The sequence below is a fragment of the Vipera berus genome, assembly GCF_964194415.1.
Source record: "Vipera berus genome assembly, chromosome: 5".
NCBI classification, from domain to species: Eukaryota; Metazoa; Chordata; class Lepidosauria; order Squamata; family Viperidae; genus Vipera; species Vipera berus.
The window spans coordinates 52,085,617-52,373,974 of record NC_138207.1 but is presented as its reverse complement, the minus strand read 5'-3'; positions in this window follow the sequence as shown (position 1 = coordinate 52,373,974).

Genomic DNA, 288,358 nt, shown 5'->3' with positions numbered 1-288,358 from the left:
CTCCAAGGTCCTTTCCAACTTCTTCTTCTTCTTCTTCTTCTTCTTCTTCTTCTTCTTCTTCTTCTTCTTCTTCTTCTTCTTCTTCTTCTTCTTCTTCTTCTTCTTCTTCTTCTTCTTCTTCTTCTTCTTCTTCTTCTTCTTCTTCTTCTTGTTGTTATTATTATTATTATTATTATTATTATTATTATTATTATTATTATTATTATTATTATTATTATTATTATTATTATTATTATTATTATTATTATTATTATTATTATTATTATTTTCCAGCTAGCTACAAGTTCATTCTGAACTTTCTGAACTCCTTAGAAACAAAAAAGTGAATTAAATCTGTGCATATATTAAGAATCAACAAATTAGGCTACATTTGCAAATCTAGAACTTGTAGAGAACCATCAGTTGATCTTTGCCTTTTTGGCCATTAATTAAGTACAAAAACTGTTAACCAATTAATATTTACTTACTATTATTTCAAATTGACCAATATCTTGTTTTGGGAAAAAATTCCAGAATCAGTCTGAAGGCTATCAAACAAACAAATTCCTTTTGTGTGTCTACAAACACACATGGCCAATAAAAAAGTCTAATTCTAAAGAATTCTAATTCTATAGATTGTTAACAAATATAAATAAAAACTTCACAGTCACCACAGAGGCAAACTCTGTTGTCCTTCAACCTCCATGACTGGCAATGCTGATATATAAACAATATTGGGGACTTTCTCCCAATTATTCTAGCATATGGTTAGAATGTGAACTCAGGAACTGGGAGGTGAGACAAAGCAAAATTAATCTCCAATGAAAGCAAAGAATATACCACGAAGCATCGGGCTTCTGAAACAGCATTTGTTGGACTCAAAAGTTTTCTTATTCACAGATAACACAGGACAGAGATACATTGTGATTGAAAACGTCTAGGATAACATTTTGCAACCAGGACAATAGGGGTGGGTCAGGTTAATCTAGTGGCTTATAATCAATTCTAGATGGACAGACTGAATCAATATGTGGGCCAGTATGAAGAAATAGAATTAACTATCAAAATGGAGGTGATTTAGGTTAATCCTACTTCAAACCTGCTATAGAAGTCTTGCTACAGGTTCAGAAATATTTGAGCAATTATTTAGAGGAAATCCAATGCTGTATTTTCATAAGTTAAATATTACTTTGTTAGAATTTAGTTTGATCATCCATAGACCCTTAGCAGTTTGCAGCACTACTGTGGGGGATGTATAGGGGTAAAGGAGAGTTCAGATATTCATGGCTCCATATTGGAAGCTTTTTGTGAGCCAGCAAAAGTGAGGGCTATGATGATGAAAACTATTATAACTGGGAAATAAAAATGTTACACAGACTAAAAGAAACTTGAAACAGTATCCTGCATGGGGCAAATCAGAAGAAAGTTGGAGTGTGTTCAGAAATAGAAAAAGGAGGAGGAACAAACATCAGGTAGAAATAAGGCTAGTGAGTGAAGATACGTAAGTTAAAGTCTAAACATTTGCTTTGTTCTTCACTTTTGCCTCCCCCCCACTCCAAGATCATATGGAGATGACATAATTCCATATGCAGCCAATCAGCCAATTAAGGGAAATTTCATTAATTAACAGATTGGAAGACAAGTGTGAATAGATTGATATAACTGTAATGAAGTGAGCATCATTAAAATTTCAGGGAAGATATGTTGCTGATACTGGGAATTAATTTTATAAAACAACTTTTCATTTCACAGACTAGAAGTTGCCAGTCATAGATGCAAGGGGAAAAGCTCTTTTTAAACATTTGCTGTTACAAAAGTATGCCAACCTAAAAATACTCCAGTCTGTTTTCAAATCTGATCTGCCATCAATCAACATTTTAAATCAACATTTGTGGATTCAACTTCAATTTTGCTACAGTAATAACAGCTTTAGAAAGTCAATGTTATATGTTACAGGTATAGCAATTTTGTAATTTACGGCACTTTGTTTCGCACATTTATATCGATATTTCTTACAACACTATGTGGATAATAGGAGAATAAATGACAGTATGAGTTGCTTTCATGTCTTAGAGAGAAAACTAAAAGCTTGAGTGGCTTTTTATCTACAGTATATAGCTTGTAAGATGCATATCAACCATGGCTTCCTGGTCACAGTTCCATTCCATCACCAAACAAGCACTTCTTGTTTCTCATAGGAAGATGTTCTTATTGGAGGAAGAGGAGATATTGGGCTGACATCATAGATGGGGTCTTGTAAAGCAAAAGAGAACCTTGAATAACTTCTGAAAGGAGTGCTGGATAGAGGAGGTATGGTCCTTGGCACAAAGAAGGATGGCTTTAAACAATGCTTATGCTGTTGAAGATTTGTTCTTCATTTCACTAAACAGCAGTAGATGGACTTAAATTGAACTGGACAATTTTATATTGCTGATAGTGCATTAATTAAAGAACAATTGTAGAGAAGATTGCTCAAAATTTGTCAAATTTTTATGTCTGCCCATCTCATAGGAAGTGATTCTGGGTACCGTATAATAAAATCAGTAATTAAAACATTCTGCAAAATCAATCAAAGCCATAAATATGACTAAAACAAGACCATGAGAGGAAAAATATTACATATAATGCAGCCAGCATGTGGACTCCCTATTATCAGGGGATCCCCAAGCTTGCTGAAAATGTTTTTTTCCAGAAGATCATAAGGATTGGAGCAAACTACACCTTGGCAAGGATGATCTTCCAGAAAGTAAGTACGGTACTGCAGCAGAAAAGGCTTTACCTCCTAGGCCTAGTCAGATGGAACTCTTTTGCAGATGAGTCTTTGCAGCATTCCTCTCCTACTAGGCTTGATGGGGCTGGTAGATGTAGCTGGGAAAAAGCAGTCCCTCAGACAATCTAGCCCAAGCCATGTACAAAAGTTCAAAATGTTATGGTAGGGAACCTTGAGGGATCAGGGGAAGAGATGCTGTCCAGGAAACGATCAGAAAAGGGTAGGGAAGAGCTCCCAGTGGCTTAATGGTCAGAGGAAAAAACTTAGGAGTCATCATAATTCATTTGGTGGTTAAAAGATGATAGAGATTCGTACTTTCAGACTTGCAAGATTCTGTTAATGTAGCCTTAAAATACAGTAGAATTAGCTCAAGTAGGCCATGTTTCATGTCTGGTTTACCTAGAAAGTCTGACAGAAAATTCTTCTGTCTGGCCTTGAAAGTGTATCTCTGGTTCTCCTTGCCCAGAAGAGCTTGGTTCATCTAAAACAAGGGTGCAAGATGGCAATTTGTGGACACAATACAGGTTTGACATCATTACTGCTTCAAGGTATGCCTTAATAGTGGCTCTCTCCTATGTTTGATTAAGTTTATCCTTTGTTGATCTCCAGAAGTGCTCTAAATGCCTTTTGACCACTTCATTTTTCAAGCTCTTTGGTAAATCATGAAGAGCAGTGGGATTTATAGTAAAGGAGCGCTTGCATGGGCACAATCTAATTCTAATCTAATGCCACAGCCACTCCCTCATTTCAAATAGCAACTCTAGGCTCAGTTGGACTGTGAAGCAGATCACCAGGAATAACTCCCTGTTCCTCTGAAACACTTCTTGGTTGATCTGCCATTGGGTATGGATTGATCTAATAGTTCCTTCCACCTTGCATGGTATTAGAGAATTTTAATGTTACTAGAGCAGAATCTGACAAGGAAGAGAACTCACAAAGTGCTCCCTTAAATCAACTAGACCCCAGAACAGGGTATCATATCTAGCAAGCTAGAGACCAGCACTTCGTAAAGTCATAAAAGACTTTCAGATGACAACCAGCATGCACACACACATACTTTGGATTACTATCAGTCTAACCCAGGGGTCTTCAAACTTGGCCCTTTTATGACTTGTGGACTTCAACTCCCAGAATTCCTCAGCCAGCATGCCTGGTGGAGGATTTCTGGGAGTTGAAGTCCACAAGTCATAAAAGGGCCAAGTTTGAAGACCCCTGATCTAACCCTGTCAAGAAAATGTTGCTAGTTAACTCTAGAATGAAAGATTATCTTAACCTAACCATAACCCAAAACCCCCCCACTCCCAGTTCCTTAACAAAAACAGTTTTGGACTGCAGTTTTCAATATGTCATGAAATCCAGGTGTGCCTCTGAAACCAGCAGTGCTACTTGTTCCTTTCATAATGCCATTTTCTGTTCTAAGAGCAACTTTGTTAAAATGAAATGCATAGATCTTCTGTGTGCATGCCAGAAATCTGGAAATACTGCATTTGTTCAAGAAAACATTGCAGAAATGTGTTAGATATCCCCAGAGTTTGATTTTACATATGACACGAGGCATCAAATTCTCCTGCTTTGATTCTCTAATAACATTAGGGAAGGATTTCTAATTACATGGATTGATCATATTTATTTTTCCCAGAAGTTTAATAACTAGTAATTATGATTCATTCATATTTTCAGATGCATTAGCAAAAAGTAAACATGACAAAAGGGGATTTTTAAGCACAGCAAAAGTCACTCTGATCTCTTTATACAGTGGAATATCAAAGATTTAAACTGTATAATCAGATCAGAGTAACTTTTGATATGCATTTTCCAGCTAATTTTCACAAGACTATGCTGCAGCAAGTTCATGTCAGCACTGCTAGTTCTTTTCCCTTATTAATCAGTAATTCAAGACAAAAAAGACTTTTGATTGAAAAAGGTCCTATTATACTAGTAAAATTACTAAAGAAATACAGAGAAACAAACAAACAAACAAACAGTATTCCAATGACTCACTTAATTTAGAGAAGAAAAAGGCAATGGTAATAGGAAATGTTATGTGTTTGCTTTGCATTGTTGGCTTGGCTTGCATCAAACTGTGCATTGCTCCAATTTAATATGTAGATCATAAAACAATGACCTTTGAGATTATTCCCCTTTCCAAATTTTCTAATGCAGATATCTTCACAATTGTGAATTTGAAGATGCCTGCCAAAAGCACATATGAACAATAACATTTCAAGCTGCAGGTGGCTTAAGCACTACCTTCTTTCCTGCACTTTCACTGCTGATTACTCCTGCCGATGGGAGATTACAAGGCAGAAGCAATTTCTGAAGTCATGTAGTGTATTTAGTTTGACAGTAAGCAGACCTATTCACCCTTCTAGCAGACGTTTCAATCTGAGAGGAGCATTCATGCATGCTATGTGTGTTGTCTGTCTGTCTGTATAGGAACATGAGATTCAAAAGAGAAACATAATACTGGGGAATTGCTTGGATTCATAATATGCTTTGGAGTGACTTCATGTTATGAAAGAGAAAAACAACCTGATACTGAATGTTGAAAGTAATTCATAAGGTGTAATAAGAGTAGACGATATACAATAGAATTTTCTTTCTTTTTCCTGAGTTGCCTGTAAGGTATTTCATTTCAGTGGAAACTATTAAATAATAGAAAGCTCAGCTTCTAAACTTTAATCTCTGGATGTTTGGATTACTTGATAGAGCCTGGAATGCCCCATTTCTAGCATACTGCAAAAGTTGGTATTACAATTTCTGGACAAAGAATTCCAAATAAAAAATTCCAGGTTGGTAAATTGATGTTACATATTCTCCCTTCTCCTTCCATACAGAGAAGCATGCTCTGGACAAAATTCAAGATAAAGCTAGCCTGTTTTTCCAGCTAAGTCTTGGACTTAAATCAAAAGATTCTACTGTTCAGGTCCCAAAATTTCAAGCCAAGACTTCAAATAGTTCTGGTATTAAAAAATTAGAGCTGCTAATAACTCAAATGACCCCTAAAAGATGTCAAAGAAATATTGAAAACTAACATTATTTAGTGCTTATCCAGAGTTTTGCAGTCCAGAAACAGTAACCCTAATTTAGATGCAACTCTAAAATGTGATGAAGTGACTGAATGCCTCCTACATCTACGTGTATATATAAGGGAAACAGTTTTATTAATATTAGTTGATCATTAGGCCTTCTACTTTCAATGGTAACAGTGTGTGCTGTAAGCTCTGAAGGGTCTCTTGCATTCAGGCCTGAACAATTAAGTGCCTGTGAGGATAATTATGGTCATTAAAGATAAAAGGAGGTCATGTAATAATGAAGAGTTTGGAGAGTTCAAAAGTGCCTTTTTACAGCTGTTTGGGTCCTTTCATTTCCCTGAGCCAGTTAAGTACATCTGAGATGCTTTCTCTAAATTGCAGAAACAGCAATAAGAACTTTGACAATGTGTTCCCCCTCTGGCTGCACAATGTCTTAGTTCAAATCTTGTATCTGTTTCAGAGTATTGATCCTATGAAGTCATTTCTTTAGACAGTTCTATAGTATGCCATGATATAAGCACTGCTGTCTTATCAGGAATCAATGCTTTAGATGCTTTGTTTCATCTGTTCAAAAGAGGCTATTTGACCTATGTTGGTAAGACACTGGGTTGCAAGTCCATCAGATTTCATCAGTCAAGCAGGAGTGAACTTTTATGTTCAAGAGGGAGCTTTCAGATGTAGAAAGAAAAGGAACCCATAGCCTGGGACTGCAGCTTGGCCAAATAGCCATCAGAAGGGCATAGTTACAGTTTGAGGACAATGTAATTTATTAACAATGTTTCTATCTCTCTTTTAATTAAAAGAATTCTAAAATTGAAGTTAATTTGCTGCAACTAATAAAAATTGTGTATCCTTATAAGCACTGATTGTTGAGAAGTTTTTCTCTTTCTTCTCACAATGTTCTAGGATGCTGTTTTAACCAAGGGCAATTCCATAGGAGGTTTCTACTCCAGATTTTCCTGTCCTTAGAGTATCATGTGCTTTAGCAGATGAATTTAGCTTTCTTTCAGTGACACAAGAGGTATCACAGACCATATTGTCTTCTTTGATAAAGTGACTAAATTAGTGGACCAGGGAAATGCTGTGGATAGAGTATATCTTGACTTCAGTAGGCATTTGACAAAGTAGACCACAGCCTACTTCTCGGTAAGATAGAACAATGTGTGATTGACAGTACCACCATCAGATGTATTCACAGTTGGCTGAACAGCCACAATCAGTATGTAATCGTCAATGGAGATACATTTACATGGAGAGAAGCATGCAATGGGATACCTTAAGCTTCTGTCTTGGGCCTGCTGCTCCTCCACAACTTCATAATCTATATGAAGGAATCTAGATGAGTGGATAGAAGAGGAACTCATCAAATTTGCAGATGACACCAGGCTGGGGGAATTGCCAACACTTTGGAAGATAGACTCAAGATTCAGAAGGATCTGGGAAGACTTGAGCATCCAGCAAGATGCAGTTCAGTCATAAGAAAACTTAGGCAGGAAAAACTAAATGCATAAGTACAGAATAGGAGGTACCTGGCTCAATAGTAGTAATTGTGAAATGATCTATGTATCCTGGTGGATCACCTCTTACATATGAGTAAGCAGAGTGCTGCAGCTATGAAAAAAGGCAACATAGTTTTAGGCTGCATCAACATAGGAATAGGATCAAGATCATGGAAAAATGATAGTACCATTTTATACTGCACTGGTGAGACTACACTTGGAGTACTGCATCCAGTTCTGCTAACCATGATTCCCAAAAAATAAAAAAAATAAAAATGCTGAAGCCCTAAATAATAAGAGGTCTAGAGGCTAAATCATGATGAATGGCTAAGGGAACTGGGCATGCTTAGCCTAATGAGGCGAAGGCTTGGGGAGGAAATAATAGCAGTTTTCCAATATTTGAAAGTCTGTCATAGGGAAGAGGGCATCTATTTATTCTCCATAATACATGAGGGCAAGACAAGAAGCAATGGGTGGAAGTGTCATGGTTACGATAGATGAAACCATATAAAAGAACTTCAAGGCAAAGATTTATTCCTCAAAGAACATTTTATTCAGGAAACAAAGTATTGGCACTTACATAGTTGAACCCTCCCCCCATACAAAGTAATAAGTTGCAATTCCCACCCCAGAAAGGCTGTCATAAATCACATTCACCAATTATTCTAAAAGTGGGCTCTCCTCCCAACTTTTCAACCCACCAAAATTTTATCTAACATTGACCTTGATTGTCACCCAGTTATGGCTAACAGAAAACACTCAAGCATTCCCCCCTCCCCCCTTCTACATCTGAGAATCCCAAACAACAACAAAAGCACAAGGAAAGCAAAAGTTAAAATGGCTATAGTTTCTCAATTGTCGCAGCGCTGACTGGAAGCTCATCAGAGGGAGATTCAAGCTTGGAAATAAGGAGCAATTTCCTAACAGAAAGAATGATTAATCAATGAAACAGTTTGGTTCCCAGATTTGTGGGCACTCCATTGCTGGAGGTTTTCAAGAAAAATTTGGACAACAATTTGCCTGGGATGGTATAAGGGCTCCTGCCTTGGCAGGGTGTTGGACTAGAAGAGGTCCCTGAAAGGTCCCTTTCAGCCCTATGATTCTATGATGTTCATAGATCCTTGTTAGAATAATGATCCTTAAAATAATATTTATTTTAATTTAATCTACCTACTTAGACATTTCTGAACTACTAAGAGGTCACAGCCATACTTTGATAGAAAATACAATATCCCAAAATTGCCATATAAGAATGAGGGATGTGGGGATATGATTTTATTGTACTATATTCTGTTTATCTAATAGCATTTCAAACTGTCCTGTTTGCACCCATTGTTAAAATTGTTATTTATTATTTTGTTATTTATCTGAGCCTGACACTTGATGGAATGCTTGCCTCACACATTAGATTTACGAAAAAGACCGTCCTTTCTGACAATCCATTGTCTCATGGTCAGCATTCTTTATCAACTCTAATAAACAATTTTACTGTATTTTTTATAACCCATCAAAGATCGAGTTGAACATTACAATAAAATGCAGTACACTACAGTAAAGCTACATAAACAATATCAAGAATACACCCACTAATCAATGCCAGATTAATTTATTGAGTACAAAGCGTGAGCTTTGAAAACTATAAATGCAAATTTAGCAACAGCTAGTGTTGTTTGGGGGTCATTGTTTGCCAAGGGGAGCTTCACATAAAAGTCATGTAGGGATTAGTCTAATGAACAGTGTTAGCAGTTCGCTCCAAGTATCTCTAAAGGAATTACAACAGATTAAATATGAGTCAGTCATTCAGTGTTCTGTACTGACAGGGATAAATCCTTTCTGCAAAAAGGGTTGTTTGGATCCTGCCTGTCCTTGTGGCTAATGGCAAAATATCAAACTGCAGGAATGTGAAACCCTAAGGAATTTAGTAACTGTAAGACAAAGGGCTGGTTTAAAACAGATCTAAATATTCCCGAGTTATATTTTGAATGGTAGTTTGCTATATAATAAATTTCAAATACGACTTTGATTTTTTTATTTTTCTTAGTGATGCAGTAGGAGGTTTATCCCATAATGCTTCCTTTACCCAGACTTTGCTATATATTTTTTTGCTTTGCTGCAATTTTAGCTTTCTGATTACATAAAGAAAATTCACTTTTTAATAAATCTGTTTCTGCAGTCACGATTCATGCTGTTTTTCTCTTTTTCATTGTTTTTCTTCCTCACAAAGTTTCTGCAAATGTCAGAATTTCTTCTAGTTAATATCCCCCTTCATGTTTGATGGCTTTCAAATCCAACCTGCTTTATGGAGACCTAAAATTATTTCAACTGAAATTTTTTTAAAATTAACCAACTTATAGGCAACAAACTGAAGACCTCCTCCAGCACTAAAGTTGGAAAAAATGTTAAACACTGATTCCAGTTGAATCTGCATATTGATACTGATAAAACTTTTGAGAATGCTCTCATTTCCAAAGTAGGCTTCCACAACCTAGAGTGCCTTCTAGGTATGTTGGGCTACAACTTTCAGATTTTTCAGTCAACATGTGTGAGCTGGAGACTAGAAACTGGTCTAACAGATACAAGGGCAGTAGGTAAGAAATGTGTTCTGAAATACCAACTATTTAAGATGATAATTGGAAAGCTTTTCCACATTTGGGTAGATGATAATTTTTAATATCAAGACCTTAAATTGTACCTGGTAATCTGAATATATTCAAAATACTCCATGTTCCTCAAAATTAGAATATAATTCCTGTGTTTTCATCTCCCCTATATACACCAGAAGAATCAAGTAAAGTCTGACAATGAAAACAGCTAGGTTTCTTGCTGAACCTGGAAAATAAGTCACATTTGTAAGAACAGCTTTTATGTATGCAGAACAATATGCTTTTTACACCATATGAGTATGATGTTTGCAGAAAATATATTTTGCATTCAAATACTGGTCTGAATATGACTGCACTATTGTTTCAAGCTGTTGGATTATAGCAAAAGATTTGAATAGGAATTAAATATGAACATTCAGAATTTATGAATGTGGTTACCTACTCCTTGCCTTTAAAGAAGCCTGTTTAACAATCTGATTATAAACAAACTATTTAACTTGTTATGAAAATATGGAATTGTTTGTGAAAAATAAACTGTAATATATTAACCTTCATCAGTAATGAAATTAAGATTTTCTTATAAATATTTCCATTTTCATTCATTCCTTCTTTTACAATGAATGCTGCATTGTCAGAATGTATTGCCTAAAGCATTTTAATAATTATATCACTTAGTGAAATGCAGCACATAGTTTTACAAATACACCGGTAACTACAAATTCATTGGCAGCACCCCTGTGTTGGTGGGAACTCTGTGACCTGGAATTGTTGAGGCAGAAAAAGCAAGTCTTAAACATAGCATGCAGTCTCTTATTTTTGAAAAAAATAATAAGCAACTTGTTTAGACAAGAATTAGGGTTTATTTAATTTGACAAATGAACGATATGAGAGTCTAAGAATTTAAAGACCCATAGTTCTCTGGCTGTATTTTAGAAGCAATTGTCAGTTCATGTTGGAGAAACCAATGTTTGGCAGTTGTGGGAGAACATTCTTCTTATGCTAGACAGATGAGGCTCTGGAAATGGTGACTTTTGAGCCTTAGCTTTCATTAATATGACCTTCCTGTGAATGACTGAAAAGCATGTAATCTAGCACTACCCTCCACCATGTATAAAAGTTTGATTGGGTTCTTATTTATTCATGCAGGACTAAGCCCACTTTTTGTGGCTCCTCTGAAATGCTTTGCTATTGTTTTATAAAATATTGCATCGTTATTATGTGAACATTAATTAATGACAAAAGGAATTGCATGATAAACTGGGTGCATAAATTGTTGTGAATTATTTTTCATTTGAGGATGTGGCTGAAATTTACATATAGATTGAACTCCTAAATATACCAAATGCTACTTTTTGCTTGTTAACAGCCCCCTCCTCCCTAATTATGAAGCATGTTTGAAAGTGGCTAGGTTCATTGTATTTGTTTTTGAGGATCAAAACAAAAGAGTTATTGCATAATGTATTCCAAAGCAGTACAGGTTAAAACAAAAACATGCAAAGGAGAGGGTGATAGGCCATCTACTTTAATTCCTTGAACTGAATACAGACTGAACTGAATAGTACTGGCTGAGCAACAAATGCAAGGTGGAGCTGTAGTATTTATAAAAGAGAAGAATTATCAACCAATATAATAGGTCTGCTAAAGAACAGAGTGGGTCATTGCTAGAAAGAAAGATAAGGTGTTAGATTAGAAACCACGAAACCATGAAAGTTCTATTCCTGTCTTAGGCATGAAAGCTGACTGGGTGACTTTACGACTGTCTCTCAATCCAACCCAGCTCACAAGATTGTTGTGGGTCAAATATGGGTAGGATTATTATGCATACAACCTTGAAGTATACAAAAAAGGTGAAATGCATATCTAGTAATAATGTTAATGCATTCATCCTATTTTTTGAAAAGGCATAGACAAGTTAGCTTGGATATGCCACTAGCTCTCTTTTACACTATTAGCAGAAGATGGGAAAGTTGCATAAATCAGAAGATCATGAATTCATAGTTAACAATAGCAATAATAAAAATGTATTAGGAGATTTAGGATGTAAGCTATTAAAATCACTACTGTAGAGTAAATTTGTACATGTGGGCTGTCCTAGTAGAAGGCTTTAGGGATATGACAGAAAATTCATTGTACCATGGACCTCCTGCCATGGGATTTGTTTAAGGGTTTGAAGGATTTGATTAAAAGATACTGTGAAACATCATAGTATTTTTCCCCCAAATGTTTATTCAACCTATTTATAAAATATAGCAAAAGCAGTTTCATTTACTCAGTCTTAAACTTTGCATGTACTATTTCTGGCATCTAATTGCTCTGCATATCAGTGAAGACAATTTCCTTCCCTTTCTTTAGAAGTTTGAAAAGTGCAAGTGCATTTTCCCTTGAGCTCAGCTCTAGTGAATTCTAAGCATGTATATGTGTACAGAATTGATACAAACATAACATACATGCACATTATTTCAAATTACAAATTCTGTACCAATCTTTCTAGTTATCTGTAGGTAGAAAGTCTTCAATAGCGTAAATGCCACCTAGTCCATTTTAGGATCACTAGCCATCCTTTCTCTGAACTGCAGCCAATAGGCCATTTTCAACTGCCACTCTAGCTAAGTCAATTTTCATTATTTTAGCTGCTAGACATCATGTCATTTTCAAGCTTTGACCCTTTTCAAGCTTCTTGTTTTCATAGTCCTCCTGAACTGTTTAAAATTCCATCTCCAGGTCCAGATGACATCTGATATTGATACCTGCCTATCTGGAACCCCTCTTTTTCTATCAAACAATGTATGACAATTGAAAATAAAATGTACTTTTAGTCCCTTATCAGCAAAATTAATCCAATTAGTTTATTCTGGATTTCTGCTCATGGATACATGAACAGCCAGCAAGAGAGCAGGCTCATCATAACTCCAATTTGCTTTTGGTCTTGTCCTTCAGTACAATACTGTACAGTATATGGCATCTGAATTCAATTAGCTAAATGTTGAAGTAACTTGTAACTTTAAATCTCTTCATGTTTAGATTTAACATCTAGCCAAACATGTTTTACCATATAGCCTCCAATTTTTAATGTAGCTCTAGCCATGACCTGGCACACAATAAAAGCTAAAGTATGTATATAAATGGTTCATGTTAAGGAACTTTAATGAGATGTACTCAATTCCCTTAATTCATCTGTTCTTCCAGTTGTGAAGCATGCTCAGAGATGCAATACAATTAAATGAAGAACTAAGAAAATAGATTAGAGAGTTTGTATCAGGACTATGCCAGAATTATTGTGTGACAGATGCAATAATTAAATCAAAGAAAGTAAGGAAGGTTTTCTAGAATTGGACTTAGCTAGAATGATATGAAATTTCAAGTACATTTTAAAAGCCTTCATATACTCTCATTCTTTATTTTTTAAAAATTCATTTGATACTATGCTCTCACCTTTATATTATATAATATTAAGAAACTGTGCAGTACTACACATTTTCTTGGGTTACACATTACACTAAGGAAAAATGTGGCTTGCTTAGTTTTGACTCAACATCTAGTCATTGGAAGGTCTAAATCACAATTTATGGCTGAACACAATGTGAAAATCTTGCCATTGATTCTTACTCTATGAACTATTATTTAAAACGATGATTTAGAAAGATATATAAACTCAATCTCTGGGTTAGACTTTGTTTTTGTTTTAATAGGGGGTATTTGACAGGCCTTCTAAATGGAGGAGGCAATCCTGAACATAGTCAGGTACCGAGTTTTATAAAATTTACAGGTTAAGACCAACACTTTCAATTGCACTTAGAAACCTCTTGGCAGCCAATGCAGTTACTGCCAAACAAATGTCATATGGTTATAATGATTCTGCTTTGCCAGTTACATAGGTTGCTGAAGTTTGGACCAACTGCAGTTCCTAGTTAGTCATTAGAGGTAGAAGCTTTAATATGAACTCATACTGTGCTTAATCAGAATCACATTTTGTCTACCTCCCTAAGTGCCATTTCTCCAACTCCACCAGAAGCCATTTCTGCCACTTCTCCTGACAGTCCTCAGTAAACCAGACAATGCCCATAACTTTGGCTAAAACAGTAGGAAAATTCATGAGAGTTATTATGTCAAGCAACCTGCTGCTTTCCAATTCCAGCCAGATGTTCAATAAGCTGCCTGTCAGGATCATTGGGAAACTTTCCAAGCAGCCATTTAATGCCTTTCTAATAGGCTCCTGCACTCTGGACTGTCCTAATAGGTTGCTCCAAACTGGGCAGGGAATGGCAGTAACAAACTTAGTCAGGATCAGGAAGTAATCTGATGCAACAAAGAGCTCAGTCTAATATCTTCTATATCAGAGCATACGTTATCTACTCCAAAGTAAAGGCTAGGCCTAAATGACTCTTCTTGTGTGTCTCAAGTCAGATATTTAATTGGGATAATCCTGTAATTATCATGGGAGTAATGAACTCCTGAGCTTTCCTGGAATTCAGAGCATGGAGATTAACGTTTTGCAGTATAAGTACCCAGTAGCCATCAGACTGATTTCCTATAAAGCAATGATTTTTTCCCCTTTTCCTTTAGTCTGCTGGTTTCAATCCTGCCTACTAGGTGGGCCGCAGTCAAATTATTCCTGAGGAAAAGTGGTCTTCAGCAGAAGAAATCTTACCTACTCTTGCTGTAAGTAGTTCATCAGGTTATATGAAAACTTAGCTCCATAGCTACTTTTCTTCCAAGATAAAAATAAATACGTTAAACAAGTTTGTCTATATTGTTTTTGGGCATTGATTTTTATCTTACATATGATATTAAACATACATTCTAGGATGTGACTGTCTTCCAGCTCCTTGCCACTTGATAACAGTGTAGTTATGTGGCAAAGCTGATAAGGATCTCGTACTCTTCCATTGTACTAAGTAATAGCAAAATCTTCTAAAAGTCCACTCTGTATTCAGTTTTAGATAAGCCTGTCAGGCCCCATTTGTTCCTCGCACATTCTATCTTAATTTAAAGCTTTCAGATGCTTCACTTGAGGAATGTTCTGTGTTATTTTTCTATTTTTTCCACTCAACAATTTAATTTCTTCTTCTTCTTCCTTTCTCTACCTTGTGTAAGCCCCTTTAGGAAAGGAGTAACTGAACGGGGAGACCAGATAAAAATTTGAAAAGAAGGTGGCAGTTTTAAGGCTTGTTTGTTACTCCATTTCATTCTATATAAAGGGGATTAAAATGTTAGAGTAAAAACTACAGAATGTCACTGTTTAAGACTGCAACCGTCAAGGAATTAATGGTAATGAACAATTTATTTTTGAGTAGACATGCAGGACTTTGTTGTCAGTATAATGTTTCGAAAATAGATCGCCATAAAGACCCAGCCATCTAATCAAGGAAAAATAAACAGACACATGGAATCTAAGATTGCTCTAAGCAATAGAAAGAGAAAGAGAAGCAGGTCACAAAGAAGAGTAGAGACAGGTGTTCCAGATCTGTAGAGCTGGGGGCAAGAAAGGAGAAATTCATACTGAACTGTTAGCAAAGAATGCTACCAATACAAACAACAACATACTTATTTAATTAAAAGGGGGAAAAAGAATCCATGTATTAGTTACACTGGTGCTTAAAAGTTTGTGAATAAAAGAACAAGTATAATGTGTTTGATTCATTTGTTTAACTGAGTTCCCTTTATCTAGGATGTGTGGAGAACAGACCACATTTTAGGTCATATCAGTACAGCAATATTGAAAATTCAAAAGGATTCACCAACAACTATATGTACCAGGATAAACAATGTAGGATGGCTTTCCTATAATTTAAAAGGAAGTTAGATTTGAAGATTTCAGGTTCCACTATTATAGGCAAAGAATATAAATACTAGATGTAATAAAGTATTAATTAGCAGATCAAAGAAATTAAACTTAGCACAATTCTTAGTTAATGTTTACTTATTCCTGTAGATAATAGATGAATCCTGATTCAATTTTTTTAGATTCAGTTGACACTTGGAAATGCCTTCATCTGTAAATTCCAGTTTAGATCTGTTACCGAGAAGAGAGAATAAATTAAACTGGTTTCTAGCCTCTTGCCTGGCACGTTTTGAGAAAACGAAAACCTTTCCCGAACTAGTAGAAAGGGTGGGCACTGGGTAATCTTTTTATTGTGTTACCTATTGGGAAAGTCCAATCTCTGTGATAGGAGCTGACACTCTGGTCAACTGAGAATGCAAAACAATGGAGCAATGACCAATTAGCATAGATTTGTTAAGAATAAATCTTGTCAGACTTATCTTATTTCATGTTATGATCAGACCATTTCCTTCATAAACAAGGCTGAAGACTTTATGTACCCTAATTTCAGCAAGACATCTGACTAAATATCTCATGACCTGCTATTTAGCAAACTATTTAGCTTGATTAAGTGGGTGAATAGTTGGCTCAAAGAATGATAATCAATGGCTACTCATTACACTGAAGAGATGTATCAAGTGGGAGGATGCAAGGACCAGTCCTGTTTTCCCTACTTTGCATATTTTCATTAATGATTTGGAAGAAGAGGCTGAGGGAACATTTAACGATTTTGCAGATCATACAAAATTGAGTTTTGGACAACCAAAACTGTGGGAGGCAAAAATGAAATTCAAAACAATCTCAGTGGAGTTAATACCCTGTATTCAGCTCTGGGAAGTCGGGGGGGGGGAGGGCTAGGGAGGGCAAGGGAGAGGGTTGAGGGGGAGGGAGTTTATGTTTTTAAAAATGTATTTTAAAACTTTTCAATTAAAAAAAAACTATCTCAGTGGAATGAAGAGATTGAATAAAAGTCAGAGAATGAAATTTAACAGTGACAAGGGCAAAGTTACTAATTTAGGAAACAAAAATCAAATATTAAATATAAATTTAATATAAAAAGGTGAGAAAGCCTGACTTGGTAATTTTACTTGTGAAAAAGAACTTGAAATACTATTTGATTTAAAACTAAATATAGCCTGACATCTGATGTTTGAATAAAGAAAGAAAGAAAAAGACGCAAATGCAGTATTAGGCTGCATCAGTATAACATATAACAATTGTTCCACTCTATTTCTTTTAATCAGATTCCACTCTGAGTACTGTGTTCATTTTTAGTTCCATATTTTAAGGATTCAGAGAAATTACAATAAGTTCAAATAATTGCAACAAAAATAACCAGGAAACCAAAAACAAAGTCCTACGATAAGCAATTGAAAGAGCTAGATATGTTTATTTTTTTTTTTAAAAAGTGCCTGTGTGGGGGAATATTATAGCATTCTTTAAATATCTAAAAATACATTAAATGTAGAAAAAAGTAGAAACCTATTTTTTTCTTGCTTCAGATTGCAGGAAACAGAATAATGAATTTAAATGATAGGAAGACAAATGTTAAAAAAATGTCTCAACAGTTAATAAATTACCCAGACTGATCAAGGGTTCGCCTCTATTTGATGCCTTCCAATGGAGCTAAAGAGTCATTTGTCTGGGATCCTTAACTGAGATTCTTACACTGTGCAGAAGATTGGGTTTTGTGAACTCCATGAGTCTAATTCACATTTCATTTAGTGAAAATAAAAACTAATGAATTATAGCTAATATGATTATTCTCCATGTATAATATATAATAAGGTACTCCCTCTTTCACAATAAAAATTACAATACATCATAAATTTTTGGATGGGCTCTGAAGAGACCAGATACAGCATTGAGGTCATATGTTCTGTATCCCCGGTGCACAGATTGAATAAACAGTTAACTAATATTTTTAAGTGGATTTAATATACTTTAAAATGGAGTCCTTGGTGCTCTCTGAGCTTGGTGGTTTTCTTGCAGATATTTCATTGCCAAACTAGCTATGAAAAAGATAACACTACTATACATCAAAAAGTCTCAGAAACAGACATCTCCACCAACAGACTATTACAACCACATGGCATTACCATAGCACATAAACCATCTAAAGCCCTCTAAAATATGCTAAATGAACCCAAAGACCAGCAACCTCCCTTCCAAAAAAACCAGAAGTTATCTATAACCAGTGGTGGGATTCAGCTGGTTTGCACCACTTTGACAGAACAGGTAGCTAATTTTTTGTTGCCCAGGCCCAGAATGGACTTCCGGAAGTGGCATCCAGATAGAGAACTGATTGTTCACGTATTTGAATCCCACCACTGTCTATAACATACAGTGTGAAGACAACCATTACATAGGATAAACAGAAATAAAACTAGCAGAGTGCATCCATGTACACCAACTAACAGCCTGAAGTCACACAAAATATAGAATATAGAATTGGAAGGGACTTTAGTGATCTTCTATGCCAACCCTCTGCCAAGCAGGAGATCCTATAACATTCTGGACAAACAGCTGTCCAATCTCTTCTTAAAAATCTCCACAGATGTTTTTGCTTTTGGCATAGCCTTAATGAGAACAGATTCAGCATTTTGTCTAAGTATTTTCTCTGAGAAACAATTAGCACAACTGTCCAATCAAGGAGCCACCAAGATCATGCCTATAAACACTGACAGGGTAAGGCACTAGTCTATAAAATGAGAACAAACTCCACTCCGTATTAGCACTGATGATGTTAGCTAGTTTGGTAATGAAATTTCTGCAAGAATTAACAGACAGATACAGACGAATGAAAAATTAGAAGATGAAGTGATAACACTGGAAATGGAAAAGACATCGTACTTGTCAAGATCTCAGAACACATTTGAGGATAAGGAAGAAGAGCTGATCGAATAGATGCTAAAGCTGTTAGGAGAAATGTTGAATATTGACAAACAAAAAATGAAAAGAAAAATTGAAGGAGAAGGATGGAGCCTGTTTAATGAATGTAAATGTGTTGGGCGTTCTTCCAAAAACACTTCAATCCAATTCTTTTCCTCATTCCAAACAATATATACAAAAACAGAGGAAGTACTTGATGATTTAAATGTACTGACTTGGAAAGTTATTTAGCAAAGAAAGAAAGCTAGAGTAAGACTGAAGAAAATAGAGGTTTTGACTTATTAGATGGGATATTATAGTACTAAACAGATGTTAGAATATGGCTAAGAAAATAGATAACTGTTAGAAATAAAAATATTATTATAATTAGAAGGATAGAATTTGTAACTAGAATATTATACTTTTTATGAGATGGGAAATATAAAAATTCTAAAACGTTTTGAATAAGAGAAGCTTTTGGTTACCCAAACATATTTTATTATGAGAAAATCATAAGCGATAGAGATATTTTGAACATTGATGGGAAATTAAAAAAAATTAAAAGCAGGAAAAACAGGATATTGATTGAATAAATGGATTTTAAGTGCAAATGCAATTGAGAGATATTTGGCTAGAAAAGATATTATAAATTGATACTATCGATATTATGTATAATACCAGAAAAATGTGATGAAGATGTCTATATTTAATTGTATATGTATTAACAGTAACAAGAATTGTATTTGCCCAGTATGGAAAAATGCATACAACTGGAAGAAGATGGGCCAAGAAAGCACTGGATGGTGTAGTATTGGACTAGACCGAGAAAGTTAATATGTACCACTGAATTACTAATAGACCCAGACAACACGTTGCTTATTAAATACTTATGATTGTAAAATTAGAAAATTAATGATATATAATGATATATGTAAAAGAAATGTCTGCAAGAAAACAATCAAGCTCAGAGAGCACCAAAGACTCCACGCTTCAACCCTGAGTTATAAACATTCTGTTTTATCGCTGCTGCACTTCATATAGTCCACCACATTAAAGTATAGGTATCTGCTGAGGGTTAAAATTGGCATTTAAAGTTTCTTAAAACTCTTTCCCATGAGAATTAACTGTTCTTTCCAGATGGCTGAATGTGAAATGCATGGTTGCTTTTATACTTTTCCATTGTGGAACATGACCTGATGCTCTAGGGCTTCACTCCTTCATTTAACCAAGGAGAAGCTACAAAACAAGCCACTGGACCATTAGCCAAAATCAATTAGTTAGACAACATCAAGTGTTTAGTGAGAGAGACTCTTGAAGACTAAATGTTTCTCAGAGAAAATACTTGGACAAAATGTTGAATCTGTTCTTATTAAGGCTATGCCAAAAACAAAAAGCAAAGCAAAACAACAACAGCATCGATAACAACAACACAAGTGTAAGTGTAGCCAAAATATATTTAAGCTGCTTTAAATAACATAAAGATTAAGCAAGGATGGCTACTTCTTCAGCTATTTTTATTGTTTTGAGTAGAAGTGAGATTATTATTAATAAAACAAATATACAGTAACATTAAAGCTCATTAGACACTTTGCTTAACTAGCATGATGATCAGGCCATTTGTTATAGAGACAGAACGAGTTCAAAAGTTGCTTGTCTGCACTTCAGCTCAAGGATAAAAGATTGCCCCTAAAGGAAAAAAAAATCTAAATAACTAAATAGCTAAACTAAATAATAGATTCCTATCAAAGATTAGTGAGAAGGTCATTCTGAAATGCTACATCTGTAATAACATAGATGATAACTTAGACCTGTCAAGAAAGCATTGCCAAGACAAGAAATGTGAATAATTTTAATAAGCTTTCTTTCAGCATCTCAGCAGCTAAGTAGTTATCCAGTCCAAGAAACATGCGGAATCATGTTCATCACTTATCTACAAAAATTGAGGTAAGGGGGGATGGAAAAAGTTTACAGACAAAATAAAATATACAGTATATAACACCTTTAGACTTTACTTGTAAAGTAAACACATGGCTTCTATTTCCTTATGGAGACCCAGCATTGGCAGAATCTTATGAAGGAAGTCCTCAGCCTATGACCACAATTAAGCCCAACATTTCTGTTGCCAAGTCAGACAGTTGATGTGTGAATTTTGTCCCATTTTATGCTCTTTCCTGCTGCAGTTGTTCAGCAAATCACTGTAGTTGTAAAATTGGTAACATGGTTACTAATTTGACTTCCCCACTGATTTTGCCTGTCAGAAGGTTGCAGAAGGTGATCACATGACCCCGGAACACTGCAACCATCATAAATATGAGTCAGTTGCCAAGGGTCTGAATTTTGATCAGATGACCATGGGGATGATGCAACAGTTGTAAGTATCATGACTTCTTTCTTTTACTTCTGCTGTAATTGTTGTAACATTGGACAATCATTAAACAAACTGTTAAGTCAAGGACTACCTGCCTGTGATGCTATTTCCAAAAGAATCCCCTTATAAATATTAATTTCATATTCAGAACATGAAATTATTTACTCACATGTTTTGTTGCTAGGAGGCCTTTGTGCAACTTTATGTTGTGTGCCAGTTGCACCTAGTCTGAAGACTCTATTCTTACACATGCCTTGCTCACTTCCTGTATGGACTACTCTAACGCAGTATAAATGAAGCTGCCCTTGAAGAGTATTCAGAAGCTTCAACTGGTACAAAATGTGGCAGCACAGGCAATTATGTACTTATGCCCTTAGGGCTGCAAACGTTACACGTCTATTCCATGAGTTGCATTGGTTACCAGTGAGTTTCTGGCTTCAATTCAAAGTGCAGTTATACTCTTTAAAGCCATAGAAAACTAAGTTATTTGATGGTCTACCAACCAACACCATCCCATTCCATCAGGGTTCGACAGGAGGGGCATATTATGGGTTCCATCTGCTACAGAGTTCTTTTTGATGTAAATCAGGAGCAAAGCTTTCTCTTTGACAAATACCCTTTGAAACATCATTCCCTCTGAGGTGAAATTGGCCCGATTCCTATTGATATTCCAGAAGTCCCTTCAAACCTGGTTCTTTCAGTGAAACTGGGTATCCCATGGAGCCTGCAAAATAGTTGTATTGTATGTAGGATTCCGAATGTATTTGTGTTTTTGTTTTATATTTATAGTTTTAATTGTTCTGATTCTTCCTATTTTTTAAATCTGTGTATGCTACTCAGAAGAGGGACACGGTGGCTCAGTGGGTTAGGACGCTGAGCTTGTCGATCTGAAGGTCGGCAGTTTGGCGGGTTGAATCCCGAGTGCCGTGTAACAGAGTGAGCGCCTGTTACTCGTCCCAGCTTCTGCCAACCTAGCAGTTCGAAAGCACGTAAAAATGCAAGTAGAAAAATAGGGACCACTCCGGTGGGAAGGTAACAGCGTTCCGTGCGCCTTTGGCGTCTAGTCATGCCGGCCACATGACCACGGAGACGTCCTCGGACAAGCGCTGGCTCTTCGGCTTTGAAACGGAGATGAGCACCGGCCCCTAGAGTCGGAAACGACTAGCACGCATGTGCGGGGGAACCTTTACCTTTACCTTTACCTTATGCTACTCAGAATCACAGATGTGAGATCAATGGCTCTATGAATTCAATGAACAAATAGTATGTTATAGCACATACTCTGAACATTTTGTTTTATTTTTTAAATCAGGGCTATTTTTGTTTTGTGTTGCTTGTTTTTGTTTAATGTTTCTAATAAATCATAAATGAAGCTGTTGCATAAAAAATAAAAATAATTTACACTATCTTCAAGGAACTCCTTCTAAGAATTTTGTTTTAATTCCTTCATTCAACCAAATTCACTCCTACCAGTATTCATAGAAAAATGTACATCACAATGGGTTAGTAAGTTTACAGTGATGTGGATAGATAGGGAATATATACTTTTTAAGCCTATGTGGAAGGGTCTGGCTTTGCCTTGAAGTGCTTCATGCTGTGGAAGTCTTATGAAGTGCTGTGTTTCTCCTCCATGAAATACTTTATGAAGTTTTGAAACCCCTGTGTGAGTTCCACTAGCATCTGTAGCTCATATGTAGAAGTTTCTTCTGGCTGCTACAAATGTCAGAGGAGTCATTAAAATGAAGAAACAATGCTGCTTTATTGTTAGAAGTTCTTGAGTACTGTTTTATGAAGCAACCTCAAAAGTTTTCACAAAGTTTCACTGAAGTAAAACACTCCTTTAAAGCTTTGCAAAGTCCTAATTTATAATTCATAAAAATCTAAACCATTACAAGAAAATATAATATCTAGCCACTCATTCTACAGTATGCTATATGGTTTATTTCAAGAAGAAATAGAATAAATGGATAAAAGTATAAATGGATGTGGTTCTAGAGCATGAGATCTTTGCTTTATAATCTCTTAGTTCATAACAATTTATATTATATTTACTCAAGCCATTTTGCAATATTTTAAATAGAAACACTTTATTGAGGACTGAATTTTGTGTGAAAAAAATATCTAAATATCTAGGATAAATAGCCACTGTCTCCTTCAAATGTCTTTCTGAAATGCCAACTTGTTGATTTATTCTGCAGGGTTGTGTATAGTTACCAGATAGAAACCACAGATATAAAACTTATAAAAACAGATATAAAATTTTTCTGGTTTCTTGGGTACCCCACGCTTGATAATATAACCAGGTCTTGAGGAACTTCTACAAAGTGAGCTAAGTAGCTTCCAGATGGAGCTAATCTAATTTCAGGGAGATGTTCCATAAGGTAGGTGCCGGGATACAGAGAGCAGATCTGGGACCTGTCAAATGTAACTGATGGTACCAACAGTGCAATGTTGTGGGTTCAGGAACAGTTGATGCTAGGCAGATTGTTCAGCTCTTTATTAGGAGGTAGATTCAACAAGGGAATAGGGTTACCTGTGCCCTTTTTATACCTGGCCAGGTGTGCTGCCAGCCAATCAATTCAAACTGGACTTTCCCACCAAAACTAAACCCAGCCTGTGGCAGTCACATTACAGTGCCACCTGGTGGTCTCTGTCGATCTGCGTTCTATACACTGTAACTCCAATACATAGCACCCCTTCCCCCTTAAGCATGAACAACATTTCTTTTTTATACATGCATAACTATATACATTGTTTAATTGACAGACACGTCCGTTTCCCTATGGTCGCACATAGTCTTTGAGATAGGCTGGAGGCCTATGGGTCCTAACTGACCGTCTCTGCGGTCCGGCCCTGTCCTGAGCAGCCGAGTTAGTTGGTAGCCTTGCTTCGTCCCCTCCCAGTGAACGTGTCCCACTGTCTGATCTTGTAACTGGTTCATTGTGACTACCTTGGGCCAGTGCCCCAGTGTCTGATCTTGTAACCGGTTCATTGTGACCACCACAATTCTGCTGGGCTCTTCCCAGTAGCTGTGCATGGTGTGGTGTGTTGGTTTAGTAGGAATTGGGCTAACCTTTTGTGCCAGTCTCCGCTGATGATGTGTTTCAATGCGTCCTTTGTTGTGCGCACCATGTGTTCTGCCAATCCGTTGGTGGCTGGGTGGAAGGGCGCTGACTTGACGTGTCTAATCACGTAGCTCCTCATAAAAACCTGGAATTCAGTGGATGTGAATTGAGGGCCATTATCCGATACCAACACATCCGGGAGGCCATGTGTGGTGAAAAGTCCCCTGAGCGCCTGGATTGTCCTTGGTGTGGTCATGCTAGTTACTGGGACCACCTCCAGCCATTTGGAATGGCTATCTACTACCACTAAGAATAACTGTCCCTGGAATGGCCCCGCGTAATCAATATGGATGCGGGACCATGGTGTGTGTGTGGCCTCCCACTTGTGAACAGGCGCATGGGGCATCTCTGGCCTGGACCTTTGGCAGACATAGCACCCATTCACCTGCTCCTCAATGGCCTTGTCTAAAGCCGTCCACCAGAGGTAGCGCCTTGCTAGGGCCTTCATTCTTACTATTCCCGGGTGTCCTTCGTGTAATGATTGTATGACCCTGTCCCTTAGCTTCTCCGGAATGACTACCCTGCTACCCCACAATAAACAACCCCTGTGCGTGGATAGTTGATTCCTGCATGTGAAATACGCCTGGAATTCTGGGCCTGGGTTTTTCCCTTGCCACCCGGTTTCTACCCATGTTTGCACTCTGCTCAGGATTTTGTCTGCAGTAGTTCCTGCAGCAATATTTTATTTTTATTTTATTTTAATTCTATTTATATCCCGCCCTTCTCCGAAGACTCAGGGCAGCTTACAAGCTTAGCAGTAGCCTTCATTCTATGTATATGCCTGCTAATTAGGGCTTTCACACACCCCAAGCGGCATTATTACAAAGTCAGCTTAATTGCCCCCAACAATCTGGGTCCTCATTTTACCTACCTCGGAAGGATGGAAGGCTGAGTCAACCTTGAGCCTGGTGGGATGAGAACCTGCACTAATTGCAGGCAGCTGGTGTTACTTAAGGAGGCATTAGCCCACTGCTCCACCAAGGCTATTCTGGCAGGTCCTGGATGGCCAGTATTTGAGCTGCCAGTGCAGGGTCCGGCTCCATCTGAGTTAGTGGCAGCCTACTTAATCCATCTGCATGGCCCATATCCCTCCCTGGCCTGTATACCAGTTTACAGTTATAGGCCGATAGGAAAATGAATCACCTGAGCATCCTTGGGGATAGAATCTGAGGAGTTTGCCTGTCCATTGTGAACAATCCCAGCAGTGGCTTATGGTCGGTGAATATGGTGAATTCCCGGCCATACAGATAATCATGAAACTTTTTTACTCCCGCCACTATTGCCAGCGCCTCCTTATCTATTTGAGCATAATTCATTTCCGCCCCTGACAGTGTCCTGGAGTAATAGGCAATGGGTCTTTGGGTCCCGTCCCCTTCCAAGTGACTCAGGACTGCACCCACTCCATATGGGGATGCATCACATGCAATGCAAGTGGGTTTGGATTCTATAAAGTGAGTCACAGTGGACTCACTTGACAGTAATTTTTTTAAATTCCTGAAACTCCTGTCATGACTCTGGTTCCAGCTCCACACTGCCTGCTTGTCCAGCAGTCTGTGAAGTGGCTCAGCAATTGCTGCTTTGTTTGGGAGAAATGAATGATAGAAATTCAGTAGTCCCAGGAACGCCTGTAGCTCTGTCTTATTCTTGGGGGTGGGGGCCATATTGATGGCCCTTACCTTGGACTCTGCAGGGTGGATGCCCTTGGCATCAATCCTGAATCCCAGGAATTCTGTGGCCTTAACACCTATGCTGCATTTGTCCTTTTTAAATTTAAGTCTTGCAGCACGAAATCTTCCTAACACTGCCTGCAATCTGTCAGCTAATACCTTTTCCGTGTCTCCAGTGATGAGGACATCATCAAAGTTTGGACACACTCCTGGGATTCCCTTCAGAGTTCTCTCCATTATTTCCTGAAAAATTCCTGGAGCCACAGTCACACCGAACTGCAATCGGTTGACCCTAAAAGCCCCTCTGTGAGTTACAATAGTTTGCACATCAGCTGTCTCCCAGGTAACTGGGAGCTGCTGATACGCCTGCGCCAAATCGAGCTTAGCGAAAATGGCGCCACCTTGGAGTGCAGCAAGAACGTGGCTGATGGTTGGAACTGGGTAAGCATGCGGATTAAGTGCTCGATTAATCGTGCACTTAAAATCTGCACAAATTCTAACCTCCCCATTTGATTTGAGGGGGGTAACTATTGGGGTTTCCCACTCTCCCCCCTCTACAGGCTCTAATACTCCTTGTTCCACTAATTTATCCAATTCGCTCTCAATCTTCGGCTTGAGAGCGAAGGGAACTCTCCGGGGCTTTAATCTAATGGGCCTAACATTGGGATCTAATTTAAATGAAATGGGTGGCCCGTGTATTTTCCTAATCGGTCATCAAACATGTTTGCAAACATTTTGCAGACGGCTTCAATGCTGTTGGCCTGGGTTTTGTGAATTCCTGAGATACCAATGCCCAGGGCCTTGAACCAATCCAACCCCACTAAACTAGTCCTCCGGCCTTCAACCACAAGGACATCCAAATGCCCATGGAACCCCCTGAACCCCACGGACAATGTGGCCTCCCCCTTGATTTTAACTGGGGTGTGTTGAAAATCAGTCAATTTGATATCGGAGGGCCTCAAATTGACCCACCTTTGGCTCCGGTCGCACACGTGTTTAAAAATCTCATGTGAAATCACTGAGACCGCTGAACCAGAGTCCAGTTCCATCTGGCAGGGAATTCCCTGCAGACGGCTGTCCAATTTAATTTTGGGGACGAGTAACCGGTGAACCCCGGTGTTACAAATTTTAAAATAGTCTATGACAGAGTGTTGGGGGTGCCCAGTACCTGATAATGCTTCATCCTCAGACTGGATCTCACGTAGGCCATCTCTGGAGCGATTCCGGCAGACTGCGGTGATATGGCCTGTTTTTCCGCAGGCCCGACACTTGGCCGTGCGGAATTTGCAGGCCGCTCTGGCGTGATTTCCCCTGCAGCCTGCACACTTGGGTTGGGCTGCGCCTCTTTCCACCCTGCAGCTGGAGCACCTGTGTTGTGTCGTTGGTGTCGTTGGCCTCTTCTAGGTTCCCTTGCTGTTGTTGTGCCCCGACCGTTGTTGTGGAACTTGGTTCCGGTGAACTGTGTCGATGTCGGTGGACTCTTCCGTAAGCCGGCTCCCACCGTACGCAGCGTTCCCGTGGTGCATGCATTCTCCTATGCTGCTGGGTCGGGGTTTGCTTGGGTCCACTCCGTCGTCCATGTCTCTGGCTAAGACCTCGTCCTGGACCTCCTGGAAGGTCAGGTTCGGCCTGGCACAAAGCTTCTGCCACAACCATTGGTCACGGAGGCCAAAGATGATCCGGTCGTGAAGCCTCTCATCTAGATTCATGAATTTGCAGAGGCGGCCGGCCTGTCGCATGCCCGCTATGAAATCTGCCGCCAATTTGCCTGGCCGCTGATCCCTTTTTTCGAAATGGAATCGCCAGGTCAGCTCAGACATTTTCCGGTTGAAGTGTCTGTTCAGCTTTTCCACGAGGTTGTTGTATGTAACAGCTCCAATGGCTGTCGGTGCGCACAAGCCGATGGCCAGATCGTGAACGGCGGGGCCACTTGTCCACATTAGAGCCGCGACCTTCATACCGTCCTCCATGATCCGATTTACCCGTAGGTAAAATTCGACCTGGCTCAGGTGTGATTCCCAACACTCGGGGCACCTGGGGTCGAAAGGCTGGATCTGGCCGATCTGTGCCATGCTGCGTCTGATCCTGCCAGTCCTGCTTCATGTAGACCTGTAGCGCGATGGGTAGCCGGTTGATGTAGAAGGGAGAGAGGTGAAAAGATGCCTCTTTCCACCCAGCGAATGATGCTGTCCCTTTGTGATTTCAGCTCTTTTTGAAGCAGGATCCCATTCTCGTCGCCAGTGCAATGTTGTGGGTTCAGGAACAGTTGACACTAGGCAGATCATTCAGCTCTTTATTAGGAGGTAGATTCAACAAGGGAATTGGGTTACCTGTGCCCTTTTTATACCTGGCCAGGTGTGCTGCCAGCCAATCAATTCAAACTGGACTTTCCCGCCAAAACTAAACCCAGCCTGTGGCAGTCGCGTTACAGTGCCACCTGGTGGTCTCTGTCGATCTGCGTTCTATACGCTGTAACTCCAATACATAGCAAACAGCATGCCTTCTCTGACAAATCTAATGGGGCAAGCTGAAATAATCAGGAAAAGGCAGTCCCTCAGATAGCCTGTTTTCATGTCATGAAGGGATTTAAAGGTTAAAACCAGCATCTTGAATTGTGCCCAGAAGCAAAGCGCCAGCCCTCTGGAATCAACTCCCCCTTGAGCTTCGGATGGCCCCAGACCTCCGGTCCTTTCGCTGCGACCTCAAGACGTTCCTTTTCCATCAGGCTGACCTAGATTGATGATGGGTTTTTAAAAGTTTTAATTTTTAACTGTGTAATTAATATTTGGGGCTGTTATTTAATTTTTTTTCTTAACTTTTGTACTGTTGGTTTTTTATTGTTGTTAGCCGCCCTGAGTCCTCTGGGAGATAGGGCGGCATATAAGTCCCATAATAAAATAATAATAATAATAAAAAAACTGTCAACCAATGCAGCTGATGGAGCAGAGATGTAACATGTACAATGAGTGTGCCCCAGCTGAAGCTGCTGGATCCTCTTCAAGGGCAGCCGCAGGTAGAACATATTGCAGTAGTTCAATCTGGAGGTGAGTCACTGAAAGCATAGCCTGCCTGATCCAGGAACAGATACAATGGTAAACATGACAGAACTATGCAAAGATTATCCTAGCCACAACCGCCACTTGATCATTGAACAGGAGTCATGAGTACAGGATTGTGCATTGGGACTGTCCGGGCTAACACAATTCCAGTCAACACCAAAGATGGTTTAGTCCTGGAATCAGTAGGCTCCAAAATTCAGAGCGCTCAATCTTGCCAAGATTAGAAGAAAGAAGAAATACTGGGTCATCAGATATTCAAGCAGAATATCTACTAATTCCAAAGCCTATAAAATTCATGCTATCCAGTTGACACATATTTGTCCCTTTTTAGGTACATATCAACTGTCTCAAAAAAAAATTAAGGAAGGTTGTTTTGTTTTTCTTAATGTAATCTTAGCTTTATTCTGTACTTACTGCTTACTTGATAAAAATCTTACATTACCAAGCTGCTAAATTGATTGGATGTAGAGTCTATAACACAAAATAATAAGTAGCTCTTAATTCCTACCTTAATGTTAATTGTGTTGCCATGCAGTGCATTCCTTGGGCCAGAAGTATATCAAAAGATGAGCATTAAGTAACTAAATAACATTCCAGTAGAAAACTAAAGATTCAGGCAATTAGCTTCTCAACAGCGATTCTGAAAAGGCAGTACTAGATACTTAGGACTCCTAAATGAGGATCTACAAACAAAATCTCATCCAAAATACAGGATCTTCCATCATTTGATTGGGAAAGTCATACTCAGATTTAACTCTGGTAAGATTGAGTGGCTATAGATTTGGTGCCATCTGGATCCAGAGAATTTTGATCTTAGATTTTGAAAGTTAGGCCTGATGCACAATTTGGTAGTCTTCTTGAAGTCATGGCTCTTGATTGAATAGCAGATGATAGTGGTTCAGAAGGCCTTTTCACAAATCCATCCAATTTCACACATTTATGGGACAGGAGGACCAATTTATGGTACTCATGCACTCATGCATCTGATTACTACAATACACTGTACAGAGGATTGCCTTGAAGACCACTCAGAGGTTTCAGCCAGTCCACAATTAATAATACAGCTCAGTATTCCTCCTAGTATGTGTAAAATTACTGCTTCCTAAGCTGCACTGGTTATCAGCAGGTTCTGCACACAGTCTGTGGAGCTACAGTAGTTATTATCTCCAATGCTTTTTGTGGCACAGGGCTTAGTTATTTGAAGAGTCCTCTGTCTTGTATTATTTTTCCCCATCCACTGGGATTGGACAGAGTAGGCATGCTTATCATTCATCATTTAACTATTGTCATTTGGTGAGGTTCAGGAGATGCACCTTCTCTATCATTGTGCCTAAACTGTGGAACAGAATTCCTCCCAATAGCCAGTTCTGATTATTTTCTTGTGTCAAGAATTTGTATGTCATCCTTGACGGTCCTTGATTATTATTGCTTGTATGGAGTTACTTCTATTTTGTTATGCTTTAACATTTAAAAATATTATGCTGATTTAATTGTGCATACTGTCCAGAGTCACACATAGATAGGGCAGCAACATATGTAAATTGATTGAATGAATGAAGAAATAAATAAATTTAGATTAAATGATGTCATTGGAGGAGAGGCAGCTCTTCCTTCAAAATGTCTTACTTTAAACAAACACAAGAAGGAAACTACCTCTGAGTTCTCAATCAATGAAATATCTTAAGAGGTTTCTGGGAGGTTTCTAGTGAGAACTCAACTGTGCCATGGTTGGTAGTATCTGGCCATATGCAAAATCTGAATACATAACATTATAAAAGAAGAAACAAAATCAAAGAAAAAGAATTTCTTTCTTATTCACTCTTCCTTTTGAGAATTAAGTTGCTACTTGCTTAACACTTCTTGCATTCTTCCTTAAAGGCTACCTCCACACACATCTTAACTATACTTTTTAATAATATAGAGAATAATATGTTAGACCAATGCCTCGTGCAGTCTGCTTATGGTAAAGTCATTTTTGGCCATTGTGGTATAACACCAGTTTTACTCTCAGCATGCTCACATTAAGCTAAGCTCTTAAATTTAATGATTACCTTATTGCTATTGCAAACTTATTGTTGTCTCCAGTCTTCTAACCTGCAAGGACAGAGAATGTACATGTGAAACTCAAAAAATTAGAATATCGTGCAAAAGTTCATTTATTTCAGTAATGCAACTTAAAAGGGGAAACTAATATATGAGATAGACTCATTACATGCAAAGCAAGATAGTTCAAGCCCTGATTTGTCATAATTGTGATGATTATGGCTTACAGCTCATGAAAACCCCAAATCCACAATCTCAGAAAATTAGAATATTGTGAAAAGGTGCAATATTCTAGGCTCAATGTGTCCCACTCTAATCAGCTAATTAAGCCATAACACCTGCAAAGGGTTCCTGAGCCTTTAAATGGTAGGAATCACAATCATGGGGAAGACTGCTGACCTGACAGTTGTGCAGAAAACCATCATTGACACCCTCCATAAGGAAGGAAAGCCTCAAAAGGTAATTGCAAAAGAAGTTGGATGTTCCCAAAGTGCTGTATCAAAGCACATTAATAGAAAGTTATGTGGAAGGGAAAAGTGTGGAAGAAAAAGGTGCACAAGCAGCAGGGATGACTGCAGCCTGGAGAGGATTGTCAGGAAAAGGCCATTCAAAAGTGTTGGGGACTTTCACAAGGAGTGGACTGAGGCTGGAGTCAGTGCATCAAGAGCCACCACACACAGACGGATCCTGGGCTTCAAATGTTGTATTCCTCTTGTCAAGCCGCTCCTGAACAACAAACGTCAGAAGCGTCTTACCTGGGCTAAAGAAAAACAGACCCGGTCTGTTGCTCAGTGGTCCAAAGTCCTCTTTTCTGATGAGAGCAACTTTTGCATCTCATTTGGAAACCAAGGACCCAGAGTCTGGAGGAAGAATGGAGAGGCACACACTGCAAGATGCTTGAAATCCAGTGTGAAGTTTCCACAGTCTGTGTTGATTTGGGGAGCTATGTCGTCTGCTGGTGTTGGTCCACTGTGCTTCATTAAGTCCAGGGTCAACGCAGCCGTCTACCAGGAGATTTTGGAGCACTTCATGCTTCCTTCCGCAGACGAGCTTTATGGGGATGCTGACTTCATTTTCCAGCAGGACCTGGCACCTGCCCACACTGCCAAAAGCACCAAAACCTGGTTCAATGACCATGGGATTACTGTGCTTGATTGGCCAGCAAACTCGCCTGACCTGAGCCCCATAGAGAATCTATGGAGCATTGCCAAGAGAAAGAGAGACATGAGACCGAACAATGCAGAAGAGCTGAAGGCCACTATTGAAGCATCCTGGTCTTCCGTAACACCTCAGCAGTGCCACAGGCTGATAGCTTCCATGCCACGCTGCATTGAGGCAGTAATTGCTGCAAAAGGGGCCCAAACCAAGTACTGAGTACATATGCATGTTTATACTTTTCAGAGGTCCAATATTGTTCTATGTACACTCCTTGTTTTATTGATTGCATGTAATATTCTAATTTTCTGAGATTGTTGACTTGGGGATTTCATGAGCTGTATGCCATAATCATCACAATTATGACAAATCACGGCTTGAACTATCTTGCTTTGCATGTAATGAGTCTATCTCATATATTAGTTTCCCCTTTTAAGGTGCATTACTGAAATAAATGAACTTTTGCACGATATTCTAATTTTTTGAGTTTCACCTGTACTGACACATACTCAGGGTTATTGTTTTATAGAACTGTTAAAAGCTGAGAAGTATATACTGCTCTCTCTCTATATATATACATTTTACTTCTATTAATATTACAAACAAACAAAAAAAGTACAAGGTACCTGTTGTGATTCAGGGTCAGTCTGTGGGTTCGGCATTTGGGTCGGATGATTCAGAGGAGGAGGAGGGGGGTGTTGGAGAGGTTGCTGAGGGGGTTGGAGAGGTTGCTGATGAGAGCCCTCAGCCAGGCCCCTCCCACCTGGTCACGACGCAGACCCAGCTGTGTGAGCCTGACAGCGTGGATGTTCCTGTTCAAGGACGCCCGACGCAGGAGGCAGTCAATCAGGAGTAAACAGAGGAAGGCAATGGGGCACCTCAGAAGGAGGCAGAGAGAAGCCACGCCCTGAACTGTATAAAAGGGGAATGCGTGGGAGGGCTGGTTTGCTGAAGGCAACCGTTTGAATATTTCCTGTTTCATGGTTCGTGTTTGCTCTCTTTGCTCTGTTTATGTTTTTATGTTAATAAATTTGGCAGGCTTAGTTCCAGCCTCTTGCCTTCTTGTAAAAGGGGTTGTCCCTGCCTTATCTGCAGGGCCGGTAGCAGGCTGGTACAGAACAGTACCTTGTACAAGGGACAAGACTGACTTAAAGTCAGGAAAGGAGGAACACTAGAAATCTGTGTACTTTGATGTTAATATTAAAGGCAATGTGCATAAAATGATTCCTTTGGGTTTATGTCCATGGTTATTTTCTGAAAAGAATGCCTATAAATTTTGCAGTACCACACTCAGAACTATTTTTCCTTGGCAGGGGTTCTCACAAATCACACTTTGCAGTGAAGAAAGAAATCTTTTGCAATCTGTTACTTCCTAGGCTGTATCAGCACAAGTGCAATTCCATGAATCAGTTTCTCATCAAATGTTTAAATGACCCATATCATCTGCACCCAGCAAAGCAGATAGATGCAATCATCAAAATGTCTATCAAAATGTACCTGATTACTGGATGGTCCATGACCTGAATCATTTTCTTTTCTTTTCATATTGAACCTAATATGATGTCACTAAAAGTAAGCTGGCAGAAAATTAATAGACAACCGAGTCATTATATTAGTTTGAAGCACTGCAGATTCAAGTGTGCCAGTTGCTTCAGCCTTCAGTTATTCCTAGTAATGCTTTTGATGGAAATTAGGAAATGCATGCCTGAATGTTTTCCTGCATTGAGAACAGTGTCTTTGGGGCATGAAGAATAGTTATCTTATGTGGTTCCTCCTTTGAAGGCTTTAGTAGCATGATTCAGTATAAGTGTTGGCCATTTGATCTCAAACATAAATGTTACCTAAACCTTATTAGCTGCTGTAATTACTCATCAGAGGGTTGGTTGGAAAAATAGCTTAGGTTTTTAAGTCTCAGTGGAATAAATACTCCAAAGGTGCAGTACAAAGCAAAGGAAGCCTGTGTAGCAAACTAGTTAAGTAATTCGTATATCAAAGTGCACATATATACCGTGAGTTACCTACCCATGTCCTAAATACTACAAGTCAGATAAGTGGGTTATCAGGTCACTGGCAGATTATAGAAGACCCTTTTTGTTGAGATGTCTCCCCAATGGGTAAAGCTAACATTTTTATTCTTTCAATGAATTATCAGGGGATCATACAACTTTTATCTCCTTGATGGCTTCACCACCAAGATATAATATAAATATAATACTCTACATTATCTACATAAAAAGAGTTTGTCTGGATGTGTGTGTATTTGCTGGGGTATGTGAGTATATTTTGTGGGTATATATATTGTCTCATACCGTCAGCAAGGCATGATGGCATTTGGCAAGCTTCTGCCATAGACAGCAGGGAAAGGCAAAACCAGTCATGATAGAGTGTGCACAGTAGGGGCTACAGTTATTCATAAAATATATTATAGGAGCAGCTTTGTTCTCACAAGAGAGATGTATCAATGAGAGCAATGACGGTTTTATATTTCCTATTTCAGAGCCAACCCTAATTCCTTATGTTTCACACACATCAAGACACTGTCCTTCCTGAAGTCAGGGATCTATGCTGTTGGCTCCAAGGGTCACTTATAGATTCCCGAGTCAGCAGGGCTAATTGTGGTACTTTTGATTTCTAGCCAACTATTTTGGTGATATTGTGAAACAGAAAGCTTAATCTCTTTTTTTAAAAAAAGACAGATATTTTCATTTGCACATTATGAATGGCACAACTAAAACTTCTCCTAGTAACGAACGTACTCATTTCATTTCACTTGTATGCTAACTACTACTTATCCTTTTTACTCAAACTGGTTGAAAAGAATATCCTCCCTTAACAGGCTAAAGACTGATGGTAATGAAAGTAAAAAAATAAAAAATCCAGCCCCTTACACTGATCTACTTATTATTATTATTACACAAACAAGAACCTGCTTAACCAAATCTCAAGCACACGAAATGACAGCCAGCTCATGCTAGGATATACAATACAGCAGAACAGCGTTCTTTGCTTCTGTGCAGTCTGACTGTGGCTGCTGCTGATTTCAATGTCACAGAGAAGCTAAGGCAGATCTGCAAAGGTCTGTTTGCAAAAAAGCCTTAGCTCTGAAGACAGGTGTTCCAGACTAAAGTGTTAATTTAGTTTAATTTACCAAATGGCAAATTAAATTTGGATGGGGTGAAAGTGATCCTATGGGTGGACAAAATGATGGTGGAGCTACCTGTGACTCTAATGCTGGTAGAAGAGCTGTGTTCCTGCTGCCAACAGGCCTGTGATAAAGCTGCTCTTGTGAAGTTGCTGCCTACAAAGCCATCTCATTCTATATCCCTTCTCTGTGAAAATGAAAGTGAAGTACAGGTTCCAGCTGTGGGAAAAGCAGGTGTTTGCATGTCAAGAGGACTGCTATGAAAATTATTGTCCTCCTCTCCATAAGAAGCTTAGAGAATGGCTGTTCTGGTGCCAGCTTCCCAATCTTGCTTCCAACATTCTCTCCACTTCTTTTGCCTCAGGTGGCAAGAGAAGGAGTAAGGAGAGAAATGGTAGAGAATGCCTTCTTTGGGGGCCAGTCCTACTGATTATTCTGTGTCAGTAGAGAATGGTCAGCAGAAGACCCAAAATAAATGTTCTCCATCTTCTTCTCTCCCTCTGCTACTTCTTGTGTGAACAGAATCCCTATTATACTCTGTTGTCAAGGAAAAATAGGTGTTGTATTTTATTAACCAGTTTTTGCATTGTGTGAGAGCATCTTAGTGTAGTGGTGAGGAAGCCCATTGTTTTTTAAAACTGGATAGTGGAAACTGAAAATGCTGAAACAACTCTATATGTTGTTGCAGTCCTGAAACAGAAAGATGAACCTTTGCCCAATTAATGACTTTTTCAGCTAATTACTCTTACTAACACTTTATTAGCATTATGATTTGTTATTAGAATATTAGCAATAATTCTTCATTATGAAGTTGTGATTTTGTGCCCATGGATACATAAAGTCAGAATCCAAAGAATGTGTTAGAGAAATGCATTGGCCTTTAATCTTTCTCCTTCTCAAACATGGATCTTGCTAAAGATCTTAAGGAAAAATAAACATTAAAACTGGCTAGTATTTATTCTTTAGAAATTCTCATCCCATCTTGCACTCCCTCCCTCCCTTCCTTATTTGCTTTATCTGGATAATACTTCTTCTGGGTTCATACCAGCACAATTCTATGAAATGGTTAATTCATCTTTGCAGAATTTTCTGGAAAGACAAAAGGAGCTGTCTATATGCTATAAGTATATGGGGATATTTTACCATGGAATGAAAGAAAAAATAAACATAAGATTCTTGACTACAGCATACATTTTCCAAAATAAGAATATCCTTCAATTTGTAAATAGAGTAGTGAATTATGTTTGGATATTCAATAAATTGCAGGCATAAATCTGTCAGCATGCAAATCTTCTCTCTATATTAGAAAGTAGAGATTTTACTTACAATGATCTATATATTCCTAGACTACATAGCAAACTGGCTTGAAATGGGGGATAGTTTCAAAAGTTGTCAATGTTTGATTGCTCCAAGAAAGAAGAGAAAATTCAAATCCACATAGCTTCTTTGTTCTGAGGTCTGCCAGCTGAAGGTTACCTGACCACATGTCTATTTGCCACTGTTTATATCTCAATGTTCTCTGATTGCTGAGATTGGCCAAAGATAAGTTAATTTGCTGGGCTCTGGAAGTGCAGTTTTTTGTAATATCTAGCAACAAGATGCTGTATGCAAGTAATGTAGGGGACACTAAGATGCTTCAGGGAGACAGCTTGAAATGACATGCCCCATGATATTAATTTTGTATAGTAGTTCTAACTAGTTCTGTCATTTCTTATGAGGCCAACCCCTTCAGTCTGGTCCTGATCTCTTTGTCAATTCCTATGTTTTTTTAGAATTACAAAAAGAATAGAACAGCCAGTATTTTTCATATATATATTGTTAGGAATTGTTGTGCAGAAGTCTCCTTGTGCTACCAAGAAGTTGCACAGACAAGGAAGGGTACTGAGAGCAGTAAGAGTCACACAGTAACCACAAGAGTACACTGAGTTGTGAAAGCAAAAAATACTTTACTTTTGAGGTGGTGTAAAAACAAAAATGCACGCTCAAAAATTAACAGTCCAGGTCATACACAATTCAGGTTTATCACAGTAGTAAACCAAAAGTACAGGAAAACAGTAATAGTAGAGAGAGCAGTGAATTCAGAGAGAGAGAGAGAAGCTATGTTCCTAGCTCCCTCTTATGGCCATGAGAACACTTACAGTTACACATCCGTTGGTCAATTAACATCTTAAAGTCACAACATCATAGTTTATATATTTTCAACCCAACTATGTAGGCTATCACCATATGCCTAACATTCTCCCCTTTGGGTTGGATAATATATAACCTCTTACAATCTTATGCCAATTCTTTCACAATTAGTATTGTGTTTCACAGCACTTTGGACTTTAGTGAAATCATCTGCGATATTTACATCAGATGAACAATATTCCAGTTGTATTAATTTGTCTTTGACACACTGTCTTACATTCAAGTAACGAAGATCTGTATGTTTGGATCTTGTTCTGACTGCAGCATTGTTTGCCATCTTTATTGCAGCTTGATTGTTTTCATATACTTGGGTCCGGGATATCTGAGGGAACACCTGCTGCCGGCATCAAGTTCCCTTCGTCCTGTGCACTCCCACAGGGAGGGCCTTCTCAGGGTGCCACCAGCAAAGGATTGCTGGCTGGCAACACCCAGGGGGAGGGCCTTCTCTGTGGCCACGCCTGCCCTTTGGAACCAGTTACCCGTAGAGCTCAGGACTGCCCCTGATTTTCGTTCGTTCCGCCAGGACCTGAAGACCTGGCTCTTTGAGCTTTCGGGCCAGGACTGAGAATTTTTATTTTTTAACTTATTGTAATTGGGTTTTTAATTAGAGTTATAGGGGTTTTAGATTTTTAATCAAGGATAATTTACTCTATTTTAATTGTTATTAACTTTTTGTATTGTAATGTTGTTTTAATTGCCTTGTGAACTGCCCTGGGTCCTACGGGAGAAGGGCGGTATATAAGTTCAATAAATAATAATAAATAATAATATACAATAAATGGATCTTTTACAGTTAAACCCATATCCAACAATAATTGTTTGTACACTAGCAGTTCTGTACATAACACTGATAGACATGAAAATTCAGCCTCCATTGTAGAAAGGCTTATGTGTTTTTGTCTGATAGACTTCCATCCAATTAAAGAGTCACCCAACATTATAGCCAACCCTGAAGTTGATTTACGAGTGCTTGTCTCTGAGGCAAAACTCGCATCTGCATATGCTGTAAGCATTAACTCACGATTTGGCTCTAAATATAAAGAGTAGTGAATAGACTGCTTCAAATACCTCAATATCCTTTTAGCCGCTTGCCAGTGTCTAACAGTTGGTTCATTCTTGTATCTGGCTAATTGGTTGACACTGTAAGAGATATCGGGTCTAGTCCAATTACTCAGATACATAAGACTACCTATTAAAGATTGGTACATAGTCTTATCAAATACAGGACTCTCAACATTAGTGTCCTTAAAATCCATAGCCATCGGAGTTTTTGCTGGTTTGCAAAGTTCCATATTATATCTTTTTAATAACTGAGATATTTTACTGGCTTGTGAAACCTTAAAACCTCTATTTGTTTTTACAATATCTAACCCCAAATAGTGGCTTATTTCCCCAAGGTTCCTAATTGTAAATTTGTTTTGCAACTTTGAAATAATGTTCTGTGCTTCTAACTCAGTTTTCGTTATGATTGCAATATCATCTGTGAATAATAGAAGTAAAGATAACACTCCATTGTGTTCTCTCCTAAACAAACATGGATCAGCATCACAGGCTACAAAACCTATCACACTCAACTCGTTGACTATACATTTATTCCATTCGTAACCTGATTGTTTTAATCCATACAGGCTTTTCCTTAATTTCCAACAATCATGGTCTCTATCATTGGTCAATCCTGGTGGTATTCTTAAATAAATAGTGTGTTGCAATGGAGCATGTAGGTATGCAGTTTCCACATCCACATGGTTAACTATATATTGGTTTTTAGCTGCCCACATGAAAGCTGCTCTTAAAGTAGTTGCCCTTAGACTGGGTGCAAATACCTCATCATAATCCTCAGTAGTTTGGGCAAAACCTTGCACAACCAAATGTGCTTTATGGGTTATGGTCCCATCTACACCCTTCTTTATCTTATATATCCATTTGCAACCTATAGCTTGTTCACCAGGTGGCAGTTTTGCTTTTTCGTAGACCTTAAGGTCCTGCAAACACTTTAACTCCCTTTCCATGATTTCTGTTCTTTTTCAGGATACATCCTGATTTCATCATAGTTAGAAGGCTCTAACTCAACTTGGCATATTACACTGGCTTCATAGGGATCTGGTGGCTGTCTTTCGCGCGTTGAACGCCTAGGTAGTACAGGGCTTTTTACTGGTGTTTCCTCTGTTTCCTCCTTTATCTCCCCTATTGCATCTTCCTCTTTTACAGGTATAGAAGATGTCTTATTATTTCTAGCTATGTCATCAGAGGAGTCCTCAAATACTACTAGAGGATCTGTGTTAACAGTTTCTTCTTCTAATATATCCCAACCAACGTGCTCAAGGAATTTGGCACTTGCACTACTATATACATTGGTGGTGCCTTGTTCCCAGAAATGATAGGATCTATGATTAGATTCATAACCCACAAAGTATAATTGCCTAGCTCTATGTTGGCCTTTACCCCTGAGTTGTGCAAGAATGTGGACCCATGCTGGGGTGCCAAACGTGTGCAGGTAATCAAGGTTTGGTTTTTTACCATGCCATAACATATATGGTATTTTACCAGTAGAAGAATTAACCACTACATTTAGAACATGGTTTGCACATTTTGCTGCTTCCCCCCACAGTCTATCTGTTAAGCCAGAATCTTTCAACATAGTTCTCATCATGGCTTGTAACGTTTGCCCACGTCTCTCAACAAATGCATTATGTTGAGGCCTATAAGGGGCTGAACGTTTATGCTCAATGCCAGCTGATTCTAGCATATCTACAAACCGCTTGTTTGTAAATTCAGTGCCATTATCAGTTATTATGCATTGAACTTTTCTCTTTGTTTTCCTCTCGACAAACTTAAGCCAGTTTGAAAAATGTTGGAAAGTGTCTGCCTTTGACCTAAGCAGATAACAAAAACCATAACGAGAGTAATGGTCAAGGATACTTAAAATATAACATGATCCTCCTAAACTAGGTTTCATGGGTCCAATTAAATCTGAAAATACAACTTCCAAAGGGACAGTGGTCTTGAAACCATTTAACCTGTTTGCAGGAGTTGCCTTACTCTTTTCCTGCTTACAGGCATTGCAATTCAGGTATTTCTTACATGGCTTCAGTTTTATGCCTTGTACTAACTCAACTGTTCTACGTAGTGAGTTAAAGTTCACATGCCCTAACTGCCTATGCAGTAAATGTATGCACTCGTCATGCGGCTTCTTGTTCACACATATAGAGTTAGCATTAACTGTACTAACCGGGTTACCAGTGAGAACAAACAAACCATTTTTAGGTTAGCAGTTACACAGGTTCCATTCCTCTCTATAATACATTTCTCACCTTTGAATGTTATCACAAACCCAACTTTAACCAACTCCCTTACGGATAAAAGGTTAAACCTTAGCTTAGGTATATACAACATAGGCAACTGTTCATCAATGTATGGACAATAGGAATTACCTTCACCAGAGGCCTTCATCCTCCAACCATTGGCCAGTGAAACATATTGGTTGCTGTTTTTCATATGAACAAACCTCTTTAACTTTGGTGATACATTGTGAAGCCCCACTATCAACCACCCACAGCTCATTATTTCTGGATGTTGGTTCACCAGAAACAGCCAAAGCAATGTCCTTCTTTGCTTTCCCACCGCTATTCACATTCTGTTTTCTACCCTTTTTACAGAATTTGGCTACATGCCCTCTAGCCCCACAAGAATAACTTCTCTTGACGTTGTAAGCAGTGGTAAATTGCTGCTCCTCTAGTGGCTGTGTCTCTCTCAGCTGGTCTCTGTGACGCCTTCTTCTGGACTCTTCCAGCAGTCTCCCAGTAATGTTAGTCATTGTCAGTTCCTCCCTGGTCAGGACTTCCAAAGAAGAAACATACTCGTCATAACTTTCATCCAAAGAGGACAGAATAATGTAGACCTGATGCAACTCTGAAAAAATCAGCTCCTTTTCATGAAGCTCTTGAAGAGTTGCCTTCATGTAGAGCAGTGGGCTAATGCCTCCTTAAGTAACACCAGCTACCTGCAATTATTGCAGGTTTGCATCCCACCAGGCTCAAGGTTGACTCAGCCTTCCATCCTTCCGAGGTAGGTAAAATGAGGACCCAGATTGTTGGGGGCAATAAGCTGACTTTGTAATAATGCCGCTTGGGTGTGTGTGTGAAAGCCCTAATAAGCAGGCATATACATAGAATGAAGGCTACTGCTAAGCTTGTAAGCTGCCCTGAGTCTTCGGAGAAGGGCGGGATATAAATGGAATTAAAATAAAAATAAAATAAATAAATGTAGTTCAAATGGGTCAACATATCTCCATTCTTTTGCAGATGAGCCCTAAACAGCTTGCATGTAAGGTGTATATGTGCACCCACACTGTCGCGAACATAAAGCCTTTGCAAAATGTCTCAACACTTAGCAGCAGACTCCTCACCACAAATATGGACAAGCTGCTGGTCACTCAGTGTTAGTCCAATAATGCAAAGTGCCTTTTTGTTGTTATGTTTGAACTCGTCTATCTTCTTTGCATCATCCTCATTGTCTGGATTCCAAGCAGTAGTATCTGGTGGGTTATTAACTACAGTCCATAGTCCTTCCTTGCGCAAAAGCAAGCAGCATTTTGTGGACCAGGAAACAATGTATGGAATTACCAATGTTGTGCATGCCACCCGGAAAAGGCTTTTTGTGTGCTGAATGATGTTGGATGAGGCTGCAATTTAAGTTAGAAATACAACCAATCACAGCCCTTAGAATGTTGCAATTAAAACTGTATGGACAGGTCAGTTCTGGATGTTTGGTGATTGTGGAAGGAATGATATTTACACTGGCATGATTTCTTTCATTGCCAAGATGAGAGAATGCATGGTAAAGCATATGTGTGAATATAACCAAAGTCACAAATTCCACACAGTTAGCATAAGCTCTTCTCTTGATCCTGCGCTTTGAAACCCAGCCACTTTAACTAAATATTTTTCCTGCTCCTAAATAATATAATGAACTAAGTATGTTCATACTTAGTACAATGATCATACTAAGTATGTTCATACTTAGTACAATGATCATACTAAGTATAAATAATGAACCTACTAAGAATGAATTGTGTGGTGAAGGTAAAGAAGCTCTCTTAACTAGGAATACATTTTCTTCACCACATATTCATTGAAAAAGGAGTTCCAGCAAAGCAGATGGATATGCTCCATCATTATATCCATAATACCTGGTACACAGTGATATGACAAAAGATGGCAATTTGTTCCTGCTGTTTTCTACACCACTGCTCATTCTGTTCCAGCAATTAAAACCATGTGCAAGGAAAGAGCTGCTGTAAATAGATAGCAGAGTTGGTTTCTTCTATCAAGAGCAAAAGTCAGTTCAGAAAGCTGTTGACAGATTGGGCTTCTGTTTATCATGGAATGGCATATTGCCTGCATAGGCAGGGTATCACTGCTAATTCATGCTCTCGTTTTCAGAACAGAATAACATGTCTCCTTCCATAGGCTTATGCTCTTTTACACCTTGAGAAAGCACCAGTTCATTACAACTGCAGGAAATCCATATTAAAGTGTTTAGTCAGTAGGTTAAAAGTAAGCCTTGTCAAAGTACAACCATATATACATTGAGATTGGCTGAGCCTCCCTTCGTGCCCCCACCCCAACTTACAGTGACACAAACCCTCCATCTTATTAAACCATGTGAGCTAATTGCACAACGCACCGGCCTCGCAAGTCAATTATGCATAAAGTTTATAAAATTATTTCCCATTCAAAAGCCTAACAGCCAATGGATAAAAGCTGTTCTTCAGTCTGTTGGTACGCTGGCTATACTGCTATATCTCCTACCCGATGGTAGGAGAGTAAAGAGATATTGTCCAGGGTGTGAGTCATCCCTGAGAATTTTCCTCACTCTTCCAAGGCAGCGAGCCCTGGCGATGTCATCCAGTGGTGTCAGGGGACAGCCCACAATGTCTTGTGCTATGCTCACCACCCTCTGTAATGCTTTCCTATCCGTGGCTCTCAGACCAGCATACCAAACCACAATACCATATGAGAGGACGCTCTCTATAGTAGACCGATAAAAGAGGGTCATTAACCATTGTTCTACCCTGTTCTTACGCAAGACCCTGAGAAAGTGAAGTCTTTGTTGGGCCTTTCTGGCCACCTGGGTTGTATTAACTTTCCAGGTCAGATCTTCGCAGAGGTAGACTCCCAGAAATTTAAAGGAGGAAACTCTTTCCACACAGTCCTCCCTGATGTAAAGTGGGGCAGGTTCCTCCTTTTTCTTCTGGAAGTCTAGCACCATCTCTTTCATCTTGCCAATGTTCAGGTGCAAGTTGTTGTTAAAACACCATATGGATAGTTTTTGTACTTCCGCCCTGTATGCTGTCTCATCCCCACTTGTAATAAGACACACCATGGTAGTATCATCTGTGAACTTAATTATCGCAGTAGATGGGTCGTATGATACACAGTCATATGTGTACAAAGAGTACAGGTAGGGGCTAAGCATGCAGCCCTTTGGCGAGCCGGTGTAAAGCTTCAGGAGGGTGGACAAAACAGACCCGACCCTCACTGTTTGTAACTGGTCCCTAAGCAAGTCTTGAATCCAATCACAGATGGAGGGGGAAAATTTCAAGTCAGTCAGCTTCTTGATGAGAGTGCTCAGCAAAATGGTGTTGAAGGCCAAGCTATAATCAACAAAAAGCATCTGGACATAGCTTCCAGGTTTCTCAAGATGACTTGCTATAGAGTGTAAAGCAGTAGCTATGGCATCGTCTGTCAACCTGTTCCCCCTGTAGGCAAATTGAAGTTTATCTTTTTTTTTTAATTGAAAAGTTTTAAAGTACATTTTTAGACATAAACCCCATCCCCCTAACCCTAACCCATACCCTAACCCACCCAGTACCCCTACCTCCCCCACATCCACCCCCCCGACTTCCCAAAGCTGAATACAGGGTATTATTTCTAACAATCTTAATCTAAAGTGTAACTATAATTACACTTTAAATCCAATCACGCTTTAACTCTCCTTAAACATCACAATATATCTCCGTTACAAATATTCTTCACATATTCCAAATTCTACCATTTCTACCTAATTCAAAACTTTCAAAATCCATTCTTCTATAGTAAACAAATCAGCCTTCTTCCAATATAACACTACTAAAATTTTAGTATAGTTATTAAATTTAGTTTCTATAAAAATACAGTCTATAGTAATACCCTACAAAAATAATTATAAAAAGAAAAAAGAAAAAAAACCTTATCTTTTTCTTAAAAATCTTACATATTCCACCAAATTACTTTAACTTTTAAAATTGTAATCTTTTACAATTCCACCATACATAATAATACATTGCATCATCACCACCACATCTCCAACATTTAGGCTAACAGTTTAAATACATACATACTAATTTTTAAGATCTACTGTAAATACCATCCCCAAATGTCCACCATTATTAGTTCTTGATTATCCTACGATCTTTAACAAGTTCCATTTCTAAATCTTATTTCTATCAATGTCTTCCTTATATACGCTTGACTTTAATCTCTACTGTTATTGTTATTATTATTCCTTGCATCTAGATGCAGCCCATATCATTCTTTGAGTTTTAGGTTCTTTTAATAAAACCAAAAATTGCACAGCTTCCGAAACTATTTCTTATAGCTGTCGCTCTCCTTCTTCCTTTCCTTTTTAACTTCTGAGGATGACGGTAAGCCTGCTTTCAATAACTTAGAATAAAAAGCACGTGCCTTCCAGACTGTGTTAAGACAATATCTTTCTCCAGCATAATTCACCACAATGCCCGTAGGTATCTCCCACCTAAACCGAAGCTGTTGTTTCTTTAATTCATCTGCCAGGAAAAAAAATCCTTTCCTTTTTCTCAAAATTCTTGGAGGAATCTCTTTCAGAATCAAAACCTCCTGATTAGCCACTTTAGTCTTTTATTATAAAAAATTTGAATGATCTCATTTCTAATCTTTCTCTTTGTGAAGTACACCACCACATCCCTTGGCAGTTTCCTTTGTCTGGCAATCCAAGAATTAACATGAAATACTTTGTCTATCTTCCAAAAAAAGTCTTCAGGTTGAAACCCCAAATAGGTGCCAGAGCATCCACCAACGTCTCTTCCAGATTTTCCTGCGGGTTCTCTTTCAAACCTCTGATCCTCAAGGCGAATTTCATATCTCTATATTGCATCATCACTATTTCATCTTCAAATTTTTCCATTTTATTCTCCACTTCACCCATTTTATTTATTTATTTATTTATTTATTAGTTTTTATAAACCGCCCTTCTCCCGAGGGACTCGGGGCGGTGTACAGAGGAAGGAAGGTATACAGACCGAACAATAAAATAATAAGAAACACTAATGAACACAAACTGGGACCCCAATTAACGTTATCATGCCAGGCCAGCCTGCTGGAATAGGAAAGTTTTTAAGTCGCGACGGAAGGTACGGAGGTCAGGGGCCATCCGGATTTCGGTTGGTAAGGTGTTCCAGAGGGCTGGCGCACCCACTGAGAATTTTAGCCTCCAGCATCAGATTATTTTGTTTCACTTCTTCCACACGTTCATCCAAGTTCTCAATACAGCCTGAAAACACTTGAAGTGCCATCAAAGTATCCTCCCTTATTTTCTTGCTTTCCTTTTCAATAAATTCTGCCACCTTCTCAAATATTTTCTCAGACTGAATTTTTAAAGCATCATTTAAAGCATATTGTAAATCTTTTAAAGTCAATACAGATGCAGCAGCTTTGGAGGGTAACTTCAAAAACTGTGTTCCAGATTGCTGAACAAGCAATGCCTCCGCGCTTTTAAAAACAGGTCTGTGCGGTTTGGGAGCCATTTTTGCAGCTAATAACTTTCAATACACACTTTCACTTTCTAGTCCATTTGTTACTTTGTAGTTTAACTGTGAAATAACCAAATCTTGAAAATGACTTTTTAGCACCTCCAAATTTTAGCTAGCTCTTTTAAGGTTTTAAAAGTCCATTTTACATATTCCTACTCAGTATCCAAACAATCATTTTACTTTGAAGAAAAACACTTTCACTTCTTGTTACAAACAAAAAACAAATTAGTGTGAAAGTGTGTGAAAGCCCTAATAAGCAGGCATATACATAGAATGAAGGCTACTGCTAAGTTTGTAAAGCCACCCTGAGTCTTCGGAGAAGGGCGGGATATAAATAGAATTAAAATAAATAAATAAATAAATAAATAAATAAATAAATAAATAAATAAGTCAGGCGCCATCTTCCCCTTCTTTCGAAACGATCGTTGGAACAGGAAGAGAGTTTAAGTTTCAGAGTTAAAGCCTTGTACTTGCTATTTATTCAGATCCTGCATCCGCTCTGCTGCTACAGCCACTCAAGGTAACAATCAGATCCGGCAGGAGTGGATTCAGCGTCTTGTTCTGCAAAAGCAGAAGAGTCCTCCGATCCGGAGCATTCCCAGGTTTTGGGGGAACTCTCACCCTTCATGCCCCAGAACAAATGTTCTGGGGTGCTAGGGGAGCTCTACCCCTACCTGGAAGCTCCCCCTCCCCTCTTTGCCTGAGGGGAAGGGTTTTCGAGCAGCGGAACAGCTGATCGTCGGCTATTCCGCCACTTCAACAGGATCAAAGGGCCGGTGGTCGAATCCGACCGTCCGTGCCGCTGAAGCGCCACCCGGAAGTCAAATTGATGTTTATCAAAATCCATTGGGAGGCATGTCCTGAGATGTTGGAGAACCAGTCTTTCGAAGCATTTCATGACTACAGACGTTAATGCAACAGGTCTGTAGTCATTCAGGCACTCAACTGCAGTTTTCTTTGGGACTGGGACAATGGTAGCTGCTTTCAAGCATGATGGTACAGGTGCCGTTTGCAAGGAGATGTTAAAAATCCTTGTCAGGACCCCTGCTAATTGGTCGGCACAATTCTTAACCACTATTCCCAGCACCCCATCTGGGCCTGCAGCTTTGCTGGGATTCACAGCCTTCAATACAGTTCTCACTTGGTCTTCAGATAGGGTGAGTTGCTGAAAATCAGAAGGCCGACCAGCAGAGGCTACGGGATCTGGTCTTTTTACCTTGTAGTGAGCGAAGAAGATATTCAGCTCCTCAGACAACGAGGCATCGGTGTTAACCATACTCCTCATACTGCCCTTGTATTTGGTTAAGTGCTGCAGTCCCTGCCACACTTGCCTCGGATTGTTGTCTGCTAAGTGGTTCTCCACCTTGTGTTTATATTGCTGTTTCGCTATCCTAATGCCTCTTCTAAGATTTCCCCTGGCCTCTCTCAGGAGTTAACAGGTGCGAACTTTGACATGAGAAACATTCATCTGAAGGCATTATTGTGATAATATATTTCTTGCTTTATTTATCATTTATGGTTTGTGAAAAACAATTAACAACAAACATTAGCTGGGATGTGTTTTTTTCCTTTGTTTAATTGGCAGCATTCAAGAGTTGAATATCAGTCAAATGTTAAAAAACCTAAATTCTGGTTTTGATTTGAGATTCAGACCAAACTTTTCTTTTAATGTCAAAAGAAAATCCTATCTTTTAGTGCACATGAACAGTTGCCAAGAAGCATGTAGATTTGGGATGTTCTGATTTTTGTGAATTTATATTTTGACGATGGCTATAATACATTTTGTATCACTAGCAGGTGTTTTACAGTGTGGATCTAAAAAAAGCACATCAGCTTTTCTTTTATATTAGGTTTATTGATTTATGTTATATATTTTATCCAATCAGTAAGTGTCTGTAGTGAAAGAACCTCCAGAGAATGAATAACACTGAAAGGTTAGGGACTGCATATTGTTTTTCTTCTTTTTTTGTCATTTTAAACATAGATGGAAAATGATTTTGTTTCTTTTTGTATGGTAGGATTGGTCCCTGGTGTTCCATCGATGGCTACCTGCTGTCCAGCTGATCAACTTGTAGCTGAACAGTGGAAAAAATAATATTACCTTCTGAAGGATACATCAGTGTATGTAGAACATGTCCATCATACAGAATAGCTACTTCTTGACTTTACTGGCATATCTATGTTTGCTGCAATTAATGTGGAAATTGGCTCTTAGACTGAGGGAATAAATATTAGAAGGATGAACTTTTTTTTTGAAACAATGATCTCTTGATAAATGAAGGTGAACTTCTACATCTTTACCAATTAGATAAATTGCTCAGCACTTCAATTCATACATCTGCTTCCATTACATTTTTTTTAATATTCATAGCTCAATGAGATTGAATATGGTGATGCCCTAAATCAATTAGGGAGATGTTTTGCTTGTAATATATACATCACAATGTTAATCGCTTAGCCATTGGGATACAAAAAATAAAATATTTCATCCACGTTGAGATCAAATAACAGAATACATAAAAAGGTATGTAAAGCAAACCAAGAAATGCTCCTGGGGTTGATTTATGTTAAAAGTGCAAGATTTTCCAAGTGGTTTCAGTAGTTTATCTCTTTGCCTCCTACAAATAAATAAATAAATAAATAAATCCCATCAATAAATAAATAATTAAATAAATTTTGCGCTCTGAAAAGGCGTAACATGGAAGGAAAAGAACAGGAGGATGGAAAAAGAAAATAACTTAGAGATCAGAGATTAATTTTTTATTACTCTTATCATGGCTGCGAAAGAGTTGATTGTTTATGAAAGCTTTAAAGTTTCTTTTATCTCCACAGGGCAATGACCTTAATATGTAGAAAGAGCATTATAACAGAATAACAGAGGTAAAGGCACCTGGGAGATCATCTAGTCCAACCCCCTGCTCAAGCAGAGGCCCTATAGTATTCCAGAAAGTGACTGCCCAGTTTCTTCTTAAAAGTCTCCAGTGATGGAGCACCCATAACTTCTGATGGCAAGCCTGGTTAATGGTTCTCGCTGTTCCAGCTTGCTTCTCTCCTCGATTAGGATGTAGAATGCCAACTGGTGGCCCCCAGGGGGAGGGCGTTCTCTGTGGGTGCGCCGGATTTATGGAACCATCTTCCGGTCGAGCTCCAGATGGCGCCTGATCTCCGCTCCTTCCGGCGCGATCTTAAAACCCACCTTTTTGAACAAGCTGGCCTGGCCTGATGGGATAGGGTTGGGTTTTTAAAATTGGTCTCAATTTTTAATCTGTATTAATTTATTATGGGCATTGCTGTTTAATTACTTTTAATAATTTTTAATTTTTGTATCTTGTTTTTATTATGTATTGCCCTGTTCACCGCCCTGAGTCCTTCGGGAGAAGGGCGGTATACAAATTAAATTAATAAATAATAATAAATAAATAAACAGAAGCCTGCATCCCAAGTGATCACCAAAGTCGTGGAGAGATGGAAGCCCCAGAGAAGGTGACAGCAGATCCCTGTCTGCTGCTTCTTTTAATCACCATGATCGAGAAAGATGTAAAAATAGGGAGGTCTGTGTGATGAGAAATTGTAGTATTAGTGTGCATTGTACCGCCGCTGTGCTTGGTCTTGTAAAATGGAATTATACTACAATGGCATATCATGGATATAGGAAAGAAGCTCCAGGAAAATGGCTGGCTGGCTTCTCAACCAGAATTTTTTATTAGAATGGATACAAAGTATTTTACATTTGGACAGCATTTAATATGTTCTAAAAAGCATCGTGGGAATTTCATAGCTCAAAACAGAGAGTCAGAAAAATTGGTGGAAAATGATGTGATCCTTATCTGTGTGAAATGAGAGTGACACTAATATGACTGATGGTAGAGCTGAGAAACTGTAGTCCACAATACAACTGTCAAAAGGTGATTTTTGTCAGTAATTGAAAACCTTGCACTTACAGTTTTTTCTAAATTAATAAAGCAAATAGTTCATCAAAAGAAAATTGGAGGGTTAGACTCCAAGATAAAGATAACTATCAGGTTTGATCTATATTTAAGCTCAGTTCAGGTCTGAGGTTTGCTTTCTTGAAAGCTGTTTGAACGTTTTGTACCTATCTGAGTCCTGTATTTCATTGTGTCTCTTTACATTTGGCATCATTTCTTCCCTTCCAGAATAGATTTTGTACTTTCTTATCATTGTCCATTAACTTCTGCCAGCTCTACTGTATCTTTGTAGCTGTTTCAGACCAAGTGAGGGCAGTGGACAACCAAAGGCTATGCTCCTTCAAATAATTCATCACCCGGGATTCATACAGAAGAGGATAACAGTGCTTTTGTGAGGTTTATCTACTGTTTTCAGTACAAATCTTATTAATTATATCAAATTTTTTATTATTATTCTGTGTCTGACATCTGATTTATTAAAGAGGAAGAAACTTCTGAAACATTTTTTAAAAATTGTAATGAAAACTAATAATAATAATAACATTTATTTATTTATTTTATTAAATTTCTATACTGCCCTTCTCCCAAAGGACTCAGGGCGGTGTACAGGGCAATAAAATGCAACATACAAAAGTTAAAAAGAAAATTAAATTAATTGGCCCTAACAATAAATAGTTAAAATAAACTCAAACCCTTAGTCTTCAAGTCATGGCGGAAAGAGCGAAGGTCAGGAGCTGTCCGGAGCTCAACAGGCAGTTGGTTCCAAAGGGCTGGCATGCCCACAGAGAATGCTCTCACCCTGGGGGCCGCCAGCCGGCAATCCCTGACCGATGGCACCCTGAGGAGGCCCTCTCTGTGGGAGCGCACAGGACGAAGGGAAGTTGACGCCGACAGCAGGTGCTCCCATAGGTAGTCCGGACCCATGCCATTTAGGGCTTTATAGGTCATCACCAGCACCTTGAATCTCACCTGGAGGGCAACTGGAAGCCATTGCAGCTCGCGGAGGAGAGGCGTTACATGGGAGTATCGGGAAACCCCCATCACAACTCGCGCGGCCGCATTCTGCACCAGTTGAAGCCTCCGAGTGGTCCTCAAGGGCAGCCCCATGTAGAGAGCATTGCAGTAGTCTATCCGAGAGGTCACGAGTGCATGAGTGACTGTACGCAGGGCATCCCGGTCCAAATAATAATAATAATAATAATAATAATAATAATAATAATAATAATAATAATAATAATAATAATAATAATAATAATAAGTTGGAAGGGACCTTGGAGGTCATCTAGTCCAACCCCCTGCTCAGGCAGGAAACCCTATACCATTTCAGGCAAATGGCTGTCCAGTCTCTTCTTAAAAACCTCCAGTGTTGGAGCATTCACCACCTCTGGAGGCAGGTTGTTCCACTGGTTAATTGTTCTAACTGTCAGGAAGTTTCTCCTTAGTTCTAGGTTGCTTTATTATAAACTGTCTTCATTTCATTTGGCTTATAATTAATTTTAATTATTTTGTAGATGCTTTATTTCAGATTGTAAACAAAAAACTGTTTGAAAGATAAAATGTGAGTTTTTCCATTGGTTAGTCATATCTTAAGAACAAGTATACTATTAATACCAATGTGCAAACGGACATATGCAATCCATATATCCATTAAGAAGCTCTTACATTATATTTTGGACTTCAGAATCCAGCAGGCAATATTAGAAATTTTGGTCAGAATTGTATTAGTGAAATACTCGTGCCTGAAGAAATTTGAAGAAATAAAGCAAATATTGCAAGTGATGACATTTTAGGTCACTATCAAGCTGAAAAAAGTCATTCATTTACACATTCATCCAAGTTGCTCATAATAATATGTACTTCAGAACAAAGGTCAACAACAACCTTAGAATATTTCTCTAGAAAGCAGTGCTCATCAGTCTTATTTTAACTTAGTCTATAAAAATATTCTGGCTGGTACAGAAGTATTTGAGGTTGCTGAGCTATCCTAGAAAATAAACAAGCTTACATTACATTCATTTGTGAGTTGCTTACCAGCTCGAATAATATTTTCTGTTACAAAACCAAGGTTAAGCCATGCTGAAATGAATTCAGTTTGGTAATAATGTTCAGTAAAAATGGGAACTGAAAGTGTTATCTTTGTGTAGCATCAAGATGTACTTCTTGGACCCTGTCATTCTTGACAACTCTTACCCATGTCTAATTTAGCCCTTTTAGGGAAGTTAAATGAATGGTGATCATTGGACAATAGAGGTTGCAGATTATCTGACCATTTTCAGGCATGATTTAGATCTTGGCACTGAATGGTTATCCTTGTTGAAGAACTTGGAATTAGTGCACCCTTAAGGAGGGTGATATGGTGCCCTTGATTAATTATTAGCAACATTATTTTTTGGTGTTGTTATATGTTTGGTAATTTTATTTTTGCTGTTCATCATATCTGCTGTTGTTGATGCTCTTATTTACTGAAAACTATTAGATTATAGGTGTAAATATAAGACATGAAATAAACCTTTTAATTACATTAATTGCAAGAAAATGTGAAAAAAGTCATTTGGTATTTAAGCATTGTAGAAACCATATTCTCCTCCAAAGAATTACCTATGATCTCAGATGTTAAACCCAATATTGGCAGCTGTTAGTGTCCATGAAGACATAGATCCAAAGAGCAGGTCATCAATATTAAACTGCAAAATAGTAACATCCAAGTCAGAATGAATGTGACTGATTGTGTCTGTAAAATGCAATGTAAATTTATCAGAATGAGTCTTCAAGCCTCCATTAATTCTCTTGATGCTTCAGAGAGCACATTTCACCACTCAAAAGAGCTCTTCTGGCAACTTGTATGCATGTGCACTCAGACAAATACACTTACAGTGACTTATTTTTTCTCAGCTTCCATCTAGACATCTTTCATTTTCTTAAAGTACCAAAATCCATATACGGTCCTATTGCTTTACTGAGGACATTAGTGAGTGATTATGTCAAGATTAGGGCTTTGTCAGAACTTCTGGCTATAACAACAGCAATAACAACAACAACAAACTTCAGGACACTACATGAATCCATCTATTTGCAGATGAAGAGCATTAAAATTGCTCAGCCAGACTTGTTAGAGGCATAGTTCCCATTAATTTAAGGATCTGAGATAAGCACATGTCCTATACAGATGTCATGCCCCCATAAACAAAGGCAGAAGAAATAACACATTGGTTTAAAGCCAATGTGCACTTAAAAGGGATTTTTTTTTTAAAAAAAGAAAAAGAACATGCACACAAGAAAAGGGGAGGACTCCACTAAGTCTTTACCATCTGCAATTCTACTACAAAAAACTTCGTGATCTTTAAAGGTCTTGACCTGTTGTGTTCTGTATGAGGCTTATGGTTTTGTGGTTTCAATATACTTGAAAGAATATGGAACTTACAATAATGGAAGTAAGTTATAGGAAGGCAATACTTTCTAAAAGTAAGGGCATTTTGAGATTGGAGCTAATTATTGTGTGCAACCTGCAAGGGACAAAGCCATAAAATAGAGACTTAGGAATTTCTGTTGTGTACGTTATTTATTTCTTGCTCTGTCTGTTTTTAATTTATGAGATTCCTGTCTCAGGCTTTTCATTCCAATCATTCTATTGAAATGAACATTCCCTAGAATACAGAAATGTTTCTGCTACTGTGGTATTTTCGGCCATAAAAATGAACTTGAGCATACAGTATCTATAATAATTCTGACCTTTGTTATCCACTGAAAGACCAAATGGAAGCATTTTTGGAGACCCTCCAAAGTGTCCATAAATATTGCTTTTGTTTTGAATGTTAGACATTCTTTGATGATCCCATTGACTGCTTATCTCAATGTGAAATCATCTTGGGAATAATCATATTTGTCAAGCAATTGCTAAAAGACTTGGGAAATAAAATCAGCTTAATACCTTGCAAATATATAATTAAAAAAAATCCACAGCTCTGCGCGACAATGAAAACACAACTCTTATACTTATTAATATCTAATTCATTCAATTACAAATGAAGTTAACCTTTTAAAAAGCTTGGTTTAAAACAGCTATAATTTTAGCTCTGCAAATAAATATAGTAAAAAGTTTTTGATGTCTGTAAGAATAAATGTCCCATGATAACTCTACCTGCTTAGCAGATGTTGTACTGTTGATTGCACTTTCCAAATTAGATGATTGGCAGAGACACATGGACTGCATGTTTGCTTCTATTAACCTTTAAGTAATGTCTCTGTAGGAAAATAAAATAAAATAAGATTGTAAAATAATCTGATGTGATTTTATAATAACGTAAATTACGGCAAATTGTTCTTTTTGTGCATGGAAAACCTTGTCAGCTCCACTAGGTAGTTCAGCTGCATCAATTCCTCAGGAAGGTTAAGATTACTTTTATTGAGAACAGTTATAAAGGAAAAAACCTGTACTATGTCTCCTTACCTTCTTATACTGATCTGTATCAGGAAGATATCATTTGTGCATACTTTCTGCCTGTTTTGGATCATGTCATTTTCTCCTTTATCACTTTGGTAACAAATCTGGCATAATGTCAAGGTTAGCTTCTTTACTGTCCACAAAGCTGGAGATCACAGGAAGTCCATTATTGTAGAAGTCCATTATGGCATTCAGACTGCTGAATCCTAGATATTTAATTTCTCTTAAGTCATGCTATCATCCATAAAACACAGCTCTGGATTGCACCAGGAACTAACTCTTCCAAAATGATTCTGCTCTTCCAAGCAATTGGCGGTAAACGTCATGGACCAAAAGATAGTCCTTGTATGTGAGTTTGTCAGTGCTTTGGAATACTTTGGAATACTTTACTTGGCCCCTTGCTATTGGAATTCAATACAGCTGTGAAAAGGATGTTATTTAGACAGAACTCTAAAGAATGATAGCAATTGGATAGCAAATGTTTCTTTGATATAACTTTAGTTTTGGGGAGAATTATTTTACTTTGGCTTGGAAAGAATATGATTCCCCCCCCCCCGTGTTTTGAGTTCATGTTTCTATATACCACCCCAAGTCTGATGAGTGGTTCGTATAAAACTACTATTTGTTTACTATTCCTTTGTAAGCTTTTCATGCCAAATTAAGGTGAATCAGACAGTGGTGAAATCATTGCACGACTGATTTCAAACTCTAGAAGGATCCATTCCATCTACTTTCTTGGTGGTCTTAGTGATACCATAGCCAAAGTAATAATAACTGATTGAAATGTAACTGCACTGTAAGCAAAAGCAATTGGTTTTTCATATAGTCAAACTTCCATAAGAAAGAAATCTATCTGTGAAATCAGACTATTCTACATGGATCTGTTTATATAAATACTTTATACAAAGTATACCCATAACAACATTTCAAAATTAGTTTATTAAAAACTGTACACGTGTATGTTTTCCTATTAGCTTTAATTTTTACATACTGTTTATGAATTAGCTTTCTTTTTATAACTTTATTTTATCTTTTCATTGAATTAGCCACTAAAGAAAGGAAAATGGGAAAATAGAAATGGAAAAATTGTATAGTTGAAGAATTGCAGGATATTTTTAGACAAATTAATGCTGCACCACATAGAAATAGTAGTTTATGGATTATTTAACACTCTTCAAAAGAAATTCTGTTGAACATCTATAATTCATTGTAATTGTTTAGTTAGAACTGCTGTGGCTTATCACTGTGTTATTAATAGTCTTTTGCTATATACTAGAGAAAAAGAGATTAGAGTGTATTATCAATGAGCATACTCAAGTCCATATGTAAGAAAGCCAGCAATTATAACAATGGGCTCAATGATAAGTTACTGTTCTGAGTTTCACATTTATATGGAAATTATGTTAACTTTCAGTATGAAGTCATTTTGTCCCTTTCCTATGAAAATAGTATTGGAAGTGACTCTGAATTGTGTCTTTTTGGTTTGTTTTAAATATTTAATTCTGATTACTTTTACCAGTTGACATATACTCAGTGTCACTCTCTATTGATCTTAACAGAGCAGCTGCAGCTACAACTTCTGTCAACAGGTTTTTACTCAGTATAACATGCAGTGAGATGATTTTTCCCCCCAGATACTACAATTACCTATTTTGCTGTGTGGACATTTGACAGATACATGCAGGCAGAACATGGATAATTCATAGCTTGTGATCATTAAGTATACTTGATGAACACTCTCAAAGTTTGGAAAATGAATTCTGGATATGGAAAGAAAACCACTTATGTATACTGTACATTTATTGACAAAAGTTGTAATGACAAATTACAGGTTTATATAATAATTGACTGCTGGCAATATAGTAAAGCATACTTTTTAAAAGTACTATTGACAAAGAAGAGTCAGTACTTTTATACCATTTTTTAAAAAGAGGGGCTTATGCAAACTGAGATTGCTAAAATAGTCTACTAAAAGATAGAGCCACATTTAAGACAATCCCTTTCTTAGAAACACAATAATTTTTTTATTTTTTTTAAATTTTAATTCCATTTATATCCCGCCCTTCTCCGAAGACTCAGGGCGGCTTACAAGCTTAGCAGTAGCCTTCATTCTATGTATATGCCTGCTTATTAGGGCTTTCACACACACCCCAAGCGGCATTATTACAAAGTCAGCTTAATTGCCCCCAACAATCTGGGTCCTCATTTTACCTACCTCGGAAGGATGGAAGGCTGAGTCAACCTTGAGCCTGGTGGGATGCAAACCTGCACTAATTGCAGGCAGCTGGTGTTACTTAAGGAGGCATTAGCCCACTGCTCCACCAAGGCCCAATAATTGGGATAGAGATTTAATAAATCTATATACAGTATCACTAAAAGTCTAATTGTCATGATGTTTAACTAGAGAAAGCAGTGCATCATAGGGCAAAAGCTTTTGAACCAAGGTATCTCAACTAGGTTAACTTACAGAATGTGTTCCAGATCCAAGACCTATAATTCTGTGTGTGCTTTTGCGGTCATGTGATTTTCATTTTCAACCTTCTGTGACACTTTCCCTGCCAGTCTCGTAATTTCTTGTTCTCTCCCATACTTAGTGGAAGCCACTTTCTTGCCTGCTGGAAATGGAAGGGAAGGGAAGGGAAGGGAGAAGGAAGGGAAGAAGAAGAAACAGGAGGAAGGAAGATTTCCGATGCTCCCTGCCAGATCCCACAAGGAAACTAAATGGGAACGCTGGAAGATAGTTAATCAGTCAGAATAGAGCTGGAAGGGATCTTGGAGGTCTTCTAATCCAAGCCCCTGCTCAAGCAGGAGACCCTATACCAGTTCAGACAAGAGATTGGACAGTCTCTTCTTAAGAACCTCCAGTGATGAAGTACCCACAACTTCTGATGGCAAACTGGTTAATTGTCCTCACTGTTAGGAAGATTCTCCTTAATTCCAAGTTGAATAGTCTGAAGCCACTCTTGCTCCTATTGCTTTTTGCCCACCCTCAGTCATTCTGTTTCTCTGTTCAGGTGAGAAGTAACTCTGAAATGATGACCTAGCAGGGCATGAGTTGTCTAATAAATAATAATTTCCTTAGGGCCAAAGCAAGTATAATGTAATCCTTATAAGCTTTAAAGTTGCACCTACATCTGGAATAAAGAGGTGCAACCCTTGTATTGTAAGTTGCTGAGATAAGCCTCAGAGTAACATGAGGACATCTATAAAAGAAATAAAGAAGCCTAAATTAATAAAACACAGACAATGGCCATAACTTGATTTACTATGCATACACACAAAAAAGATCTGTAATGCTTCAACCCGTGTGAACTTTTTAAAAGCAAGAACTCTAAATATCTACTTTCTGGTGTTGTTTTGGCTTCACAAGCCCTTGATCATTAAGACTGGGAGTTCATGAAATCAGCAAAGAATCAGCTAGTTTTCTTTTCCCACCCTAAAGATCTCAAATTCTGAACAGTAAATTTTCCAGATCCTTGCTCACTGATGACCTACTAAACAGGTAAGTTGGTGTGATTCATCAATTTTTTTTTTAAAAAAGGCATCCCTATTTTAGGAAGCTGGCATTTCAATCATGAAATTGTTTATACTGATCTTCTTCCATTCTCTTTTTTATATATTTGTTTCAAATGATTAGATTGCCACAAAGCAGGATAAAAGCCATTAATGATCTGTAAAGGATTATATTACGTTTATGATTCAGTAATGTTAGGGAGGATCAAATATAGGTTTTCTTGCTGATGTTTCCCTGAAAAAAATAGGAATTGTCTGGTTATGGACCAATAATAAACTTGCAAAAAAGAGCAATTGGCCAAACTGATAAGCAATGAAAGGAAAAAAAAATATAGAGCAAGAATGCTTTATAATTACAAGGTGTAAAAAAGAAAACATTTTATTTGTAGTTGATAGGAAATTAAAACAATCACATTGTATGAAGAATTTATTCTTGCCAGGCCAGTCTTCCATAAAAAGCTGTGAGAATAAAACACATTTGTACTATTTACTGTATCTTGAGTGTTTACAGCAGAGGATTTCAAACTCGGTCCTTTTATGACTCTTGGACTTCAAGTCCATGAGTCATAAAAGGGCCGAGTTTAAAGACCCCTGCTTTAGAATATATAATATTTTATTTCCATGCAAACATTTCCTTTCGTGTGAGTAACTGATATCAGGCACAAGCGTTAATTGAAACCTCTGTCTGTATAGCAATTGACCACTGAATACCCCTTTACCAAACTTAAAGAAGGCAGTTTTTGAAAATCTATAGAAATCTGTGGCTGATCACTATAGTTCACAGGATTTTGGTCTGCTTATTCCAAAGTTTCTTGGTAGAAGAGCTGAATATATTGTGTTATATGCAAACATTATCTGTATTTCTTCAAAGGCATCAGTCTCTATAAGGATGCACCTGCATTTTCGAATGGCTATGTGAATTTTTATGGGTAATATTAATAAAGTTGGCAAAAGAAACATTAATAAGATTGAGACAAAATTAGTATTTTTTTTTCATTTCGTTGATTTTCCTTTGAAAAATATAAGCACATACTGTAGTTAACTAGCTTTTCTAAAATCAAAGCCACGTGAAAATGGTTAACTTGCCTCAATCCATTGTCTTTTGATGACATTACTGCAACTTCCCCCACTTTACTGAAGAAGCTGAATTTGTTCAACCAGTATTCTTCCAGTTTAATATTCTTTTTCTGTACATTCGAATGTACAGAAAAATGGTACAGTGTGAAGGTACAGATTGATTCACACCTTTCTATCTCACATCTGATTCTTTTCGGAAATTGATTACTTAGCATTTTCTCAGCATAGAAAGAGAGACCTTTTGCCGATTACTGTTAACAAATAGAAGATAGTTCTAACAGTGTTTGACAGAACAGCCTGTATTATAGTTGCAATACTGGCAACCAATTAAGAAAAAAATATATTGAGAGGGAAAATAAGAGTTTCTCACTTTTGAATGGCAGAAAAATGAAAATATAATTTGAAAACTTTCTTGCCAACTTTGTTTAAAACTGGTTTAATTTGTTTTAAATGGAAGCATCTATATTATTTCTCAGTTACATAATAAGCCTAATAACAAGAGGAACTTTATAAACATTAAAGAATGCGAAGAAGAACACATTATAGATGAGAGTCAATCATAGTATCATGGTTAGAATGTAATTAGGATTGGGGAGTCACAAGTTTAAGTCACCTTTTGGCATGAAAATTCACTGGGTGATTTTTGATGAATAATTCTTTCAACTCAATCTATCTCACAGGTGGGCTATTGTGGGTGGGTGGGAAATTCTATGTACAGTATACCACCTGGAAGAATGACAGACTATAAATATAAGAAATAAATAATACATACAATATTTATTGACAGTCTTAACGTTTTATAATTATCAAAATGTAATTTATATTGGGCATGGGATTAATGTGCAATGCCCATAGAAACCAACTTGCAGACATCTTTCTTTGGCCTGCTATCCCCTTTGGTTCACCTTAGTTTTATTTTATTTTCTAAGATTTTTTTTAATTAGGAAAAAGGATAGGAAAAAGGATATTTGCTTGAGAACAAAGTGCCCTCCAATAACGTTTTTATTTCAAAAAATGTTTCCAAATCTTCCTAATTTAAATCCCAAGGATTTTTTGGTAGTAGTGGTGATAGATCAGGAAAGATTTCCTCTAATTTTATAAGACCATTATTGTAAAGTTAGGGCAGTACGTGTTTTTGAACCATATATAGGGGGTTTGTTGGTGCCCAATATTTTATTCGAAAGTCTTTTCATTTACCCAGAAAATAAAGGATAAAGCTTTAGCTGTTAGCTAGATGGCTGAATGTTTTGCAAATATCCATAATATTTATTTATTTATTTATTTTATAATAATTTATTTTATTTTATAATAGCCATTTTGTAGATAGGCAAACTTGTTACCCTCTTTGCAAAGTCACTTTGTGACAAGTTTTTGAAATTTTGATTATGCCCAGAAAGCTGCCAATTTCTCTACCCATCCATACTACGATTAAAACCTCAGCAATTCTTGAATACTTGAAATGTAAGATGGTGCCCTCACTTTGTAGATAGCAATGTTGAGTTACTATGGAAGGCTGTGGAACAGCATATCCCAAGAATTGCTGGTGCATGCTGGACTTGACAGAAGGTCTCTTTCTGTGTGGTATTTTGCTGGTATTTTCAGCCCAGCAGTTTGCTATATTGTAAACTGCCCACAAAGGAAAGTAATGATGGTAGTGGCAATGGGGAATGTGTTATGTCAGCTTTAGAAGGCAGTAGTTGATAGACTTGAACTGTATCTATCTCTCCCCCAGGATTCCTGTTTTGCAGCCTTATGTCAACCACTCTCACAGGAACATTGCTGATGGCTGATTTTAATCCACTGGGAGAATGGAATGGGGATCTCCACTGCTATAAAGTCTTTATTGGCGAAACTCCTTTCCATGAAAATATCTGTGTGGTGTCAATATCTTTAAACTCTCCTTTTTTGGGAGCTTCAGAGGAAAGCAGAGATTATGGTGATGATGAATCCCTCTAATCAAACCATCCATCAAGCAATATCAGATGATTAGGGGCACTTGTCAAAACACAAGTGTGTGTAAGTTTGCATGTGTTAAGCCCAGTTCTCAATGGTAAGTTGGTAAGTGAAATAAGTGACTGATATGATATCTTCACTGGTTTCCATTGCCATACTGTAAACAAAATATGGATATCTTGTAAATATAGAGCAATCAGATCTGGGTTGCAAAAGCTTAGACATCGACTAGACAGCAGCAGTGAGACAGTTTTTCGGATTATTTGCAGTGGTCTAGTAGGCCATTCAAATTTCTGGAGCTCAGAAATGGAAGTGCTATGTAAGTGCAGCATAAGAGAAGGTGTAGGGTAGAGAGAGGTTATTGAGTAGTTGATTTAGAATTAGTTTTCATGTAATGTACACCAGAGAAGACAGACTTATCTGTATACTAGATTCTGACATAGGATCTCACTCTCTGTGCATTAAAGAAAATGTTATTTTGTTGTTCTACAGATCATTGAGAAAACAATTGGGACTCGGTTTACTAAACATAGTGATTGCAAGGTTGAATTTTCAAATTGTTTATCATACAAGAGTACCTTTGATTCTTCTTTGACACCAAGAGCTCTTTTAGAGAAGGTTTCTTTTTCTTTGCAATTATTCTGTCTTACAACATTTTATCAAATGTGCAGATCATATTAGGTTCCATTTGCTATTCTGAGAATTATTATATATTCTTCTCTCATATCTTATATTTGTTCTAAACAGAGCAAATTGTATGACCTTCCATTTTTAGTTTTGCAATGAGTGTTATGAAATGGTTGGATGTAAGTTCTTGTATGGGACTTTAAACTTTGGTTTCCTAATTTCCCAGTATAAGAATCTAATTGTTATACTACTGGCTATCTCTTGCCTTACAATATCTCTTTTGTCTGGAAGCATCCCAAGAGAAATCTAGCAGATAAACAACAAAATGTTCTCATTTATTTACTCACTGAAATAAGAAGCTGAAAGAATAAGCGAAGGTGAACTTTGGGTGGGTATGCTTGTATGTCAGAAGTAAAGGAGGAACTGTATTGTTAATTTTTTATTTCCCTTGAGGGTCTTCTTGTTTTGTTATAACTGTAAGAGACTGGTTATGTCTCTAAATGTAAGAAATCCTATAGCTCTGCATTTAATGACACTGCCAAGATGACAGACTAAGAGGCTTACAAGGTTTCTTCTGTTTACATATTTTACTTCAGTTTAGTTTTTATTTCTCCTACCAAAGTAAATCTGTAAGGAAAACCTCAAAACCTGGAGATTATGGTTGACCTCAGACATCAAATGGATTGGGGATATATTTAAAATCAATTTAATAGGATTATTCTTTGAAGAGAGATAATGATGATGCATACGGATTTTGAATATATAATTCTGCTATTTTTTTCATATAAGGTCTTTGAAATTCATTATAGGTTATTGTGCAAAAAAAGATAAATAAAATCTAAAGATCTTTTTTGTATTTGTGTATACCCTTCACACTTCCAGAAGCAAGACTGCTGTAGATTTTCATAACAACATACCATTCTTCTGGTAAATGTTTTTGCTAACATTAATACAGCAATATTGGACAACTTGGAAATTTTAAATGAGTTTCAGTAAGTGCTGAAATACAAAGATAACAAACTGACAAATTGACACTCGTCTCATCTTGATGTATAATTTTATTTAGAACCACAAGGTGAACAGTGAGTAGGGTAAGATAATTAAGTTGTCTAGATACAATAATCCTGTATTAAATGTTGACAGATTCTTGAAAAACGCCTGTCCCATTTGACTAATTTTATCGAACCACATGAGATTGTTCTAAGATTTTAAAAGCGGGAATCAGATAAAAGGCAGCAGTTCTTTTCAAGAAATTAAATTAGTCTAAATTAATGAAGGAAAAATAGGATGTCACAAACCCAGTTCTTGGTAAGTAAATCTGCTTTGATTTTATGTATGTGATTCACTTGTATTGATTCTGTTTTCTTGTAATCAGAATTTTTACCAGGTTGCTGTGGAAGAAGATAAACCCTCCTAAGTAGAGGCTTATTAGCTCACTTATTTTGGTGATAGTTTAAAAATACAGCAGAATATCATTGTAAAAGTGACTGGGTTGTATGATGGTTTGGGATAGAAACTGCAGTACGCCTTATTTTTTTGTTTCACTTACTGATTTCAATTTGTTATGATATTTGCAGGCATTAAAGTGCATAACTGACATTGTAGGGAAAAATCATATTAGAACCTTGAACTTGCAGAAAAACAGTAGAAAGAAAAGTCTATAATGGCAATAAATAAATAAATAAATCAGAATGTGTCAGGTAGTATAGTACCTTTTCTGATTAATGCTAGCAGTCATTATCAGACACAATGTGATACAAATAAACTCACATAGCCATAGCAGCTCTTAACTTTGGCTAATCTTTTACAAAGAATTTAAGTACATGCCAGCCTCTATGTCTAAGGTAGTATAAAATGCTAAGACTTCCAAAAGGCACAAAAGCAATGATGTGACAATACTAGTAGCAAATTTTCTTTTTTTTTCTAATTTAGTTTTTCATCCCCAAGAAACTGTGCAGAAGAATATGACAAAATCAATTCAAACTTAATCACTTCCTAAAACATTCTGCTAAAAAGCAAGGGGATATAAGCGAACATGTTCCATAAAGAAATACAACTAAAGGCCTAAGAGAACATTCACACTTTACTATAAATTCTGTGCCACAAGAAAATTCAGCAAATAGTTACTTTTAGGACCACATAATGACTATGGGATTTAGTCTGAATGCAATTTACAAACAGCTCAATATTACTGGGATTGGGGTGAGCATTAAAAATATTATTATAATATGGTAGTCCTCCAGGCTCATAGAAGACACTCTGTTGTGCAGTTCATCTGTGGACATGAAGGTGACTTTGAAATCTCAGCATCGAAACACAGTAGGGGCACCAGTGGTCCACTTTTAGCTAGTGGAGGCTTCATAGCATTGGGATCACCAGTGGGTTCTGTCAGCACCTGCAAGTTCTACTTTCCTTGGCTGGATATCATACTGTTATAATGTTTCTTTTACAGTGTCTTTGTAGCATTTGCATTCAACGTCTTCAGCCTTGCGGTTCTTCCTAGAGTCCAATATACTATAGAGCAACTAGCAAGGCATACAGCAGTCATCCATTCTGAAGACATGTCCCATCAATTTCATCTGGGCTCCGATAATCAGAGACTCAATATTGGTGGACTCCACATGATCAAGGTACCCTAAGGCTCTGCCTTAGGCCCAGTACTCTTAAATATCTTCATCAATGGCTTAAATGAGGGAATAGAAGGGGAACTCATCAAATTTGCAGATGACACTAAACTGGCAGTAATAGCCAACACCCCAGAAGACAAGCTTAGGATTCAAAAAGATCTTGACAAACTTGAACCATGGGCCCTATCCAACAAAATGAGATTCAATGTGGAGAAAAGCAAAGGTTTACATTTTGGCTGGAAAAAAATCAAAGATATAAGTACAGATTAGGTGAAGCCTGGCTCAAGAACAGTAACTGTGAGAGGGACCTTGGAGTCCTAGTGGATGATCACTTGACTATGAGCCAGCAGCGTGCAGCAGCAGCGAAAAAGCTAATACAATGCTGGGTTGCATAAACAGAGGCATAGAATCAAGATCATGCAAGATATTAGCACCACTTTATAAAACCCTAGTAAGACCACACCTGGAATACCAGTTTTGGTCACCATATTACAAAAAAGATGTTGAGATGTTGGAAAAAGTTCAGAGAAGAGCAACTAAGATGACCCAAGGCTTGGAGACTAAAACATATGAAGAATGGATGCAGCACTTGGGTTTGGCTAGGCTAAAGAAAAGAAGAAATAGAGATGACATGATAGTAGTATTCCAGTATTGAGAGGCTGCCAGAAAGAAGAGGGGGTCAAATTATTCTCCAAAGCATCAGAGGCCAGTACAAGAAACAATGGTTGGAAAGTGATTGGAGAGAAGCAACCTGGAATTAAGGAGAAACTTCCTAACTGTGAGGACAATCAACTAGTGGAACAGCTTGCCCTCAGAAATTATTAAAACCTCCATCCCTGGAAGTTTTTAAGAAGAGACTGGACAGTTACTTGTCTGAGATGATATAGGTTCTCCTGCTTGAGCAGCGGCTGGACTAGAAGACTTCCAAGGTCCCTTCCAGATTCTATTCTATTCTATTCTATTCTATTCTATTCTATTCTATTCTATTCTATTCTATTCTATTCTATTCTATTCTATTCTATTCTATTCTATTCTATTCTATTCTATTCTATTCTATTCTATTCTATTCTATTCTATTCTATTTCCTCCAGCTTGGAGACAAAGTTTTCCCAAAGAATGCCAAGGATGGAGTGGAAAGTTTGTATGTGAAATGTCTCCAGTTGTTTGATGTGGCTTTGGTATAAAGTTCAGGATTCATATCCATATAGGAAGCAAGGGATAACTAGAGGTCTGTAACTTTGTGGAGTTATAGATATTGTGTTGATTGAACAGTCTAGTACATACCCATCTCAATACTTGGCTGGCCATGTTATCCTGGGGTCAATTTCTTTGTCCAAAGACCCATTGCTTTAGATGATGCTTCCCAAATATTTGAAGCTGTTTACACTTGTCAGGTGGTTGGTATTTGGCATGGGTTGGTAAAGAATTTTAGTTTTGCTTGGCTGATAGTCATGCAGAAGAACATAGGAGCTTCTGATAATTTGTTCAGCATTATCTGTAAGAAATTTATCTGCAAGAAAACCAAAATCTTAAAATCTCGAGACTGACTTTTTTTTTTGCCATTTGTTGACTACCACAACCAACTGTAATTTTCAGATAAAGTAGAATCTTTCATGGTGCAGTTATTTTAGAGCTAAACTGTTAAAATTCATATTTTATTCCTGTTCGTAATTTTATTTTTATCTATGTCTCTTTTATATGGCTGTATGGCTTTTATTTGTAAACCAACCACAGTGGACAAGTGACATCAATGGTATACAAATTTGATTGATAAATAAATACATTTTTTAGAAAATATATTTATTGATTCATTTATTGACTTTTGCATCTTGTCTATTTCCTTACATTCCAAATGTTAACATCCACTAAACTAAGAAAATAACAATAATAATGTTAATAAAAATTTATGTATAATGAATGCTACAGCTCTCAATTTCCAAATGCTTATTAATAAAATTATCTTTGCTGTTCTATAAAAGGAGTCTATATATATTTTATTTGTTTTGGAATTAAACTTTGGTCCTAAATAAAAGTTAGTATAAATCACAACATTATTTTCTGTCTGCACTGGTGAACTATTTATTGTGATTGTATGGTACACCCAATGGTCACTGAACCGTAGACCTTCCTCTCGTCTCTATTTTAGAGTTTTTGCAGAACACAAAAGCAGTACAAATTGTTTTTTCCCCTGGTGTTAGTTTCTGCCTTTATACTGTCTTCTAAAGCACAGACCTGCACAAAAGCCTAGTGATTGTACAAAACAGGCTTGCTAATTTGGAAAGGTCTTTGTTGTTCACTTTGTGGTATAGCAATCCAATTTGATTTATATTTAGCTCAATATAATGCACACTCCTATTATTTTTGTTATATTTTTATAGCTTATTTTATATGTATTTGTATTTCATTAATTGTTAAATACCATGGAAGAGAACCCTGGAAGGTGATACAGTGTTCACATCCAAACATACTGGGCACAAAGTATAATTTTTAAGGATCTCAAGATGGTAAAATTGTTATATGGGCTGAACCTCACAAAAACAGGCAAAAATGTACTTGGAAAAAGACTGGTCCAACTCGTCAGGAGGGCTTTAAACTAAAAATGAGGGGGAAGGGTGACCAATCTCTAGAATCTCTAGAACACAAAACCAATCACAAATCCCAAGAAAACAAATCAAACAATGAGGTAGGCAGTGATGAGAAAAAAAAGAAAAACTCAAACAATAATCAGGAGATGCAGGAAACATACCACAGTAGTAATAGGAGACTTCAACTATCCAGATATCTGCTGGGAGACAAACTCTGCAGCGAGCGGGAGAGCAAACAGATTCCTAACCAACCTAGCTGACAACTTTGTCACCCAAAAGGTGGAGGAGGGAACTAGATGTAAAGCTATACTGGACTTAATCCTTACAAATAGAGAAGTAGTGATTGAGGGAATTGAAATTGCTGGAACCTTGAAAGTGACCATGTCATACTGTAATTTAATATAATGCAAACACTAGCAATAGAAAACAATCCAACCAGTGTCTTAAACTTCAAAAGAGCTGACTTTAACAAACTCAAAGAGAACCTAGGAAAGATCCCATGGATGAAAATCCTAAAGGGGAAAACAAGCCAAGAAGTGTGGGAAACCAAGAAAAATGCGATCATAATAGTCCAGACCAGCACAATACCATTGAGAAAGAAAAACAAGAAATTCAAGAAGAAACCAGAATGGCTGCATAAAGATCTCTCTGACAAACTGAAAGACAAAAAGGACAAATACTGTATAAAGAATCGAAAGAGGGGCACATAACTAAGGTCAATTATCAGCAGACAGTCAGAACATGCAAAGATCAAGTCAGGAAAGCAAAGGCTCAGAACACTGCAAAAGACATACTAGAAACAAAAATTAAAATGAGGGAAAAAAGAGGTAAGAGAACACCTATCCGACCTTGATAAGTATAAATCACTGGGACCCGACAGATTACATCCCAGATTTCTGAAGGAGCTGGCAGATGTTCTCTCAGAACCATTGCACCACATATTTCATAAATCCTGGAGCACTGGGGAAGTACCTGAGGATTGGAAAAGGGCTGATGTGGTTCCCATCTTCAAGAAAGGAAAAAAAATGGACCCAGGAAACTACATACCAATCAGTTTACCATCACTACCTGGGAAGATCCTAGAAAAGATAATCAAAAATCAGACCTGCAAACAACTAGAAGCAAACAAAGTCATAATTAGTAGCCAGCATGGGTTTGTTAAAAACAGATCACGCCAAACCAATCTTATTTCATTCTTCGATAAAGTGACTAAACTAGGAGACCAGCAAAATGCTATGGACATAGTATACTTAGATTTCAGTAAGGAATTTGATAAAGTAGATCACATCCTACTCCTGGGTAAGCTAGAAAAAGGTGGAATAGACAACATCACCACCAGATGGATCTGGCAAACCGTACTCAGCCAGCAGTCTTCAACGGCACTACATCCACATAGAGAGAAGTAAGCAGTGGGGAACCACAAGGTTCCTGGTCTTAGGCCCAGTACTCTTCAATAGCTTCATCAATGACTTAGATGAGGGAATTGAAGGGGAATTCATCAAATTTGCAAATGACATCAAACTGACAGGAGCAGCCAACACTCCAGAAGACAAACTCAGGATCCAAAAAGATCTTGACAAACTTGAACAATGGGCCCTCATCCAACAAAATGAGATTCAATGTGGAGAAAAGAAAAGGTTTACAATTAGGCAGGAAAAATCAAAGGTACAAGTATAGGTTGGGTGAGACCTGGCTTAAAAACAGTAACTGTGAGAAGGACCTTGGAGTCTTAGTGGACGATCACTTGACTATGAGCCAGCAGTATGCAGCAGCAACCAAAAAGGCTAATACAATGCTGGGTTGCATAAACAGAGGCATAGAATCAAGATCACGTGAAGTACTAGTACCACTTTATAAAACCTTAGTAAGACCACACGTGGAATACTGCAGCCAATTTTTGTTACCATATCACAAAAAAGATGTTGAGAGTTTGGAAAAAATTCAGAGAAGAGCAACTAAGATGATCCAAGGCCTGGAGACTAAAACATATGAAGAATGACTGTGGGACTTGAGTTTGGCTAGTCTAAAGAAAAGAAGAAATAGGAGAGATATGATAGCAATATTCCAGTATTTGAGGGACTTCCACAAAGAAGAGTGGGGTCACATTCTTCACCAGAGCACCAGAGGGAAGGACGAGAAACAATGGTTGGAAACTGATCAAAGAGAGAAGCAACCTGGAATTAAAGAGAAACTTCCTGACAGTGAGGACAATTAACCAGTGGAACAGCTTGCCTCCAGAAATTGAGGGCACTCCATCAATGGAGATTTTAAAGAAGAGACTAGAAAGTCACTTGTCTGGTATGGTATAGGTTCTCCTGCTTGAGCAGGGGACTGGACTAGAAGACCTCCAAGACCTAGAAGACCTTCCATCTCCTATTCTATTCTATTCTATTCTATTCTATTCTATTCTATTCTATTCTATTCTATTCTATTCTATTCTATTCTATTCTATTCTATTCTATTCTATTCTATTCTATTCTATTCTATTCTATTCTATTCTACATTTTAAATACTGTAGTATTTATAACTGTGCATAGCACATATTAATGAAGATTTCCATGCAAAGTGCATATTGTGCGAAGGACATTTTCATAACAGTCATTCTACAATAGATACTTTTACTCTGGATAATTTCTGAGTATTAAAGAATGTCACTTACTATTTGATTTGTGAAAAATATGGAGATAGTGTTGTGTCATTTTCCCTTACAAGTTCTCAGATGACTTACAGTTTTTTCCTTTGTAAATCATCTGAGATATTTTCCTATAACGTTTTCAAAGTGATAGCATTTTTTTATTTTGACTTATTTTATTGTTGGAAGTAGTGGGAAGTGCTATTGCTTGTGTTGCTTTCTGCTACATATTTTCTCATTACACTAGGATTTCCCTTCTGGCTCCTGATCTAAAAATGTCCCATAAGAGAAGATGTTTCTGGATGGATTAAATCAGATTAAATTAAAACAAAGAAATAAGGGAGGCTGCAGTACATGCCGTTGGAGAGATAACTGAACAGTGATGTTCAGACACAAACCCATACTTATATACTGAGCCTTGGATATTCATAAATTAATAATTAGAACTTAGCAAATAGCATTTAGACTTATATACCCCTTCACAGTGCTTTACAGCCATCTCTAAGCAGTTTAGAGAGTCAGCATATTGTCCCCAACAATCTGGGTCCTCATTTTACTGACCTCAGAAGGATGGAAGGCTGAGTCAACCTTGAGCTGGTCAGAATCAAACTGCCAAACTGCTTGGAGGTGGCAGTCAGCAGAACTAGCCTGTAATACTGCATTCTAACCACTGCACCACCATGGCTCTTAAATTAAGAATATCACTTTCTATTCATAGGAATTTCACTATCTTTTCGGTTGAAAAAAGAACTGAAAGTAAATTCTGTTTTGTTAAATTGAATGTGAACTATTATTAAAATTCAGGAGATTTTTATGGCACTAGAGTTAGTATCCATTTTATTTATCAGCTAAATACTCCTTTTTATTCGCTATATAAGAGTAATTGCCCAAAGCAGCTGTTTACTGAGTAAGTGGTCCCTTGTGGTGATGTAAACATGATCTTTACTTAAATATGTCCTTTTCACACTGCAAAAGATCTAATTCCCAACAGTAGAGTTACTAAAAAATAAATAAATTTGTCATTGAAAACTGCAAAAACCTGAACTTGTATCACATATTAATTATGGTCATTCAGAAACTTGCTTCAGAACTTCTGGCAGCTATATTTAAATTTGTCACATCTGTTGCTTGTTATCCCATGCATATTTATGAGCATTGTGTAAACATTAGAAGATGAATAAGATTAATGACATAAGGTCAATGTTTCAGATTTTCAGATTTTTATTCAACATTTCAGGATGTTGGCAGACAACATTCAACTGTTCAATGGTAAAGTAGATCACAACCTACTACTTGATAAGATAGAAAAATGTGGGTTAGATAGCATTACCACCAGATTGATTCGTAGCTGGCTGACAGGCCGTACTCAGCATGTGGTCCTCAATGGAACCGCATCTACATGAAAGGAAGTGTGTTGTGGGGTGCCCCAGGGCTCTGTTCTGGGCCCAGTGCTCTTCAATATCTTCATTAATGATTTGGATGAGGGGATAGATGGGGAACTCATCAAATTTGCAGACGACACCAAGCTGGCAGGAATAGCCAATACTCCAGAACATAGGCTTAAGATACAGAAGGATCTGGACAGACTCGAACACTGGGCACTATCTAACAAAATGAAATTCAATGGTGAAAAAAGTAAGGTTCTACATTTAGGCAGGAAAAATCAAATGCATAGGTTTAGTATAGGTGGTACCTTGCTCAATAGTAGTAACTGTGAGAGGGATCTCGGAGTCTTAGTAGACAATCACTTCAATATGAGCCAGCAGTGTGCTGCAGCTGCCAAAAAGCCAACACAGTGCTAGGCTGCATTAACAGAGGGATAGAATCAAGATCAAGTGAAGTACTAATACCACTTTACAATGCTTTGGTAAGGCCACACCTGGAATACTGCATCCAGTTTTGGTCACCACGATGTAAAAAAGATGTCGAGACTCTAGAAAGGGTACAGAGAAGAGCAACAAAGATGATTAGGGGGCTGGAGGCTAAAACATATAGGGAACGATTGCTGGAATTGGGTATGTATAGTTTAATGAAGAGAAGGGTGAGGGGTGACATGATAGCAGTGTTCCAATATCTCAGGGGCTACCACAAAGAAGAGGGAGTCAAGCTATTCTCCAAAGCACCTGAATGCAGGACAAGAAGCAACGGATGGAAACTAGTCAAGGAGAGAAGCAACCTAGAACTAAGGAGAAACTTCCTGACAGTTAGAACAATTAACCAGTGGAACAACCTGCCTCCAGAGGTGGTGAATGCTCCAACACTGGAGGTTTTTAAGAAGAGACTGGACAGCAATTTGTCTGAAATGGTATAAGGTTTCCTGCCTGAGCAGGGGGTTGGACTAGATGACCTCCAAGGTCCCTTCCAACTTTATTATTATTATTATTATTATTATTATTATTATTATTATTATTATTATTATTATTATTATTATTATTATTATTATTATTATTATTATTATTATTATTATTATTATTACCTGTTTAAATTTTTATTAAGCAATCAGATTTTCTGCTTTTCTGCTTTTTTAATTGATTGTGACACAATACAAATAACCAAAGCATGTCCAAATACCTTCAGAATTTTCTATATTTCAGGATATAGAACAGGATAAGGATGAAAAATGATAATACTGCAGGAAAGAAAAGAGAACAATGAATGAAATAAATCGCTCCAAAATCCAAAACAGATTTTCTTAAAATGTTTGCTGCTCTGCTTAACTAGTCAGTTCCCTTTGATTGGGCTCATGCGGTTAAGAAGCTGCGTAGCAAATTAGTGGATCCTTGATTAAAATCGCAAACCTTTACTCAAGGTTTCTCTGATCTCTCATCTGATGGTTACCGGATAATGTATCACTAATGTAAAAGAGATTGAACTACTCATGGACTGCACTATCACACAAATTTGCACTTAGGGCAGCTGAAATATTCAGTTGTTCCTGCACATAAAGTGCTTTGCTACTGAATAAGATTATGAATTTGAGCCTACTGAAAGCTATTCTGAAGGAGAAAGATGTGCACATCATTAAGCTTCTCTGGCTCTTGAATCATTGCTAAGTTGCTATTGTTATTATTTAATCAGCAAAGATATTCTTTAAACAGCTTGATATCATATCTGAAGGCAAAAAATCAAACAGCAATTAAGGGACTCCACTTAAAGCTTAATTAAAATATGAACCTTTGCTTTCATGCAATTAAATTGACATTTCCCCTCCCCATATAATTTGCATGCCCTTATATCCTTATAAATAAAATAAAATTTTAATTTGAAAGGTAGAGCATTGCTAAGAACTTTGATTGCTTTTTAAGAACCCAAAGGAAATGTGAAGCTTCCAAAAGAAATTGCCAAACCCAGCCTTTAGCCCAGATGACAAGAAATATTCCAAGCCATGCATTGTTTATAAAAGGTTTTCCTATGGTTATCTAATTGTAGGATAAAGGTAGGTGGCTTAAATTATAGGGTACCCCCTCCACCCATTTCCAATCCAAATGTAACTTTTCCCAGGAATTTAAAGGACCAGCAATTGCGCTGGCTCTTCGGCTTTGAAACGGAGATGAGCACCGGCCCCTAGAGTCGGAAACGACTAGCACGCATGTGCGGGGGAACCTTTACCTTTTTTTTTTAGTTACATAAGAACATTAAAAAATTCAGATTGTTAACAGCTTAACTTTTCTCAAAATCTCAGTTACATCTAATTCAGAAGCTGGCAACATTTCCAATGCTACTGAGCAAACTTGCATGGTGGGGTAGCCTCCAAAATTATTATTGGACATACAATTCATTTAAAACCAGCTATTTCACTAGCGGAAGTCATGCCCAAAACTCATGATCTTTTTTTACTTTATCTTTTTTCCCCCTTTACTTAAACATTTTCAAGATTGGTCAGCTCATGAGATTTCAGTCATTTTTAAAAAAATAATTCTAGGATTCAAGAACATCATCTGGACATATTATAGATTCTTTGGTTTTAAGCATGAGGGTATAGGCCTCACAGTGAGGCCATTATCTCATCCCAGTTCACTGTGCATTGGGGCTGAAAAGATGAATGGTTTGGCTAGAACAGTAGAAATAAAGCATTTTTTTTCTACTAAGGTCTGCATTCTTCTAGGGTAATATATTACAAGAATAGGTATTGGATGGAGTTAGAACCACAGAAAGGTGGCTTTGGGTAAGAGATTCTTCCTTGGTCTTTTTTTTCTTTATATGTCCCAAAGACACCCACCTAGGGAAGGTTGAATATTAGGTCAATGCAAAATGATTTGGAAAAGTGTATTGTTCCTCAGGCTGGGCCCATCTTTGTAGTTTTCGTTTTGCCTGGTATTTCACCCTGTTGACTCATGACTGTTGTGCTAGGTTTGCCACCAACCATATTGTAAAGTTCGCAGATGATACAACAGTAATGGGCCTTATTCATGATGACAATGTAGAAGCTTACTGCAAGGAGGTTGAGGGGTTGGTGAACTGGTGTAAGGAAAACAGCCTAGTTTTAAATACCGGAAAAAACAAAGAGATCATTGTTGATTTCAGAAAAGCCAGGCACAGCCACACTTCTCTGTGCATTAATAATTCACCTGTGAAGATGGTTACCAGCATCAAATTCCTGGGTGAGCAGCTAACGAGTAGGCTGGCTTGGTCGCTCAACAGTGAGAAACTGGTAAAGTGGGCACAGCAGTGCCTGCACTTTCTGCATCGCATGAGAAAAGCTCATCTTCTTTCCCCTGTTCTGGCCACTTTCTACAGGGGGACGATTGAGAGCAGCCTGTCATACAGCATCACAGTCTGGTTTGGAAGCATCACTGCTTCAGACAGGAAGGCGGTGCAAAGAGTGGTGAGGTTGGCCGAAAAGATCATTGGCAGTTCCCTCCCACCCATCCAAGACATAGCACAGAAGCATTGTTTGTACAGGGTCATAAGATTATCTGGGACACTACTCATCCTCTTCACAACCTGTTTTCCTTGTTACCTTCTGGGAGGAGGCTTTGTGGTATCCATAGCAGAACATCCAGATTCAACCATAGTTTCATTCCATACAATAACCTTGTGAATTCTCAGGCTTCCTCCTTCCATTATATATTCAAGATGGACAGTATTTAATATTTTATTGTTATGTATATGTAGGGCTGTGGGTCCATACATATGTTGTATGTAGTATGTTTTAGGTGTGTGTCATGTATGTGTTTCACTTTGAGAGCGGGCAACTAAATTTCATTTTTGATGTGTGCTGTTGTGCCCACAGTAAAAAATCACAATAAAGATTATCTTATCTTATTTTACATGTTTTCTCTTGAGCATGATTAAAGGATACTGATACAGTACATTATGAAATCCACACATTATTGTTAGTGTAATTATTAAAATAGTGATACTTCTCTAAGGTTTATGAGGAAGTCATGTTATTTTTGTGAAAGACAGAGGAGTGTTGCACTTGCATAAGTTTGAAACCCTTTCCCAAATTTCAAAAAGTATGCATAGTCTTAGTAAATATCTCATTTCAAAGGTCTGAATTGACTGATAGACAATTTTTAAAATTTGGTCAAAGGCTTCATAACATTTAATGCCCCAAACTCCATGCGACATGTTGTCTATTGTTCACATATAATGATTTACTTCAACAATCATTTGATTTTTGCATGCTTTGAGTTTGATAACACAAATAAATACAACTTCTGTTTATATTTTAGCTCTTGAATAATTCATGTTTAGTATAACAGGCTTAAACTTCTTATACCTGCATTGAAGATTCAATTCTTCATTTCTTAATAAAGTGAATGTCCTTAACTTATTGCAGATTCAAATACATTTTATTATTAAATAACATCATTTTTATTTGTAGATTGATTTCAACATAATTTATTTAAAATTTTCTATATTACATAGTTTCCCCCCCAAAAAAAGATGTTTTATGTATTCATTACAAAATTTAAACTTTCTGATTTTTTTCATATTAAAATCACTGGGTTATTTTTGGTGATCTTGGACTTTTTATGCTTTTACTTATTACAATATTTATAGCCTAGTCCAATCAACAAGAATGTGCAGAGTAAAGCAAATTTCTAACACACACACACACACACACACACACACACACACACACACACAGAGAGAGAGAGAGAGAGAGAGAGAGAGAGAGAGAGAGAGAGAGAATACATCATATATTTATTTATATATTTATATTACCCTTCTGCCCCTCGTCCCTTTATCTTCTAGAGGACAACTAGAGAGGGTCATATCTGACATGTTTTCTCAAATTACATTTCTGTCAGAGTTCTGTTACCGCACCATTGTCTTGGCTGTGGCAGGTCCTGAAGGTTTTTCCTTCTTTCCATTGCAATTAGTCCAACTGAGTGGTGATTAAACCATGAAGTAATGTTGCCTAACCACATTCCAGGTGGTGATATGTACAATAACTGATACAATAGCTGAAAGTGAGCAAAGGCTTCCTTAGCAGAGCTTCATCTGCTGCTTAAGAAGGAACCAAGAGAACTCCAAATTGTGAACCACTTTAGAGGAATCTGCCTCTATCGAGAATTATTATCAGGGCTGATATTATTGGATTGCACTGATGTTTACTGAGGCAATCGCGTGATTCTGAATTAGAAGGATTAATCTGATCTTGTTTTGCTTCATTCAGATTTTCACAGGCTCTAGGCTCTGATTCAGAACTTCAGTGGCATCTCTAATTCAATCCCCAAATAATCCCCCTAGAAGTTTCACATACATGCTAAATAACATGGAACAAAGCACTGCATCCAGAAGAGCTCCACAAAGGAATTCTGATGCTCACAAGCACTGCCCCCCATGACCACCAACCGGAATTGTTCAAAGGGGTAGGACTGGAATTCTCATAAAATGATGCCCCTGTCTCTCAAAATGTGCAGACAGAGGACTCCTATGACCAATGGTACTAAATGCTGTCCAGGGATCTAATAAAACTAGGAGGGGACATCCCTCTAATCAAGGCATTGATGGATGTCATTGACCAGAGTAACCAATGCTGTTTCTGTTCTATAAACAGCTGGGGATCTTGACAGAAGAGTAGGAACTTATGTTTTTACATTTAAAACAACCCAGATATAAGACAGGTCTGAATAGGAGGATGTAATGGTATGTGGGAAAGACCTTGGGAGACAGGGCAAAGAGATGCTGTCTAGGGAACAGTCAGGTAAAAAGGGGCATAATCTGCATTTGGATAGTGGATAGAGGATGAGTCCCTCCTTATCCTGCTTCCATTTTCCCCCACAACAATAATCCTGAAGTGTAGGCATATAATGGTCTAATTGGTAATAATAGCACATTCTCTTTGGTGTCACTTTGTATTCAAAACTTCATATGTCCTGCTAAAGAAGCATTTTAGTCAAAGATATCTATGCCAATCTCCATATACAATAACTTTCGGAATGTAATGTTCTTTATGTCCTAACAAAAATAATTTGAATTTAATAAGCAGAATTTACAAAGGAATAACACCCGACGTATTTCCATTTCTACCAAGCTATTCCAGCTTAATCTGAAAAGAGATACAGAGAGATAATACAAATTGCTCACCACTGTGCTGCAAGCAGTGCCAAAAGTATGATTAGGATCAACACTTTTATACCAATAATTTCCATGCTCACAGTAGTACTGCTCTCAGTAATATTACCATGATTATACTATTGCACTTAAGTTAATGGACCAAACATGCATGCTGTGCCTCCTTAGTCATTGGTATTGGGCAGTACTTTGGCTGTCCTTTCTCAAGGCTGCCACCTAATGATGGCACATTAAAAATATTATCCTAACGCCTATACCAGTCATTTGTAACAGGAAGTCATTTCATACTTACATAGATAGATAGATGGATATGGATATGTTTAAATAATGATAGAAGAATTATATAGTAATCTTGAAAACTTTTGGGGGATGGCTTACAGTAAACTTTGATGAAGTTCTGGGCTTTGAAAGGCTTCTTGTCACACACAACATTTTATGTTTCAAAGGATCCTTAAAAAAACTAGCCATCCTCTGTCCTCATTTTCTTATCTTCTGGATGCAAATGCATAACCATCTGCCATCCTAATATTTTTTCCTCTCAAATAGCCTCTAGACTAAAATAAACTGAATAACCTCCAGACTGAATTATGAATTAGCTTGCATTACCCAAGTTTATTCTTACTGCACTTCCAATGGTTCCACTGGAGTTACTTTGCTATGCGTATTTCATTTTGACCTTCATTCAGTCTGCTGCTAATCAGTGTTCCCAATAGGCTTTTAGACTGCTCTTTCAAAGTTCATCCATTCTGAACTGTTCCTAAAGGGGTAATCTTCAACCATGGTATCAAAAATCACAGTACAACAAATATTGGGACCATCTGGGATTCTATACACATTTCTTCCCAACCTGTAGGCCAATAAATTAAGATGACCCAAAGTCTTTGTATAAGTACCACTTAAATCGAATGCAATCTTGCTAATATGTCACTTGACAGAAAGAATAGTCTTTGGATATCTTGCTCAGTCATTTGCCACTGAGCAAGAAAGGCTCTTGCTAGATTCTGCTAAGCAGAGGTAAGATAGTGGATTGAAGTGAGCATACTTAAAGCAGACTTAAGTTCCTTAATTGAGGGAATATCTGAGCTGATCCAAGCCTGTTATGTGAAGTACTGCCATCTGAGAGCATTTTCTATTGAAGATATGCCTGAGTGATAATGTGAGATAGTAATGGTTCATCCATTTGGATAAGATGGGGTGGGAGGCCAAATTCATAGAGTAGCAGAAGGTAGATGCAAGACAGTTCTTACTTTTTTAGTGCCAATGTAACAGAAAAAAAGATGCTGTCAATTAGATCATCCATCTAAGATAGGAAGCAAAATAACTAGTTACTCAACATGAGGCTGTCATTGCAACAGTTTTCTATGCTAGTCTGTGACCATAATGAAAATGTGATTTGATCAATCAGTATTATAAATAATATTTTATTGAAATTGGTGTTCTAGTTGTTTAAAAATATTTTCATTTTTATACTTATCATCAGGAACTTAGTTGTGGCTGTATCTTTGGCCATGACCAAATATCTAATTTGTGTAGTCTGTTTCGTTTTGGGGGCATGTGTGAACATGCAACATTAATCTTGTGGAAGATCAAATATGAGTCTTTCATATTAATTTGGCAAATCAAATACACCTAAAAAGTATTCCAGATCACCACCCCCTATCACTTGGACAGTCTTTTGGGGGAGTGTTTGTGTGAGTTGATACACTGATGTTTCCTTACTCTGATACTGATCTCACAATAGGTCACTGGTCTTATGAAATGATGTTATAATTGTTATGATCTATGTGTCATGTAAGAATCAGTGGATAAGGCATCATACTAGAAATTAGAAAATGCTGAGGTCTAGATAAAGACCAGTGGGTGACCCTTAGCCAGTCACACTCTCAACTCTTGGAAGCAGGAAATGGCAAACCATTTCTGAATACAGGCAACAAAACTGCAAGGACCCATCCAGGTAGTTGCTGAAAGACAACACTGACCCAGTGACACACACTTTATTCCATCAATAATATAGATTACTGTAGGTTAGAAACCTGTCTTTTTTATTTCAATTTGCAGTAACCCAGATGACATCTAGATGACAGCAACTTTGAAGATATTTAATAGGATTACTACACATTTCTATTATAATACTGGACTTCATTAGTCTAATTTGTGCTGGCAGAAATGTTGATCTCACATAGGATGATAAGTAAATAGCTATGTAAAAAAATCAGAAAAGAATGGAATTATTGATGACTATAAACCCTGCTCTGACTTGTGTTCCATGCAGCAACTGGCGATGGCTTTTACCAAGGTTTTTGATATTGGGAAGGGCTAGATTTTCAGTAGAATCAACCCACCAGGCCTAACTGAATGTTTGGTGGCACAAAGTGTGGAGCAGCATGATTTTTTTTCACCTACCCAGAATCTTACTTTCTGGGTTCATATTAGCTAGGATACTGCATCAAATCATTAAGTCAGGACTATTTTTCAATACACTCGTAAAAAAGGAGTTAACTATAATCCACAAAAGGCTATACAGTTGAGTTAATTGCCAACAGAGCCATTATTTGTGTTTACTCTATTAGAACTTAACATCACTCAGCCACTGAATATTTCTGAAGCAATGTTGGGTTTTAACAGTAGTAAACACAAATAATAGTTCTGTTGGCAATTAATACAACTATTTAGCTAAAAGCATTTTAGTGAGAAAAATGTCTAAAATAAAATAAAGTTCAACGAGGTGTTCCAAATAAATTGCTGGTGCTTAGAGAGGCAGTCGTGCAAGGTGCTTTACAAATACAAAGATGTGGACATTACAAATACACAGATGTGTCATTGCTTCATTATCAGTTATTACGCATAGTTTCCACATAATATTGAGGAAATTGTCAATGAGCAGAAAATGCTCAAAGCAGCTGGAATGAAGGCAGTAGCCATCTAGAACTTGTTCCATTTCACCTGTCTTATGTCCCCAAGTCCAGTCTAAAAACTACTTCCTGAGAATTCCTAATGCACAAAATTGTTATTATTGGAAATAGGCATTGCATTTTATGTTATCAAAATGCACAGATCAATGTAATTAAATAAATGTATTTAGCATGTAGTTAAATAAATGCATTTAAATTGTGCTGCCCCTGCCATAAGACATAGATGTATGTCTCCTGTGTCAGGCAGTGTAATATGCCAGTCTATTTGTTCATCCACTGGTGGGAAGCTGATGAGCCATTGCAATTGATCTTCTCTAGCACTTGTTTTCCACAGGCACACTTAAACTGCTTGGTTTGAATTCTAGCAATTTTAAAAACAAACTAAAACAGCATTGACAATTATTTCTAGTTAATGTAATATAAAGTTACTTTATTTTGCTCTGTTTCAATTTCTCGTTTTTAGAACCAATAAATTCTCACTAAAAATGGAGACAGGGCTCAAGTAGTAATTTAATTTTATATTTTCATATGTGGGCACTATGAATTAGATTCTTAAGCTTTTTCAATGAAAGAAAATAATAAAAATCAGTGCTATAAAATCCTGGTTAACTACAGTACTAGGATTTATTTATTTATTTATTTAATTTATTTATTGATCCACTCAACTCTTGCCATGGGACTCTGGGTAATGTGACATTCAGAGGAAGTAGATGATGAAGAAAACATAATCATTTCAACCTTATTAAAACTTATAAAATAAAATTACAATTAGCACTGAAATTCTCTATAACTTATCAACTGGGGACTTTGCTCATTCTGTCTTTGAAGTCCAAGGAAAGATCAAACATACATCAGAAGGCTTAGCTGAGTTTAATTGAGTTTACCTTGTTTTTCAGAGCATGTTGGGAGCAAAGAATTATAGAAAACTAAAATAGCTGGATTTTTTTTCAAAGATATTATAAACTTAATGTAGCTGATGTTTATTATAAAGTTTGATTTAATTTCTTAGAATTTAGAACTCTTTCCCCCAAAGGACACAAGCCTTTGCCAGAACCATATTGAAATTCTATCTCCTGCCCAAACAACTTAATACGTTCAGCTATTTCAGTCTTATTAGTTAAGTAGCAGATGGCTTTAGTTGATCTCCTACCAATTTTATTTTTTGAATTATTGTTCTAATTGATTTTTTTCCTTTTAGCATGATATATTTTGTCTCTCCTGTCATACAAATCTCATCTCATCCAATGTAGCTGAAAAATTAATAAAATTATGCTAAAAGGTGTTTTGATATACTCAGATCAAAATGAATAGATGACTTTAACTTACCATCTATTTAAGGTTTTTTGTATATATTTATATAAATATTTATATTTATATTTTTATATTGTGAACACTGCAAGGGGAATTGAATAATTGCGTTTTTGATTTTTAAAAATGTTTTAAAATATTACAAAATATGTCCATACAAATAAAATAAAACAGTTTTTTTCCAAAATAAAACAATCTTGCAAAGCTAATTCAAATTATATCATATGGAAATTCTAGGGAATTACATGTGCAGAAAAATTGATACCACTCAGATACTAAACAAAGGTAAAATTTGACAACACAAATCATATTGTCTAGTTTTTCCTCTATAGACAAAAGCTGAGGCTTTATATATTTCATCAAACTAATCTATCATATCTAGTACACAAGTGTATTTCCAGAAGTTAGGATTATGATTTTGGCAACAATTCAAGATAAGCAAATCCAAAATTCTTCATAAATGAGTTTCCATTTTTTGGAATGTTATTGATTGCTTTGATTTATACACACTTCAAACACACTAATGATACAATATCCTGAACTTATAGATGACGTCCCCAGTGCCTTCTTGTAAATATTGAAAAATAGGTGGGAGAGAAACAAGATTTGCAACTTCCCTCAAGGGAGTAACCACATGGTTGAATTTTGCTTCATCTCCAGTTGTGTCTGATTTTATACAATTTTTGCCATGATCGTTAAATGAATCATTGCAGTCATTAAGCAAATCTGTCTTCCCCATTGACTTTGATTGTTGGAAGCCCACTGGAAAGGTTGCAAATCTTTATAAATATGTGCCTGAATTTCAATCAGATGACCACAGGGATGCTGCAATGGTTGTAAGTGTAAAGATGGGTTGTTAGTTATTTTTTCAGTGTCAACAAAACTTTAAATAATTGTTAAATGAACATCTGTAAGTCAAGGACTACCTGTATATTTTTGAATTGTCAGTGAAAATGAATTGTTTTAGCCTCTAAAAATCTTTCTCTAATACATTCAGATTCATAGTGATTTCCAAGACATCCAAGGTCCAAACTAAGAATCCAACAAACGTTTTCACTGAATTTATTGCCACTTAACAATTTTGGCAAGTTTCTTCATAAGCTTTTGAAAGTAGCATTGATAATTTGCTGATATCAACCATTTGAGGTATACCAGATCAGGAAACAGGAAGAACAGAGCTAAACTTTATCGAAATAGGCTGCAGATATTCCTTGTTTAGTAATCACAACTAGCAACTTGATGTTTAAGTGAAGCAGTTGCTAATAAAGCTGCAAATGGGCTTATGAACTTCTGCTTTCCTTTCCTTTATGGTTCTGTCAAGGTTGTAAATGAGAGGATTGGCTGCAAAGTTACTTTTTCATCATGGTCATAACTTCAAATGGTTGCTGAATGAAGCAATTGCTAAATGAGGATTACCTATGCAATAATAGAATCTTGCAAATGTGATTTTGCTTCTCCTCCCCTCCCAATAAATCAGGAAGAAGTCTGAGCTCCCTTTTCAGGATTTAACCATAATGGTTTCTGAATGCCTGCTTCAAGGCTCTTTTCCTGAACTATCCATAGCTGATTAAGGGGGCATATCTCATTTTAAGTGACTTTTTTTAAAAAATGCCATTTTTAAAGGAATGATTCTTTCAAAGGGGCATTTTCTCATGAGAACAAAAATCAGATTTTAATTTCTTTCCTAGTATTGTTTAAACACGTGTCTTCAATTTAGAAAACATAATCAAGTTCCTATACATTTAGAACCCAGCACTTGCCATGATTCCAAAATTGTTAAATAGTGCCTCTGTGATTCAGTCTATAATTGTAGATATAATTTTTGTTCAATACAATATAGAATTAACAAATATGCCCAATGATTCTATTTAAAGCTAAAATTCTTTAAGAAATCATGATAAAAAACCTTTTCTAGTTTAAAGATAACTCATCTTTTTCTCTACTCTTTCCAACTCTCTCTACCCATAGCTTTATTTAATAATCAATATTGAACAAAATGAAAGACAACTTGACGGGCCTTTAGAAATTTAATGCTATCTATCTGGAGAATGGGAACAACCCTCCCAAAAGCCATAGACAAAAATTAATAGGAAGTTTTACAAAGAAGGCTGATTATTTTTTTGGTCTGTTGATGCATTTCCTATTTGTCATAACTTTTAATCCAACTCTATTTTGTTGGGAGGAGGAAAGAGAAATAATTAAATGAACGCTGAGCTATAAATTATATTAGCTCTCAGTATTAACAAGGTTAACATTAATAGATTATTGATCAATGTAATGAATTGGGGCCAAGTCATTTTTTCCCCATCAGTGCTCTTACTAGAGAATTGTCTTTTGAAGTCCAATCAAGTAAAAGCATATTGCTTTGCATTACACCTGAGCATTGAGTAGAATATCCATCTGTTGATTTCAAGACCTGGCAGTTATGTCCTGGCCTCACTCCAAGTCATCTGCATTTTTTCTGCTGCTGATGAATACTGCCTTTTGAAACTGAAAACCCATTTGCAGTGGACCATATTAGGTTTAGCAAATACTGGAAGCTGCATATTCTTGTTCCCTTGCCCACTGACATCTCCTTATACTGAATAATTCAATTATATGACACTCTTCAATTCCATAAGCAGAAATAATATACATTTTGGGATATTTCTGTGTTGCACAAAATTTACAGGACAGATTCTAATAAAATTTGCAGATTACACATACATTATGGACTAACTAAAGATCATACAATTTTAATCAAAAGCATGTATTTTGTGTTATGTTTAAAAAAAGATGGAAGACTTTTATAGTCAGGCGTTTCACTACTGAGTTGTAAAGTTATACTGTCAATAGTGTGATGGATTTTCTGAGTAGCCAATATAGATACACATTTGTACAGCATCATTCAGCAAGATATATTGTGAAGTTACACAACATAAATTTAACTGAAGCTTTCCCAGTCCTGTCACTGAAATATAGATTTCACCTAGAATTATAAACTTGCTATCTGTCTACTCTAGAGATTTGGTAAAACTGAGATGATACAACAAAATAATAATTTTTAAAAGTTAATGACTTCACATTATTTGCAATTATTAATATTATTGAATTATTATGGAATAGTAATAATAATTATTGAAATGACTTCAGTATAGTGCTGAGTGAGACAGTGAATATAGGCTGATGTAGACAATTTATTAGCCATACTATGGTAATAGTCTCTTCAAGACTGATATGAAAGTAATCTCAGAAACAGATAACAAATCCTTACTGTATATACTGTGCATATTCAATGGAATACAATACCCAAAAGCAGCTGATAACTTCAGTTGAGAATTTATAATTTTGATAATTTATTTTGATAATTTTCCTCCTTATTTAGGAAGAAATATCTCTTATACTACACCATAATGGATCCCCAGAGGTTCCAGGCGGCGCTGGGGTCCCCACCTGCCTCCCTTGCTCACAGCTCGGCAGATACCTTAGTGGAAGCCTGGGAAAGGACGGCCACTGCGGCTCTTGACCGAGTTGTACCCCTGCGGCCCCTGACCCGGTGCAGATCCCGTCGAGCTCCATGGTTCTCCGCGGAGCTCCGGGAGATGAAGCGTCGGAGACGGGGCCTAGAGAGCGGTTGGAGGGCCAGCCGATCCGAATCCGACCGATTGCGACTAAGAGCCTACATTAGGTCTTATCTCGCTGCGATAAGGGAGGCGAGGTCTAACCACTTCGCCACCCTTGTCGCGTCCGCAGATAATCGCCCGGCCGCCTTGTTTAGGGTGACGCGCTCCCTCCTAAATCAGGAGGTGAGGGAGGATCCCTTGCAGGGCCGTGCCGAGGAGTTTAACCAACATCTGTCGGACAAAATCGCTCGGATTCGGACCGGTCTGGACTCTGACTGGGCAGAGTCTGACGATCAGGACACGGGCGGTCTTGTCGATATCACCTGGGAGGAGTTTGATTCTGTGACTCCGGAGGAAGTGGACAGGATCATGGGGAGGCTGAGCACCACCACATGTTTATTGGACCCGTGCCCTTCCTGGCTGGTCTATGCAGCCCGGGAGAGGACACGCAGCTGGTTCCAGGCAGTTATATCGGCTTCTTTGAGTGAGGGTATCTTCCCCGCCGTCTTGAAGGAGGCGGTGGTGAGGCCTCTCCTCAAGAAGCCTGCCTTGGACCCAACTGTATTGAACAACTTTCGTCCTGTCTCCAACCTTCGCTTTCTTGCGAAGGTTGTTGAGAGTGTGGTGGCGCATCAGCTCCCTCTGGTCCTGGATGAAGCGGATTATCTAGACCCGTACCAATCGGGTTTCAGGCCCGGGCACAGCACGGAGACGGCATTGGTCGCGCTGGTGAATGATCTCTGGAGGGCTCGGGACAGGGGGCATTCCTCTGTTCTAGTCCTATTAGACCTCTCGGCGGCTTTCGATACCATCGACCATGGTATCTTGCTGCGGCGTCTCAGGGGATTGGGAGTGGGAGGCACGGTTTTACAGTGGTTCTCCTCCTATCTCCAGGGACGTTCGCAGTCGGTGTTGGCAGGGGGGCAGAGGTCGACCGCGAGGTCTCTCATTTGTGGAGTTCCTCAGGGGTCGGTCCTCTCGCCTCTCCTGTTCAACATCTATATGAAACCGCTGGGTGAGATCATTCGTGGCTTTGGAGTTGGGTATCATCAGTACGCTGATGATACCCAACTTTTCTTTTCGACCCCAAACCACCCCAGTGATGCCCTCAACGTGATGTCCCGTTGCCTGGAGGCGGTTCGGGTCTGGATGGGGAGGAACAGACTTCAACTCAACCCCGACAAGACTGAGTGGCTTTGCATACCTTCATCCCGGGTCTATTCGGACATTCCACCTCTGGCTATGGGGGGTGAACTATTACCCCCCGTAGATAGGGCTCGCAACTTGGGAGTCCTCCTAGATTCACGGCTCACTTTGGAAGACCATATAGGAGCTGTGACTAGGGGGGCCTTCGCCCAGGTTCGCCTGGTGCGCCAGTTGCGGCCCTATCTTAGCCGGGATGATTTGTGCACGGTCACTCATGCGCTCGTGTCCTCTCGTCTGGACTACTGCAACGCTCTCTACATGGGGCTGCCCTTGAGGACCACCCGGAGGCTCCAACTGGTACAGAATGCAGCCGCGAGAGTTGTGTTGGGAGTCTCCCGATACTCCCACGTTACACCTCTGCTCCGTGAGCTGCATTGGTTGCCAGTTGTCTTCCGGGTGAGATTCAAGGTACTGGTAACGGTGTTTAAAGCCCTCCATGGCATGGGGCCGGAGTACCTTAGGGAACATCTGCTGCCGGCATCAAGCTCCCTGCGCCCTGTGCGTTCCCACAGAGAGGGCCTCCTCAGGGTGCCACCGGTCAGAGAATGTCGATTGGTGGCCCCCAGGGGGAGATCCTTCTCTGTGGGCGCTCCGGAGCTGTGGAATCAGCTACCGGTAGAGCTCCGGATGGCGCCCGATCTTCGCTCCTTTCGTCGCGATCTCAAGACGTTCTTGTTTGTACAAGCTGGCCTAGCCTGATGGGGATCGGTGGGGTTGTTTTATCTTTGCTTTCTTAATTTTATCTTGGGGTTTTTAGAATTGTACTCTTATTGTTTTAACTAGGGCAACTGTTTAATCTTTTTTTAATGTTTGTATTTGGTATTTTATTCTGCCCTGTGAACCGCCCTGAGTCCTCAGGGAGAAGGGCGGTATATAAATGTTATTAAATTAAATTAAAATTAAATATTCTCTGGATCTATTTTGTGATTTGGCCTTTGTGAGTGTTCAACCGCTAATTATGCTATGTTATCAAAGAGCAATCTATAATCATTATAGCATTATCAATTGTCCTTTTCTTAGGTAACTTAGGTAGAATATAAAACATATACTTTAAAGAGAAAATTAGCCCTCAGTTATGCATTTTGTTTGTTTTTTCATTTGTTTTTTCTGAGATATTGCAGTATAAATATTAAGTGACTGAAAGGTCAAAATGGCTATATTTTTCTTTAAATGTCTTTTGATGTTCATATGTAGGCCAGCCACTCTGAGTGCTTAAAGTTCCTCTGGCCTCAGAAGATTTAATATATTCAATTTTCAGAATGAGCTTGGTGGTTTAGCTAATTGCTAGTTTTTGGTTTTCAAAATGCAATATTGGTTGTATAATATGGTCATGTCTGACATGGTTGGTTTTTCAGAGAAGTTATTTCATACATAAAATTGTTTGGAATACTGATTAGTTTGAATAGATGTTCATGTTCTTTTGAATAATATATATGCAATCTATTAAAAAGATAGACAATAGAAATGGGCATTGCATACTTTCATAGACACAAAGAGATAGATACTGATTCATTTACAAGAATTCGAGATTTTACCGTCTATATTTGAATATGAATATTCTACTACCAACAATCTGAATTAGAAAACCTTTTAGAAATTTGGATTGAATATCCTAGTTTATCTTTAACTTTATTTTCTTTGATGATTAAAGTAACTTGTTTAATTATACAATATGCATTAATATTAATTAAGTTATTTGTTATTTAATATTTTTCATATTTTCATATTTTTCATCTATCTATCTATCTATCTATCTATCTATCTATCTATCTATCTATCTATCATTTATCTATCTATCTATCATCTATGTTGGCTTTATTATTCAAGAATACCTCTGACACACAGCTATTTGGAAGAATAGATCAGGTTATTACCAATGAGAAACAGCTCTATTCTCACTCCCAAGCAATGGAGGAACAGTTTATCCAGACAAATGTTAAATTTCAGCTGAATTAACAAGTGTATTTTATGCACATATAATGAAACAAAGGAGAATGGAAAAGCGGTATTCAGTTTTGACCCTGGAGAAAGTGGATCCCCTAGCCTAATTTAACTGAATGTACACAGTGGAGGCTAAATTGTTATTATGATCCCCAAAAGCCTTACTTTGATTAAAATAGTTAAAAGACACAATTAGTTTATTCTTACTTGTAATAATTTATAGCAGTGACCATTAAAATCCATTCATCTTGATGCTAAAAACCTAACAAAGAATGTGCTTTCTGTTTGACCCCAAGAATTTGAAAAAAGAATCAGGAACTAAGCGATGCCATGTGAGGAGTGGAAACTGCAATTTTTTTGGAAGGTGGTTTATCAGCACCAAAATCATTTCTTTAGATAGGAAGGGAACCCAAGCAGGTCAACAAACAAATGAAATACTTGGTTTTGGAAACAGGAGTTAATGCCAGTATAAAGCAAATATTGTGCTGGTTCACAAAAGCCAAATCATTAAAGTGAGAGTTTAGATAAGATAATGAGTTAGTTCCTGGTCAGGGAAAAATAACTGCAACAAGAAATGACAAGAATAAGAATGCTGAGTTTACAGACTCAAGGTCAATTCATTGCTTTAGGACAAAGACTAAAAAATCGTTTAATGGTTCTGGGTTACAACTAGGATTATCTTGACTAATGAAAAGAAATTCAGAACTTGCTTATCCGATTGATCAAGAATTGTTAAGTATTCTTTCAATTGTGATACTATCATAGACTTCTTTATTAGCAATTGAATTCCCACTCCCCCATTTTAACTAGATTTAATTAGATCCGATCTCCATTTATCTCCTCACCTTCCTTTAATTTCTTTTATTCATGACTTCGTACTATTTTTCTATACTTTATATAACACTGAATATGCTGGTAGGAATAGCATTTCTGAATATTCTAGGTAACATGTAGCAATTTATTTTATTTTTATAGTTATCCTTCCTCTAGAAAGAGTAATAAAATAAAAGAACAATGCTTACCTGTTTAATTCGTGATTTAGAAATTTGTGTGATTCATGTTCTACCCAGCCCTTAATCATGCAGGTTAGAAATTGTGTGTGTGTGGGGGGGTTAGGGTTATTTATGACTCAGCGAACATCAGTTTGATAAAATGTATGCTAGCTCTTTGTAGAATCAGGAAAAGCATTTTAAAGCTTTTTAAAAGATTCCTCTATAACTTTTTATACCACAACTCCTTACCTACAGCCAATTTTATCTTTTTTAAAAAACATACCTGCAACAAAATTAGATGTGAATAGAGGTTAGAAAATAAAAAAAGTTATTTCCAGAGAATATTGAAAATTTAGTTGTTCACTATGAGAGAGAATAAGAATCAATGAGCCTGTGGCTGACAAAGCCAGCTTCTCTTAAAATCATTGTTGAAATTAATAGCTGTTTCTATTATATTGAAACAAGTCCCTTTTTATAAAGGTAACATGTGGCTAGATAGCTTTGTACTTTACATGTTTGGAGAAATATGAAAGAAACAAAAATAACCCTGCCAGATTAAACCTTCTTACTTTGGTGGTTTGGCTTTAACCTCTCTAGAGATTAAAGAAATGAAGACATTGTTCTCTTTCCCCTTTGTTAGTCTGCTAGTATTTGGGAGGTATTTGCCAACACTGAATTTTATCCAATATTCCTTAATAGCTGTGCAAAGTAATAACCACTAATGGCTCAAGAATGGCTCAACATTAAGTACACTGAGCCCGTGTTCAAGACCCAAGCATCCCGTAACTTGCCCAAGCTCCTGGCCTGCTAGCAGTTCAAAAGCATGCAAATGCAAATAGATAAATAGGTACCGCTTTGATGGGAAGATAACAGCATTCCATGTGCCTCAGCGTATAGTCATGCTGATCACATGACTATGTGACAATGCTGGTTCCCTTGACTAAGAAACAGAGATGAGCATTGCCCCTTAGAGTCAGAAATGACTGGACAGGGAAATCTTTACCTTTAACCTACCTCATGGTTATGAATTTTGTTTTGTTTTGGTGCCTTCAATTCAGTGTTGACATTCTTGGCATGATTTTTGAAAGTGATTTGCTATTGCCTTCTCCCTAGGACTGAGAGAGAATGACTGGTCCAAGATCACACAGCTGGGTTTGTGTCCAATGCAACACTAAATGTCAATGAAGATTATCAGTTGTCCAGGTCATAGTTATAATCAGTGCTTTTTTTCTTAAAAAAAGGTGCTGGAACTCTCATCTTGGCAGGCACAGGAGGCAGGGGGGCGGGGTGTGTGGCACTGCTGCGGTCATGGGCATGAGGGGTGTTGGCAGCGGGCTGTCCCCTGGGGCTGGAGCCCGCACGGCTGGTGCTGTGGGAGCAGCGGGGCCCGCTCTATATGGCAGGGCTGTGAGGGGCAGGCAGTGGAGGCAATGCGGGCCAGGTGATGCAGGGCAGCCACTTAGGTGCACAGGGCGAGGCGACAGTGGCGCAGGTCCAGCACCAGGTAGGCCACCAGCCTGGCTGACACGGGTGAGCACATGGACTCCGCAGAACCCACCTCCCACTCCTTGTCCTCTCTTACTTACCTAGTTGAGAAGGTGTAGTTGGGCAGCAGGGAGGGATGCAAAGTTCATGCCAACTCGCCTTCACTGCAGACAACTTGTCGGTGCAACATTTGCTGGCCAGGTCTTTTGGCGCACTCAGCAGCAATTCCTATTGGCTTTTGAAAGCCAATAGGCTTTTGAAAGCCAATAGAGAGAGTAGCATAGCTTGTGCAAAAGCTTTTTTGTGTGTGTGCAAAAAAAGGTGCTGGAACGACATTCTGAGCGTTCTATGAGAAAAAAAGCCCTGCTTTTATGTTTTAATCTTATGATTTTAAAAATATATTTTTTTCTATTGTAAGTTGCCCCAAACCTTGCCATACGGATTGCATATAAATATTATATAATTGGTAAATGAAGGTAGAACATATGTTAAATATATATCAAATGATAATATGCTTCCCTACAAAGTTAATTCTTGCTCAATGACAGACCAAGGAGTTAACTCGGAAAGGCAAGAGGAAAATCTAGAAGAGGTCTGTGCAACTTGTAGAAGGGAAAGGCCCACACTGGTAAATTAACAATCTTTGTGGTCTGCAAAGGAATGCTGATGGACTAATCAATGATTTGGTGACTAGAGGAGCATCTACAGTGTTGGAGTTCGTGGTCATGGTAAGCCATGGAGGCACTAGGGAACATGACTTTCAGGGCAGTGGTGGTGATTTTATTACTTTAAAAAAAAGGGTGTCCAAGGGTGCTTGGTAGGCTGCATGTACAGACTTGGTAGTTGGAGCATTCAACTATCTAGAGCAGGCATGTCAAACTCATTTTGTTTGAGGCAACTTCTTATAAAAGAATTGCCATTAATTTGTTTTAATAAAATAATTTAAATCAATTTTTCACTTGATTTCAAATTAAATGAATTATATTGGTTGACAATGAGATATTTTTTTTAGCACAATTGCCAAATGCAATAAACTGGTTTTAGGTATATGTGTGCACTAATTATTTCAACACCAGTACATTTTAATAATATATTCTATTTGTAAATGAATGCAAATGCAAATTATACAATTTTTGTGCAAAAATAAAACAAAATAACAGATTTAAGAGCTGTTATCATTAGTTATCCTTAGATAAAAAATCATTCCATCATCCAAAACTTTGTTATACTGTATTTAACAAACAGATGCTTTAGGATTAAAAAAAAAGACTGACTACATTTGATTGTGTATCACTATGGCATTAAAACAAAATTCGAACAGTGTATAAAAAATAAAGGTTCCCTAAAAGTCTGCTGGCTATATCTATACATTTTCCTTGATAGCACTCTATTGCCTTCTTTTTAGCCTGTTTTTCAACTTCCCAGCTAAAAAAGGCAAGGCACCAGGAGCTGAAAGTTACAGAGACTGTTTAAGCAGGTTGCTAGGCAACCTGTTCACACTTGGCCCTTCTTACCCTCCCACTTTTAAATTAGCCTGTATGGATCACATTTACTTCGATTTGAGCCATCTGAAGGCCTGTCGCTGCGATGCATTCTGGTGTTCTGCAACCTGGCTGCCTGAGGAGAATTTTCTTTCAGCTTTTTTTTGTGTGTGTGTGCAAAAATAAGTTGCCGGAACGCCGTTCTGAGCATTCTATGGGAAAAATAAGCCCTGGTTATAATATAAAACAACACTAGAACTCATAATCTCCCAGTATTTTTGGTATGTGGGAATGAGCTTGGGAGGCAGGAGGAAGATCTGCAGCCTAGGTAAGACAAGTGGGAGAAAAGCAAGGGAAGCATTTCAGAAGGGACCCTCCTTAGTTTTCTGGAGAGTAAAAAGAGAGGAGGGAGAATTATTTATAGTTGTGCAAGATTTTGTTTAATGTAATCTTACAGTAAAGGTAGTACTAATCTTCCTGATAGTGTTTCTTGTCTTGACTGTTTTGCCTGAAAGTATTTCTCCCTTTCCTTTCTTTTTGATCTCTGGAAAGCTAGGAAGGGGCTCTTCTGAAATGCCTCCACATCTCCTCTCCTTTTGTGGACTTCAGTATCTTTTACATGCTAGCTGTCCAGTCTGTGGTTCTTCATCTTTCTTCCAACTTCATTATCACGTAACTATCATATGTGGTTTCTAGCCTCGTTCCTTAACCATTATGCCAAATTGGCTCTCATTGTAGAGAATACTACAGGTATTCTAAAGAAGCTATATAAATGGCATTCTTTAAAAGATGAAAACTGGATTGTGGCCTTCTTGCCTGACCTGATGGAGTAGGTAGAAACTACTGGAAAAAGGAGGTCCCTCAAATATCCTGGACCTCCAATGAAGGGGTTTAAAGGTGATAAGCAGCTCCTTGACTTGTACCCAGATGTCTGTGGGAGGAAGTTCCTCTTGGAGAATATGCCTGTTGGTTTTGGCCTAATATTAAAAGACGTTCTACCACTTTCTTGATCTCATGCACCTGCAGTTTTGTTTTCTTTTGATTCTCTACTACATTACAGTTCATAGAAGATGTTTTCCTGAGTTGCTTCCAAAGAGTTATCTTCTTGTTCTGGACTTTAAAAAAAATTCAATCTCTTTTTCTTAGATAATTGTTCCAGCATATTTTGATCATTATAATCTTCTTACTCTGTAAAAGAACTGATTTTCTGATTCTCAGTGCTGGGGAATCCCCCCCCCAAATTTTATTGACTCAAAAGGCAAGAAGAAGAAGATGAGGAATTAGCTTCTGGGGCTGACTTGGATCTCTCTGTCTCTCTGTGTTATAAAGAAGGCATGTATATAACTTCGTTTTTGGGTTGAATCTGTGATGTTTCTGCTGTTAATAAATGTGGGGTTGAATATCTGTTTGTTAAATAAGTTAATACTTATTGCTTTGCTGCAAGATCCATACTGCAAAAATCCAGATGACCATTACATGGTAGCAAATGAATACCAAAATCTTTAAGATTTTAAAGCTATTTGGGCTGGTAGTTTCAGATTTGTCCATATGTAGATTCATTTGGGCTTTATTTCTAAATATAATTATCTGAGAGTAAGTCTAATTTAATTATGAGTTAGAATTAATATGTAGAAAACATACACAGGAATGCATTGCTAAATTGTTTATAATAGTGTATAGTCTAGAATTAAATATGCTACTAAGAAACATAGCTCTTTATACTTTTACTTTTCTAAATGAATCCCCTGGTATAATATTTTTATGTACATTTATACAGAATCATGTTTAGCTTTAAAGTATTCAAAATGTGGAATGTGGAAATAATAAAAATAATTTCTTTATTTAATACTTAAGCCTCATCTTTTCAATTGTCATCTTTCCTGACAATATTGATTCAATAGTAAAATATAAAAAAAATCAGACAATTTGACAGACCAATAGCAAAATAAAAATATTAAGAATTTCTCTGCCAATTCAGTTTTGTAAATCTGTTCACAGTATGGAGTTCACCAAAGCTTAAATCTAGTGGTCATGATTGTAGGATTGCAGCTTCTGAATTTAAAAATGGGACTCTTTATGACAATATGACTCCAAACTCAACAATTCATAGCAGTACATAGCATTTGTGGCATAGAACAAAGGTGTAATGTTTAGAAATGGGATGTAGTTTTCAGAAAGATAATAATAAAAAAGAATCAGAGAGACATTCAATTACTGAAAGCCACGGTGATCTGAACTGAAGAGCAGTACAATATATATATTTGCAATGGTTGAAGGCACATGAAATTGGAAAACACTAATCAGAATGTAGGAAAATTCATTTGAGTGTACGGTATCCAATCTATATAGCATGCTGACATAAGAAAAGGAAGTAGATGAAGGTATCCACTTAGTTTGCAGGAGAGTTTCGGGGAGTACATGTGGGGAGATAGGAAGATCTGAGCACAAACTCTTCATTCTGTATTAAGCAGAGAGCAATTAAGAAAGGAAGTACCCTGACAGTTCTGGTTCAGCCAGGTAAGCATTTTGCCAAGCCTCCTGCATAAGCACAAAACATTCTATTCTGAGCACTATTTTTTCCAGTCAAGTTAGAAAGTTTTCACCATACAAAGGGAGAAAATATTATCTAAATGTCACCAAACCTCTTAGGCAACTATTATGTGATAAAATAATTTTGTATATATTCAGCAATGCAATTAGATCTCAGCAAGTACCACAAGAGCTGACCTGGAAATCTCTTGATTCTCATATAATTTGCTTTATTATGCCTTGGCTAAGTGGCTAATTATATGACAGCAAGGGGGTAATAACATGACAGCTTAAGATTTTTCCACTACTTGATATTTATGAGGCAATTGTTGCTGAAATGAACAGGAGCAATAACCTTGAGGAACAGGAGAATGAGATGCACCAAAGACAAGGGTAAGACAAAAGAAATCTGTGTCCAAAGCAGAACTGTAATTTAAGAAAGCACCTCAGACTTGACTGTCCCTGGTTCTCTTTAACATAGAGGGAGGAAATATACTCAATCTTGCAAGATTCTGTTACAGCAACTAAAATAAAAGTAGTTTTAGCAGTCATAACTTTCATTTTCTAGTCTGGTCTACGTACTTCAAAGGATTGACAATTGTAAAGACTTGTTAAAGGAACTCTGATAGTTTTCTCACATTTTGGCAAAAGTGTGCATTTTAATAGAGGAAATTATTTTGTGCTGGGTAATGCAATTCTAACTATTACTTGACAGTACATTCCATGATATTTATCAGAATCGTTGCATTTGCAGATTGTCTTGTAGAAAACCCTTCCAAATCTTCTGTTCAAAGAAACAAAGTGCAAAATCAAAGGCTGTTGTGGATGCTTTGAGGACCTTGCTATATTACCGGAGTGTGTGTATATACCTGTATGGATGGCAATTTTTGTGATCCCAAAGTGTTTTGTTGCTTTGACAATGGGTTTGGAGAAGTGCTATTCCCTTTCTTCATATATCTACCAAAAATGGCTTGTTTATCCTTTATTTATATCAAGCTAATTTCTTATCTTCAAATCCCACACTTTCTCAAGACATCTCACCAATCCTTCTTTTAGAAATAAAGTCTTTGCTGATCCAATTACGCAAAATAAAAGGTTATATTTTCTTTATCGTCCTAGTGTGTGTACAGAAAATCAGAACTAGACTTTGAACCTTTTTTCACCAATAACTACTGTAATACTGAAAAATTTTTTTTATTGAACTACATGGATGTGTTATTTATTATAATGACTTATATCAAAGCAGTCTGTGAAAAATAATATAATTTTTGAAGAACAGCAGTCAGCTTTACAATGAATCAGAAGTTACACTAAAGGAATTTCAAACACTTTAAATTATCTCCAATTTCAGCAGAAAATAGAAAGTATGGTTTCCTCAAAATTATTTTCACAATTTTTGTTTGCAACTACTAATTTTTTGACCGCAGCATTAAGAGGGCGTTATTTTAAATCCTGTGTTGAAAATAAAGTTGTACCAAGCCAAAATTCTGTTACTGAAAAAATAACAATGATAACCAACTATAAAGAATTATAATAAAGAAATGTGAAATGCTTTCTGAAATATAAATAATCAGTATCAGCAGTACATATGGATGGAAATTTATCTGGTTTCAAAATAGAGGTGTTACTTTCCTCCCCTCTTCATTAAATGAAGTCATACCAGCAGGACATTTCACTTCTATGTCTAATTATATTGCAGAGCGCTCTCTCTCTCTCTCTCTCTCTCTCTCTCTCTCTCTCTCTCTCTCTCTCTCTCTCTCTCTCTCTCTCTCTCTCTCTCTCTCTCTCACACACACACACACACACACACACACACACACACACACAAACACACACACACACATACAAATATCTATCTATCTATCTATCTATCTATCTATCTATCTATCTATCTATCTGTCAACTTCTGAAATGAGCCTGGATGAAGCAATCTTTTTTGTTCTCAGTTGCCACACAGGTCTGTGTGTGGGAAACAAAAGTATTGGTAGATTAAACATGGAGTGATCCAATGGGAACCAGGGTCATTCCCACAGGTGCTGGAAGATGGAGAGGAGGAGTGTCATGGAAACTGCCAATTGCCCTCATTGGGTAGCGTGATCAATAGCATAGTAAATGGGAGGGAAGTGTTACATTTAGTAACACTAAATTCCTGGGGGAATTTTAGACTTGGTTTCACTTTTGACTGTGTCAATATTATGTATCCAATAAACATATTCTTTGAGGAAGCTTCAAGCCTTGGAGTTCTGATTTGTTTGGGTACATTAGTCAGAATCTTGATACTATCTATCTATCTATCTATCTATCTATCTATCTATCTATCTATCTATCATCTATCTATCTATCATCTATCATTTATTTTTCCTATTGTTATAATTGTCTTTCCTAGCTGTAATGGCAGAAGAGGATGAAATGCTAAATTTGATCTGGTCCTAGTAATTCCACATGTAGTGTCCTGAAGACACTATACCAATAGATATTTAAATACAGTTTCACTTCAGTGAGTAGAGTTGTTGCAATTAACAACTGGGGGATAAAACTGGTTAATTATAGTGCTGGATTTAATTGAACAATGATTTAAAACTTAGCTTCTTAAGGATTTTTATTGGGTTACAAAGGCAAGCATTTATTAGAATAACCACCAAATCCCTTTCTGGTGATGATAATGGTTTTTCCACTTTGCAATACTGTGATGACCTAAAATGCTAAATGACTGTGTACAATTGGGCATAAAGGTAAAGGTAAAGGTTCCCCCGCACATACGTGCTAGTCGTTTCAAACTCTAGGGGCCGGTGCTCATCTCCGTTTCAAAGCCGAAGAGCCAGCGCTTGTCCGAGGACGTCTCCGTGGTCATGTGGCTGGCATGACTAGACGCCAAAGGTGCACGGAACGCTGTTACCTTCCCACCATAGTGGTCCCTATTTTTCTACTTGCATTTTTACGTGCTTTCGAACTGCTAGGTTGGCAGAAGCTGGGACGAGTAACAGGCGCTCACTCTGTTACGCGGCACTCGGGATTTGACCCGCCAAACTGCCGACCTTCTGATCGACAAGCTCAGCGTCTTAACCCACTGAGCCACCGCATCCCTTCACAATTGGGCATAGGGGTGGGCAAAATATAAATGTAATGTTTATTTTATCTAGTTTTTAATAATTAATCTTTAGACTTTAAATAAAATGAATCAAGCTAAACTTGATAAAATATAGCTGTTCATTATACGTGATCCACAAGAGTAAGAAAAAGAGTAACAAAAAAAAAAACACTAATCCAGCCTTCTTTTTTTAATGAAAAGAATGATTTTTGCATGATTTTTAAAACTGGGATTTCATTCTCAGGACAGTCCCTTGATTACTAAAGTTAGGGGAAAAAATGAAATAGGAAAGGATCTTCTAAACTGTTCTTAAAATTTTGGAGTTCTCTTTCCCACTGCAACCACACTGAGATAACATCAGGCTCTCTCTTTTCTACCAAGAGTAGTTCTTCCACTCTTGTAACTCTTCCTTGATGCGGCTTCTTTTATCTTCATTGTGATCCCTTTGCCATGATGAAGAACAGGATGGTCAGGCTTTGCATAGGATCATTATATTATCTTCTGTACATTGTACATTCTATTGTCTTCCAGTCAGAAACAAGTGATGACAACAGCATTCACCTGCAACTTTCTATTTGGAAAAATGCTTGATTACAATAATATGATAAAAAAACATACAGGCTTTATATTCAGTAAACAGCCTGTAGGTTGGTTCCTCTGATAGTGAAATTAATATAGAAAGGATGTTACAAAGCTAAATGAATTGGGTCAGATTTCTGAAGTGAAAGTTCTACATCCAGTGGTGGAATTCAGCTGCTTTGCACCAGTTCGGCAGAACCGATACCTATTTTTTTGTTGAGTTTGGCAAACTGGTTATGGACGTTGGTGTCCAAGCCACCTAATTCCCGGCCCTGTGGTGAGGTGGATTCCACCTTTTGTGCCTTCTGGCCAGCCAGGGCCACAAAGCCAACAGAGTGAAGGGTGCCCCATAGACGGAGGCTCCAGCCTCCCAATGGGAGGGCCTGTTGGCCAGGAAGCTCCCAGGCCACCTGAGCCACTGATTGCACACTGAGTAGTGGATGGTGCACAGAGAGCCCTCCCCTTCTCCAGAGCTGGACATCATTTGGGAAATATATGCCAGATAGGGAAGATAGATTTGAGTTTTGCTTTTCAGCAAAATTTGAATAGTGTTGAATCTGAGAAAGAACATCCATTGAAAAGTTGTTGATTTAAAAACTTAATATTTTAAAGGGAATGGGCTTGAATTAAGGAATAGTTTAGGTGAAAATGGAGTTGAAAATAATAAGTAGTAAACTTAAAAAGTAGTTCAGCACTAAGCAAGTAGTAAGACAAGGATATACGATGTCCCTTTCGTTATTCAATATATTTATGGATAAATATGTAACAAATGCTTATGGTGATGTCAAAAATTTGTTTGGGCCTGAATGTACCTGCAATTTGTTTGCAGTTGATCTCATGTTAGATGGTAGACTGTGTGATACAATCAGGAATATGGATCAGAAATTAATATCAAAGACTGAGCCAGTAGTGTTAGACAGGCAATATAGTGTGAACAATTGCAAATCATAAATAAATGACAAAAATAGCACAAGTAGATGAATATGTATATCTAGACAGAATGTTTATTCAATATGAGCAGGGACAAAATTTAAGGCATGGAAATGTTGCTGTAATATTTCCTGAAAAAAATGCTTATTCCAGTTTATTTATATGGAAATGAGAGTTAGGTAAGTCAGGAGAAACATATATTTAGTTTTAATATAGCAGGAATTGGGACACAGAATGTATGAGCAGAAAATAGATGAGGTCCCGTCAAGAATTAAGTCACGTTCAATGAATGTGGATTCAAAATAAAAGTGATGTAAAAAATAAAAGAAATACATTTGATCATATAAATAGAATGAAAGAAGACCTAATTGCAAAACAAATCCTAGAAGGAGTGGGAATGGGTCAAAAAGGGGGAAGACTGAGAAGGTCAAATGAAGCTGACTTTGATGAGATACCAAAAAAGCAATATGATGTTTAAAGACAAAAGACAATGCAGGAAGAACATGGTGGTGGAAGCATGAATGGAGGAATGTAGTGGAGATGCATTATGAATGATGTTGGTATAACACAATCTTAGCTATGTTTATATTTATTTAATATATTTATGTATAGATTTCAGAGAATTAATAAAAACATCAGCATATTTTGCTGGTCATTAAACCAGAACTAAAGTCATTTTGAAATCATCAGATTTACTCTTTGTTTTGAGGATATGTAAGGCAATAAACTCATATTATTTTCCAGACAGGACAAAGATAAAGTTCTTGGATAACTGACAAGGAAGCTATTTATTGGTTGGGATTAATGATTTTCTTAGAATCACTGTATGGAAAAACATAACATGTCAATATAAATAAAAAAAATTGTTTCATGGTGAATTGTTTGGGAGAAAATTAGAAAAATATGAGATTTTTAAAATTATCAGCTTCTTTTACTTAAAGCAGAGACATCAAACTGGTGGCCCGGAGGCCAGACGTGTCACGCTCAGTCCACACCCACCCCAGCTCTGCAAAGGCAAAAAATGTCACGATACATCATGTGAGACGATTGAGTTTGACACCTGTGACCTAAAGAGTGAATAGAACAAAGTTGGATTCCTCTAGTGCTCCCAATAAAATTCCCCAAAAGGAAGCCCTGAATCTTTTTGCTCTATTCCTTATTTGATACTTTGGAATTATCAACTATCTTTTTTTCTGACAAAATCTACATCCCTCACCAGATTAAGCAGAATCAGACTCTATTGGCTGATTCATTCATACAAATAAAAGTTTTGTCACATATCAAGGAGATATTTTCTATTCATCAACGTGAACCTGTTGAAGGATAATTATGAGCCATGGACCAGAGGTTAATTTAAGAGTGTCTGCCATTACACCACTGAAAGGGTCCACTTTGATATAATACAAGGAAGGTTTTTTTATTGAAAAAAATAAAAGGAATGGATGTATGTCAGCTGAAATTTGAAAATGATTGAAATGAACCACATCACTGTATCTGAAAAGTATCATTTCATTATAGATTGCAACAGTATGGAAACTTTAAATATAGAAAAATGTTCATGAATAGAAATAGAGACACTCGGTGTCAGATAAGAAGAAACATGGACATATATATCCTTTTGTCACTCTGATTTCTCGCTTTGTTGCAGCAAATAAAAGGTCAGGCAGGAGATGTATAGATTATTTTTGCAATTCAGCCAGATTTGTAGTGATATGTATCTGACAACAGGAAAATTGTCCTTGCAAGAATGACCATATTAATCATCAGGAAAGGTAAAAAAAATATGGTAGAAAGAACTAGGGCTCATGATATGCTTTCATAGAAGGTACAATGTGATAATACTAAAGGGCAACATGTTATAATATCTGGTGTGATACATAACATAACTGGACTGGGAGGAAATATATGTTTTTTGATATTTATTTGATGTTCCTTTGATGATTCTTTAGCTTTAAGTCACCTAGCAAGATACAAGAGTTAAACTAACCAAATTCACAATTAGTATAATTAATTATCATTTTCATTTTTATAAAAGAAAAATAATAATTTCATTATTTCATTAACTAAGTGTATAACACTGAGTTTATTATGTCATCTTAAGAAACAACTAGATTTCTCTATAAAACAACATATTAATATTGATATTACCAATTACAAATACTTGTCTGGTTCCCAAGATATATCATATTATACCCTTGCCCTCTGAAGACAGAAGAGTTGACATCCTTCTCCCTACTAGCTATTTGATAGACTTCTACTGCTAGCTACAATGATAAAACAATAACATAATGTATTATAGCTTCATAACACAAACTCTGCCTTTTGTATTTGCATTTAGAATTGGTACACAAAGAAGCAATAGCCACCAGGAATCTTCATCACAACCTTTTGGATTTTTGAGACATTCTTTGCAAAGATGAGATGGGTCTGAAATGAGGCTTGGATGAAACATTCATTTCAACATTTAATTTCAGTGATAAGGGTCTTATACACCACCGACTTAAGCCTTCTCCATCCTGGTGCTCTTACAAAAATGTTGGGATTATCTCCCATAAATCCTAGCCACAAGGGATTTGAATATACTACCCTTGAGAAAAGTGGATTGCAGTGAAGAATGATACTAATTCTGAATAGGCATTGTCACTTCAAGCAATAAAAATAATATTTCTTCTGCAGTTTATAGAGCAAAAAAATGGCAGCAATACAGCAAGAACCTAATGCTTTGATTATGAAATTATGCTTGGCACCTTTTGAACCTTGTCAGGTAGCTAGGCAGAAATTTGTTATAGACACCTTGTGACTAATATTGCATGAAGAGTGCAGTATGTATATTTTATTTCTTAATGCTGACAATTGCAAGAAAGCTATTTCAGTAGTGAAAGTCAGTTTGGGAGATGATTTAACAGTGATGAGAGTCCCCAGAAGAATAATTCCACCTCTCATACAAGCTGTTTTATTTTCTACTTCTAGAAGTCTTGCTAAGGAATGTATTTAATCAGTGAAGGGACTAATTTTTAATAAAAAATAAATCAACATGCCAATGTGAGTGAAAATGAGGAACTTACAAAAGATTGATCACATTAAAATGAGCGAAAATGAGAAGTGTTAATGTAGAATTATTTTGAAAGTGTCATCAAGCTTCAGAAACATTTCCCCTGACACATCATATTGATTGGCCTTGCAACTTTATTTCTTATTATACCCTAATTTGTTCCTGTCTTGTCCTCCTCTAGTGTTTGCATTTGAAACATTCTGGGAGGAACAGAGAGTGTCTATATTTTAGAGAATCTACATTCTTTGCACACCTCTGACACAGATGTATTGTTTACTGATAAAATATCTCTTCTATATAACTGGTGCACAGTTCCCTTTAGAAGAATAATTTTCTGAAAGTTTTTTGCTTGTAAGTTTAAGTTGGAGAGTTGCTCATTTATGTTATTTAAAATAACTCTTTCTTGAATTAATTTCAACATGGAAAGAATTTCTTTCTGAAGTCCATTTACATTTTTTTGTTGATTATCCATGTTTCTTCCAAAAAGAAATAGTCCAGAAGCAACTTTCCCACTTGTTTCTTAACATTTCTTGATAATTCTTGAAACCAAAAGTCAGTCAATTTAGAATGGTTTATTGTCCCGTTCATAGAGATAAAACAGCCCAAGGATTTTTTTTTCTCCTTTTCCCACATACGTAAAATTCCACATACATCATTACAAAACATACAATATACATATATGCAACAATTAAAGAATTTGTAAAATGTAAATATGTTTTCTAACTCCTCTGTAAAGTATGAATTTGCAAACAATATTTATTTTATAAAGAAATACCCTAATTACATTTAATATTATAACCCAGGGGTGTCAAACTCAATTTCATTGAGGGCCACATCAGCATTATGGTTGCCCTCGGGGGGCCGGGTGGGTGTGGCCGGGTGGGTGTGGCCAGGTGGGCATGGCCGGGTGGGCGTGGCCAGCTCAATGCTGCTCACTCAGCGCAGCTGACTTGAGATACCTGGGTCAGGAGAGAACAAGTTGCACTGGCTAATTTGATGTGGGGACATCTCATTGCCCCACAAGCTCTTCACCTCCCCAAACTTCTGCAGCCAAGCATGTGCACATGCATACTCACTGTATTCCACGTTTAGGGGCTTTTATCCACAGAGGATGGAAAGGGCCTTCTTCACAAGCCCAGGCATGATTGGTAGTTTGTTAGCTCAGATGTAGATAGCCTCCTAGTCTCCAAGCTTGGAGTGTGTGTGTGTGTGTGTGTGTGTGTGTGTGTCTTGTTTGTTTTTGTAATAAATTTGGCAGACGTATTCCAGCCTCTTGCCGTCTGTAAAGGGGTTGCCTTTTCTGCAAGGCCGGTAGCAGGCTGGTACAGAACAGCTGGCTTGTTGGAGCATCCTTCCCTCATGCAGCTTCCCTGCCACCTTCTGCTCCTCTCCAGAGATCTTTCAAGGCAGAAGAAGTTGGAGGAGAGGATCAGAGGAGATGGAGCAGCTCTGCTTTTGGGGGCGCGCCTCGGCCGGGGTGTTGCAGGATCCGGGCTGGGTGCCTCCACTTGCCCTCGGCAGCGCCCAGCAGAGGAGATGGAGCAACTCCACTCTTGGGGGTGCGTTTCGGCCAGGGCATTGCAGGATCCGGGCCAGGCACCTCCGCTCACCCTCGGCAGCGCCTGGCAGAGGAGACGGAGCAGCTCTGCTCCTGGGGCTGCACCTCGGCCGGGGCATTGCAGGATCCGGGCCGGGCGCCTCCGCTTGCCATCGGCAGTGCCCAGCACAGGAGCCCGCACGCAAAAGCAGCCCGGCAGAGGAGATGGAGCAGCTCTTTCTCTGGCTGCCTCAAGTCTGCCTTCCTGCCTGGGCGCCTCTCCCCCTCACTGGCTGGGTGTCTCTCATCCTCCCCCCCGCATCCCGCCTCTCTCCCTCCTGCCTCCTCCATGTCCGGTTGGTCTGGCATGAGCCACAGAAGGTGGCAGCCTGGCTGGACTGGGGCACAACTTCCCTGCATTTCTGGGCCAGGCGATGCTCCGCAGCTCTGAGGAGACCCCAGCACTCCACAGTGAGTGAAAAGGGGTGGCGGAGGCTTGCAGAGGTGCTAGAGGTGGCAGCAGTCCAGCATTTGTGTTTCTCTGTGTGTCGAGCTCCGTGGGCCCGACACCCAGGGGGGAACGCCGGACCACCACACACACACACACATGCACGAGGGGGGGAAAAACGGCAGACTGCTACCAGCTCTGCAACCCTCCACCCCCTCCTTTTCTCAGCTGCCTGGCCCGAATGAAGGGGTGCGGAGGCTTGCAGAGCTGCTCCCTTCGGCTCCTCTTTGTTCGGGCCAGGCAGCTGAGAAAAGGGGGCAGCTGAGGTTGGCGAATCCCCATATGGGGGGGATGCCTCTGGGTCCCTGCACAAACGGTGACAGTGGAGGCATGCCAATGGTTTGGAGTTGTTGCCAAGGTCAGCAGGCCTGGCAGGCACCGCAGGGGAATCTCTTTGATGGTCAAAAGGCGGGGGCCAACAGGGAAAGCTTCTGAGACCCCTGGCGGACCACCCCAGGCTAGCAGAGGTGGCGGTGGAGCAGGGCAAGGGGAGACCTGCCAGGCAGGGAAGAGGCAGGCCTGGGGAATCCAGAGACTGTCCGCCCCCCACCCACACAGCAACTAGAAAAAGGTCCCACTCACCTTTCCAGTCCTCCTGTTTCTTCCTCCGCTGACTCCACGTGCAGTCCAAAGAAGCAAAGAAGTTTGTGGGCAGTCCCACAAACCAAAGAAGTTCGTTCAACCAATCAATTCAAACTTTGAGAGGTTTTTTTTGTGAGCAGTTTGAATTGATTGATTGAATTTTTTTAGTCCCACATTGTTTTTGAAACTGGGAGGAGGTGGCCTGGGAGCAGCAGGAGATGGCTCTGGCCAATGAACTGTCGAGGGGCTAATGAGCTGCAAATGTTGCTGGGCTCCACCAGCCCACGTGCACTTGCATCCTACTGAGCAAGAGCTCAGCCGGGCCGGCGCCAAGGTGGTGGGGGCCGGACCTTTGTAATTTCCAGGAGAGTTGTGCGGGCCAGATTCAATCATATGGCGGGCCATTTGTGGCCCGCGGGCCTTGTGTTTGACATGTTTGTTATAACCATTTTCTTGTAGTTGATAAGCCTAGCACAAGACTGAATACTGTGATTCTCAAGTTAAGCACCATTTTATTAATTAGGTAGTCTGTTTCTCTGACAAACACACTCCTCTCCTGATTCTGTTTTGCTCTTACAATTAAAACTAAAAATGCAGAGGAATGCTATTAACTCAGAAGGCTTCTGAAAAAAGGAATAAAAGGGTTGGTTGTTTTTTTTGGAGAAAGTTATTGACCCTAAATATATAATGGAATTGAGCCAGTTCAATCAAATCAAACAGGTCAGTCTCCAAAAGGATCATTGTAGAGTATAATTGTTCTCCCTTTTCCCTGTCTACATTGTGAGAAAAAGTTTTATTATTTTGACATAGGATTCTACCCTTTTGAATTATTTTTAAAGAGACTTCCCAGTTTGGATTTTTCCACAACAAAAACTACTTCGATACTGTAGCAATATTTATGCTGGTGAACAAAAACTGTATCTGTTATTTAGTACATATAGTTGAAATTATATCTGAGTGTGACTGACTTTAAATATATTTCCATTGTAATGAATGGATTCAGTGCCTAGCACTTCCAGGTAGGGCTACAAAAGATCAACTTTGAAATTCTGAACTAGATGGATTGATTGCTGGTATAAATGGAGTTTCCAGTTTCTTTACAGCTTTAGGGCATATATTGTAGGAAAATCTGTCATTTTTTGCCCAGTGCAACATGGGCTGGGTGAAGTAAATAGGGTACTTTTCTGTCTTCACGTTTTGAGGGGACAAAAGTTGTTTCAACTGCACATTAAATCCATATTTACGTTCTGAAGTGGAATGTTTGTTATTTGTTTAATGGGCCCCTGTTTTGTGCATTTTGTTATTAGCATATTTTAGTCTGTTCTCCCTGTTGATTTAATATTTTTTGGTAGATTGTATGTCTTTTTTAGTTTTGTGTACTGCCCAGAATCTCCTGGAAGTGAGTGGTCGATAAATTTTTAAAAATAAATGTATTCCTTTTGTAAGAGCCTCTGAAGACTATAGTCATCTAAACATGTTTGGAATGTCAAGCGGATACTTTTTTCTTTTTCTTTTTCCTTTTGTAAAATAAGTTTATCAAATTTATAAGAAGCTTAACATTCCCCCTCCCCCCCAACAAAATATCAAGCTGCTCTTGTTATTTGGCAGTTTGTTGCTAAATTTGATCAGCAAAATCAACAGAGGAGGCATAAAAATGAACCAAGTTTGTAGGTTTTTAACAAAAATTGTGGCACTGGAAAATTAATGATTGCTTTCAGTGAAAAGACTTTAAGATAATTGAGAAAACTAAATTGTTCATCACATTTGGTTATTAATCTTACTGAAGGACATTGTCTAATTTTTTAGTTTATAACACTAAAGCATCATGACAAATGTATACATACACCCACACATGCACATTTTTATTTTTATTAAAGATTTTTATTAAAGATTTCAATTATTGTAATAAAAATTAATACAAGCTAAACTCAGAAAGAAAGATAAGTACAGAAAAGGAATAAAAAGTACAAAGAAAAAAAGTAAAAAAGGAAGAAACAGAAAATAAAAATAAAAAACCCCCAAAATAAATATATAAATAAGGGACTTCCAGTCTTCATTACAAGTATAAACAACTTTAGCTCTTCAAGCTCCTAAAATATTACAATCATATAATTTCTTCCTGTTAATCTATATTTTATCTAGAAGCAAATCCATGACTAATTGTTTAATCCTGTTATCAGCAAAAAGTATACCAAAGTTTGCCAGAACTTCATAAAAATGTATATTATCTCTCTTCAGTAAGGAGTTGGACTAGAAGACCTCCAATTTGCCTTCAACTCTGTTATTTTGCTATTCTGTTTTTTTTTTTTTATTTAAAAAGTTTTACAATACATTTTAACTTTAATCCCCCCCTCCCCCACCCCCACCCAACCCTCCCTATCCCTTCCCCCCATTCCCTCCTCCCCCCCCGACTTCCCAGAGCTAAATACAGGGTATAAAATCAAAAAACAAACATAAGCACCCCTATGTTATCAGCAATAAACTATTAGTTCTATCTCCCTCTAGCTCATGTAAAATGAATACAAACAATATTAATATTACAAATAAAGTAAAAAAGAAAAAGAGAAAAACAAAAAAAGCTTTACTCAGAATAGATTTTCTTAATCCCAGTCCTTATTCATATTAATTTCAAAGAAAAAAAAATAAACAAATTCTCAGTTACGCGCCAAAAGCGCCTATCTATTAACCTTAATAATCTCCAACCAAACTAAACCATAATCAAAAATAATTCTTGCATGTATCACACCAAATGTCTCGCAGTTCCAGGTCATCCTTGAGTTCAAATAAAAAGAGTAAAAAAAAAAAAGGGTTAAGCAGTCTGTAAGACAACTTATTGTTAATTAGGAGCTTGCATACCCATTCTTAGTTCAACACACACTTTTAGTCCATAACCCTAATATACTTTTCTAACAAGCAAATAACATCCATCTTAAATTGTGTTACATATTAAAAAAAAACTTTCTTTCTCCTCTATGATAAATTTAATCCATTAAGATACTAATTTAAAAATTTAATCAGCAACCTTAACGCCCCAAAACTTTTGGAGCACGTCTGTCATGACCCCCAAAACTTCTTTAGACCGCGCCCCTCCCACATCTTCACTGTAAATACACTTTGGAGATTCCATAACTATCTGCTGGTCTTGCTCTTGCTCTCGTCTCGCTCTTCTTAAGGCGGCACGCGTCTTCCTCTGGCCTCCTGCAACATCCAATGAAACTGTATCTTGATCCCCTCCAACACCATTGTCCTCTATCTGTCTGTCTGCAACATCTTGAAGCTTTCCCTCGCCGTATCCCTTAACAGCTTCCAAAAATGATAGGGGGGTTGCTTTTAACACATTGCTATAAAAATCACGTCCCTGGGCCACAGTAACCAGACGATGTCTTTTACCTTCATGCGTCACCACCAGTCCAACTGGAATCTCCCATCTAAACTTAATATCACATTTCTTAAGTTCCTGTACTAAAAATGCAAAATCTTTCCTTCTCCTTAAAATCTTCGGAGGAATCTCTTTTAAAACCAAGACTTCTTGCTCAGCCACTACCAGTTTAGTATCATAGGCAGCTTGAATAACTTCATCTCTAATTACTCTCTTTGTAAAATAGACCACCACATCTCTGGGTAACTTCCTTTGTCTTGCAATCCATGAATTTACACAAAAAAATTTGTCCATATTTCCCTCAATTTCAGATGCTGGCTGGCCCAATACCCCTTCCAGAGCCTCAGAAATCAGCTGCTTTAAATCTTCTTTACAGTTCTCCTTTAAACCCCTGATTCTAATAGCATACTGCATCTGATGATACTGAGCAAGGCTCAATTCTCCGTCCATTTTATCCCTTATATTTTCATTTTCTGATACTTTTGCTTCTAATATAGAGTTCTTTTGACTGAGATCCTTCACTTTTTCATCCAGCTGTTGCACACATTCAGCTACAGATTCAATCATAGACAACATGTCCACCCTCATTGCTCTAAACTTCTCTTCCATCTTCTTCTCCAGTTTCTCCTCCAACTTTTTCAGCTTTTCATCCATCATGTCAGACATCAATTGTGAATGCTTTCCAAGAGCATCTTGTAAATCCTTAAGCGTCAATGCCGGAGGAGGTGCAGGAGGAAGCAAAGCTTGCAATGAGGTCTGTTGCACCAGGGAAGACCCCGCACTCCGAAGAGCTTTAGAAGTTTTAGCCGCCATCTTCCCCCACTTTCACTTATTGCGCACTTTCACTTTGAAGCTATAAAATCCATTGAGCTAGAGAGTAAAGATAAGAGTCCACATCACCTTGACCTCCTGTACCGCTCTGCCTGCATCTTGATAATCAAAGGTATTTCCTTTTGGCAGGGGTGGTTGCTAACGCCTGGCTCTGCTCCATAAATCCCGGAGCAGAGGCGCTGCGCAGCTCGGAGCAACCCAGGCTTCGGGGGGGGGCTCAATCCTTCAGCCGCCCAAACTCTCAGCTCAGGCGGCCCCGGAGAGCTCAACCCCTACCTGGGGCCTCACCCCCTCCTCTTCTCCCGAGGAGGGGGCTTCAAATCCATCTAAACAGCTGATCGGCGCTGTTTACGATGGAAAAACACAGCTGCGGAGCGGGCAGCCCGAAAACGGCTGTCTTCGGCGTCGCGTCGCCACCGGAAGTCCGCTATTCTGTTATTTTTAACCAATTTTATATTCCTTATTTTTGCTTCTGAAAATCTTAATCTTTACTCAAATATTGCCATAGTATTTGATCTCTCTTCAATTGTTGTTTGCCCCATCCCATAGGCTTCTTGGAGGTGTTAATAACCTAATTTTGTAAATGCAGTGAAAAGACATTCTCCAGGTCATTCCCTTGGTTTATCATTTGTATTTCCCTTTAAATTTTTAAAACTTCAGTCAGCTTCTTTTGTATATCCAGTAAAGAATTCTTATCTGCATCATTCTATTGGCCTGTCACTTATATTTTTATTTTAAATTCCTTCTCTCTCTTGTAATCCACATTTTTTAAATTCAATATTTCTGTTAATTCAATATTTCCATTATTTCTGCATCAGGCAAAATGTATTTCTCACTTGTCACTCCTTCACTGACATCCTTTAAATAAAATCTGTCCATGGGAGCAGACATCCTTACTGATATTATTGATATTGTGGTATCTAATTTCTGGCTCTATTCTTTGAAGATCTTCTTTAATATTTCAAATATTGTATTGTTTTATGTCATTTTGTAAAGCCCAATTCTAATCAAAATCAAAGGCAGGTTTTGTTTGCCTGAAATCTTTAGTCCCCTCCTTAGTGTCCAATTTAAATCATATAGTCTCTAATCTTAGTTAGACATATGGGAGACAAAATAATTCTGGTTCCCATGAAAAAATGTTTAATAAAAATGGATTATTATAATTATTATAATTCGTCGCCAGTGTTGTGTACCCGGTTCTTAGCAGGCATTGAGTGAGATGGAAGGTTCAAAACAGCAACATGCTTTATTGAAGGTCAGAACAAAAAGAAGCAACAAGGGAACTGCTGCGCAGCTATTTATACGGTTGGCTGATAGGCGGCGACCGATAGGTTTGAAGCTAAGGTTTCCCGTCCAAAGACCTACTTAGCCAGCTGGAGACACCTGTCTGGGCCAGTTAGCAACGGTTACAAGTATACAATGCAATATTGGAATTCAACATTCTTGAAGCACAAGCAATAGAACACAGTCAAACTAGAGTCTTGGACTTTAAAAGAGCTAATTTCAATAAACTTAGAGAGACCTTGGGAAGAATTCCATGGATGAGAATCCTAAAGGGGAAAACAATTCAAGAAGCTTGGGAAATTTTGAAAAGTGAGATAATAAAGGCCCAGTCTACCACAATACCAACAAAGAAGAAAAATAACAGCTCTCAAAAGAAACCAGCATGGCTGCATAAAGAACTCTCTGATAAATTGAAAGATAAAAAGGGCAAGTATAAGAAGTAGAAAGAGGGGCATTAACTAAGGTAGAATATCAGCAAATAGCCCATGCCTGCAAAGATGAAATGAGGTAAACTAAGGCTCAAAATGAACTAAAGCTTGCAACCAAAGTCAAAAATAACAAAAAAAAGTTTCTTTCGACATATAAAAAACAAGAAAAAAGTTAAGGAAATGATTGGTCCATTTGTGGGGGAAAGTGGCAAGAAGGTGACAAGCAATAGGGAGAAAGCAGAACTATTTAACTCGTTTTTTGCATCTGTCTTTATACAAAGGGAAAAAACAGTCCAACCTACCAAAAACAGTGCCATAAAAAACAGAATAGAAACGCAAGTTAAGATAGGCAAGAAAATGGTAAGTGAGCACCTGTCCAGCCTAGACGAGTTCAAATCACCAGGACCAGATGGATTATACCACAAGGTTCTCAAGGAACTGGCAGATGTGATCTCAGAACCACTGACTAAGCTATATTTTTCAAAGATCCTGGAGCACTGGGGAACTACCAGAGGACTGGAAGAGAGCTGATGTAGTTCCCATCTTCAAAAAAGGGAAAAAAATAGATCCAGGAAACTACAGACCTATCAGCCTGACCTCAATACCTGGGAAGATTCTGGAAAAGATAATCAAACAACAAATCAGCGAACACCTTGATGCAAACAAAGTCATCACTAAAAGTCAACATGGGTTTGTCAAAAACAGATCATGCCAGACAAATCTTATTGCATTTTTTCACCAAGTGACAAAATTAGTGGACCAGAGGAATGCTGTAGATATAATTTACTTGGACTTCAGTAAGGCATTTGATAAAGTAGATCACAACCTACTACTTGATAAGATAGAAAAATGTGGGTTAGATAGCATCACCACCAGATGGATTCGTAGCTGGCTGACAGGCCGTACTCAGCGTTTGGTCCTCAATGGAACTGCATCTACATGGAAGGAAGTGTGTAGTGGGGTGCCCCAGGGCTCTGTTCTGGGCCCAGTGCTCTTCAACATCTTCATCAACAAGCTGGCAGGAATAGCCAATACTCTAGAAGATAGGCTTATGATACAGCACTATCTAACAAAATGAAATTCAATGGTGAAGAAAGTAAGGTTTTACATTTAGGCAGGAAAAATCAAATGCATAGGTATAGTATAGGTGGTACCTTGCTCAATAGTAATAACTGTGAGAGGGATCTCGGAGTCCTAGTGGACAATCATTTTAATATGAGCCAGCTGTGTGCTGCAGCTGCCAAAAAAACCCAACACAGTGCTAGGCTGCATTAACAGAGGGATAGAATCAAGATCACATGAAGTACTAATACCACTTTACAATGCCTTGGTAAGGCCACACCTGGAATACTTCATCCAGTTTTGGTCACCACAATGTAAAAAGATGCTGAGACTCTAGAAAGAGTACAGAGAAGAGCAACAAAGATGATTGGGGGGACTGGAGGCTAAAACATATAAGGAACAGTTGCTGGAATTGGGTATGTATAGTTTAATGAAGAAAAGGGTGAGGGGTGACATGATAGCAGTGTTCCAATATCTCAGGAGTTGCCACAAAGAAGAGGGAGTCAAGCTATTCTCCAAAGCACCTGAAAGCAGGAGAAGAAGCAACAGATGAAAACTAGTCAAGGAAAGAAGCAACCTAGAACTAAGGAGAAACTTCCTGACAGTTAGAACAATTAACCAGTGGAACAACCTGCCTTCAGAGGCAGTGAATGCTCCAACACTGGAGGTTTTTAAGAAGAGACTGGACAGCCATTTGTCTGAAATGGTATAGGGTTTCCTGCCTGAGCAGGGGGTTGGACTAGATGACTTCCAAGGTCCCTTCCTCCTCCTCCTCCTCCTCCTCCTCCTCATTATTATTATTATTATTATTATTATTATTATTATTATTATTATTATTATTATTATTAAATTTTTATTCATAAAACATGAAACTCAGTCAACTGAACACTCAAGTTGACTGGCACTAATGGTTGACACAGGCTGCTGCCAGCATCCTAGGTATCAACCAGGTATCTCCCTAAAATGTAAGATGTTCCAAGTAGCGCCATTTTTTTGTAGCTTTGCTGGAGTTATTGCAGGAAGTTGCAATTTCTTGATCTGTTTTGTAAAGTTTTTGGACATAGTTCCCAGTGCCCCGATGACAATGGATATCACTGTTACACATTTCATCCATAATTGCGCAGTTTCGATGGCCAGGTCACGGTATTTCGTAATTTTTCCCAGTTCTTTTTCTTCGACTCTGGCATCTCCTGGTACAGCGATATCAATCAGCTGTACGCTTTGGTTCTCTACAACTGTGATATCTGGCGTGTTGTGTTCCAAATGGCGATCTGTCTGTATTCGGAAGTCCCACAAGTTCTTCACCCTCTCGTTCTCAACAACTTTTTCCACCCTATGTTCCCACAAACATCATCATCATCATTATCATCATTATCATCATCATCACTATTATTATTATTATTATTATTATTATTATTATTATTATTATTATTATTATTATTATTATTATTATTATTCGCCCAGTGCGCTCTCACAGGGAGGGTCTGCTCAGGGTTCCGCCGGTGAGAGATTGCCGGCGGGTGACACCCAGGGATAGGGCCTTCTCAGTGGGAGCGCCTGCCCTCTGGAACCAGCTGCCGGTAGAGCTGAGGACTGCTCCCGACCTCCGATCATTCCGCCGGGGCCTGAAGACCTGGCTCTTTGAGCTCTCGGGCCCAGGCTGAGGAGAAAATTTTAACTGGGGTTTTAATGTACAGGGTGAATTTAATGCTTTTTAATTGGTTTTAACTTTTGTATGTTTTGATTTTTAATTCCCTGTAAACCGCCCTGAGTCCTCAGGGAAAGGGCGGTATACAAATGCAAATATTAAATATTAAATATTAATTATTATTATTATTATTATTATTATTATTATTATTATTATTATTATTATTATACACATGAACTAGTATTAGCAATTGAATTAACAAACAGTGCAATCCAGCAAACACTTACAACATATATAAAACCCAATACATCACAGTTAGTATAAACAGGACACAAAATCAGAACTGTTTGTAGAATAGATTGCATAATTAAAGACAAAAACAAAGTACTATTATCCTGGAAAGAGGCATTAGCAAAATACTTTCATATTATCAAGAAAACTACAATGATGTGTCCACAAAATCGCTAGCAGTTAAATTGTTTTGTAAGAGACTTGCCTTTACACTTACAATTAGTTACATTGTTATTTCAGAATCCTTTTTACTATAAGATGAAATCTTTGCTCTTTCTCAGTAAATTATCTCACCTGAATTCAATTCTCTGAAGTCCAAATCATTAGGTTTCTAAGGGTGGACATGGAACCATTGATTGGTTCAAAATTGGGAAAGGAGTCTGACAAGGCTGTATACTGTCACTCTGCCTATTCAACTTATATGCAGAGCACATCATGAGAAAGGTAGGGCTAGTTGAATCAAAAGTTGGAATTAAGATTGCTGGGAGAAATATCAACAACCTAAGATATGCAGATGATACCACTCTAATGGCAGAAAGTGAAGAGGAACTTAAGAGGCTCTTGATGCAGGTGAAGAAGGAAAATGAAAAAGTTGGCTTGAAACTCAACATTAAGAAAACCAGGATCATGGCTTCCGGCCTTCTCAATTCCTGGCAAATAGATGGGGAAGAAATGGAGGTAGTGACAGATTTTATTTTCCTGTACTCCAAGATCACCGCAAATGGAGACTGCAGCCAAGAAATTAAAAGACGCTTGCTTCTGGGGAGGAAAGCTATGGCAAATCTAGACAGCATATTAAAAAGCAAAGACATCACCCTGCTAACAAAAGTGTGTATAGTCAAGGCCATGGTTTTCCCAGTTGCAATGTATGGCTGTGAAAATTGGACCATAAGAAAGGCCGAGCACCAAAGAATTGAGGCTTATGAACTATGGTGCTAGAGAAGACTCCTGCAAGTCCCTTGGATTGCAAGGCAATCAAACTGTTCAATACTAGAGATCAACCCTGACTGTTCTTTAGAAGGCCAGATCTTGAAGTTGAAACTCAAGTACTTTGGCCACCTAATGAGAAGGAAGGACTCACTGGAGAAGAGCCTAATGCTGGGAAAGATTGAGGGCAATAGAAGAAGGGGACGACAGAGAATGAGGTGGCTGGATGAAGTCATTGAAGCAGTAGGTGTGAGCTTAAATGGAGTCCAGAAGATGATAGAGGACAGGAAAGCCTGGAGGAACATTGTCCATGGGGTCGCAAGGGGTTGGACACGACTTTGCAACTAACAACAACAACAACAAGAAGGGTGGACTTGTCCAGCTGATAGTCATTTATTTTATATGACCTGCTGTAGTCTGACTCAATGCTTAATATTCCTTGATGTTGAATGTGGCTATTCATGAATATATTTGCACAGATGTTATTAACCTGTATTTATCTTCATATTTCACAATGCATACATTATTCATATTACTTATATACTGTATATTTACTCGTTAGGTTGACTTTGAGAAAGTTGCCAATTTAGCTTGTTGTGAAGTCATGTTAGTTTGTCAGTCTGTTCTAAGAGATCATATCTCTTATATTTTGCATGATGACATTTTCAACAATGTAATATTCAGATAGCTGTTCTATAAATACAAGAGTTTTTGCATAGAGTTATTTCTAGACACCTAATTTTCCTCAATCTCCGGCACTAAGCTATCTTTTCTATTTGCTGTTGCAAAAGAATCACATAATTCCATGTGTATAGCTACACTGTGAGTAGGGAAAAGCATAAAGCAGAAGATAATTCAGTCAAATACAAAATCAACAGAAACAGAAATAAAATAATAAAACATGTCAGCAACATGACTATATCATATATAGTGCCAATGTAATATACTGTGTAGAAGAAATGGTCTTAAGTCTTCTTAAAGGCCAATAAATTGGATGAACCAATGAAGTATAAGAGGCAACATGTCTCCAAACTGGGGATATTGCATTCTCAATCCTTGAATATCATAAATTTGCTTCATCCTACCTATATATTGTATTTTTTAACCTTTCCACAAGTAGAAATACTATAGGTTAATCATGATTTATAAATAATGCCTTCAAAGCATAATCTTCATCACTTTCTCTTCTGTCACAGCAAGAAAAGCACAACCATGGAATTTGTAGTATATTTTTAATGTAATTTTACTGCAAATGGAATGCATGTGGAATGACCATACATTCCCTTGTTGACTCACAAAGAAAAATCAAAGCAACTGCAGAATGATGCTAGAGGTTTTATAGTATGCCCAATAGAAGTCCATGGAAAGCAGGGAATATTGGGAATCAGGAGAAACTCTCCATATAGCAAAGATATTATGATGCACATATACTCACCAAATATAGAAAAACATAGGTAGATATCCATGTGGTAAAACAGCTAAGATTATCTCCTGGGTTGGATAATAGAGCGGTCTTAGAAAGCATGATGATATCTCAGTAAAACCTTGTTCTTGGGAGTCCTGTAGAGCAGCATATGGGATGGATGGAAGGGGACCACAAGTCAATGTAGTGGTGGTGGGATGCTGTGCGTTGCCACAGGAGAGTCTCAGAGTTCTCTCTCTCTTTGTTTAACATCTACATAAAACTGAGTGAGACCATCTGTAGATTTGGGATCAGTTATCATGAATACAGTACATTGATCATATCACTTATACATCTCAACCCTGGATCAACTAAGTAATGATATTGAAATCCTAACTTGGTACTGGCGTAGTTTGAATGGGGAGGAATAGGCTAAATCCTGACAAGACCAAGTAATTTCATCTTTAGTCTCTAATGGGTTTCTGCTTCTTGTGTACAATCTGCTTGTTCACCTTGTGTGACAATTGTATTCATTCCTGAATCAGGAGGCTCTTTGGACAGTCAGTCCTGCCTTGGTTACCTCTCAACTAGAGTTAATATAATGTGCTCTGCATGATACCCCCGAAGAAAACTAAACAGAAGCTACAGCCGATCATATATATGTATGCATGCACGTCTCCACTGCTTGAAAAACTGCATGGGTTGCCAGTTGGCTTTTGGATGTAATTCAAAGTACTGATTCTCACCGATAAATCTTTGTATGGAACAGGGTGTGGTTACCCATGAAACAACTACTGTATATGTTTCTGCCCAGAGTATGAAAACTCTGGCTCTCACCAATTCAACAGAGCCACAAAGTGTACCTTCTTGGTGATGGTTTCTGCCCTGTGGATAATATCTCCTAGGAGATCTGTACTGCTCCCATCTTTTTGGCTTTCCACAGATTGTTCTTCTCCCAAGCTTGGATGGGGTTTGGCTCCTTTAATTTTTTCATATTTTATTTGATATTTGCTGTTTCCTTTTAAATTGTAAATGGTTAAATTGTAAGCTGCCTAGAATCATTGTAGAGTCAGGTGGTCTTGAAATGGAAATAAGTAATTAAAAAAAAAACCCTCAGTCATGCAAAACTAATGACAAATGGAATGAAACTCAGGCTAAAGCTGGACTGCTTTAACTTACCACAAAATTGTAGTGAATTATATATGTAGAGAAATTGAAAAAAACCAAAGCCATTGTCAGTATGTGATATGTAAAGAATAAGGATTAAAAATGATTCAGGATTTGAAACACTGCAGGTCGACCATTAATTAGGTGATAATTGGATGAGAAGAGGAGTGATGCTGCTCAGTCAACAAGGACAGTTTTTGTGCAACAAATAAAATGTAGAGTCTCATGCTGAGATTTTATCCCCCTACAATGGAAGCTGAAGCTCAGTCATAAGTTCACAGCATGATATTTTCTGTTAAGAGTATTCTGTTTTATTTCCTTCAATGTCCAAACTGAAATTTGCCAACAAGCTTCTCTTATTGCTACTCAGGCAGTAACTGATTATGTTAGTGCTGGCAAAGATCTTGATGCCACTCCATTGCTCATTAATTCTGTAACACAGACAAACTGAAGCAGTCTTCTCTGTTAAAGACTACCCCCTCCTTTTCTCACCCGAAAGTGATCTCTTGCTTCATTGTATTTGGAGACAGAAAGAAAAGAAACATTATAAAAGCAATGTGGATATCTTGATGTACACAGTTAGTGAAGCATATACTGAAGTGAAACTGAAAAGTTATCCAAGTATGGGTGATTTATGATTGTAACAACAGTGTTCAGAAGTCTGAATATACAGGCTACTGTATATGTCTTTCATATAAAGCTATTTGTCTTTGTCCAAAATCTTTTAAGAATGGAAAGCTAATAGTTCAATTCAGAAATGAAATATTTTACAATTCTACTACTGATGGTTCTGTCTTCCTTTCCCCCCCACTTCTTCTCATTTTTACTGAATGAAGAATTCTTACTGAGCAAATTGGAGTGACTATTCAGGTCCCAGACTGACTACAATTCTCCAGATGCAAAGGGAATGCTGCATTATTTCTTTAGATGATGTGGCATAAATCAGTCCACTACTAGCTAGAATGTTGGGTTTGTTAAGTGTGAAATATTCTTTCAAAAGCTGTTGCATTGTTTAATTGTGGGAAGCAAGCCCAATACATAACCAAGGAATAAAGCCTATATTTTTTTAATCTCCACTTTCTCTCTTCCAATCCTTGTTTCTTATGTGTGTGTGTAAAATAAACAAATGCTACTCTTTTAAATATATTTACTGACAATATTGTATCTATTTTTCATATTAGAATATCAAGAAAATGTAAAAAAGGTAATATATACTGTTTAATAAATAAAATAGAATATATAAAAAATAAATAAAAAACAGGTAGAGAAAAAATAGCAGTGATAGAAGTGTTGGAGTCAATCTATTGGAAATGGCAATTTAAAAAATACATGCACTATAGACACAAGGGAACCATGAAAGATGCAGTTAACCTCGTTAGCATCTCCTTATACTATTATACTATCCACAGCAAATTAGGCTGGTAAACAAATTCTGATAGAGATTCTCAAAGGTGCTTTTCAAAAGGCAACTGGACTTTCTTGTTTTTCTTGGAAGATGTTTCACTTCTCATTCAAGAAGCTTCTTCAACTTTGACTGGAGGGTGGGCAATGGAAGGATTTCTATTCCTTGCAGGCAGCTGGTCATTTGTATTCTTTTAGAGAGTTATTGAGCCACTGGAGGTTTATCTGTATGCTCAGGTTCACCTGTGTAGTGCAAATGGGTGTGGAGCCTTCTTGGAACTGCTGAAAGGACTGTGTTGTAAACAGGAGATGGATAATGTCGTATCCCTCCCCCTCTGTTGAGAGAGGGTTGTTCAGTTTTGATGTAGATGGCCTCTTTGACTCTCTGTTCAAACCAGCAGTCTTCTCTGCCCAAAATGTTTATTTATTTATTTAATTAGTTTTCTATACCACCCTATTCCTGAAGGACTCAGGGCAGTTTACAGGGCAGCATATAAAAGACAATATAAAAAGATAATATAAAATTAAAATGAATTAAATTAATTAAAGCCCAACAATTAAAACAATATTAAAAAGCTAAAACCCCTTCAGTCCAGGCCTGATAAATCGAAAAGCCAGGTTTTCAGGTCCCGGCGAAATGAACACAGATCGGGGGCGGTCCGGAGTTCCACAGGTAAATCATTCCAAATGTGCACTTTTCTGTCTTCGAAAGAGTGGCCTTTGTCTTTTAAATGCAGATGGACTGCTGAATCTTGTCCTGATGGGTTTGTTCTCCTATTTTTTGCCATTCACAAAAAGTGGTTGTTTTGTTTCTCCAATGTACAGATCTGCACATGTCTCAATGTGAATTGTACTGAATTGTACTGCGTATATCACGTTGCTCACTTTGTGTCTGGATGTTTTATCTTTGGGGTGGACAAGCTTCTGCCTAAGTGTATTCTTGCATTTAAAGATGTCTGTTGTATTGGTTGAAAAACCTCCTGAGCTTTTCAGATATTCCTGCAACATATGAAAAGACAACATTTGCGGGATTCAGAGACCAGTCAACGCAGAGTTTATTGTATTTATACAGTTTAAACAAGCAGGAAATTATGCACAGCAAAAGCATTGCTTATTGGTGTACTCCCTAGTCAATCTTAGAGAACATCCGAACATCCCAAGCCAGGGCAGAGTCTTCCTTATCTAGCTGGTTCTTTGCAGTCCTTGGCAAGGCTAATTGGAATGAGCTCATAGACATGTGGATATTAAGATACTAAGGCAGGCAGTTTTCTGCACGGTCCCTTCATATCCTTGACCTCCATCTCTACAAACATTGCTTCATTTATTGTTTTCTTCTTTGTCTGTCTGCTCCTGCTGGCTCTTTTTTGGGATGAAGGCCCAGCTGGGATAACTACACATTCTGAGGGCTTCCTTGACTGAGAATCTCCATAGATATTCTGATAGAGAGCTGATTCTCAGTTCTGTGCTAGCCCTTCCCCCAGAAATCATTGCTATACAGTACATATTCACTTGTGCTTTAAACTATAAAGTACCATTCTAGTAACTTTGATTGATTTTAATTGCTCTGTATTTCTAGTTAGATGGGATGTGTTTTAATGCACTTAATTTGGCTGTGTGAAAGATACCATAAATTTAAAAGCAATGTTGTAAATGGAAGGAGAGGCAAAAAGATGTAACTCTAAAATTTAATAGACAAAATGACAGAGCTTTCAGTCAGATATTCTAAAATTTAGAATAAATTGAATCATGCTATCTAAGATGCATTTATATTGTTCTATACTGTGTTCTACAAGATTTCACTTTTAGGTGAAATTTATTAATTAATCACTAAATTTGGCAATTTGGATTGTTAATAAATAATGTATATGTTCAGAGGTGCCTGTTGAGAAGGGAATCAAATCTGTAAGATGTAAAGTGTGATTAAAGCCTGATTCCTACTGTAGATATAGTAGCCAGAAGTTTAACTAGTGTGCTACTTGCTGATTTTGATGTCCAGGAGACTGTGAGTTCTAGTCATACCTTAGGTATGAAGTCAGCCAGGTAACTTTGGACCAATCAATTCCCCTTACTGTAGGAAGAAGAATAGCAAACCACTTCAAAGAATTTTGGCAAGAAAACTATATGGACTAGTCCTGATAGTCACCAGGAATCAACACTGACCTAATAATTCCAAGAATAATTAACAACAAAAACAACAACAACAACAACAATAAAACAATTGAATGCTGATTGGATTTTTTTGCTTTTGGAGAGGACTAGGGCCAAATGCAACTTCTGAATGAGTTCATTCTTTAACATGGCCCCTCTCTCATGTGTAGATGAGAAAGTCTGTCCCATAAATTTTAGTAAATTCATAATGAGACAAGCATTTTTTTCAAATAATCAGGTTTTCATTTATGTAAATTATTTAAACATGAATTTGTGCATCCTGCATATACTAACTAGTATTTACATTATTCATTCATTCAATTTTGATACCCCCTGACTAGAGCTGATTCTAGGAAGCCTAGTAAGTGGTGAAATAAGAAATAGTATATTGTCTTAAAAGGTAATCTATATATTGGAGATCTTTCTTTTCATAGAATACTTGGGAATGCTGCACATGATATCAGTTTGATTAAGGCCAGTAACATACTCTACTTCTCTGTATTACTAAAAGTGTTACATGAAAGTCATGAAGAGCAGCAAAGGTCAATCCATGGGTCCATCTGCTTCAAATTATGACAAATGGAAAACTGTTACTTTGAATAGAGCAGTAAACAGTAAAAGTGTGAATGAAATGAAAACAAGAACTATAGATGACTTATGCTTCTATCTATGAAACAAAGAGAAAATCAAAAGCTAGACTAAAGGTGGTCTGAATTGTTGAGTGGCACTGATGAAAAGATGCAGGAAAGATGAGTTCTAGGTTTAATTTTGAATGAAGACTCTAATGTATGTCATAAAGTATGTTATAATGGTATGGGGGAAAGTAGAAATCCCTAGGTTGATAATAGCTGCATGTTACATTCCAGTGATAATGGTGATAATGGAAAAAAAATCAGACATGAATTCTTACAAAACCTGTACAACATTCTGAATGAATGCAATCTATGTAAAAATATTTATTAAATGACATGTATGGGTGGAAATAAAATGAATGATACAGAAAAAGCAGTTGGGACATTTGGAAATGTGAATGAGAATGATGAATATATTTGTTTTTAGAAAAAGGTCTGTTTATTTTATATAAGTTGTTTGATTACAAGTCTGTTAATATGTACATAACAAAATAATGACCCTAATCTAAAATCATAGTTCATCTGATTGTGATGAAAGGCTGATAGAATTAGTAATACAAAAGTGAGAGGTACTGAATATATTTTTGCTTGTGTCAAGAGGTTCATAGAAAAAAATGGAAATGAATGAAGTGTGTTAATAGAAACATGGTTATTAATGGAAAGTATGAAAAAAGCATGCTTGTGAAATGTTGAGGTTGAAGAGATTGTGGATAAGAAGAATTGCACAAAAGAGAATGATTGCTGCAAAAAAAAAAGAGAGGACGAGAGAAATATGTTGCATTATGTACAGGGAAAGAAAAAGACAGTTGCAAATAATTGTCAAAGAGAGCAAGGAACAGTTGAAAGAAGCAGAGGAAATGCAGAATGACTTTGATGGAAATAAAAAAAAACCCCTGAGAATAATGTTCAGAGGGATAATCAAGGAATTTCCAGCAGAATGAATGAGATTTAAAATAAAATTTGGAATGAAATTGAAGTAAGGGAATGATGGAAAAAATACTTTAGAGTTTCCATGTGAAAAACAGGGATATATTGGAGAGAAGAATCTAAAAAAAACCCCTTGTACATTTAATGCCCAAGAAAAAAATGAGTGAGAATAAAGTCATGTATGATGTCAAAATGTTGAAAAATTGTAAAGCTGCAAGCTAGATAGTGTAGTCTGAGAATTTTATAAAATGTGGCTTTTGTATGGAGTGGCTGTGCAGTTTGTTTAATGTATATGTGAAGACTGCATTTGTGACTGGCAATTGGAAGAAAGCTGGTATTATCTCCCTTTGACAAAGACGAACATACAGAACATATTTTTGTTCTTTGAAATCTCCGCAAAATATATATATGCAAGAAAAAAATATATTGTAAGTTTTTTAACACATAAAAATACTTTGGTTGAATAGAATGATGGAAACATTTGGATAAATGTAGAGTTAAAAATTACCTGTGTGAAAAGAACAATATCAGAGACAAGTAATATAGACATGACAATAAATGAAATGTTTAGTGAATGGTTTAGCTCAAAGCAAAGAGTAAGACAAGGATACATGAAGCCCTTTGCTGCTTAATCTATTTACATGTGGATAACATACTGTACATAGGGAACGTGGTAAAATTATAAGTGTGTTGGTTGACGATGTGAACTGCACATGTATTTATGCATTCAGATGGTATTGTATTGCAGGGTGAAAAACTGAATGATTAGCAGAAAACATTATGTTGCATGATAAAATGGGAAATATGGAGCTGAAAATTAATGTATTAGAGACTAAAGTAATTGTGTTTGACAGAAGAAATGGAGCAAACAACTGCAAGTTATGCATAAATGCCAACAAGTAGATAAATTTGTGTTCTAGAAAAAATATTTTTTATTTTATTAAATATAGAGAATACAGACAGAGAAATTTTAAGGTCTACCACTGCAAATAAAAAATGGATAATAGTACATGGTCTGTACTATAAGGAATAAATGCTTTTCTGAAGAATTTAAAATAGTTGTGTATAAAAGTGTGCTTCCATCCATTTTATTATACGGAAAAGAAAGTAGTGTATGTTGTGAGAAACATGAATGTAAACTGAATGTAATGTGGATGGAATATTGGTGTGCGGTAAAATAAGAGATAACGCAAAGAATAAATAAGCTATGAATGAACTGGACCAAACTGGTTTAGAGATACAGAATGATGATGGAATTGCAGCATAAATATAAAAAAGAGTAAATGGCTTATGAGGAAGACTAAGAAAATTTAGAGAGCTAAATAGAGTTAAGGAGACCTTCAACAAAAGAGTGATAAGAATAAAGTAATAAAATAAGAATATAATTTATTTTTATTTTATTTTTATTACATTTATATCCCGCCCTTCTCCGAAGACTCAGGGCGGCTTACAAGCTTAGCAGTAGCCTTCATTCTATGTATATGCCTGTTTATTAGGGCTTTCACACACACACCCCAAGCGGCATTATTACAAAGTCAGCTTATTGCCCCCAACAATCTGGGTCCTCATATAATGGAAGCATTGATGGTCTAATAAGGAAATAGAGGTATGGAGAAGCATAGTTAACAATTTGTGTTTCTTTTTATCCCATTCCTTTATTTCTTAGGCATAATATTTCTCTACTTCTTTTCTGTACTAGCATATTATTTACTCTGCAAAAGAACAGAGTGATGGATACAAGCATTTGTGCTTGATCAATATTTGTGAACTTTACATGTGTCCTTGTACAGATATTGTAACAGAAAAGAAGAAACGCTGTTTTATGTTAACTTCTTACACTGCCACTATACATTTAATATTCATATCTGAGACCAGTAATAATATGGCTACCCACACTTGTAAATCAAAGAAAATGATAAGAATTACTTATGCTTCTCTAATGACAGTGCTTTCTCTCTCTCATTCCTTTTTACTATTGAAAATAAATGCCACATTCATGGGAAAGCACCAGGAAAGGGCCCTCTCCAACATACTTCATGTCAAATTAAAAAAATGTGAAATAGCTAGTAGAAGTGTCTATGGTACTCTTAGTCATCCAGGTCATAGCTGTCCCAAATATACTTTTTCACGAGGCAACTGCACTTTCTTGTTTTTCTTTGAAGATGTTTCGTTTCTCATTCAAGAAGCTTGGTGGGGAATGGAATGGTGGGGAATGGAAGGATTTATATTCCTTGCAGACAGCTGGTCATTTGCATTCTTTCAGAGAGAAGTTGATGCCATCTGGAAGTTTATCTGTATCCTTAGGTTCACCTGTGTAGTACAAAATGGGTGTGGAGCCTTCTTGGAACTGCTGAAAGGACTGCGTTTGTTGCAGACTGGAGATAGATGATGTTGTATCCCTCCCCCTGTTGAGAGAGGGCTGTTCAGTTTTGACACAGATGGCCACTTTGACTCCTTGTTCAAACCGCGTTGCTCAGTTTGTGTCTGGGTCTTTTATTCTTGGGGTGGACAAGCTTCTGCCTTACTGTATTCTTGGGTTTGAAGTGTGCACATATGTTGTGTTGGCTGAAGATCCTCCTGAGCTTTTCTGATATTCCTGAAATGTATGGAATGACTACACTGTTTCATTTATTGTTTTCTTCTTTGTCTGTTATGGAGGAGCTCCTGCTGGGTCTTTTTTGGGATTTGATGAAGGCTTACTTGGGATAGCCACAAGTTCTGAGGCCTTCCTTTAATTTTTTTTCTTTCCCATCTTTGCTGGTTAGGCAGGCCTTCTAGCTAACAGAAGCTGAAGTAATTTTGACCTCTGAAAAAGAATGATTGACTACTGTCTGGGACCATATAAAATGTGAGAAAAAAGGCTAAGACAACCATTTTTGTTCCCTTTTCAAAATATACTGGGTGGATGGGATGGTCAGTCAACAATGGAATGGGTGCTGGATAGTTGGCTAAGATTCGTCTAAAAGATAGACAAAAGTAGAATTTTTATTGTCCTGCCTTTTCTTTTCACTGCTCAAGGTAAGGGACCTGTCCCTCTCCATAATCAATACTTAATCCACCACACTACATTATTATTTCAGCTTTTCCTCCCCATCCCCCAGCAATTAAGGTTTCCTGCCTGAGCAGGGGGTTGGACTAGATGACCTCCAAGGTCCCTTCCAACATTTATTATTATTATTATTATTATTATTATTATTATTATTATTATTATTATTATTATTATTATTATTATTTCTTTTCTTAGACTTAGGACTTAAAATACTCTTGTGTGTTGATGTGTGTGTACATGCACATGCAATTGGCCTTAAGTTAAGTGATCATGTAAATGCTTCCTTATGGAAAGGATATAACCTCCCCAGTAAAAGGAGGTTATTAGCAATTTCTGAGAACTGAGCGGAACTGAAAACTAAGAACAACTGAGAAAGCACATGATCATTTCAAAAATTACTGTGAGGTGATTAAGAATATGCAGCCAAGAAATTTCAGGGGCATTCCAAAGTTTTTTTTTTTGGAAATGGAACTAAGAAGAGATTTGTTGTCCCAAAAGGATATTTGTGCTAGAAAAGTTGTGTTTTTCTAGAGCTAACTTCTGCTTTCAGTAACATCAATTACTGTATCTTCTTAAATTATCTAGTAGGTTTAGGCCTTGGGGATATTGTTTTGCAAAGCTTCCAATTCTTTCGGTCAGTCCATATCCAGAACATAACCCTGGAGAATTAGCACTCAGTACATCTGCTTCTGGCTTTTAATTTTCAATGGGGGCTTCATTTTGTGTCCTTATACTGTTTAATATGTATGGAAAACATATTATTATCTGCAGTAATGGATAAGATGTAATTAACTCTGCAAAAGCAATCTTCAGCTATTTTTGATGTAGAGGCAAGGAGTATGTCAGTTCAATTTCATACAGTTTGTTCGCTGTAAGTGTTCTGACCTGATCATTATGCATGCCTTCCTTATATCATAGTCAGGCTGCTCTACCACACTCTGTGTGAATACAATAACCTGCAGTTGCTACATAATGTGCCAACTGGATCGCTAGCAATATATCATATTGTTAAAAAATGTAGGCTGTATGCTAAATCCTTTCTAGGTACAATGTAAGGCACTGACTTTAATATCTTCAATACCTTAGGGGTCCAAATATCTAAGGGACTACCACTCTTGTTATGGAACTGTCCAAGTACTAAAATCTTTAAGGATTCTATTTATTTATTTCTTACATCTACATCTTCTGTTAACTAATTAACAGAAGAAAAACAAATACACTGAACAGCATTAAAATAAAATGTGACCACAGATTGATAATCATGGCAATAATTATTAAAAAAAGAAAAGAACATGTTCTGGACCAGTATGTAACCATCTGACCAGAGCATGTACTTAAGAACTGTGTTAGAGTATTTAGCATTTACAGGGTTAATGTTGTATCCTTAGCAGAATTGTATGTAAGAACATGTATTTCCTTAAGAGATGGCTTCTGGGAAATGTACTCTAGTTCTTAGTAAATCCTATAGCTTATCTAGAGCAGTGGGAGGAGTTTCAAAGTTTATTGCAGGATATCCTGGCTTTATGCCTTTGTATTATCTCTCTACACGAATCCAAGCAATGAGATTTCTTCGCTCTGTACGAACATGGGGTGAATCTACCTTTATTTTTTTACGCTGCTTGAATGGACAGATATGCTCATGAACAGATGAACCCAACAGCAAACGAAAGTCTGCCTAGGATTCCTGATCAATAAATTTCTGTTGAAAACCCTTCTGCAGAGTTTATGCTACCTGGATCAGAATTATAAAGCATCTCTAATTCATGGTTCCATCATAGAACATGAGAAAGAAAAAAGTCTAGAAAATTATAAATCTTCAAAATATTTTACTATATTGTCTGAATGTGTTCTTTTTTAAAAAAAACAACAATCCTAATATTCTGACAAAAGAATAACATGAATCCATTGCTGAAAATCTGCTATAGTATTAATTTCTGACTCCCTTTCAGTCTTATTTGTTAGGCTTGTAGAAAGTCTTTTCTGTCTTATGCTATGAATTGCATTTGCATTTGGTCATTTCTCTCTGCTCCTATAAAAAAGAATAAAGATACCAGAAGCATTCATAGGAACCTTTGTCAAAATGGCGAAATCAGCATCAGAAGCTACTGTTCTTTCATATTTCCAAATGACCTGGTGACACATGTACAAAAGGAGTGAAGTGTGTAGCACAACAGCACAATCCGATTTTCCTTGTCCCAAATCTCCTCCCCTGATTTGAAGGAATAATCTTAATTCATAAAGCTGTATTTTAAATATGTTTTTAAAATTTATTATTTTGCTTCTGTGCATTTTAAACACTCTATTGTTAGGTGGGAAGGCAAATAACAGAACAACATACTAATGGATTGTATCTAGAAATACTTCAGGGCTTTATATTACAGCCTCTTTTCTATAATTCAGTTGAGAACGTTGCATTTAGTTTGATTTGCCATTTAAAAGCTACTTTTGCAGAGAGAGCACTTTGCTTAAAAGTTACCTGTGTTTAAAATTTATTTTTTTAGCATTTAATTTATTTATTTTTTGCTTAAAGTTCTATAAAAGACAATAAAAAGCTTAAAACTGATCCCAGATCAAAATAATGTAAAATCTGGCTATTTTCCAGAAATACATGCAGATATTGTAAATCATACTAAAAGTTGAAATTAAAAATGACATCTTGCACAACCTGTCAATATGAATTGCAAACATTTGTTTCTTTTCAAAGAAGAAAAATAGAACTTTCCAAACCCTAGTGCTTCTTTCCTATCACACAAGGTATTCTTCCTTCCTCAAGCCTTTCCTTCATTCATAATATATTGTATGTTGAAAACATCAGTCAAATCAGTGTAGTCAAGGGATAAATTGCCATGGAAATTTTGGAAACAGAAGTATGCTTTGTCAGAAATAAATTCCATTTCTCTTGCTCTGGGATTATTATTAGCAACAAATTAAAAGTTGGCAGCAACAGGGAATTATTTTCTAATACATTTCCCCTAAATTCTGCAGTTACAACAGTATTTTATAAAACACACAGCATTTCTTTATAGCCATATTTCAAGTTGTAAATTGTTTTAATCATAGCAATTTTTTTCTGTCCTGTTTCTGAACATATCCCCATTGCGAGGTCACCACATTTAAAGAACACGCTACCAACATTTCTTTTACCCAGACAACAGACAACATTATTCTCTACTCGGGCCACAGCCCACTTCACCTGTTTTGCTGCTCTGCTAAACTTGTAATTTTTGGAAGTGTGAGTTAACTAGTTTCTCTGCTTACTTTCTTCTAGGTAACTCCTGAAACAATTGGCTATTCTTGCAGTAACAAGAATGCCCCCCCCCCAGTTCAACAGCTGCTACCTTGGGGCATGATTAAGAACAACTTCTTTCTCTGTTTTCCAGGTTTGTGTTAATAATCTCAGCTAGCATAGCAGTTGTAATAGTTGAGTGACTTGTAGAAGGTCATTGGTTCAAAACCCAGCAGAATTTTTTTAAAAAATCATTTTCTTTTACTCTCTGTGCTTCCTGCTTTTCATCTGTTTGTTTTTTTCTTATAATCAGTTCACCAGTGCATTGTGATCTCCAGATAAATACTGTGCTAGGTGATTTGCAATTTCTATTTATTAGGGCTATTTGGGAGCTACAGTGAAACTCTTCCTCATGTGACAGTAAAAAGATGAAATGATGAACAAGCAATCTGGCTTTAAAAAGTAAGTAGTTCAGGGGAATCAAAAATAGTAATTAAAAACAGGGATATTTCTGCCTTGTTTGGAACCAATGACCTTCAACAGATCAGATGTGTGTTACAACCTTTATGCTACTGGGACACTATTATAATAGCAGTAGAGATTGGAAGGCTAAACTTCTGAAAAAGCCTGAAAAGTATATTTTAAAATTGGTTGTTCTGCAGTTATATATGTCCTTTTTCATACTTTAGTTTTGTAAACAGCATTGTTATTTTTTAAAGAATACATTAAGATCTTCCCTCAAAATGAAAATGATTTCACAGTTTCTTTTCTGGCATAGAAAGTTGAGAGGGCACTGTACAAGGGAAACTGTCCAATGGGGAGGTCATAGCAGCCAGCAATCTGAACTGAATATCTACTTGCTATGGCATTGATAAGCATCCCAAACTGGCAAGAATTTTCTTAAAATGATTTAGGGTTACCTGGTATCAGCCAAGGTCAGTAGCATCTTAAAGATGAAGTGAAGCAATGTTCTCCCTTTCCTTTTCATTACACAAATCAATTTCTTCCTTTTTAAAAATATATATTCTTTTATATTTTTCCATCATTTTTCATTTTATTTATAAAGTTAAAATATTACATATTTTGTATTTTATTTTCTTAATGAAAATAAATTTCTAACCTCAGTAATTTATGCTGATGCTCTTTTGAACAAATATAGAATTTTAGTATAGGATGGAAGGAGGATTCAGTTAACAATACATGCATAGTATTTTTTAAAAATTTCCTATGCTGTGTTTTTATTGCTTGTAAGCCACCTAGAGTTGCTGTAAGTGAGTAAGCGGCCATGTAAATTTAATAGATAGATAGATAGATAGATAGATAGATAGATAGATAGATAGATAGATAGATAGATAGATAGATAGATAATAGATAGATAGATAGATAGATAGATAGATAGATAGATAGATAGATAGATAGATAGTGATATTAGGTATTAGAGAGATAAACAGGTTTATTTTTCTCCAGAGTGAGATATAAATACTAGTGGCTTTTTAAGATAGCAGGTGACTTTCTTGTAAGCTCAGAAACTAACTAAACTAAGTAAAGCATCAGATCTAGTTAATACTTAAATGGGAGACTACAGGGAGTATTAAAGTTATAGATATACTGGAAGGTGAGATATATATTTGAGGAAGACCATTTCAGAAGAGGTACTTTACTTTTGCCAAGAAATCTGCATGTTTATATCTGTGTAGTCATCAGGACTAACATTTGACCTTTGCTTTTCTGTTGTATTTTTCTATTGATCAAAGTCATCAGAAGAGACACCAAACTCAATCCTGGACTGTGAAGAAGTTCAATTGGACTTTTTAAAGTTTAACTTGAGAATAGTTAAAAATAGTTCATTATTCTTTCATCCCAAGAAATGGTAGTTCTAAACCAGCGGTCCCCAACTTTTCTAGCTCTGTGGATTGGCAGTGGTGGCAGCAGGATTACGATCATTTTGCTGAGGGTTTTTTTTAGGTTTGATGTCAGTGTGTGTTTTGAATCAGGTTTTGTTATACTTGTTGCATGTATCTGGATGCATATTTCTGCTTGGAGGATTCTTGGTGTTTCTCTTTTTCTTTTTCCCACTGTCTTAAACTCTCATTAGTTTCTTAATCTGAATAATAATAAAAACAACAACAGTAGTTGGTGGCAGCATATTGAAGAGTTTATCAATGTCTCCAAGAGTGTACAAGGGTGTAACTGTGGGAAAAGATCTTAAGGAACCCCTTTTAAGGAAACCAGACAGACCAATTTACCATATCCTTGTGCATGGTACTTCAGTACTTACTCCATTACCTTTATTTTCAAGATAGACTTTCTATTAACAGACTAGTACCCTTGCAGGGACAAATGATTTTTTTAGAGACACACTGAAGGAATAAGAGGAAGAACTGAGATACTAACTGCTGATTTGAAAGCAAGAAGAGCCAGTCTGATCTAGTGGTTAAAGCGCCAGCTGATAATAATAATAATAATAATAATAATAATAATAATAATAATAATAATAATAATAATAATAATAATAATAATAATAATAATAATAATAATTTTATTTATATACCGCCCTTCTCCCGAAGGACTCAGGGCGGTGAACAGGGCAAGCATAAAAAATACAGAGTTACAAAAGTTAAAAAAGGATTAAATATATGCCCACTAAAAACAGTAAATACAAATATTAAAATAACAATAAAAAACCCCACCCATCCCCCATCAGGCCAGGCCGGCTGGAGCAGTGGGCTAATGCCTCCTTAAGTAACACCAGCTGCCTGCAATTAGTGCAGGTTCGCATCCCACCAGGCTCAAGGTTGACTCAGCCTTCCATCCTTCTGAGGTAGGTAAAATGAGGACCCAGATTGTTGGGGGCAATTAAGCTGACTTTGTAATAATGCCGCTTGGGGGTGTGTGAAAGCCCTAATAAGCAGGCATATACATAGAATGAAGGCTACTGCTAAGCTTGTAAGCTGCCCTGAGTCTTCGGAGAAGGGCGGGATATAAATGGAATTAAAATAATAAATAAATAAATAAATAAAATAAGAATGTCTTTAGATCGCGATGGAAGGAGCAAAGATCGGGCGCCATCCGGAGCTCAACCGGTAACTGATTCCATAGCTCCGGGGCGCCCACAGAGAAGGATCTCCCCCTGGGGGCCACCAATCGACATTCTCTGATCGGTGGCACCCTGAGGAGGCCCTCTCTGTGGGAATGCACAGGGCGAAGGGAAGTTGATGCCGGCAGCAGGTGTTCCCTAAGGTACTCCGGACCCATGCCATGTAGGGCCTTAAACACCATTACTAGTACCTTGAATTTCACCCGGAAGACAACTGGCAACCAATGCAGCTCACGGAGCAGAGGTGTGACATGGGAGTATCGGGAGACTCCCAACACAACTCTCGCGGCTGCATTCTGTACCAGTTGGAGCCTCCGGGTGGTCCTCAAGGGCAGCCCCATGTAGAGAGCGTTGCAGTAGTCTAGATGAGAGGTCACGAGTGCGTGAGTGACCGTGCATAAGTCATCCCGGCCTAGATAGGGCCGCAACTGGCGCACCAGGCGAAACTGGGTGAAGGCCCCCCTAGTCACAGCCACTATGTGGTCTTCCAAAGTGAGCCGTGAATCTAGGAGGACTCCCAAGTTGCGAGCCCTATCTACGGGGGGTAATAGTTCACCCCCCATAGAGAGAGATGGAATATCCGGAATAACCCAGGATGCAGGTATGCAAAGCCACTCAGTCTTGTCAGGGTTGAGTTGAAGTCTGTTCCTCCCCATCCAGACCAGAACCGCCTCCAGGCAATGGGACATCACGTTGAGGGCATCACTGGGGTGGTTTGGGGTCGAAATGAAAAGCTGGGTATCATCAGCGTACTGATGATACCCAACTCCAAAGCCACGAATGATCTCACCCAGCAGTTTCATATAGATGTTGAACAGGAGAGGCGAGAGGACCGACCCCTGAGGAACTCCACAAATGAGAGACCTCGAGGTCGACCTCTGCCCCCCTGTCAACACCGACTGCGAACGTCCCAGGAGATAGGAGGAGAACCACTGCAAAACCGTGCCTCCCACTCCCAATCCCCTGAGACGCCGCAGCAAGATACCATGGTCGATGGTATCGAAAGCCGCTGAGAGGTCTAATAGGACTAGGACAGAGGAATATCCCCTGTCCCGAGCCCTCCAGAGATCATTCACCAGCGCGACCAATGCCGTCTCCGTGCTGTACCCGGGCCTGAAACCCGATTGGTACGGGTCTAGATAATCCGCTTCATCCAGGACCAGAGGGAGCTGATGCGCCACCACACTCTCAACAACCTTCGCAAGGAAGCGAAGGTTGGAGACCGGACGAAAGTTGTTCAACACAGCTGGGTCCAAGGCAGGCTTCTTGAGGAGAGGCCTCACCACCGCCTCTTTCAAGACGGCGGGGAAACTACCCTCACTCAAAGAAGCCAATATAACTGCCTGGAACCAGCTTCGTGTCCTCTCCCGGGCTGTATAAACCAGCCAGGAAGGGCACGGGTCCAATAAACATGTGGTGGAGCTCAGCCTCCCCATAATCCTGTCCACTTCCTCCGGAGTCACAGAGTCAAACTCCTCCCAGGTAATATCGACAAGACCGCCCGTGTCCTGATCGTCAGACTCTGCCCAGTCAGAGTCCTGATTGGTCTGAATCCGAGCGATTTTGTCCGACAGATGTTGGTTAAACTCCTCGGCACGACCCTGCAAGGGTTCCTCCCTCAACTCTTGATTAAGGAGGGAGCGAGTCACCCTAAACAGGGCGGCCGGGCGATTATCTGCGGACGCGATAAGGGTAGCAAAGTGATTAGACCTCGCCACCCTTATCGCAGCGAGATAAGACCTAATATAGGCTCTTAGTCGCAATCGGTCGGATTCGGATCGGCTGGATCTCCAACCGCTCTCTAGGCCCCGTCTCCGACGCTTCATCTCCCGGAGCTCCGCGGAAAACCATGGAGCTCGATGGGATCTGCATCGGGTCAGGGGCCGCAAGGGTACAACTCTGTCAAGAGCCTCCGTGGCTGCCCTTTCCCAGGCTTCCACTAAGGCATCCGCTGAGTTGTGAGCGAAGGAGGCAGGTGGGGACCCCAGCGCTGCCTGGAACCTCTCAGGGTCCATTAAGTGTCTGGGGTGGTACCATCTAATTGGTTCCAAACGCCCATGGTGGGGAGTAGCAAAACGGAAGACCAGCCGCAGGAGATGATGATCGGTCCATGACAGGGGCGTAACAATTGGGGAGCCCCCACCAAGATCATCCAACCACCGTCCAGATAAGAAAATCAGGTCAAGGGTGTGGCCTCCCACATGAGTCGGTCCTGAAATTACTTGCGTCAGGTCCATGGCCGTCATGGAAGCCATGAACTCCCGAGCTAACTCAGATGATCCTCCCAGGGATGGTAGATTAAAGTCCCCCAAAACTATAAGTTTCGGGAACTCAATCACCAACCCAGAGAGGAGACTGTGAGTTCAAGTCCTACCTTAGCTATGAAAGCCAGCTGGGTAACCTTATGCCACTCTCTCTTAGCCCAACCTACTTAACAGGGTTGTTATTTTGGGGAAAATAGGAGGAGGAAGGTGTTTGCTTTGCTGTCTTGAGTTATTTGTAAAAATGATAAACATGAGATACAAATTAAATACATAAGTAAGAAAGCAACAAAGTGCTGAAATTATCCTCCAAGCAGATGTGTGCTCTAAATGTTCCCTTAAACAATTCTTGTGAAGACTATCCCTCACTCTTACTTGTTCCTTTTGATAACTGGGTGGGGAATGGTGGGGAATGGCAAAAATGAGAGTTCATAAAGCCCTGAGAAAGAAGGCATCATGTAGACCTTTCCCTTTTTGCCATTGTGGCTGAAACACACCCACAGTTTAAGTAAAAAATATTAAAACTACTGGTTTAAGGGTATGGCATATACAACAACTGCCCATTTTTCCAAAGGTTATTTTAAATGATGTAGCTGAAGTTGTAAAACTAAAACCCTATTTGCCTTTACACTGAAACTGGGAAATATATTTGTTTGTTTTTTAAATTTCCATTTATTCCACAACATCTAACGTTCATTCATTTTTTTTTCTCTCCCAACAATCTTGCTGTGAAAAATTAACTTCCAGCTGAAATAAGTCACCTGTAACTAAAGAACGCAGACTGGTGCAATGTTGTATAAACAAGATTTCAAAAATGCCATAGTATTCACTTGGGTTCTTCCTATTCACAGCTTAGTGAAAAGGCCTGTGCTGAAGTAAAAATTGGTTTATTTTGAAAAGGTTAATATACAGACTCAATAAATATCACACATGTTGGACTTTGGGAATTGGTTTAATCTTGAATAACCTATGATGAACTGAGATTTTTGCTTTAATGTTCCAGGTTCCAGTAAACAGAACAAACTGGTTCCTATTACAGGTTGCTAACAGGGACACTGTCAATCCTGCTGCCCAAACTGAGAACATATGAAGATTTCGTCAGAAATATAAGGCAACATTTCATTTAGTAGCTCTACTACAACCTTTTAAGCAAAATAAACTGATTATACAATAACATTTGTTGGTAGTTCCTTCAGATTTCAAGATCTAGTAGAAGCTTTCTCATTTTCAAAGCAACATTACACCAAGCGCCTTCACATTCAATGGCTTCTTCATGGTGAATATCGACACGTTCTCGGTTACAGTATGTTATGTAGTTTATAGCACCAAGAAAGATGAAAAGAATGCCTGGGATTGTAGTTTTGAGGAAGAGCAGAATATATTACACCTGTGATACATATTGCATAAAAATGAACAGAATAGCATGGGGAACTTTTCCCCAATGCAATTTAAGGATTGCCACACAAAAAGTGTCCTTGGGGCTTTATTGGTGAATCAGGCTTTTGTAATGTGATGAGAATGCAGTGCAGAAATCTTGGGAAAATAATTTTTATTCCTTTTAATTAGTCTATGGAACAGAGTGCTTGCCGATATTAACAAGGAAACATTTAACAAATGTTCAGACATTTCCATTAATGCCCTGATCATCTGCATTTAGCTAATTTGCATACAAAAATACCCCCAATGGAATCCATGAGATTTAATGCTAGAAACCATGTAATGCAGTTTTGTATTACAAGAATTTCATCACTTATATTAATATACTCCAGAGCATTTATTAGTGTACTGTGAAGTATTATGAATAATTAAAAATAAACTAGACTTGACGAAGAAATGAACAATGCACATTTTACATTACATAGATCCAACTTTTCATTGTTTTTGCCCCTTTTAATTTTGTGATTGCTTTTTAGTTCATGAAATTCAGCACCTGCAATAGACTTTTGAGGCGTAATAATGATTTAATGATAGTTCCTTGTATAAGTAAAAAAAACTGCAGATAAAAAAAATGTGCATGCATATGATATATATAATAGGAAAGAAAGGAATATGTTTCCCTTTCAGCAAAAGTTTTTTATACAAATTCAGACAATTTTTAAAGAAGGACCACTATGATCCTAAATCTTTTTTTAAAGTATTTTATTAATTTTATATCATTACAATTCATTTGTGCTTAATAATAACAATATAAAGTTGGAAGGCACCTCGGAGATCATCTACTCCAACCCCCTGTTCAGGCAGGAAACCCTATACCATTTCAGACTAATGGCTGTCCAGTCTCTTCTTAAAAACTTCCAGTGTTGGAGCATTCACCACCTCTGGAGGCAGGTTGTTCCACTGGTTAATTGTTCTAACTGTCAGGAAGTTTCTCCTTAGTTCTAGGTTGCTTCTCTCCTTGACTAGTTTCCACCCATTGCTTCTTGTCCTGCTTTCAGGTGCTTTGGAGAATAGCTTGACTCCCTCTTCTTTGAGGCAGCCCCTGAGATATTGGAACACTGCTATCATGTCACCCCTCGCCCTTCTCTTCATTAAACTACCCATTTCCAGCAACCATTCCTTATATGTTCAGCCAGGCTTGTTTCAGAAGTTGACAAATAAAAGGAATAGGAAGAACTATCATGCAAGAATTCTGATAGTGATGTCAGATAAAAAGCTGAGATATGATTGATTTATAGTTTTTTAAAAGCTGTTTTATTATGCTTTATTGAATAGGAAATTAGAGATGGGTGATTGAAACTTAAAAATAATGAATAAAAATGGCAGTATTGTATGTATTCCAGAACAAGCAATAAGATGTTTCTGTTTAATAATATAGGCATTTATGTGCATCACAAGAGTCCATTGGTTGTTTATAAACTACCAGGGAGTATTCCTTTACCCATTCATTTATACTACAAATAGCAGAGCTCTATATTTCATTACCAAGAAAAAAATATCATCATATGATAACAAGGATAATGTATGGAATCGGCACATGCAGGAAAGGTCTTCATTAATATTGTCAGTTTTATTGCAAAAGATGTCCTGAAGTACCCCTCAGGGAAGCAGTGAAAAATTGTTGACAGAGAGCAAGATGAATGAGGAAAGTTACATCAGTTGGGGAAAACAGTATTGACCTTCTGCAGTTTTACATACTAGAGATGGAAGAGGCAGAAACAAAACAGATAACCAGGTTCAGTAAGCATAATCTAGTGTAAAGTATGGTCATATAACCTGCAATGTTCAAATGTCTTTTTCAGATGCCATAATTTTTTTACTAAGTTAAAATTAAGTTTATTTTAAAAGTAGTAACAATGGAAAAACTACATCTTTTTCTGCTGTGTCTTGTGGTTTCTGTAAGTAGAGTCAGGCAATGCTTTTTTTGTAAAAGAAAAAGGTGCCGGAACTCACACGTCATACCACCCGCCTTGCCTACCCTACAAGATTCCATCGAAAAAAGGTGCCGGAACTCCATTCTGAGCGTTCTATGACAAAAAAAGCCCTGGAGTCAGGTGACTAGATAGAATCAGAAAAATGTTTATTGACCTTGTTTATTGTTTTTATTCTGTAACATGACCAACCATGTCTGTCATCATTCTTCTGCTTGTGATGAAGAGCTATACTCAGTTGCATTGCTCTGAAGGTTCTAAGGATTTGTGCAAGGACAATCTCTATCTCCTTGATCTCTGTCTTATATCTATCTATCTGTATCATCTTTGGATTTGTCTTTCCTTGGAAGTCCCTTTCTAGCAGCATGCAAAACATACCTTGCCTCAAGCGCTTATCACCATTTTATAGCCTCCATTTAGTGGAATCTGTCAGTGATTAAACAAAAGTCTATCAGAATTGCTCATTTGAACTAGACCGCTCAGTCAGAAGTACAGGCAGTTGATTAATTCTAAACCTTTTACCGATTTAATGCATGGCTGAAATAGTGTAATGTTGGAATGATGGGACCCTGCTCTCCATTGCCAGAACCAAACACAAAGGAATTTGAACATCAGCATTTATTGCCTCTTCAGTGAAAAGGAAGGAGCGGAGGGATATCTTTAATTAAAAAAAAAAAGTTATTTTGGGAGTCAGTGTGGGTTAGGATGCTGAGCTTGTCGATCAGAAGGTCGGCAGTTTGGTGGGTCGAATCCCGAGTGCCGCGTAGCAGAGTGAGCGCCTGTTACTCGTCCCAGCTTCTGCCAACCTAGCAGTTCCAAAGCACGTAAAAATGCAAGTAGAAAAATAGGGACCACAATGGTGGGAAGGTAACAGCGTTCCGTGTGCCTTTGGCGTCTAGTCATGCCGGCCACATGACCATGGAGGCGTCCTCGGACAAGCGCTGGCTCTTCGGCTTTGAAACGGAGATGAGCACCAGCCCCTAGATTTGGAAACGACTAGCACGCATGTGCGGGGGAACCTTTACCTTTACCTTTTACTTCCTTTAAAAGCTGTAATGTTAAAAAAAAAATTGAAATTTTGATTAAGATAAAATGGGGTGCAGGAAAAGAAGCCCCAAAGATGATAATGGGCAGAATCCTGCAATTAGACTTGCTCCACTCCTGCTGCAGTACTCTGTAAAATATATTTTTCTAGCTTGATTATTATGTGCTGAAGAAAAAAGGCAACCAAGTCAGTGGAATGATCCAATAAAGCAATAAAGGCAGTATAGGAATTGGCAAAGGGAACAGAAATGTCATGCCTGTGTATAAGATGCTCAGAAATTCTATCCTTGTTTGAACAATACATAGCTTATTCAGCCACACCCAAGACAGTGCTTCAGTGGTAAGAAGTTCATATAAGTATGCAGCAATCAGGCAAGTGTTTCATAGTAGCATTGTCAAGATCAGAGTTATAAGATACTTATATAAAATGGAATTTTTATGAACATCTACCTGTATACAAATGTTTTATGTCATGAATGTGCAACAGTAGCTTAGGCTGCCCGTCTATAGAGTTTGGATGCTTTAGTGGATATCTTACTTGATGATGTATACATTACTTTAGCTTTGACTTGGTTATCAATTTTTCTGTTACACTATTCTCACATCATCTGGATGGGTAAGAATGGAAATAAAAGAATCAAAGCTAAATATTTGTAATGAACACCATGTGTTTCAGTGAATTGTGATAACGTTAGCAATCCAAGTTGATTTATGGGCTTGTTGGTTATTTGCCGTCAAGTTGGTGTTGACACTTAGCAACCCACACAGATGGATTTTCTCCAATGGATATGTCCCCAACCTTTCCCTTTTCTGTTTTCTGCTATAATTGATACAGGCATGATTTTGGGATAATATAGGTAGGTACTTTCAGACAGAGTCTATTATAAGATTAGGAAGAAAAAGAAACCTATAATGATGATGGTGATAGACCAGACTGACAGGCAGGCTGTTAAGCCTGTGCCATTGACAAAACAGGGGGCAATAGTTACTTTGAAAAGAGACAGCAAATATAACTTAGCCAATAAGAAGCACATGATTATATTGGTCTGTGCTATAAGATGAAATGAGTTTTAATTTAGCCACAAAAGGGATTTTTTTGCCAACTAATGCTGATGTTTTTGATCATGACGATCATTTAAAAAGTATATGACAGTTAACATACTGTTTTGTACCATAGTGATATTTTAGTCATTCAACATTGTGCTATCAACACAAACTCAGGTTCTGCCATTATGCTTAGTTTCCCTAGCTTAATGTATTAAAGGCGTAGACCACAGCAGTTGAAAAATAAGACAATATTGAAACGATATACCAATATTTAAATGTAATATAATAAAAATAATATAATTTATATTAATATAAAACACTATCCTCTCATTTGAAGCAAATGGTTACATTCTATTGTATCTAGTATATAGAACCTGCCTATACTATCTGAACTACCACCTCCAAAGAACCGAAGATTGAGATATCATCTTAAGTCCTTCCTATTTATTTATTTTTTTGCTGTAATTGGAGAAATACATAGCTGGAACATTTCTATAAGGTGGGAATTGAGACCTACCTTTTGCCAGTATTATATGAGAGCTGTTCAGATCCCCAGATAACACACAGCTGTTTTAAGGGTTGTAGGCAGATGCTACATTAAAGCCCTTGTGTACCCTGAAGCATTTCCTAAGTTCTGCATAGCCCTTTTAATGTAGAGAATAAAATATTTAAGGGACAAATGGGATAACTGGGTAAACACAGAAAATTAATTAGAGCCAGTTTGGTCTAGTGGTTAAGTCACCAGGCTACAAACCAGGAAACTGTGAGTTCCAGTTCTGTCTTATGCATGAAAATAGGCTGGGTGACTTTGGGCCAGTCATTCTCTCCTAGGCCAACTCATCTCACTGAGTTGTTTTTGTGGGGAAAATAGGAGGAAAGAGTATTAGATATGTTTGCTGCTTTGAATTATTATTTTTTTAAAAAAAATAAATGCAGGGTATAAATAAGTAAATAATAAAGAGGAGTGTAATACTACACAAACTGCAATTCCCATTTCTCCCTTACCACATAGGTAGATATGTTGTTCTTTAGAAATGTTGAAAAACTTGTCTTCCAAAAGAGAAGATGGAAAAGCTCTCCAGTAGGCCAATATAAAAACTCTTCTCACAAAGTTATTTATTTATTTACATTTCACACTTCCTAACTGCGTATCTCCTTCATGTTAAGGTGCTCCCACAATCTTCCACTTACCCAAGTTTTTGAGAATCTCTCCTTTGCTCATTCATTTTATTATCAGCTCTGACAGACCAAACAGAGATAGAGAAACTAACAAAGATACTGGATCTTTATTTTTAAGGTTCAGAACTTTTAAATGTTATCTCTTCCAGAAAAATCAATGCATTCTCCTTTTTTATCTGATCAACTGGGCTCAGGTAGAGTGAAAGGCTCCAATAAGTTGCAATGAAGGAAGAGGAAAAACTAGTTTTATAGGCAGAGCTTTTCTCTGCTAGACTTTTATGTGATGCTAGATAGAAAGCATGAAACCAAAACAAATGCATCTTGGAATAAATGGAGAAATTGAGACTCTCTACTATGTTTTTTTAAAATTAAAATAGATTGTTCAACACTGCTGTCCTGTATAATTTGCATGTACAATTAAAAGTAATCAATAGCTATCCAATAAATATAGCTGCATAGTGGGTGTACACACTGAGTAGAATGTATAAATAGTACCATTGGAACATTTTATACATCATACAGAGACAACTCCCCCTTCCTTAAGTCTTGCTGTGTTTGCTCATCATGTTGCTAGGATGTTCTTGGCAGGGATGAACAAAAATAATGGAAGTGTATTCCAAGAGCATATATTCCCAGCAGGTTACCCCAGGCATGAACACCGTCCCTATTGCACAGGTAAACAACCCATGTTGGTTAACAGTGATATAGAAAGATGCTGGAAGCAGATGATAACTTTAGTGACAGTGGAAAAAGCATCACTTCCTGCTGTGCAGGAGAAGGCAATAGTAAACAACTCCTGTAGTTTTATTAAGACTACATGGGTGGAAAATATAAATTTATTGATGATATATGATGTATATGTTATATGATCTCAGATAGAATGTTTTTCAGCATGCTACTGAGAAATATTTCTGAATCTTTTGGAGTGCTAATAATATTTATGATGTGACTATATTAAAGCCTTTGGGATGTCTAGTGACAGGAAAATAACATTGGAAGTAGCGAAGATAGAATTACAATAGGAACATGAAATATAAGGAACATGAACATGGGAACATCAACACAAGAAAAGATGAAATGAAGCTATTTCAAATTGACATTTTAGGTATCAGCAGATTGAGATGACCTGGGATTAGACACTTTCAGCCAGAAGATCACATTGTTTATTATTCAGGACATGAAAAACAAAGAAGAAATATCATTGGTTTTATAATTAGGAAGGTTATAGCACAGTGGTGGGATTCAGCCAGTTCGCACCACTTTGGCAGAACTGGTAGCTAATTTTTTGTTGCCCAGGCCCAGAATGGACTTCTGGAAGTGGCATCCACACAGAGAACCTGTTGTTCACATATTTGAATTCCCACCATTTGTATAGCAAGAGCTGTACTTGGCTACCATACAGTCAATGACCAAATATTATTTAGACATTGTGGACAATCCTTTAAGATGGTGATAATTCAAGTTTAAGCTCCAACCATTGATGCAAAAGAACCAGACATTAGTGAGTTTTATGGTTTAGTTCAATTTTAAATAAAGAGAATGTGCAAACAAGATATGCTGCTTGTAATTGATGATTGGAATGCCAAAGCTGGAAACGTTGAAATAGTTAGATGATATGGCTAGACTTAGCAAAAATAAAGCAGGATATTGACTTATCAATTTCTGCCACATGTACCTTCCTATTTCTCAGATGAATTTGTGATGTTTCACCCTCATGGCATCCTTGTATGCATTCTGACAGTGCAAGCTAATGTACAATCTAGTGAGAATATCTGCAAATAGTTTTCAGGCTTCAGAAGAGATGAAATTTACATATATTAGAATTAAAACATGTTGATTAACTTTGTGCCATCCTCTCTATTTCTTAGTTAGCTAGATTGCTCCATTTGAAAGAGTGAGGACAAATTGATTTGTTGGGAAACTCCCTATTTTAATCATTTATTCAATCAGTCAGTCATTTTGACATACAAAGAAGTAACAGCTAGGGTAGAAACAGTCTTTCCAAGATCTAACCTTTTCCTTCAAAATTTGAGTGTTTTAGTTATTTATCCTATTTATTTAAAATATTTGTATGACCCACTTATAAGCAACTCTGGACAGCTTATAAGCATGGCAAAATGACAAAAACCATAAACACAAAACTAAAAACCCAGTGCCTCAATTATCATCTAATCAAATGAAGTATTGTTTGTAACAACTGGGGTCCATGAGATAACAACAACAACAACAACTTTCACCACTACTGTTCAACAACGCATTAATTCCATTGACAATAATATTATGGAACACAAAACTGGGATACCACATCTCAAGCCAGCATGGCAAGATAAACCATCTACTATACATGGATAACTTAAAACCAGTGCTTTTTTTGTAAAAGAAAAAGGTGCCGGAACTCACACATGTCATACAACCCACCTTGCCTACCCTACAAGGTTCCATCCAAAAAAGGTGCCGGAACTCCGTTCTGAGCGTTCTATGAGAAAAAAAAGCCCTGCTTAAAACTGTATGCAAAAGGCCACACTGAACTTGAATCAATACTCAGCGCAGTTCAACTGTTTATCAGCGACATCAGAATGGACTTTGGACTTGGAAAATGTGCTATATTATCCATGCAGCAAGAAAAAATGGGAAAAATAGAAGGAATAGAACTGGGAAATGAAAGTATTATGAAAGCATGCTACCCAGCTGGAATTATCAACTGGACTTTGGCTGAATTGGAACACCTCGACTGGAAAACGTGCAAACTTTTGAATATGCACCATGCTCTACATCCACGAAATGACATCAACAGGTTGTACCTGCCAAGAAGAATAGGGGACAGAGGGCTACTACAAATCCACCAAACCGTAGAAGAAGAAAAACAAAGTTTGAATGACTATGTAAATCAAAGTACAGAAAAATTGCTGCAGGCTGTGAAAACAGAGAGCATTATAAAAATAACAGAAACAAAGGCAGAATATAAGAAAAAACGGCTGGATGACAGATTAAATAGATGGAAAACCAAAGCTTTGCATGGACAGCATTTGAAAAACATTGAAGGAAAATGTGATAACAACATGACATGGGCATGGCTTAAGATGGGAACCATCAAGAAAGAAACAGAAGGCTTAATACTGGCTGCTCAAGAACAAGCACTACAAACTAAGGCCATGAAAGTGAAGATACAAAAATCTACTGGCAATTCAAATTGCCGACTTTGCAATGACAAAGTTGAAACTGTTTCACATTTAATATGTGAGTGCAGCAAAATCGCACAAACTGATTACAAAGCTAGACATGACCGAGTTGCTAAACTAATCCACTGGACATTGTATAAAAAATACGACTTGCCTGTGTCCCAAAAGTCGTGGGAACATAGGGTGGAAAAAGTTGTCGAGAATGAGAGGTGGCCTTACTAGGAACTTCTTCCATCCTGCGACAATAGCTATAATACCATCAAACATCCACATCTGCCTATCCCAGGTGCTTGGTAAGGACTCAATAGGTAGACAATGTCAAATCCAGTCTGAACATCTGGCTGACTTTGCGATGATCAATAATAATAATAATAAAGTTGGAAAGGACCTTGGAGGTCATCTTGTCCAACCCCCTGCCCAGGCAGGAAACCCTATACCATTTCAGACTAATGGCTGTCCAGTCTCTTCTTAAAAATTTCCAGTTTTGGAGCATTCACCACTTCTGGAGGCAAGTTGTTCCACTGGTTAATTGTTCTAAGTTTCTCCTTAGTTCTAGGTTGCATCTCTCCTTACCTAGTTTCCATCTATTGTTTCTTGTCCTGCATTCAGGTACTTTGGAGAATAGCTTGATTCCCTCTTCTTTGTGGCAGCCCCTGAGATATTGGAACACTGCTATCATGTCACCCCTCGCCCTTCTCTTCATTAAACTACACATACCCAATTCCAGCAACTGTTCCATATATGTTTTAGCCTCCAGTCCCCTAATCATCTTTGTTGCTCTTCTCTGTACTCTTTCTAGAGTCTCAACATCTTTTTTACATCGTGGTGACCAAAACTGGATGCAGTATTCCAAATGTGGCCTTACCAAGGCATTGTAAAGTGGTATTAATACTTTATGTGATCTTGATTCTATCCCTCTGTTAATGCAGCCTAGCACAGTGTTGGCTTTTTTGGCAGCTGCAGCACACTGCTGGCTCATATTTAAGTGATTGTCCACTAGGACTCCAAGATACCTCTCACAGTCTCTACTATTGAGCAAGGTACCACCTATACTATACCTGTGCATTTGATTTTTCTTGCTTAAATGTAGAACCCTACATTTTTCACCATCGAATTTCATTTTGTTAGATAGCGCCCAGTGTTCAAGTCTGTCCAGATCCTCCTGTAACTTAAGCCTATTTTCTGGAGTATTGGCTATTCCTGCCAGCTTGGTGTCGTCTACAAATTTGATGAGTTCCCCATTTATCCCTTCATCCAAATCATTGATGAAGATGTTGAAGAGCACTGGGCCCAGAACAGAGCCCTGGGGCACCCCACTACACACTTCCTTCCATCTAGATGCAGTTCCATTGACGACCACACGCTGAGTATGGCCGGTCAGCAAGTTAGATTGTAACTATTTATTTATTTATTTATTTAAGTAGTTTTCTATACCGCCCTATTCCCGAAGGACTCAGGGCGGTTTACAGGGCAATATTTAAAAGACAATATAAATTAAGATAAAAATAGAATTAAAAAGAATTAAATTAATAATAGCCCAACAATAAAACAATGTTAAAATTTAAAACTAAACCCCCCCTCAGTCCAGGCCGGATAGATCGAAAAGCCAGGTTTTCAGGTCCCGGCGAAACGAGCGCAGGTTGGGGGCAGTCCGGAGTTCCACAGGTAAATCATTCCAAAGGGCAGGCGTGCCCACAGAGAATGCCCTCCCTCTGGGGATCACCCGCCGGCATTCCCTGACCGGTGGCACCCTAAGGAGGCCCTCCCTATGGTAGCGCACAGGACGATGGGAAGTTGCTGCCAGCAGCAGGTGTTCCCTTAGATAGTCCGGACCCAAGCCATTAAGGGCTTTATAGGTCATCACCAGCACCTTGAATCTCACCCGGAGGGCAACTGGAAGTCAATGCAGCTCGCGGAGAAGAGGTGTTACACGGGAGTATTGGGAGACTCCCATCACAACTCGCGCGGCCGCATAATATGATAATTCTGAAAAGAAAGTTCCAAAAGTAGCATTATAAACCGTTTGGTTTTGGGGAAATGCTAATTTTCATAGACACACATACTTACTTTTGAGCTATAGGTCTGTATTGATTTGATGCATTTAGCCTATACAAAGAAATGTCCAAACATTTGATCACAGATCTTGTGTCATGTACAGTTTGACTCTGACACCAGTTATGTAGTTTCAGAATGTAGTGTTACCACAGGATACCAACACATTTATTTGATACTGGATGCATACAGTTGTGCTTGTGATTTATTGCCCCTTTTAAGTTTAGGCCTATCATATCAGAGCTGTCTAGAGATGTTCCATAGCTTCAGAATTTATATTACTATTTGAAATTTATTAGGCTGATTTAATTTCATTTTTTTCTCTCGGATTGTTCCATAGTTGAGGCAAATGGAATAAATATGTATTCTATACTCTTTGGAGGTAAAGAAAGTAGTATAGCTCAAATAAAATGCCCCATTCTATTCCCCGTGTCCCGTTGAATAACCATTTTAAACTATATTACTCTATAAGCTTCCCATATTTAGGTATGCAGAATGTAAGCCTAAAAATGCAAAAATTATCCATACCAATCTTCAGTTATACAATGTTACACAGATAAATCAAGCAGGCAGAAACCATTAGTCAAAAAAACATTTAACTTAACTTAAATGTTCTTTGTATTGGGTGATTGTATGCACGTTTTATTGCAGCTGAATAATTTATCAGCTCCTGATTTGCTTGAAATACAAAACAATAACAACATGAGAAAGAAGTATTCCTGGAATAAAGATTCTGTTTGAATATTTTAACTGGACCATTACAACCAACCTTTAGATACACAAGGAACCAAAATGCAATTGACATGGCACTATATTATTCATTGCTGGCAGATGGAATGAAAATTGGGATCATTTGGTGCATCTCTAAGTGATATTTAATAAATCAGCAAATAGTTTTGATTCACAGTTGAATGGGCAAATATCCTCAGGGAGAGGTGGTTCTAAAACCAAGGTGTCTGTATCCAGGCATACAGAATGTCTAAGAACAAAGGTACATCTTTTCATTATACATCTTCAAGAATAAAGATGTTGTGAGTAAAGTAGATGGACAGTCTACCTTGTCCATCCCTTGATATAAATTTATTGAGAACAGAATTCTGGTGGATTACAACCAGTTCATTAAAAAGGGCTGATGGTGAAACCGTTGTGAGATACATGGTTATTAAAAGTAAATAATAAAACGTTGGATTGATGGAGGTAGGGGACTTGTAGCAAGATAAGATGACATCAGAATGACAGTCTATTGTCATGTCATGGCCCAATTATGCCTTATGTACTTGTGGTGATGTTATGATGCAAGGACAAAAGGAATTGCGTTGTCACCATAACACAATGATGCATATATTGTACAATAATTTGTTCTCTCTTTCCCCATTCCCCTGACTCAGATGTGGTGGGATGTGATTGATCATAAAATCATTTCTCTTTTATACAAAGCACAGAAGAAATAACAAAGAAAATGTATATAAGAAAGAAGAGAGAAGGACAGGGAATGTGAAAAAATGAAAGAAGAGAGGAAAGTTTTTACTTTATGTGGCAGCATTATCCTGGATAGTGGCATTTATTTAACAGTTTTTATTATCCATCTTAATCTGTAGACTCTGTACAGCATACCACAGAGTAAAAACACAAAGGCACACAATCTATGCAGAGTTTCAATATGTTTGTATGATTGATGTTTTTATTTGCTTTCTTCCCATTCTCTTTGTTATTTAACTGTCTTGCAGTTCAACCCTTCCTCCCTCCCTCCCTCCAAAAACCCCTCTTGCTATTGGGCAAATAAAATATGTAAATAACTAGTAAAATAAATACAAACCAAAGAAACCTAGGGATCAGAAGCCAAGAATAAATAATGGCTTCAGATTTTATTAAAGCACTGTTTGTGTACACACTTTGTTTGGCAGAGCGATAGAGCCATAGTGTATCAGCATACTATCATTTCTGACAACCCCATTCTTTCAGTACACTGGTTTACTATGTGCAAAACCACTGTGGGGCAGACTGAGGAGACTCAGGAGATTCTGACGCTATAATCTTCGTGACAGTTGCTCTGTTTTATTGAAGTTGCCAGTTTAAAAGTTGCATCAAGTTGCTTTATCTATTACTATAAACCAGATTTCCCTTTTTGTTTAAAACTGTAGGTGGTCTTCAACTTACAATCCTTCATTTAATGACAGTTTGAAGTTACAACACAATTTAAAAAAGTGACTTATGACCTCCCCATGATCATGTGATCAAAATGTGTATGCCTGGCATTTATTGATGATGGTTGCAATATTTTGGAGTCATGTGATCATGTTTTGTGTCCTTGTGAGAAGCAAAGTTAATGGGGAAGTCAGAATCATTTAATAATTGTGTTATTAACTAAACAAGTGCAATGATTTACTTAACAAGTGCAGCAGGAAAGATCATAAAATGGAGCAAAAGTCACTGAAAACCAGTATCTTGTTTAGCAATGGAAATTTTGGATTCATTTGTGGTTGTAAGTCAAGAACTACCTATATTCTATTTACCATGGGGTTTTATCCAGTACATTATTTTAGCTTTTAAAAAATCAGCCATTATTATTATTTTTGGGGAAATAAAAAATCTGCAAGTCAAACTTGTAATGCAAAATATCCACTATTCCTTTTGCAGTTTAAGACATTTTCTTTATCAGTTTTTTCCTTAAAAATTATAATTGAAAATTATGTTAATATTTTACTTAAGGGGTTCATTTATCTTAAATCATTTTCAAAAACCTATCCTTGTTAGATAAGGATGCAAGATTTCATTTTAGCCCTTAGTGTGCTATAGTTGTAAGCATGCCTTAAATGTTTTCTAATGCCAATTTCCTATTCACAACTTTTGTGCATCCCCAGTTATAGCTGCAAATTAAAAAAAAAATAGGGTGGTGATAAAGGAGGGGGAAGAATGTTTTGATGATGCTGTTTATTTCTACAGTTACATAAAAACCATAATTAGTTCAACTTTTTAACCACTTGCAATTAACAAGAATGCTGACAGATTCAAACTAAGACTTTCTTGGAAAAAAGGGGATCTGAAATGAGTGTATAAATTACTATGACTTTAATTAGCACATGCAGAAAACTCTCTATTAGGACTTTTGCTAGTACACTAAGACTACATTGTATGGTTGACATCTGATATTTTGTCAAATTTATTTACATTCATGCAGTATTCATATGTTTCAGTTTTAATATTGATAACAGATGCTGAAAACAGATGTTACTGATATTGCATTTTTACTGGACCTATGATATTGTTAATTGATTCCATAAAATGACCTTTATGGCTTTGGAATTATGTTACAAGAGAAGATATTGATAGTTTCTTTCTTGAAGGGCGTCTCCCTAAAATATATGCACATCATTCTTTCATAAATATAGTGCTGGTGAAAAACACACACACTTGTATATGACAGTATATATACAGTATATATACTGTATATAACAGTAAGTCCAGAAAAGACAGAGTGCCTTTGTAACATGTATATATTTCAAATGTATAGTTAGTTCTTTCTATTTTGATATAGTCTCTGACACTAGGAGAAAATCAGCAGAATTTCACAAGAGAGGCTGGAATTTACAGCTGATTATAGTTGGTTTTAATGTTGTTAATATTTATTAATGATAGTGGTTTTAGATATGTATTGTTTTTGTTTTGTTGTATGCCACCCACAGTCACTTGCTTGTAAGATGAGTGGCTACATAAAGTAGCTAAATTAATTATTTACTGTAACCAGACCAAACTCCGGAAGTTTCAGAGTTCCTCTTGGCTTTGTTAATTATACTCATACTGGTAAATAAACTCAACAGTGTTTTCCTAGGAATAGCTCCTTGCAGGACTCTTAGCTGTGTGTACACAATCAGGGTTTTCGCTGTATTTCTTTGCATGCCTAGCTTGTTTACAAAATTGCTTTTGTCACAAGTTTACTGTCTTCCACCTGCATTCAGGCACCTGTATTGTTAACTAAAGGGCCATGGCATTTGTTTTTGCAAAAATTATCTGTTTCAGCAGAAGCTGAGCCTTCCTCATAGCATCTAACCAACTAAGGTGAAGATTTATGTTTAAAAACTGATTTTGATTTAAGGACCAATTCATACAGACATTTAAGAGCTTTTATGCATTGGCTCCTCCATCTGCTGGCCTCTGAATCTGCTCTTTTTCATGCAAAATCTTGGATGCTGAAAAGGCCAAAACCTAGACTTCATAGTGGTTGGCAAGAATCACATTAGGTACAAATGATCCAAATCTCTCCATGAGTTTCTGGAACGTCTACAGACTGTAGGTGTTAAATATTTAAATGAGTTTCAAGCTGTTCTAAATAAAAACCCTTTTATCACTTTTTGCAATTGGAGGGACTATAATTTAGTAAGAAATAGAAAGACAAAGCTGTTTCTCTTTCCTCACTTTTGCCTTACCATTGTTAGTTGGACAGTGCTCTAGGATACCTTTATACCCAAATTCCACAGCCTACTGAAGCATTATTACAGTGGATTTACATTAATTTGTTAAGTGATCTAGACTCCTTATGTTTAGAAATTATCATAATCAATTATTTACTTATTTACATTGTTGTATGTTGCTCATTCCCACAGGCTCTATGTAACTAACAATAAAAATATTCCACAAATATTCCATCTAAGCATTAAAATGCAACAAAACAATATAAAATAAAATACACCAGCAAATTCAAATACTGTTTGTCTGCATCCTCTCCTTCTAATTAAACTACACCAACTGAAGACTTGAAAGGAAGGTCTTCAAAGTTTTCCTGATACCTAGGAAGGATGAGGCAGATCAAATTTCTACCGGGAGTGCGGTGGCCATTAAGAATATTTGCTTCCAATATCTTTCCAATCTGAGAGGGATGGACCTGGAAGAAGATTGGCACATGAGTATTATCCCTCAGATAACTCAGCCATACAGGGACTTAAAAACGACCACCAACTGAATACTCCAGTTTACCTTAAAAGTGAACTGACAACTAATGCAGCTTCCAAACCAGTGAGGTCACCTGAGTATATTGCTATGCACTCATCCCTGTCCATGTACTGATTATTAACAAATGTACTAAATGTAAAATTATACTATATGTATAGAATTACATATAATAGAATTAGAGAAAGTGAACCATATCAAACTAGCAAAATGTGTGGGAGGAAGAAAATCATGTAAATATTAAATACATAGCCCTCAAATTCATTAACCAGTCAATCTTATTATATTTTTATTTATCAAATTACCCATCCTTCTCACAGATGAGGGATTATACATACTACTTTCATTTTATTTATAGGACTTTAACCGTGGCTGAATGTATGTCCCATAGTTATAATCCCTTCCTTTTACTTCTACAGTTTTATAGACCATTATAGTACTGTCTTCTTATATTTATTTCATAAAACATTCATTTATCATTTGACTTTAACTTTCTCTTTTCTCCTTTGTAAGCATGTTAATTTTTTAAAGTACATTTAGCTTTGTGCACCTTCTTCTTACATGAGCTGATGTGTGTTATTCCAAATTTTATACCAAACAACTTAATAGTGCTTACATAAATATTTATAACATGATATATTTGTAAATAATATGATTATAATTCTCACTGATAAGAAGTGAGAATTTCATGAGAAACAGTGTGATACATTCTTGAACATGATTTGTAATTTTAATGAAACCAATTGAAATTGAACTAAGAATTTGAAAAAGAATCACTAATCACCAAATATCTATTTGACTAAAATTTTAATTTAGATTTGAAAACCAGATAAAATTATTTTCTTTCTATTGAGAATCCCAGAAATCATGTAGCTCATTATGAATTATCAATCCTTTGTTTATATTTGATAGGTTTTTAACATTTTTCTTAGAACTTGGAATAGCTGTTTTCTTTAAATTCAGTGTATCCCCATTTCAACTCTTCTACAGGAAAGTCTTTAAGCGTTCTAAGATTTTTCTCTAGAAAAGTGTTCTGCACTTCTATCAAATCCCATACAAAAATGTATCTTCCTAGTTTTTAAAAATGTACGCAGGATTCCTTTTTCAAAAAAGTATAACCAAACCTTAGCATGCAATTTCATAATGTTTCTTAAACCAATTGTCTTTTAGACTTGGTAACTGTTGGCTGATTGTATGTATTCATTGAAGATCATTATATCCCATTTCATATAATTCATTAGATGTGGTTGTCCGCCTACTAATATTACCCCAGGACCTCTTACATTTAAAGAAATTACTTTAATTTCAGCCATTCAAAATAACAATATACATCACTGCCATTGTTCTTGTTGCCTGTCTGCAATGCATTTCTTGATTGGGTATACAATTCAAACTGCTTCTCAAATAACCTCATACTCTTCAACTTCTCCCAACTTCTCTTTCCATGCATACATTTCTTTCAGTTATTCTACAACTTTAACTCAGCCCCAAGTAAGCAAATTGTTACTACAGTTTCACAAGTTATTATAGCAAGTAGGAAATGGAAAAATGACTGGATATAATAGCATATTATTTCTACTTGTACATGGGAAAATAAGATAAGTATCAATTTCCTGGCATTTTTCTTTATGGATTTTTCTGATGCTTTATTAATTTTCTGTCATGAAAATAGCACAATCTTTTCCAGGCCAAGAACAACATTTGTCCTTTGAGTGGTAAAGCTGAGGCCTAAAGTGGGACTAATACAAAATTTAATTTAATTTAATTTAATTTAATTTAATTTAATTTAATTTAATAATTTAATTTAATTTAATTTAATTTAATTTAATTTAATTTAATTTAATTTAATTTAATTTAATTTAATTTAATTTAATTTAATTTAATTAATTTAATTTAATTTAATTTAATTTAGATTTCACTTTCAGGAGACATAATCCTTCTTCAGTAAATAGTAGAAAATCCTGCCCTGAATTCTCTGGGAATTGAGAAATTGGATTCACACGTTGCAATAACCTGTGTTTTATGTAACAATTTTTAATTTTTTCAATCATGGATGGTAACAATAAAGTAATCTACTATATGTGTTATGAACTAGGCTAGGGTTTGGATGGGGAGAAACAGGCTTTGACTCAATCCCGCCAAGACTGAGTGGCTGTGCATACCGGCATCTCGGATCAACCAGTCTATTCCATCGCTAACTATGGGGGGTGAGGTGTTACCCCCCCGTTGATAGGGCCCACAACTTGGGCGTCCTCCTGGACTCACGGTTCAGTTTGGAAGATCATATAGGAGCCATGGCCAGGGGGGCTTTTGCCCAGGTTCGCCTGGTGCGCCAGTTGTGGCCCTATCTGGACCGAGATGCCCTATGCACAGTCACTCATGCGCTTGTGACCTCCCGGATAGACTACTGCAATGCTTTCTACATGGGGATGCCCTTGAGGACCACTCGGAGGCTTCAGCTGGTGCAGAATGCGGCCGCGCGAGTTGTGATGGGGGTCTCCCGATACTCCCATGTAACGCCTCTTCTCCACAAGCTGCATTGGCTTCCAGTTGCCCTCCGGGTGAGATTCAAGGTGCTGGTGATGACCTATAAAGCCCTAAATGGCATGGGTCCAGATTATCTTAGGGAGCACCTGCTGCCAGCATCAACTTCCCATCGTCCTGTGTGCCTCCCCTGAGGGAGGGCCTCCTCAGGGTCCCGCCGGTCAGGGAGTGCCGGCGGGTGATCCCCAGGGGGAGAGCATTCTCGGTGGGTGCGCCTGCCCTATGGAATCAACTGCCTGTGGAACTCTGGATCGCCCCCGACCTTCGCTCGTTTCGCCGTGACCTAAAAACCTGGCTATTTGAGTTAGCCGCCCTGGACTGAGGGGTTTTAAGGTTTTAAATTTTAAATTTTAAACTCTTTGGGGCTATTAATTTAATTTTATTTTAATTTGTACATTGCACTGTTTTAATTTGCCCTGTAAACCGCCCTGAGTCCCTCAGGAAAAGGGCGGTATATAAATAGAAACAAATAAAATAAATAAATAAATAAATAAATAAATAAATAAATAAAGTATCTCTAAACATGTCTCCAGAAAATATCTTATCTTCATCTGAATAGCATGTTCTATTTTGTTTTTGTAAAAAAATGCGCAAAGGAATTTATTCAAACCTTGTGACATTTTATGTGCTTTAATTCTTCCTACATTACAAATTAAACCATTGATATATACCTGTTCTTTTCAGTTTGTTCAACAGCTGAATCTATGTTGAAAAATGCCATAACAACAAAAGAAACATCACTATTTTGACACCCAGATATTGTGATTTTTCTTTTGCAGAAGAGTTTTCCTAGTTAATTTTTTTTAATAATTCTATGCTGGTTTTATCAGTAAGAAAATTAGAGAATTTCTAAACATCTGTGGCTCAATAGTAGCCAAAGTAAATGTTCATTCCTATTTTAAAGTATGATCAAATTAGAAAAAAGATTTTAAATTGCTGGCATGAGCAATGAACTCTCCAAAATGCAAATCATTTCAGAATGCTCTAGAGCTACATAAACAGTGATAGCCCATCATTTAAATCAGGAACCCACACTGGATTAACTTTTCTTGGAGCTCCCATGAATATAAAGCCAGCCATGAATTGCCATGGCAGATGTCTGAGAGACTTTCAAAAACGCATCTGTCATTCTCAGTCTTTGAGTTTTTGACCTCTGAAGGTCAGTGTAGGCATGTAATTTAATACCCACCCATCTGTATTTGTACCCATTATATTTCTATCACCGAGACAGTATTCTTGGGAGGCTTGACACATGCATTAACCAAGTTCTGCAAGTGACAGATAAGTGGTGTCTGCTTTAGGGATAACAGAGTACCTGTCTTGTTTTATACAAATGAGGAGAAAGAAATAGGGAAGTTGCACTTGCTCAGCCAGATCACAACAAAACATGTAAAATTTGCAGAATATATATAGAAATATTTAATTTGTAAATGGAAAAACAGAATTTTCCTATCATGCAGGAAAAGTATATAAGAGGGAAACAATGATATAAAGATATTTAACTTACTTAGATGTTTTCATTATAATAAAAAATATGAATGTAATAATATAGAGAATTAAATGCACAACTGTGCTGAGATATACCCTGACGGGGTAGAATGAGAAGCCCACAGATGTAAAAGGTTTGGATTTCTGCATTTTAAAAGCAGTAATTTATTGGAGCAGGTGAATCCCATGAGATTATTAACTCACAAGCTTCATAAAATGATTAGCTCCAATTATTGCCTAAATAATGTTGCTGTTGATATTTGAGGAATTGATTGATTGAAAGAATAGATCATTTCAGCTAAGTTTGAAATCTTTCCAATACAACTGTTTCACTGGATCCTAGGAACCTCTAGTGCTTTAAGATATCATTGTCATGGTTCCGTTAGATGGTTATAAAATAATGGCACATACAAAGGTGAACCCAAGACTAAATTCCCGTCCCCTTGGTTACAAAGTTGCAAGTTACAATTCCCACCCCAATTTGCTGTCATAAATCACATTCACCAATTGTTAGAAAACATGGGCATTCCTCCCAGCTCTCCAGCCACCAAAATGTTATCAGCAATGACCTTGGTTCCCATAAAATTGAATTGTTTTGGCTGAGAACTATACCCCCTTCCTTCTTCTAAACTAAATATGTGGCAACAAAGACAAAATGAAAATGGCTTCAGTTCAGTTTGTCACAGCATTGACAATCATACTATCTTATTCAGAGTACCTGTTTTCTATACACTGCAAAGAGAATCTGTACCAATGATGATAATTTTATGTTACTAGTTGCTTGAAATCCAGAAAACAAAGCAGCATTCATATAGAAATAAAAGTTCAACTTTTTCATAGATGGGAAAGATATGTAGTGACTTTGAATCTCTATAACTCTGTATCTGAATACTGACATATTAAAAGTTTCATAAGAAATATTGAATTGCTGCCATTGGCTATATTAAAATACAGGTGCATTCAGTTATACTTCTGTAACTTCTGTTACAAATGATAAATGTCGTACTTCTGATCCAACTTAGTCAGTGAAAAATGAAAATATACAGTGATATTCACACACATATATACATACCTACTCCTATTCATATTCATGCATTTTATTCCATTTTTTGTGAAAAAATATGCCTGACTAGAATTCTAAAGTTGTCTATTTTGATATAACTGCAAATCTTTTTGCCATGGAAGCACACAGAAAAAAATATCTAGTTTGAGTAATGAAATACCTGAAGAAAACAACCAAGTCCAGAGAGCACCAAGGTCCTCTCATTTCAACCCTGAGCTACAAATATTCTCTTTTACTAGTCCATATTGAACATACAAGTCCAGGCCTTCTATTATTGCTGCTTGCAAGGTATTTATTTTAGGGCCAAGTTTGGTTCCTTCAGAAGAAGGAACAAGAATCAATAACATATATCCTTGTTCTGTGCATCTCTGTGATGTACAAAATTAAATTCTAGTATTTATTCTGTCTCCTTCTCAAATATAGTCCAATGTACAAATTGTAGTGTTCAGTTTTAGTCCATTTCCTGCTCTTAACTTTTTCACAGAAATCAATCAATCCAGATTTAGGAATTAATCAGAAAGAAAAGGCTAACAAACAGAAGTAAAAAAAATGTCATATAGGAAGGCTGATCTATTTGCTATTAATAAAACTTGTTGGCATGTTTCTTGGATAATTTTCAAAAGACTCACATTTGTAATAAAAATTAGGGTACATTTCATTGAGTCTTGATAGCTTGAACTAAACAATTACCTTTTCACATTCACATTCACATTCACATTCTTTTCTGGAAGACATGCAGAGTGGAAGTAGCCAACTTCCATTTTTTTCCTGGCCACACATTAGGTTACCTTTTATGCTTAGTATTGGCAGAGTGCATAATTCTTGCATAATAGTTATTCCACAATTTTCCCTGTTTTGAGATATATATGGATACATTGGATTGAAACACTAGAAATTAAGCTTTGACTTAAGAAAAATTATTCCATCACTGGGAGGGTCATCAATGTGGTTATATTATACTAGAATGCTGCCCAATGCAGGAGGGACTAAAGATTATGAAATAGCTCAAATTACACTTTACAATATTTTAAAGTTGACAACAACAATGCTGTTTTGGTCAGGCATGCCAATAAGAAAGATAAACTATATATACTTATTCACACCTAGCTAAGTTACAAATACAAGGCATGACATATTTCCACAGATAATACAGGGACAATCTGCTAAGCTGAGAAAACTCATTTTATGTAAACCCCAGATATGCTCACCACGATACTATGCAAGAAGGTAAAAGGTATAAGTATTTTAATTGTCAAATAATAGTGAACAAAATTTGTTCCTACCCCCAACCCCCATGTCCACATACTTCAACCGTTGGACAGTCAAAAAAAAACAACTGAATATGCCAGACATATCCTGCCTTCAGTAAAAAAAAAGGAAGCCTCTACTGCACAGGTGTTAAACTCGCCACGTCATGTGATGTGTCACGACGTATCATGACTCTTTTTGCATTGCCGGCAATGGGGTGGGCATGGCTTCACAGACAGCATATGGGGGGACATGATGTACCAAGCATGTATACTTAGATGGCAAATTCCTGTAAGCACTTTCAAACTGCACACCCAAATGTTTGAGTTATAACTTCATGTGTTCTTTTTTAAAAGTCACCTGTGAGCTAAATATACTTTGGGGTAATAAAATGGAATTTATTTTTGCCAGATACTGTGTAGTTACACCCTTAGAGGAACTTCATTCATAGATAGCTCCCAAAGTGTCTATTATACCAGAAGCTAGCTTTGAAATCTGCTATTGTAATTGATGAAAGAATTCAGAGTTTCCCATAAATAATAACTACGATGTTACTGACAATTAGACTATAAAAGAAATCTGTCACAGATTAGATAAAAATTCCGTGCTTTCTATATACTTTAATTTTGTTTTTAAAGCCTGAATGACAATATTATCTACCATCTGCTCCCATTCATATTTTTCTATCCAAAACATCTGCACAAATTCATGGGTTTGGGAGAAAATATAGAAGGAACAGTGTATGTTAAAACATAGTAACTATAAATATGAAAGGCTGTTCAGAAAAGAATATTGATTTGGTAACCTTACCAAATTCATACTCATGTTAAAAAAAGCCCACAGATAGCAGCCCTCATTAGCAAGAGATATGAGGTATTAAGTAGCATTCTCTAGTAATACAAGGGTGTCAGTCTGAGATCTCCTTTCAGATTAAGGAGAAAATTCTCGATACCCAATAGAATTAATATGATGCTTGGATGCAGATAGGTTGAACATTTGTCAATATAGCTGGCTTGGATTCTCATTCAGGTTTTCAAATTTGCAGAGCACCATTATATCAAATGATAGCAAATGACAATTTTGAATGGAAAAAATATGCTTTATTTTAACTAAAACTGATTTTTTGCACAATCCTAAATCTCAAAACACTGTAATATCATGGAAATATGGAATTATTCATATCTTTGATATCAAAATCATGGAAGTTGTTGTGAACCACACTGCAAAGTTTGGAGCCACCTCTAACTGAAATCTGTGCTTCAAAGGTTAACCAATTTCTACCATGTCACTTACTTACTAAACAACTAAACCACAGGATTATACATATTTGCTGAGTCATCAGGATTGCTAAATAGAATTAGTAGTAATAAAACTTTTCCATTGTGTTTTGGAAGGAAAAAAATGTTCTATTTTAATTTGAAAACAATACTTCTAAACTTTAGAAGACAGAAGATAATTCTGTTACGAGCAGCTCTAATTTAATAAAGTATCTTGTTAACTAATACAACAGAGTCTGAAAATGGCTATTGATTTGCTCGTGTTTCATCAGGAGCAATGTAATTTCCTTTGAGTGGGAAGATCTCACGACAAAAATTAAGATGAAGACCCAAAACAGTTCTGGTTTTTACTACTCACTGGATAAGCCCACAATTAGTCAAAATGTCCAAACCAGTAACAGATATTCACTTGCAAATACAAACCAAGACAGAAGCATTATGTCTGAAGAAACAAAGAAAACAAAGCCACATTGAACATCAACAACAAAACCTTTAGACTTTAACTTATTTATTATTTGACTGAAGCTGCTGCAGATAAGGCAAGAGAGAGACAAATAGACAGACAGACAAAGAGACAGAGAACTTGCAAGGTCACATTTTGTTGTATTGGCAAATGTTGACAGCATTTTATACGGAGATGACCTTTCTCAACATCTGCCCACAAGATAGGACACAGAGGAGGTGCTAAAAGTAGGAATAATTCAGTGTAGTTTTTGATTTGGAATTCTCCTCAAAATGTGAATTGACAGCAATGGCCCTACTGGCTGAGAATCAAAGACCACTTATCCCTAGGTAATGGAAGGCTGCAATATGGAAAATAGGTATAGCCCAGCAAAAGTCCATTTTGCAAAGGCTTTCATAACTAAAGGCCTGAAACCATTGATCTCAGATGAGAGCCTAAGGATGAACAATTGTTAATTTCTTTCAGTATGATATCCCCACTAACCAATTGCATACAAGTAGTAAATAACATCATTTTAAAATAATCTATCATGTTTTTCACTCCAAGACTCTTGAACGTTCATAGGAAGGCTTGTGCATTCTTCACTGTTCTTTCCAAGCCTAAATTTACCTCTTCCCACTTTCTATAAAAGATAGCAATGTGCAAAACGTTTGGAGAAGACCTTGAGTTCCTATCTGCTAAATTATAGAAAGATAAATTATTGACAATGGAAGCAGAGGAGTGGGATGGAAAGTAAAAATCAAGATAGCAGCACATAACAGTATCTCAATCTTTTTTCCCCTTCTTTCCTATTCAACAAACAATGCCTCCCAGAAGTGTTGGATTTCAAACCCATAAACTTATCAATAGGTTACTGCCTAGGAAATATAGGAGCTGTTGTGATCCAACATAAATAGGAGGCTGAGGAAACTTTACAAGGCTGTAATCATTTCTAATTCTTCACAGTATGAATCCCACACAAGAGTTCATTACATGTTTTTGCAACATAATGTGGGCCGACCCATTTCCATATCAAAAAGTATTTTTAAAAAATTGGACGGATGTCTTCTTTGAAATAGGATAGATGTATTCTTTGAAATAAAATATGCTTTTAAAGAATATACTCATTAATAACTTATCTGTCTTATTTAAATCTGATGGGCTATACTTTTAACTAATGTAAAATATTCATTTTCAGTGCATTATTTTCAACTGTCATCAGTTGTCTTTAGAGAAATGATTCTCTTTTTTTTACTGCCTTCTTGGTTCTTGCATCTTTCTGCCTCATTGACTAGCCATTTCTCTTCAAAATTTCTATCTTATATGTGAGAGCTTGCCTCTCTCTCCTGCTGTTATTTTTCTTTAATTTATTCACCATGGAACAACTCCAGACCCTTGTTTTCTATAATTTATACAATGTGCTATCTCCTGCCTTGAGTTATTTAATTCTGTGTACCACCCAAGACACTTTGTTGTTGTATATACACACAGCTGTAATATCAAGCAAGAAAGATGATTAGACACTAGAAAAATAAATAAAAGAGAGCAGTTAGAATCAGGTGGGGTGGGGTATGGAGTCAATATAAATACTCCTTTCTGTGAGATTATTTCCTATCACTCAGAGACTAACTTTGTCCTATGTTTGCAGATTAAAAAAGCAAAGTCAGACAGAGGCTATGTTTTTGAAGTTTTTCTTTTTACAGATCTATAGCAGCAGATTAGAAGGACCACTAATAATTGGCATCTTCTGACCAAATAAAAACAGCTCTTTTGTATTTATGTAGAAAGGAACAATGTAAAGGCCCCTTTGTTCTTTTATTAGGGGAACGGGTTGAAGTATTTTGAGTGTGTATGTGAGGGATGAATTTCATGAGTAAGTTTTATGAAGCAGGTTTTATACCACACTTTACTAGAAGCAGCAGCATGGAGCGGGAGCTCTGTGTATTTAGGCACAGGAAAGTGATTTGAGATTACAGGTCAGATTAATGCCACCTGATTCCTTAAGCATAGCCTAACAATAGTGCCCCTTAATGAAAAAATATTAAGAATTCATAAATGTTGAGAGCCACTTTGGTGTAGCAGTTAAGGCTAGAAACCAGCAGGACAGTCAGTTCTAGTATTAACTTAGGCACAAAGATAGCTGGATGACCTTGGGCCAGTTAGTCTCTCCCAGAAAAATGCAATGGCAAACCATTCTGAAATCATGCTAAGAAAGCTGGAGAGATTTGTCCAGCCACTCAGTAAAAATCAGTACTGACTTGAAAGCACAGAAAGAAAAGTGCAGTACTATAAACTAAAGTTGAGTGTTGCAGTGAAAAAGCTAAAGGCATGTTGGTTGGGGAAATAACTCTGTGGCTTCCCTAAACACTGCATATTTTGCTTAATGGTTAATCCAGAGCTGATTGCCTAGCTGAAGAGCAGGCAGAGTGAGAGACACAAAAGGAACACAAAGAAATTTTTTGACGCACTCTCTACATTCCACTGCAGTTAGCAGGACAGGAGATACTAAGGGTTAGTAGCATTGGATTCACACTTTGAATATTTTTGCCAGTCACCCAAAAAATGTTCATCACTTTCCCCTTCACTTCCAAGGCATGGAAAAAAAAATCCAGATAGTTTAATTGCCCTCAGGCAAAATGATTGATGGTTTAGGAAGCTATAAACCTTTCATTAATGAAATTAATTAAGACATATATCTTTCTGCTACTGCTTTTAAGAGTTGGAGAACTGGAAATTGGATACAACTAACAATTGAAGATATAAATACTGGAATTATTACATACCAGTAAATACTACATGTGTATGTTTTAGCCTTGCTTATTTTTTCCCCTTCTCTAAATTGAAGAAAAATAGTAGACATTTTATCAAGTGAATTTGCTTGAGAACAACGACAAATCCTAGAGTTAGTAAGTAGTTCACCTTGCTTTAACTTAACCTCTAGATGTGTTTGATTTTCAAAGTTCAAATACATTGGAGTATAGCAGAATAGAATATTACAAAATAATTTGTCTAATTAAACTAATGTGGTTCAAGTCTCTGTAAACATGCATAAGATGCACATACATTGTGTAACTCCAATATTTGTTTTTATTTAACAGAATTTACTTTGGAAAAACTACTTGATTTGCCATCACTTGACAATGGATGCATACAGCATTATAAATAAATATGTTTGTTTCTGTGTCCGCCAAGTGGTGAGGACATAAGGAGTTTGTGGGAAGAGAATCTGTTTTTTTACAACCTTCAGTGACCTTTTCAATACCTGATGCTGGTGTTTGCCTGCAAAAACAATAAAGCTATGCAGCAGCATTCATTAGCAGAAGATGTGTGGGCTTCTTTTTGTATATAATCCTGTTTCTTCCTTTGCCTCTCTTTCTTTGGTAATTGTGAATATTCTTTCAATTCCATGAATGTTAGTCAATGAACGATGCATTAATTAAGCCAATAATAAGTTCATTGTGCTTACATCAAGAATTCAGAATGTGGGAGTGATGAAGGGTACCACCACCACACATATCCATCTTCATTGTTTCATGCACCCATTAGCAAGTGGTAAAAAGCACACAATAGCTTTCCAAAGTGAACTCTTTACATTTCTTGGAGGGCTTATTTTAGTTAGGCAAGAGGGAGGCTAGTATAGTGTAAGGAACATATCACTTCAACAGTGATCAGTAAGAAGCACCATACTGAACATTATAAAAGCAAAATAAACTTACAAGAAAGGATTGGAAGTGTGGCATGTGATCTCTTTCACATATATTAAACACATGACTCTTACTTTGTCCATTATTTTTAGTAAGTAAAGCAAAACCTCATATTATGTAAACTGCATAATCATTGACTAACTAAATGCATAACTAAAAGCACATTTTTAGATGATTGCTGCTTATTTTTCTTTTACTATCATGAAATGAACTACTGTATAATGATTGTAGATATGTTTATTTGTTTTCTTCCTACAGAGACCACAAGAAGTGAGTGGAAAAGATAATAAGTCTTATTTTCCTACAGGTAAAGATAATTCCCAGGGCAGAAAAATATTAGGTGGCAATACATATATGCTTTAAATACTGGATGACATTAAGATAAGATATTTAACAATAATTATTTAAATAACATACATGCATTCTCTTTCTCTTCCTACATATATGTACTGTATATGTATACACACACAGGCACATGTGCGCGCACACGCACACACACACACACAAATGAGTAGTCTGTGATTAATAAAAGTACTCCAAACAATTTTGTGCAAAACAGAAATCTATTTATTTATTTTTCATAGTGTAAGAGTATACAGGTAGTCCTCCACTTACAACAGTTCAATTAGTGACTGTTCAAAGTTACAACAGCACTAAAAAATGTGATTTATAACCACTTTTCACCCTTATGTCCATTGCGGTGTGCTCATGCTCATTTGATCAAAATTCAAACACTTGGCAACTGACTCATATTTATGATGGTTGCAGTGATCACCTTTTGTAACTTTTTGTCAAGCAATGTCAAAAGGGAAGACAGATTCACTTAAGAACCACTTATCAACTTAACAACTGCAGTGATTTATTTAGCGACTGTGACAATAAAGGTCATAAAATGGGGGAAAAACTTAACAAATGTCTGACTTAGCAACAGAAATTTTGGGCTCAATTGTGTTCTAAGATGAGGATAACTTGTATTCACCCCTTATATTGAAGGTTTTTAACTAAAAAAAAGGGACGTAATTATTCTTAACCTTTATTTCAAATTACTTCAGGAAGGCATTAGAAAAAGAAAATGGGATCATCTAAGAATTTAAAGTTTAGTGTACATGAACAAGAGTTTCTGGTTGGATAGCTAATATTAAACCATATATACTCAGGAAAAAATACTAACACAAAAAGGAATTATCAGTTTTTAAAGCAGCTTTACATTATCGAGAACTGTGCTAAACCATTGCCTTACTCATTTTTAGCTTGCTTAATTATTGGGCTTACCAGGCAATTGTAATATATATCTCCTTGACAGAAGAAACACATCACACGTTCCTAGAAACTTTTCATTAAAGTTTCTGCCTGGAATTATTTAAAAGTAGTTTTAAACCACTCACACAGGCTATAAAATAAGGAAAATGGATTTTAAGATACAGTACTTGGTATAAATTTGTACCATTTTTAAGAGATGAAACTACACGTTACCCACATTTGCAAGACAGAATGATCCATAGCTCAGTTTGGCTGTTATTGTTCACAAACCTATCACATATTCTTGCAATTTTAAATATAAATCTGGAACTTTATGTTTAGGGTTAGAGGATTTCTCAGATAGTATATATTATAGACACATTATATACGGAGTGATCTCTGTCAAAGAAAAAAAACATTTCTATGGAATGCTAATGAATAAGGTGGAATGTTCATGACCTTATTAAATAGGGAGCACCTGCTGCCAGCATCAATTTCCCGTCGTCCTATGTGCTCCCACAGGGAGGGCCTCCTGAGGGTACTGCCAGTCAAGGATTGCTGATGGGCGATCCCCAGGGGGAGGGCATTCTCTGTGGGCCTGCCTGCCCTGGAATCAGCTGCCAACAGAACTCCGGACTGCCCCCGACCTTCGTTCATTTCGCCGGGACCTAAAAACCTGGCTCTTTGAGCTATCTGGTCTGGACTGAGGGGTTTTAATGTTTTTAAATTGTGATTTTAATTTTTGGGGGCTAGACTTAATTTTATTTTATTTTAATTTTATATTGTATTGTTTTTAAATTTTGCCTTGTAAACCACCCTGAGTACTTCGGGAGTAGGGTGGTATATAAACCGAATTAATAATAATAATAAATAAATAAATCATTCAGAAATGTAGTTTTTGAAGTGTTTCTAAGAATCCATTGCTGGAAAACTCTGTGAACATTGCAAGAGTCTTATTTTTGGTCTTCTGAACATTCATGTGCATGCATAAAAGACCCAGTGCTGCTTGATTTTGGTTGCAATCTTGGCAAAAGGATCTTCTACCTATGTGGCATTTGCTGCTCCAATGCTTTGAAAAGGTGAGAAGGGGTGTGGGTAAAGGTACTACCTTGCGTTATAACAGTCATGTCTCCCGAGGTCTGCATTCTCCTTGTCTTCCTACACTTCAGAAAAATCCCAAGGGAAAACTTTATAAAAGAATGCCTGTCACATGCCTTTTTCAGACTGAAAAGGCTTCAGAGTGATGGACAATGGAAAACAGAAACACTAGCAAGAGCACTCTCCACTATTTCCAATATTAAACTAAGTTCAAAAAACATCACTGAGAAAAAATTGAAAGCAAAAGGGTAGTAAACCAAGAATTGTGCATGTCCTTACTTAGGAGAGCGAATGGCAGTGCTGCTGGTAGTGGTGATGATGATTGAATGATCACCTGAAAACATAACATGTATACGACGGTGGAAATAAGATACATAAATGTTTTGCATCGTGGTATTTCAGGTTGCCAAAATGAGTATAGGAAGTAAAATATATTCAAAAGCTGTGCATATTCTTGCAGAAATGTATTTATTTCCCCCCTAAGTCTTCAAATCAATACAGAAGAAGATTGAATTTAAGGCTAGAAAATTTTGAAACTGATAGAAGCTGTAATAGACAAGTTCTCTTAACAGGAGGCTGGTATATAGAGCCAATTTTCCCTCCAGTAATTTTATAAAGGATTATATTAAACAGATAAAACTGTTTCAAGAACCTAGTGTGTGTATGTGTGTGTGTGTGAGAGAGAGTATATATATATATAAAGGTAAAGGTTCCCCCGCACATGTGTGCTAGTCGTTTCCGACTCTAGGGGCCAGTGCTCATCTCCGTTTCAAAGCCGAAGAGCCAGCGTTTGTCCGAGGACATCTCCGTGGTCATGTGGCCGGCATGACTAAACACCAAAGGCGCACAGAACGCTGTTACCTTCCCACCATAGTGGTCCCTATTTTTCTACTTGCATTTTTTACGTGCTTTTGAACTGCTAGGTTGGCAGAAGCTGGGACGAGTAACAGGTGCTCACTCTGTTACGCGGCACTCGGGATTCGACCCGCCAAACTGCTGACCTTCTGATCGACAAGGTCAGCATCCTAACCCACTGAGCCACCACGTCACTATATATACTGCTCAAAAAAATAAAGGGAACACTTAAACAACACAATGTACTGTATTTAATAGTAGGATGTCTTATCTTGTGTTCCTTTTATTTTTTTCAGCAATATATATATTCTATCTATCTATCTATGTATCTAAAGAAAATATTTGAAAAGTGCCAAAATATTTCCCACAAAACAAGAAAAGAAAATAGGAAACCTCCTGTCATCCCCAACAAGCATATTCATATTAATAACCTATCACTATCTCCTAAAATACAACCAAATATTTCTCTATACATCAGAGCATTTTTATAAATTCATCTCTAAATTCTCATCTCATCTTATTAATCAGCACAGATCCAGTAAAAGTTAATAGAAATGCCTAACATAAATATATAATCCTACTTTCTATTTAAAACCTAATCCCCCAAATCCCTCTCTTTAAAAATCAAAATCTAATCCTTATTAACAATTCAGCATTACAAAAAATTAAAAGCTATTAAACATTACCACAGATAGCAACCTCTAATTTATATATTAAAATTAATAACATATAGTAGATATTTCACCCAATTGAACATTCCCCACCCCAAATCTATCCAGTCAAAATAACCATTAAACATCACAAGAGATAGCTGTTTTTCAGCGCTAGGTTGTGTCCACCTTTCTGCAACCTCGTGGATCATAGTGCAACAGCAGCACCTCCCCTCTTCCACTGTCTCCTTGAGTTTGCCCAGATTCATGTTCATTGTGCTGATGACACTATATCCAACCATATCATTCTCTTTTGTCCCCTTCTCCTTTTGCATTCATACTTTGCCAACATCAGAATCTTTTCCAGTCAGTCCTCTTTTCTCCTTAGAAGAATTTTGTACCCTTAATAAAAGTTTAGGTTCCAGCATAGAGTTAAATAATTGAAGCATTTCTTGGACCCAAGTGTCAAATGTTGCCTTTAAAATTGCCATATGGTGCTCTCTAATGATCAGTCTTCCAAGTCTTCTTATCAACTTGGAATGTAAGCAGATATTTTTTCCCATGTTCTTTTTAATTAACTTCATTTTATTTCAAAGTCTTTCTTTGCATAAAATTCATCTGAACACTTAGCATTTGAAAACTTTCTAGCAACAATACTATATGAACCCCTTTTTGTATATTTCAGAAAATAAAGAATTTACAAAAACATGCAATATTCTTTCTTTTTAAACAAATTGAATAGTAATTGCCCATCAAATGCCGGACTTGTAGTTTTTCATTTTGAAATAAACAGTAAATTAAAAAACTAAACTCCAAAATGATTAAAAAATGGTCAAACTTTGAGTCTGCGAAAGACAACATTAATGGCTCAGACCATGATAATGCTGACAACTCCCAGCTGATTGTAAATGGCCACAAAAATATCAGTTTCTTCCATAAATTCACAAAAAGCCTTAGCTGTCCAACTGCATGAAGATAATCTCAAGATATCTCTTAATTCCAGAGAGAATATTTGGCAATCTGGATCAATACAGTATCCAGCTATGTTTTGGCACAATATTGCCAGTTGTGAGTGGGGTGGCAATTCAGTACCCTCACCCGGAAATCTATATATAGAACCAGACCTGAGGGTGAAGAACTCTTACTGGACAAAAGGGACTGTTTGGCTCAATTAATCTGTGTCCATCTTGGGGGAATGATTCAAAAGTGGAAAGAAAATTTTAGTTTGAAGTGCAAAACACAGTCATTTCATTAAAAGATTATGCAGATGTTGGAAATAATTTGGGGGAAATGCTTCAGGGCACACAAGGGCATGTATATAGCAGCTGCCTATCATTCTTAAAACAGCCATGTCACAGAGCTGTTAGATAGATGGATAGATGGATGGATGGATAGATAGATAGATAGATAGATAGATAGATAGATAGATAGATAGATAGATAGATAGATAGATAGATAGATAGATAGATAGATAACCTTTATTGTCATTTTTTTACTGTGGGCACAATGATACACATTAAAATGAAATTTAATTGCTTGCTTTCAAAGTGTACACACACTTAATACACATTTAAGCATACTACGTATGTATAACATATGTGTAGACCTACAGCTTTACATATAAGTAACATATAAATATTAATCACTGTTCATCTTGAATACATAATGGAAGGAGGAAGGTTACAAGGTTAATATTGTATGGAACAAAACTGTGACTGAATCTGGATGTTCTGCTTTGGATACCATGAAGCCTCCTCTCAGAAGGTAACAAGGAAAACAGGTTGTGAAGAGGATGTGTAGTGTCCCAGATAATCTTACGGACCCTGCTCAAACAACACTACTGTGCTATGTCCTGGATGGAAGGGAGGGAACTGCCAATAATCTTTTCAGCCACCCTCACCACTCTCTGCACCACCTTTCTGTCTGAAGCAGTGATGCTTCTAAACCAGACTGTGATGCTGTATGACAGGATACTCTCTATCATCCCTCTGTAAAAAGTGGTAAGGACAGGGGAAGGAAGATGTGCTTTTGTCATGTGAGAAAAGCAGGCGCTGCTTTGCCTGCTTCACCAGTGTCTCGCTGTTGCGCAACCAAGCCAGCCTACTTGTTAACTACACACCCAGGAATTTGATGCTGGTAACCATTTCCAGCATCATGATTCCTGTGAATCATTGATGCACAGAGAATTGTGGCTGTGCCTGCCTTTTCTGTTCTGCAGAGTTGTTATATAATACTAGTAAAATGTATGATTGCTTTAAAGAGCTGCAGTCAGGTAATATGTTCATGCACAAGTGTGCTCCAAAACATCTTATTAAATGGAATCTGAAGCATTGCATTATCCTAAAACTGCATGGCCATGGTATTACCATGGAAGTGAAGCAAAGCAAAGTGAAGCAAACCAAACCAAACCAAACCAAACCAAACTAAACCAAATCTTGATTAACTTGCTTCCCTGATTACTTTGAATCTGTCTGGAATTTATTTTGTGGATTAATTAAAGAGACATATATTCTTTTTTATATATAATATTTTATTAGTTTTCTAATTTTACAATTAAGTATTTAAAAAGCAACACGGTGACTGGGTTAATCTATAGTTCAATAACATACATAAATCTTTAATATAAATATCAGGTTACAACATCATATATTTCCTCTCGTTTTCCCTTAATATCTACTATCTCATATTAGGCTAATACAGTTCTTATTGTTATCAACTAAGTAAAAACATCTTTGTTACATTTATCATTTTTTTTAGCTTATACATATCTTAATTGTGTTTGCCTTCAATCCTTATATACATATCAATGTCCTGTTATTGCTTTCTTCCCAAGCTTTAATTTCCCATCAATATTTAAATTAACATTTGGTATTTATAATTTCCAAGCTTTAGGTCACCAAAGCTTTCCTTATTTCAACTTCTTCCTTTTTCCCTTTTTATAACAAAATCTAATGTTCTAAATACACATCTTATCTATTTGAATATAGTCATCTTATATGTTTTCTAAAAGTTATCTATTTTCCACCATATTAAACCGTCTAATTAATAATATAGTATGCCCTCTAATAGATCAAAACCATTATATGTATTGTCTGGGTTAACCGATAAAACAGTAATATACATATCAGTAATATACATCTAATTTTTAAAGCTCAAATACTGCCTCTTTTTTTGATAATATCTATTATCTCATATTGGGCAAACAGAATTCTTATTTTCAACTGATTTCCAAATATTTTATATTAGGTGACCAAAATTTCCCTTATCTCAACTTCTCCCTTTTCCCCTTTTCATACCAAAGTCTTTTAGTCTTGTTACACATCTTACCTATTCAATTATAATGTTACTTTATTTTCTAAAAAATTATCTATTTTCCACCATATTCAACCCTAATATGAAATCCCCTCTAATAAATCAAAACTCTTATTTTCTTCAGCCTTACTCTGGCTTTCTTCCTTTGCCAGCTAACCTTCCATGTCAATGCTTTTGAATCATCAAATAGTTCTCCCTCTATTATTATATATATTATTTGGAATAAGAAAGACCAGTTGTTTGCAGTTTTTTGGGAAGAACTAGCCCATTTGTATTCATTAGATCGGATCCCTATTATTCTAAATTCCCATAATTGTCCTGATAGGTTTATCTTCCATTCAATCTGTTCTTCTTCCTTTTCCTCAAATTTCTTCTGATTTTTGTAAAAAGTCTTTTCCATTTTTTGTGTTGTCACTCCCTTTTCCATTGGCTGGATCTATTGGTCAATTGGGTCCTTTGTCTTAGTATTTAGTTGTTCCACTTCTCCTGTTATATTCTGTATTGTTAGTTCTTTGGTTGTAGTCAAGATCTGGGTTTGTATATTTAAGCTGGCATCTTGTTCCTTTATGTTGCATCTTATTTTGTCACAACCTGAAAGAATGGTTTTGTGTATTGATTTCAACATGGAAAGGATTTTTTCCTGATCTTCATCCATATTCTCTTGATAGTATATTAAGTTAAAGACTTTACAATCAAATGTTAAGAATAGTTTTTTTTGTTTTTATAGCTAGGTATGGGATATCTGTTTCATGTGTTATAGGTGGTCTTTATAGTAGAAATTGTTTTCAAGTAAGAGTTTATAATCCAAGGTATTCTATCATCTCATGTGATAACATATGCTTCTCACGTAAAGAAATAGGAAAGCAATTCCCCACATATAGCTCTGAAAGTCAGCAAAAGTTTACATTCATAGTTCAAACAGGCCAAAAGTTCCTTCTTTGCAGCTGAGTTTTTCACAGGTGGTAGCTGTCAAGGTCAGAGAAGTTTTTTTCTGGAGTCTGGGCTTCAAGCCAAGTCTCTTTTAAGCAATTACAAGTTGTAATACCATACTTCAACACAAGATGTCACCCAGGCCATTTAAAAAAAAATAATTCCAAAGTTTTTATGATAGTTTTTCAAGTCTTATGTCTTTTTAAGATAAAAACAAACGTCTCCAGTAAGAATAGGAACACTTTTAGTCCCCAAGTTTCAAAAGCATATACATCCAATTAGATTAAAATTGTTCTTATAGTTGCTCTGTTTCCCCTGAATAGTTAGTCGCTGCTGTTCTTAGAGGGTGGGGTAGAAATTCCCTTCCCTCTCTCCTCACAGGGGAAAAATATTTTGGGCAGCTTTTAGAGGAAAAAAATACTTAAACTCTTAAAGAGAATATCAGATTTCACCCAGTTTCATCCGTGTTGCTTTAAAGGTGCTTGGTGGTGATTTTGACTTTGGCTGTCAGCAGCTTAGTGACGAGCCATATTGCTATGGCCAGTCTTTTCCCCACCAGTTTGGAGGGCTTCCCCAGATCAAACGGAAGGGCTGCCACCCTCCTGCAATTAAGTGGGCATCCCCTCCTTGCTCGTCGCCCTTACAGGGCAACTTTCAACCCTTTCCAGGGTCCTCCAGCTGGACGAATTCGGACGTGAACAACGGAGCTTGTCTTCCAGCGTCCATGGTGCTGTGATGGCAAACTGGAAGTCTAAAGATTTTACAATATTGTGTTTTATAACAAGTTATATGTTAATTTCTTTTTCATTCTTATCCAATGTACAAAATTCTTCATTTATTTCACAGATAAAATGTGTGAAACTTTAATGAGTTAAACTTTAATTATAGATGCAAAGCCATCCAGACTTCTATTTCTCCCTCTGAAAATATGTGTGTTAACTCCTACACAATATTTTCTTCTAACCTGTTTATGCTGCAAGCTGCTTGTATTCCTTGACATATCATCATGGAATATTTTGAATTCAAGAGTCCTTAAAAAAAGGCATTTCCAGTATTACTTTCCATAAGTTCACTCCAAAATGTGTATGTAAGAATAATTGTATTTCAGTGGAATGAAGTATAGCCTGTAGGAAACACATTTTAAAAAATATTTAAATATACGGTAAGTTATGTACAAGTTTTATACAAATAAGTTGCAAATAATAACAAAATAATAATAAGAAAATCAAATACTGGATTTGATTTTGCATCTTCAGAATCTTTTTATTCAAGGCCCCAACATGTCAAGCTTACACTAAAACAGAACAACCTTGTAAAAACAACATGCTAGATTTGTTAAACTTTTAAGTCAGTGTGATCACATAGATTTGCAGTAAAAATAAGACTACAAGAGTCAGACCCTTTTTTGGATTTGGGGGGAATATGCTGAATTATAGTAATTATATAATATAATCAACAATTACAATAAAATGGTCATTACATCCTTTGAGATTTGAGAGTGGGAATCATAGTGGCTCTCTTTTCTCTATCACTTGCTTTACAGGATTTTTCTGGTTCTATTTTCTTTCTGCTCCTATGTAAAATAAATATGACACCACTGGACAACTTCATCTATTGGTATAAGATCATGTATCATCAATATGCTAATGGTACCCAATTGTAGACCTCCACTGTAGGCAAACCAGTGATGCTTTCAAAGATCTTTTACTCTGTCTAGAAACTATGGTTGATGGTGAAGTCAGAATAAGTGATGGGGAACTCCCACTTTGGGGACTGGATGAAGTTGTATTCCCTAGACAGAACTGGTATATATTGTTGAGTTCTTGGTTCCTGCTAGAACAATATATAGTGGCTATGGCCAAGGCAGCCTTTTCATGAATCCAATTTATTTATTTATTAAACATAATTATATGGCCACTCAACTCACATACACAGATGCTTTTATGGGATTTTTGACAAAAATCCATAAAAATCCACAACTTAAAATCCCATAAACTACCCCTTCCTCCAGCAGCAGCAATACAATCAAATCAACCACTTGATGAACTCCATTTAAGGTCGCCAGGCTTGCTGACAAAACTATGTCTTCAGAAACTTCTAGAAAAGTAACAAGATGAGGGCCAATTGTACCACTGCAGGATTGTGGTCCATAGAAAAGGGGCCACCACCAAGAAGCAACGTATGTTGTTCCCAATGCTCTTCTGATCTATGCTCATGTAATGGTTCATATGGTCCTGTAGTGTCATGGCTATGATGCCTGATAGGACTTTCTGTGTTGTGGGGAGGTAGGTTGTTGAGGTAGTTGAATGGTGTTGTTCCCTTGTGGGAACATTTTATGATCAGCACTGTGCTTCCTTGTGTTAGCCAGTCTGGATCAGAGCCTGCTGTTAATACATGGTTCATATGCACTGCTAGGCATTCATGTGCTGCTGTTAGCTTATTTAGCCAGTAGAAATGGAACATATTCAGGTGAGGCCAGGTGCTGTTCAACTCTTTATGTTCTTGACCTGCTGTTGGATGTTTGCTGCTGGCTGGATCTGTTCTGGGAAATTGCTATGGTCTGCTCTAAGATCCTGCAGCCACTTTGTGGCTGATATTATATGTCTCCTCCTTCTCCCATATGCTCTTCCAGCACTGTTCAATTTTTGGTGGTAGTGGCTCTGCTGATATGGTGTTGCTGCATTGTAGTTGGACTACACCTCAGATGATTCTTAGGAGAACAGGACATTTGTCTTCTTGGCCTCTGCTTTTCTAGCATACCTACTTAGTCCGATAGCCAGTACTTGGAGCCTTTGTTTGAAGTTTATAGGTCTTAAGATGGAGTCAGGCCCTTGTATTTCTTCAGTAGCTAAATCTTATCCCTAATCTTCATACCTTTCTATCAGCTGACTAACCTGTCTCTGAGTTGCCTTGATCTTAGCCTTTAATCTTATTGTTCAGGAAAAAGTGGAGGGAGGATACTCACTGGTGTTCTTGATCACATAACTGAGCATCCCCAGGATTATAATGGTTGTAGCACATACCTGTTCTTGATTTGAGTTGTGGTAATATACACACACATAAAATCTGATCTGTAAAATTAAAGGAGTTTTTGTGTATTTGGTTATCTAGGAAGTGAATATACTAATTTAACTAAACAAGAACTCTGCCTCCAACTCTTATTCTCTTCTTTTACATATTTTCAGGTGCTTTAGAGTTACCATAATCATCTTGTTAAAAGATATGTGAATAACATTAAGAGATTACCAAATAACTGTTTGAAACTTGAACAGATGGAATAAAAGCATTATGAAGAAATCCATCTACTGTGCTTCAGGAGTTAGGAGCAAAAAAACAGAAATTCAAAGACATATTCTTGCATTAGCTACTTTCTCCCAACTCCTAATTCATCCAGAATGATTAGAACCTGCAAGAATATTCCCAGGAAGTCAAAGTAAATAATGAAAGGAAAGCTATTTTCCTTAGAAGAGGTATACGTGAGCATGTCCTAAGAAATAATCATATAGCTTTGCTTCCAGTTAAAGTCTTTTTTTCAAATGTATCTTGATTAGCACTACTTTCCATTCCTTAGAAAAAAGTGAAACCTATTTTTTGCATAAATTTAGCTGTACTTTAGCTTTCAATGTGATTATTCTATGGATACTGATACATCATAGAACTCATACTTTTCTCCAAACTGAGGTACCTACAAAACAATTGTACATCAGGAATGCTAGTTTCCTACATTCACAAAGTAGTTTTAGATTTCTTTGGAAGGTTAAATTTATAAGCACTTGAACAAATTGGAATTAATATTCTTCTTTCTGTCACATTTTAGGAAAACTGAGTCATTGGTTTTCCCATTTATACATGTGAAAGGTCTATGAAAAACTAATTCTATTTAACATATCTATGAGAGAGAGAGAGTGATAAAAATATCAATGGTTTTTATATGCACAAGAGATAGTAAATAATATTTTTGTTTGGCTTGCTTTTATAGCCTCAAAACAAACATTTTAGAATGATCAAATCTGGTTTGCAAATGTCAGGACAACTAGATGGTATAAAGAGATATTGAAAAGTCTTTGTCATTCTGTAGCCATCTGAAATTCTGCAGCTGAGGAGTCCTTGGTGCTCTCTGAGCTTGACTGTTTTCTTGCAGATGTTTCATCATTGGTACTGGTTACTTCTGCAAGAAAACAACCAAGGACCCCTCATTCCAACCCTGAGCTACAAATATTCTTCTTTATTGATATTCTGGAGCTTCAGTCAAAGTTCTCTCCCCATTTACAAAGTAAACCTTCCATAACTCAACAATGACAAGACCGACAATAGCAGTAACAATATTAAATTATCTTAAAATGGAAACAAGCTACCCTGTAGTATTATCTTAATTAATTAAAAAGGTGACCTGGAAAATCTCTTTCTTAACCTTTTTCTCCAAAAGGAAATAAGGGCACATCACACCTCCTCTCTAGTTCTATACTGGTTCATAACAAGGTGGACATAATAGAGAGGTCTCAGCCCCTCTGGTCTCCCATTAATTATAGTTTTTCAAGAAGTGTCTTCACATTCGACATTCATTTTTATTGAAAGAAATGACCTGCTGGTACCTTAGTATCAACTGTTTCAGTGCATGGAATAGAACAACACAGATTTTGTGAACTGTAACCTAAACACTTCCAGAGTATAAGCAAGAGAACGGAAACAGATGACTTTGGACTGGTACAACTAGCACTTTAAGGAACAAACTTGAGGTTTCTTTTGTTTAGGTTTTGCCCAGTTACACAACTCATTTTGTTGATGTCGAGCAATGTGGAGCATTGTATATATTGGCTCTGTCTTTTTAAGGTAAATTTGCATAAAAAGATCATATTCTATTTTTTTTATGCAAACCTCAAAGCTGTTCTACGTTTTTAAAAATCTGGGGTATTGCCGAAAATATATTATATTAAACACAGAAGTTTGGAATCACTATTTGGCTTTATTGCTTAGCCCCATCAGATTTGAGGACAACAGAAAATTGTAACTAGGAATGTTCCGACACTGATACAAGCAAGAATGACAGTAACAATAAAACAGGTTATTTTTCTTCTGTACAGCCATGCATAATACAATTGATAATGTCATTTTTGATGGATAGTCACATGAAAGTAGAAGACATCCTAATTGGAATAAAAACTCTTTTAAGAAGGAGAATGGGTGCCACTTTAGAAATATGCAATTTAAAAGTTCTGTGGAATGGGGCAGGTACTCTTTAGAGTAGAATTCCCTAATCACTATCTTTCCAGGATACTTTTGACTGTAACTGATAATTCCAAACAGGATATCCAAATAATTTCCATAGAGGAATATAAATGCACATTAAGACAAATTAGCATATAATGTTTCAACCCAAGAACAGAGTACACAGACTCTATTTTGGAATTTCTAATTGTTAAGGTTATTTTTAAAATGGTTAAGGCCAATTATTCTTAATTTAGCTTATAATGTTCTTGGAGTTGATCGTTCTTTTTCCCTTTCCTGAGCCCTTACTGTCCTAATACCTTTTATTTTATCTCTAGGAAATGCTTATGTGTGAACCAAAATGAAAAGCATTGAAGGATCAGACCATATATTGAAGCTGGAATTCAGACCATCAGCGCCATCTTCTATGTCTTTAGATAGTTAATGTCAGAATCCATTTATATCATATTCATAAATGTATGTTTCAACATTATTCCATGGATTCTGCCATCTCCCGAAGAGGAGAGAACGGATGTGTATTGAACCGGTATTAGGCATTTCAAAGGAAAAGAGAAGCCTTTTGAACTGGGGAAACAAAAGGGGGGGCTAGCATCTGGCTTGTGTCACGGAAGAGAGCAATAAACATAAAAGGTCCTAAGTTCCTTTTTCCCACGAGAGGGATGATACGAGGTAAATGGGGGGGACTGACCAAATGAGGTTAAAGGGGGTTAAACCGGGAACTCTTTATAAGGGTTTAGTTTGTGGGACAATATTAAGTCCTGTCTTGTATTCCTACAACCAAGCATGTCATAGTTAATCTGAAAATACTACCTCTCCTCCATGATATAACATTAGAGAAACTAGTTGCTTGCTTTATGCATAGTTTAAAGTTATATGTCAAGATTTTTTTTATTAATCACAGGTGCTGGTGCAGGTGTTGGCAATGATCCTTATACAAAATGTGGTACATGAAAAAGAGATGTCAGCATTAGCAATAAAGAGACTGATCACTAAAACGTCCATAATTCATTTGTCTGTCTTTTTCTGCAATATGCAACATTACACCATGAATGATTCTTCGAGGTCTTGCAGTAGAATATACAATACTTTTGAACTGTAGTTGTGTGCTTTGACTCAAATTTTGCATTATTTCAATAAAGGTAAAGGTAAAGGTTCCCCCACACATGCTTGCTAGTTGTTTCCGACTCTAGGGGCCGGTGCTCATCTCTGTTTCAAAGCCGAAAAACCAGCGCTTGTCCGAGGACGTCTCTGTGGTCATGTGGCCAGCATGACTAGACGCCAAAGGCACATGGAGTGCTGTTACCTTCCCACCGTAGTGGTCCCTATTTTTCTACTTGCATTTTTACGTGCTTTTGAACTGCTAGGTTGGCAGAAGCTGGGATGAGTAACAGGTGCTCACTTTGTTACGCGACACTTGGGATTCGACCCACCAAACTGCCGACCTTCTGATCGACAAGCTCAGCATCCTAACCCACTGAGCCACCGCGACCCTTGATTATTTCAATACTGAAACATAAATCAAGGAAAATCAAAGAAAGTATAAGAAAACCATTTTATGCTTTTTAATTTTGTTACATATTTAAGAGAAACTTAAAAGTGGGATTAACTCAGTGGGAATAACATACTGAAGCAGTGTATATGTGTATCCCCCTCTTTCCCTACAAGGGGAAAGAGATATGATGATGTGAATTACATACAGGTAATCTTTGTCTTGCAACAGTTTGTTTACTGACCATTCAAAGTTACAATGCCACTGGAAAAAGTGACATGATCGTTTTTCACACTTAGGACCATTGCAGGATCCCTGTGGTCACATGATCAAAATTCAGATGTTTGGCAATTGACTCATATTTGTGATGGTTGTAGTGTCATGTGATCTCCTTTTGGGATCTTCTGAGAAATAGTCAGTCAGGGAGCCAAATTCACTGAATAACCATGTTTCTAACTTAACAACTGCAGTGATTCAGTTAAGCAAGAAAGCTCATCAAATGGGTCATAACTCATTTAGCAATAGGACTTAGACTTATATACCACTTCACACTGCTTTTTACAGTCCTTTCTAAACAGTTTACAGAGTCAGCCTATTGCCCCCAACAATCTGGGTCCTCATTTTACCGACCTTGGAAGGATAGAAGGCTGAGTCAACCTTGAGCTGATGAGACTCAAACTCCCGAACTGCTGGCAGCCGGCAGTCAGTAAAAGTAGCCTGCAGTACTGCATTCTAACCACTGCACCACCACTGTCTCACTTACGAACAGAAATTTTGGGCTCAGATGTGGGTGCAAGTTGAGGAATACCTGTATTGTACATCTTTCTTTGCAGATGCAGATGCAGATGCAATTAGATAATTTGTCTCATGGTACATGGTAAAACAAGAACCCCCTTTATGGATTACTGCCTTGTTGTGGCAAAGGGGCTTGCATAACTGAGTGAAGATATGAGCTATGCCATGCAGGGCCACCCAAGATGGACAGGTCATAAAAGAGAGTTCTGACAAAATGTGATCCACTGGAGAGGAAAATGGCAAACCACTCCAGTATCTTCGCCATGAAAACCCCATGGACAGTACCAAAAGGCAAAAAGATATGACGCTGGAAGATGAGCCCCTCAGGTTGAAAGGTGTCCAATATGCTACTGGGGAAGAGCAGAGGGCTAGCACTAGTAGTGCCAGAAACAATGAAGCGACTGGGCCAAAGCTGAAAGGATGCTCAGCTGTGGATGCATCTGGTGGTGAAAGAAAAGTCCGATGCTGTAAAGATTTTTTCTCCATTGGAACCTGGAATGTAAGATCCATGAATCAAGGAAAGCTGGACATGGTCAAACAAGAGATGACAAGACTGAACATCAACATCTTAGGAATCAGCAAACTAAAATGGACAGGAATGGGTGAATTTAATTCAGATGACCATCAGGTATACTACTGCAGGCAAGAATCCTTCAGAAGAAATGGACTAGCCTTCATAGTCAATAAAAGAGTAGGAAAAGCAATACTGGGATACAATCCCCAAAATGACAGAATGATCTCAGTTCAAATCCAAGGCAAACCATTCAATATCACAGTAGTCCAAATCTATGCCCCAACCACTGGTGCTGAAGTGGATGAAACTGACCCATTCTATGAAGCCCTACAGCACCTTATAGAACTAACACCAAAAAATGATGTCCTTATCATCATGGGGGATTGGAATGCTAAAGTAGAAAGCCAAAAGATAACCAGAATAACAGGCAAGTTTGGTGTTGGAGTACAAAATGAAGCAGGGACAGGCTGATAGAATTTTGTCAAGAGAATACGATGGTGATAGCAAACACTCTTTTCCAACAACCCAGGAGATGGCTCTACACATGGACATCACCAGATGGCCAACACAGAAATCAGATTGACTATGTGCTCCTTAGCCAAAGATGGAAAAGCTCTACAGTCAGTAAAAACAAGACCAGGAGCTGACTATGGCTCAGACCATGAGCTGCTCGTTGCAAAGTTTAAACTGAAGAAAGTAGGGGAAAGCACTAGGCCACTCAGACATGAACTAAATCATATCTCTGATGAATACACAGTAGAAGTGACAAATAGATTTAAGGGATTAGATCTGATAGACAGAGTGCCTGAAGAATTATGAACGGAGGTTTACAACATTGTACAAGAGGTAGCAAATAAAACCATCCCATAGAAAAAGAAATGCAAGAAAGCAAAGTGGCTGTCTAAGGAAGCTTTGCAAATAGCTGAGGAAAGGAGGGAAGCGAAAGGCAAGGAAGAAAGAGAAAGATACACCCAATTGAATTCAGAATTCCAGAGAACAGCTAAAAGAGATAAGAATGCCTTCTTAAATGAACAGTGCAAAGAAATAGAAGAAAACAATAGAATAGGGAGGACCAGAGATCTCTTCAATAAAATTGGTCAGATGAAGGGAACGTTTCATGAGAAGATGGGCATGATAAAGGACCAAAAAGGCAGGGACCTAACAGAGGCAGAAGAGATTAAGAAGAGGTGGTAAAACTACACAGAAGAACTATACAAGAACAAGCTGCAAGAGCCAGACATCCTAGAATGTGAAGTGAAATGGGCCTTAGGAAATCTGAGCAACAACAAAGCTAGTGGAGGTGACAGTATTCCAGCCGAGCTATTCAAAATCTTAAAAGATGATGCAGTAAAAGTGCTACACTCAATTTGCCAGCAAATTTGGAAAACTCAACAGTGGCCACAGGATTAGAAAAGGTCAGTTTACATTCCAATTCCAAAGAAAGGCAATGCCAAAGAATGTTCAAACTATCGCACCATTGCACTCATTTCACATGCTAGTAAAGTTATGCTTAAAATTCTACAAGCTAGACTCCAGCAGTATGTGGATCGAGAAGTACTAGAAGTACAGGCAGGATTTCGAAGAGGCAGAGGAACTAGAGATCAAATTGCCAACATATGCTGGATCATGGAGAAAGCTAGGGAGTTCCAGAAAAACATCTACTTCTGCTTCATTGACTATGCTAAAGCCTTTGATTGTGTGGATCACAATAAATTGTGGTAAGTTCTCAAAGAGATGGGAGTACCAGACCATCTTATTTGTCTCTTGAGAAACCTATATGTGGATCAAGAAGCAACAGTGAGAACTGGACACAGAACCACTGATTGGTTGATAATTGGGAAAGGAGTCTGGCAAGGCTGTTGCCCTGCCTATTTAACTTATGTTTAGAGCACATCATGAGAAAGGTAGGGCTAGATCAGGGGTCAGCAACCTGAAACAGTGAAAGAGCCACTCGGAACCGGTTCCCTCACAAAAGGAAAAACTGGGAGCCGCAAAAAATGTGCATGCATGCGCGTACATGCGCACATGCGCAGAACAGGGTTTGACTGAAGAGTGGAGCCAAGGCGAGATATGCACCTACCCTGCATATTTGAATTGATTGGTTGAAATTTTTTATTCCCACTTTTTTTTTTTTTGGACTGCACATGGCAGAGGACTGGGAGCCGCAGGGGACGGCTGAAAGAGCCGCATGCGGCTCCGGAGCCGCGGGTTGCAGACTGACCTCGAGCCAGACATCCTAGAATGTGAAGTGAAGTGAAGTGGGCCTTAGAAAAACTGAGCAACAACAAAGCTAGTGGAAGTGACAGTATTCCAGCTGAGCTATTCAAAATCTTAAAAGACAATGCAGTAAAAGTGCTACACTCAATTTGCCAGCAAATTTGGAAAACTCAACAGTGGCCACAGGATTGGAAAAGATCAGTTTACATTCCAATTCCAAAGAAAGGCAGTGCCAAAGAATGTTCAAACTATCGCACCATTGCACTCATTTCTCATGCTAGTAAAGTCATGCTTAAAATCCTACAAGCTAGACTTCAGCAGTATGTGGATCGAGAACTACCAGAAGTACAGGCAGGATTTCGAAGAGGCAGAGGAACTAGAGATCAAATTGCCAACATACGCTGGATCATGGAGAAAGCTAGGGAGTTCCAGAAAAACATCTACTTCTGCTTCATTGACTATGCTAAAGCCTTTGATTGTGTGGATCACAACAAACTGTGGCAAGTTCTTAAAGAGATGGGAGTACCAGACCATCTTATTTGTCTCTTGAGAAACCTATATGCGGGTCAAGAAGCAACAGTGAGAACTGGACACGGAACCACTGATTGGTTCAAAATTGGGAAAGGAGTCCGGCAAGGCTGTATACTGTCACCCTGCCTATTTAACTTATATGCAGAGCACATCATGAGAAAGGCAGGGCTAGATGAATCTAACATTGGAATTAAGATTGCCGGGAGAAATATCAACAACTTAAGATATGCAGATGATACCACTCTAATGGCAGAAAGTGAAGAGGAACTAAAGAGCCTCTTCTTGCGAGTGAAGAAGGAGAGTGCAAAAGTTCGGTTGAAACTAAACATTAAGAAAACCAAGATCATGGCATCCAGCCCTCTCAATTCCTGGCAAATAGATGGGGAAGAAATGGAGGCAGTGACAGATTTTATTTTTCTGGTCTCCAAGATCACCACAGATGGGGACTGCAGCCAAGAAATTAAAAGACGCTTGCTCCTGGGGAGGAAAGCTATGGCAAATCTAGACAGCATACTAAATAGCAGAGACATCACCCTGCCAACAAAAGTGTGTATAGTCAAGGCCATGGTTTTCCCAGTTGTAAAGTATGGCAGTGAAAGTTGGACCATAAGAAAGGCTGAGCACCAAAGAATTAAGGCCTTTGAACTATGGTGCTGGAGAAGACTCCTGCGAGTCCCTTGGACTGCAAGGCGATCAAACCGGTCAGTCCTAGAGGAGATCAACCCTGACTGCTCTTTAGAAGACCAGATCCTGAAGTTGAAACTCAAATACTTTGGCCACCTAATGAGAAGGAAGGACTCACTGGAGAAGAGCCTAATGCTGGGAAAGATTGAGGGCAAGAGAAGAAGGGGATGACAGAGAATGAGGTGGCTGGATGGAGTCACTGAAGCAGTAGGTGTGATCTTAAACAGACTCCAGAAGATGATAGAGGACAGGAAGGCCTGAAGGAACATTGTCCATGGGGTTGCGATGGGTCGAACATGACTTCACAACTAACAACAACAAAAAACAAGAACAAATAGGTTTAAAAATTAAATTAATTTGGACTGAACACAAAAGGGACTCTTCATCATTGGTACTTTGATAGTACAAACTAGTGTAGAAAATGAGCATTACATAGAAAATATTTAAAGCAAGATTGGAAAGAAAGCAGAGACAGTTTAGATGTAACTGATAAGATTCTTAAAAAGAGAGAAATTAAAATAGTAAAATAAACCCAAAACTTATGGACATAATGGAAGCAACAATGCTTTGCAAGGAGAAAAAGTATGATGAATAATGTTGCTGGCATAAATTAGATTCAAGTAGACTTCCTTTTTACCTTTTACCCCCCTCCTGCATTCATTTCTTCCTCTTTCTTTCTTTCTTTCTTTCTTTCTTTCTTTCTTTCTTTCTTTCTTTCTTTCTTTCTTTCTTTCTTTCTTTCTTTCTTTCTTTCTTTCTTTCTTTCTTTCTTTCTTTCTTTTCTTGTGTGTTTCTATAGTTTGCATAAGGTCACCTACTTTGAAAGGAAACAGTTAGATGGGTATATTTGCACCTATGTATTTGGTTCTTAATCAGTATACTTTTTTAAAAAAAGGAACAAGAAGAACAACAAAATAAATTTTCTAGCTTGAGCAGAAGCAATTTTGCAGTGCTGGTAATGGCCTCAAGTTCCTTCTGATATTGGATTGATTCAAAATGCTAATGACTTGGAGATAAAAGCCTTTGCAGTCTATCAATAATGCATTGAGTTAGTCAGTCCCTGATGTATGCTCGGGTGGTCTTCTACCTCTCACTATTTCTAATTTTTATAGCTCTTCTTTGGATGAATTCAACTCAAATTAACACAGGACTTTTAATATAAATATTATATACTCAAAGGGGTTTTTTGCTTCAAGCACTTATTATTTATAATTTCTTTAATACATTTCAGCTTGCTCAGTGCTTTTCAGTTTTCTCATAATAACAATAGATTTATAGTTTAAAAGAAAATGTGATGCTGAAGGCATCCTAGTGGGCTGAAAGCCATGAAAGGAAACATCATGTAGAATGGCTAATCTCTTTCACATCATCTGCCCACTAATCCAGCCCTCAAATATGTTTATATTAAGATTCTAATAAGTAATATTTTATATTGACAAATGCTCCAAGCAGAAATATTTCTAGGATTTGCTTTAAATCCTGTTAGGAAAATAAAATCAAAGGAGTGGATAAAAATGTTGCCCAAAATTTGGTAAATCCTTGACTATTTTTGACACCATGTTCAAATGGTCCTACTTATTATCAACAGGGCTTTGACAGTGATGTAAACATTATTGCCATCTAGGAAAGCCTTCTATTGATGTATCTGCCACTTACTGTGAGGAAGTGAAGCTGAGGTTGCTGTTTTTGCTGTGAAAAGGAGTTCCAGCCAGGCAGAAATACTTCCCACTCTCACTTCCCTAAGGCTCAGCTCAGCTCATTCCTTTTTCCAAAGAACATAATCTGAGAGGAGAAGAGTTCATTTATTATCCCAATACTAACACCACAGTTTACTGAGAAAAATAGCACATTCCCAAGTATCTCTGCTGGTTCCTGTGTGGCTAATTGAGCCACATCTGCCCTAGTCATCTGACTGAGGCCCTTAGGCTACAAAAGAGAAAGCTAGAACAGTGTGAGGGTGGGTGTACAAGAAAAGCAAGCAGATAAGGAAGTGAGAAGCAACATCTGGACATTTACAAACATTACAAACAAGCAAGCAAGTGGGCTATCAATGAACTGCCAGAAAAAGCTATGATTATGATTTGACTGCTGCTTGGAGCTTGCTTAGAGCAAGCATGTCAAACTCGCGACGTTACGTGTCATCGTGCGATGTATTGCGACTTTCCCCCCATTGTCAGCAATGATGCATCCGGCCCGTGGGCCAGCAGTTTGACATGACTGGCTTAGAGATAGCAACCAGAAGAGAAGAACCACAGAAGCAACATCAAATCCAAACAAAGGCAAGAACTTTTGGAGGAAGGCAAAGGTTGCACTTTGCAAACTTCAATATATTTGTTGGTTTGTTTCTTTGTGTTAAAGACTGAGCATCAAAGACTTATTTATCTTATTATATTATTTACATTAAGTTGCAAGGTCTAGGAGTGTGGAGTTAACAAGGGCAACAACCTATTGTTGGGAAAAGTGTGTGCTACAATAAAGCACTGTTTACAGACATCTTCTGTGGTGTATCCAGTCCTTAGAAAACAAAGAACCTCACACTTGCTAATGAAAGGAATTCCTCTGGGTTATATGATTTTGAGATATGCTAAGATACTCTTCCCGGCATCACGTATTACACTAAAAAAAGTCTTAAAAATTTATGTTCAGCATGAAATCATTTGCATTTTTCATAATGCATATATACATTTGTAATTTTCTTGAGCTGGAAAAGTTGTTGTTATTGTTGTTGCTGCTGCTCTTTAGTTCCCTCTCCCTAAAAGGCCCAGGTTCATATCAAATGCAGTAATGATTATTATTATTAAATACAGGTACAAAAGTATGACTAAAAACATTTTGTATGTTAATCATAATGCAGTTGTGTATCCTTCTCCCACAGGTGGTTGCTAAATCAATTCCAGCATTTTTTTTAATACACATGGAATGTAGTTTGCATTCCTTTTGTCTAGAAACTAATAAAACAGTTTATTTTCATTTTAAATAAAATTGTTGAAAGCACCACAATGCGATTAAACCTACTACAAAAGTCTGAAGCTAATATTCTTGTGTTGTTATTCTATGGCAGATTTGCATATTATTCTATGGCAGATAACTAGATTAATTATATGAGCTATATTTCACAATTCAGTGCATTTGAATTAACACTGCAGAAATGTATCATTTATCAACAGAAAACCTGGGCACATTTTTTTTCCTCTGCTGGGGACATTTTCTGGAGTTGAGCAATGTTGAGGTAAACTTGAGTTTGCATCAATTGACACGTGTTTCCCTAGGTTCTCTTTTATATGCATGAATTCTTTATCTCTTCTGCTTTTTTTGAGACAAAATTTGCATTAAGAGGACTTGTCATGAAATACAAGCTTGTTTCTTCCTTCAACACTTTTGTGAAAAGAAGAATTGCATTCAGATATTAAAAGGTTGGTTTGCAGCCTACGAGACAGGCGGCTGCAAGAGCGCCTGTTCAAAAAAGAGGAGGTTTCGCTCCAGGAAGCCGAAGACGCCATCCTGGCCCACGAAGTGGCCTGCAGGGCTGTCCAAGCAGTCCAGGAGACCAGAACCGGCAGCCAGGTGGCCAGCATCCACCAGCAGGTCGCCACAGCCGAGGACAAGGAGGGCGAGCAGAGCATCGACCTCCTCCGGCGGAAGGCGACCCCCGACCTCCAAGGCGGACGCCCAGACAAGCCCAAGCCAGCGAGCAACAACCCCAATCCACAGAAGTGCGCAGGCTGCGGTGGGAACCACGTGCGCAGCCTCTGCAAGTTCCGGTCAGCCACGTGTCGGGCCTGCAAGAAAACAGGCCACATAGCCGCGGTCTGTCGTAGCCGCCGCCCCCGAGAAGAAATCCATGAGCTGCGCCCAGAGGAATCGCCGTTCAAAGGTACTGGGGCCCCAACCAAATTACGAATTGGCTACGTTGAGAGCCGGCTGGCCATCCACCACACGGATAGCCGCCGGCTGCTCAAATAAAAAAAATAGACTAACAATCCACTTGCAGGGCATTCCTTGCAGCATGGAGCTTGACTCCGGATCGGCGGTCTCCGTCATTTCGGACGAGACCCTTAACCATATCAACAGCCGGAGCAAGCAGCGGATTAAATTACGGCCCACAAATTTAACCCTGACCGACTTCTAGAATTCACTGGTCAAGGTAAAGGGGGAGGCCACCATTTCAGTGGGGTTTAAGGGTTGCAAAGAGCACCTGGAGGTGGTAGTGGTAGAGGGCCAGAGAGCCAGCCTAGTCAGCCTAGACTGGTTCGAGGCCCTGGGAATCACAGTCTCTGGGATCCACCGGATCCAGGGAGACTCCGTCTGCAAAGAGTTCACAGACGTCTTTGACGGGATGCTGGGCAGGTACACAGGGCTCCCCATCTCGTTCAAGCTAAACCCGAACATTCCCCCCGTTAGGGTCAGGCCGCGGCGAGTCCCCTTCGCGTTCAAGCACAAAATCGACTGCGAACTGGATAAGCTGGTGGCCCAGGGAATCTTAGAGCCCATAGATGGGGGGGAGTGGGAAACCCTGATCGTCACCCCGATCAAATCCAACGGGGAGATAAGGATCTGCGCCGACTACAAGTGCTCGGTGAACCACGCCCTAAACCCGCATGCTTACCCGGTCCCCATGGTCAGCCACGTTCTCGCGGCGCCATTTTTGCAAGGCTCGATCTTGCGCAGGCGTACCAGCAACTCACGGTTACCAGGGCAACAGCTGACACTCAGACTATAGTAACTCACAGGGGAGCGTTCCGGGTGAACAGACTGCAGTTTGGGATCAGTGTAGCTCCTGGCATTTTCCAGGAAATTATGGAAAAAAACACTCAGGGGCATCCCAGGAGTCTGCCCTTATTTTGATGACATCCTGATTGCAGGAGCATCAGCAGAAGAGCTGGCAGGTAGGCTGAGGGAGGTACTATCCAGGCTGCGCACTGCTGGCCTCAAACTAAAGAGGGAGAAGTGCAGCATAGGTGTTACATCCACAGAATTTTTGGGATTCAGGGTAGATGCCAAGGGAATCCACCCCACAGAGTCCAAGGTTAGGGCAATCAAACTGGCACCCACACCCAAGAACAAGGCAGAGCTACAGGCATTCCTGGGCCTGCTCAATTTCTATCACACATTCCTCCCACACAAGGCAGCCATTGCAGAGCCACTTCCCAGGTTACTGGACAAAAAGGCAGCATGGGTCTGGACTTCCGTCCATGATCAAAGCTTCAGAGCATTAAAGGCGCTTCTGTCTGACACATCCACAGTAACACACTTCATCGAAACAAAGCCCATATGCATTGCGTGCGATGCATCCCCTTATGGCATGGGCACAGTTCTAAGTCACCTTGAGCTTAATGGGGCTCAAATTCCCATAGCCTACTATTCCAGGACGCTGTTGGGAGCAGAGAGGAACTACGCCCAAATTGATAGGGAAGCCCTGGCAATCGTGGCAGGAATTAAGAAGTTCCATGATTATCTGTATGGCCAGGAGTTCACTGTCTACATGGACCACAAACCACTCCTGGGCCTGTTCACAACAGACAAGCAGACACCCCAAATTCTGTCTCCCAGAATGCTCCGGTGGTCCATCTTCCTTGCAGCTTACAATTGCAAGCTGGTGCACAAGCCAGGGAAGGAGATGGGTCACGCAGACGGCTCAAGTAGGCTACCCCTAGACACCACTGAACCAGATCCGGCACCAGCAACGCAGATCCTAGCTCTGCAGGAATTACCAGAATGCCCAGTTCATGCCAAGGACATTGCCAGCAACACAGCCTCTGACAACATCATGAGCAGGGTACACTCATGCGTTTGCACAGGGTGGCAGGACAAGTCTCCGGGGCCTGAGTTCCAGGCCTATTTCACCAGGCGACACGAGCTCTCCACGCACAGGGGTTGCCTCCTCTGGGGAAGCAGGGTCATCATCCCCACCGCAGTCCGGGGCAGGGTATTGGAATCCTTACATGAGGGACATCTGAGGGTGGTTAGGATGAAGGCACTGGCCAGGAGCTACTTCTGGTGGCCAGGGCTGGACAAGGACATTGAGGAATGGGTCAAGGCCTGTTACACGTGCCAGAGATCCAGGCCAGAAATGCCCCACGCACCAGTACACAGGTGGGAGGCCACACACACACCCTGGTCCCGCATCCACATTGACTATGCGGGGCCGTTCCAGGGCCAACTGTTCTTAGTGGTAGTGGACAGCCACTCTAAGTGGCTGGAGGTAGTCCCTGTTCCCAACATGACCTCGGCTAGGACAATCCAGGTGCTCAGAGCTCTCTTTGCCACACAAGGCCTCCCCGATGTCATTGTATCCGATAACGGGCCTCAGTTTATCGCTAATGATTTCCAGGCGTTCTTGAAGGCAAATTGGATTAGACACGCCACCTCCACGCCCTTCCACCTATCGACTAACGGGCAAGCCGAACGGATGGTAAGGACGACCAAGCACGCACTCCAGCGCATCATCAGCGGGGACTGGCATCACAGACTGGCAAAATTTCTGCTCGCCCAACACACCACACCGTGTGTTGCCACCGGGAAGAGCCCAGCAGAACTACGATGGGGACGGCGCCTCATCACCAAGCTTGACCGTTTGTACCCTGACCGTGTGGCAGCAGACACGGACAGGCGCACATCACATAGGGTACTCAACGTGGGGGACCTGGTTTGGGCAAGGAACTACGGGGCAGGACACACATGGATTCCAGGGACAGTGGTTGACAAAAAGGGGCCCCTATAGAAATCAAATTATTAAATTAAATTAAATTAAATTAAATCATAGGGGTGGAGGGGGATAGACACATCAGGTGTCACATAGACCAGCTCAGAGGAAGGGTCCCTGAGTGCACCTCACACGCCCACCTGACAATCACACCCCAGAAGAGGCCAGACCAATTGGAAACCACATGGACCCTGAACCGGAGGAAGATGGCCTCCTACAACCAGCCCTGCAGCAGCAGGGCATCATGGGCGGCAGGAACCTGGCAGCCAGACCTAACCCAGTGCAAGAACACCGTGAGCCAGACAGGACGAGCCAGGGAGTAGCCACACCCAGACGGTCCACCAGGCCCCACAGGAAACCTGCATACCTAGCAGACTATGTGTGCAAGTGACATCCACTCACGAGTATACAACATGTTGTGTTGTAAATAGTTATGTGTGTGTTATAGTTACAATGTGGTTCTTCTCTAAGGGGGGAGGGGTGTTATGTATCCAGGTACAAGCCTCTGCATAGCAGCAGCCACCAGGGGGCATTTGGCCTGGACAGTTTTGGCAGGAAACCTAGGGCCAACCCCATTGGCTAGCCGCCTACCTGGCCAGGTATATAAGGAGGCCAGGTAGCCTTGTTCTTCAGTACGCTACCCCCCCAATAAAAGAGCTGAACACGTACTCCGGCTGGCGTCTCTTCCTTGCATCGGACCCACTACATTACAATAAGTGAAGTAGGAATTGTGTCATTAGGTGTGGAGAGTTGAAAAGGGCTCCAAATATCACAGAATTAGAATCCCTAAAAGCGCTCACTGTGAGGCATTCTGGTTGGGCTGTGCTAGATATGCAGCAATTATGATAGAATGATAATGTGCTAGTAAAGCCAGAAATACATGTAGGTAGCCAGGGGGGTGGATGGGAACATTGATTACCCCCCTCCCCACCGCTTATAATCATAATTTTCCTGTATTTTATTTGTTCCGAGACTTGCCATTTCACCAAGTTTGTTATGTTTTTCTGAATTAGTTGTTACCAATTAAAGTATCATTTAAAAGCAAATCACTGGATCATTTATTAACTGATACCCATTGACCCTAGTGTGCAACAGTATTGTGGCCAGAATCCACAATAAGACAGCTAAAAAGCTCAGAATAAACCCTTTAATCATTCAGAAGCTACCTGAAAGGAGTTTAGGATAAGTGAAATTTTCTAGAGACAATCTGATGACTGAAAGTAACCTAAAAATATATCCAGTTAAAAGGAAGCAAAATGGCTAATGGCTCTGAGTTCAAAACCCAGTGAATAACCTGAATAATCTGAGTTACCAGTTCTGTGGATTCCATCTGAACATGTTCCTTTGCAAAAATGACTTGTGAAGTGTGATAACTAGAGATAGGCCAACAAATGGTTCAAGAACTGAAGACAAAAAACAAAATAAGCAAAAGCTGCTGTAGTTCGTGATCAAGTAGTTCATGCATGGAATATGATTGCAGCAAAGGGCACGTGAAATAGTTTACAAAGATTGAGTGAAAGTACAAAGTTCTTGGGAAGTTATACCAAATGAGCTTTCCCAGGGGAAAAGGATGTAGGAATGTATAAATGCAAGAACTGTCAGAATTTGTGGAAAACCTATTCAACATTGTGGAACATTGAAAGGTCAATCACACAATAGCCCTGTTTCTTTGCAAACTTGTAAAATCAGACTGCTCCTTGGAAATGCCCTGAAGATGAGAAGTAGAGCTAGCTCTGCTGTTTTAAAAGGAAGAATTCTGGATAAAATGGGGTAATATAGAATAATGATACTTCCTTCCCAGAAAAATTCTGAAAACCATGATCTCACACACACAAATAAGAAAGAAAAGCAAAAACAAGAGCATTTGAACAAAAAAATCTGTCTCCATAAGTACCCAGGCAGAAAACAATGGCCATTATCAAAATCAGATGAAGATTTCTCAGTTTTAAAAAGCCAAAAGGAGATGTGAGGATTATGCCAACAAAAGAAATACTACATGTACCTTGTATTTACTTAATAAATACTATGTTAAAACCAACATTAACGTTAGACAAAATATCAAGAAGCAAACAGAATGCCAATAAAGGATCTGCCAAACAAGCTAATAGTAATCAAGGAACCACCAAGATCACTTCCACCCAGACATGGAAAACCATTAGTATATTATAAAATGCAAGGAAACTCCCCTACCTACTAGCACTGATATTATCTAGTTTGATAAAACAACCAAGTTCAGAGACCACCAAGGACCTCATAAATACCTCATAAATATATGTATTCAAGCTGTTAAGTTTCCTGCATTAGCTAAAGGTCCATCTAAAGTATATTTCAGTGAACAAATTTTTTGGGAACTTGAAATAAATGTTTATTGTAGGAAGATTTGGATGGGTTTTCTTTTCCCTGTCCTATTGATCCACTCTGAGGAATTAATGAGTAATTTATCTATGAATAACCTGTCTATGGATTTCCTCACTTTAGTTTCTGTATCCCATTATATTGGAGAAGGACAAGAGTCTTTACTAAATTCTACTAGTTATTTTTAATTTAATTTTAAATAATGAAATAGTACTATAAAATAGCATTCATGTTCAACATTATTTTGCAGAAAAGAAGAAAAAGAGAGAACAAAACAGCTATTGAAGATGACTCCTCTACTTGAGACCAGGAATGCAAATAAGACTATTCACAAAGAGACTACATAAGATTAAATTATCCCATTATCCTACTTGCTAAGAGCACAGGATACAATAAAATAGACTGAAGCTAAACAGAGGAAGTGATTTAATTTAATTTAATTTATTTTTTTATTTTTTTCAGAAGAATTTTGAAACCTTCTGAATAGTCGAGCCTGAACTGACTGGAACTGGAATTGAAAGGCCAGCCTCAGTGTGTGAGAAGAGAAGACACAAATATCAAGAATACTTACAGATCCTTTGCCTGCAAAAGGATAACACTATTTCGATTGAGCTACATGAATGAGCATATAAGATTCTCTCCCAATATGTTTACATGTGCTTGGCAGCTTTCAAGACTTTAGCCCATGATCTAAAAGAGGCCCTTTACTTTTCCTAGCTCTGTTGACTCAAGTGCTTTTGGTACATTTCATGCAAATGTTCTATATTTCTGTTACCAAAACTCTTGCTTATACATAAGCATTTATTAATTTTGGTCAAACTTCTCACAATCAGAATTGCCTTCTCTTTTGCTAAAGAATAAGGAAGAAGGAAATTTTGGCAAGATGAACTGTATTTCACTTTCTAAAAATGGCAGCTTATACATTTTATGTTTTCCTCACAGTGTGTAAAGTGTGTCATAACCATCAAATAAATTGCTTAACTGTCTTTTGTTTGTATCCAAGTACTCTAATTAGTGTAGTCCTCAAATGCCTGGGAAATCTAATAGCTTTGTACCATTGATAGGGAGTCACCTTTATAGAAGATCAGTTCATATAGAGATTTCCCAAACCAGGACAAAATAACACAAAATGCTTAGCTGAGCAATAATATTTATATGTCTCCTGACATAGTCTAATCTTCTTTATCAGAAGGATTAGGATGCTTGGCTCATTAAACTAAGCTGCTTAAATTCAAACCAAGGAGGTAATGGGATTTGTCAGGTACAAGGACGTGGCGTGAGGTTAAACTGGCATTAAACAGATCAATGTTAAATTGTGAAATATAAGACTAGGAATTAGCTCTGAATCTGCTCCACAAACATTAGAACTAATAGTGGCCAGCAGACAGATGTTAAGGCCAGCAACACAGCACCCATTGGGAAGAACATTAAATATATAGCCTAGTACCGAGAACCATCTTCTTATGTAGTATGCCTTGTTAGGGATTGCCAGTGCAATCCTTCATTTGACACTATTGATGTCAGTAGAATAAATAAATAAATAAATAAATAAATAAATAAATAAATACAAATGAACAAAACCAAAACCAAACCAGAATGAAGCAGGGTTTTAAAGAGCTTAAAATAAAGACAGTAGCTTTATCTAGAATTTGAAGTTGACAAGGAATATACTATTGCTCTTAATGAAAAAAGAAAGCAAACATGAAACATTGCTATTTGAAGATAGTTTATTTATTGCAAATATTTCTATATTGGGGTATTCATATTAATAGTTCAGTAGTTCTTTCTGTTCAGTCAAACTCAAGTGGCACTACCTAGCCAAACTTGACTTATTTTGAAAAAGGCTAATTAAAATTAGAAAAGGTTAATATTTAAAGGAGTGACTGCCAGGAAATTCAAGGCTTTTAGGACTGATAAAGCAAAAAACTTACAAGAAGAAAGCAATAATAAAGCATTTCTATAATGTCCCCAAGAACAGAACATGGATACGTCTATGTAGACATTAAGAGTTGATTTTGAAGCAAACTTTATTTTTTAGGTTGCAGGCAATTTTCAAACCATGTCAAACTGTTACTTATTCACAGTAGAAATGGAACAGAGTAATAAAACAACAACAACAAAAAATAATAATAGAAAAACTGTAATAGAGAAGATAAAATGAACCCAGTTATCAGGGAAGCCATCCAGTTCCATTGAATAATTCTGAACCATATTTAATATCAGTGATTAAACATGCAAACATTGTCATGGCAGATTTCGTTTCTCCTAGTCATTGTTCTGTATGTCCCATTTCATTATTTGAATCCTTCTCTTAAAAAATAATCTAATTGTTTAGTTGCATGATCTCCCTGTTCATTTCCCCAAATGGTATGTTGAAACTAGGGATCTTTGGTGCTTTCTGAGCTTGGTTGTTTTCTTGCAGATGTTTCATTACCCAAACTCGATAACATCATCAGTGCTAGACCTAAATATAGACCTAGACACTAGGACTGATAATGTTACCTAGTTTGGGTGATGAAACATCTGCAAGAAAACAATCAAACTCAGATAGCACCAAGAGCTCTTTGCTATGTGCATTGTAACTCAGCAGAAGTGGACTGAAAAGCCCAGGAACTTCAATTTTGTGTAGAGAAATTCAACGTCTTTCACCAGATCATTCTTGCAATCTATTAATAAACAGTTATCAGCCCTAACAAAGAAGCGTTACCCATCTTTAAATACAGACATTCCCAATCCATTTCAAAGATAGTGATATTAAATCCAAAAAATAGCTATTTTGACAGAGACATGCACAAATTCAACTTCTGTCCAGCTCAGAAATGTAAAAACTGTTTTTACATCCCCAAACCAGATGTCCTGTGAATATTGACTCCAGCGTTAAATATATACTTAAGAGCTATAATTTTAGATTCTACACAGTAAAAATGTGCCTTCTTGCCACCATATAATTCATATCCACCATTAGAGTTTTACACATCTGTATAGAATGGAAAATCTATAAAGAAGCTCCACTCACCACTTAATATGCATAACGAAGAACAGATTATTCCCAATGGAGGGTATGCATAGTATCACTTGTTCCTGAAACATTAAGTGTCTGATGAAATATTTATTCTTAAGCTTCCCTTGCTACCTCTCAATCTATTCCATAAAGACCTTCTTGAAGATATAGATATTTTCATTTTCCCCTGCATAATACTTCCAAGGTATGTTAATTAAAAGCTGCACAGATCAGTCTGTGATCTCATTTGAATGACATCCAGTGTGTGCAACAATGATTTTGAAGCTGATAAATTAAATATTATATTCTACAACAGGACCAAAAATAATTCAGTACTTCACTAGTTTCCTTATCAGCCTTCCAGCTGAATCCTCCTGAAGTACTTCATAACAGGTGTTGATGAGGTTTACACCAATAGGATCTGATGCTTCTAATCAAAATATTTAGCCCCAGACAAAAGCAAGGTATCAGTTTGAACTGCTAATAAAGATCCAAACCTATTTTATCTGAGCATAATTATATACATTTTATGCTCACTGTCTTAGATAATGAAAACTGGAAACTGGAAACACCTTGAATTTTTTTCCTTCTGATTTAATTAAAGCTTCATTTAAATCACTCATAACTATATCTGTGGTTTTTTTTACTTCTAACCAACACATGACAATCATCTGTATATTGTGTTAACTCCATATCTTTTGGAACAATTGAAAGAAATTTTTTTATCATTCTATTGAATGTCATGAGACTACCTACCTTCCCTGAAGGAATCAATACACCTTAGGTTTTGTTCCAGAACATGCATTTACCACTCATTGGTAATATTCTATCAATTAAGAAATCCATCTAATATTCTACCTTGTGGTCCTAAAGGGATTGATTGATTGATTGATTGATAAAGTAAATCAAATTTTTACACCATACTATAGCTTGTTAATAAATAAAAATGATTGAGTAAATGATTGGTATAATTGATGGTATGTCAGCTCTTAGAGAATATGTCAATCTATTTATAACCTGCTGCTTTAAGTCTTCTAACAATGCGCTTATTGCTGTTCTCCTTTAGGATAGCCCTTCCAGTGAATTAAGTACTGTATGACTTTACCCTATTTCCTTGAGTCCAATATTTCTTCAGCTTGGAACTTCTCGTCTCCTTGAATAATCACTGGGATAAGGCAGTATCTGGTGTGATAATAAAGGGCTTGGTGACACCTCTCTAACCGGCAATGGTGGAAGACTGGGGGATAGAATGATAGAAAACTTCATAGACAGTGGAAATCGCAAGTGAAAGGCCACAGCATTTACCATTGTAGGACCTTAAAAGGGCCCACAAACTTTGCATCAAAGGTCTTTGAGGGTCTGGTAGAAACCAAAAATTTGGTTGACAACCACACTTTGTGTCCTGAAGCAATAGGCAGTCCCTCTGCCAATGAGTGTCAGCAGATCTCTTATAGAAAAGTTTAGCTGGGTCTAGGTGTACTTTTAATAATGACTGAGCAGCATGCTGCTCCTGCAAAATCCTGGGGATGGAGCCCTCTTTAGAAACTGGATGGCTCTCCCTGCAAGTTCCTGAGAGAGGAGCCATTGTTGTTTTCCAGGACTGGTGCTTGGTCAGAGGTGTTCTCTTGTGCCCTGGCTGGTGAAACCACCCTTCCTTAGTGGGGCTCTTGCTGGGCATGCTCTGATGATATGTCCCAGTTTGCCACAGTAAAAACAAATTCCCCCCTCTTTGTCTCTCCTCAGCAGCTGCTATTTTTCTAGTTGCTCCCAATTGTATTGGCTTTCCCTCCCCCACATCTGCTGTGGTAAGAATGAGGGCAACAAGCTTACTGAAGCAAGACCTAGGCCTGGCTCATATGACTGTTCCTGTTCCGTTTACAATTCTTCTGAATGCCAATCTATGAGAATGTAACATTTAGACGACACTTCCAGGTCCTGTGTGACCCCTTCTCTCACCAGGTCAGTTTGGAAGTTGGCATGTAGCCCCCGCCTGAACTGATGTATTAAGGCTGCTTCATTCCAATCCATATCTGCCACCAACACCTTGAAATCAGCTATGTAGAGCCTCACCCTATTTAGAGGCACCCTGTTACCTTGCCTAAGAGCCTAATTTTGTGACTGACTGTTACTGCACCTATGCTCTCAGTCTACTGATAAAGTTCTGGTAATTGTGCATGACCAGATCATTGCCCTCTATTATTGGCTGTGCCCACTTGGCTCCTGATTCTTTCAGCAAACTTAATAGAAAGCATACCCTTGCACAATCCATAGGGAATTCTGCAGTTTGATTCCCATAAACAAATGACACTGACCAAAGAAGGTTCTCCTCTTGTCTATTTTTCCTTCCAAACTTCACAGAAGTTCTGACAAACCTCCATGGGAATGCAGCAAGTCAGATAGTGCGTTTAAATGTCTGGAGGTACTGGGACCACTGGTTGCTGGTCATTCAGAGCTTGTTCCTGAACCAATTGAAGAACCAAGGCTGCCAAGTTTCTCGTTTCCATTTCCATCCCTGTTGATGCCAGAGCAACGCTTCCACAATTTAATCAGGTGCCCATCAGTTGCTGGTGGGTCAATAGCTAGCCCAGTGAATTTTCTTTTCCCTGGGAGTATGGGAATGAGCCTATGAAGATGAATGTCAGGTGCAAACAACCACTTGTAAATAGCTAAAGTAAGCAACTTTATTGTTCTCTACCTAAGTTACAACAATCTCCCCAGACTGCTTTCCTTCCCCAGGAAGGAATGACCAGATAAAGCTTCAAGGATCTTAGGGGGAGGGGGAATCTAGCTTATGCCTCTTGCCACTGTGCAAGGATTCTAAGTTAGGCCCTTGTTTGACTCCTCCTTTTAACCTAGCTGGCATTTTTCCAGCAATTTCTCCCTCTTCTCTCTATTATCATATAATTACTCACAGTTTCTCAAAATAATTATCTTATTGTGTTTACTAAACATTTTATTCATTAAGATGTACTGTTAGAGAATACAGCTATTCATAGGCTTAAAATATACATTTGATTGTCATAGAAGAGATATCACAATATGTACAAAACATACAGACAAATGATGAAAATGAATCAGGTTGAACAAAAATTAAATTCAAATCTGAAGATTAATATATTAGATTAATTATAGCAAATCAGAACATGTAGTTAGAAATGGAATGATCATTCCATTATCGATTATATTCTTTATAAATTCAGAAATAAAATGTAAAAGATTTCTTAACACAAACCACATTTTTAATTGGTCTTTAAATAATATCTAACAGTTTGGAGAGAGGTAGATACAGCACTATGAAATGCATACTCTAAGACAGTAGTACAAAATAAAAATCCCAACCACTGGCTGCTGTAAAGTATAATTGAATTGTCTGTCAGATTGTGCATTAACAGAGGCAGTGCGGAAATTTGCAGAGTTCAAAATAGTATTATAATATGTGAGACCACTATGGAAGGTGATTTTTAAAAAGAGGAGATAAAAAGTAGCCTTGCCTTCGAGTAGACACACGTTTTCTATATATGATTCTTTGGGAACTGATAATATTTGTTGTATATTAGTTTTGGATTCTGGATATTCAGATTTGTCTTAAAGGGTGTTTTGTGATTTAAAATAGCCACTACTTAACAATATTTATTCCTGATTAAGTCTATGTTGATATCAAATATTTAATTCACTTACTGAGATGGATCATGGTGACAAGCAGTTGATTGTATAAACCTAAGTCTCCTATCCCAGACATTTTTGGTGATGGTTGATAGCCGGTGAAGATATTGGATACAGTCCAGGACCTGGTGCTTGTGGGCCACTGAAGAGCTGAATTTATGAGAGTAACTTTAGTGATTATAACCAGGAGCCCTAACCTTTGGTTGCCAATTACATGTTCTCCATATTGGTGGACCAGGGCCTTTTCAAAGGTAATAAGTAACAACCAATGGAATATTCCATTGGTTGTTACAGTGAGAAAGTGGTATGATGTGTGGGTGTAACAAGTGGTTTGGAATATAGGAGGCCATAACATGCATCATCCTATTGGAATTATTATAGAACAACAATGGTGGTGAGATGGTGATCTTGGTGGCCTTGGCTGAAGCCTTATTAGGTTGAAAGCCAACAGCAGCATCATGCAGGGCTGGAGTTTGGGACTGGAACTTGCTTGATTAGGATGAATGATAATGCATGATGAAATGACCTATCTATTAAACCAGGAATGAAGCACCTAATTCAGAGGTCCCCACCTTTCTAGGCTGGTGGCCCAGAGGGAAAGGAAGGGGGAGGGATGGGGCCGTGTGTGTGCACATGATGCAAATAGGAGCAGTGCAAGTGTGTGTGCAACACTGAGGGCGGGGTTAGTGCCCATGTGGTGTTGGGGATGGGGCTAGCACTCACATGATGCTGGGGTGGGGCTAGTGCCTGCATGATGCTGGGGACGGGGCTAGTGCACATGAAGCTGCGGCAGGGCTAGCACCTGAGTTACTCTCAGGGCATTGCTAGAGCAAATGGGGGGGGAATGTGCACACACACATATGCTCACTGGCCAGCCATTCTCATGGTCCAGTGGTGAAGAGGCCATGGCTTGGTAGTGGGCCACAGCCCACAGGTTGGGGACCCCTGACCTAAATAGTTTTATCAATACCAGTACTCCTTTCCTGGCAAGAGTCAGTGGCATGTTCATGCCTACCCCCAACTACATGGAAACTGCTCAAACACACACACAAAACACCCAAACCCCCACACACTCATCTATACAGCTCTTAGTTTTTATAGAAATATCTAAATGGAAAAGTTCTGTGGAGCAAGATTTAATTGGTGGAAGACTTATTTCTTTTTAGATAAATTCTTTGCACTACAAATTAAGTTCTTTGTGTTACAAATTTTTTCCAATAGAGATTTTTAAAACACCCATGAGTTTTTAACACTTTTTTCTTTCCAGATAATCATCATAACTTAGGTGTATTGTTTATTAAGTAAATATTTAATGCCAAATGATTTGCTTGGAAACCATGAGGCAATTTTACTAGGATTATAGAATGGGTTTTGCGGTTATAACCTTAAAATTCATCTAGTAGTCTCTGTCAAAATATTTATCCAGCAGTATGATTAATAATAATAGAAGACAGATTAAATTATCCTCAAATATATTATAAAGTATCATACAGACACAGATTCTAAATTAATATTTTAGCCATTCATGTACCATTCCGATAGGAAAACATACGTAGACATTTTAATTATGGAGTAATTAAACTCTTTTTATTTTTTTTCTATTAGATGAGTTGGGAATTTCACTGAATCTGCTACTAACTTCTAAATAGTACCTGGTAACCTTGAGTATGATGTTAACTACTTGATGGAAAGAAGGGTGGAAGCCAAAATTCTATATTTTCTTTTATTTTTATAATTTTTTCTTTGATTTTTCATATTTTTATGAACAATAAAATAAATAAATAACTTCTGTAGATGATTGATTGACAGAGAAACAGATTTACAGACAGACAAAACATGCTGTCTGTAAATCAATATTGAGTGTAAATTTTTTTACACTCAATATTCAGTAAAATACAGTGCAATCATATTCACTAATATAACTTTGTTATTTAATCTTATATATATATATATATATAATGAGTTTGGGTCTGGTATCATTCTTGGTGGTTGGGACTCATCTGTCAATCAAGGCGGGTTTCCAAATGGCTGGTAGGCGAGAGGTATCATCTCGTTTGTTCATGCTGTGGGGGCGTTTTTCTATCTCAATGGCTTCTCTGATTATTCTGTTGTTAAAATGTTCAATTTTGGCGATAGTTCTGGTTTTTTTAAAATCAATTTCATGTCCCGTGGCTTCAAAGTGTTGGAACAGGGATGAAGTTTGTTCTCCCTTTCTGAGTGAGTTTCTGTGCTCTTCAATGCGTGCACTTATAGAAAAACGCCCCCACACCCGCGAAAACCTCAGAAAACACACACACACACACACACACACACACACACACACACACACACATATATATATTTAAAAACTAAATTTTTAGAGATATGACCAGACATAGCTCTGTGTTAAAATAGGAAACTCTATATAATAGCAGTGTAATTGTTTGCTCTCTTTCCCAACATTTGGACATTTGTTTCTGGATTCACTAATTACTCATTGCAATATAAGAATTGTCTGTTGCACTATTACAGAGTTATGAAATTATTGGATATGTAAGAGTCCTGGCTTGCATATTGTATACATATATGTGGTTTTGACAATGGCTAAGACAACAAGAATATACATAAATCCTGTTAAGTATTCAGTTCTTGAAGGCATTAAACGAGACAAAGTGTTCAAACAGCAAAAACTTTATTCTCAGTCAGAACATAGCAGAAGCAAGCTACCGTATTTTCCGGCGTATAAGACGACTGGGCGTATAAGACGACCCCCTACTTTTCCTGTTAAATTATAGGGTTTGGGCTATACTCGCCGTATAAGACTACCTCACTGCATACAAAGTCTGCTTGGATTGGGTGGGTCAGCTCTCTCTCCCTCCCTGCCTGCCCAGCCCTCCCTGTCTCCAAGACGCAATTTTTTTTAAAAAAAATCCCATTTATATCCCGCCCTTCTCCGAAGACTCAGGGCAGCTTACAATCTAAAGCACAAATCAATGTGCTTAGCAATGTACAAAGTACACTTCCGGCATCCAGAGCCTGCGTTTCTTTAACCTCCACATGCTTCCGACTCTCGACAACTTCAGCGTTGTAAACCTTGCTGCTGTTAGTATCCTGGGTGACTCTTCTCCAAACCCCCTCTACCCCAACCCGGGTGAAAACGCTAACGTGCTCCCAGTGTGTGCCTATCCCTCTCCAACCAACTGCCCCCCCATCTGTATCTGGCTCCAGCGGGCTCGTCCACACGTCCCAGGGCCGCCTTCCAGCAGTCCCCGGCTCCGGTCCATCTGACACCGACGGAAAACAGCCGGCCCTTGCCTCCAGCCCGCAGGCTATAGCATGCCGTCCCGGCACAGGTCCGTCGGCAGGCAAGGGAACAGCTAGCATGTTTTGTAGTGCCCAGGCTTCCTGTACAGCAAGGCAGACTGGGCTGTCCTCCTGAGTGCCTGCGGGGTCCTCAGCAAAGCTCTGCGATGCAGGCGTGTGCAAACGACGTGAAGCAGCTGGTCGTCATGTTTGCAGAGCCCGGAACCGGCGATCAGCTGATAGTCGGGCTTGCTGATTACGGGCGACCTCCTCCCTTGTTTGTCGGAGCGCTGGGTCATGGAGCGAGCCGTGTGCAGTGGGGGGGGTGAGTAGGTGAAGCAGGGCTTGTTTTTGGAACGAGACCCCCTGCGTAGTGTCGGGCCCGCAGGGCTCGACAACAGACAGCAATTTTGTGATTCTCTCCCCCTTCCTCCTCCCCTATCAATGAGCTGCCGAGGTTGCCTGCGTGTGTGTATGTGTGGAGGGGTGTTGCCTCTGGTTTTTCCTGTAACATCGGACAATAAAACCGCCCCTAACCCTAACACCCGGCGTATAAGACGACCCCCAACTTTTGAGAAGGTTTTCATGGGTTAAAAAGTCGTCTTATACGCCGGAAAATACGGTAATAGCTGCTGCACAGCTATTTATATGGTTGGCTTCTAGGCTGCAACCAATAGATTTGAAGTAGCAGTTTCCTGCCCAAACCTACTTAACAGACTTGAGACAGCAAGTTTAGCTCAGCCAGCAACCGTTACATAATATACAAAAGTAGGTCAGCCATTAAGCAAGCAGTTAGACATAAAGCAAGTGATTTAAGCATATAAGGCCAATACATTAGAAATCCCACAACCAGTCTTTCAAATCCTTTTAATTTCAGAGTTGAAAGAATGAGTGGCAAGAAGAGATGGCATATGAGAGAGCAGTTAACTTCATTAAGATAGCATTTGCATTGCTTCTAAAATTAGATTAAGTTCAAATTTCAAGAATATAATAACATCATTTTAAGAAGAAGCTGGATAGGAGTCCTGAGTCACTTGTGACTTCTACTCAAGTATTAAAAATGCAGTAATATGATCTGAGTTCTCTTGGAATATTCCCATTGTTGACACCATCCACCAAAATTAAACAAATAAGAAAGTTATGCATAGTGTAACTGAACTTCAAAACCTAGATTTCTAGAAGCCCACATCTGGCCAGAAATATCACTGGTTAATAGCTGTCCACCAAAAAAGGGCAGGGATAATACAGCCAGTCTATTCTAATGGGTAAGGCACCAGACTAGAAACCAGGAGACTGTGAGTTCTGCCTTGGGCATGAAAGCCATCTGGGTGACTTTGAACCAGTCACTTTCTCTCAGCCCAACCCACATCACAAGATGTTATGCGGAAAATAGGAGGAGAATGGAGAATGTTTGTTTGAGTTCATTGTAATTTGACAAAGTGTTTCAAGCTTGACCCTTCTTAGTATTATTATAAATAAAGGAGGTAGGGAGGGGGCACGCTCATTCAGAGTTGCAAGATTTTATTATTGCAGTCCCACAATAAAAGTAGTATGAATATTCATAACTTTAGTTTCCTAGTCTGATCTATCTCAAAGAGCTGACAATACGCAAGCAAAGTTTTAATGTTCATTTTCTAATGAAAATGTAACCTGTGGTATTAAGGACACATTGATATTGTTGTAGACCTTTCAAAGGTTTAAAGTATCATTTGGGTATTCTTATGGAAAGATTAAATAAAGTAGCTTTTATATGCTTTGGGTTAATGTTTTAGCATATATAAATTGTTTCCTTACTAGTGACATTTAGTGGCCTCTGTAGTTATTCTACAGTTGATATTTCTTAACACTACTGAAGACATATTTATATCATTTTAACAATTAACAGATATATGATATCTTTATGGCCTTAGAGAATGGCCTTAAATGCCTGTAGGCCAGCACTAGAAAAACTTTAGACTATATTTTAGGCTACATTGCAAGAATGTAGTTTAAAGCCTATCATTTTCAAAGCACATGATTGAATACAGGGTATGATCACTTGATTGATCACATTTACCTTAAAAAGATTTGTTCTGTGCTATTGTGGGCAATCTAGAGAGAGAAAAAAAATACTCTAACAACTTTAACTCCAACCGCCTTAGGCACAAAAGCTGGCTGGGTGATCTTGGACCAGTCACTCTCTCTCAGCCTAAATCCACTCACAGGGTTGTTGTTGCAAAGAAAATAAGAGAATGGAGCATTAGGTTTGTTAACATCCTCGGGTAATTTATATATAGAATAAAAGGTAAAGGTAAAGGTTCCCCTGCACATGTGTGCTAGTCGTTTCCAACTCTAGGGGCTGGTGCTCATCTCCGCTTCAAAGCCGAAGAACCAGCGCTTGTCCGAGGACGTCTCCGTGGTCATGTGGCCAGCATGACTAGATGCCAAAGGCGCATGGAACGCTGTTACCTTCCCACCGTAGTGGTCCCTATTTTTCTACTTGTGTTTTTTACGTGCTTTCGAACTGCTAGGTTGGCAGAAGCTGGGACGAGTAACAGGCGCTCACTCTGTTACGCGGCACTCGGGATTCGACCTGCCAAACTGCCGACCTTCTGATCGACAAGCTCAGCGTCCTAACCCACTGTGGGATTAAAAAAAACAAAACCAAACCCCAAATTAGTGATTTCTTACTATTCACCTTCTACTGTGGACATTTCCGGTCCTATTTCCTACCAGTGAGTTCAGGAATGAAATTAAGCTGATGGGTGAGAGGGAGGGAAAGGGAAGAAAGAGAAAGTGAGGCTTTTCTCACATTTCCCTTCCAATCGTTGTCCTTTTATGTTGTTGTCACTATTTTGTATGAAAGTATATGCAACCTTCTAAGGAAAATACAATGAGACCTGGCTCAGCAAATAGATCTATTTCTTTATGAAATTTATCTGACCACCTGAAAACAATTCAATTTAGGCTTCTTGCACAATATAATCTTAAAATCAAAAAAAGAAATATAGTGGTAATTAAGAATAATTTGTTATTATTCTCATTATAGTTATAGAATTCTAAAAAAATGGCATCACTGTACCTAGCAGAATAATGTGGTTTCTGCCACATCTCCCAAAGTGATGGAAATCTGGAATGGAGATGTACACTTTAGTATTATCTCCATATTGATGCTACTTTATCCCAAACTGGCAAATATCTTGTCCCAGTGATTTTATGTAGATTTTGAAGGACTTAGGTCTGAGACATTCCATACAAAGTACCTGGATGTCTGGTTACAGCCTGACAACAACTCTCTGGACTCACCTGCTCAAGAAAAAATGGAACCACCATAATATCATGCCTTTAACTTCCAACTTCAGAAGATATCCAGTAGGAAATTGCAATCAATAATAATGAAAGCTCCTGAAAGATGTGAGCATATTGTTGTGCCACTTCTATCTCACTCCCATAAAAGATCATACAGATCACCAAGGATCCGTATAATCTACATCAGGGGTGTCAAACTGCCAGCCCACAGGCCAGATGTCTCATGCTGAAACCATGCCCACCCCAGCTCCGGCAATGGGGGGAAAGTCACAATCTATATCCCCCAGAGCCCTTTATGTTGCAATACTCCACTTTCTCAGTAACTGTCATTTTCTCAGTTTCCCCCAAGAGGAAAAGTTTGATATGGTAATATGACAATAGCTCTTCAGTTATTTTGGATTTACACCTGGCCTCTTATCTGGGTGAACCAACGCTTCTTTAAAGTCCTCTGACATCCCTTCATCTCTCCTCTTGGAAAGGCAGTGATTGCAGCTTGGATCCAAACTATTCCCTTTACACCTCTAAAATTTGGCCTTAACTATCTAAAATTATCACCTTGATGCTAAAACTTTGTAATTACAATTGATTATTCTGTCTTCTGAACATTGTTTGAAAATGCAGCTAATAATTCTGGTACTTTGTGCAGTTTTTTTCTGAAGCTTTTTCATAGTCTGTTTCTAAATGCCTTGGTTCTTTGTGTTGTTAGATTCTTATGGTATGGTAAGAAAAGTAAACAATGCCCGTTTACAAATAATTTTGGTCCTTCCAAAATGCTCAGATAATTTCATCTAGACAAAAGGGATAATCGTATCAAAAATGGGGCTTAAAAAGGTGAAAGAAGAAGAACCTGACATCTTGCTTACGTACCCATCTAACATGGCTAGTATAATTTTGGCAAGTGGCTAAAAGTGACATAAATGAATGAAAGCAGCCCAAGTCTGAGCTCTCCATCTGTTCCTCTTTAATTAGCATTAATGTGCTGCAGAGAAAGATTGTGAAAAAATTAGTTTCCATTCAGAACAGCAACTGCCTTGAATGTGAATGGCAAATTCTTAAAAACTCAGCATGCAATATTTCCTATGAAACTTAGTCACTATGACTATAGCCAAAGGTATGCTGGAGCAAGCATCAAATAATTTAGAAATGGCAAAGGCAAAAGGGCTGATTTATTTGTGTTTTTCCAGCTTGGCTGGAAAGCTGACTTGTTCATAAAACAATAGGTTATGCTTTAGTGAACAGCAGCCTAAACAAGAAGTAAAGTTTTTCTATTAGAATTGTCAAATTACCTAGTAATATTTTTTTAAAAAACAAACAAATAAAAAAACCTGAGAGTACAGGCAAACAAATCCCTCCCTCTTCCTCTATGCAATTGAGAAGACTGTGTGTCTGGAAAACAGTACATATGCTATGCTCTTAATATTATTTAGAACGATGCAAATTACCTGAAGCAAATTGTAAATAGTATATACACACATTTGTTCTTATTAAATCCCCACTGGCTAAATAAGCAAGACTTCTTAAATAGCAAATCCTGCTTCTACTTAAAAAAAAAAAGAATGAGGATGGGGGTAATATGAGATTTACCACCTGAGTTAAAAGGGAAAGAAGAAAGAAGCTGTATTATTTATACTCCTGTGCATTTTTAGAGTGTAAAAAGCTGTTGTTCAGATTTCAGTTTTGAAAAGCTGGTGAACAGGAGAAAGAATATTTCTGGCCACACACTGAGTTCATCATAGAAGAATCACAATGGAAAGTATTATGAGACAGTGTATTTCCAAAAATATTCATGAATTTTACATCAATATGTTTTTTTATAACTAAGCTAATATTGGTTGATTTTTACCATTTTCTATTGCATTTTAAATCTGGGCGGATTGTAGCTATGTACCAATATATATACATATGCATAGACTCCAACCTGAAGGGAAGGACGTGGCCTACTCTCTGGTCCTGGAAGACTTCAATATTGATGATTGCCCAGGTAGAGGGCTCAGGATTGCATGCCTGTGCCCATGAACCTGTCTAATGAATATATGGTCCCACACATGTAGCAAAGCACACACTGGATTAAATATTCTGTTTTTATAGAACTGATGATCTATAAATGGATGAGTCCTTTCTAACCTTATTGCCACAGACACACTTTCTAGGTATTTTAAACTGGCAGTTTTTACAACCTATTGCAAGGGGAGAGGACTTGTTAAAAGAGTCCATCCTGAGCTTGTGAAGGGCACAGATGGTTTTTTGAATACACATATACAATTTGCTTACCTCATCTTAATAGTTTAGCTTTATTTACTGAGATAAACCAGCTGTCGAAAGGACGTATAATTCAGAGAGAGAAAGAGACAGAGAGAGAGAGACAGTGCAGTCAGTAAGGATGCTATAAAATGTGAGCCATTAAGGAGAAAAAATTAAAGTTCACAAGGATCTGAAAAAGCTTAACATTAAAGATTAATATTATGGTGTAAAATGGCATGTGAAGATGATTAATGTTTGATAATTGGAGAGCTAAGTGGTTACCTCCCCAATGGCAATAGTAATTGCACAAAACATGGCTACTTTTCAAATAGTTCTGCAGATTCATCAGTCTAAAGGAGGTGAGTTCATGAGTTTTATAGCAAGGGTCTATTAAGTGTAAGTGCCAAGCTGTGTAAAAAAGGAATCACAGTAAGACACAGGGAACAGATTTGATATCCCCCACTGGCAAGGACATAATTTTCTTTTGGATTAGAATGTTGTATCTCCCTCCTATTAACATAGATAGAAGAGACCAATTAACAGGGATAAGCCTGCCCAGTATGGCACACAAGATGTTCATTAAATAATTAGCTGGAATGAATAGCTTCCTGTTTAGACCAACCTCATAACAGAGATCCAATTGCTGTGAAGATTGTTATCAAAGAGTTTCAATTTGAAGTTAGATTTGTTGAACCCTAATGAGATCTGTTGAACCCTAATGAGATCTGTTGAACTCTAATGAGATCAAATATTGGCTTGAAGGTCATAACATTTAAGATCCAGTTCAATGCCTCCCCCCCTCACCCCAAGTTGACAGGAAATATCCTGTATGTTGGCAATATAGTTGAAGCTAATGTTTGGAACATGGGACTGGCACAGGCAGATGACAGCAGGATTCCGTTAAGCATAGAATCATAGTGTCTAAAACAGACATTTAAAGCTTTGAATCCAATCCCCTTTTGAATTCAGGAACCTGAATTAAAATAACCCAGATAAATGTGTCCAAGCAGAAGCTAACCATTCTATTATCTATCTGGTTCCACTGTAAAACTGCTCATTAATAGGATGTTTTTATCCTAACATTTAGCCCAAATCCATCTTCTTATAACTTAAGTCATAATGTTTTACTTTTATTTATTATTTATATGTGTGGGTGGGTGTCTATGGCTTTACTTCTTTTAATGTTATTAAGCTGCCCAAGGAAGTAGGCAGCTAATGAATTTAATAAATAAATAAAATTAATATATAAACATTATCACACACACATTCATGTAACTTTAAAACAGTATTATATTATTGAACACAATGTGATAAATATTTGTCCAATGAGAAGCTGCTGCTTTGAAAGCAGACAGAATAGTCTTAAAGACAGAGTACATTTTAAAGGAAGAGCACATCTGCAATGAGTTGCTTACTTCTAGATCTGGAGTTCTTTACTTTCTACGTGTGTGAAAAAAAGAGAGTCAAATTCCCCTTTTCAGAAAACCTTAGCAATTGCTCCATCAATGGCCTCTAAGATGGTCTACTTTCTAGAGATATATAGAATGAATAAGTATCAACTTTCTTTGGTCTCTCAGATTTGACCTCTCTGTGGGTAGATCTGCCAAGGAGTCAAACTTTCAATATATTATACAATCCCACAATATCTACACATGTATTGAAGTGTCCTTTACCTGAGTCACCATCTGTTTTATCTTCCGAAATCATAAATCTGCTAGCTCAGCTGAAAGCTGACAAAGTCCCTGGAGTTGATTAAGAATCAGGAGTCTGGTATCATTTTTTCCTAATTTTATTAAAAGGCTTAAGAATTCATGAGCTGCAGTGTACTTCATGCGATACATAAAATAGCTAGCTAGATTGAGGTACAGTAGATTTTAAATTGGATGACAAATGTGCCATTGCTTTTCACTCAATAAAATACCTGACATACAAATAACTCAATATTAGCATTTATCTTTTTAAAAAATGTATCAGAGCAGATCTGTTAATAACTGTCCTTTACATTTAGTAAGGAAAATAAGTAACCTACATATCAGGCTATACTGAAAGATGCAGGACAGAAGAGATTGGGGGGAAAATACTGGTTTAAGAGCAAGGAGATTTATAAGTAGGATGTTCCAGCATTGATCACAGGCATGTACACATGGTACACAAATACACTTACATACTCTCCATTTCAATTTATGTAGCATTTACTGGCCTTAATAAAGTGGATTTTTTAATTCCATTTCCAGGGAAATTACTTCCTTTTTTACAAACACAGATAGATATTTATTTCTGCAATTATATGAAACTAAAGGCTTGTGTATAAGTATTATCAGCAGAGGACTGTCATAAACTGTGTTCCAACATCAAACAGGAAGACTTTGGCTCTCTTGCTGTTTAGATTTTATATTAACTTTCTTGCTAAGCAAATACATGAAATTGATCTCCGTCTCCTAAGAAAGATAAATGGCTTTCAATCTTGCTATATATGATTTTTATTTCAATCTCAAAATGGCCTCAGGTAAACACTGAGACCCCCATTTCAGTTCTGTTCTGACAATCACATATAGAATAATGACCAGAAAAAATAGATTTTATTTAAAAAAAGATCTAGCTTAAGAAGCTGGGAAATTCAGGATAACATAATTGCATTTTAAATATCTAGACAAGGATTTTGATGCTTTGTGCAAGAAGAGAGTTTACTTTGAATACCCAGTATAGATAGTACAAAAATGAGCTACAGCAGGTATTAAGTACTTCCACTCAAAAGGAGATGTTATCCCCACTGCAAAGAATAACCAGAGCCCAAGCTGCTAAGAATCATAAGGTTGGAAAGGATGCTAGAGGCTTTCTAGTCCAGCTCCTCCCCAATGAAAACATCTTCATACCATCCTAAACAATGCCTGAAAACTCCCAGTGATGGAAAAATTGCAACTTCAGGGAAAAGACTGTTCCATTGCTTAATAACTCTTATGGTCAGCAAAATCTATGTCTTTTTTATCCACATTTTTATCCCTTCTTTAGCTTTGCTTTGTTCTTGTATATATATATTTTCCTTTCATTGGAATTTGTGAATAATTTCTTATTGGCAGGAAATTCATCCTTATCTCAAGATTGGATCTACACTTGTAAAGTTTCAGCCCACTGGTTGCTATTCTACCTCAGGAGAATACAACAGAATTAATACAATTTATATGTATGTATTATATCCACTTTTCGTTCCCTGTTGCTGTGTGCTTCTGTCTTTGTGTTAGTCTGGCTTATTGTGATGTGCTAGTCTTTTGACTATAATGATCTTCATACTGGTCAACCATGTCTCTGGGCTAAATTTGAAACCTGATAGAATAAAGTACAATAGAAGCGAATTAACTCTGATTCAATTTCTTGTTTACCATTGCTCTTAGAAGAAAACAAAAAAAAAGGTGCCGGAACTCAGAGGTGCTGTCCCTGGGAGCGCTGTCTTGCTACAGCGTCGCCGCCCGTCCTTTGCACCCCTGCCCCTGCGGCTCGGAGCCACATGCCATGGGGATTCCCCTCCCAACAGTCGCAGTGGGGATTCCCCTCCCCACAGTTGCCACGCCGTGGCCTGTGCTGAGCCCCCACCCAAAGCTGCTCCGACCCAGAGCTATGTTCCTCGTGGCAGTGGTCTCCGGCACCAAACAGCCTCTTTCCAACCACATCCAGAAAAATGTGTAACAAACATTGGAATTCTCAAGGCCATGTTTGGTATTTCCCAGCAATCTGTTACTGGAAGGAAAAAGCAATCCCTGCTGCGTTACTGATCCCAGAGAAGCACTTGCATGTATGCAGGTATCCTTAGGGTGCCATAGTTATAAATGAGAAATATTGGTTGCAAAGTTGGCATTTCTGGATGTAATATAGATATTTTGGACTTATTTTTGTTTCTTTGCATGTTTGATATTTTTAAAAAGGCATATACTACTGACTACACTTATGCACATATGTAACATCTTTTGAAAGATTGTGACTAAACAAAATTTTAATGTACAGATAATACCACCAGAAATTATTTTAGCCTTTTTAATAAATGTTGTTATTGATGTTAAGCTCACCATGGAAACATCATATATTGTTATGTATATACTAGGTTAATTATTTAAAGACTGAAGTGCAACATAACTAGATTCTAAATAATCTATTTTTCAAAACACACAACAGTCCAAACAGTAAAAGTAAAGTCCAAATTAAGAATATTTCATTCTTAAGAACTGTTTAATTTAAAGTGGTTTAGTTGTAATAGATGGTTATTGATTCAAAATAGTTTTCAAGAGTGTACAAAAGATACTATTTTTTCTAGCATCAGCTAAATTAGACATATTACATTGAGAAAAATGTTTCTCATTTCTTTCCTGTTACTTTTATTGATTTCATTGCAGAGATGTTAACATAGGAAATAGATTATTTTGTTATCTAATTTTACCTTCCAAAAGACAGAAACAGATGAAAAATGTGAGGTTCTTTCCTGTTGACTTTTTTGAATTAGCTATTTTAGATTATAAAAGTTTAGTTCCTAAAGAAGTAACCTTGTAAATAATTTTAATGTCCTCCTCTAGTGCAGGGTAGGCAACCTTGGCTCTTTTATGACTCAAGAACTTCAACTCCCAGAATTCCTGAGCCAGCATGGCTCAGCTTGGAAACCTCTCTCTTTCCCCTCAGCGTGGCTGGCTCAGGATTTCTGGGAGTTGAAGTCCATGAGTCATAAAAAAGAGCCAAGATTGCTTACTCCTAAAGCCAATAGAGGGAGCTTTTTTTTCCCCTGCAAAAAAAAAGGTGCCGGAACACTGTTCTGAGCGTTCTATCAGACAAAAAGCCCTGTATATGTATAATATAATAATAATAATAATAATAATAATAATAATAATAATAATAATAATAATAATAATAATAATAATAATAATAATAATAATATAATTAATATAATATAATATAATATAATATAATATAATATAATATAATATAATATAATATAATATAATATAATATAATATAATAATATAATATAATATAATATAATATAATATAATATAATATAATATAATATAATATAATATAATATAATATAATATAATATAATATAATAATATAATATAATATAATATAATATAATATAATATAATATAATATAATATAATATAATATAATATAATATAATATAATATAATATAATATAATATAATATAATATAATATAATATAATAAATATAATATAATATAATATAATATAATATAATATAATATAATATAATATAATATAATATAATATAATATAATATAATATAATATAATATATATATGTTTGTTATGGGTACTATATGAATTTTTCATTTGACTTTCTGCCTTGCTGAGAGACCAAGACTTGGTATGCTTGGACTTGGCAGATGCTAAAGTGGGCACAAATATGCCTATTTAGATTGATGGCTTTCCTTCCCTGTTTAAGATGCATCAATGCATCTTTCATCTTGAAAATATGACCTGTATGCTTATTCCTCTTTCCTGTCTTGTTGTGAGCATGTTTATTGAATGTGGCATGAAATAGCTTCACTGCAGGTGTTTCAGGGTTTGTTTTTTTTGGCAATTTGCTGGCATTCTTTCAGAGTCCCTAGTGCTGAAAAAAGTCCAAAGTGAAAAGGGCACTCCATAATTTTCATTAATGGAAGCATACTTATCATCCTTTGCATTTCCGATGATTACATGTCTCATTACCTCTGACCTGCATCAAAATAAAAACATTCCCAGCAAGTTTCACTCCATTAAAGGTTGATTATTTGTACCACAGAAGCCTGGGCTTGGGTTATGTTACTGAGTAGTTGAAAAGCTTACTGGCTTCAGAGAAAGTCCCCCAAACCAGCTTGTAGTTTACAATGTGTCATCCAGTTGTGTCCTCAGTTAGAAAAAAAATTGGAAACTTAAAAAAAAAGCTCCATTTGTTGAAAATGAAAATTCTGTCCATTTTCACTTTCTAGACCTTTCCTAACACCAAGACCATATTTTTATGCTGATAAAAATACAGTGGCAAAAGTAGAAGTCTTCAACAAAATAACTAAAATTTCTGATTGAAATAAAACATGTGAGATTTAGGCTTCTCACAGAAATACCATTTTCACCCTGATTGTGAAGCCTGCTTTCTTCTTTTAGAGAAAATAAACAATGGATATTTGCCACTAGCTGTCTGATTTTCTGAGTTCAGCTTCGACATATTTTTCAAAATGATCTACAAAGCTATTCATGCTGCATGAAATACAGTAAAATTTCAATTTTCCAAACCTATTTTGGAGGCAATGGACAAAATTTTACTTTGCTCTGTAAAGCAGTCCAGACAACTGGCATAATTTATACTATTTATGTCACATTATGCCATCTGAATAATGTAAATGATGTAAAACCATCAATTATGTAATTAGGCAATTAAATGGTTTAGATTTAATGGATAGTTAGATTTTATGAATACCCCTTCAAATCATAGTTGTGTTATGTTTAAGATTTTACTCTTAATGATCTCTAACAAATTTACTTTCCTTGTAATAACTAGATATTAAACATATCATACCAGGGATATCAGTTTCATAAAAACATAAATGTATTTGTCATAAGAGAATCTCTTTGTTGATAAATGCTCCTATCAAATACAGTTGGCTCAGTTTTTCAAAAGGCCATTATTAACTATTTGTCTAAAGGCAGAAAATTGGGACTATTTTCTGTTCATTCTCAGTCTAAAATATGTGCTATGCATCTGCAGTTTTTGTGTAATATTAGGTTTTATGACATTGTTCAATACTACTTTTTGCTCTTTTCTGGATTGAGCAATTTATCTAAAGTATATATATCAAAGAAATCCAATGAGAACCTGACTACTGCATAGAAAACAGTAACATCCAGAGGCCTCTAGTATCTAATGTTAAATTAGTTAATTAAGTATCTGTTAAATTGTTTTTAGATATTTATAGATTTATAGACATTGTTTTATAGGAAATAATGAATATTTGAAAAAGATAGGTATGCTTTGAGGAAAGTACAGAATATAATATATATTATGTTAGGAAAAATTATGTAAAAATCTGCCTTTAATAAAAAAAAAGTTGTACAATGCATAAGAAAAGCAGACTTTTTCTTGGTTTTATTAAAACAGTTTGCATAAATTTATACATGCTATATTTAAACATGTTTGCACATTAGACTAAGTCTAGGAATAATCAATTTCCTGGAAAAGGACTATCTGAAGAGAGAAATAGCCAAGCATGTACATTTACAGCTTTAATTTTATAAAAACCAGAATTTATTCCAAATGGGCCTTATGGATACTTGTTATTTGTAACATTAGAGTGAAATTATGAGGTCTGCTACTCTAATGAAATAAATATTAATCATAAGATAAAAAATAGTAACACAAAACATGAAGTTTGTGATTTTTAATGGTTTTGTGGTTTTAAGAGTTTACGTACTTAGTTTCTATTCCATTTACAGATAATATAGGTAATATAGATAATATCAGCTGTCTGCTATAGATTTCCAGTAAAGTCCATTTGTGTTTGTGTGCATAGTCCTTTCATAACCACACATTGTTTTAACTGAAATTCAGAAACAACAGCAACAAAAAAGATTTCTCTGTTCTTTTCATTTATATCTGGGAAGCCTAGAAGAATGAGTGCCTTATGACTTTCTTTGAATCAGTCAAGCTTTTTTTTTAAGTTCACAACCTTCTGAATCCAAAGACTTCTCATTAATTCCTTCCTTCCATGTATGTGATAAAAACAGACATGTTGAAGATATTAAGATGGAAGAGTTGGATAAGATGAACAAAACAGGACATTCCTGTAGGAATCTCTCTTGGTTTATTAGAAGTCTCTGAAATAATCCTTTTTTATGAGTTTTCTTTTTCTAATACAGGCAAGCTATCAAGATGTATCTTTGATCATGATTAACTGCACTATTCAGAATCTTTCCATAATATACAGTATCTTAGATGTTAACAGAACAATGACATTCTACTTTTTTCAAGGCTGAAAGTGTTTCAATAAAATTTCTAGTTATCATTGTTGTGGAACAAAAGTAGAGAAAGTTAGACTCCAATAAACATTTTGAAGGGAGCTGACAAGGACCACCTTCATTTGCTGTCATTCTTTTCCATTTTCCTGTCCCATTAATACTTAATTAATAAAATCCAACATCGGATGAATACTCTTCTGCTTGTGTAGCATGAATTTCTGCTATATTCCTTCTACTTATAGCTTGCTGTCTTTTATAGCAAAGATATGGTCTTTTACAAAGAAAGATGGCAATCTGGCAGGAGATCAGAGTTCTATTATAAAAGTGCTTTACAGTATAATTATACATACTAAATGCTCTCACACTAAAGATGCTGATTTCTTACCGGTGACATTTCGAAATCTTCCCTTTCTTCATTTTATATCTTATTTTAACTTATTTTACTATAGTTAGATTTCGGTGAAAGTTCCTCTGCACTTAACAACTTTCTTCATCCTCCTGTATTCACTCTTTCCCGATGCTTGGTAATAATTCTTTTATTGCTTTATTTGCAAATCGATTCTAAGTTTTTTAGTGCATTTAGTGCTTTTCTTCTCCCTTTTTCCTCCACTTTGCTTTTCCCCCCAGATTCACTTCCTTTGCTTCTTTTAGACTATTCCTGCAATGAATAAGCTCGTAAGATCATTTGCTTCTAACAGAATAGCAATTGTTCGTCTTTTCCTCTCCTGCTTTTAGAAAGAGATTTTCAGGTTGCTGGATGGTTGGTTATAGTTTGTCTGCTCCCATCTTGATTATACACACCCATATCTTCAACAGTAACCTCACCACTTCATCCTTTCTCTGCTTGGAATTTTTTTCAATTTTTTTCTATTTTCAGCAGTCTTTGTGACTTCTGATTTCCATTTCCTTTCCTCCTTCTCTTTGCTCTGCTTTTCTTCTCCAACCATCATTTACCATACTGATGTTCTGATAACCAGCATCTAGCCCCATTTTAAATTACTTGGTCCCATCTTCCAGAAAAAATGCTTGCCTACATGTTGCAGGACATGCATTCCTATGAGCGGAGATGCTAACAGGTAGAGGATTACCCTGGTGAGAGAGGCAGGCAGAGCTGCCCTCTCACACAGACTCCATATGCTGTCAGAGGAATGAAGATATCCAGGTAGTAAAGGTGATGGAATTGTTTTTTTATCTTGGTTCTGATCAACAGAAATGGATTTTAGTTGTAGGTGTCTTCCTGAGTGATTCTTGATTCATCTTTTCCTCTTCTCCTGGTAGAAGACAGATTTATTTTCCACCAGAAAATAATGCAAGATCAGATTCCATATTAGAAATGTACATTTTAAAATGTTGTATCCCAGTGACAATATATTTATAACCGAATAGTAAATTTATAACATGCTATGCATAGAGGAAACATTCCTATATAGAATTGTGGCATTGTATTTGTTCTTTCCCATTCTAGCTTGATTTTATTCTCACTGTGCATCTTAATACATTTAATATTCTGTTCATGGGTATCTAATATGATGTCATACAAGTCATGATGTCATCAGCAAATTATGCAAATCATGTCATTTGTGTCAATCCCATTACGAACCTAACCTTGACTTAGCATATTTCTTGAACTCATAATAACTGAAGATATGCTTTCCATAGCAATTGCACTGAAGTAGGTTTTGCATAGGTTAATTGAGAGGCCCAATAGACTTTAATTTGGTTCCTTAATTTGAATGCTGAGTTGGATTTCAGTTCCTTTCTTCTTTCTTTCTTGAATAGATATGCATTTATCCAAAAGGTATTTTGATTTTGTGTTTGGTATAAATGAATTGCTTCAGATATATTGTTCTTTTATTAATTTCATTTCTTCTTCCAGCAATACCTATTTTCCCCAGTTATCACTACTTTGACAGTACCCAAACTTTAAATCATTACTGAGTTGCTGCTATCTATCTTTTAAACTATAGTAGGGAATTAGTATTTAAGGAAGAGCTTATTATTACTTCTTAGAGTTTTAACATTTTAGATTTTGTTGAACAAACCTTAATACATCAACCTCATCTGATAGATTATCTGTCAAAATAGCATAATGGACGTTTGGCACACAATAACATTTATATAGAGAGCCTATAAAAACGAGTCAGTTGGAATATATGCATCAGAACAGGTTTGCAACCATTTTAGGAGTCACCCGATATGAATACATCACACTTTGAAACATCCCTGTACATTTCTGCTCTGCTGCAAAAGGGAATGTCTCCTCCCTATGTCAGCTTCAGGCACTCCTTTTTGGCCTAGAGGGCCTTTAACAAGTTGCAGGCTAATCTCATCTCTTTATTGGCTTCTTTGCAGAGGAAAGATCTTCCCTGAACCAATGCTTAGTGCTGCAATCCTCTAGAGCAGGGGTAGGCAATCTCGGCTCTTTTATGACTCATGGACTTCAACCACCAGAATTCCTTTGCCTACCCCTGCTCTAGACCTACCTGTACCTTCACTGTTACCATGGAAGAGTCTACTCAGCTTCCCAAAACCTATGGGCTATTTTGGGGACTGTGAAGAAACTCTTTTATTTCAGATGCCTGAAAAATAATGGACTTGTTTTGTAATAAAAGGAAGAGGGGGAAAATTGTACATAAAAACAAAACAAAATAAAAAATGTTCCTAGTGGGATTTTAATCTAGTTTATAAGGTGAAAATTTAAATAAGTGCACTATTGAAATATGGTCAAGGCATATTTAGAAATATAATAGAAGGAAAGGTTTTTTTGTTTTTGTTTTTTTTAAAAAACCCACTGTTGTTCTACCTGCATGTTCATGTATTCTTCAATAATCTGAATTTAAGCAGCAAAGTTCCTAAAAAATGATTCTTAAAAAATTATAAAACATTTACAGCTTGAAAGAAAATCTTAATCAGGTAGTCTATATGCCATTATGAGGAATTCCTCATGCACAATCAGAGAGATATTTGCACATGAACCAAAGATTTTTTGAAGACAGCACAATCAGATTTCTTTCTTTCTTTCTTTCTTTCTTTCTTTCTTTCTTTCTTTCTTTCTTTCTTTCTTTCTTTCTTTCTTTCTTTCATTCTTTCATTCCTTTAATTTATATTCTGCCTTTATTATTTTTATAAACAACTGGAGGTGGGACATACCCACTACTTCTTTCTCCTCACTGTAGCAAGAATCCTGTGAGGTGACTGATACTGAGAAAGACTAACTGGCCCAAGGGTCACCCAGCTGGCTTTCATGGCTAAGGCAGGATCAAGTTCAACCAAAATGTTATTAACCACATACTGATACCATGGTGACCTGCAGGGCTTCTTTTCCTCATAGAATGCTCAGAATGGAGTTCCGGCATCTTTTTTGGATGGAACCTTGTAGGGTAGGCAAGGTGGGTTGTATGACATGTGTGAGTTTCGGCACCTTTTTCTTTTACAAACAAAGCACTGGTGACCTGTAGCTTGTTCTAATTTCAAATGGCAAAACTGTTCTGATATGCTGCACAATGTCACGTGACATCATGAGTCTGACATGTCATTGTACCTTGGGATGATTAATAATCACACATCTACATAGATTATACAGATTACTCAGACCATGCATAAAGATGTATCTGTAAATCTGGATGGGTGGTCTAGAGAAGGGAAAGCACTGCTGTTCATTTAACTGCAGTATGTCATTTTAATTGCATTTTAAGACAAGTTATAAAGTTAATTTTATCCAAAAATATAGTAGGATGATATTCATTAGTTTTTTATGCCTCCTTGCTGGGTTCCTTCAGATGAATGAGCAAATATCTGTTGCACTGATAGACAGCGTGAAGCAGGAGAATTCCCCTCACCTGTTCTTTCTTTTCATTAATCCATGTTATCTTAACATATTGCTATCAATGCCTTATCTTAAAATTTAGTTTCTTTGCCTAGAAAAACAAACCTATGTAATGCAATGATGTTTACTTTAAATTAAAGTCAAACTGTAGTTTTTACTACAATGGAAGGACTAAACATATTTACACAGTATATTCATTGGCATTGCAAATGGGTGAGTCAACAGGATAATCACAATTTTCTGTGATACTTCCCCTTATTCTGTATTCATGGTATTCTTCACTAAAAGTGAGGCCATCCACCAGTTTTGTTTTAATGGTTATTGTTATGTAGAAGATTAGAACCAATTAATGAATGCATTCATTCTATTTGTATTTTGTTAAATCTATCAAGGACTCCTGGGGTATACAATTTGCAACCTTTCTAGTATCTGAATTTTGTCCTTAAATCTTGAGAACAACTGCCATGATTATCATTAACTTGTTATGTTTAATGTAAGGGGGACAAGGAATAATAAAAATTGTTTTTTAGTTTTTTAGTTAAATGTAAGTTCAACTGAATAGGTTAGTTGAGTTCCATGATTGCAATATTTTACAATGGTCTGGATGTGCTGTGGTCATGCTGGCCAATTTTAGTATTCTATAAAATTGCTTTCTTCATGTGATCTCATGTCCATCAAAGGCATATGTTTGTACATATTAATATGTGTATAGGTTAGATAAAATATCTATGTCTTGATTGGCAAAAGATGGAGCAGTACGTGTTGCTTGTTCTATCCCTTGCTTTCTCAAATCTTATTTCATTAAATAAAGGAAAACTACACTTCTTTACTTGAATGTAAGCACTGTCTCAAACTGCCTTTGTTACGGCCCTATATTGCTCAAAGAGTTTTATTTGCACTTAAGAGAACCTGAATGCAGTACAGTTTCTCTTCAAGTCATACATGATAGGTCCTATTTCTATTTGATGTTGATACCATATAAACTCACAGTATCCTACATTTGCATTACTGGGTTCTGATTTGTATGAAGTATTATATGTGTCAGATCAGGAAGTTGCAACTATCACACTTGTTAATCATTCTTACACAGGAAATGAAAATAAATAAGGTGAGAAAATAGTTAAAATGAAGAATGTGGTCTTTCATCACCCAAACATAAGAAGAAATGAAGAAAAGCACTGTTTATATCACTTCATATAGGGCTTGTGGATGGAAATGAAAATACAGTATATATCCATATGATATTACATATCCCATATCTCATATGTCATCTCTCTCTATTTCTCTCTCATCAGAGATTCAGATTATTGAGCAAATCTATATCTTTGAGCTGTAAATAGGAGGCTTCAGCCATTGTTATATTTCATAATATATATTTTTTATTCCAAATGACAAAAGATAGTTACTTATAGTTCTGAAAGAATCATGTCCAAAAGACTCCCAGAACAAGAGACACTTTCTATAAATATTAGAAAATGTTTGCCTAGTTCCCTCCTTCTCTCAACTGATCCTGGTTGGGGGAAAAATAGAACATATTTTTATAGTTTGGCTGAGAGATGACAGGTCTGCTTGCCATGGCTGGGGAAAGCAATCATAGAACATTATGTCCTAGCTGAAACTTTGATTTAAATGGAACACTAAATGGAACATTTTATGGATTAAAATGGAACATGTAAAAAACAAGAAAAAGTTAAAGAAATGATTGGTTCACTATTGGGAGAAAGTGGCAAGAAGGTGACAAACAACAGGGAGAAAGCAGAACTACTCAACTCGTTTTTTGCATCCATATTTACACAAAGGGGAAAAAACAGTCCAACCTATCAAAATCAATATGATAAAAAGCAGATTAGAAACACGTCAAGATAGGCAAGAAAATGGTAGGTGAGCACCTGTCCACCCTAGATGAGTTCAAATCACCAGGACCAGATGGACTACACTCCAAGATTTGATAAGATAGAAAAATATGAGTTAGAGAGCATCACCACCAGATGGATTTGTAGATGGTTGACCGGCCATACTCAGCATGTGGTCCTCAGTGGTACTGCATCTACATGGAGGGAAGTGTATAGTGGGGTGCCCCAGGGCTCTGTTCTGGGTCAAGTGCTCTTCAACATCTTTGTCAATGATTTGGATGAGGGGATAGATGAGAACTCATCAGATTTGCAGACAACACCAAGCTGCCAGGAGTAGCCAACACTCCAGAAGATAGGCTTAAGATACCGAAGGATCTTGACAGACTTGAACATTGGGCTCTATCTAACAAAATGAAATTCAATGGTGAAAAAAGTAAGGCTCTACATTTAGGCAAGAAAAACCAAATGCACAGGTATAGTATAGTAGCTCAATAGTAGCAACTGTGAGAGGGATCTTGGAGTCCTAGAGGACAATCATTTAAATATGAGCCAGCAGTGTGCTGTAGCTGCCAAAAAAAGCCAACACAGTGCTAGGCTGCATTAGTACAGGGATAGAATCAAGATCATGTGAAGAGTTGATATCACTTTACAATGTCTTGGTAAGGCCACACTTGAAATACTGCATCCAGTTTTGGTCACCACGATGTAAAAAAGATGTTGAGACTGTGGAAAGAGTACAAAGAAGAGCAACAAAGATGATTAGGGGACTGGAGACTAAAACATATAAGGATCAGTTGCTGGAATTGGGTATGTGTAGTCTAATGAAGAGAAGGACGAGGAGTGAGATGATAGCAATGTTCCAATATCTCAGTGGCTGCCACATAGAAGAGGGAGTCAAGCTATTCTCCAAAGCACCTGAAGGCAGGACAAGAACAACAGATGGAAACTAACCAAAGAGAGAAGCAACCTAGAACTAAGAAAAAATTTCCTAATAGTTGGAACAACTAATTAGTGGAAGAACCTGTCTCCCAAAGTGGTGAATGCTCCAACACTGAAAGTTTTTAAGAAGAGAGTAGACAGCCATTTGTCTGAAATGGTATAGGTTTTCCTGCCTGAGCAGGGGGTTGGACTATATGACCCCCAACGTCCCTTCCATTATTATTATTATTATTATTATTATTATTATTATTATTATTATTATTATTATTATTATTATTATTATTATTATTATTATTATTAATTTATTATTATTATTATTATTATTGATTTCTCAAATATGTAATAACTCAAAGTATAGAAACTTAAATGTGTTATGTAATTATACATATTATTAAATCATAATGTTATTTATTTAATTGATATGAAATTTAGTTTCAGAGAAAAGAAGGAGAGGAATAATAGGGTCTTCAAATTGGTTTAAAATGAAAAAAGCTATTAGTCTCTGTTGATAGGATTGGTAAAATATGCAATGAAGTTTTTAGATTGGGAAAAGAAGAGATAAAGCTATACTCCCGGCAGGCAAAATATTGCTGACATTTTTTAATAATAATGAAACACAAGACCTTACCAGCACAAATCTGAAATCCATTTCCATGTCAAAAATAGGTTGCATTTAATTTGTTTAGGATATTTTGGTGGGTTTTCCTTTCATATGCAATAGGTTGAGAGTTATTAAAACCAAATGATTACATGAAATTTGAAAGAAAACTTTTGAGCAAAAGCAGTGAGATCTGGCTTTCTAAACTAGGTCTTGAATGATATTATTATGCTGTACTTTCTGAAGATTTAAACTTTACATTCAATTTAATATACCAATATTTAATAAGCAATATTGCCAGGTTAAAATAAGAAATTAACATATAATTGCAAAGTTTTTTTAACTTTCCTAATTTCTTTAAAGTAGCTAATATGGGCATAGATTCATATCTATCTTTAAATTAATGTTTCAATTTATGTTTTAAATATATTGCATGTGAAATCTTATATAGTTTCTTTAGAAGTTTGACTTTTTCATTTGGTCTCTTGATACTGCAGTCAGCCAGAGGCAAATGTTCAAAAGTTTAAAAGGTGACAACCTCTGAAATTAGAAAGATTTCAAAGATCGTTATTCAAACAAGTAGCATTCTGGATGCAGAAGAGCTAGGAGGGCATCTGGGAGAATGGAAAAAGGAGGAAAGAAATATTTTTGCTCATTTGACTCATGCAAATCAGAAGGCAAAATCCATAAACTTGATCCAGATTGCCTGCATTAAATTCAATGGAGTCAAATTGCTGAAGGTGTTATGATAATAAATTTGGTTTCTAGAATAGCCAAAAGGGCTGCCATCATGACAGAAGATAAGGCTTGATGGATCTCTTTTTCTTCAAGAATCCATTTAACAAAACATCATCCATCACACAACCTCAAGGCTTCAAACTTTCATTGCATTTAAAATGCATGCGAGAAGTAGGAGTTCTATCGGAAATCAAAGAGAGAAGCAAATAGAATAAGCTGTACATTTCCAGTCATACTGCATATGAGGTGACTTACCTATATACTGTACAGTTTACTTTCTATATATAACTTTGATAGATAGATAGATAGATAGATAGATAGATAGATAGATAGATAGATAGATAGATGAATACACATATATCCATCTCCATTTTCATTCAACAAAAAATTCTACAGGTGGCATGTGTTTTCCTAAATCTTGGGTCCTCTATCTGGGAGTCTGGAGATTCTGTGCAGTATCTTAGCTGTTCCTAGCACTGCATTCTTCTTGGCAGATAGCTCTGATGTTGTTCCTGGAATCTGTGGCAGCCTCTCTCCCATTGTAGGAGAATTCCAAGTGCTCTTGCTACCAATGAGACCACATAGGCCTTAACTTTCCACACCTTCCTCCTTCAGGCCCTGTAACTTCTCCTGCTCCTGCTTCTTCTTGAAGTTGCTGTCACTTGCCATTATAACATCTATTCCCACTGCTGTCTTTTCATTATTGTCTGGTAACATGATGTCTGCCTGATTGGCCAGAATCTGCCTGTCTGGATCTGGAAGTCCCGTATGAACTTAGAACAGTTATTCCCAATTATCTTCTGTGGAATCTTCTATCTAGACTTCTGAGGCTCTAGCCCCTATAGTGTGCAGGTGTTCCTGTACACAATGCCAGCTACTTGATTGTGCCATAAAGTATATGCTCTTCTTCCCTCTATCTTACATCCTGTCATTATATATTGGATTGTCTTTGGGGCCTCTCTACATCTTTGGTCTTTGCAGGGGTGATAGACCCTTGATTCTATGGATCTGATGCTTAGTGCTTGTTTTTGTTCTTTTTTTAGTCCAGCCACTGGTAGGATTTCCAATGTCTGCCACCTCAGCTATCTGTTGATGGTACATAACATACAGGGTCTTTTTCTTGCCATGGGTACCATCTTACTGATATACTCCTGGATGTACTGGGTTTCATCCAGGACACTGGTTTGACACTTATCAGACCCCATTCACCCTCTTTCTGCATGGTATACAGTCTCTGAGTTTTGGACTTGGGGTGGAAACCTTTGTACATTATGAGGAGCTTCTGGATCTTCACATTGGCAGCTTTCATATCTTCTTTTGGCCAGCTCACTATAGAGGCAGTACATCTGATGACTGCCAGAGCATATGTGTCAACTTTGAAAATGAGCATGGCTGCGGCCATCTTCTTTATTCATTTTCGGTTGACACATTGAAAGAAGAGAGATTGCCAAGTGCTTCGCTCATCAAAATAAACCTTCGTCCCATGGGAATCAAGGTCATTGACTGCTCCCGAGCTGGGTGTTTTGTGAAAAGCCTGCCAAGAAGATGCATTGGGGAACATAGTTGCTTGCTTAGCCTTAGGGGTGGGATTTCTTAACTTTGTATTGGGGAATTGTTATGTGTGTCTTCAGACCTGGTTTCACTTTTGATGTGCCGACTGTCAACCCTGTCCTCGACAAAATCACACTCAGTCGGCCGTGGAACAGGTAACAACCAAGAAACATTTATTCACACCACAAAAGCAAGGAAAAAGTCAGCGTTGGAAGCAACATGCTCCCAACGCTCTTTTGTAGCCACCTTACACAACGGCCCCACCACTCCTGGCACAGGCCAGCATCGTCCATATGCCCATAAACACCCCTCCCCCTTTGCATTGCCCACGCGTGCTCCCGTGACCGTGCTCCCCTGCGTGCCGCCCTCTGTGAGGTAAGTGTTTCAGGCTACCCCCTAACCTCCTAGAGACCCACCCCATGCGGCCACACTAATTAGTCCACAATGCGAAACCACCCCTCCCCAACTGGCCAACCCCCGCTCACCCCTGGCCAGACCCAGCAGTGTACCTGCAACCCCCGTCTGCGTGTCCAAGGCTACCAGTTCATTAAGGCTCGGCTCACATTCGCTCGAAGCCAAGGAGGCTGGCCACTCCGCATTACATCCGGACACCGGCACTTCTGGCTCTTCTGGCGCAGCTCCCGCCTCCAGTGAGCAGGCAATGGCACAGGCCAGTCTGCCCTTCTGGGTGCCTGCGCGGCCTGCTGAAGAATCGCCCAGTGCAGGCCTCTCCACAGCCGAGAGGCCCGGGCTGTCTTTTCGAGTGCCTGTGGGGCCTTCCGTGAGGTCCTTCTGCGCAGGTGCATCCGGAAGCTGTTTGGCGGCCGGCTGTTTGGTGGCTGGCCTTCGGGGCTGCTGTGATTCGGCGGCCTCCGGACCGTGAGGTGAGTTGCTGGGGTTGCTGGGCATGTTGTCGGGGTGGTTTGGTGTTGTGGGGCTGGCACTTGTGGCCGGGGCCTCCTTGTAGTGTCGGGCCCACGGGGCTCGACACCAATACTTTGTACCTAATAAACATGAGGAATTTCCAAGCCTCGGAATTCTGCTTTATTTGTCTCTGTCGGAACCATGACATTATGTACAGATTACGTGGATCTTGTTCTTCCCATTGAGCTAGCTCTTCAGCACCTATCTTATCATTTAGCATTTGGATGGTGTTGTCTTCCTTGCCTCCTCACTGTGGTTCCCATGTGGTTATAGGATCCGAAGATACTTGTAGCTGGTTTGTATGTCTACTATATGGCCCACTATAGTTAAGACCTATCAGTCTTAACTACCTTCCTTTTCCACCTAGCCATATCTTTCCAATCCTAATGACAACCAAATGTCCTTACTGCAGATCCATATCATGTGGATCAGCGAGTCAATGTCTTATTCACTCTTAGCAGACACTTGGTGCCATCTATATAGAGAAGGTGGCTGATGGTAGAATCTGCTTACCTTCCAAGATTTCCAAGTTAGGTAAGCACTGCCACATGCAAAGTTTCAGTGTTTGATTTTTTAAATTGGGTTGGATTTAAATTAACTTTGCATAGCATAAAGATAATATATACTTTCTAGCTGATTTCATTCAGTTTGTCAACTTCAGCATACAAAGTCAGATAACTACATATAACGGGATCACAATATCTGAACTGTTCATTCATTTCAAAGAGCATGAAATTATCATGTTACACTTTTATTTTGAGGCATGCACTGATTTGTTTCCAACATTATAAAGCTATAAATCTGGATTTTGCTACTTGAATAGTATGTTATTAAATATATAATGGTATATGATATAAACTGTTGTTTTTGATATATGATTGTACCCCTATGTCACAGTTCTGTTTTAAATTGTATCCTATTAATTGATCCAGAGTCAAGAGATACATAAAAGTATTGGACCCTGAATAGGTAGTTTTATTATATCTCCCTATAAGGGTTGGAGAGATGTTTTCTTTTGTAAAATCAAACAAATAAAAGTGATGTGAGTGATCCCTATATTCCATTTTATTGCTATCTCTATATTATTACTCTTCAATTACTATTCTTATGACAATGTTTAAACTATTACCTATCACAATTACCTATATAAGGGGTAGGCAACCTTGGCTCTTTTATGACTTGTGGACTTCAATACCCAGAATTCCTGAGTCAGCATAGCTAGTTCAAGAATTCTGGGTATTGAAGTCCACAAGTCAAAAAAGAGCCAAGGTTGCCTACTGCTGACCTATATATTATGCTCTATATTAATACTAACATGCATCAACACTTCTTTCTTAAGCGGGTTCCATCTCTCTGAGACTCTTCTCTCTGAGATTTCTTCTTTTTCTGTAATGGCCAGCAGGTAGAACTTTTGCATCTTTTTTACACTGTGCTTTGTCTCACTGGGTTGCTATACTTCTTTACGTCTCTTTTGGACCATCTACTTCTTATGAAGGAATAAACACTTCCTTTTGTTTGGCTGTCTGCGGTCTGCTGGTGGCTGCAAAATTACAAAGCATGCATCTCCTCCATTCTCCTTCCACACCTGTCAAGGTTTCAGCTTTATTGGCAACTCTGCTGTGCTAACATGGGAGAAAAGCTAAAATGGGAGAGGGAAAAAAGGCAGTTTTGTACAATCAGCATGCTTTTCGACAATCTGAAATAAAATTCTTCTTTTAACTGAAATGGGAGCCAAGATTTTCTTCTTCACCCGCTGACCCAGGACACTAGAACTGATTTGATTCAGTGAAATATTTGCAGGAGATTGCATGGAGTGGGTAAGGGGCACGGTGTGTGATTCTGGCAGGCTTCAGGAACAGCATATAGAAAGGCCCAAGTCTACTAACTGAATTGGATACAAGCATCTTTTTATCTCTAAACCAAAAATGGACAAAATAGAGCAACTCTGAGCTAATTTCTTGTGGCTGTTAGCATTCTTTCATAATTTTTATGCAAGGCATCAGTCCAAACTTCTGACAAGAACCGTCTGTCTTATTCTGCAGACAAATGCTTGAGTGAATATGGCAAAGGCCAATGAGTGTCCCCATTCAGGTTTTGTTCTGGTGCCATCCACTGTGTGTTTTATCCCTAGCACCTTGCAGCCTCCAACAAATTACTTTCGAAACAATGCAGCCTTTATCAGAAATGTCTAATGGCTGTTAGCAGTCTTATCAGTCTTAATATACTATATAGTCTGTTCTAAGTCTATAGAGACTGATCGTGTTATTGAGAAAAACCTACTTTCAGTAGGAAGGAGTTAAAAAAGTTTATTTTGCTCTTGCATCTTCTACATTTAATTTCAAGGATTATATGTTTTTCACAGGCTTCGTTTACTAAACCCAGGGCTTTTTTTGTCATAGAACGCTCAGAATGGAGTTCCGGCACCTTTTTTGGATGGAACCTTGTAGGGTAGGCAAGGCAGGTTGTATGACATGTGCGAGTTCTGGCACCTTTTTCTTTTACAAAAAAAGCACTGACTAAACCAATATGATTTATGTCCATAGCAATTTCAATAGAAATTATTTCATTAACAAATATGCCATAGATATATCTTTCTTTCCTCTTCAGAGCTAGAAGAGGACTGAGAAACATCTATGCCTAAAATTGTCCAGACAAAGAGTCTTTTCTTACTGTGCACAGAATATGTCATTTCATTAAAAGAAGGGGGAGGGGAGGGGAAATTTCACTGAGGGTAAAAGGTCTCTTATTTTCCTTGTTAGAACCCAGATATGACCTTACAGTGAACTGCTAGCTTTGCCTCCTGTTCTTGCAGCATTATACACATTAGCAGTCAGTCAAATCACCAGTGACAAAACCTAGTTATATGGGTGTCTGTTGCTGCAGGCAACTGGTAGCAGTCAGCTTTAAGTTCTTGGTGATACTTGACATGCAGATGGCAGGTTGTTTGTTCTGTATCTGAAGAATAGGTGGCTTAAAGCAAAGGGAAGGTAATGATTTTGTGAAGCACCATACAAATGCCTCTGGAGATTAAAGTGTTTCTGCTTTGTGAACAAGTTTCTTATTATACCTTTTTTGAGGTCCTACCTAATTCTTAAGAGAGAGCAAGGTGACAGTACTATTAATTTTCTTACAGTATGTACCTGGAAGTGAACAAAGGCTTTTCACAAAAACCTGAAGGCATGGTTCACAGTTAACTTGCAATAAAAACAAATTATTTTAACAGTAATCACAATTGCATTGCATTACAAATCTACCAACTGCTGTATTTTGTGAAGTGAACATAAAGATATGGTATGTTTGGGGCTCTCTTTGTCATTGTCTCACCTGGTATTTGAGAAGTACAGTCAAATTGGCTTTTAAGAAGAGACTGGACAGCTATTTGTCTGAAATGGAATAGAGCAGGGGTGTCAAACTGCCGACCCGCGGGCTGGACGTGTCATCCGGAAGCCGTGCCCATCCCATTGCCGGCAATGGAGAAAAGGCTCCGATATGTTGTGTGACATCACGTGATGTCACAAGTTTGACATGTCTGATATAGAGTCTCCTGCTTGAGCAGGGGGCTAGACTAGAAGACTTCCAATGTACCTTCCAAATTTGTTATTCTGTTATATATGGCATCATATTCTTTCTTTTTGGGCAGGGATATTAATATCTATTCATATATTTCTGGGCCTTTGGCATGAAAAGGAAAATATACACAAACAAAAGCAGTATAAGTATAAAAATTTTGCTTGATGTCGCCCTGAATCATTTGCCAATTGAGAGAGTGAATAATAGTAACAGTTCTTGGGATTTCAGCTTGCCATACTATTTTCATGTACTTAATTGCATGCAAATATTTGGCATGACATTAGCTGCTTCTGCAAATGTTTAGCAGCCTCTATAAAAGACCTTATGGTCAATAGGACCAGCCAAGTAATATGTAATAAAATTAGCACCAGCCCTTGCCAGTATCTCTTTATTTCACAATACGAGTTATGGATGACTTAATACAGACTATCAAAAAACAGTCAGTAAAACCCCATAAGCAATCTCATTCATAGGAAATAATTTATGTTGACATGTAAGGGTTTTCATTGTGCTTCTAGTTCTTACAGCTCGGAGAATATATTCCTGTGATATTTGACTAAAGGCCTTGGGGATTTCATGAAGCAACTGAAATTGAAGCCATATTCTTTAATAAACTTAGGCAGACATGAACACTAGGCATTCAAATATTGCTGATGCACGGGGGATAACCTATTCAAATTAGCCTGCTCCAAGTATTTAATGGGTTCCTTTGGTTTCGAGAGGGCAATTTATGAAACCTGGATGGGCAATTCTGTTGAGGCCTTAATTGTTAGTTGAAATAAAGGGGTAGCTAAGACTTACACAAAAACAACCCTGAGTGGTCTTTTTATATCTGCTGATGAAATGGGCTAATTGGCTTATTGGAAGCTCCAGGAGGAAAAAGCAATTGAGCACCACTGGTGAAAATTTAAACCAAATCTGGTCAGGTATGAATAAAAAAAATCAGGTTCTAGTCTGCATTGCAGTAATATTGTATGAGCAATAAGCCATTTTAGCTAAGGATGAACATTGAAAAATATTGGGACACAATAGGGGAGAACCACACTGAAGGTGGCTACTAGATTAATAGCAAACCCCGCATCCCCATCACTCCCTGCTTCAAAAGCCTGCCCATCTTTTGTTTTCATATTGCTGTAGTCTCATTGTTTTCTTTTTCATTGTTCTATTATTCCATTGCTAGTGTGCCCATCCACATACAACTGTGTGTTTATGCTTCTTTTCCTTTTTCTGTTTCTATTGTTGTAAGCTACATGAGACAGGTGGCAAATAAATTTAACAAATAAATAAGTAAACAAATAAATAAGCATTTATTGGACTGCTGAGCCAAGTTTTCTAGATATTGACTTCTGGAAGTGGCATCCAAGCACTTCTGGCAGGCCGTTCTAGGCCTGGGAGGCCTCCTCCAGACCTCTGAGGCTTAGACTGGACTTCCAGAAGCAGTGTGCATTCAGCCGGTTCTCCAAACTGAGCAAAAGTTAGCTACCAGTTCTACTGAACCAGTGCGAACCAACTGAATCCCACCACTGATTTTAATCCAGAAAACCTTCTTAAGCACAGCCCCATTCTTTGGAAAGGTGTTCCTCACAAGATCAGGATGACTCTATCTAGTTAATTTTTCAGAAAACATTTAAAGACTCCCTCTTCCAAAAATGCTTGAATGTGGAGTCCTAGTGAATGTGCACTATAATATGTATTTGATTTATTCCTCTCTGAATATCGAGTAAATGCAAATAATTACCCTTTTATTTTCATTGCATTTTTTTGATATTCTGTTTTTAATCCTTTTGCCAACACTCAGGATATTTATGGATTGCACTGATATAGAAGCCTCAGTAAAGTAAAAACAAATCAGAATTACGGGAGCATCCTCAAAAATTCACTGAGAAAAACAACAATCAGAAAAAGACTAATGATTTTTTTTCCTCATTTCACTTATTATGCAATGATTTCTGAATGAACTAATGAAAGATTCATTAATGTTACACAAGGCAGCTTGTCCTCCTTCCAATAAAGAGATTTGTACTTTTAGAGACCATGCTGTTTAGTTGATAAGAAGAAAATGAGATGGCAATACAAAAGGGATTTTAACCTAATTACAGTGGAGGCTAAATAATAATTTAAAGGTCTTAGATAATAGTAATAATAAAAAAGATTAATTAACTATTAAACTAGGCAGCCATTGCCTCCTTGCCCCATAGATGATATATATTTAATTACATTCCTTTCATGAAGGCTTAGAATGAGAACTGTCGCTTCCTACTGTGGGCCAATTCCCATTGCTTTGCTCTGAATAAAAATCACTGTTATATACATAGATGTTAACTGTTTCACATATCTAAATATTACTGTTTGCATATTTGTGTAAAAATCAAAACTGTTACAATAATTTTATAGAAGAATATCTCTATTGACATTGAACCACTTTTCCCTTCCCTTCCCAGCTCATGAAGACCAAAAAGAAATAAAAAGCACCAAAAGAGTATGCTCCTGGAACAAAATAAAGTGCAACAAAGATGAGAACAGAATTTGAGTATCAGCTGATTTTTAAATAAAATATTATGTTTACTTTAGGTAGAATCTTGTCAAAATTCATAGATAATGCCTTATCAAATAGAGAAGTAAACAAAATATATATTATTGTGCTGTTGCCCATTAGGCAGCATAACTTCAGTCAGCCTTGGGAAAATACCGAGCTTTAAATTCCAATATGGTTGGAGGTGGTAGGCTAGCATTCTTGAAAGAGAGAAAAATGTATTAATCACTTGCAAGGTAAAGTGAACTGATATTGGTCCTTACTGTCCCCAAGTGTAAGAAAATAAGAAGTATGGAGTGGTGGGGTCCAATCCACTTTGAATAGAGATTCTGACATCTGGAAAGAAGATTTTAATGAGTTGTGGATTTGACCCCCTATTTTAGAGGGGATTTAAAAATACTTATTTTTTCTTATGTATGAAGTGACAATTCCTATAAAAGTACATGATCTGTGTGATTTGTAAAATTCCTAATACACTTCTTATACACATTTTATTATGCATTCCAAAATATGTTGTATGCTTTGTTTTTGTGCCAGGCTTAAGGCTCAGTCATATTCATGTTTACCAGGCAATCACTTGTGTTAAATTAAATGGGGGTTTCACTCTCTCTTTGAGTCCACTAGCATTAGATGCAAAAATTAACTGTTTTTATGGCCAATGTTGAGTTAGGAGAACACAAGGAAATACAGCTGACTTCTTATTATTTCTCTCTCTATTTCCCATACTTACAATGCACTGACCTTTCCATCTCCTTTTCTCTTTCCTTTGTTCTTGAGAAAATCTTAGGGATAATTCTATAATTACACAGCAGTTGTTGTTTCCTGCTATTAATAGTCTCTTGAATGTGTATTCTCATGGTAGTTAATTTCAAAGGGGTAGCCTGTGGGTCAGTTGCAGCAAAATCCACAACAAGTCCAGGGATAGATTAAGGGCTAGTAAGATTAGTAGAGCAGAATGTTTTTGTGGATAGACGATGTGAGATAAATGAAGCATCATTTTCATTTGAGGAATATCCTATGTGGTACATGAATAATAGAGGGAAAATGTTAACAAAGTGGATGAGATTTTTCCTATTTGCAAGCTGAGCCACATATAAATGTGTGTAACACACACACACACACTACTTACCTGGGCTAGACATGCAGCTTATATAGCTAAAAATGGATAGATACTTTTAGATATATAAGTGATAATTTTTAATTTTCACTTTCAATTTTAATCAAACCTAGTGATTAAATAATTAAATCCTAAGCATAATTATTAATCATTTGTTCCACTGATCTCCTTGTTTAAAAATTTGTTCCTTGAACAAAAACTTTTATATAATTTATCTGGGTTATATCACATGTCTTTGCAAGCAGCAGGCAAGTTGAAATTTGTCTCATCAGCTCAAGCTAGCAGCCCGGGGTCCAAATCATTGGGAAACTCAATAAATCAATTAGCTTTTCCCTTTTCTTTCTTCTCTTTTCCCTTGTTTTCAGCATATCAGAAACACATTTTTTTTGGCTATATATTTCCCACACACACACACACACACCCCAGGACAGTTTAAGCAAGGGCACGCACAAAGGAAGTTGCTGTTTGGAATTACCCAGTACTTGTGAGACAAATAGACATAGACAAGAAGACAAATACTGTAATGACCTGCAAGATAAGTAATAAGTTTGTGTTCCTGCTTGAGGAGCTGTTCAGTGGGGTGCTTTGCAGTGCTCTTCAACATTAATATAAATGATTCAAACTTGAGGATAGAAGGGAAGCTTGTTAAATTACACAAAAGTGGGGAGAGGGCATTACTAACACTATAGAAGACAGGCTTAAGGTTCAAAAAGGTCTAGATTGATTTGAATATTGGGTCTATTCAGCAAAGCTGTTCATGGCAAGACATATAAGATTCTGTATTTACATAGGAAATACTAGATACTCGGTACAGCATAGGCAGTCTTTGAATAGGAAGTAACTCTTGGAAGAATCTTTGTGTCCTCATAGAACACAGAATAAATATGAGCCAGCGGGGAGCTGTAGAGAGTAAGCAAGATGATTTTGATAAAGCGAGCATGAGATATTGCCTAGGCAAAGAGACAAAGCTTGGATACTGAATTGTATGAGGAATGTCTAATGCAGACATGTCAAACACAAGGCCCGGGGGCCGGATCCGGCCCGCGAAGCGGTTTCATGTGGCCTGCGAAGCCATCCTGGAAACAGTGAGGGAATGGCCCCCTCTGCCTTGGCCCTGGCCCAGAGACCCTCCTTCTGCCAGAGACCCTCAGATCTGTCCCACTCCTGCCCTTGATGCAAACAATGTAGAGCTGGCCATGCCCACCCAGTAGGCCATATGCACTCTAGCCACGCCCACCCAGTAGGCCATGCCCACCCTGGCCATACCCACCTGGCCCCCTGAGGGCAACCGCAATGCTGATGCGGCCCTCAGTGAAATTGTGTTTGACACCCCTGGTCTAATGGAACTAGGTTACATTTAGCCTCACAAAGTTAAGTTTGGGGAATACAATAACAGTTTTCCAATACAGATCAGCTGTCCCAGGTAGACCAGACAGGAAACAGAACAGATAACTAATTCAACTTTATTGTAAGGCTAATTAGATTGCTTTGAAGAAAGATGGGTAGCAAACATATTTAATAAATAAATAAACAGAAGCTTGAGTAAATGCAAATAATATATACTTTAAAAAAATTAACAGCACAGCATAGGTCACCAAGAAGTAGTAAGATCTACCAGAAGGGTTAATTAGCAAGAGCAAGAGCTGCACATCTAAAACATGGAGGTTTAATTTCTCTGTAAAATAAACTAGAAATTAGTTTGAATGCAGATCTAATTAGACCTTTGTCCTAATATTTCATAAGGGCCAGTGTGGTCTAGTCGTTTTAAGATGTAGGGCTAGGAAAGGGGAAATCTGAACTCTTAGGTTTTTGAGCTTTCTCTCAGTCCTAGGAAATAACAAATCCCTTCTGAAAAATGTTGCCCAACAGCCTGCATGGATTTGCCCATGGAAGTTGCCAAACATTGAGACTGACTCAAAGGCACCAATGTATATATTAACAAGCAAATACTTTGGAGCAAGGGAATTTGTTGGTCTTCTTGGACATTTAATGTTTGTATGCAGTTAGTCCTCAACTTACAAAAGTTCCTTTAGGGATCATTCAAAGTTACAACAGCACTGAAAAAAGTGACTTATGATGATTTTTCACACTACACGACCATTGCAGCATCCCCATGGTCACATGATCAAATTTCAGATGCTTGGCAACTGACTCATATTTATGACGGTTGCAGTGTTGTGGGGTCATATGATCAGGTTTTGGGACTTTCTGACAAGCAAAGTCAGAGGGGAAGCCAGATTCACTTAACAATTGTGTTATTAATTGAACAATGGCAATGATTCTCTTAACAACTGTGGCAAGCAAAGTTATAAAATGGAGCAAAACTCACTTAGCAAATGTCTCACTTAGCAACAGAAATTTTGGGCTCAATTGTGGTTGTAAGTCAAGGACCACCTGTATAAGGTATGTTCTTTGATGTCTGTTTTGCTTTTAAACAAAATAAAGCTTCCCAAGCTCTTAAATGACTGGGCTCAATTTGGCCATTCAGAGCTGTTGCTATTCCTAAATTATGTAGCACCTGCATTGAAAAGGAAGTCTATTTTTTGGTAAGGGTGAAAACTTTGCTCCATATCTAAAGAAAGGGTCCAAGCAATGATATTTGATGAAGCTTGCTATGGGGTAATGAGTTGAAATACTCTTATCTGTAAGGCCTGGATGCCAGGCTCTCTCATGATAGAGAATGGTTGGTTATAAATAGACAAACAAAGGTTTGGTTCCTATTTCAGGGCCTATTCCCTTCATGCTTAAACAGAATACAGGAATGTGATGCATTCATGGTAGTCTATAACCTACTTTTATTTTCTATCAGACTTTGTGATCACTACAGGATTCTTTAGTTTCTGGAAATTCTAATGAACATGGCATAGATGCTGCAAACAGACACAAAAAAGTCATTATCCTAATTCCAAAGTTAAAAGGGAATATTATAGATTACTGTTTAAAATACTGCCATTTCTGTTTAAAGATCAGTAGTCTTACTGCAAATTGCAAATATTCAATTAAACTCCAACACTGATGTGCTATTCTAATGTTACCACTAAGAATCTCAAGATTGTAGCTATTTGTGTCTTGGCTACATATCATTTTGAAAGTTATATTGCTTTAACTTATTTCTCGGGTTTTAATTATAAGTACAGACAGTCCCTGGATTAAGAATAAGTTTCATTTCTTAGCTCTGTATTTAACACAAATTTGTATGTAAGTCAGAACTTGTACCTACAAACAGAATGCCTATTATAAAATGGTGGGTGACGTTGTGCTTCCTTGAACTGACGAAGCACTGAAGCCTTGCAGTGCTTTCAGGGACTGCTGAAAATCGGCTGTGTATTAAAAATGTGTGGTTTCAGCGGTTCCTGAAAGCATTGTGCAGCTTCAGCATTTTGTCCACTCAAGGAAGGACAACATATCCATCATGCTTGGTAATAGTATCTAGGGGATGTCCTTAAATCAGACATTTTTAACCTGTGGATTGCCTGTACTAATTTATGTGAAAAATTTGCATGGTTATGAATTTATTATGAATTACTTCATTTGTATGGATACAAAGCAGATACTTTGTATGCATTAGATTCTTGATACTATTAAACTTTCAATATTCTGTTCTCTCAATCAGGAGAAACAATTCACGAACAATTGTATTTTATATATCTATATCTATATCATCAATCTATCTTATATCTTAATGACCACACTAAGTGTAGTATAGTGTAGTAGTTAAGATATTGGTATAGCTCTGATGTGGATGCGGTGGCTCAGTGGGTTAGGACGCTGAGCTTGTCGATCAGAAGGTCGGCAGTTTGGTGGGTCGAATCCCGAGTGCCGTGTAACAGAGTGAGTGCCTGTTACTCGTCCCAGCTTCTGCCAACCTAGCAGTTCGAAAGCATGTAAAAATGCAAGTAGAAAAATAGGGACCACTATGGTGGGAAGGTAACAGCATTCCGTGCACCTTTGGCGTATAGTCATGCCAGCCACATGACCACAGAGACGTCCTCAGACAAACGCTGGCTCTTTGGCTTTGAAACGGAGATGAGCACCGGCCCCTAGAGTTGGAAACGACTAGCATGCATGTGCGGGGGAAACTTTACCTTTACCTATAGCTCTGAAGACTAAACTACAATCTCCTTGACCACAGACCTCAATAGGTAATTTCAGACAAGTCAGTTACTTTCTGTTTCACCCATATTAAAGGTTTGCTGTTGGGGGATACACCATATATGCTACCCTAATCTTCCGAAGGGAAACACAAGAGAACTAAATGCAATGAATAAAAGAATATGCATTGTGTTTGATATAAACAGTTTTCATTTTTAAGACTTAATGAGTAATATTTGAAACCACATTAATCAATCTAGCCTTTTGCTCCATTCTGAAGTATTGAATTGTTACCAAAATGTCTGCTCATTTTGGAAACATCCCAGTCTTCCTAGAAAGACATAAACTCTTTTGACAATTGGCCAATTTAATTCAGCATTTAATTCATGCATTCAAAGCACATGCCTATTAAAATAACCAACTAAGTATATTATTCTGCATGAAGATGATTCTGTTTATAACAAATGGAAATAAATATCAAACAACAGCCAAAACCTAACAATAAGAAGATACTGCAGTTGCAGCCTCTTCACTGTTGTCAGATTGAAAATAGTATAAAGATTTTCAAACAAAATGGGCAACAATGGAGACGAAAACTAAGATAGGTGTTACTTGCTGCAGCAGTGCTAATCGACCCAAGATTGAAATTAAGTAGTATTTATGGAATTCTAAAGTCCAGCTTTGGTTTTTGGAGTACTTCAAGGTTTTTAGAATGGTCTTCCAAAACCAACTGTATGGTTTTATATCATTCAACTTACATCATTTCTTACTGAAATCAGAAGTCATCTGTGGAAGTGGAAATTTAGAACAGCTGGATAGTCATAAAATAAATGAAACTAAAATTGCTCATTCATATGCAACTTTTAATCTTGCCCTTTAAAATTACAATCACTGAAAATCAAATGACTCAATGATAAATCTCATTAACTTTGAAATATTTGGAAAGTGTAAAATGACAAAAAATATCACAGAGAGTAAAATAAAAAGTATATCACATATACATTTAAGGTTTAGAGCATAAAAACCAACAATAATCTTCCTAAGAATATGGGTTTCACCACTAGATTCTGGTTATATGGTGAGCTGAATCTGACCATATTGTTCTTTTGGGTCTTACTAAAATATATGGAGGGTGGGCATACTGCGTACAGTCATATTTCCCAGTCAAACTGCATCTTTACATTATAACTCTTCTTGCAGATTGTAGATAAAAAAAGAAATCAAAGAGAAATCTAAAAGTGTAAGAAAAAGTAAAAAAGTAAAAAATAGAAGAGAAAGAAAAAATATACAAAGATACAACTAGAAAGAAGTAGTTTCTGATCTTCTTTACAGCAGCTGTTATAATTATACATTTACCTTTCTCTAAAATTACAAGAGTTACTCTCTTCTTTGCTGTATAATCATCAAAACCATAAACCATAAGCTCACTTTTTTCTGTTTTCCACAAAAAAATCCATAAATTAGTTTCCAGTGAGCAATAAATGTAGATATTGTCCTTTCTTTAATCAAAGAAGTCAGTGTAGTTCTCTCTGCAAGTGTCATCATATTGACCAACTATTACTCCCTTGTAGGTATGGCCAAATCTTTCTGTCTTTGTGCGTACAATAGTCATGTTGCAGTTATCAAATTCCATGGTTTTTTTTCCCAATTGTCCCTTAGTCCCCAAAGAAAGGCCTCTGGTCTTGATTGTATATTAATCTTTAAAATCTTTAAATCCTCTGAATCAGTATATGTACCTGAATCCATTTTTTTTCAGTTTTTATTTACATCCACCATTGCATAAAGGTCTCAAAGGGTCACCACCTCCATTGTTCCATCTATATATTATAACCAAAATTTTAGCCCACTTTTTCCTCAAGTTTATAAATTTAGCAATTACATCATCATTTGTACATAATTCTATTTCAAATTCAGTCTTACAATATTCAAAACCATAAACTCTCTTCTACTTTAAAGCTTTTAACAGCTGTAATAAGAAAACTATTGGCAACTTTGTCCATCTACTATCAGTTTTTCTCTTGATTTTATTTTGTATTCCCCTTGATAGAATTCTAGTAATGTATCTCATTGTTAAGCTACCCATTTGTATTTGTGTATTATTTCTCATCTGCAAAATACTTCTTGTGCTAGGTGTTTGGGACACAAACTGGATTGTATCTATATCCTCAATGTGGCATATCTAACAATATACTCTAGTCTACACACACTCTGCTAGAGAGAGGTTTTCTGAGGATGGGTTCCACCATGAATCTGAAACTTGGAAGACTAAACCTCTGGTCCTCTTGGTGACTCCCAGATTGAATCCTGCAACATTATCCATATTCACCTTTATTCCAACAATATAATTTTTGAAATTCACATTAACCTCAACAAATTTGACTTTATTGAACCACAGATAACCATGCCATCCAAATCTCAGATCATTTCTTCTAACTTAAAAGGCCTTCTACTTCCAAGTCATAGAGCAAGCTGCCAAGTACAATTTCAAATTGGGTAAAAGTCAATCCTCCTTTTTTCCTTACATCCTGCAACACCTAATATTTAACCTGTGGTGTTCTTTCTCTGCCACACAAATTTGCACTCTGATTCAGGTGACTCTGAAGATACAGATAAACCCCCAAGTGGCCTCAAAAACTTTCAGAGAGCTAATGACTGACCCACAGAGTGCTAATTACCAAGTGACTGCAAAGAATTTAAATCCTTCTATTTCCCACCCATCAATTAGAACTAAAGAAGCTTCTTGGATGAGAAGTGAAACATTTTCAAAGACAAGAAAGAAAAAACAAGAAAGTCCAGTTGCCTTTTGGAAAAAAAAACACCTTTGGGATAACCATGATGGATGATTGGGAATCTCCCTAGACATTTTTCATGGTGTTAATTTAACTATTCCTATTGCATTAATAGGCCTGTGATATGTTTTAATTCCTGGATTTATTGTATGCCACCCAGAATCACTTTAGATGAGATAGTCAGCCATAAAAAAATAACAAATAAACTTCTGCCTGTTCTAGGTGATGAGGCAACTGGACAATGCAGATACAAACTATGTTAGTATTTGAAATAGAACATCAGGAATCACAGGTCTGCTTGTAAACTCATGTAGAACAGTATGAATTTATTTTAGAATAAACTGTATAAGTCAAATTTTGTGTCATCAATTTTCAAAGTTGCTTTTCAACACACACAGAAATAGGAATCCCTTCAGGATTTGAAAAATCCTGGTGCCCATTCATTTCTGCCTATGACACGAGTATCCCTAGCATAGAAAAAAAGGGAGAGAAAGGATTATTAGAGGGAATAGAAAAAGAGTAATAGAAAAAGAGCACAGGGACACAATCAAAGTCCATCAGCTTTTTATGTGTGTCGTGTAGAACCCATGCTAAAAGAGATGGGGATTAATCAGATTAATTTGTTTTGATTTCCCCTTGTGAACACTACTGAGAAAGCCTGTTCACTTTGGCTTCTGGCTTCATCCAAGACATGTAGCTTCCTGAAGACTATATATCATCCATAATGTATCAGTTACTTATCACTATTTATCAGTTTTCAAACCTGAGATAACTAACATTCAGTAGTTTAATGAACTAGATGTCTTTCCACCTCTTCATATAAGACATGTCGCTGAAAGCAATACATTAACAAAATTGATAAAGTGAAGACCTTTAATAAGAAAAATAAATAAAAGATACTCAGTAAGGCCAAATGTAATAAAAACAGGGGGGAAAAACCCTGACAAACCAAAAAACTCACAAAAAACTCTCAAATGAAAAGTAACTACCGGTAAGTGGGAGTGAAAAAAAGAGAGTAACAGAGCAGATCAATCAAATCCTCTGAGGAGATTTTGGGTGGTTTAATTTGCTGTTTTGGTTATTGTTAGCACATAATTAGTATAAATAATACTGGCTGTATTTAAATATTGTGGGTGTGAAGAATAATAGCACATTGGATAGCAAGCAGATGGATCATTTAATTTATTTTCCAATTATGGCTGACACGTTGATATAAAAATATGTAAATGATGGATTATTTTTATGATCTGTTTACAGCTGGGTTCATTGTTATAATAAATAAATATATTAGCTCATTAGGTTGATATCTAAAGGTCTTATATGAAACAAACAATATGTCTTTATTTCACACCTTTATTTCTTCCTACACTTGTAAGCCTTGTGTTCATTTAAAACAAACAAAAATGATTTGGAGGTTTATAATTGTTTGCAATTTCTTAACTATAAATAAAAGGAAATATAGGGAACAATTCATAACTCAATCACTCTAAATTGGTATGAGCTTAGTCCAGCCAATTCTAGTCTTAGAATACTGTACAAAGGCCTCTCATAGAGGTTACAGCATAGTAGGATTGCTTGGTTTTGGAAGGAGCAGAGTGTTCAACTATACTTTTCATATGTTAGAACCAGTAATTTATTCCTCTCCATAAAAAGAGAAACAAAAAGGGACTTTGGTGTGGTTAGAAATCAGGAGACTGTGAGGCACAAAGCCAGCTAGGTGACTTTGGGCAAGTCACACTCTCTCAGCCCTAGGTAGAAGGAAGGAGGAGACCACTTCTGAATAACCTTGCAATTGAAAGGAAGGTTAAAAAAAATCTCTATAAAAATTAAATAAAAGGGAGAGTGAAGGGGAGAAGAAAGATAAATTCAGAAGAGACTGTATATTTTCATCCTCTGATAACCAACATATACATTTTTCACTTCTTTCTTTAGCTAGAAGGCAGTAAGGAAGAGTTTATTCCCACCTTCTTTTTTTGTTTGCATCTTCAGTTGAAGTGGGAAATAAGATGGGATAACCAAACACTTCTGTTCAAGCCTCTCCTTATCTCCAGTCTATTGTCCCATTTGATCTGCTTAAGTGAACAAAGTTCTATATGAGAAATACAACAAATGAGGGACTAGAAACATGGCAATTGGACACATGTTTGACTTATATTTGAAAGTGCCCAGGGTTTTCACCCACTTTTTCTATTTACTCAGACTAGAATTTCCATAAAGTTATCAGACACTAACAGAAAACAGAGGTAATTTTGATTTTCATTTTCTTTACATCAGAATCACCCTTCTTCCCATAGGTTCTTAATTTGCTGAAGAAGGAATAGGATCAAGAGGGAGAATTGATGACATTTGCATTCATTTGCTTCTGAATGCTGGATTAGCTTTCGGAAGAGGCTGAAGCCCTTTCATCTACAAGATCAAATTCTAGGTTCAACCTCTTATGTTTTAATTAAAACATTTAACAAGATGCTGGAAATTAGTTGAACAATTTTGACAGAAGTAAAATGTTAAATATAATAATCACTATGTACATATCCTTAGCCTGCCCATTGACATAATTTGGTAGGCCAGTTCATCTATTTCCTTCCAAGCTTTGAAATTAAACTCTTGAACTGAAGAATGTTTAAAAAACCCCATGATAATGAACAGACATATTGCAAAAAGCCACTTACCACTTAGAATTTCATATATAGTTATTTTTTTTAAAGAGTAAAGGCAATTTGTTTGAGACAAATGATATTTTCTATAGCTGACAAAAGGTAAACCAGCAGTTTTTCAGAGGAAAGCAGTTTTATTTGTTGTCACTACTGGTTAAATTTAAAATAGATTTCCTAAAGAGGAAATTATCCAAAGTAATGTATTAATCCTGTCCACCTGTCATTTACTAAGACAGGACCAACTTGCAAGTGCACTCCCTTTCCATTAGATATAACGATAGAAGTGATCCTCTATGGTCAATGAAACCAGCCTGTGTAAATCAAGGATTCTAGACTGCTAAATACGTAAATACTGAATCACTCTGGGATTTTTTTATTATAGTAGCTTAGTTGCTTATGCAAGTTGCATTGTGAATGCAACCTTAATTTCATTAACAGTTTTAAAAAGATGGATTAGCAAGTACAGAAAGATCTATTATATGATTACTACAGTTGCAGAATTATCAGAGGCTATATGACTAGTAGCAGAGGAGCCTTTATATTCACAAAACACTTTAATCTAAAATAAAAAGGCACATGTTTATTATATGACATATCAGCAGATTGTCTGAACAATGTTTTTTTCTCCTTGCCACCTTCACAAATATTTCAGTGCCTGTTTATTGAACAAAGCAATTTTTATGCAAATGACAGTTTCTATAAGCATTCAAGGGAAGAAATGCATAATACACTGTTGCATAGTTGTCATTGTTTCAGAATAGAATTCTTGTCAACTCCAAAATAAATGTTTACTAATTTCAACAAAAATTATTGTTCAATATAGCACCCCAGAATCTGATTAAGCATTTTTAAAAAGGGTCTGTGGTGTTTTGGCAAAAGGAAATGCCATCTATTGGAAAGCCAGTCATGAATATTTATAAAAGAAAAATATACTGACATGCTCATAAAACTTAAAAGATAAACCCTTAAACATGGCAAAATGCATTTCTTACTAGGAAACATATGACCATACCACTAAAATTGCCCTATTTTTTCTTAATTAGTCTTTATTTAATTTTACTTAAAATTTTCCTGAAATATATTCAGTAGTAAAGAGCAGCACGTGGAGTGACAGGAGATACTGGTGGTATCAAAATAGGCAAGATAATGAACATCAGAATGCAAGTCCTGAACTTTTTGTATGTGCACAACAGGAATATACAAAAGAAGTGGGGTTTGCATTATAATGCCAAGTCTATCGTTTTCCATGCAGAGAGCTCCAAATTGCCAGAAGTTTCTTGATCATGCAAATTTATACTCATGTGTCAAAACTTTAGTCTCATGTGTCCACAGATAATTGATATATCATTTAAACAGAGGCAGATGGACATATCTAAATTTGTGTGGCACAGTTAAAACCCAAAACTTAAAAACTAAGTATTACAAGATAAAAAGGAAAGAGGATTGGTTTGAAGGAAAGACTGAGTGCTGCTGAGAAATAGAAGGCTCTTGGAGTTAGGAGAACTTGAGCTGAGATTTGGACAGTATGGATATTTCTGGTATGACAGTGTAGATGTTAATCATCATTATGTTATAGATAGGGTTGCTTAGGGAAGAAGGAATTTATGATGTAAGTGTAGAAAAGGAGGATAAAATCTAAATGCATTTATAATTACTGACAAAACCCTTTCTTTTTCTATTGTTTATCTTACTGTTCTTTACTTTCTTCGTTTCTCTTCTAATACTTTTATCTTATTAAAAATTTCCTCAACAAAAATATATAAAAAAATAAGCAAACTAAGACATAGTTCGACAGGAATCAGGGGGTGATCGTCCAATGCAACAGAAAAAACAACCCCACTGCATTGTGCAACCCACCAAGCCAACTGACAATATTGGGAGACTGTGTGATGAAATTGGAGGAGACATCCACACTACCGCTCCTTGTATAATTCTGGGAAAGATCTCTTTTGCCAGCATGCCACTCAGCTAATTGATATCAGGGGGATTGCATAATCTTGTGTTAGGAGTCCCCTGTTGAATTCCACAACTTACTGTAAGAACTAATTGGTGTTGTATTTGTACAGTGCATTGGGACGGAGACTCCTGCTACACTACAAAACCTATTATGATTGTACTATGCAGTGGGAGATTCCCTGCCATTACAGCATCCATCTTCATTTTATTCTATAACTGGCAGTTAAGAATACAATGGATAGTTATGCGGGGGTGGGCAGTTGTTGGTGGGGACTGAATAGCATGATGCAGTGGGATGGAATCAATTGATACATGGGAAGTGTGCCATAAAGCAGGAGTTTCATTTTCTCGTACCCCTTTCTCTGTGCTGGTGAGCTCTTAGGCAGATACTTTTAAACATGAGTCTAGTGTTCTTCTGAAAGATTTTATTTTCTCCATTTTTAAGCCATCAAAGTCAATGGCCCAATAAACAGGAAAGTGTAGGGAAGATAAAAATACTGAAACAACTCCTGGGATTGCATTTTGATCAATTTTACTGCCTTGAAGGGAAAAATATTGATCTTTCCCAGAATTTTAAAAGCCAAAATGTGTCTTAGATTGGGTCCTCATCACATGCAGGATCTAGGCAATTCTTCATCCCAAAGCTTGTCTCCTGAGGGAATGAAGCACCATTTAAAAAAAGTTCTGCAACTGATATTTCTAGAAAAGTAAGACTTAGAGATTCTCACTGCATCATAGTAAATATTCCACAAGAATTTACAAAGGCACCCCGATAGTGGGACTAAATCAAAGGAACTGCTTAATTAAAACTCTGTTAATGCTCATTGTATGACTTTACTTAAAACACTGTGTTAAAGTATACAGATACGGTGTAATGGGGCATATTCCATTGCAATAGCATTATTATTATTATGTTATGAACTGCATTGTAAAATTTACCCTAGACCATAAATGAGGCATCACTAAGAACTGAAATAGATAATGTGTTATAACCGGATCATTAGGTTGTGAAAAGGCAAGTGGTGTACTAGAGATCAATCAACCTAGTCCTGCTATATGTATTAGTATTTTTTTTGTTGTTAAATAAGAATTAGAGAATTGTCAAAGAACCTAAAGAACCTCTAGTTGAATACCCTCCATAGCTTGTAGTTGGCTAAGCAAGCAGCAAAAAAATAGGGTCTTGTATCAAAGGTTTTTTCCCCCTATAAATTGCAAGAAACAAGGAGAACTGTGACAAATATATATCTAGAGGCAAGGAATACATGTGTAGAACTACAGAAATGGTTTAAAAGGGTGAGTTTTGAGGAGAGGGGTAATGCAGATGGTGCTGGAGAAGACTCCTGCGAGTCCCTTGGACTGCAAGGTGATCAAACCGGTCAGTCCTAGAGGAGATCAACCCTGACTGCTCTTTAGAAGGCCAGATCCTGAAGCTAAAACTCACTTTGGCCACCTAATGAGAAGGAAGGACTCACTGGAGAAGAGCCTAATGCTGGGAAAGATTGAGGGTAATAGAAGAAGGGGACGACAGAGAATGAGGTGGCTGGATGAAGTTACTGAAGCAGTAGGTGTGAGCTTAAATGGACTCCAGAAGATGGTAGAGGACAGGAAAGCCTGGAGGCACGTTGTCCATAGGGTCGCGATGGGTCGGACACGACTTCGCAACTAACAACAACAATGCAGATGAAGTGGGAAAATGCAGAAAAGGGTTCAGTAAAGCTGTTTTGATGAAAAATTCTTTATAGAGCAGTTATTGGATTAACTTGACAATGTTGCTGTATTCTCTTCCTTTCTCTCACTTTTGCTTTCTTCCCAACTCATGTACAGTTTTGCAAGATTAGAATGGTGTTTCTTATATTAGATTAAAAGCATTTCTCTGAGCATTATATAGTCAGAAATACTACTTTCTTGAAAGCTTTCAGAGAAGAAATGGTTCTCTTATTCTTTTCACTGCTTTTTAAAATTATTAAATGGCAGTTTGTTGACTGGTATGTGAATAAAGATCCCCTCCATCCCCACCATTAATACATAGAGCATACACTTTCATAATGCAAAAGCCAATGGGGTTGGAGTTCAATTAATACTTAAAAAATAATCTTAACCCCTTTTCCATGTACTTTGAAAACTCTATACTCATGGACACTTATATTCCACATTAGAGTAGAAGAAAGCATTCCCTAAACTAATTTGCATGCTGATCTCTCAATCTGTTCAGTAGAATACATTTGCAAGATAAGTTGTTTATTAATGGAATAAGCAGAATACATTGTATGGCAGGTAAAAATATCTTTGCTTGTTTAATTATTAGAAAATCAGAGATGTTTGCAGCTGGGATAACTGTACGCGGTTATTCCCTTTAAGGCATGTAGATGTTAAAATCTCACCTCTTTTTGGGGGGGGAGGAAAGGAAGGTTACATTTCCATCTCTTCCAGTCAATTTATTCTGTTATCCTATGGCTGAAAACAGGAACAACGGTTGGAAAAGCTACACTATTTATTGTTTGGTAGTCCTAGATTGAATTGATTTTAGCATATATCTGGAAGCACCCAATGTTTCATTGTCTAAGGCTTTTTTGATGCTTGGCAGTTGTGCAAAAGGGATTTGACTATAAGCTATAAATATAACTATCCTAAGTGAAATTAGGATTCCGAATGATGATAAACTATATAAATCAGTAGATTTACACATACTTCATGCTTCACTCTATTTTGCAAATGCTTTATCCATAAATATTTCCCCAGAAATCCTGTAATTAGATTGTTTATTTGCCATGATAGTAATTTTAGTTTTTTTTACTGATTTTAATTTTAATATAAAAGGATAACATAATTTAATAGAAAAGTAGAATAACAGATTTTCAATTCTACTCTGGAAGATCTCAGAGTGAGGTATCAGAGTATGTATGTATACAGAAAAAAGGAGTTGTATCAGTTTAAGTGATTTTGCCCTTCTACATTAACTATAGCCATTGTTTGTCCAAATGAATGCTTAAGATGAAAATATATTATGTCAATGCATGGCCAGTCAAATTATAGCTATATGCTGGCATCAGTGAAAACAAATGAATGTCTTTGGAAAGGACTGCCTTTACTCCATGAATATTTCTGGAAATAAAACTCTATAGCTATACCAAAAATTAATAACATTCTTTCATTATATGGATTATCTGGGTTACATTAACAAAATGACTCCCAGGTTGTAAGTTGATACCTCAGATACCTCCTTTGATCCACCATGTGGAGTCTAAACTAGAGAAAGATGAGTGATTTTATTCATGAAGTATTGCCCTGAGAGCTGATCCTGGTTTTCAGGTTCCAACAGGCAGCTAGGACACAGCTTTTGGATACAACAAGGGTGGAAAAGTTTGTTTGTAAACCCAATTTAATATGCTGATCATAACATATAAACATATAAATCCGTTTCTCATTTGAGTGTTTCAAGGGCATTTTCTCTATGCAGAATCTTGACTAATACAAGCTGACTAAAAGACAATGAAATAGATATCCTGAGGTTAAGGTGTGGAAAGGCAGGCCTTTTAGGTCATTGCCTTAACACTCTGAAATAGCTGGACCTCCAGATTAGGAAGATTCTTTTTGATCAGTGTGGTATTAACTCCTGTGATTACCTGGGCTAGTTCTGCAACTTTCTTGGCAAGATTTCAGAAGTAGTTTGCTATTACCCCCTTTCTAGGGCTGAGAGAATTACTCAACTAGCATTGTGCCTAAGGCAGGACTAGAACTCCCTGACTCCTGTTTACAAGCATGGTGCCTTAACCATCTCACTGGACTGTCTCTCTAGGAAGGATATTACCATGATAAAAGTAAGAAAGTCAGTATAATGGACCTTTCCTCCCTCCCTCCCTCCCTCCCTCTCTTTCTCTCTCTCTCTCTCTCTATCTATCTATCTCCATCTCCATCTCCATGTCTTTTCTTTCTTTCTTTTTGACAACCTTTAGGAGATGGTGCCTAGAAAATGGAGATAGGAGTCCAAATTGTACCAGGTGTTAATATTAGATTAATGCTATCTGATGCCCAAGTTTTTAAGATCAGCTGGATAATATGTTTTATTGTGTTGCAATCCTCTTCTTGTAATCCTTATCAGTCTGGATAGGATACAGCATACATCACTGAATGTGCTGGACAGGCTGATATGGGTGCGTTATGTTTCTAATTCTATAATTTTATTATAGATAAAAAAAACATTATTCAAAGAACTCAAGCTAGTTATGGTGACATTTTATAACTAAAAGGGAAAAACAAGTCCCAGTTCATCATGATTTCCAAATGTACATTATACAAACTTATCTGAGATTTTAAGCTGTGAAGTTTAGGTTTTCATTTATCTCAATATGGAAGACAGAAAGAAAGGGGGGGGGGGTTAGGCAGCTACAACTTGGCATCCAACTGTGTTCATACAAATGCCATTCATGTTAATGAGATTTTAAATTACATTTACAGCAATTACAGTAATCAGTTTAAAACCTCTGGCTGTTTGTGATAAAGTAGCCTACCCAGACCTTTGCTGGAGAATGAATTAGTAACTATAGTAAGGACATTAAGCTCAAGTATACTATTTTTAAAGAGAAGACAGCTTAATCAGATTATTGCTTTTTTGGATATCCAGGATACCTGAGCTGGAGATGCATTTGTCCAATCACATGTAAAGCAATTCTAAAAGGTTAAATGCTTTTATACTTAATAACAACCATTCTTGTTTTCACTTTCAGAGATTCAACACAAACATTTTCAGCTAACATAAAGATCATAGATGCATAAATAGCTTTATTTTGATTAATGAAACAAGGTATTTAAATGAGGGAGTCATTGAGGTCTAGCCCCTCCCCAAAGCCCATAAATTAATTGTGAGTGAAATCTAAAACTAGATACTAAGTTTATAGTATAATAAATTAACAGTATTGTAATAAATTGTATTTCAAGATCTAATTTTTAAAATATTTATGCTAACTTACAATTAATGGTTCATTCATGCATGGCCAAAGATAGATGGAACAAATGTATTTCTGCCGACGAGTTATACGTTCACAGAAAATTTTCCCCCCTGTAATGAGGAATAAGACTTTCTTAGCTGATAGGAAGAAATTAAATTAAGACTCCTTAGGCCAGCTTGGAGCATATGGCTTCAATGTAAAAATGAGTCATCATTCATATCTTTATAGAAAAAAGCACAGAACAGCACATGGAAAATAAATGTAATTGAACCATCACTACAAGGGCAAAGTTGACTAAATATTCTATATAAAAGTGCTGAAGACAGGTTATTGCAAATGGTTATGGAGAAAAAAAACCACAATTGTTGACATAGGGAAAATAGTGAGCTATGGAATATTCTGGTTTTCATCTAGTTTGCTGAAGCCATATTCATCTAAATTCTGGGTTGAATTGTATTATGTAAAATGTTTGACCAAGATTAAAATAAGACATGTTTTTTTTATAAAGCTCTGGTAACCTTTTTTGCTGATATATTTTTGCTGATGAAGATTGGAAATCAATTCTTTAGATATTTCTATTTATATGGAAGGAATTTTTAACAAAGTAAAAGCAATACAAATATTAGAAAATAAAGAAAATAAAGAAGGGTAGTGAATAAATAAAATGGAAAAAGAAGGGTCTTTGAATCTTTTTGTCAGTTTTTTAAAAAAATTCTTTGCACTTTTTACTCTATTCTTTCCTGCATATAGTTTCTGTTCGCTTTTACTACTGTTATTAAAATCTTTAATAAAATTATGAAAAAAATAGAAATACATTGGATAACTGTTTTGGAGCATGAAGCACTGTTATTATAAAAAATTAAGTAACAGCCTAGGTGTGATCCATAAAGCAGCTGAGCTTTGACTGTAAATAGTATAGTAATTTGTAAATAGTTTTACATTTGTCTGTGAATATTTTGGAACTGTGGCGATAATTCCCTGCATTATGGCTGAAAAAAAAGTTGTAATGATGATAGCATCCAAGTCAGTGTTTGCATCTCCAAATCTTGAAGGACCAGACAGAGATATATTAAGTTATCACTTCTCACTTCTCTGTGTTCTGTCTTCTTATGAAGTTATATGCAAATGAACTTTTGTACAAAATCATCTATATTCAAAGTAAACATGTTTTTGGTATTAGGTTATTTATGCTGCAAATAACAAATTCTTTTTCCTTGAAACTTTTATTTTAATACATGTCAAAATCTTTCTTTTGCTGGGTTTTATTTAAAATTATTTTTTCCTTTTTGTCCTTTTTGAAAATATACTTCAAGATCTGAGGAGGTTTATGGAAATTACTCTCTTTAGCCCAAGAGAATATAATGGCTATTATTTGTCTAGTATACAGTATGTAAAGACTCTCAGTACCCAGTGCTATTGGAACCATAGAGGAAAGAAATACTCATGTGCATTTGTTGTTTGTTGACTTCAGTTCAGCATTTAACACAATCATTTCCCAGCACCTAGTAGACAAACTGGGCCCTTTAGGTTTAAACATTCCTTTATGCAACTGGATTCTTGATTTTCTTACTAACGGCCCCCAGTATGTGCGAACTGGAACAAATATTTCAAATATTTCTAACACCATTCTCTTGAGCACAGGTTCTCCTTGGGGCTGCATCCTAAGTATGCTGCTGCTCACCCTGTTGACTCATGACTGTTGTGCTAGGTTTGCCACCAACCATATTTGTAGTTTGCAGATAGTTTGCAGATGATACAACAGTAGTGGGCCTTATTCATGATGACAGTGAAGGTGCTTACCTCAAGGAGCTGGAGGATTTGGTGAACTGATGTAAGGAAAACAGTTTAGTTTTAAACATTGGTTAAACCAAAGAGGTCATTGTTGATTTCAGAAAAGGCAGGCACAGCCACACTTCTCTGTGTATTAATGATTCACCTGTGGAGATGGTTACCAGCGTCAAATTCCTGGCTGTGCAGTTAACAAGTAGGCTGGCTTGATCCCTCAACAGCGAAACACTGGTAAAGCAGGCACAGCAGCGCCTGAATTTTCTGCGTTGCATGAGAAAAGCACATCTTCCTTCCCCTGTCATTACTACATTCTACAGAAGGGTGATCGAGAGCATCCTGTCATACAACATCACAGTGTGGTTTGGAAGCATCACTGCTTCAGACCGGAAGGTGGTGCAGAGAGTGGTGAGGATGGCTGAAAAGATTATTGGCAGAATAATCCAGAATATAGCATATAAGCATTGCTTGAGCAGGGTCCGGAAGTTTGTCTGGGACACTACACATTCTCTTCACAACCTATTTTCTTTGTTACCTTCTGGGGGGAGACTTCATGGCATCCGAAGCATAACATCTAGATTTAGTCACAGTTTTGCTCCATACAGTACTAACCTTGTGAACTCTAAAGCTTCCTCCTTCCGTTATGTATTCATGATGGACAGTGATTAATATTTATATGTTAATTATGTGTAAAGCTGTAGGTCTATACATATGTTGTATATAGTATGTTTAAATGTGTGTTATGTATGTGTACACTTTGAGAGCAAGCAACTAAATTTCATTTTTAATGTGTGCCATTGTGCCCATAATACAAAATGACAATAAAGGTTCTCTCTCTCTCTCTCTCTCTCTCTCTCTCTCTCTCTCTCTCTCTCTCTCTCTCTCTCTCTCTCTCTCTCTCTCTCTCTCTCTCTCTCTCTCTCTCTCTCTCTCTCTCATCTATCTATGATCTACCTTCTACAACTGAATAGTATTATTTCCATTTTAGTAATAGATAATGTAAGCTTAGGCTCAGTTCATATAAAATAGAGAATAATAATTTGTTATTATTAAAATGAAATTACATGAGCCTACCCCATTTTCTTCTCTATGGACATGGAAAATTCTCATTTAAGTGGCAGAACTGAGCCTATAGAATAATAACATTGTTGGTTTTGATCAGTCTGATCAATTTTGTTGCATCCATTAATTACATGATCCTTGGTTTCATGGTTTTATTTTTTAAGTCTGTGCATTTGATAATGTTTGATACATGTTGAATCCCTGACTTCATCATATTTATGTTCGTGAGCAGCAGAACTGATTCTTTTGGTTTCTTCTTGATGGTGTCAGCTTGTAATCATTGACAGTACATATATTAACTGTTTAATAGTTCACCTCTCCAAATTTCTAAAGGGTTTTCCAAGAATTCATTTTTATAGTTATTGTTTTACTTATTGTTATTTCTATTATGTTTTCTTTGCAAATGCAATGATCATTTTCTTTTTGCCTTGATGTAATAATTTAATCCATCTTTATCTGTTTTACTTACAATAAACTATGGTCATATTAAGTATAGTTGATCAAGAAAACTATTTTTCCTGTTATCATTATTATCATCCTGATTTAATCCACTGCGAGACAAAAGGCTTCTTTTTCATGATTATGCATCAGTATGGTGAGTTGGTAGAAACGTATTTATGTTTTCAAGTATACAGTTAAGAGAAACTAAATGGCCCAAAGTATATGTAATGCATGTATGTATGTTTGTATGTATGTATGCATGTTTGTTTGTGTGAAAATGTTTGTGTGTATTTCTAGAGAGCTTTTCAGGATGAACATAAGTTTTGTTCATTGAAAGACATCTATGGAGATTCTCAGTCATCCAGGTCAGAGTTGTCCCAAAGGGTTTTTTTAAAGAGGCAATTGGATTTTCTTGTTTTTCTTTTCTTTGCTTCTCATCCAATCAGAGCTGAAGAAGCTTCTTGGATGAAAAGCAAAACATCATCAAAGAAAAACAAGAAAGTCCAGTTGCCTCTTGAAAAATAGAGCCTTGGTGGAGCAGTGGGCTAATGCCTCCTTAAGTAACACCAGCTGCCTGCAATTAGTGCAGGTTCGCATCCCACCAGGCTCAAGGTTGACTCAGCCTTCCATCCTTCCGAGGTAGGTAAAATGAGGACCCAGATTGTTGGGGGCAATTAAGCTGACTTTGTAATAATGCCACTTGGGGTGTGTGTGAAAGCCCTAACAGGCATATACATAGAATGAAGGCTACTGCTAAGCTTGTAAGCCGCCCTGAGTCTTCGGAGAAGGGCGGGATATAAATGGAATAAAAATAAAAATAAATAAATAAATAAAAAGTCCATTGAAAGACAATATCTATCTAGTTATAGCAGAATGCTATGAAGAAGTGGATTGAATGCACTTGGCTTGATATAAAAAGAAACATTGTTATAGGTGTATACTACAGGCCACCAAATCAAGGAGGAAATAGTCTTTTTGCTAATCAGTTAGCTAAGGTGTGCAGGAAACACACCACAGTAATAATGCGTGACTAACTACCCTGACATCAACTGGAAAAAAAACTCTGTACCAAGTGGGGGATCAAATAGGTTTTTGACAAGGCTAGCTGACAATTTATCATCCAAAAAATAGAGGATGAAGCACATGGGATCATCAGAGTAGTTGTTCTGTCCAAATAACCCTTTAATTTTTGGTTTTGTGAATTTCTGGAGATACTGTAGATAAGTGATACAGTAAATGTTTAATTCCTTAACTTATGAACTGTATCATTTTTTATATCTAGTTAGAAACTCAAGGACTTTGTACAAAGATGCTCCATAAGTTCAGCAGGGTGAATAAACATATCCAAACTTTTAAAATATTTCATTCCTATATTTACATCAAGAAATCAGACTGGAATATGCCATGTGAAGAGCATGTGGCTCCCACTCTTTTGCTATGTCTAATGTAGAATCTATAATGCTGCCATATCAAATGGTCAGTTTCATTATTTGGACAGAACAACTGTTGTGATGATTACATTTTGGAAATTATGAAGTATATGTAATTTTCCAGTGATTCTTCCTTCTGTTGCATTATATATCATATTCCAAGATGAAAGAGAGAGATCAAGTGCTTTTATAATGATATTTCTTTCCATCTGTTCACTTCAGTCATTTTGTGGTAGATTTTGTGCCATCTTTCATGGAATATCTTCTTACCAACATACATGATTAATTAATAGTATTTATAAAAGGGCCCATGCAGCTCTTTCAAATAACACCAGGAGTTCCTATTGATAAAATGACATTGATCTAGAACATCATCTCTTTGATCTTTTTACCCCATTGAAAAATAATGATAAGAAGATTACAAAATGAACTCTTCTGATATTTTATTACATTTCTCTTCTATGACATTTTACATACTTAAATTATATATCTTTTTCTCTTTCCCCTCACACAACCCTTCTCTGGATTATTTAATTATAATCAGTTTGTAATTAGAGTACTAAAATAATATTAATATTCACTCAATCATTTTAGTCATATTGTGTCTGCATACATCTCATTATATTAGCCAAATAAAACTAATTTTAGACTTCCGGTTTGCCAACGTCTGGAAGGTGAGCTCCATCTTCTGCGTCCAGTTTCACTTCGCTGGGGGACACCCTGGAAAGGGTCAAAAGTTGCCCTGTAGAGGTGACCAGCAAGGAGGGGATCCCCATTGGATTGTGGGAGGGTGGTAGCCTTCTGCTTGATCCAGGGCAGCCTTCCAAACTGATGGACGAAAGACCAGCAATAGCAATATGCCTCATCAGTAGGCTGCAGGCAGCCAAAGTCAAACTTACCATCAGGCAATTTTAAAGCAGCATGCATGAGCCTGGGTAAGATCTACCTCTCTTAAATCATAAAGTACTTTCCCCCTTATGGAGAGGGAATGGAGATTTTATCCCTCCCTCTGGAAACAGCAGTGACTGACTATCCAGGGGAGTTTAAAACGTTGAAAGAATAACTTGATCCTAATTGGAATTCTATTTTTTTAAAGTTTGTGGACTAAAAGATTTTCTATGCTTACTGAAAATTGGGGTTTTTACTTATAAGAAAGAAGCAGAATTGAAAAGATTATAAAAACTTTGGATTTAAAAGAAAACTTTAAATGGTAGGGGTGACATCTTGTGGCTAAACCTGATACTACAATTTGTTAATTGCTTAAAAGAGACAAGACAATAGATAGGACTTAAGTAACCTTGAGATATCAGCTGTGAGAAACCCAGCTGTGTTCCTCATTCAGTGACAAAATCTTTTTTTTTGCATTCTCTGATTGTAAAGCTTTTAATCTAATACACTACTAAGTGAATATGGATGAAGATCAGAAAATATTCTCTCTATGTTGAAAGCAATTCATCAAACTATTCTTACAGCTACTGATGAAATAAAAGGTTACAGAAAAGAACAAGATGTCAGCTCAGATATACGAACTCAAACTTTGATTACAACTAAAAAATCAACTACACAGAATATAAGAGAAAAGGTGAAACAATTGAAGATTATGACAGAAGATTTAACTGATCAACAAATACAGTCAATGGAAAACCCAGAAAAGGGACTGACAATTTGGAAAAAGGAAAAGACTTCCTACATAAATCAGAAGGAACCTGAGGATCAAGAAGAAGAACAGACTGAAGAGATCAGGACAACTACATCGAGATGGAAAAAATAGAGAGACAATTTGTTATTCATCTCAAAAAAATGGTGACTGGATGGTTTTTTCTACGTCAAACAATCTCTATAACAACACAGGGAGATTTGTTTGATGACTCAAAAGCACGGAAATGGAAGACAATTTGACAAAGAAAGAAAGCCAGAATAAGACTGAAGAAAATTGGGGTTTTGACTTGTTAGAATTAAAATAGAATATACTCAAATAGATAAGATGTGTACTTTGAATATTAGATAATGTTATGAGATGAGATAAAGAAAACTTTTGTCATTTTTAACTTAGAAGTATAAATATTAATAGTTAAAACTGAACATTGATTTGTTTATAAAGGTTAAATGTAAAGGTATATATATATATATATATATATATATATATATATATATATATATATATATACATATATATATATATATGTGTGTGTGTGTGTGTGTGTGTGTGTGTGTATGTGTGTAAATTACTAACAAAGAATTAAAGGGAAACTGAAATGCATTTCTGACTCTTTAGTCTTCATCAGTCAGCTATACCCTTCTGAGATTCGAACCTGGGCTGATTGCATATTAGGCAGTGTTATTTGCCTCTTAAGCCACAAGGTCTCTCTCGCTCTGTTAGCTTTCTGCAAGGGAAGATATGTTTCAAATGTTAACTATTTAGATTACCTTGCTAGGCCCCAAACATGGGGCAAATCTTTATTTCCTGTTTTCAGCCTATCTTGGAGGCCATCGAACAGGCTGTAGTCACACCGGACAGATTTGCCCCATGTTAACATTTGAAACATATATATATAACATATATATATATATATTTTCGCGGGTGTTCGTATGTGGATCTTTGGTTATTCGGGTTTTTCCCCGCGTAGAACTAAAGGTGTAGGAGCGACGTTTCGACTGTTCCAACACTTTGAAGCCACGGGACATGAAATTGATTTTAAAAAAACCAAAACTATCGCCAAAATTGAACATTTTAACAACAGAATAATCAGAGAAGCCATTGAGATAGAAAAACGCCCCCACAGCATGAACAAACGAGATGATACCTCTCGCCTACCAACCATTTGGAAACCCGCCTTGATTGACAGACGAGTCCCAACCACCAAGAATGATACCAGACCCAAACTCATGATAACACCACATGACATCACCACCACACAACCATTCAAAAAGCAAATCCGAACCCACAATGATAACGAGGCACAACCACAAAACAGAAACCTAACTACAGCTGCAACATCAGCCACTTTAAACCCCTCCAAACCACACAATAAGCAAACTGACACCCACTATAAAAACATGGCACCACCACAAACACGAAGCCGAACAAAAGCAGCACAACTCACCAGCTCAGGTCTAAGGCTGGCAGCTGAGACCAGCCCATCCACTCAAAACACACCCCCACCCAATCAGAACACACCCACCATTGAAAACACACTCCCACCCAATCAGAACACACTTAATCCCCCACCCAATCAGAGCACACCTCCACCCACAGAACACACCCCCTCTGGCAGTTTAAAAAAAAAAGAGGAACAAACAGCCACATGCCTCTCCCAGAAGAAGGAAGCAGAAGCCACCAGCCTGATGATGACGGATGGGATTCCGTCGAAACGTCGCTCCTACACCTTTAGTTCTACGCGGGGAAAAACCCGAATAACCAAAGATCCATATATATATACAGTATATATATATATACAGTATATATATATATACAGTATATATATATATATACAGTATATATATATATACAGTATATATATATATATATATATATATATATATATATATATATATATATATATATATATATATATATATATATATATATATATATATATATATATATATATATATATATATATATATATATATATATATATGTTAAATGCTTGTTAACTATTTAGATTACCTTGCTAGGCTCCAAACATGGGACAAATCTTTATTTCCTGTTTCAGCCTAACCGAAGGCCATCAACAGGCAGTAGTCACAACAGTGACAGCTCATATTTGTGTAAATTTTTTTTAGATTGCTAACAATATATATATAATCTAAAAATCTATTGATGAATGTAATAAATAAGTTTTTATTTAGCAGTAATAATAAGGATTATTAGCTTAAATATGAGACAGTAGATATTAAGAGAAAAAGACCAGAAGTATTAAATGTTGAAATAGGAGGAATTTTGGTTACTAAATTTAAGATATCTGGAAATTACCAGAAAATAAGAATATTATATTGTATTATTAATTAGTTGGTGTAAGATGGTGAGAACTCAAATAGATAAGATGTGTATTCTGAACATTAGATCTTGTGATGAATTGTGATAAAGGAAATTGGGATTATTTAAAACGTAGAAATTATAAATATCAAATGTTAAATATAAATATTAATGGGAAACTAAATATTGGGAAAAATTAACCATGACACTGATTGTCTAAAAAGATTGAATGTTAAAACAACTAGGATATGTATAAACTAAAAATTATTGATAAATGTAAGAAGTTATTTTTTATTTAATCAATATAATAAGAATTGTATTAATTCAAAGATGAGAAAGTAAATACTAAGGGGAACAGAGAGGAAACATTTAATGTAATCTGTATTAAAGATATTTGTATGTTATTGAATTATTGACTAACTCAGCCACCACATTGCTTTTCAAATATTTAAATGTAAAACTAGAAAACCAATAAAATTGTCTTAAAAAAACAAAAAAACCCTAATTTTATATTTTAAATCCACTCATATATGAAAGAGACTTTTTATATTCTCTTATTTATTTTTTTATTTTTCTGCACTTTTCATTTTTTCTATCTTTTTAATTTGTATTAGTTTGTATCTGTATAATTTATTAAGTATCTGTACAATTCTTAATAACAATATTTGGAAAAAAGGAAAAAAGGAAAGAGATTCTTTCTTCTCGTTATTCAATAGCAGATTTTACCAAAGCTATAATTCTGCCACTAATTTTTGTCTCCAAAAGTATTTACAAATATTCAGTACGATGCTCTTTCTTAAACTGAGTCTAGAATATGCAGTTAATTTCTACAGATCTTTTTTTCAGAAGTCACTGAGTTTAATGGCACCTAATATTATAATATAATATTAGATAATACTGTTGCAGATAAAATCGTATAAATTTTCACTTGGAGGATTTAGGCTATAAACCTAATGTGCCTGCTGTAGCATAAGGTTCTGACTGCCCATTATGGAAAGCAGGGCTAGATATACCTTTGATTTGACCATGTTTGAAAGTAATCATTGAAGTGTAAGGAATGATTTGAACAACACTTGAGTGAATCCAGAAACAGAAAAGGATTAGAAGACCCTTAGGTTTACAGTAGCTTCTATTAATATTTTTCTTACTCTTTTATTAGATTTCATTTTTCTTTTCTTTCTTCTTTTAGAAATTAAGAGGGAAAATTTAGAAGTAGAAAAGCTGGATGAATCAAACCTGTGTATATAGAGAAAAGGTTGTACGCCTGGAAATCTATAGAAAACCTCTCATCTTAGATTTCTAAGCACAACTTGATAGTTTATAGGTTGCTAATCTGAGAGTGCCCTAATCTCGCAAACAGCATATACTTTTATGAAGAGTAAAACACTGAACACTGTTACTCTTTTGAGTAACAGTGCACTTATTTAACACTGGATTTAATGTTTCTACAAGTTCTCACAATTTACAAAGCTGGTTAAGGATGCTATTTATTAGCAAATATCTGTCCTGCTCAATGAAAATACAGTATCTCTACATCAATACCACTTCATTGCAAACCACTCTCTAATTTCAATGCCACATTATTAAGAGCTTTATCGAGTAGTAAGAAAATTGCTTGGTCTTATAAAGCATGTCAACATGCATGTGATATAGTTACATGCAATCAAGTCATTGAGCTAAATAAGATATATTATTAATACTAAAGATGCTTTGTTCATTAATGCTTGAAAACACAAGGTTTTAAAAGAAATATTTAGACTCCCAGGCAAAAAGGACAAAGGTTAAACCCAGCTTAAATGATGAATCAAACATAAAAGCAAAGTGCACAATCTACTCTCTGGCAAAGTATCTCACTAATTAAAATGAATTTTAGGAGAAAAGTGTAGGGAAGGCAGATTTGAAAGAAAGAGAAGTGAAAAATTGAATATAATAATTATTTTGTACCTCAGCTTTATTTTTCCAGCAATATCACTAGAGAATATTTCTAATTTCTATGAAGTAAAGTGATATAATCTGTTTCATAATGTCAGAATGCAAATTCTACCTGTAACACATTTAATACAATGCCATGATACAGATAGCTTCTGTCATGACATCACAACACATATTTTATTATTTTGCATTATCATAATCAGGAACAGATGCCTTTTCATTTACCTGAACATTATTATGCAGGCAGAAATCTTGGTATTGCAAACAATTGCTGAAATGTTAATAAAATTAAAGGACTGCATGCATTGTTTCAATGTGATCCAAAACAAGCAGAGTTACAAGATTCATCAAGGTCACTTTCTTTATGAGATTGGTGCTCACTATACAGTTATAGTGGGAAGGATTATTATATATTATTTTTTTGCATAAGCAATCACTGAGAACCAAGAAGTCACAGTAGGCAGCGGACTGTATGTTTATTCTTCTAGTCTAATTTGTATGTTTAATGATGTCACATCAAATTAACTATCTTTTTGTAGAATTAAGAAAAGGAAAGATCAGTGGATCCAAGCTAGGTTTATTAATAAGTTTCTTTCTAAATTTATGCATGCATTTCAGCTATGCTAGTCAGCTGTGGAAAGGACAACTTTTAATGTGATGAATTAGAAGTTACAACGGCACAACAATTTGAGTAATCTAGTTTTAATATAAAGGAAGTTGAGCAGGATGAAATTGAATTAAAACCAAAGGGAAAAAATAGCTATCTTATTTATTGTTTCATAGTGTTCCCTGAGAAAAGTATACTTGGGGTAGAAAAGCATTAAATACTTTTCTTGTAATCACACAATAACTAAAGATAAGTGCACTTACATTCATATTACTCTCCTCAGGCACACATGATTTCATAATAAAACATTTCTGTTAAGAATAAAGAATAATGGAAGCCATTAAGAAACATGTGAATTACTAGTGTGAACTGTGTTTGCTATCCTTTGTATATCCAAATTAATTTAATTTAAGTGGGAACACTATACATGTGTATATATGTACCATTATAAGCATTTGGCACTGCTCTACATAAAGAGGATTCTGACTAAGATTCTCATTATTCTGTTTTTGTAGAATGCATCAATACAGTTATGGAGAGTGTATAGTCTTCTGAAGTTCTCCTCCTCAGTATTTGAGATTATACTTCTCTAAAATCCCTGGCTATCTAAAATATGTGTTATAAAACAACAAAGACAATAAATGAGAAATGTAGTACCTTGTTTGTTAATGAACTTTTTCTTATATGTACTACTTGTGTCACTCTTTGTTCTACTTTATAGTGCTTTTTTTTTCTAGTAATCAGATGCTGCATCAATAATCTTTCCATTCCTGATACCTTTTAGACCATAAGGAGAAATATATTTTAAATCATTTTTAAGCCTAAAAATGCTGTTTTCTACCAAATATAACACAAATGCATGGATTTAGAATAAGAATAAATCCTGCTTCCTTAATTCTATATTAGAATTATATCCTCCATATAGGAGCTGTGGTGGCACAGTGGTTAGAGTGCAGTATTGCAAGCTAATTTTGCTGACTGCTAGCAGTTTAAACCTGACTGGCTCAAGGTTGACTCAGCTTTCCATTCTTCTGAGGTTGGTAAAATGAGGATCCAGATTGTTGGGGGCAATATGCTGACTCTGTAAACTTCTTAAAGAAGACTTAAAAGTACTGTGAAGTGGTATATAAGTCTAACAGCACTATGCTAGTGCTAGTGCTGTATGTGGCTTGTAGGTCTTGGTCCTCGATCCTACAAAAATGAAGAAATTACAGAAATATAGAGAATGAGACTGGATAATACTGGATGAAGGTTGATTATTATGATAGTTTATAAATTGATCCAACTGGATGCATATAACTCTCAAGCACATCAATTATTTAAAGGAATGATAAATCCATTGGAGTAAACATCTAAAAGCTAAGAGATGAAAGCAACTGTGGTAGATACTGTTAGATTAAGATGATGTATTATTATAAAATCAAACAACACATAATGTATTGCGAAATTGGTTGAAATGGTATGTTTTTGTTTAAACTAGTAGATTTTTGCATGAGTTTAAGGAAATCATTTTCTGTTTATAGAATATTTTTGTATGAGATACAGAATTTAATTTTTCAAGATAACATGCAAGGAATTAACCTTTTGAAGGTTAATTTCTTTGGTGCCATTGGAAGGGAAATGCTTCATTACATGTTGTCATCATCATCATCATTGTCATTATTGATTCAAGAGAACTAAAAGCTTTGGATAGAAGGACCATAAAAATAATGACAATGAATCATGTCCTTCATTCACACAGTGATGTTGACACACTCTACTTACCAATGTGTTATGGCACAAGAGACAGCCTTACCTTGTAAACTCAAGAAAAAAAAATATCTTCTGCTTAAGTTATATTCCAATTTTTTTCCTGCAGATAATTACAATTGAACAAGTTCATAATGAGGCAATCTGTTAGATAACTGGATCTTTTATGGCTTCAAAGGTCAAAATCCTGAACTGAGCTGGGAAATAATTGACAAGTGGTACAGATTTTTCGGTATTGGTGTAATATGAACTGGTATAGTTATTAACATTTGGTGTTAGAAATAAGAAACTGGCAATTATTAATTACTGTTTTATACATTGTTCTAAATAATTTAATTAATATATACCAATGATATAGTATGATATGAGTTTAAAAATACTTTACAGCTGATAATGATGACCGTAAAAATGTTGCTGAGCAAAATAGCATTGTTAATTTGTATCAGACTGGGAAATTTCCTGGATTGGCAAAGAATCAGCAGAAAAATAACATTATAGGGTATTTTAAAAGAATTAAAGAGAAATAGACATTCTGTGAATGAAAACTTAATAATCACTATTATATCTCTGCTTCTAAGGCATTGCTTCCTTTTCATACATCAACATGCTTGGGCTCCATTCTTTTCTCTGAGGTTATTTCCTTTTGCTTTGTTCGTTTATTTCTTCTCCAAGCCAATAATAAGTCCAATAACAGCAAGAAAGAGATGACAGTGTTTCTCTCTGTCTTTAAATCTTTGCCTCCACAATTACTCAGGCTTGTGGGGATACTGCCCTTAAGTTTAAATTCAGAATCAGCAGAAAAACAGCCATTTTCCATTTGTAGCCAGCCACAAAAAGTGATTGGTATAGGTATAAAAATCACTTTCTGGTTTATGATGTGTGGATTAATGAAAGTATTAAACCATTCTAAATGATAGATAAGGAAATTATTTCCACTGTAGCTTGAAAGAAATAAAACCTCTCTGTCTTAAATTACAGAGGTTTAAAACTTCACTAGCTCATCAAAAGTACATGGACCCCAAAAGGAGGAGCACATTTATTACCATTCATGGATTACCTTAATTTTGTTAACATTCATCATTTTTCTGCTTCATTACTGTTACAGTTTCCCATAAGCTTCAAGGAACACACTAATTTCAGAACAGAAGAAGAGTAAATATGAGTCTGGCTAATACATTTTTATGAGGAGAAAGACAATTTACCTATTTTATTAGCATTTTGCACTATTAATTTCATTTCACTGACATTGTTGTCTTAATTGTGAGTGCCATTTTTATCAGAGATTGTAATTTATGACCTTCTGTACTAAGACAGAAGGTGAATAGGACGTGTTTGTATATAAAGGCAGAATTAACTATAGCATCCTGTCCATTTGATAATTAATATTTCATCTTTATTTTTCTACAATTACAGGATACACACAAAGATAAGAGAGAAAGAAATGAAGCAACAAACAACTTTTAAAAGCTACAGGAAGAAATTAGACATCAATGAAAAAGATGATCAGGGTTTTTTAAAAATACATTTCTCTCAATTTGTGTGCCCACATCAGTAACAAACTGAAATTTATTAACTAATAATTCTGACTGTTGCAATTAATCAGTATAGCAATATTTGTTATGAAACTTTGGAAGTTGCTTCTATACTTCAGATGATTTAGCAGTTTTTCGTCACAAAAGAAAGAAATTCATGAGTCTCTATTAAAGAAAAAAACACCCTAAGAAAATGCTAACATATTTTTTTCTTTACTACTGTAACATGAATAGAGACATAAATCCAGTATTAAGCAACAGTTTATATATTAATTAGACCCATATGTAGATAGTCCAGCAAATGCATTGGACAAGTGGCATGGGATTCTGCACATCAACAAGAACTTAGCTGAGTCAGGGCATATCCATCCTCAATCTAGCATCATTGTTATATATTAACGTTAGATATTTATATGTTAATGTTATTGTAATACTAGTTCAAGTTACAACTGTTGCATGAGGTAAATAACGGCTGACAGAAACACACGTGGCAGTTTGACAGCTGTCAAACTGCCGCCGGCAAATGCGCAGGCGCAGCAGCTGACAGCTCTCAGCTGCCAGCCTAACTACAGTCCACGCAGGCGCAACCACCATGAGGATTCCAAGCTGTCAAATTCCAGACGCAGCCGATTGGTCCAGCTTTCAGGCAGGAGTAAGCCGAACGTCTGATTGGCTTAGCCAACCTCCAGCTGGCTATAAAAAGAGCTGAAGCCGGCAGAGTTTTCACCGGGTGTACCACAATAAACATGCAACCAGAACCAGCTGTGTCCGCGTGATCCTTACTCTCAAGCCACTTCAATCATATCATAGAATAGTGGATAGGGACGGGACCAAAGAATTCAATTAGTTCAACCCATAGCAGTATGAATGAAACCTAATTAGACCATTGAGACTGAGAAACCCAAAGCTTTCTGGGTAAACTATTATACAGCTCTTAGCACTAGGAAGGTTTCCCTTATAATTAAATGAAATCTAGATTGGTGCAATGTATAATCGCCATTCTAGTTTCTGTGGCAATGCAAAGTAAGTTGTTGCTCATCTTCCCTATGACACACTTAAGTACTTGTACATGGATACCGTGTTCTGCCTTAGTTTTCTTTTTTCCAAACTAAACTTACCAAATCCCCCAAGCCTATCTTCAAAGGGCATGACCTCAAGCCCCTGTCTTTGTCAGCTTCCCCTGAACCTGCTCCCAGAATCACCAGACTAACCCAGCTGTAGCTTCAGCAGTACAATCTCCAGAAGAATAAAGACTTCACACATTTTATTACTTTTTTAAAAAAAAAAATAAGGCCAAAGACCCAAATGACCATGTGTATAATACCTTTTCAACTATAGAGAATGACTCCTCCCTCCCCTCTTCCAAATGTTCTGTGTGAAAACAAGTTAATGATAGGAACTTTTGAAATTATATTGCTTTTCAAATATTTGATATGAAATACAAAGGTAGTGAATTACTGTATATCTTATAAAAATAATCTTTATTTTTAAAGTGTGAAATCCTAAAATAAGGCAAGAAATGGCTGAAATCCCACTGCTCTAGCAACTATTGCAATCATGGGAGGCCCCCATGCAGCTACTTCAAAGCTTTTTCACTTGTCTCTGCTTGCCTGTATTTGCACAGACAACACTTCTACTGGGACTGTCAGGGAACATGAGTAGTTGTGTAAGCATGACAGTGGAAAGGCTTTGAAGCAGCTGGGGGGGGGCACAGCTGATCTAATGCTTTGGGGGAAGGATGTTTGATTTACTTTAAGGTACTTCACAATGCGCCCTCTCCATTGCTTTGCAAAGCCCTGGTGCCCGGTGAGGGATGATGATATGAAGAACCTTAGTCTTTCTGCTATGCCAACAAGCACCGACCTGTTTCTAAGGGCAATGTTCATTTCTTCCAGTTATCTCAGATTTGAATACAAATGGTTGTGGATGAGTAGAGGTGGGAAATGGGACAAAAAATGACTTTACCATGCCGATAGGCTATTATGAAATCTCTTCATCCTCGTCTTTGAATATATTTAAAATGTTACAAGGCTTGCAATAAGGAAAATAGGCATGTAAAAGAGAAAATAGGGTAAATTTTGGGACACTCCACAACCAAAATAGCTCTCAGAAAAACACATGTGGATATGTTTCTCAGGCAAGAGTGGGTAACAATTTCAGAGATATGCTACTTGTTATGAGAACATGTAAGCCAATGAGAACTAGTTCACTAAGTACCATATCCATGCAATTTGTTTTATGGTCCATTTTATAACCCCTTGTATTCAGCTTCCAGAAAACTCTCCCATGGTTTTTTTCTTTTTCTTTCCTGTTCGTGGACTGGGAATATTCCCTGAGTTCCTTTTCTTTCTGATTTTTGATTATAGTCATCTTCCACAGCCTTAATCAAACATTGCCCTTCAGCCAGCATGAGGCCTGAAGTCTATGTTTAATATTTATCAAATAAACGGGAGGGGGAAAAAGCATGAGAATGTTTATTGTGGTGTTTATTGCTATGCAGGAAAGCTTTATTTGAGGTTTTTTAAGGAAATGTAAAGAGTGGTGACTTTTTTTTCAAAGATATTTATTTCATTTGAAGTAAATCTCTTTTGCATCAATAAAGGCATTTGATGGGCCATTATTGACCTCTACAAATGCTACTAAAGGCATAATGTTAAGGTAATTTATCTTTTCAAGTTAATTTCTTCTGCCCAAAACACATTCAAGGCTTACATTGGTTGACATTTTGGAATATGATGAATGCATAAAGTCAAGGAAAATGACAATATGCATTAATATACATATTTTAAAGACTTTGAATGGAGAATATACCATAAATTTACACATCCCGGTTTAAAAGAAACATGATTAAATACTGGGGTTTCATAAATGCCACTACGGAGTGAACTATTATCTTTGAATCAGCAGCCATACACTCAATCTATGTGAAAATGCCTTTTCATATAGCTGGATTAGGATTAAGTTATTGGCAGTCCTCTGGCTAACAAGGACAGCATAACTGGCACTGTGTTTTCCTGTAAAGTCATTAACTTTAGCTTTCTTCAAAACAGGAAATTTAGGAATATTTCTGCTCAACCTATCAGGTACCTTGTAAACAAGATGTGAGGTCCAGAAATTCTTGAAAACCAGCAATAGAAATTCCAGCTAAAATATTGCAGCTGTTAATCTCAATCAATCATTCATTCATTCAATCAATCAATAAATCAATCAATCAGAATACAGCTGGAAGGGACCTTGGAGATCTTCTAGTCCAACCCCCTGTTCAAGCAGGAGACCCTATACCAGTTCAGACAACTGGCTGTCCAGTCTCTTCTTAAAAACGTCCAGTGATGAAGCATCCACAACATTTGAAGGCAAGCTGTTCCACTAATTAATTGTTCTCACTGTTAGAAAGTTTCTCCTTAATTCCATGTTGCTTCTCTCCTTAATTAGTTCCCTTCCATTGTTTCTTGTCCTGCCCTCTGGTAATTTTGAAAATAAGTTGACCCCTTCTTTGTGGTAGCCCCTCAAATACTGGAATATTGTCTCCAAAATTAACTGTAGCAAGCCATTAGTTAAAAATATTGAGGCAGCAGGGACTGGGAGACTGCTCAGGTTGAGGAAAAGCTTAATGGAGCAAAGTCCAGGGATGTCCTCAATGAAAACCTGTTCCATGGCACTCAGAAACTGCATATACGTTTGTACATTTGCTCTTTCCTAATGCAGGTATCCAGCAGCAAAGAGGCAAATGCTGAAAACATGTGGTAACAGCATAGTGCAATAGCCATTCCTATATACTGTATATGTGCATGACCATTGCAAAAGAACTATGAAAAGGTGGAATTTTTTTCATGCCATTGCAACACATGACATCATTTTGGATTTTATTGTGGTTCACTATTTATTACCGAATAGTGGTAAGAAATATCAAATTTCCAAAATTACTGCCTTCAACAATCTTTCCCAACTAATTAAATGGCAATATTTTAGTATTTTGAAGGTTGGAAAGACTAAGCCAAAATTGAGCATTGTCAATTTCCCCCCCCCCCATGGATAAGGCTTGCCATTTTATTGGTTCCAATGGAAAAAATTGTAAATGCTGAAGCCTTGCTTTTTGAGGCTTTTGACTGCAGTTCTTGAGACGGACTTAAAGAAAGCCGAAGTAACATTGCTCACATGCATGTTTTTCTAGTCCAGGCACCAAGGCAAGGAAAATAATGAAAAAAGAGCAGGAGCAACCATCACCCAATGTGAATCTAATCCTCCACATAAGCTTCTTCCAGTTTTGAAATTTGAAATTTGTAGAATTTTCTCCAGATGTGGAGAAAATGAAAACAATTGTTTTCTTTTACAAGCAAAGGGGTCAAATGGTTTCATGAAAGAGCTCTGAGCCCAGGAGGACGGGGCATTTGATTCTTTGCATTGGATGTTCTAGTTAAAAAATGCTAGCCACAACATGTCAAAATGCAAAGTACAGACTGGATTAGTCAGAACAAAGCACAGCATACCCAACTTCTAACCAACTCTGATTGATCTTTAGAGACTGTTAGTGCTTGAATGGGAGACCACAAAAAATAATAATCTCAAAATGATAGACTAGGGCTAGGCTGAGAAGGGGAACATATATATTACATGAAAACAACAGAAAACCAGTTTCACATTGTTGCCAAGAAACAACATGTCCGTGCTCAAGTGAAACTCAAGTTTTATCTTTTTATTTGATTTTCAAGAGTTTATTAAGTCCTATCTCAGGTCAAATCCTGTATTCAGTATTTCATTTACAAGACTTGCTTCAAAGTTAGAACTGAGCTTTTATGTTGCAAACTATTTCATTTTGTTATAAAAGAAAATTAAAAGAGTTTTTTAAAAAGCCTTTCTAAGTGCTTTAAGCAAGGGTCTTATTTGAGCAATATTTTAGTTTCAGAAACTGCTTTATTGTTATAATTCAAGGTCTTTTTTTATACAACCACTAAGGATTTATTTTCAGAATATTATTGTTCTATGACCATATAAAGAACCAAACAGAAACATCATGAAACTTTATTATATTTCTTATATTTTATAATCTATTTATAAAACCTTTTGGGAAAGGAAGCATGTAATCCTTTTGTGAAACCTGTGACTTCTTTATATTACTTAGTGGAATTTGCAGTACAAAAACATGTATAAATATTGTTAAACATGGGATAAAATAGATTTTTTTTTTAAAAAATGGACAGATTTTTTTTAAATGTCTAAGCTCTTGATCCAGACTACAAAAGTCTATTAATAGAAAAAAAATGGTGAATATTAAACTACTTGTTCTGCTTGCTGTTCTTTTTTAAATGAAATTTTCAGTAAACCAGAAGGTAGTATGTTTTCAGACCATGAAATAGTAGAGAAATATATATGTGGAAAGTTAAAAAAAAGCAAGTGAAAAGAAGCTAAGTCCTATCCAAATTGAAGTAATACAACATTCTAAAATTAAAACAAATATTTTTACTGCATATCAATAGCAGTTCTGAATAGGATGAATAGTTTCTCCCAACACTTGCTCAGCTTTGCAAATTTTGAAGGATCAGCCAGGACTCATTTTCTGAGTTAAAGTAGTCCTTGACTTATAACAGTTCATTTAGTGACTGACTGAAGTTACAACGCACTGAAAAAAGTGACTTATGACAATTTTTCACACTTATGACCATGGCAGCATCCCCATGATCATGTGATCAAAATTCAGAGGATTGGCAACTGACTCATTTTTATGTCAGTTGCAGTGTCCCTGAGTCACGTGATCATCTTTTGCAACCTTCTGGCAAACAAAGTCAATGGGAAGGCCAGATTCACTTAACAACCATGTGACTAACTCAATATCTGCAGTTATTCACTTAACAACCCTGGCAATAAAGGTCAGAACATGGTGCAAAACTCTCTTAACAGATAACTCACTTAGCAACAGAAAATTTGGAGCTCTGTTGTGGTTGTAAGCCAAGGACTACCTGTATGTTCCTAGCTAATCATGAAAATGCTGAAAATATTGGAAAGGCTATTGAAAAATGTTTCTCTGTTTCAGGACACAGCACAGAGTGTTGTGTGGCTTTGGTGTCAGATAACATCTCTTTAATGAATGTAAGAACAACCGATCTAAGGACTCTACGCAAAAAATGAAATGTTGGGAAACTTTCTGCTATTGGTGGTGCATATCACTAGCATACCGAGAAGCAAAATAAGTGGGTAAAAGAAAAGAAGCTATACAGACGATAGTTGACTTTATAATGAAACAGTTTAAAAGCTCCACACACATGGAATAACGTCATCACCTCGCTTTCTCTCTTTGAAAGGATCTTAAATATTGGAGATGGCTTTCAGCAGGACAAGAAAGCAGGACAAGAAGCAACGGATGGAAACTAGTCAAGGAGAGAAGCAACCTAGAACTAAGGAGAAACTTCCTGACAGTTAGAACAATTAACCAGTGGAACAACCTGCCTCCAGAGGTGGTGAATGCTCCAACACTGGAGGCTTTTAAGAAGAGACTGGACAGCCATTTGCCTGAAATGGTATAGGGTTTCCTGCCTGAGCAGGGGGTTGGACTAGATGACCTCCAAGGTCCCTTCCTACTACTACTACTTATTATTATTATTATTATTATTATTATTATTATTATTATTATTATTATTATTATTATTATTATTATTGTAGTTATTTAATATTACACCATGGGCATTTTAACTTCCCTTCTCCAGTTAAAAAAAAACAAAAACAAAACCCAGAGGAATAGGTAAAGATATCTGGAGTCCAGGAGTGTAGGCTAGGAAAGACAGTATATTCAGAGTCCAGTGTATAAATGCTTTGTTTTGTTACTGCTCACAATTATATCTTGACTGGAGAACTTTAATATATTGTTTCAGTGTTAGGTGTTAGCATAAAAAAATCACTATAAGAAACGTAGCTGCATTGATTAGTCATCAATCTTTGATCTAATCTACAAAATAAAATATGCTCTTTGTACTTAAAAGGATCAAGATGGCTTGGCAGACTATGCAAACATTGTAATTTAGTAAGCAGAGATGAAATAGAAGAAATTTTATAGTCAACCAAATTGTGTGTAAGAGCACAAGAAACACTCCATTCTCTACACAGGCAGTTTTAGAGTAGCCATGAATGAGTAAGTTTTTTTTTCTAGCTACCCCATGCCTGTGCATTTTTGTTTTAGTTTTTTGCTACATAGAGAAAAGAGAAATGGGAAGAACACTGTTGAAGGTGGCTAAGTTCCTCCAGCTGAGTCCATAGTGATACTGACCTCAGTCAGGCCATTGAAGATTCCAGGAGAAGATGGCTGGAGGAGTGAATGCTTTGAAGTGCCCTTTTGTAGAAACTGGATAATGTAAAAACTAGCTGTTCAACAAGACATGGTATTGTTAACTATTTTTTCTTCATATACACAATGTACAATAGGTCAAATCGCATTGTAAATAGATGTAGTAAACCTGTTTTGCCACGGAGGAAGGTACTATTGTTCAATATATTTGTCAGTGTTCAATTAGGGGAGATAATATGTGGTTTTGGTTTCTGTCCTTTTAATCCACATTTGTTTCCCTTTAGTTTAATGTTATTGTCTAGCTTTCTTTTGTCTCCCTTAATTGTTTTTTTCCTTTAGATTTTGTATTTTAATTTTTTGAATAAAATTAAAAAAGAAAGGTAGAAAAGAAGCTTCTTAAAACTGAATGAAATGGTTAATGACAAATTCAGCTTCAATTCAAGTTATCAATAACTCATTATTTAGATATTTTCTGGCTACAGGAGAAAGAAATATTTTCACTGAAATGGCAAATATCACTTTTGGCTCTGTTATTCATGTCTCTTTAAGATACAAAAAACTAAACATGTGTTGGTGGAAAAGAAAAATCAAAACAAATAGCACATTGCAAGAACCATGTGTCTACTTCTGATTCCAATATTCTGACAAGCAGGACAGAAAGAAGAGGCCTCAAAATAGCCATAGTCCTAGGTTCTTTTTATATCAATCCAGACTGAGCAGCATGACTTGTAATTTTTTTAAAAAAATTATAATTCATTTGCCTTAGACATGAGTAAAGTCTTTCATGCTGCAAAGATACACGTTATTTACCAAATTAATGTCTTCTTGTCTACATGATCATTATCATTACTGATATCCCATCCTTTGTTCAAAGAACTCATATCAGCATTTGTGTTTTGTTATTCTTTTTTTATTCTCATAATGTTGTCAGAAGTATTAGTATGGGAGTGAATAATCACAAATTTAACTATCTTGTGTAGAGACAACTTGAAAGTGGGTATCTCTGGACTTATTCCAATAATTAATCATTATCCCTTACCATTTTTTCTATTTTATGGGGATGAAAATGGTGTTATTAGTTGCCAGTGAATAATGTAATTATATATTTTTAATCAGTTAGTTTTTTGTTAAAACTACCAATTTTCATGACAGATCTAAATCTTTCACTTACCTGCCTTATTTAGGGATTTGAAAAGCAGAAGTGTGGAGATGTACACCAGCATGTGCAGTTTCTTCTTCAATCTCCCAGTAGTGCTGGGGTAACTAAATGTTGTTATATTAGATGAAGGCATTTATTAGGGTAGTGTCATTTTCAAAATCTTCCCATGCATAATAAATTGGGCTTGCAAGACATACTGCAACCAGTTTTGGTCATCATATTACAAAAAAAATGTTGAGAGTTTGAAAACAAAATCAGAGAAGAGCAACTAAGATTATCAAAGTTCTGGAGACTAAAACATATGATGAATGGCTGCAGGACTTGGGTTTGGCTAGTCTAAAGAAAAGAAGAAATAGGAGAGACATGATAGCAGTATTCCAGTATTTGAGCGGCTGCCACAAAGATGGGGGTCACGTTATTCTCCAAAGCACCTGAGGGCAGGACAAGAAACAATGGTTGGAAACTGATCAAAGAGAGAAGCAACCTGGAATTAAGGAGAAACTTCCTGACAGTGGAACAGCTTGCCTTCAGAAATTGTGGGCACTCCATCACTGGAGAATTTTAAGAAGAGGCTAGACAGTCACTTATCTGAGATGGGGAACCTTTTAGAGACCAAGTGCCCAAGGTAAAGGTAAAGGTAAAGGTTCCCCCGCACATGCGTGCTAGTCGTTTCCAACTCTAGGGGCCGGTGCTCATCTCCGTTTCAAAGCCGAAGAGCCAGTGCTTGTCCGAGGACGTCTCCGTGGTCATGTGGCCGGCATGACTAGACGCCAAAGGCGCACGGAACGCTGTTACCTTCCCACCGTAGTGGTCCCTATTTTTCTACTTGCATTTTTATCTGCTTTCGAACTGCTAGGTTGGCAGAAGCTGGGATGAGTAACAGGCACTCACTCTGTTACGCGGCACTCGGGATTCGACCCGCCAAACTGCCGACCTTCTGATCGACAAGCTCAGCATCCTAACCCACTGAGCCACCAAACTGCAATCCAAAACCCACTTATGTATTGTCGGGTGCCGGGTGGGTGTGGCCATTGGGTGGGTGTGGGCCATTGGGTGGGCGTGGCTGCAGTGGTAACAGCAGACTGGGTGGGACTAAAAAGTTCAATCAATCAATTCCAACTTTGTGAGATCTTTTTTTTTCCTGCAAGAAGTTGAAATTGATTGATTGATTGAACCTTTTTTTTTGCACACGATGGTGGAGGCCTAAAGCGAAAATGTTTTATAAAACCCAGCTGAAGGCCTAGGACTGGGGCGACGGCATGCATGCCCACAGAGAGGGCTCTGCGTGCCACCTGTGGCACCCGTGCCATAGGTTTGCCACCACAGGTATAGATTCTCCTGCTTGAGCAGGAGGCTGGACTAGATCTCCAAGGTCCCTTCCAGCTCTATTCTATTCTATTCTATTCTATTCTATTCTATTCTATTCTATTCTATTCTATTCTATTCTATTCTATTCTATTCTATTCTATTCTATTCTATTCTATTCTATTCTATTCTATTCTATTCTATTCTATATACAAAAAACTATTTGCAAAATAAAATGGTGGTGATGACCTATAAAGCCCTAAATGGCTTGGGTCCAGGATATCTGAGGGAACACCTGCTGCCGGCATCAAGCTCCCTGCGTCCAGTGCGCTCCCACAGGGAGGGTCTTCTCAGGGTGCCACCGGTAAGAGATTGCCGGCGGGTAACACCCAGGGATAGGGCCTTCTCAGTGGGTGCGCCTGCCCTGTGGAACCAGCTGCCAGTGGAGCTTAGGACTGCCCCCGACCTCCGTTCATTCCGCCGGGACCTGAAGACCTGGCTCTTCGAGCTCTCTGGCCCAGGCTGAGAACTTTAATTTTAATTTTAATTTTAATTTTAACTGGGGTTTTACTTATTCAGGGACGGATATAATTTTTTTAATTTGTTTTTAACTTTTGTATTTTTGTTTTTAATCACCCTGTAAACCACCCTGAGTCCTTCGGGAAAGGGCGGTATATAAATGTAATAAAATAAAATAAAATAAATAAAATAAAAATTGGTTGCTTGAACTTAAAATGTATTACATACAATCCACCCAGGTGTAATTTTTGGCAGGCATTAATATTGACAAGTTCTTAAAGTGGCTCCTAAGTGTTTGAATGTGCCTTTTTATGGCTCTTAACCAACCTTGCCTGATTCTTTCTCTCAGTTTATGTACATTTTTATTCTTCCAATTCACTTCTACTGAGGACTTTTCTTTACATTACCACCCTATTCTCTTTTGATTTAATTGCCATGAGAAAACTTTTAGGTTTGAATTGTAACAGCTTGTCCCTCTTTTTCTGCCTTTTACACATTTAGCTTACGAGCAGAGGAAAAGGAATGTGAATTTTCCCCCCAAGGTATTTCATGAGTTCTCTCATGAAACTGCCCCTTTGGTTTCTTTTTTATGTTTATGAAGAAGTAACCATTTTTTTTCTTGACATGCTTCATTCTACTTTGTACTAATTAAGAAGAAATGAACATGATGACGAAAAAAGCTGTATGAAAATTTTATGCCATTCTCTCCCTGGATGTCTTGACAGGTCACTTAGATACCAGAGGGGAATTAAGGTAATTTCAGTTGGAAGTGATTGTTAAAAACGTGTTGTTGTTATTCAAACTTGTTCCACTTCATTGTTCTTTTCATTTTATTTTTCCCTTATTCTTCCAACAATTTTAATGTTTTGAAAGTCAGTTTTTAACAGGCAATCTTTCAAAATCTCAAATATGAGTGAAAATTTGATAGAACATCGAGTAAGACAAGCAAGATGAAATGACTGCTTATTGGTTATAAAATGAATGAATGAAAGAAAATAATATCACTCTATGTTGAGGTGACATATAGGCTAGTTTGAGTCTGAATTATTTTTAATTAACATACATACATATAATACAATTAACATACATACATACATACATACATACAATAATTTATTGCAAAGGGATGAAACTGTTAATCATACAGCATTTATGTTCATTGTTACAATGTACTTACCGGTACTCATCATTGAATTAATTGGAGTTCACAGGCTGTTTACGGTATATCAGTGGAATTCAACGTACTCAGTGCTAATGTATTTGAATGACACCAGTTTCTATTGCAGCTCATTTGATGACTTTTAGACCATCTCACAGCTGTTCCCAAGAAATATAGGAGGACTGAACACTATGTGTGTACCCTGAGTTCCTGAAGATGGGATACAAATACATGTGCATGTTTGTATACTAAAAGAAGGGCACACAAAGCAATAAAAATGTCCAGACCTGTATTCATTCAACTTAAAATTGTTGTTTCTTTTAGACTCACATGACGAGTCAATTCCTTGCTGCTGGGTGGGAGAGGCAGCAAGGGGTTGCAATACTGGCTGGGATACTGTCACAGAATGTTGAAAATGAAGATCACATGATGGCAACAGCAGCCAGCAGCCAGTAGCACTGAAACAGCTATAACCTACCTACACTTCTGAGTTTCATTATGAAAAAGGAGTCAGTATGGAAAAGAACTAGAGTACAAAATCAGAGGGTATCGAATGAGGCATATTTCCAGACCAAAAAGCAAAACTTAAATCAGGATTAAAACATATGAAGTATTTGTGTAGTTGAGTTTGATTTTATAAAATTCCATGTTTCATTCACAATAGGATGAAGTGGATGGAAATTTAATTTTATGTCTCTCTGTCTGTCTGACTGTCTTTCTATCTATCATATAATCTCTCTCTCTTTCTCACTCTGTGTGTGTGTGTGTGTATGTGTGTGTGTGCATGCTGTAAGAATTGCTATATTACTTGAACCTACCAAAATGTAGATGAAATTTAGATTAATGATTTTTTAGATAGAATTTTCAAAGCACAAAGTGATGTTATGATTAATTCCAAAAACAGTTTGGAAATCTGTTATTCCTACTTAGAAATATTATAAGAAAGAAAATTGAGTTAATCCATAAAACCAACAATCCAAAATACAATCATTTATAATAAAAATAACAATAATAGAGTTGGAAGGGACCTTGGAGGTCATATAGTCCAACCCCCTGCTCAGGCAGGAAACCCTATACCATTTCAGACAAACGGTTGTCCAGTCTCTTCTTAAAAACTTCCAGTGTTGGAGCATTCACAACTTCTTGAGGCAGGTTGTTCCACAGAAAATATAGTTCAAAAAGAACTGAACATGCTGCTTTTTATTTATTAGATGTGTTTGACTACATGAAATCAGCCAAACCTGAAGTCATGAAACCTCAAAGTGGGAGGGAAAAAAGGGAGGAAAGTATGGGGAGAAAAAGGTTGATGTGATGATGAAAACATAAAAACTGCAGGTAGAAAGACTTAAGTGTTTTTCCCAGTAGCAATTACACAAACCTGTGGGAGATGCTGACACAAAGGCTGTTATAAAATTAATACTTTAGTATTCTACTTCTTCTTTCCCACCATATCCTGTTTGTGTTACAGCTTTTCAGATTCTTATACTAACGGCAGGGGCTTGTTCCTTTACAATTTATTTACTTGATTTATATCTACCTTTCTAGTCTGGCAAGTTGTCAAAGCAACTTAACACAGTTTTTATTGCTTTGTAAATTATGCAGGGAACTTTCTGTCTTATAAGGTTTACCTCTTAATAATATGTTTGGTAAGTTGTGTTGCAAGCTCTGAGAAAAGAAATAAAATTGTCCCTTTCCCTTTCCCTTTCCCTGGTATGTTTTTTCATTACTGTTTTTGGAACCAATATGGAAGAAGTGAGTTCTGCATCTTTAAAGATTTTTTCATGATATTGGAAATGCGATGTTGCGGTGAGAAATGAACTAAGTTATCTAGTTGCTTTGGGATGCATCTTCTGTTTGTGTGCAAGTAGCTATGGTCTTTTCCTGGAAGGTTTAGCATTTTTGACAAATAACATATAGCTTGTTTGTGTATTTAATGCATAGAGTTTATTATTTGTTTTGGTATGTCTGCATATATTGCATTTATTTGGTTTTATTATTTAGTTTTCCATTTTGTAATTGCAAAAGCCACATGAATAATATTCATAGAATAAATAAGAGTTCATTTCATTAGCTATATTGGCAATGCTTCAGCATAAAAAATAAAACATGTAAGGAGATAAAACTGGTTCTTTAAATACAAGTGGTCCTTATTTAGAAGCTGCAATTGGAACCAGCAACTTCGTTTTTTAAGCAAAGTGAAATTGTAAGTATGTTACAATCTTACTTCAACTTTCCTTTGCTTTATAAACCCATGGAGGTTGTAAATGTGTGGAATGGTCACAAAATTATTTTTCGTCATTGTTATAACTTTGAACAGTTGCTATCTAATTCGCTATTTAAGAATTACCTGTAGAGTAATAGAAGTACTACTTTCTTTCTTATTGGAAAACTATTTTAGATTCCAAAGCAATTCTTCACTATTTATTTTAAGATTCTGGAATATGCTAAATTAAAATTAATGGTTGGACTTCTTTAAATTGAGGACTGTGATGAGTGTTTTGGATTTTTCCCTCTGTCAAACTGTTGTTCTTTTTATAATTTTCTGGGATTAGGCAGTTTAGAAATTTGAAGAATGAAAGAATGAATGGTATTGTCTATGGATTTTTTTATTGTTGTTGGTATAAAGGTAAATGGCAGAACTTTTAAAAATAAATAATAATAATAATAATAATAATAATAATAATAATAATAATAATAATAATAATAATAATAATAATAATAATAATAATAATAATAATAATAATAATAATAATAATAATAATAATAATAAAAAAAAGTTGGAAAGGACCTTGGAGGTCATCTAGTCCAACCCCCTGCAGGAAACCCTATACCATTTCGGACAAATGGCTGTCCAATCTCTTTTTAAAAACTTCCAGTGTTGGAGCATTCACCGCTTCTGGAGGCAGGTTGTTCCACTGGTTAATTGTTCTAACTGTCAGGAAGTTTCTTCTTTGTTCTAGCTTGCTTTTCTCCTTGATTAGTTTCCATTGGTTGCTTCTTGTCCTGCCTTCAGGCGCTTTGAAAAATAGCTTGACTCCCTTTTCTTTGTGGCAGCCCCTGAGATATTGGAACACTGCTATCATGTCCCCCTTCATCCTTCTCTTCATTAAACTAGACATACCCAATTCCAGCAACCATTCCTTATACGTTTTAGCCCCCAGTCCCTAACCATCTTTGTTGCTCTTCTCTATACGCTTTCTAGAGTCTCAACATCTTTTTTATATCGTGGTGACCAAAACTGGATGCGGTATTACAAGTGTGGCCTTACTAAGGCATTGTAAAGTGGTATTAATACTTCATGTGATCTTGATTCTATCCCCGTGTTAATGCAGCCTAGCATTGTGTTGGCTTTTTTGGCAGCTGCAGGACACTGTTGGCTCGTATTTAAGTGATTGTCCACTAGGACTCCAAGATCCCTCTCACAGTTACTACTATTGAGGAAGGTATCCCCTATACCACAGGTCGGCTACCTGCGGCTCTGGAGCCACATGCGGCTCTTTCAACCTTCTCCTGTGGCTCCCAGTCCTCTGCCATTTGCAGAGAGAGAGAGAGAGAGAGAGAGAGAGAGAGAGAGAGAGAGAGAGAGAGAGAGAGAGAGAGAGAGAGAGAGAGAGAGAGAGAGAGAGAGAGAGAGAGAGAGAGAGAGAGAGAGAGAGAGAGAGAGAGAGAGAGAGAGAGAAAGGCACTTGCACTTCCCTTCTCTCTCTCTCTCTCTCTCTCCCTGTGTGTGTGTAAAAAAGAGAGTGGCCTTACTCTGTTCTCCAAGAAGCTGACAAGTTTATTGGGCAGGTCTCCTGCCTTTGCTGTGTCTGCACAGGAAGCAGGAAGCAATAGCTCTCAAGGGCAGGAGAGCCAGCCCAATAAGAATGTGTTTCAGCTTGTCTGAGAACAAACAGCATGAAGCCAGCTTGCCAGGTGAGCAGAAGATCAGAGAGAGGGAGGGAGAGAAAGAGAGAGAGAGAGAGAGAGAGAGAGAGAGAGAGAGAGAGAGAGAGAGAGAGAGAGAGAGAGAGAGAGAGAGAGAACACTCATGCACAGCAGCCTCTATTTCTTTTTAATTAAACTCTTCAATCAAGCTGTCCCACTCCCACGTGCATACGTGCGCGCACATGCAAGTTTTGCGGCTCCCAGTGTTTTTCTCTCTCTGGGAAACAGGTCCAAGTGGCTCTTTGAGTGTTTAAGGTTGCTGACCCCTGCCCTATACTATACCTGTACTTTTGGTTTTTCTTGCCTAAATGTAGAACCTTACTTTTTTCACCATTGAATTTCATTTTGTTAGATAGCACCCAGTGTTCAAGTCTGTCCAGATCCTCCTGTATCTTAAGCCTGTCTTCTGGAGTATTGGCTATTACTGCCAGCTTGGTGTCATGTAATTTTGATAACTACATGGGTTTATTTAAAATACTATCCATTCTCAAGAGATTTTATATGTGGATTTTTTCTATGTAAATATTGATAAATTGAAGTATACAGATGCATTTGTCCTTTGTTGTTGTTAGTTGCGAAGTCGTGTCCGACCCATCGCGACCCTATGGACAACGTTCCTCCAGGCCTTCCTGTCCTCTACCATCTTCTGGAGTCCATTTAAGCTCACGCCTACTGCTTCAGTGACTCCATCCAGCCACCTCATTCTCTGTCGTCCCCTTCTTCTATTGCCCTCAATCTTTCCCAGCATTAGGCTCTTCTCCAGTGAGTCCTTCCTTCTCATTAGGTGGCCAAAGTATTTGAGTTTTAGCTTCAGGATCTGGCCTTCTAAAGAGCAGTCAGGGTTGATCTCCTCTAGGACTGACCGGTTTGATCGCCTTGCAGTCCAAGGAACTCGCAGGAGTCTTCTCCAGCACCACAGTTCAAAGGCTTCAATTCTTTGGCGCTCAGCCTTTCTTATGGTCCAGCTTTCACTGCCATACATTGCAACTGGGAAGACCATAGCCTTGACTATACGCACTTTTGTTGACAGGGTGATGTCTCTGCTTTTTAGTGTGCTGTCTAGATTTGCCATTGCTTTCCTCCCAAGGAGCAAGCGTCTTTTAATTTCTTGGCTACAGTCCCTATCTGCAGTGATCTTGGAGCCCAGGAAAATAAAATCTGTCACTACCTCCATTTCTTCCCCATCTATTTGCCAGGAATTGAGAGGGCCAGATGCCATGATCTTGGTTTTCTTAATGTTTAGTTTCAACCCAAGTTTTGCACTCTCCTTCTTCACTCGCAACAAGAGGCTCTTTAGTTCCTCTTCACTTTCTGCCATTAGAGTGGTATCATCTGCATATCTTAGGTTGTTGATGTTTCTTCCGGCAATCTTAATTCCAACATTTGATTCATCTAGCCCTGCCTTTCTCATGATGTGCTCTGCATATAAGTTAAATAGGCAAGGCGACAGTATACAGCCTTGCCAGACTCCTTTCCCAATTTTGAACCAATCAGTGGTTCCGTGTCCAGTTCTCACTGTTGCTTCTTGGCCCGCATATAGGTTTCTCAAGAGACAAATAAGATGGTCTGGTATGCCCATCTCTTTAAGGACTTGCCACAGTTTGTTATGATCCACACAATCAAAGGCTTTAGCATAGTCAATGAAGCAGAAGTAGATGTTTTTCTGGAACTCCCTAGCTTTCTCCATGATCCAGCGTATGTTGGCAATTTGATCTCTAGTTCCTCTGCCTCTTCGAAATCCTGCCTGTACTTCTGGTAGTTCTCGATCCACATACTGCTGGAGTCTAGCTTGTAGGATTTTAAGCATAACTTTACTAGCGTGAGAAATGAGTGCAATGGTGCGATAGTTTGAACATTCTTTAGCACTGCCTTTCTTTGGAATTGGAATGTAAACTGATCTTTTCCAATCCTGTGGCCACTGTTGAGTTTTCCAAATTTCCTGGCAAATTGAGTGTAGCACTTTTACTGCATCGTCTTTTAAGATTTTGAATAGCTCAGCTGGAATACTGTCACCTCCACTAGCTTTGTTGTTGCTCAGCTTTTCTAAGGCCCACTTCAATTCACATTCTAGGATGTCTGGCTCGAGGTCAGTGACCACCTCATTGTGATTATCAGGGACGTTAAGCTCATTCTTGTATAGTTCTTCTGTGTAATTTTGCCACCTCTTCTTAATCTCTTCCGCCTCTGTTAGGTCCCTGCCATTTTGGTCCTTTATCATGCCCATTTTTGCATGAAATGTTCCTTTCATCTCTCCAATTTTCTTGAAAAGATCTCTGGTCCTCCCTATTCTATTGTTTTCTTCTATTTCTTTGCACTGTTCATTTAAGAAGGCATTCTTATCTCTTCTAGCTAGTCTCTGGAATTCTGCATTCAATTGGGTGTATCTTTCTTTTTCTCCCTTGCCTTTCGCTTCCCTTCTTTCCTCAGCTATTTGCAAAGCTTCCTCAGACAGCCATTTTGCTTTCTTGCATTTCCTTTTCTTTGGGATGGTTTTGGTTGCTACCTCTTGTACAATGTTGCGAACCTCTGTCCATAGTTCTTCAGGCACTCTGTCTATCAGATCTAATTCCTTAAATCTATTTGTCACCTCTACTGTATATTGAACAGGGATATGATTTAATTCATACCTGACTGGCCTAGCGCTTTTCCCTACTTTCTTTAATTTAAGCCTAAACTTTGCAACAAGAAGCTCATGGTCTGAGCCACAGTCAGCTCCTGGTCTTGTTTTTACTGACTGTATAGAGCTTCTCCATCTTTGGCTGCAGAGCATATAGTCAATCTGATTTCTGTGTTGACCGTCTGATGATGTCCATGTGTAAAGCCGTCTCTTGGGTTGTTGGAAAAGAGTGTTTGCTATGACCATCGTATTCTCTTGACAAAATTCTATCAGCCTGTGCCCTGCTTCATTTTGTACTCCAAGGCCAAACTTGCCTGTTATTCCAGTTATCTTTTGGCTTCCTACTTTAGCATTCCAATCCCCCATGATGATAAGGACATCATTTTTGGGTGTTAGTTATATAAGGTGCTGTAAGGCTTCATAGAACCGGTCAATTTCATCCTCTTCAGCACAGGTGGTTGGGGCATAGACTTGGACTACTGTGATATTGAATGGTTTGCCTTGGATTCGAACTGAGATCATTCTGTCATTTTGAGGATTGTATCCCAGTATTGCTTTTCCTACTTCTTCAGGCACTCTGTCTATCAGATCTAATTCCTTAAATCTATTTGTCACCTCTACTGTATATTGAACAGGGATATGATTTAATTCATACCTGACTGGCCTAGCGCTTTTCCCTACTTTCTTTAATTTAAGCCTAAACTTTGCAACAAGAAGCTCATGGTCTGAGCCACAGTCAGCTCCTGGTCTTGTTTTTACTGACTGTATAGAGCTTCTCCATCTTTGGCTGCAGAGCATATAGTCAATCTGATTTCTGTGTTGACCGTCTGATGATGTCCATGTGTAAAGCCGTCTCTTGGGTTGTTGGAAAAGAGTGTTTGCTATGACCATCGTATTCTCTTGACAAAATTCTATCAGCCTGTGCCCTGCTTCATTTTGTACTCCAAGGCCAAACTTGCCTGTTATTCCAGTTATCTTTTGGCTTCCTACTTTAGCATTCCAATCCCCCATGATGATAAGGACATCATTTTTGGGTGTTAGTTATATAAGGTGCTGTAAGGCTTCATAGAACCGGTCAATTTCATCCTCTTCAGCACAGGTGGTTGGGGCATAGACTTGGACTACTGTGATATTGAATGGTTTGCCTTGGATTCGAACTGAGATCATTCTGTCATTTTGAGGATTGTATCCCAGTATTGCTTTTCCTACTCTTTTATTGACTATGAAGGCTACTCCATTTCTTCTGAGGGATTCTTGCCCGCAGTAGTATACCTGATGGTCATCTGAATTAAATTCACCCATTCCTGTCCATTTTAGTTCGCTGATACCTAAGATGTCGATGTTTAGTCTTGTCATCTCTTGTTTGACCACGTCCAGCTTTCCTTGATTCATGGATCTTACATTTATTTATTTATTTATTTATTTAGTTATATTTATATACCGCCCTATTCCCTGAGGACTCAGGGCGGTTTACAGGGAATTAAAAATCCAAAATACAAAAATTAAGAACCAAATTAAAAATTTTTAAATTAACCCTGTAGTCAGTTAAAAAGAACCCCAAATTAAAAATTCCTCCTCAGTCTGGGCCCGAGAGCTCAAAGAGCCAGGTCTTCAGGCCCCGGCGGAATGATCGAAGGTCGGGGGCAGTTCTCAGCTCCACCGGCAGCTGGTTCCAGAGGGCAGGCGCTCCCACCGAGAAGGCCCTATCCCTGGGTGTCACCCGCCGGCAGTCTCTTACCGGCGGGACCCTGAGCAGACCCTCCCTGTGGGAGCGCACTGGGCGAAGGGCATTTGATGCCGGCAGCAGGTGTTCCCTCAGATATCCCGGACCCAGGCCATGTAGGGCTTTATAGGTGATAACCAGCACCTTGAATTTCACCCGGAGGGCAACCGGAAGCCAATGCAGCTCACGGAGTAGAGGTGTTACATGGGAGTATCGGGAAACCCCCATTACAACTCGCGCGGCCGCATTCTGCACCAGTTGAAGCCGCCGAGTGGTCTTCAAGGGCAGCCCCATGTAGAGAGCGTTACAGTAGTCCAAACGGGAGGTCACAAGCGCATGAGTAACTGTGCGTAGGGCGTCTCGGTCCAGATAGGGACGCAACTGGCGCACCAGGCGAACCTGGGCAAAAGCCCCCCTGGTCACGGCTCCTATATGGTCTTCGAAATTGAGCCGTGAATCCAGGAGGACGCCCAAGTTGCGAGCCCTATCGACGGGGGGTAACACCTCACTCCCCATCATTAAGGATGGAATAACTTGGTTAACCCGAGATGCCGATATGCACAGCCACTCAGTCTTGGCGGGATTGAGACGAAGCCTGTTTCTCCCCATCCAGACCCGAACCGCCTCCAGGCACCGGGACATCACGGAGAGGGCATCACTGGGTTGGTTCGGGGTGGAAAGACAAAGTTGGGTATCATCAGCGTACTGATGATACCCCACCCCAAAACCACGAATGATCTCGCCCAGCGGCTTCATATAGATGTTGAACAGGAGAGGCGAGAGAACCGACCCCTGAGGGACTCCACAAATGAGAGACCTCGGGGCGGATCTCTGCCCTCCTGTCAACACCGACTGCGAGCGGCCCTGGAGGTAGGAGGAGAACCACCGTAAAACGGTGCCTCCCACTCCCAGCCCCCTGAGACGCCGCAGTAAGATACCATGGTCGATGGTATCGAACGCCGCTGAGAGATCTAATAGGACCAGGACAGAGGAGCAACCCCTGTCCCTAGCCCTCCAGAGATCATTCACCAGCGCGACCAATGCCGTCTCCGTGCTGTGTCCGGGCCTGAAGCCCGATTGGTACGGGTCCAGATAATCAGTTTCCTCCAGGAACAAAGGGAGCTGATGCGCCACCACACTCTCAACAACCTTCGCCAGAAAGCGAAGGTTGGAGACTGGACGGTAGTTGTTTAAAACAGCCGGGTCCAAAGCAGGCTTCTTGAGAAGGGGTCTCACCACCGCCTCCTTCAAGGCGGCAGGAAAGACACCCTCCTTCAAGGAAGCAGTTATTACTGCATGGAACCAGCCTCGTGTTCCTTCCCGAGCCGCATAAGCTAGCAGGAGGGGCACGGATCCAACAAACAGGTGGTGGTGCTCAGTCTCCCCATGATCCTGTCCACATCATCAGGGGAAACAGGGTCGAACTCATTCCAGATAACGTGCTCAAGACCGCCTGATTCCTCCACATTAGACTCTGCCCAGTCAGAGTCCAAGCCGGTCCGGATCCGAGCGATTTTGTCCGCCAGATGATGACTAAACTCCTCGGCTCGTCCCTGCAAGGGATCCTCTCTCACCTCCTGATTAAGGAGGGAGCGAGTCACCCTAAACAGGGCGGCCGGGCGATTATCTGCGGACGCGATAAGGGCGGCAAAGTAGTTAGACCTCGCCGTCCTTATCGCCGCAAGATAAGACCTTATAAAGGTTCTTAACTGCAATCGGTCGGATTCGGACCGGCTGGATCTCCAACCGCTCTCTAGACCTCGTCTCCGCCGCTTCATCTCCCGGAGCTCCACAGAGAACCATGGGGCCCAACGGGATCTGCGTCGGGTCAGAGGTCGCATGGGTACAACGCAGTCGAGTGCCCTGGTGGCTGCCGTTTCCCAGGCCTCCACCAGGGCATCGACTGGGCTGTGGGTAAGGGTGATAGGTATAGGCCCAAGCGCCCTTTGGAACCGATCTGGGTCCATTAGGCGCCTGGGGCGGAACCACCTGGTCGGCTCTGCCGCCCAGCGGCGGGGGATGGCATGACGGAAAACTAGCCTCAGGAGGTAATGGTCTGACCATGACAGAGGGGTGATGGACGGAGAACCCCCTCCCAGATCATCCAACCACTGTCCAGACAGAAACACCAGGTCAAGAGTGTGACCCCCCTCATGAGTCGGGCCCTCAATAACCTGGGTCAGGCCCATGGCTGTCATGGAAGCCATGAACTCCCGAGCTAACTCCGACGACCCTCCCAGTGATGGCAGGTTGAAGTCACCCAGGACTACGAGCCTGGGGAACTCCACCGCCAACCCTGAGAGGGTGTCGAGCAGCTTGGGCAGGGCTGTTGCCACACAGCTGGGCGCCAGGTATGTAAGCAACAAGCCCAACTGAACCCGAGGACCACACCTCAAGAGGAGGGTCTCACTCCCGGCCATCTGGACAATGGTGGCCTCCCGGGGACACAATGTCTCCCGAATAACCACTGCCACCCCACCACCCCTGCCCTGAGCCCGTGGCTGGTGCAGCACCCGGAAACCCGGCGGGCATAACTCGGTGAGAGGCACCCCTCCCTCCGAGCCCAGCCAGGTTTCCGTGATGCACGCTAGATCCGCACATTCCTCCTCAATCCGATCACGGATGAGGGGAGCTTTATTAACTACGGATCTAGCGTTAAAATAGACCAGCCTGAGCTCAGGGGCCTGATCACCCTCATCCCCGGGTAAGAGGGTGCTAACCGGAGGGTCGGAGCGCGCCACCGCTCGAAGATAGCGGGGGCGCGATCCCAGATGTTGATATGACCCTCCTCGCAAACACCTGCTGCCATACCCTATCGCCGTGGGGATTCGATACCCCACCCCCACATTCCCAGCGCCAGCAGCCACCTCCCCCAACCCCGTCCCACCAGGACCTCTAACAGGACCAGACTGAGTGCCGGTTACAAGTTCCCTCCCCATCCCCCCCTCCCTCCCCCTCCCTAACCTCCTAAAATAACCGGCTAAAAATCTGATCAGGGGCCTCTTAGCGCGTCTTAACTCGAGGCCCCTATCCAAGCCCAACCATTCCAGATTCCAGATTCCTATGGAGAAAAAATCTTTACAGCATCGGACTTTCCTTTCACCACCAGACATATCCACAGCTGAGCGTCCTTTCGGCTTTGGCCCAGTCGCTTCATTCTTTCTGGCGCTACTAGTACTAGCCCTCGGCTCTTCCCCAGTAGCATATTGGATGCCTTCCAACCTGAGGGGCTCATCTTCTAGCGTCATATCGTATTGCCTTTTGGTACTGTCCATAGGGTTTTCATGGCAAAGATACTGGAGTGGTTTGCCATTTCCTTCTCCAGTGGATCACGTTTTGTCAGAACTCTCTGCTATGACCTTTCCGTCTTGGGTGGCCCTGCACGGCATAGCTCATAGCTTCATTGAATTACGCAAGCCCCTTCGCCATGACAAGGCAGTAATCCATGAAGGGGGCATTTGTCCTACCCTCCCCCTTTTTGGCTGCCTGTATTTTATTTCCAGTCTCCCTACAATGAATAAAACAATTTATGGTGCAGTGTTTATATTTCAGTCTGTATACAGGAGGTAATTAGATTTTGTAATGAAAAATAACACAGATGAACTAATTTTATGTCCCTAAAAAAATCACTGTGGGTGTTGGAGTAATAAGTGAACATTAGCTGCATATGAGCCTTGGTGGAGCAGTGGGCTAACGCCTCCTTAAGTAACACCAGCTGCCTGCAATTAGTGCAGGTTCGAGTCCCACCAGGCTCAAGGTTGACTCAGCCTTCCATCCTTCCGAGGTAGGTAAAATGAGGACCCAGATTGTTGGGGGCAATTAAAGCTGACTTTGTAATAATGCCGCTTGGGGTGTGTGTGAAAGCCCTAATAAGCAGGCATATACATAGAATGAAGGCTACTGCTAAGCTTGTAAGCCGCCCTGAGTCTTCGGAGAAGGGCAGGATATAAATGGGATTAAAATAAAATAAAATAAAATAAATATAGAGAGAAGACGGCAACAGCCAATTTTACTCTTTGAATAAAAGTTTGTAGGAATATCATTAGAAAATTGCAAAGTGGCAAAAATCATTGGCATCAGTAAATGGAATCAGGGGGACATAGTAACCTGGATAGATTAACTTGTGGGAAGGTAAAAGCATTTTTGAAAAGAAAAATATGCATTCCTTAAAACAGAACAATGTCATTTTTTTCAATTTGTAAATGGAGAAGAATGGTAAAATGGAGACCAGGATAGTGGATTATGACTATGGACTTAAACCTACTTGGAAGGAAGGGAGAACACATAATATTGAGATGACAGGATGAGGCTGAAAATTTTATAGAGAGATGGAAATTGAAAAAATTCCATAGTTGTAGACCACCTGGTTGGCCATTAGAGAGAGATGCTTAAGCCAGATAATGTTAACCCCTATGTATAAGTGTACAAGGTAACCATAGCAGTAATGGCTTCCCTTTTAGCTATATTTTTAGCTTGCTATTTTCACTTTATAACAAATAAATTAACTCATTTCTATATGTTGCATCTATTAATCAATGCATTGAAAATCAGATTTAAATGGTGATTTAACTTTTTGGGGTTTTTTAATAAATTCTTTACTTTAGAATAATGTCAGAAGCTTCTTTCTTTTTCTCAGTTTTGATTTGATTTGGCTTGTACTACTACAGCCAATTAAGTTACACAGTGTAAATCCAAACTTATTCTGTAGGACCTGAGAATGGCAGTTGTCCAGATCCCACATTCATTCATTGACATACACATTTTTTCTAAAATCATATATATGTTTGATATCATTTAGTGCACACTAAGATATAGACAATTATACTCAGCATTGCTGTGGATCATAAAGAGATTATTATTTTCTCTTTATAAAACTCTTCCCATTGTTAATTGCTAACTGTATTTCAAGCTCATGATGTAGAACTCAATGGATATTATAAGAATCAAAATGTTTAGCAAATGTATGTTGATATGAACAATGAATGCATCAAAAGATAACTGTTAGCATCCATAATCTATTTATAGGAATTTATTTTGAGATATTAGGTTCTGGCCTTGTATGTTTCAATTCATTATTAGCTCTAGATCTCAAATCGTAAGAATCATATGTTAACAACTGCAAGCAGCTTCTACCCCAGAATTATCCAACTTCCCCTAAGTCAAATGTAATTAAATACATTGTTTTCTTTAATAATTACATCATATTAAATTAAGAAATTGTTACTCTAAATCAAATTAAATTTAAAAAATAAAAATAAAGAAAAATAAATGTGGTAAAAAGGTTGCAAGGTTAATATTCCAAATACCTTTCCTTAATATTCATATAAATGAAAACAAAAGTAAGTGTTAAAAATATTTTTTCTGACTTTTATCATTGTACACTTTCATCACATCCGCAAACTATCATGAACTGAAGTGAAGTCAGTGCTATTAAACAATATATTTGATTTCCTCCTTGGTGTACTTTTATTTTGC